The sequence below is a fragment of the Pogonomyrmex barbatus genome, unplaced genomic scaffold (genome assembly GCF_055798465.1).
Source record: "Pogonomyrmex barbatus isolate J1 unplaced genomic scaffold, ASM5579846v1 scaffold7, whole genome shotgun sequence".
In the NCBI taxonomy this organism is placed as follows: domain Eukaryota; kingdom Metazoa; phylum Arthropoda; class Insecta; order Hymenoptera; family Formicidae; genus Pogonomyrmex; species Pogonomyrmex barbatus.
Window position 1 is genome coordinate 7,812,110 of NW_028297171.1, and position 209,347 is coordinate 8,021,456.

General features: G+C 37.2%; 28 protein-coding genes and 2 long non-coding RNA genes across 69 annotated transcripts; 15 read left to right on the forward strand and 15 right to left on the reverse strand.

The window, feature by feature from the left end:
* Positions 1 to 20,464: 20,464 nt before the first annotated feature.
* Positions 20,465 to 44,709, reverse strand: LOC105433370 (protein groucho-like). The gene is made up of 12 exons (XM_089083533.1): positions 44,218 to 44,709; positions 36,109 to 36,206; positions 35,397 to 35,460; positions 33,463 to 33,507; positions 31,912 to 32,049; positions 29,790 to 30,069; positions 28,095 to 28,120; positions 24,890 to 25,045; positions 23,818 to 24,416; positions 22,992 to 23,267; positions 22,257 to 22,860; positions 20,465 to 21,400 (listed from the first exon to the last, which is right to left on the reverse strand). The coding sequence occupies exons 1-12, from the start codon at positions 44,284 to 44,286 to the stop codon at positions 21,290 to 21,292; spliced, it is 2,466 nt and encodes an 821-aa protein (XP_088939659.1). The 5' UTR covers positions 44,287 to 44,709; the 3' UTR covers positions 20,465 to 21,289.
* Positions 44,710 to 50,383: 5,674 nt separating this feature from the next.
* On the reverse strand, positions 50,384 to 57,261 carry LOC105433372 (uncharacterized). 2 transcript variants are annotated; one of them, XM_011648665.3, is made up of 21 exons: positions 57,114 to 57,261; positions 56,774 to 57,026; positions 56,403 to 56,523; positions 56,099 to 56,302; positions 55,788 to 56,016; positions 55,578 to 55,687; positions 55,232 to 55,451; positions 55,029 to 55,152; positions 54,737 to 54,937; positions 54,453 to 54,657; positions 54,249 to 54,371; positions 53,957 to 54,170; positions 53,559 to 53,833; positions 53,315 to 53,479; positions 53,162 to 53,240; positions 52,955 to 53,078; positions 52,570 to 52,876; positions 52,348 to 52,481; positions 52,050 to 52,259; positions 51,852 to 51,971; positions 50,384 to 51,692 (listed from the first exon to the last, which is right to left on the reverse strand). In XM_011648665.3, exons 2-21 carry the CDS (start codon positions 56,834 to 56,836, stop codon positions 51,261 to 51,263), a joined length of 3,660 nt encoding a protein of 1,219 aa, XP_011646967.1. In that variant the 5' UTR covers positions 56,837 to 57,026; positions 57,114 to 57,261; the 3' UTR covers positions 50,384 to 51,260. The 2 variants fall into 2 exon arrangements, with proteins under 2 accessions (XP_011646967.1, XP_011646966.1); XM_011648664.3 differs by having other exon boundaries at positions 56,774 to 57,244.
* Positions 57,262 to 63,795: 6,534 nt separating this feature from the next.
* ltl (leucine-rich repeat-containing larval translucida) lies at positions 63,796 to 73,915 on the forward strand. Its single transcript, XM_011648666.3, has 8 exons — positions 63,796 to 64,981; positions 66,939 to 67,107; positions 67,514 to 67,647; positions 68,094 to 68,355; positions 68,904 to 69,161; positions 69,275 to 69,520; positions 69,608 to 69,809; positions 71,556 to 73,915. Exons 1-8 carry the CDS (start codon positions 64,551 to 64,553, stop codon positions 71,774 to 71,776), a joined length of 1,923 nt encoding a protein of 640 aa, XP_011646968.1. The 5' UTR covers positions 63,796 to 64,550; the 3' UTR covers positions 71,777 to 73,915.
* On the forward strand, positions 64,988 to 66,798 carry LOC112553047 (uncharacterized). The gene is made up of 2 exons (XR_016140967.1): positions 64,988 to 65,257; positions 65,384 to 66,798. It is a non-coding gene; the product is annotated as an uncharacterized LOC112553047 (long non-coding RNA).
* A 310-nt stretch (positions 73,916 to 74,225) lies between the features above and the next one.
* LOC105433374 (uncharacterized) lies at positions 74,226 to 75,643 on the reverse strand. Its single transcript, XM_011648667.3, has 4 exons — positions 75,377 to 75,643; positions 74,863 to 75,084; positions 74,562 to 74,768; positions 74,226 to 74,471 (listed from the first exon to the last, which is right to left on the reverse strand). Exons 1-4 carry the CDS (start codon positions 75,525 to 75,527, stop codon positions 74,323 to 74,325), a joined length of 729 nt encoding a protein of 242 aa, XP_011646969.2. The 5' UTR covers positions 75,528 to 75,643; the 3' UTR covers positions 74,226 to 74,322.
* A 634-nt stretch (positions 75,644 to 76,277) lies between these two features.
* LOC105433375 (uncharacterized) lies at positions 76,278 to 80,285 on the reverse strand. Of its 2 annotated transcripts, XM_089083453.1 has the most exons (5): positions 80,126 to 80,285; positions 78,733 to 79,029; positions 78,200 to 78,654; positions 77,955 to 78,113; positions 76,278 to 76,777 (listed from the first exon to the last, which is right to left on the reverse strand). In XM_089083453.1, the coding sequence occupies exons 2-5, from the start codon at positions 78,897 to 78,899 to the stop codon at positions 76,527 to 76,529; spliced, it is 1,032 nt and encodes a 343-aa protein (XP_088939579.1). In that variant the 5' UTR covers positions 78,900 to 79,029; positions 80,126 to 80,285; the 3' UTR covers positions 76,278 to 76,526. The 2 variants fall into 2 exon arrangements, with proteins under 2 accessions (XP_088939579.1, XP_088939580.1); XM_089083454.1 differs by lacking the exon at positions 77,955 to 78,113 and having other exon boundaries at positions 78,733 to 80,285.
* Positions 80,286 to 80,474: 189 nt separating this feature from the next.
* Gat-1B (GABA neurotransmitter transporter-1B) lies at positions 80,475 to 85,693 on the forward strand. 2 transcript variants are annotated; one of them, XM_011648671.3, is made up of 14 exons: positions 80,475 to 80,773; positions 81,301 to 81,972; positions 82,044 to 82,263; positions 82,334 to 82,435; positions 83,065 to 83,242; positions 83,326 to 83,458; positions 83,547 to 83,681; positions 83,797 to 83,900; positions 84,030 to 84,154; positions 84,229 to 84,341; positions 84,433 to 84,564; positions 84,741 to 84,944; positions 85,043 to 85,210; positions 85,285 to 85,693. In XM_011648671.3, exons 2-14 carry the CDS (start codon positions 81,625 to 81,627, stop codon positions 85,384 to 85,386), a joined length of 2,064 nt encoding a protein of 687 aa, XP_011646973.2. In that variant the 5' UTR covers positions 80,475 to 80,773; positions 81,301 to 81,624; the 3' UTR covers positions 85,387 to 85,693. The 2 variants fall into 2 exon arrangements, with proteins under 2 accessions (XP_011646973.2, XP_011646972.2); XM_011648670.3 differs by having other exon boundaries at positions 80,476 to 80,773; positions 81,504 to 81,972.
* Positions 83,068 to 87,318, reverse strand: LOC105433377 (uncharacterized). Of its 4 annotated transcripts, none has more exons than XM_011648675.2 (4): positions 87,182 to 87,318; positions 86,483 to 86,693; positions 86,313 to 86,384; positions 83,068 to 86,248 (listed from the first exon to the last, which is right to left on the reverse strand). In XM_011648675.2, the coding sequence occupies exons 2-4, from the start codon at positions 86,660 to 86,662 to the stop codon at positions 86,033 to 86,035; spliced, it is 468 nt and encodes a 155-aa protein (XP_011646977.2). In that variant the 5' UTR covers positions 86,663 to 86,693; positions 87,182 to 87,318; the 3' UTR covers positions 83,068 to 86,032. The 4 variants fall into 4 exon arrangements, with proteins under 4 accessions (XP_011646977.2, XP_011646978.2, XP_011646976.2 ...); XM_011648676.2 differs by having other exon boundaries at positions 87,081 to 87,206; XM_011648674.2 differs by having other exon boundaries at positions 87,060 to 87,202.
* Positions 87,319 to 87,336: 18 nt separating this feature from the next.
* On the forward strand, positions 87,337 to 91,504 carry LOC105433381 (pancreatic lipase-related protein 2). Its single transcript, XM_011648681.3, has 8 exons — positions 87,337 to 87,478; positions 88,194 to 88,503; positions 88,636 to 88,738; positions 89,567 to 89,715; positions 90,059 to 90,304; positions 90,632 to 90,838; positions 90,956 to 91,112; positions 91,203 to 91,504. The coding sequence occupies exons 2-8, from the start codon at positions 88,425 to 88,427 to the stop codon at positions 91,258 to 91,260; spliced, it is 999 nt and encodes a 332-aa protein (XP_011646983.1). The 5' UTR covers positions 87,337 to 87,478; positions 88,194 to 88,424; the 3' UTR covers positions 91,261 to 91,504.
* Positions 91,505 to 92,006: 502 nt separating this feature from the next.
* Positions 92,007 to 95,169, forward strand: LOC105433422 (ionotropic receptor 75a-like). Of its 2 annotated transcripts, XM_089083450.1 has the most exons (9): positions 92,007 to 92,311; positions 92,542 to 92,850; positions 92,942 to 93,069; positions 93,135 to 93,296; positions 93,362 to 93,576; positions 93,676 to 93,890; positions 94,026 to 94,294; positions 94,461 to 94,667; positions 94,770 to 95,169. In XM_089083450.1, the coding sequence occupies exons 1-9, from the start codon at positions 92,144 to 92,146 to the stop codon at positions 94,873 to 94,875; spliced, it is 1,779 nt and encodes a 592-aa protein (XP_088939576.1). In that variant the 5' UTR covers positions 92,007 to 92,143; the 3' UTR covers positions 94,876 to 95,169. The 2 variants fall into 2 exon arrangements, with proteins under 2 accessions (XP_088939576.1, XP_088939577.1); XM_089083451.1 differs by lacking the exons at positions 94,026 to 94,294; positions 94,770 to 95,169 and having other exon boundaries at positions 94,461 to 94,617.
* A 246-nt stretch (positions 95,170 to 95,415) lies between these two features.
* LOC105433380 (ionotropic receptor 75a-like) lies at positions 95,416 to 98,106 on the forward strand. Its single transcript, XM_089083452.1, has 9 exons — positions 95,416 to 95,700; positions 95,815 to 96,123; positions 96,230 to 96,357; positions 96,439 to 96,600; positions 96,672 to 96,883; positions 96,945 to 97,159; positions 97,234 to 97,502; positions 97,579 to 97,785; positions 97,844 to 98,106. Exons 1-9 carry the CDS (start codon positions 95,545 to 95,547, stop codon positions 97,923 to 97,925), a joined length of 1,740 nt encoding a protein of 579 aa, XP_088939578.1. The 5' UTR covers positions 95,416 to 95,544; the 3' UTR covers positions 97,926 to 98,106.
* LOC105433379 (ionotropic receptor 75a-like) lies at positions 97,789 to 101,851 on the forward strand. 3 transcript variants are annotated; one of them, XM_089083438.1, is made up of 9 exons: positions 97,789 to 98,821; positions 98,892 to 99,085; positions 99,174 to 99,497; positions 99,559 to 99,686; positions 99,756 to 99,917; positions 100,026 to 100,234; positions 100,299 to 100,513; positions 100,591 to 100,859; positions 101,287 to 101,851. In XM_089083438.1, the coding sequence occupies exons 1-9, from the start codon at positions 98,683 to 98,685 to the stop codon at positions 101,744 to 101,746; spliced, it is 2,100 nt and encodes a 699-aa protein (XP_088939564.1). In that variant the 5' UTR covers positions 97,789 to 98,682; the 3' UTR covers positions 101,747 to 101,851. The 3 variants fall into 3 exon arrangements, with proteins under 3 accessions (XP_088939564.1, XP_088939566.1, XP_088939565.1); XM_089083440.1 differs by having other exon boundaries at positions 100,389 to 100,513; XM_089083439.1 differs by having other exon boundaries at positions 98,919 to 99,085.
* Positions 101,131 to 106,787, reverse strand: MetRS (methionyl-tRNA synthetase 1). 2 transcript variants are annotated; one of them, XM_089083436.1, is made up of 17 exons: positions 106,528 to 106,787; positions 106,062 to 106,213; positions 105,781 to 105,897; positions 105,559 to 105,696; positions 105,335 to 105,457; positions 105,135 to 105,250; positions 104,931 to 105,047; positions 104,808 to 104,846; positions 104,571 to 104,735; positions 104,215 to 104,491; positions 103,747 to 104,131; positions 103,367 to 103,580; positions 103,033 to 103,272; positions 102,615 to 102,954; positions 102,277 to 102,510; positions 102,058 to 102,203; positions 101,131 to 101,478 (listed from the first exon to the last, which is right to left on the reverse strand). In XM_089083436.1, the coding sequence occupies exons 1-17, from the start codon at positions 106,631 to 106,633 to the stop codon at positions 101,448 to 101,450; spliced, it is 2,940 nt and encodes a 979-aa protein (XP_088939562.1). In that variant the 5' UTR covers positions 106,634 to 106,787; the 3' UTR covers positions 101,131 to 101,447. The 2 variants fall into 2 exon arrangements, with proteins under 2 accessions (XP_088939562.1, XP_088939563.1); XM_089083437.1 differs by having other exon boundaries at positions 101,131 to 102,203.
* Positions 106,788 to 106,791: 4 nt separating this feature from the next.
* On the forward strand, positions 106,792 to 118,553 carry LOC105433383 (5-taurinomethyluridine-[tRNA] synthase subunit MTO1, mitochondrial). 9 transcript variants are annotated; one of them, XM_089083443.1, is made up of 17 exons: positions 109,986 to 110,131; positions 111,556 to 111,808; positions 112,083 to 112,382; positions 112,497 to 112,673; positions 112,812 to 113,219; positions 113,317 to 113,489; positions 113,832 to 114,281; positions 114,440 to 114,543; positions 114,672 to 114,732; positions 114,953 to 115,068; positions 115,158 to 115,219; positions 115,760 to 116,107; positions 116,674 to 116,809; positions 117,205 to 117,371; positions 117,581 to 117,719; positions 117,998 to 118,136; positions 118,408 to 118,553. In XM_089083443.1, the coding sequence occupies exons 2-10, from the start codon at positions 111,592 to 111,594 to the stop codon at positions 115,064 to 115,066; spliced, it is 2,004 nt and encodes a 667-aa protein (XP_088939569.1). In that variant the 5' UTR covers positions 109,986 to 110,131; positions 111,556 to 111,591; the 3' UTR covers positions 115,067 to 115,068; positions 115,158 to 115,219; positions 115,760 to 116,107; positions 116,674 to 116,809; positions 117,205 to 117,371; positions 117,581 to 117,719; positions 117,998 to 118,136; positions 118,408 to 118,553. The 9 variants fall into 9 exon arrangements, with proteins under 9 accessions (XP_088939573.1, XP_088939572.1, XP_088939569.1 ...); XM_089083444.1 differs by having other exon boundaries at positions 115,841 to 116,107; XM_089083447.1 differs by lacking the exon at positions 109,986 to 110,131 and adding an exon at positions 106,792 to 106,925 and having other exon boundaries at positions 114,953 to 115,219.
* LOC105433382 (uncharacterized) lies at positions 107,218 to 109,322 on the reverse strand. The gene is made up of 4 exons (XM_011648682.3): positions 108,821 to 109,322; positions 108,188 to 108,662; positions 108,046 to 108,117; positions 107,218 to 107,955 (listed from the first exon to the last, which is right to left on the reverse strand). The coding sequence occupies exons 1-4, from the start codon at positions 108,897 to 108,899 to the stop codon at positions 107,664 to 107,666; spliced, it is 918 nt and encodes a 305-aa protein (XP_011646984.1). The 5' UTR covers positions 108,900 to 109,322; the 3' UTR covers positions 107,218 to 107,663.
* Positions 109,984 to 111,236, forward strand: LOC105433384 (MKRN2 opposite strand protein). Of its 6 annotated transcripts, none has more exons than XM_089083459.1 (2): positions 109,984 to 110,131; positions 110,459 to 111,236. In XM_089083459.1, exon 2 carries the CDS (start codon positions 110,545 to 110,547, stop codon positions 111,160 to 111,162), a length of 618 nt encoding a protein of 205 aa, XP_088939585.1. In that variant the 5' UTR covers positions 109,984 to 110,131; positions 110,459 to 110,544; the 3' UTR covers positions 111,163 to 111,236. The 6 variants fall into 6 exon arrangements, with proteins under 6 accessions (XP_088939585.1, XP_088939581.1, XP_088939586.1 ...); XM_089083455.1 differs by having other exon boundaries at positions 110,010 to 110,131; positions 110,321 to 111,236; XM_089083460.1 differs by having other exon boundaries at positions 110,035 to 110,117.
* A 198-nt stretch (positions 118,554 to 118,751) lies between the features above and the next one.
* Positions 118,752 to 120,822, reverse strand: LOC105433385 (uncharacterized). Of its 3 annotated transcripts, none has more exons than XR_016140957.1 (2): positions 120,677 to 120,822; positions 118,752 to 119,590 (listed from the first exon to the last, which is right to left on the reverse strand). It is a non-coding gene; the product is annotated as an uncharacterized LOC105433385 (long non-coding RNA). The 3 variants fall into 3 exon arrangements; XR_016140958.1 differs by having other exon boundaries at positions 120,561 to 120,683; XR_016140959.1 differs by lacking the exon at positions 120,677 to 120,822 and adding an exon at positions 120,401 to 120,550.
* A 301-nt stretch (positions 120,823 to 121,123) lies between these two features.
* wds (WD repeat-containing protein wds) lies at positions 121,124 to 123,775 on the forward strand. Its single transcript, XM_011648688.3, has 8 exons — positions 121,124 to 121,309; positions 121,861 to 121,957; positions 122,031 to 122,194; positions 122,291 to 122,380; positions 122,674 to 122,813; positions 122,935 to 123,166; positions 123,345 to 123,432; positions 123,550 to 123,775. The coding sequence occupies exons 1-8, from the start codon at positions 121,220 to 121,222 to the stop codon at positions 123,648 to 123,650; spliced, it is 1,002 nt and encodes a 333-aa protein (XP_011646990.1). The 5' UTR covers positions 121,124 to 121,219; the 3' UTR covers positions 123,651 to 123,775.
* Positions 123,776 to 123,985: 210 nt separating this feature from the next.
* On the reverse strand, positions 123,986 to 139,230 carry LOC105433388 (DNA-dependent protein kinase catalytic subunit). 3 transcript variants are annotated; one of them, XM_089083434.1, is made up of 16 exons: positions 138,958 to 139,230; positions 138,400 to 138,587; positions 138,037 to 138,199; positions 137,858 to 137,973; positions 137,368 to 137,763; positions 136,976 to 137,154; positions 136,597 to 136,850; positions 136,189 to 136,437; positions 134,946 to 136,104; positions 134,048 to 134,864; positions 129,622 to 133,748; positions 128,962 to 129,532; positions 126,255 to 128,621; positions 125,474 to 126,182; positions 124,937 to 125,145; positions 123,986 to 124,860 (listed from the first exon to the last, which is right to left on the reverse strand). In XM_089083434.1, exons 1-16 carry the CDS (start codon positions 139,082 to 139,084, stop codon positions 124,783 to 124,785), a joined length of 11,709 nt encoding a protein of 3,902 aa, XP_088939560.1. In that variant the 5' UTR covers positions 139,085 to 139,230; the 3' UTR covers positions 123,986 to 124,782. The 3 variants fall into 3 exon arrangements, with proteins under 3 accessions (XP_088939560.1, XP_011646992.3, XP_088939561.1); XM_011648690.3 differs by having other exon boundaries at positions 134,946 to 136,437; XM_089083435.1 differs by lacking the exons at positions 137,858 to 137,973; positions 138,037 to 138,199; positions 138,400 to 138,587; positions 138,958 to 139,230 and having other exon boundaries at positions 134,946 to 136,437; positions 136,597 to 136,804; positions 137,368 to 137,509.
* A 1,367-nt stretch (positions 139,231 to 140,597) lies between these two features.
* On the reverse strand, positions 140,598 to 144,716 carry LOC148934963 (uncharacterized). 2 transcript variants are annotated; one of them, XM_089083608.1, is made up of 5 exons: positions 144,386 to 144,716; positions 143,009 to 143,171; positions 142,696 to 142,852; positions 141,933 to 142,197; positions 140,598 to 141,664 (listed from the first exon to the last, which is right to left on the reverse strand). In XM_089083608.1, exons 2-5 carry the CDS (start codon positions 143,061 to 143,063, stop codon positions 141,566 to 141,568), a joined length of 576 nt encoding a protein of 191 aa, XP_088939734.1. In that variant the 5' UTR covers positions 143,064 to 143,171; positions 144,386 to 144,716; the 3' UTR covers positions 140,598 to 141,565. The 2 variants fall into 2 exon arrangements, with proteins under 2 accessions (XP_088939734.1, XP_088939733.1); XM_089083607.1 differs by lacking the exon at positions 144,386 to 144,716 and adding an exon at positions 143,545 to 143,802.
* Positions 144,717 to 144,767: 51 nt separating this feature from the next.
* Positions 144,768 to 149,084, forward strand: LOC105433389 (juvenile hormone epoxide hydrolase 2-like). Of its 3 annotated transcripts, none has more exons than XM_011648691.3 (8): positions 144,768 to 144,993; positions 145,724 to 146,234; positions 146,468 to 146,660; positions 147,218 to 147,566; positions 147,643 to 147,821; positions 147,953 to 148,193; positions 148,266 to 148,509; positions 148,673 to 149,084. In XM_011648691.3, the coding sequence occupies exons 2-7, from the start codon at positions 146,049 to 146,051 to the stop codon at positions 148,495 to 148,497; spliced, it is 1,380 nt and encodes a 459-aa protein (XP_011646993.2). In that variant the 5' UTR covers positions 144,768 to 144,993; positions 145,724 to 146,048; the 3' UTR covers positions 148,498 to 148,509; positions 148,673 to 149,084. The 3 variants fall into 3 exon arrangements, with proteins under 3 accessions (XP_011646993.2, XP_011646994.2, XP_011646995.2); XM_011648692.3 differs by having other exon boundaries at positions 145,761 to 146,234; XM_011648693.3 differs by having other exon boundaries at positions 145,848 to 146,234.
* Positions 149,085 to 149,370: 286 nt separating this feature from the next.
* On the forward strand, positions 149,371 to 156,878 carry LOC105433390 (protein HID1). Its single transcript, XM_011648694.3, has 12 exons — positions 149,371 to 149,564; positions 150,108 to 150,467; positions 150,721 to 150,774; positions 150,844 to 151,067; positions 151,227 to 151,468; positions 151,803 to 152,033; positions 152,394 to 152,519; positions 152,894 to 153,150; positions 153,517 to 153,760; positions 154,153 to 154,301; positions 154,417 to 154,589; positions 154,737 to 156,878. Exons 1-12 carry the CDS (start codon positions 149,499 to 149,501, stop codon positions 154,957 to 154,959), a joined length of 2,349 nt encoding a protein of 782 aa, XP_011646996.2. The 5' UTR covers positions 149,371 to 149,498; the 3' UTR covers positions 154,960 to 156,878.
* LOC105433391 (uncharacterized) lies at positions 156,795 to 161,728 on the reverse strand. Its single transcript, XM_011648695.3, has 6 exons — positions 161,286 to 161,728; positions 160,044 to 160,287; positions 159,548 to 159,670; positions 158,873 to 159,119; positions 158,440 to 158,650; positions 156,795 to 158,170 (listed from the first exon to the last, which is right to left on the reverse strand). The coding sequence occupies exons 3-6, from the start codon at positions 159,633 to 159,635 to the stop codon at positions 157,775 to 157,777; spliced, it is 942 nt and encodes a 313-aa protein (XP_011646997.2). The 5' UTR covers positions 159,636 to 159,670; positions 160,044 to 160,287; positions 161,286 to 161,728; the 3' UTR covers positions 156,795 to 157,774.
* A 130-nt stretch (positions 161,729 to 161,858) lies between these two features.
* Positions 161,859 to 163,693, forward strand: LOC105433392 (GTPase Era, mitochondrial). The gene is made up of 3 exons (XM_011648696.2): positions 161,859 to 162,502; positions 162,692 to 163,129; positions 163,280 to 163,693. Exons 1-3 carry the CDS (start codon positions 162,272 to 162,274, stop codon positions 163,637 to 163,639), a joined length of 1,029 nt encoding a protein of 342 aa, XP_011646998.1. The 5' UTR covers positions 161,859 to 162,271; the 3' UTR covers positions 163,640 to 163,693.
* A 565-nt stretch (positions 163,694 to 164,258) lies between these two features.
* DNAlig1 (DNA ligase 1) lies at positions 164,259 to 169,942 on the forward strand. 3 transcript variants are annotated; one of them, XM_089083601.1, is made up of 16 exons: positions 164,259 to 164,398; positions 164,556 to 164,615; positions 164,802 to 164,885; positions 164,988 to 165,082; positions 165,148 to 165,464; positions 165,570 to 165,774; positions 165,921 to 166,047; positions 166,137 to 166,309; positions 166,399 to 166,622; positions 167,155 to 167,283; positions 167,341 to 167,480; positions 167,633 to 167,834; positions 168,005 to 168,211; positions 168,430 to 168,882; positions 169,204 to 169,401; positions 169,685 to 169,942. In XM_089083601.1, the coding sequence occupies exons 1-16, from the start codon at positions 164,379 to 164,381 to the stop codon at positions 169,853 to 169,855; spliced, it is 2,805 nt and encodes a 934-aa protein (XP_088939727.1). In that variant the 5' UTR covers positions 164,259 to 164,378; the 3' UTR covers positions 169,856 to 169,942. The 3 variants fall into 3 exon arrangements, with proteins under 3 accessions (XP_088939727.1, XP_088939725.1, XP_011646999.2); XM_089083599.1 differs by lacking the exon at positions 164,556 to 164,615 and having other exon boundaries at positions 164,270 to 164,398; positions 164,665 to 164,885; XM_011648697.3 differs by lacking the exons at positions 164,259 to 164,398; positions 164,556 to 164,615 and having other exon boundaries at positions 164,622 to 164,885.
* Positions 169,943 to 170,093: 151 nt separating this feature from the next.
* Positions 170,094 to 173,271, forward strand: Tsp2A (tetraspanin 2A). Its single transcript, XM_011648698.2, has 5 exons — positions 170,094 to 170,812; positions 171,404 to 171,601; positions 171,856 to 172,032; positions 172,134 to 172,319; positions 172,540 to 173,271. Exons 1-5 carry the CDS (start codon positions 170,726 to 170,728, stop codon positions 172,615 to 172,617), a joined length of 726 nt encoding a protein of 241 aa, XP_011647000.2. The 5' UTR covers positions 170,094 to 170,725; the 3' UTR covers positions 172,618 to 173,271.
* A 208-nt stretch (positions 173,272 to 173,479) lies between these two features.
* LOC105433395 (uncharacterized) lies at positions 173,480 to 193,588 on the reverse strand. Its single transcript, XM_011648699.2, has 10 exons — positions 192,986 to 193,588; positions 181,775 to 181,865; positions 181,248 to 181,421; positions 179,823 to 180,058; positions 179,290 to 179,442; positions 177,297 to 177,678; positions 176,831 to 176,987; positions 176,025 to 176,616; positions 174,904 to 175,709; positions 173,480 to 174,596 (listed from the first exon to the last, which is right to left on the reverse strand). The coding sequence occupies exons 2-10, from the start codon at positions 181,815 to 181,817 to the stop codon at positions 174,236 to 174,238; spliced, it is 2,904 nt and encodes a 967-aa protein (XP_011647001.2). The 5' UTR covers positions 181,818 to 181,865; positions 192,986 to 193,588; the 3' UTR covers positions 173,480 to 174,235.
* Positions 193,589 to 193,735: 147 nt separating this feature from the next.
* Tsen2 (tRNA splicing endonuclease subunit 2) lies at positions 193,736 to 196,349 on the reverse strand. Of its 2 annotated transcripts, none has more exons than XM_011648701.3 (6): positions 196,219 to 196,349; positions 195,549 to 195,720; positions 195,331 to 195,481; positions 194,521 to 195,186; positions 194,181 to 194,290; positions 193,736 to 194,065 (listed from the first exon to the last, which is right to left on the reverse strand). In XM_011648701.3, exons 2-6 carry the CDS (start codon positions 195,711 to 195,713, stop codon positions 193,892 to 193,894), a joined length of 1,266 nt encoding a protein of 421 aa, XP_011647003.2. In that variant the 5' UTR covers positions 195,714 to 195,720; positions 196,219 to 196,349; the 3' UTR covers positions 193,736 to 193,891. The 2 variants fall into 2 exon arrangements, with proteins under 2 accessions (XP_011647003.2, XP_011647002.2); XM_011648700.3 differs by having other exon boundaries at positions 194,181 to 194,341.
* Positions 196,350 to 196,356: 7 nt separating this feature from the next.
* On the reverse strand, positions 196,357 to 198,560 carry dare (NADPH:adrenodoxin oxidoreductase, mitochondrial). Its single transcript, XM_089083605.1, has 4 exons — positions 198,419 to 198,560; positions 198,010 to 198,228; positions 197,579 to 197,794; positions 196,357 to 197,425 (listed from the first exon to the last, which is right to left on the reverse strand). Exons 1-4 carry the CDS (start codon positions 198,536 to 198,538, stop codon positions 196,598 to 196,600), a joined length of 1,383 nt encoding a protein of 460 aa, XP_088939731.1. The 5' UTR covers positions 198,539 to 198,560; the 3' UTR covers positions 196,357 to 196,597.
* Positions 198,550 to 204,241, reverse strand: aft (cap methyltransferase 2). 7 transcript variants are annotated; one of them, XM_089083603.1, is made up of 7 exons: positions 203,581 to 204,241; positions 200,935 to 202,528; positions 199,872 to 200,418; positions 199,439 to 199,490; positions 199,135 to 199,216; positions 198,732 to 198,762; positions 198,550 to 198,655 (listed from the first exon to the last, which is right to left on the reverse strand). In XM_089083603.1, exons 2-5 carry the CDS (start codon positions 202,381 to 202,383, stop codon positions 199,207 to 199,209), a joined length of 2,058 nt encoding a protein of 685 aa, XP_088939729.1. In that variant the 5' UTR covers positions 202,384 to 202,528; positions 203,581 to 204,241; the 3' UTR covers positions 198,550 to 198,655; positions 198,732 to 198,762; positions 199,135 to 199,206. The 7 variants fall into 7 exon arrangements, with proteins under 7 accessions (XP_088939729.1, XP_011647008.2, XP_011647009.2 ...); XM_011648706.3 differs by having other exon boundaries at positions 199,135 to 199,490; positions 203,581 to 204,239; XM_011648707.2 differs by having other exon boundaries at positions 198,621 to 198,762.
* Positions 204,242 to 209,347: the final 5,106 nt, after the last annotated feature.

A 209,347-nucleotide genomic window follows, 5' to 3' on the forward strand; every position in this document is an offset into this window, starting at 1 on the left:
CGTCCGTCCGCCTTCCGCTTCCGACAGATATGTACAAGCGTACAAGCGTGTTACCTACCACTATCATGGACTGCCGCATACGCGAAAGGGGGATGCAACCACCCCTACCCCTCTTTCAGCCTACGTTGACGAGCTAGCGCGCGTATAGCTCGAAGCCAACGGATTGCGACGTGGGTCCGAGGTACTAAACGTAATTAAACGGATAGTTTCCGCATTAGCCACGATTGGATAATCATTCATCGATTATCTCGGCTACACAGAGGGTGACACACAATACGCCGCCACCGCTGCCGCTACCACTCGTGTTTCACCGACACATCTCTCCGCGAGGCGCGTTTGCGTCCCGAAACCAAAACACGGATCTCGGAAGATAGACAGATTTACGTTGGAGAGATTACCGTCAAATATTTGCGTTTCGAGTCCCGCTCTTTTTCTCCTCTCTCTCTCTCTCTCTCTCTCTCTCTCTCTCTCTCTCTCTCTCTTTCCGCAACGCGTATCGATCCGTCGAGAATACGATCCCCGAGATAAAATAGGAGGAGGGCGGGAGGGGAGAGAGGAACGCCAGGCGAGTATCGCGTGTGTCGAGGCAACTCGTGCGTGCGAAAAACAATCTTCCGCTCGGTTGCCGACCGGACACCTCCGAGAAAAGATCGACGCACGCATTATGTAAAAAGCCAGTCAGCCGACCGGCCCGGTCGGTCGTGTCATGAATTATGTAACGCTGTCTAATTAATTCGAGATTTCGACTTCTCGCGGCTTCTACGAAGTCGGGAGCCGTAGTAGCCAGGCTCGCGATAACAGCACTTTGCTTCTCGTTGTACTCGAATCTGACGCACGCGATATCGAAGCGAGCACCGCGCCTCGGGATCTCTGGAATTTGAGAAAAGTTGGACACCTAGCGCGAAAGTTTCAATCTTACAAAAATATCTCGATGCATCTTCAAGACGTATTTTAAGTGTCGCTACTGAACCTCGGAGAGAATTCCGTACTATTTTTATATGTTTTCACATCGGCAAGAACAAATTTATACTTTTACCGGTGAATGATTAAGAGAGATATGTCTGTCCCTTTAAATCCTTAGTTTCGATCGCGATGAAAGAATTACACGTTATCGAAAATAAACGGTGTTCCATCGCTCCTCGTCGTTTATTTATTGGTAAGTTAACAAAAATTACTGTACTCTGAGGGAGATTGTCGAGGAATTACGGGAAAGGGACCGGTATTTGACGGTAAATTACTGTGAGTCCAATCACTAAGTAGGAGAGCGCCGCGTCATCCTCCGCTATTTACACGCTTCCCTTTCTAGAAATACGACGGTAGAAATGTTTTCGCGTGAGAAAATGCTCGGGGCCACAGGAAGGAACGACGAGGGGGGGGGGGGGGGGAGAGCGGCGGCGCAGAATGAAGTCGATTGGAAATGCCGGGGCCGAAAGATTACTTTCCTCCTCCTTTCAGCTCTCGTCTCTTCCCGTTTCCTTCTTTTTTTCTCTCTCCTCTTCGACTTAGAGCTCCGGCACGGGCGTTCTTCCTTCGGGCCGATTTCACTTAATTCGAGAGGAGTGCACGAGGTTTGTGAAATGGCCGAGGAGAAGCCCGAGGTAAGAAAAGGAAGGAAGCGAGCGATGAGAGCGAAGACCAAAGGAGAAACGTATAAGCGAAAAAGAGGCGCGCCCTCGAATTCGCCCTCCAAGATCTATCGTGTCTTCTCCCCTCGGCGGCGTTTTATTCCCGGGCATTCATTTTCGAAACGCGAGCTCGTTATTATTAATTTCGTCGTTTCGCGAGGCACACGATTTTACGCGAGTGATATTGCATCGTTCAAGATCGTCGCGCGGCAAGTCCTTATCGAGATAAACGAGCGAGAGGTCGAAAGATAAACAGGCGAGAGAACAATGTTTCGAGAGTGGATGAATCTGTACAAGTTTCGGTGTGTATCATAACGAATTCTCTTTGAATACCATTACCGCAGCACGCGCCAATTACTCTGAACGAAATGTGGCGAAATGATTTATGCGTCCCACGGTATATATACATATATATATATATATATATATATATATATATACTCTTGACTCCTTATAGAATCAACGTCGATTTACTTTACGCCCCCTGCGCTTCGTACGCTCGTTGAAAATACAACCGAATGGAGCAGCGGTCGATTCCGATCACAGAGAATTTTCTACGGTCGAAAGTAACGTTACGGAAAGTAGAGAGCGTCGCGCGGATATATACGTATAATTAACAGCGTGATTTTGCCACATTATCACCCGATTAGAAGCGCGTTATTAATTCGTAATTAATATTGTTTCGTGATGACGAGTGATGTGGGAGCGGGAATGTTGCAAAAGTATCCAAGACTACGTGAATACTCGATCGCACGTTAAAATAGCATTAAACGTGAATTAAAAACAATTTCGCTCGAAAGGGAACATCAGTCCGAGAGGCATTGCGGATAATTACTGTCGGCGTAGTATGAAAATCGCCTTCGGAACTAAATTGATATTTATTAAACGGCATCACGGGACGCAGGAGCACGGGAGGAAGGGAGACGGGGAGAGAAAGAGAAAATGAGAGAGCAGGAGAGCGGTGGTCGCACTCGATCGATTACAGTCGTAATGAACGTACACAGCGGCGCATAAATGTTTCGAAAGATCCGACGAGCCGAGCGCACGTATACGGCTGTATATGGCGTATTTGTGGACGGGCTCGTCCGGAAACCGTTGTTATCCCAGTTCTAATTCGACTCCCAGTTAAATTATTACCGAGCGACCGGCATTTCGTGGCCTGCCAGCCGTGCTCGGCTTTTATACGGCCCGCCCGACGATCACAACGCGACGAGAGACCGCCCCGCTGCTTGCTACCTTTGTTATCATTCTACAATAAACGGGTGTCGTAGAAATATACTTAATCGCGACGTTAACAGCGCGGTGAAATTTATACGCGGTCGTGAGCGAAATTCGTCGAGCGTGGTTGGTATTAAAAAAACGTACGTAAAGTATACGTAACGAGAAATCGCTAGCCAGAAATCGGATTGAATTTTTCAAGCGCGACATATCTTATCGAGACACAAATGCGTATATCGTGCTCCTCGGAGAAATGTAGACGCGGCGAAAGGTCAACGAACGATTATTATCACCGTCAGACGCGAGATGGAGGGTTCTTGTTTTCCCTCCACTCTCGTCGTTTCCATTTCGGTTAATTATTCTCACCCTCGTCCTCGTTTAATGCGCGCCTGTATCGGTAATTGAGAATTTCGCACGTCATTGGATTTAATTCGCGCGACTAGCCTACGAGAACGACGAGGACGACGGGGAGGAAGTCAAACGATAAAAAGAGGACGTAAAGACGGGTGGTTAGAGCCGCGATAAACGGCGCGCGATCATTAATAATACCGCGGCCTCGCATCTCCATTTTACGGCCCTGACAGTGGACAAGTGTGCAACAATAATGTTGACCGCCACCCCCGTTCGCGCGCTCGCCAGGGTGAGGACGAGGGCATGCACACGGGCCATCTACCCGTTCGCCGCGGTCAAGTAATGAAATTTGACTGGAAATTAACCACCGTGGTGTACACACGCGCACGCGCTTCCCACCGGACCCGAGAGCACGCACACGTGCGAACAAGATATTACGAGAGAGAGAGAGAGAGAGAGAGAGAGAGAGAGAGAGAGAGAGAGAGAGAGAATGTGTCGTGGGGCATCATCGGACAAAATAATGGCCAACCGTTTCGTGATAACGATGAGTTAGCGTTGGACTTCACATACGTATATACATATATTACAATATGTCCTCTCCTTCCATCTCCCCTCTCTCTCTCTCTCTCTCTCTCTCTCTCTCTCTCTCTCTCTCTCTCTCTTTCTCTCAACTGAACAAAGATCTATGAAATCTGGGAGGATTTTGAAATCAATTATCAGAGAGATGATTGCCTGAAGACTATTCAGCGAGATAGTTGTGAATATATGAATTATAAGATATGAATATTGAATATATAAAAAAATCTATAATTATCTAATTAATAGATTTCCTAAATTGTTTATTCATATTTACTCCTTCTCTCTCCGTCTCAGGTTTCTTTTTCTTTCGATATTTTATCTGCCTGTGTTAACGTGGTTCTGTACAACAATTTTTTACGTGATTCAGCATTTCGGGGATCTCAGAAAATAATATTAATTACGTTTTTGTCAAACGCTCCCCCTTGATTTTACATGTATTTCACCGTGCAACATATTTTGTTGCATTAGCCCGAGCCGTTTAGTACGCGGCCGGTGTGATTTTGTCTCCCGATTCCTCTTAAGCTCAAATTAACGCTATAATACCGTGCGCCGTAATACTCTCGTAGCTGGAACGTGTATCCCATGTCGGCCGCTCGCACTGTCGTTTCTGCATTATCCAGACATTGCGCGACACGATTATGCGGCTCTCGCGCGCAATTCCGAACGAATTAAGCGGAATAAAAACGCACGGCCGTCGCTACGTAATTTGCGTAGTCTGTCGCGTGTACCTTTAGATTTATACGGTGGCGCGTACAAGCGACTCTCTGTCCTTTTTTTTACCCGCTCGCTCTTTCGGACAGCCGAATGAAATCGCTATATTAGGCGCGTAGCCCGGGAAACACGAGCAACCGGTACGCGAAAAATCATACGGCGGTGCTTTTTTTAAAACGGAATATTTATGGCCGTTAAAAAGCCCGCTGAACGCGAGGACGGTGGCAGATAACGTTAATCTCGCCGGATATTATAACGCCAAAACGATCCGTTCTCGTCGTCGTCGTCGCCGCCGTCGTCCCTGTCGTAACAGTTTTACCAGCGGTTTGTCCCTTTCGTACGCCGCCGCGGCACAGTCGGAAAACGCGTAGGAAGCTGACGCCATTTTCCCCGGCCGTTACTACCCCCCCCTTTCCCCGCCCTCGAAATCGACGTTTCTCCCCCTTTTTTACGATCTGACCAGCGGCAGGCGCACAGGTGCACCATCGTACCAATACTTTTCCTTCTCGCAGGTCAAAGGGAGAGCACGCATAAGAGAAAACAGGGGGAAAGAGAGAGAAAGAGGGAAAGAGGGAGACGAAATGGAAGAGAGGCAGACGGGGAAGAAGTAGATGGAAGAGGAGAGAAAGAGAGAGAACGAAGGTCGATAGCTATGGTTGCGTCGCCGGGATGGGGCGAGCGGAGGAGAGTCGGGAGTAGGAGAAAGTACAGGTTGTTTTATTATGCAAAAGCTTTCTCGGCAGTTGGGTCGTTCCGGCTCCGCGCCGTTGCACTACCCATCGAGTCGCGGAGGCGGCAGCGGCAGCGGCGGCGGCAGCGGCGGCGGCGGCGACGGCGGTGGTGGCAGCGGCGGTGGCGGCAGCGGCGGTATATAGTAGGTGGAGGAAGCTCGGAAAAAGCCTCCGCCCCCGAATCACGTAAATACGGGCAGCCATTTTGCGATAAACTTTTTTCGGCCCGACTCCGCTCCGCGGAGGTCGAGGCGACCCGACCGCGAGAACGAGACGGCGAAGAACTTTGGACACGCGCCTCGCGCAAGAGGAGAACGGGGTTGCGGTACGGTAACCCATGATATTCCACCGTGCGAAACCGTAGGAACGAGAGGGGGGGGAGAGAGAGAGAGAAAGAAAGAGAGAATGTACGATATACTGGTCGGAGCTAGAGAGAAGATGTGCGATAAGAAAAACGAGCTATTAATCTGCCGCGAGAGAGTAATTCGGACGTGCAAATGTAATTGACTCAATCATTCCGCGAGAGCAGCGAGGGTCTACAACTTTTCAGAGATCGGGATAATTAACGGGAACGTATTTTAAAAGCGTGAGCCGATAATATGCGCGTGAAACTGCCCAATGCGAGCGGTTTGAACTTGAAGAAATTTTTACAATTCGATTATTGTTGGAAGAATCAATATTTAAAAAAGTTGTCTATAAAATAAAAGAAAAACAGATTGCGTGACAAGGTATGTCAAGGTGATACGAGTCGTTTGTTGTTAATATATGATGGAATTTAATTTATTCAGTTTAACAAGTATTCAGTTTAACAAGTATAATTTAAATCAGTTAACAAATAAACGTTATTATGTGCGTTTTCGAAGCGTTAAATAAAAAAAATGTTCAGGCTCGGTTGTCGTCAATTCGGAATGCTACTGTTGGCGTATGATTGCGAATTCCGCAACACAGAGTACAATAGCGATCGTGAATATGAATAATCTGATAGTAAACATCTTATCGAGGACATTCTCTACAGAGATGTTATAAATAGGATCTCTTATTTCTCTATAATTGACTATCTCTCATGTTGAATGTAATTATTTTCACGACGTCGATCAAGAAACGTTTAACAGTCGTAATGAGGCAATCGCAATGCCGTGCGGTCCTTTCCGGCGTTTATTTATTACAAGTATCGCATTAACCCAATTACGCTTCGGCTCCGTTTGATGGACGGTTATTCGATCGGATGATTTTACGGACAAGCACGGGACGTTCCTCGCGCGAGTACGGATGTTCTTGCGAAGAACGGGAGGCGTCAGCACCGCGCCTCGGAGCTAAAGATCGGATCAAGACGTATGTCGGTGAAAGCGCACGTTGCGTATCTTACGACGAGTACGACGAGAGAAAGACGAGAGAGAAGCCAGCCGGCATAAACGAGGCGAAACGTACCGCGCGTAATGCCGTGCTCATTCATTACTGCGCGTGCATTGCGGCGCGCCACGGCGATCACGGGTCGGCGAGCAGGTGCGAGGCAGCGAATTCGAAGTATCGAATTTCGCCGACGCATCATCTTTCTTATCGCGTTCCCCGAGACAAAGGATAAAAAGCGCAAAAGAGAAGGCGGTAAGAAGGAAACAAAAGGCGGTACCACCTACCCGTGTCGCGGGTAATCCTTTTCTTCGAAGTCTCTCTCTCTCTCTCTCTCTCTCTCTCTCTCTCTCTCTCTCTCTCTCTCTCTCTCTCTCTCTCTCTGTTCCTCTTTCGCCACCAAGGCGAGACGGACGAGCAACTCGGCCCGCAAATAGGCGGAGACAGATCTTGTTCCGATAGCGTTCGTTTTGCGTTCGGGTCGACCGACGGTGAGCTAAAGGAACCCATTTCGAATCATCGATCGCAGATGCGCTCGCTTTACGCTTCGAGTAATTGACGGCGCGGCTGCGCGAGCGGACGAGCGAACCGTTCGTAATAAACAGTCGTGCGATCGCGAGGAGAGATAAGATTCCGGTTCGAAAGTTGGAAACTCGACTGAATTCGCGGTACAGATTACACACCTCCCGCAGCCTCGACGCATTTAACAAACATCGAAGAAAGTCACGCCGGACGCGGAGACGGGGACCGGAATGGTAGGACGGGAACAGGAAGGAGGGAGGGAGGGCGAGAGAGGCGTCCGGCGAGCCCCTAATTTCCATCGTGCCCGATTCATTACCGGGTGCGCGCGAGGAGGAGAAAAGAGGATAGGGGATAAGGACGGTGGCGCGGCGACGCATTATTACGAGGCCGAATTACCTAATTTCGCTGGTCGTTACGTTGTTTCGACGAGCTCGGAGCCCCACGAGTCCGGAAGGGAAAGAAGGGTAGCGGGAGAACGGAAGAGGGGTAGGAGGACGGGCGCAGGACAAGCGGGGTTGAGGCGTAGAGACCCTTACGGTAGCGGGTCCTTCTGGCACCGAGCTTCGCGTTAAACCACCCCATTTGAGCGTTTTCCACCCCGACGACCTTACCGTCGGGGTGGTCCGAGCGTGACCCCCACCCTTCTCGGCGCTCACGGTTCTTCACGGAAAGTCCGCGCGGATCATGCGACCAATCGCGCACCCTGTTCCCCAGACTTGCCCAATCGACCGTCCCGGTTCTTAAGCAACGTGCCCCTCTTTCCGTGCGGCGCGCCGCCGCTTTTAAAAACAGCCAATGGCGCTGCGACTTCGACCAATCGACACTCTACGTAGAACCGCTTCGGCTGCTGCTGCATCGCGCGACGGCATCTGACGGCCGCTTATTCGATCCGCGCGGACTCGAGCCGAGGGAGCAAAACTATTGGCCACCCACGCCAGAATCTGATTCTCTCTCTTTCTCTCTCTCTTTCTCCTTCCTCGTCTCTTTTAGCCTAGCCTGTGTGTGTCCGGTATCTCTCCGGGGACCGGAAAAACAAAACTCAAGAGGAGAGAAAAGAGAGTACGTAGGGGTATGTCTACTCGTCGGTGCTCTCTTCGGCTGAGCTTTTTTCGCTCGCTCGCGACGAGGGCGAATGGACCAGACGGAGGAGAGTCTTTCCAGACTTCTGTCCTCCCTGCGGGCTGCACTATTATGGCCTAACAAAGTCCGGGTTGCTATCCTGTTCTCGCGTTCGCTCTCTTTCCACACATCTTTCTTTTTCCCTTTCTCTATCTATCTCTGCCTAACTTGGCCGGAACAATATCGGCCTCGCTGGGACCGCCTGGTATCCTGTTCCATCACTTCCAAGATGCTTTTTAACAACGCCGGTACGCTTATAAAACGCAGCCACCAACGAATTTGGATTCTGTCGTCTTCCTTATATTTTCCCCGTCGTCTGCCCTCTAATCGGTCGATAGAACCGATAATTGTCGAAAGCACTGTCACGAGTACAGAAACTCGACTTTGTACTCGACTGACTTAACGCAGCCATTAATCATACATGTCGTCGGTAGTGACGACGACGACGAGGACTCTGCTCGACCACCGCAATTATTTCCCATTTTTCCTCGCACCGTGTCGATCCCGCCATTAGTCGCGCGTTAGTCCGACATTCTGAAAACTCGTCGTCGTCGTTACGAAACAATCGGCGGTGGTGGTAGCGATAAACCGAGCGGTAACGCACTGGAAATCTCCATCTCGCGCTATGGCCCATCGACAGTGCCGCAGTTAAACCTTGCTATATTCCAAGGACCTCGCGATTTCGATTTTAACAACAGGAAAACGCCAGGGAAACGACCGGGACGCGAATCGACGCGTCGGTTATCGTTATCGACTCAAACAATAGATATACCGCAGGTCGTTCGCGTTCACGCTGGCTCGTCGTAAAAATGTGTTTTCTCCCCTTCCTCTTTCTCCTCGTTCTCTTTTTTTTCATAATACAGCGCGATATTTTACTTGTTATCGCGTGCCGTTACGCTACCGCGCGCGGCGGCTGTCCGCCCCGGACATCTTCGTTTCGCAATTTTCCCGCGCGTCATCGCGCGATCACGGACGCGCTCGATTTGACCGATTATTTATCTGAAATGCGGCTATAATTAACATCGCGGACTACTGGAAAGCGAAGTCGAGACAAAGCGGAGCGATTTCCGATCGTAATCGCTCGTGTCTCCTCTCCGACGCCATCGCTCACGCTCCGTTGCGCTTGTACGCGCGCGGAGAGGTACATATGATATTAAAGGGATCTCGACGAGGTCGAACGATTCCCGCGCATCGAAGAACCGCGAACAACTTGTTTCTCTCTTTGTCTTTCTCTTTTCGTCTTCGTTTCTCCCTTCTCGTATCTTCCGATGCACCTAGCTCTTCTCCTCGCTCTCGATTTCCTTTCCTGCTTTTCCACGCGTTGATGAGCGAGACGGCATGAGCAAACAGGACGATGGAGTGCGAGAGAGAGAGAGAGAGAGAGAGAGAGAGAGAGAGAGAGAGAGAGAGAGAGAGAGGGAGAGTGAGAGAGTGAAGAGGAAGAGAACGACTCGAGGCCACTGAAACCAGCTGCATACCCGGCCATTAGAACTCCGCACGGTAGTGAAAATTTACTGTCGTAACCCAGTCCTAATGCACTGCGCGCACCAGCTCTCGGCACGGCGAGGTGCGGCGCGGTGCGACGCCACCACCGCTCCGTTGCAGTTATGGACGTTCTGTTAGTGGTGTCGAGGTTCCTATGTCCGTGTGCGCCTGCACATACACGTGAGAGAGCGCGCCAAGTCGCTTTGGCTGTGTGGCCCGTGGGTAGGTAGGTAGGTAGGTAGGTAGGTAGGTAGGTAGGGTATCTACCGCTCTCTCCGGTACTCGAGTAGTTGTACCAAGAGCGGCGGTGTCATGCAGCAATGTTATCTGCCACCCCGCCTGACGAGAGTCGGTGAGAGAAACAGGAAGTGAGAGAGTGCGGCACCGCCGGAGAGGAGAAAGACGAGAGTGTCCGCAGTGCATCGCGGTAATGGCTTATATCCAGGATCGTAGCGACTTGCGAACGTCTCCGTAAAGATGCATCTTTATACTTTTTCTTTTCGGGGTTCCAAGACGATTTTAACTTGAATTGACCGTTGACTTGAATTATATAAAATATTTTACACTCAACAGATATTTCAGGTTTAAATTCTTGGAAGAATTTAGGATTGATTTTTCAGGCGAAATCGTTTGAGAGATATTCTCTAGATTTCAATACGTATGCAGCTGAACTTTTAAATAATGATGGAGAATTTTATGAGCACTTATTATGCGTAATTATTATGCATGTAATATGACATGTCAATTTCAAGTTCGAAGATAGCTCTGGCCACGTGCGATAACTTTTTTACACGCGACTCTGATTCCCATTTTTCCATTTGCTCGGAGGAAATTGCGAGGGATGTAGGAAAGAGAGGCGATATAGATCCTATTGTTCCACGTGTGCGCGAACGTGTGTCTCCCTACGAGCAAACAGCAAGCGACGTAGGAAACTTCAGAGAAAAATGGAATCGTAACACCGAGCAGAAATAGCTCGCAGGAATTACTTGTATCATCGATAATAAAATGCATCGTCGTTTTCCCGCTTTCTTCCATATATAATTTACATATTTTATTTCGATAAGAAACGTATACGATATTTCTCTCCGCGAGATGCGTATTCATATTTCAGGAGCGGCGAATTTTCGGAGATGAGATTCGCGCGTCGCAACGGTCCATCGAATTTTCGCGAAAATTCGATGGACCGCGTATGGCTCCGCCGTATATTTTCCGTTACTTTTTCCATCCCCCGACCCGAAATTCCATTTTGCAGCAAATGATCTTTTACACCTCCCGCGCGTCGCGCCCGTCGTTATCGACGGCCCTGGGCCTGTGTACGCGCCGCACACCGGGAACCTCGCATGGTGGACGCAGCCGCAGCAGCGGCCGCAGCCGCAGCCGCAGCCGCGAAGCTGGCGGTTATTAGCGTCCGCCAGCAAAGTTGGCTGACCGGTTGACCGTCGAATCGTCCCAGTAGTAGTGGCTGCTGCTGCTGCTGCTGTCGCCGCCGCCCGCTGCAGCCCCCATCCCCCTCCTCGGCAACGCCACCAGTTACACGAGTACTACCCATTGCCGTTGCTACCGCCGCCGCTATTGCCGTCTCTCACCACCGCCGGCAACAGTCTCGCTAAACTCGAAATTGCCAACTGCCTCGTCCCTACGGCCGACATTCGACGCGATCCCGCACATTCTATGCAACCTCTCCGCCTTCGCGTCTCTTACGTCCCGCTACACTGAACCGCTACCTCGGGGTTTAAAACTGATACGAGAAGGAAATGTCATAGTTGCGTACCGGAGAATCGCTTGCATCGCGTCGGGCGTTTTGAAATTAAAGCGAACGTTTTTTAACCGGACTTCGGGGCTACTCTTGATAATCTCGATGTATCTCATGTTAATATATTTGTCGCTCTATACGTGGAAAGAATGTTTTTACTGAGATGTCAAAAAATTTGAGACAGATACAGATTGGAAAATAATTTTATTATGTCCATCAAAATATTTATATAGGACATTCAAATTGGTTGTCAAAATATAAAAAAATTTTGCAGTACGATCATCAGCAAGTTCGAGGCGTAAAAAATTAGATAATAATTGGAAAAAATTGATTATTTGAAAACAAAGTAAGTATTGGGCAAAGTAATTATCTTAAGCGAATTATTTAATCAAGTTTTGCTTTTTTTCTTTTAAAGATTAAAAGCGCGATCAAAAAGTAGATATATGACTTAATCCCAGTGTGTCGTCTTTGCTGATGATCATCGAATACCCGGTTGCGCTAAAAACCGCCTTGAAAGACACTAATTACTCGCCTCGAGCTCCCGATTATATCTTACACGTCGCGATAACGCGTTCTGTTTTTTTCAAACGGAAACCAACGCACACCACGGCGTTGCATTAAATCAGCACGTAATATTTGTGAATTGTCGCAAATGTCATCCGTCCATTCGCGACGAATTCGATAGCGACGCAAATAGACAGCCAATGCCGCCGATAATCACGATAGCCGATGTCCACGTTTAACGGTGACTTAACGCCGATCCGGGCTCGTTGCGACACCGCGAACGTATGCACGTACCTTACATCGCGATAATACGATCGGTTTGTGGTGGAGAGAATGGATATGAGCAGTACAGGGGAGCGAACGAGCGAGGGAGCGGTTTATTGGCGTCCTGGGACACAGAGCCTCTCCAAGCACAAAACCCAATAGGTACACATTCTCGACATCATGAGAGAAAAACAATAATGAAAAGAATGTAAGGTGCAATGGAGCACGTGTATCGTACAATAAAAAACAAAAACGAAACGACTGATCGAATTTTTTTGGTATGAGCTTGATATATAATTGATATCTTTATCTTTTAAAGAATATTTCTATATACAGATAGAAAGAATGATTTCGTTAAAGCATCTAAAAATATAGCCAGATGATATAGGAACTGAAAATAATTTTGGACCATCAAAATAATTATGTGGACGCTTAAACGTGATGATCGTACTGCAAAATTTTTTTATATTTTGACAACCAATTTGAATGTGTCCTATATAAATATTTTGATGGACATAATAAAATTATTTTCCAATCTGTATCTGACTCCAATTTTTTGACATCTCAGTAAAAACATTCTTATTCCATTCTTATTTCCGGTATTTAAGTCCTAATCGCACGTGGAACGTTGCACGTGCACGTGCACGCGGCCTACGATACACTCGGGGCACTCCCTCGGCACTCCCTCGAGAACGAGACGAGGCGAGGGAACGAAACAATCCGTGAACAAGCCACTACACGAGGCTCGTGGATGTATCACTCGGCGATTAGATTCAAGAAACGGTAGTGAGACCGTACACGACAGCGCATCTCGCGGTATCTCTCGGCGGTGGCGAAGTCAAGAAAGCATATACCAAAAAGGTCTTAATTAGCTTCGCTCTTTATACGGGATCATACGCGTCTATACGGACGACAACGATGACCGAAAGCGTTGCTAAAGGTTTTAAAATCTTTTTGCTCTCGGAAACATCGTGTACAGGAGTGAAAGGGAAGCGTGTACGTACGTAAGAGCAAAAGCGGGTTGTTAGATTCGCGGCGCGAGGGGCGATAAATTGCGGCGGATAAACGTGATATACCATCTCGAGACGTTTCCGCACGAGAGATGCGGAAAAAAGGAAGGCGCGGAACGGATAAGGAAAAATAGAGAGCGAGAAGACGAACAAGCTGGGCAGGAGGGAAAGACGGAAGGGTCTCAGCCCCGTCGTTGCCGGGGTGATGCTCTTCCTTTTGTCCTCCGGGCGCGAGATATCTCTCTTTATCCGGATTAAGAGGCGAAAAAGGTCAAGACTTTGGGATTAATAATTTGTCCGAAAGCAACGATCGTCCCGCCGGTATCTCCGACGGACGGCGCCTGTCCTCCCGTCTCTAACTCTAACTGCCACGTCCCCCCGCTCCACCCGATTCCCGATTCCAACTCGAAAGAGACCTTTCTCACTCTCTCTTGTCACTGACGTCGAAAATCACTAACCGGCCGATAGCTGAAAGAGCAACGAAGAGAGGAGAACTCACGAGAAATATACGGCGGGTCGTAGCAGATAAACGATGTATCGATAAAGCGAGCAGACGTGCCGCTTTTAGCAGGATGGTCCCGCTTTTAGACAACGTGTCCCATTTGTTGCTCATTCCAGCTGCTCGAAGTGTCCCTCTTATTTAAGCGATAACCGAATATCGGTATTTACAATCGAACATCAACGAGAACCTTGCCGAACTAATTTAATTAAACAAGAAAAAAAAACTCGGCTATATTTTTTTTTTCAGTCTTCGTAATACGCGTCTTATCGACACGCGAAAAAGAAAGTCATTTCTTGATCGGAGATTTCAACTTCCCTGCTCTTCATTTCTTCTCCTTGCGCCTCAACTTAGATACCTTATAACTGATCCGATTGGGAATACAGAGAAAATGGAATACAGGTTTTCTCTCTCCAATCTCTGCTCTGTCTCGATCGTCGTTCGCACGAACGGTGTAGAAGAGGTAAATCGCGGATTCGACCGACTTCGCAATTGAGAATCGTAAAGTTCGAAGGCTTTCTCCGAGCTCGCGCGTTTCGACTCGGTAGCGGTTCGTCGACGAGACTCCTTAACTACGCTAATTCGCCGTATATACACGCCGTAGAAAACGGCTCCCTCCGCCACGAAGGCAGATTTTAGAAACGCTCGTTAAGCGGCAAATCCGTCTCGCGTCGGCCGATTGGTGCCCGCGCGATTTTATAAGAACGGGCCGTCGCGTGAGAATCGAAAGCCGGCTGCGAATAAATAAACGGCCACCGTTGGCAGGCGCTCGCCGCGAGAACGGGGAACAATATCGCCGTCGCCGAGTTTACGTGAATCGTAATCACATTATCGTATATCGTAATCGCATTAGTTCTCCGACACGGAGCACGATCGAGCACAACGGGAAATAACGATATACATGTACATACACGGGCGGGCCGCGATATGTGGGTCGAAAATATTTCGACTCTCTCAAATTTCAATTTACAGGATACAATAATATTAACCTTTTATTATAATATTATACTCGTCGTTTTTTATCGTTACGTAACCCTTTGTATTTCTGAAATCATTACCGATGTTTTACATCCATGTTGCCATGTGGATGTATTCATGAAAAAAAAAAAAAAAAATGATAATTTTTACGCGTACGAAACCGTAATCACGGGCGGGGTTCGCTAGGGCCGTGCCGTTAAAATATATTGCAAAATATTCTCCGACGCCACCTCCCACCCTCGAGTTCCCGGCTCGCCCGAAATGTTTTTCTCTCCCGCCACCGATTCGATGGAGGGAGTCGAACGGAATTTTTCGAGTCGCGTCGTGCATTCCGGACCTGTCGTGCTCGTCGAGCCTCGAAAACTGAAAACCGCAGGCTAACGACGGTAACATCCGAGAATTTTATAGTAACGGCGACGCAGCAGTGGCGACGGCGACTTCTTCTTTCTCTTTCTCCTTCCCATCGGTGCTTTCTCACCTGCCTACAAGCGAGAGTACACGGCGGTACCCCTTAGACCGGGGGCAGCATTGTGTATGTACGCAACGTGTTCACGGCTCGCTCGCTTGCTCGCTCGCTCGCGGCAGGACAAAAGAGATCCATACATCCCTGAGTGGCTCTCGGCATCGACTGGCCCAAGTCGGGCGCGGAGCGAAGGTGCGTCGGCGTTCGCGGCTCGGCGCGGCTGGTAGTGGTGCGCTCGGACGCGTATTCGTCGCGGGTGGCACGGGATTGGTCCGTGCCGCGCGCAGATTGGCCGACTCACCTCGACGACGACGTGGAGTGGAGCCGAGTCCACGCGGATACGGAGTATATATACACACAGCGGATGGCTGTCGGCTCTCTTCCGTCTCTCTCCACCTATCTCTTTTCATTTCCTGTCCCTCTCCCTCTGACTGGTCCTTGTACTCTCCTCGTCCCCTGCACCGCGGCCGGGGATTTATCCTTTGCCTCTCGATTCCCCAATCCCACTTACTCCGTCTCTCGCTCGCTCGAAAGCAGTCTCTCAGCGGCGTAGCGCAGCGAGAGAGATCCCTCGGACGAGATATGAATTCACGTTCCTCCTTTTATATTCCACGCTCGGCCTGCCCTCCATTTTGCTTGCTCGAGCCCCTTGTCTACCTCGCCGATCTGCGACTACCGTATGTGTCGGCCGCACAGCTATCTCACAGGTCCCACTCTCTTATCCTTCTCTCTCCCTCTCTCTCTCTCTCTCTCGCTTTTTTTCGCCTGTATATGCGCATGATCATGCTGTTCCGATGTCGTCGTCCTCTCTTCTTTTCACTCTTTTTCTTCTCTTCCTCCTCTTCTTAGTCGCCGTCATCATCGTCGTCGTCGACGAGAGTTTGCACGACGCGGTTAGTCGCTCGCGAAAAGTACGATACGGAAGAGGAGAGCGATCTCACAGAAGAGGGGAACGTGTGTCGCGCGTTCGCGTTGCAACGAGAGAAACGCGAAGAAGTCGATCCTCAAATATTCAACGACGCTCGCGTTTCTCTCGCGTGTGTACACATACGTACGCGACGAGACGCGGCGAGACGCGACGAGACGAGACGAGACGAGACGCGACGCAACGACGACGACTGGTAGCTATCGTTGCGGTTTGTTAGGCACGATCCCGTGCTGTCGTTCTAGAGGTTACGCGATATGTATGCACGCGTATATGCATACGTACGTTCCGCATCGGCGTGTACACGTGTAAACACATACGCGCTGTCGGCCATCCAGTGTATGTACACACATGGTATTTGATGTATTTTACATTCCGCATTTAGAACACACGACCGATAAAGACGTCGGGGCGTCCAAGTATAAAGGACGTATCGCGCGCTTGAATTAGAAAGCACATCGGGATTATATGCATATATATATATATATATATATATATATATATATACACGACCGCAACCTCAATTCTAATTACAATATTCTTCGGGAAGTATAAGTATAGCGCGTGTCTTGGACCCTTGATCGATTTTACACCGACAATGTAATTAATGTATCGTAATGATGACTGACAGCCCGCGATGTAATTAAATATCGTAATGCTAATAACGACGATTGGCGTCGGACGTCTGGTAATATACCGAAGTCGTTCTATACACGGAACACTCTCTGTCTCTTTCTCTCTCTCTCTCTCTCTCTCTCTCTCTCTCTCTCTCTCTCCCCTTCTTTGTCTCTCCCATTCCGCGCAATTAGGAAATCGGAATCGCTCAACTCTCGTGCGACGCGAGGCGACGCGACGCGCAGCTCTTCAATCATCTGCCGCGTACTACCGCGTGTCAGCGCGTAAACGCGAACCCATGTCACTCTAGGCCTGTAAATACGAGATCAGCTCGTGCGCCAAATGTTAACGCTGGTATTTCCTATGTGTCTCGACGCAACCGTCACTTTGTGACAATCACACTTCGAATGAGACTATATTCGTTAGCAGGCTCCCACAGCTCGCTTTTCTCTCACCGTAATCGTCCGGTGATACGGACGATTTTTATTGCATGAAGGGCTTGCCTCAAAAGGATAGTTAGAGGCTTTTACCCTGTTATCCGTTATTATTATTATTCCGGCGTGCATCCGCATGACCGACGATTAGACCGGTTAACGATCGAGCGTTTCGGAAAAGCCAATCTCCGGAGAAAAATGGACCACGCCGGTGGAGATAGTCGAAAAATCCAAAGGATTTCGTTTATGCTGGTCTAACTGGTCACGCCACGTGATCGTTCCCTCTCGTTGGTCAGAAGGCGATTGCTCTTTCTCTTTTTCTCTCTCTCTCTCTCCCTCTTGAAACTAGTGAGTCGTTAAAGGCTCTATTGGCCACTCGTAATATTTCGCCAGTCTACAAACAGTCGTTATTTTTGTTGCGGGGATAATCCTTTCGGGGAAGTTTGCGCAGCTCGCGTTCGTGGACCTACAGGCCACAATCGAGATAATCCGGCTTTGCGGATTCCTGGCAAGATACATATAAGGGGCGTTCTGGATTTGCCTAGTTGCCCCTGGAGTTGCCTTCCGTTCAAGACTTTTCGGCCAATTTATATTTCCCTTGGCAGAGGAAACATTCACGACGTCGGTGATTCTTGAGTCATAAACGATATTGAGGTTCGCCAGGACTCTTATGAGAGTTGAGTGACAGACATGCCAACAGGTAGCAGAATTTTATTCTCCATTTACAAAGTAGGCTTTTTCTTCGAATAAGTAACAAGTATACACATAATACGGATGATTAACGGCCCACTTAAAATGACATTCTCTCGACATTTTTACTAAAAGGTCGGCTCTTGATCGGTCCAAGAATTCGGAGAGATGAAAGAAAATTAACGCGCCAGGAACATCCCATATCCTATGTCGGGACAACACGAACGGACAACAGGCAGAGTTGGGGCGATCGTTCGCGAAAGCGTGGCCGGTGCAACGACACGCATCGGCTTGCGAGCGAGGGCGACGTTATCGCCAGTTGCACACACCATGTGGTGCTGCGGTACGGTGGTTAGGGGCGGTTAGGGCAGTGCGCCGCAAGGGTGGTCAAGCCGCAAACGAGACCGCCGTCCTAGCTATCTGCTATCTGGATAACCGCCATCGCCGCCGTCGCCCTCTCTCTCTCTCTCTCTTTCCCTCTCTGCCGCTCTCATCCTTTCTACGTCCGAACGATGTGCATGTATGACGACAGGCAGTCCGCAGTGTCGCCGCTGCTCGCTTATCGCACTAATTTTGAAATCGAGCGATAATCGAGCGAGCGAGACGACGGTCTATGACGAGGCGCCACGACCGCATCCTCTGTCGCATCGATGCGACGGATCCAACGTACGAAATCGGATCGCTCTTGCTACCAACACGAAGCAGGTAGGCTCATCTTCTCCATTTATATATCGTGACACGTCTCGATTCAACGCGACTACTTTCGCGTTTGTGGAGGCGGCACAGCGCGACGTCGCGACGCTTCGTGTCACGTTGGAGGGAAGAAGCGTCAACGAAGAGGAGAATGGACGCACTCGGAACGACAGAAGTGAGGAAGCGGGGGAAAGAGAGATAGAGGAATAGAGAGGGATGGACGTGCGTTTATTAGTGTCCAATTGTGCCGAGGAGAAGGGTGGGGGGGAGGAGAGAGGGGGTCAGCGCGAAAGCGAGCGCGTGAACTTGCTCATTTGCGTGCCTGTTAATTTGTCGCGTTGCGTGCGCGCCGCGCAGAGAGTTGCCGGCGAGGACGTGACGGGCAGAGGGAAAATTAGCTCTTTGTGTATGAGTGCCACCAACTGTTGGATCGCATACTGCGCTAGGTCGGGCGCCGGCGACGATAATGGTGACGATGACGGTGCAAGATGTGGAATAATCGTCGCGCAATAATCTTCAGATCGCGCGACGAAGATTTTAGCGTTCGTTTCCCCGTTAAGACTTTCGCAGGAATAGATAGAGCGAAAGGGAATATATTGCTAAAAGGCGATGCAAAATTGTAACGGAACGATTATACAGTCGATTGTTGTTGTGCGTTATTGTCGCGGGCATTATTTTATAGGCTGTCGCGCGTAATGCGATGCGATAAGTTTACGCACGCGAATAATCCGGCGCGAATAAACTGCGGTAATACGCTTCGCGCGTAATCTGCCGTTGCTCGTCGTCGAATTAACCGTAATAACCGACGCATTTAGCCGCGATATACAAATCTCGCGGCTCCAACAGTCGCCACCACCACCGCCACCACCTCCTCCTCTTTCTCCTCTTCGTCGTCCTCCTCCTCTTCCTCCCATCGTCGCATTCACCAATCCTCTTTTCGCGTCATTCCTGCACCGCATTCGCGCGCGCGCAACATATGATTATCATGCAAATACGACCGGCAAAACCCGCGTAAAACCACACACGTTTTCTCTCTCTCTCTCTCTCTCCCTTTTATCCCCTCCGTCATCGCAGCCTCACCCTTCCTGACTTTATTCCTCCCCCGTTACGGCCAACCCCTGGTGCCCCCTGCCCCACCTACTTCTCCCGAAGCGACCGTCACCCGTGGTCACATATGCAAAACGTGCCACTATTATAATAACATTACGCCGATGAACCTTCCATTGAATGTGTGCATACATGGCCTCGCTAATTATACGTTGGGTGGCGCGACTCGCGTAAATTCGCGATGCGATACGAAGGCGTAAATACAATCGTTTTGAATTCGGCAATGCTCGGCGCGTACATTTTTCTCTTCTTTCTCTCTCTTTTTGGACTTTTTGTTTTTCCATACCCGTATACACCGGAGTGCGCGCGCGTAGGAGATCGAGCTCGCCCCGATTTGTTTTCATGACAATCACGAAACCGTCAGCACGCTGCCCGTGCGAGCGGCGGTGACTGCTCTTCTTTTTTTTTTTTGTTTTTTATCGGCGAAATAGTGTCGTAATTTTCATGACGATCCGCCGCTGCCCGCGTTGTGCCCCGGCACATACAACTAAATATTGTTGATGTCTCTTTTTTGCGCTAACAACATTCGCGTGGATGGAGTAACGAGTGGTCCTTGTTTTTTATTTCCACCGACACCTGCCCGCTGTGTGCGCAGCCCCGATTTTTATCGGCGTGCCGGCCACTAATCATTTTGTTTTTAACAGAGCGACAGGTCATCTCGCTGTTTCGCCACCCTCTTTCTCCCTATTACTAAATTTTCACGTTTTCCTGGATGCAGAATTACATTGATGCGTTAAGAGAAAAAAATAGTAGTGGCAAAAAATACTTTTTTTTTTTAAGAAGTATAGGGATGTAGCAGTATTTTAGGAAGGATATATTAAACAAGGATGATAGCCAGTCGTGATTATCGTATTGTACCATTTATTTGATCGATCCTCACATCTGACTTTTCATGAATTTCTTAATCTTGAAATATTTACAATCGTCACATCTGTCATCTCGCTCTTACGGTGTAGTAGAAAAATATCACGGTATACTTAAAACTTGTTATTTACAAAATGTACAGATAAGAGAGATACGAATAATCACAATCAAAGAGCGATCGTGCGTGCCAAGCGAAACGGATCGTAATCTAATAGGATGTACATGCTAAACAGTTAGAAATTGAACCTGTGAACGCAACTTCCTTGTTCCGGAAATTTTGAAAAAAATTTGCAAAATTTTATTAACACCTTTTATTAGCAACCTTATTTTATAACATTTGTCAATCTTCGTGGCGATTCTTATATTCATGAAAGACAACATGTTTTTATTCAATTGCAATCTGACAAACTCGCGCTATAAATATATATAAATTTATTATCGATTTTTTAAAAAAATTTGAAAAAGTTTTTTTCTGCAAAACCTTCCAGTTTTGTAAAATAATCTCGTTAAATAATATGACATGACGTCTTTATACTTATTTACGTTTGAAATGTCAAAAATAAATATTTATTTTCTTTTTTTTTAAATCAATCATTAAAATCCGAATCAATCGTGTCCGTTTCGTGGCCCGGCCTTGCGTTGACGATCTCCCTTTTTCAACGAGCGAGTAACAACAGCGATAACAAAAAGAACCAACAACGGTATCACATCATCCGTCGTAACACTTTCGAAAGAGCTCTTGACGAGCGCTCTGTTTCCAGGGAATGGCCAGTTGATAGCCTCTCGTACAGCGTTATACGTTTCACGTGTATACAATCTCATAGACGGTGGCCTTCTTGTCGCCAGAACCAGTGACGATGTACTTGTCGTCCGTCGATATATCGCAACTGAGTACCGATGAGGTTTCCTTCGCCTGTAAATATAATCGACAAACATATCGTCGAGTGAGCGCCGCGATAACAGTTACACTAGAACTGCCTGCTTGCACGGAGAAACAGAGAAGGAAAGAAGAAGAAGAGAAAAAGAGCGAAAGAAAGTGAGAAATAAAGAGAAGGAAAAAAAAGAAAGCTAAGATAGGCTGTTTTAAAAACTTGGAGAGCATCGCTCGCTCGCTCGCTCGCTCGTTCGTTTTATGAAACGTCAAAAAAAATATAAATATATTTACGAGCCGCCTCGCAGATATCTATTATTATTATTATTGTGCCACTTCGAATTCTGCTCGATAACGAAATCGCGCGCGCTCAGTGATTATTCATAAGCTTTATAAATCAGCTTTTTTTTCATTTATCAAGTCATGACTCGATGGCTCGTTTATATCGTGTAATTATATAGTGTTCCTTAATGAGCTGTTTCGCGTTCGTCCCCGACACCTCGTCTCGCCGTCTTGTCTCAGGCGCGTAACATCGTACTTATTTCTCGCGTGAAAGGTGCGAACGTAATTTGTGTAATTTGCACCCGCCGGACTTGTAATAAGCGCAGATGGCTACGGAATTTAAATGTCACCGACTGCATTCTTGCATTCGTATCCTTTTAATGTATTATCAAAACAACTTCGATTCGTTCGATAAATTAAATCGATTCGAAACAAATTAAAGACACTCGAGTCCTCGTTCTCGCGCGATTCTCCCGTGCCAAGAAAAATGATTAGGATATTTAAGTGGTATCGCGGTCACGTTATTACGCGCGAGGGTTCTCCTTCGTTCGCGCTTATCGACGAAGGAGAAGCGAGAAGCGATGAAGGGAGATTGTAGCTGAGTTAGCACACCAACCTGGAATATCGATGCTCCGTAAGGTGTACGCCAAGCGTTCAGTAGATTATCCTTCCCCGTGGAAACGAACCATTTGCCACTCGAGGCAAACCTCAACGATAGCACGCAGGACTCGTGCAGGTGAAGCTGATACTTGTCCGTCTTTGTTGCGTGTAATACCTCGACGTGTGAATTCTCCATTCCGACTGCCAGCCATTCGCCAGTGGGACAAAATCCAAGTGAGAATATTTGCGAATTAAAGTCATGTTGTTGCAATTGCCTGCCCTCGCGAAGGTCCCAGGAGCGAACGGTGTTGTCGAGGCCTCCCGTCCAAAGCTTCGATCCATCGGCAGAAATATCGATGCACGACGCTCCGTCGGTATGTCCTTGGAACTGCCTGACCAAGGTCTGATTCTGCAAGTCCCATACCGCGATGTTGCCGTCGCTGCAGCAGCTGAAGCAAACCTTCGAGTCGGGCGAGATCGCCAGAGCATAGCACGCGGGCGCCGATGAAGTCAACTCCGCCTTGATTCTGGGTGTGGGACTCGCCAAGTCCCAAATACTCAGTTGACTGGCTTCGCCACCTACTATCAACGTCCTACCGTCTGGAAGTAACTTCACCGATCTGCGTCAGAGAGGCAGTCGGAGCGAAACCGCTTTTAGCACAGCCGTTTGCGCAAAACGGGAAATGCACGTTTATCGTTTAACGTGTTTTTTTGCATTTTTACCTCCTCACGATCGACGATCCTTACTCACCTAATGTAGTTGTCACGTTGAAGACAGTCAAGTTGTGAGACAGGCTTTACGTCGTTTGCATTCGTCTGGCCGATGTCCCAAACTTTGACGCAGCCTTTGCCACCGGTATAAACGTGCTTGGTTGGATTCGAGATTGTTACCGCACAGACTACTTCGCCATGTTCGAGGGTATTAATCTGACGCGCGAAGCGCGGAATCCCTACGCCACCGAGGGCGTCCTGCGGAAACGGCACCGGCTGGACCTGTCCGTCGCTCATCACGTGGTAGCTGTATGCACTGCGAAATCCCGTCCCGTAACGATCACGATAAGTCTCTCAATATCCGATGTCAATTATTATTTATTATTAACTTAAGTTTTATTTCAGACCAGATTTACGCTTGACCGATTCATTCCAGTCTCGTGACTCAGAGTCTTATTTGTTACAAGAAACTCATATCTAATCTTTAATCAATTTTATCCTACTTTTTTTTTGATTATCTTGAGTTATTACTAATTACTAAAAAAATAGTTCAAGTACCTAAAATTTGACACAGATCTGAAAATTCTCTTTGTCTCAGGCCATTAATTATGTAGGACGTTTAAATTGATTATCATATAAAAAATTTTTGCAGTATTATATTATCATGTTTAAATAATTCTAAATCTAGATGATCAAATCAAATCAATTTTTAGATCTGTATCTGGCCAAATTTTTACTTTTAGTAAAAATTTCTTTTCTTGTGGTCTATGGAAAAATAAAAAATTTCTAAACAGCCGAAATCTTCGTCAATGAATATTCAGAAGCGTTAGAAAGTTCGATCGGTTGAGGTGGCTTTGGGTACTCACGGTTTCCCTCCTTGCGGAGCGATCGAAGTCCTCAGGGATACATGGGGATCGTACAATTGTTGCAAAGCGGCGGGAGGTCTTGGTGTCGCATAGCCGTTGTAGGTCATCACGTCGACATGCGGATGCTGGCCATGCGCTACCGGCGCCAGATTGTGCGGCGGTGGCAGGCCAGGTGGCGGATAATGCAACGAACTCGGATAAGCGGCCGCAGGTGGTGGTATCGAGCTCGATGGCATCGACGGGCCTTGCAAGTGCTTCCCCGAGCCTGATGACTTTATGCCGCCGATCGCCGCCGCCGTTGCTACAGATGTCGGCGTGAACGACTTCGAGATTGGCGTCGCCGGCTTCTCGCGTTCCTCCATCTTCTTGGCTGACGGCGTACTCGCGTTGCTGCTCGTGCCGCTTCTGGGCGAGTGCGGCGTCGTTATCAACTCCTTCTTCCCTATGGTCTGCACGCCGGCAGCCCCCATCGACGGCACCGAGGAAATTTTGTCGAGGCCGTTTTCGCGCGGCGACGTCACGCCATTCATCACTGGGCTAGGCGGACCGTCGCTCGCGTCATCCACAACTAAATCCTGATCGCTCTTCTCGCCGTCACTCTGTGCGAAAAGAACACCGATGATCGCGCGTGATTAAGTCTCTCATCCCTCGAGTAATTTTTTAACGGCGTCACAATCGATTACAGCGTGATGTCAATCTACCGAATCATCCCACATTGCTGTTTCGTTACCGCTCACGGAGAAATGATCGAAAATATTGATTTTAATCAGAAATTTTTCGAAAGAGCGTGTCAGCGAACAAAGTAAGATAAAGTCAAAAGAAAAAAACAAATGTTCCTCGTGTAAAGATTGTTGAAACTGAAGAGAAGTAAACAGAGCGATTTCATAGATCGATGTTACTTACGTCTCAAAGATTAACGATCACTGGATGATCATTATCATCATTTTACCACAATAAAGAAGTGCTACTCGAGCAGTAGCGATTAATTAACTATGACGACTTGTTGCACAATTTGCCGCACGGTTGGAAAACGCACCGCGGCGAGATAATCTTTTTACCATTAGACACTTACATGTACCGCGTCCTTCTCGTGTTCCTTCTTCAACTTCTTCGCCGCGTGCATCGAGTGATCGTGATGATTCTGCGAGTGGTGAGAATGGTGAGTGTGGGTTGTCTCCGGCGGCGTGCGCGGCCGGTTGTACTTGTCGGCCGGCGATATCGAGCCCCGCTGTAAAACGCACGGTGGTGTAACGACGCCACTTTATTACGCACAAAGGGCGACGATAAATGATCGCGCCGCGTGTATCGCAATTTACATGCGCGATCGCCGCGAGGAAACGTCGGGCGAGTTCGAAATCGCGCGTGGCGGATCGTCGATATTTCAACTCCGACACACTCCGATGCAGACGGGGAAACCCCTCTTTTCCTTCAAGATAGAAAGCTCGCGTTCGCGATACGCCGATGTATAACCGAACACGCGATACGGGATGAAGATACGCGTCGTTCGAACGGATATATATGGGCTCCCCTTCCCCCCCCCCCTCTCCCGCCCGCGATCCCCTCGGTTAATCTCCCGCGGATATCGTTAATCTCGTTTAACAACAGACACCGCGCGGCAAGTACAGGCTGGAACAACGGATTAGCCACATATTCCCCGCGGCGCCGGCGAACGTGACAAAACCGTAATTACCGGCGTCGACGCGGGTTATTATCAATCGTCATGCGAGCGCGCGCGATAATCGATTTCGACTTACCCTACACTATCGCCCGCCCCCGATATCCGACTCGTCGCGAACATATTAAAACGTAACTTCCACCGGCGCAACTCGCGCCGGCGCGTCCGCGCGCCGATTTTTCATCTGTGACCGCCTTTCAATGAAATATCAATTTAACGCACCCGCCCGAAGAGCGTCGGTACGCGCGACGCGCACGTACGATGAAATTGCCGATGGTGTTGCACGAAATTTATTTATTTATTTATTTATTTATTTATTTATTTATTTATCTATCTATTAAACATTATTTATCAGACGCTCCGGAAAAAAAAAACCTCTCAAACGCAGCAGCAGTATACATTCGAAGATAAATATAGATAGGTAGAGATAGGATGAATTGCATGATGTAAATAGCAAACGAATGCAGAAAAAAAAAGTGTTCGCAGAACGAGCCTCGAGCAAGGATCGATGATCCGCAACAAAATGTCTGCTAATTAGCATAATTGCGGAGATGAGCGTGGACGTATGAGTGCCATAGAGCGCAAACACAGGGAAAGACGAGTTTTGCTGGCAAATCTAAAAGTTTGACCAGATACAAATCTGAAAATAATTTTGTCGGGTCTTCAAAATTATTATGTACGTGGTACAAAAATTGGTAGACGACCAAAAATTTTTGCAGTATTATTATCATATTTAAGCGTCCTACATGATAATTTTTTATGATCCAACAAAATTATTTTCAGATTTGTATTTGGTCAAATTTTTTTAGACTCGCCACTAAAAATTGTGTTCTCTCTGTGCACATACACAAACGCGTCGGAGAATTTACACGAGATCTAATATCAGAAGTCTCGGTAATAAATTCCCGCATGAATTTTTCCGCGCGAGAGGGGGGGGGTCAAGGGGGGAAATTGGCGGAAAAGTTGGCGCGCGAGTCCGCTTCGTCGGTCAATCTGTAATGGGGCATAACGGGATTCGAGAGAGAAATATGCGTGGGTAAACGAGTATCGGCGAAAGAGGAAGGAGGAGAGAAACGGATGAAGGAATGAAAACGAAAAGGAAGAAGTGCGGTGTGTGCATCGTGCGATCCAGCTGTGAAAACCGATAATGATTATAGAATGGGCGCGCATCGACGTGACGCAACGCGAAGCGCCGTAGAATGGAAGGGCGGAGGGACAAAAGGGGAGAAAAAGAGGCACGATCACGCGGCGCGAGAGGACGGTCGGGCCCCGGGAAAAGTGGTGCCCCGACCGTCGGGGGGGAAGAGGCAGACGGGCGGGAAGAGAAGAAAATAGAATGACGAGAGGGCGGAATGAGAGGGCGTCGATGGGCGTTTCGCGGTCTCGCGATGATTACAGGCTCGGCAAACCCATAATACAAGATACACCCCTCCCTCTTGCCCGACGTTATTCTTTCTCGCCTTCGTTTTTACGCCGAGCATGGCTGGCGCGCCGGGATTCGTTCTCGGCTACGAGACACAGAAAGGAAGAACGGCGCACATCCGCCGTTTTTGAGATGTAATCCCCCGAATTAAGCGACGGTTTACCTCCGCGCGCGACGAAGCTCCGTCGCACATTCTGCTGTGTTCGCGCGGGAGAAAAATCACGAGTGCGAGTGGAACTCGGCTTCTCCAGAAGTCCTCGCGATTGAGGGAAGAAAGAAATCGGGGGAGGGGGTTGACTCGAAATTATGCAAATAGCTCGTTGGTGAAGTGACGCTGTCGTCCTCTTCTTCTCCCTTTCTCGCCACTTCACGTCTCGTGCCCCCCGCGCGCCCCCCCGTAGAGCCGGTCGAAAGTATAAATTGCAATATGCAGCACGCACTCGTACGCGAAGTACGTTGAAGCGGCGCTCGTTGCACTCTTGACGCGCGCGCGAGTCAAGTTACACGTGCGTAATGTGCGTGTAATACACGAGGCCACGATGAGTGCCATTCGGTCGAGTGCACGTTGTACAAGCCGTACGCGTTTTCACGTTATATATACCGTCGCTTTTGCAAAACACGACGAATAGACCTCCACGAACGTTTCGTTAACTTTCGGAAGGTTTCTCCTTCGTCTTGTCCGAAATTGAAATTTTTCCAGCAGCGCGATACGCAACGTTCACGATAAATAATTTTAATTAACTTGATGGAAATTCGATTCGACTTACATGTACATATCTATTAAATTTTTGTGTTTTGAGTTAGTCGTTGAAATAACGACGTGCCAATATTAAGGAATGTTATACGGGAAGAATGGTTTTGCAAAAGTATTTAAAAATTTAGCTAGATCTAAATTATTTGGGTTGGTCATTAAAATAATTATATTAAGTACGACAATAATATGGTAAAAATTTTTTATTTCGTAACAATCAATATGTTCCACTTAGTTATTTTGATTGACCTAACAAAAATTATTTTCAGATTTTAGTTACTTCAGCAAAGTTATTCTTTCCTATATACGACCTTCTTATCAAAATAAGAAACAGTCGCATTCCCGATGAGGACAAGATTTTTGAGATTCACGATGCATGCATGGCGACTTAAATAACTCGTAATAAAATGGAAAGGGGTGTTACTTACGTGTCTGTCATCCGCTGAACTTAGACCTGAAAGCAAACGGATGAGCATATGAGTGATACATGCTACAAAGCGGTGTGTGCCTGAAACACAGGTTACCGCGTGAATATATTAGAGATCGCTATAAACGTGTATAAACGTGTGTGCCTGGGCGATAAGATACGGAGGAATCGCGCAAGTATATCGAGAACGATCGAACGTCGAGTATCGATAAAATGTTAATAACACGCTGCGTCGTGAAACGACGGTCAGTAGCCATAGAGGAGGGGGAAACTTGGGGGTGGAGGATGAGACGGAAGGGCCCGGGTGGTACCCATATAAATGATCTTCATGCATATTTATGCGCGCTTTTCGCTGAAAACCGCCGCTGGCGCGTCCGCTAACAGGGTGACGCAAACACGCTCGCTCCGTCGAAAGCGGATACCCGTAATAAAGCGCTTTGAACATTTCCCGATGAGAGAAAAAGGGTGGGTCTCGTCAAAAGTCTCGCCTACATACATATTATATAAATATATATATATATATATATATATATATATATATATGCTTTAAATATGTATAAATAATAAATATATTAAAAAAACATGTATATGTGTTTATCGACATTCCCGCTGATCTTCGTTAATGTGTCGTGATGATGGGCAGATGGTTGATTCTCCCGCGGGAATATACGCCAAAATCAAAGCTTAAACATCGAAATAATCGTGCGCACTTGGGCGCATTTTTATTCGGATAAAACTGCGATGTTAAAAATTTTCAGTTATATAATTATGTTATCCTTTCCCTCTCCCTTTTTCTCTTAGACGCACGCAATACCAATACACAAGCATATCGAAATTTTCATAATACTGGTATATGCATGACTTTCCGGTATAATAAGGGATTATGTATATACATTGAATATATTATTGAATGTTAATGTTATCAAATAAATCGGATTTGGAGTCTACTCATGATGTATATTTTACAAAGGAAATTAAGCGAACGAAATAAGGCATATGAAATGGGAACTTTATAATTAATCTTAATCACGTTACTATTTCTTCCTAAATTTACAAGAGAAATTTTAGGTTTGTTTATTTCGAGTTTTGCACTGCCAAAAAGGAAAGCAGAAATTTTAATTTTATATGTTAATGCTTCAATTATTGCTTCAATAATATAATATGATAATGATATTGTTATAATATTGCTATGATACCGGTATAATATCAAAAGTTATATGTATATCGATTTTATCTGTGTTTATATCAATCAATTTTTTTTATTTCGGTTATTACATAAAATTGAAAAATATTATCATGCAAACAATATTGTTTATATAAGTTTCAATCGTTAAATCGAGCATGCACAAAGAATGTTGTTCTTTGTCAATTTTTCCATTTTTTTATTCACGAGATGAGATAATAATCGTGTCGATTGGAAAAAAACAGAAATGCAAGCTAGAAAGATCAACGCAACGCGTTGATTTTATGCAAATCGTATAAAATTAAACGGTGAAAAATACTTATTGCAACGAATAATAATAATATAACAATTTCGACGGGATAAAAAGTGATGGAAAATAATTCTGAATTTAGAAATTTAGAAATTCATGGAATCACGAGGATGGGAGCGAGAAACAACGTCATCGGGTCATCCGGCATAGCGACGCGATTGTGTGGCCGCATATCAAAGATATCGGGAGTACAATCGACTTACCGCCATTGCTCTTGAGATCGTCCGGTTGACCACGGTGGATGTCCGGCTTGACGAGCATCGACAGGGAATGCGCAGCGGCGGTCGTGCTGGGGGCCGCGGCTGCCGCCCCAGGCGTCAATCCGAGGCCGAGCAAAGCCGCGGACGCGGAAGTCGGTACCGGAAGCCCGGCAGCTGGCCCCAATCCGGGAAGTCCAGGTAGACCCGGATGAGCCATCGCCGTTCCAGGTGGTATTTGCTGGGCGTGCACTTGTTGAAGGAATCGCATGTCTGGCCTCTGTTGCTGTAACCATGCATGCGAAATAACGTTCGCATAAATCGTATCTGCGGATATGTGCGTGTGATTTTGTCGATTATGTGTGCGAAAATTTTCAAGAATTAGGGATGATGATGGGCTACGAAATTGAGCTCGAAAAATTCGCTACGTCGCAAAGATGCGTTATTATATAAAATAAAATAGCGAGCGGTCTTGGGGAGAGGAAGACGGGTAAAGGGGGGCAGACGATAATTCAACGTGATTTTGGTTTAGAATAAAATCTCTGGCTGCAGTATCGCGACTGGAGGATGATGTTAAAAAAATATACCGCCTCAAAATGCCCGCATCAGAACGAAACTCGCGCGTTATCTCCGATCGCTAGATTGAAAAATCGCGCGACCCTCACGGCGGACGCGCCGGTGCACGTCGAAAATCGCGGCGTTCGTTTCCGGCGCGTGAAACGAAACGTAATAGTCCCAAACGAGGTTTAACGCGCCGTGAATAATACGCGCAACGCGTGTGGCACGGAAAGGGAAGAGAAGGAAAGAGAAAGAGATAGAGAAGGATCGGAGAACTCCGCGACCGCATCATCGCGTTTCGCCCGAGGGAGTGAGAGGGAGAAAGATGGAAGAGGGTTAGAGGAGAGGGGAGGGGGAAACAGGGGATGGAGGACTATACGTTCCTCGTGCAGTGTTATTAAACGAAATATTGATTCAACCTCTGTTTACCGAATAATACATATTCATGAGGGTTAGCGCTTCTGTCTATTTGCCTTCATCGTCCCTTCGGTCTGCGCCGCACCCTTTCCCTCCGCGCCGCGCGCGCGGCGTTTTGTGTGCCACCAATCCGCTTCTCCCCATCGTACTTTCCCCATCGTGCGAGTCCCTTCGCCACGAACCCCTCTCGCGACAGCCCGTAACATACTAGCACGCTAATTATATTTTGCGTATATATAAAGCGACGCGCGTCGCGTAATGACAGATTGGTGAGATTGCGGTGTATACCGTGATGACCTTATCCAAACGATCCATTTTTTTTTTAAATCGTTCTCGCCAAAGATGTTTCGACGATTGGACGCATCTCGGTAAAATATTGCGAACGAATTACACTTACAATTTAATATGATTTATCGACTTCGCGAAATAAAAAAAATTATACAGGGAAAGAACGATTTTGCTATAAGATCTAAAAATTTGGCCACGAATATAAATCTGAAAAATAATTTTGTTGAACTATTAAAATTATTATAGGATGATTAATTATAATGATGATATTGATAAAAAAATTTTTTTTATATTCTAGCAATTTAAATGTCCTACATAATTATTTTGATAGCTCGATCAAATTATTTTTCAGATTCATATATCCAGCAAAACCGTTGGTCTTTCCATGTACAAGAGAAATTATTTTCGTCATGAGACAAACGTCGGTCGATAATTTCAAAGATAGTGATTTGAGGTTTAAACAAGAACGTTACGTTGATTCGTTCGCGTGAAAATTTGAGAGATAACCATCGACTTCTTTCGATGTACACGACCATTCTTGTTCCAACAATGGTATCTTGGGGAGCTGAGAAATTATTCGAGTCATGCGCGCGAGAATCAACTCGGAACCTAATTATACGCGACGCGTCTGCCGAATGTCAATCCCGCGTTTCGACCGTGTGCGCAATTACTCTTAACATCGCAGTCATGAAATAAAGAAAAACAGCCGACATGCCGTGAAAAACATAACGATCGTGGAACAATAACCGAAATAAAAGAATCATTTATTCCTGCCATATTTTTGTTGGAAAGTTTGGAAAATACCGAATAATTCGCCCGCACAATGTGTGTGTTTCTCTTTGTATTATAATATTTATGAACTTACCCCCATTATGCTGTTTAATTCAGTCATCGTAATCTGTTTTGCTCTTTCAACAGCAGTGGCAACTTGTTGTTGATGCTCTTGAGACAGAAATGGCAAAATTTGGCCGATAATGTTGCTCAGTCTCTTACATATTTCCGTCTGCAATGATACAAACATACGGTAAAAGATAAATAATAATTACGATAATAAATTGGAAAAATTATAAATATAATTTACTATATTTGATATGTTAATACAGAGAAAGGAACGGTCTTCCTGAATTAAAAAAACTTGGTCAGATTTAGATAAAATAATTTTTTGAGGCCATCAAAATTATTATGTAGAATACTTAATACTTAAATATGGTAATAATATTGCAAACATTTTTGATGTTCTAGCAACCACTCTGAATAAAAAAAATTACTTCTGTATCTAATCAAATTTCAAGACACTTCAGTAAAGTGTTCTTTCCATGTGCAATAACAATTTGATGATTTAATTTTTATTCTAAAAATACATAACAAAGAATGAGATTAATAAAAAGGCAAAAAAAAATTCCAAAAATGATTTATAAGATATTTCAAGTATTTTCGAGTATATATGTTTTGTAAGACGACAGCCTCGACGAACGAATTGAGAATTCTCAGAAACGAAATAGAATATGGAACGCATCGCGCACGCAGGAGTAATAGTAATAGTTTAAGTCCCAGTTGCGGTCTCGGTATTTACTCCCATCTCCCCCAGGGAAAGATGCGGGGAGGGGCACTTTGGCGGACGGAGGGACGCGTCGAGTGAGTAATGAAAGCGCGAGTTAGGCGATGACCGCCTAACGCTTCGTCGTTTTAAACGCGAGTAACGAGCGAGGCTGGCTACACACATTTCCGACCGGGAGGCGATCCGCTGTCAACGGGGCGTTTCTCTATTTTCGTCGCGTCCGCGCGACGACGACGACGACGACGACGACGACGACGACGACGACGACGACGACGACGACGACGACGACGACGACGACGACGACGACGACGACGACGACGCGGAGCGGTTACACGGCGCGCGTATTCCGAGAATAAGGCACTCGCGAGGCGTAGAGGCGCACGAAATAATGAGACGTATTTACGGAACCGAGCCCTCCTACCGGCGATTCGCCGTGAGAATCCCGAGATGCTTTCGCCGTTCTTTGAACCTGGCCCAACGACCGGTAGCGTCCATTCGCTGGACATTGAGTTATGAATAAGTAGACGGTCATAAATAGCGTGATAAACATAGATACGGACAGAAAAATCTATTTTATTTTGGATTCACGAAAGGACAGAAATTGATATCAATATCGGAAGATAAATAAAATATAGATAAAAAGTCGAAACTGACGAGATTATGATGTACAAATATAATAAAGATGTATAAAGGTACCTAGAAATAGAATGCAAATTTCTGTAATGTTGTATTCGAAAGATAAATCTGTTTTAATGTGTAAAAATTACGAATTGTAAAATGATAAAACGGCGCGGAAAAAACGAAATTAAGTTTTCTCTCGATGACAGGCGGAGATAAAAAATGGAATTTCAGACTTACTTGCTTGTGCATCTCCACGTTCAAGCCGTATGACATTTCATAGTACTGCAACAGAAGAATTATCCATGATACATTTCAGTAATTAACTGAGAAACTGATGTAATTAACAAATCTCCAGTGGTGTACGTTAATAATGAACTAAAAAAATATCAACGTAATCGACAAATATTTCTTAGAGGATGTTTCTTAAAGATTGCATTGCAAACCAGAGGATTCCCGCGAATTGCCCATCGAGCGATTCGAATGGAACTGTTTCAACTACAGTAACGTATTATTAATTACCATTAATCGCGATAACGTACTCCAATTCGCTGACTGCGAAGTGGATCGCGGTTGAAGTCGCAAAACGAGAACGCGAAACAGAAAGGAAGAGGGAGGATGGAGGGAGAGAGAGAGAGAGAGAGAGAGAGAGAGAGAGAGAGAGAGAGAGAGAAAGATAAAGTGAGCAACGCGCGCGCAGGTGAGAAATACGAGACGAGGAGGTGAACGCGCGTGTAAACGCGCGCAGCGACCAGGTTACAGGTTCTTAATTTTACGGGCCATTAGCCCGGTAATTACTCGGGCGAATTAATTGCGCTTGTAAGTAAGTTATTTCACTCGGGAGATAGACGGGAGGAGAGAGAGAGAGAGAGAGAGAGAGAGAGAGAGAGAGAGAGAGATATGGAGGTGGTGGCAGAGAGAAAAGGATAGAATGCCTGAATACCGAGAGGAATGGAGGCTGTCGAGATCGGTCGACTGCAGCGGCAACAGCATCGACCATTGGCACAACTCTTTCCCCCGGGGGCAACGGCGTTACGGCGTTACGGCGAGAGGAGCAACATCCTTAACGCGTGTTAACGAGGCTAGCGTCGCGCATCGGCGCGACGGCGACGGCAGCGGCAGCGACGAGGGGTGGAGGGCGGGAGGACAGAGAAAGGGAGCATTCGTATCAAATGGACTAAAGCAGAGATTAATTGCGTTTAAACTAGTGGCCCGCGTTCGCCGCCTCCGCGCCAATTAGGTCGACGAGAGTACGCGGCGAATTAAAACGGTAACGATAAATCGACCGGGTTGTACCGAGCCGTAAAACTCCTCGCAGCGATGCCGTGTTTTCGATTTAATTACCGCGACGCCCTCGATAAACAGGTAAATAACGGAACTGGACAACACGTTGCGGATGCCGCGTGATCTCGAGATTCGTTGGCAATTTGTAAAATTGCGGTTAGAAAATCACGAGTTTATCTTCAATCTAATTTAACGTTATCTCTCCGATCGTTCCTCCGATCCTTCGGTCGGGAGAAGAAATTTCAGATCGGCGCGCGGGGATACTTTTCTCCCTCTCGTGGCTTCTCGAAAGTTCATAAATAACTTCTCCGTCGCGTCCGTTCCTTTTTCTTTTTCTCTTCGGTTGTCACGTCGTGGGAGAGCGCGGATGGTGGGCCGATCGCGAATGTGAAGAGCATAGGGTATGAGGCGCTCGAATATTAACGAGCCGTAGACCGCCGTCGTCGTAGTCGCCGCCGTGACCTAACAGCATATTACTTCGTTCATTAAACGTGCGAGACAGCTGCGCCCGTGCGACCGTTGTAGACTAATTCGATGAGAGCCACTGGCTCTTAGAGTCATTAGCTATGCACGAGCGCATACATACATATACATGTATCTGTAGTATATCTGACTATGCGCGGCGTAACGAGCCAATGTAAAGCCCGACCCCGGCTCCGACTTGGAGGATGCAATTAATGCTAAGAAGCCGAGGTGGTTTAGCGGTCGAGCGAGCATGATTATTCTGGATACGAAAGATGGGGGAGGAAGAGAGAGAGAGAGAGAGAGAGAGAGAGAGAGAGAGGGAGAGAAGGAGGGAAAGGAACACGGAGGCAAGAGGCAGTCGAGGGAAACATTACGACGTCTAACCGGCACGTCTAACTTTACGACGCAGCAATGATTGCACTTACCATCACGTAGTGTCGCTGAACCTCGATCTTCTCGTTAGCCAGTTTGTCCATCTCTAGCTTCAACCTGCGGAAAGAAAGAGAGAAGCTAACGCGTGAAATGCATGCGAAAACACAGTCGAGTCGTCTCTGGGTTGACTCGGGTCGAGAAGGGGAGAGAGAGAGAGAGAGAGAGAGAGAGGGGGGGGGCGGGAAGACAAGAGACCGCGAAAACCGCATTCGCTCTCCTTTCTCTCTCTTTTCGCGAATAGAATATGTGCCGTACGTGGTGAGCGAAAAGAAGGGGAAAAAAAAAAAAAAAAAAAAAAAGAGGAAAAGGAAGAGCCGTCCGTCGGACAACGAGAAAAGTTTCGATCCGCGCGCGCTACTGAAAAATGCAAGACTTGTCTTCCCTGGTGTTCGTGAAACTCGAGAAGCTCGAGTTCGTGTATTCGCGAGCTGCCATTACGTATCTGTCGTGCAACTACGTTTGCAGGATATAGCATGCACTCCGAGCGCGCAGCTGCGCCCGTTCCCAGACCTTTTTTTCTTTTCCACAAGCGCGCAATACGCGCGACTCGCTGCGATCCTTAGGCGCGCGTTTCCGCGTCGGACGGAAAAAAAGAAAAGAGAGGAGAGAAGAACCGAACGTCGCGAATAGGAAAGTGCCTCCTTCTTCCCCTCCCGCGCTCCAGGATGCGACGTCAAGAAGCGCGTGACCGTCGATTATACTCACGAGTGGTACTGCGCTTGTAGGAAGTTGAACTCCTCTTTGATCCTGTCGCAGGACTCGGCGACCGTAAACTTGAACGATGAACTGGCTTGCGGTGGGCCCTGCGGACAAAAGAAAAACGTGAGAAACTATACGTTAGTCGCGTCTAGCCAGTGTGATATGTATCAATCGATCCGTGTCCCAGAAACGTCGTCAGATCGATCGATCACCAGCCCCTGAGATCATCCTCTACCTCTCGTCTCGAATAATTAACTCCGTACAGCTGTTCGACCGCGAAAGGGCAGGGGTGGGCGCCGCGCGAGCGAAAGTGATACGAGGTCCGCGGTAGATTGGAGCACATGAGGGGAGCAGGATGGCGAGGAAAGACGAGAGTAGATGTAGGCGCACACGTATATAGAACGCGTGTACGCGTGATTACACGAGACTGAGTAGGATCTGTGTACGATCGGCAATAGTCGGTTATCATCTCCCAGTCCGAGAGAGTTGTACAACAGCACAGCTTTCTCTCTCTCTCTCTCTCTCTCTCTCTCTTATGCGCGCGCGCGCGGAGAGAGAGAGAGCAAGTGTTAATTACATGTTTGCGGTGTCCGCGAGGATTACACGCTACAACCGAAACTATGAACCGCCTAGGTTCTGTCGCGTATGAATACGCGCGGACATGTGCGCACGTGTGTGTCCATGCATATATTCGCATAAATATATATATATATATATATATATATATATTGTTAACAATCTTCCATACGCGCGACATCGTATCCTTTGGCGGAGGATCTGTAGATTACAATAGCGACGGTTGATTTGTTGACGGCACCATGCGGGATTAACGGTTTGTTCGACCTCTCTGTGCAAGCCAATGACATACGTTGAACTTAATAATGAATGAATGAATGAATGAATGAATGAATACTTGACTCGAAATAATAAGCGCAATGTTTCAAGGCGTCGTCGTTCTTGGGGGGAAAGATTAAAGGTTGCCCGACCTCTTGTCAATGAGAACGATGCATAACGCGCGTGTCTCGCCAGTGTGGTCGAAGATTGTGAATCAAAATTAAATTCTCGAAACTGGATGAAGAGGACACACGACAATGGCAGAGGCGAGCGTGAGAAGAAAGGAATTCGGTAGGAAGGAAGGAAGGAAGATAGGTGATAGGTAGGTAGGTAGATAGGTAGGTAGGTAGATAGGTAGGTAGGTAGGTAGGTAGGTAGGTAGGTAGGTAGGTAGGTAGGTAGGTAGGAAGGTAGGTAGATAGGTAGGTAGGTAGGTAGGTAGGTAGGTAGATAGGTAGGTAGGTAGGTAGGTAGATAGGTAGGTAGGTAGGTAGGTAGGTAGGTAGATAGGTAGTTAGGTAGGTAGGCAGGCAGAGAGGAAACGGATAGTCGGATGGAGGTTGCGGTGAGAGGAAGAGAGGAATTGCGGATAGAAGAGGAGGAAGGGAACGGGTGGCCAAAGGTGACCACGACGAGGGAAGTTGTGGTTTTCGTGGTCGCCGTGGTTGCGGCTTAGGCAAATTGAGATAGTTCGCAAACCACCGACCAGCTGACCTGGCCGTCACGCCAGGATGCGCCAGGATGGCACATGCCATGCGCTACACGCCACGTCATCTCTCTCTCTCTCTCTCTCTCTCTCTCTCTCTCTCTCTCTCTCTCTCTGTCTCTGTCTGTCTCTCTTTCTCTTTTCCTCTTGCGAGGCTCTAGCCGAGATCCTGATGTTCTCGTAACAGCGTCTGCCGTATCGCTTCCCATCATTCATAAGCCTTTTCTATCCGTGAGATGAATTAAATCATTGGCATTGTAGTGCCGATGCCGATATCGATGCTGATTCCGGTGATATCGCAAGCGCGATCGAGCACCACTGGCAGCCGAGCAAACAGCACTGTATCGTATTTGTGTGCTTAGCCCGGCAAATGTTAGCCAGCATATCACTTATGGTGCTTGTTGAGCGAGGGTGATGGTCGATAGTTTCCGTAGCGATGGGCGGCGAGAAGGGTGAAGAGAGCTTCGCTCGCTCTCTCGTAGCGGTAGAGGTACTCCGACGTTCGCATCAGTTTAGCGCCGATTCGACGACGTGGACACGAACGAACGAACGAACGAACGAACGAACGAACATACATACGTACGTACGAACAAACGAGCGAGCGAACGAACACGAACGCATATGTCATGTTTGTCCATCCGTCCATATAGAGCCGTGTTTGTCCTTGCCTCTCGCTGTTTGAAGAACGTCGGGATCCCGGTCTGTGCAAACTCCTCATTATTGTGAACAGTGTACACGGGGCATAAACGCGCGTGCGCGCTCGCTCGGCCCGCCTGAAGTTACACGTGTCAAGTCGCGCGTCACGTGCGCGCACACGATCGCAATATCTTTCTTTTCTCCTCCTTTTTTTTTTTTCCTTCACTTGACGGGAGCAAAACGCGGCGCGTTGGCCCGCGCGACAAAAACGATCGTCCGGCACCGAGAGCAAAAAGAGTCACGGAATGTCGAGAAAAAATTTTCAAGATTCCGCCCGCGGCGTTTCTCGCGTGCTTAATCCCCTTTCGTCAAGATTTCTTTTACGACCGATTACAGCTCACGTTAACACGCGGTCTTTTAAAATGATGTATGCTACGCCTAAATACGTTTGCGAGAGATAACGCGGCAATTTAGAAATATGTTATGGTTAAACTAACGACCATAATTAAGTCAGTCTGATTACATCATCTATAACGCATATGGCAAAACGTTTCTTATTTACCATGGCGTCATCGATCGTTTAATTACATTTATGAAATCATTCACTATTAATATTATATCTCAAAGTTGACATTAAACATTTAAAAAAAATTGTCATGAGAGCGACAAAAGTTTGAACGATTAGGCGAGCATTTAATATTTCTTATCTGACAATTCTGGGTCTTAAATTGGAAGATGTCGACAATCAAATCACTCGAGTCGAGTTACGGGCTCGGGCACGGAAACGTTTTTCCAGATTGATTAGCGACGATTAATTAAATAGTTAAATAGACACCTCCACGAAGATTCGTCATTAACATTTCGATGGTAGAAATCTTCACGCTCGACAAATCCCTCCGTTATTAATTAATTATAGACTCGATAATGAAAGATATAATTTTTACACCTTGACACGATAGTCAGACGCAGCAAAAATCAAAGACATACGACGTCAAAAGAAAAAAAAAACCCTCGTAAAAAAAGCATGATGAAGAAAAAGATTAGCCATGAATAAATAAAGATGTAGATAGAAGCAATATTAAAACTGCTTCTTTTTTGCATAGAGAGACTTTGTTAACTGTGCACAATTTTCAATTATAGCTTTCAGATTTAAAAATTCTCAATACGGCATTTTTTTCTTTTTTTTTATATCCAAAATGCAATCTACAGCGCAATTAGATATGTAAGCACTTGCGTCACATTTTTGGAAAATAAGTACAATTGAAAAAATTATGGCTTATCATGTATCTATCACAATTTTTATTAATAAAATTTTTAATATAATTTATAATAAAATTTATTAATATAGTTTTTTATAGTATCAATTAATTTTTATAGTATCAACTTGAAATATAATTCAGCAACTTGATATCTATTTTACTATTCGCAAATCTGAAAAATAGTGATCTGATCTCTCTATTCCAAATACTTTCCTTTGATCGAAAAAAGTATTTCGGAAATGTACCGTCTTTTCGTCGTGAAAATGTATGTACGAACAAATGATAATCGGCTTAACTAAGATTACTATAAGCTTCATATCTTTAAATACGAGGCTTCAAAGGTCCTCGATTCGATTTAGGCAATAGATCTAATTTCTATGGGATAGTCGTTTCAAGGGACGCGAGATTGTGGATTTAAAGGACACGATGATATATACCACAAAAGTTCGATGTGTACGTGTGTGTGTACGTGTGTGTGTACGCGTGTGTGTGTGTGTGTGTGTGTGTGTGTGTGTGTGTGTGTGTGTGTGTGTGTGTGTGTGTATGTGTACAAGAGGAAGGTGGGACAAGGAGTATCCGTTGAAACTTTCCGCCTGGGGTTTCGTAATGATCGACGGACCGGTTTGCCCGGAAATAATATTTGTACAGCTTGTACGTAAACAGCCCTGGCGGCCCTGCAGAGTGCCAATAACCACCGCCTATGTCAACTCGGTCAAGCACTGGAGCATCGACGACGACGACGACGACGACGACGACGACGACGACGACGACGACGACGACGACGACGACGACGACGACGACGACGACGACGACGACGACGACGACGACGACGACGACGACGACGATGACGACGACAGTCATGATACCAATCCCGCGCGAAGATCGAAAGCCTTGGTAGAACGATGACAACGACGATGACGATGACCCGCGAGAGCATCGAGTCAGTCTTCCGATCGCGATCAGATAAGCAACGAGGAATCTTTACGTTATTCTCGTCTCTCTTTGCGACTTACATCACGCGACGCGAATTAATCAAGAGCGCGTCGGACGGGCGTTCCCCGATAATCAATAAATTCGTTACCAACATGTAAATACGTGACACAATCCACGCGCGGATTACGTGTGATACTCTTCGAAAATCGAAGACGTTCCGTCGACATTTAATTGACTTCGCTTGCGTTGTGCGTGCACGCGATAATAAATTAAAATCGGTGAGTCGTTAAAAGTGTAATGCGCGTATTCCGCGTCATCTCGTTTGTCACAATTCTCATTGTCTGAGATTTTCAATATATGGATGAGTGAGTGTGAGAGAGAGTGAGAGAGAGAAAGAGAGAGAGAGAGAGAGAGAGAGAGAGAGAGAGAAGAGAGATAGAAGACGATGTGGCCAACTGTTTGCACGTGACGAGATTTATAATGCTCGCGCCAATTGCACGTAACACGCTTCGCTCATTCCGCGGTGTAATTCATCGCGGTGTAATTACCAATGCATATTGCGGTTCTGCGGAAGCGCGCGCGCGCGCGCGCGCGAGCGAGCCTGCGGTCCGCAAATTTCGTGGTACGCGCACGATATATCAGCGGTATCTCTCCTCTTCTCTTTCTTTCTCTCTCTCTCTCTCTCTCTCTCTCTCTCTCTGTTCTCTCTCTCATCTCAATTTCAATTTTGTCCCCGTCTCCTCTCGTCGCGCCGACAAATAATTACAATCGGAGATCGGTCTATGTCGTCGCTGAACGGCGGGACGGTAATGAGATCGTCGCTCGCGAAATATATAAGCATAGAAAAAAAAAAAAAAAAAAGAAAGAAAAAAAGACAAAAGGTATACAAGCTAAAGTACGTTCCGCCTTTTACATTTATAATGCGAAGAAATGTAAGTATACCTTTTTACCTTTTGGTTAAATTAACCGATGTACACATAATCGTCCGACTAATCCTACTTTCTCCGGATTTATCCGAAAAGCAGGTCGTCTAATGCGGTACTCATTTAACGTACTCGTGCACGTGCGGAGATAACGACGGGATACAAGGTTAATAGTTTGAGAAAAATGTGCTCGATGATGAAAGATCAACCGCGAAGTCTCGATATATCTGGCGCGCATTTATTTTCGCATTAGCCTCGGAGAGAACGCGTTCTCTCGGGAGGACGATTCGATGTCGGCGACGGAATCGAGTGGCGAACTCCCGTTCTAGCATCGACGCGCGTTTTTTTTTCTTCTTCGCCACATGTCCATTTTTTCCATTTGACTTTTTTTTTTTTTTTTTTCATTTGTCGCCCCGCTTTTCTGGACGGGCGCGGGTAATCGTCGGAGCCGCCGTGTGCGTGATGGCAGCTACAGATATGACGCAATTGCGGATACCGGGCGCGGGCGGTTCCGCCGCGGCCCTCCCCTGCCTCCCCCGCGCCATATATAGATATATAGATTTATTTTCGTCGTTCGCGTACGAGCTTTTCCGCTTCGGTTCGCCGGGTGTTTACAGTCGAATGAAAATTTGCTCGGCAGCCAAATATTTTTCCGTCGTCGCTCGACTCTGTCCGCGCGCGGTCCGCGCTTCACTCTCGTCCTCCTCCTCCTCATTCTATAGTCTCCTCTCTTCATATAACATAGGTCAATCTCATCTGGCGTGTATTTATACACGGGTGCGCCTAGACATTTAGCGCGGAACCTGTGCGTGCGTGCGTGCGTGCGTGCGTGCGTGCGTGCGTGCGTGCGTGCGTGCGTGCGTGCGTGCGTGCGTGCGTGCGTGCGTGCGTGCGTGCGTGCGTGCGTGCGTGCGTGCGTGCGTGCGTGCGTGCGTGCGTGCGTGCGTGCGTGCGTGCGTGCGTGCGTGCGTGACAATGAGGGCGCGGAGCTATCAGGCATCGCTCGAGGGAGGGTGACGGAAATCGGTAGAAAAATAAATAATTGCCGGAAAGAATTTATTGGTCTGAGCTCGGCGCGCCAGACTGTGTGTGGAAAACGTTGGCTCGCCGCCGCTACTTTTTAATTATCTCGTTAGTTCGCGGGAGTGACGTTGACAGTGGAGGAGAAATAATGCGATTCGTAGGTATGAGCGATGTGTATCTGTAATAACCGCTTGGAGGATAGATATCGGTCGATTAACTCGAAATAATCGCGGTTCATAGACATGTCAGATGCGATAAAGGAAATAAAAGGAAAAGGAAGAAAAAAAAAAAACATAATTTTCTTCGCGACTGATCGTAGTGGATAGATACAAATAGATTAATCTATCTCTATAATTGAGCTTCCCGCAAGTCCAGGAAGGATGAGGAAAAGTACGTCTATAGAATAAATACACTAAAAGCGTAAAAAAGACACGAAAGAGCGAATGCAAGAGTGCGACACACACGCAGTTCTTCATGCGGATATATACGCTCATTCGCGGATCTTTAGAAATTAATATCTCATTAATTACCGCGAGACAGAGACGGAGAGATAGGGAGAAAATCGCAAAATGATAGAAGACTTTTCTATTCGATATAACCTGCTCTACTGGCTCACGGAAGATATTTCATTAATTATGGGACACCTTGTATATATACATTATCATTCATAAATTCCCGGACACTCCTTAAAATGAAACGTACATTCCTAATTTTCTTTATTTTGACAACTATAACAGTAATTTGGTTTTACCTAACTGTAAAACAAGACAAAAATATCTGTCGTTGATTGATGTGCCGCTTGGAAAGCTTACAATTTTCTTTTTAGTTTCAAAGTGTTCGGGATTTCATGTATGACAGTGTATATGTTACGCATGAAGTGAGAAGCAAAATGGTAAAAGCAACAATAATAATCAACGGCGACCTTCGTGTCGCAATGTAATCGTATTACTCGATCTTGAAAAGATTCAAAGAATTCACGCTACGAGCATAATGGAATAGATGAGACGTCCAGAGAGGATTACGAAGGGGGACCCCGTGATTCCCCAAAGAAACGCTCGAACATTCATGGCGTAGCCTAACGGGACTACGAGCAGGTAGAAAAAAGGAAAAACGATCGACGAGAAAAAAAACGAGACGAAATGAGATGGAATTTTTGGGAACATTTTGACTACTGGGGTGGTTTGATCCGTTTCGCTTCTTCCGTCGTTTCTTGCGCGCATAATCTTTATAGCGTTCGCGTATGGACTTTACTCTCCGTTTAGCACATAGATAACGTAAATTACGCGAGACACAAGACTTTTATCTTATCGTCTGTCCTTCGATAATCGCGCTTCCTTCAAAGTCAATTTCGAGTTGATTTTCTATCAAGTTCGTCATCGCTCATCGCAGCTTTCGATGATTTTCGAGTATCTCTTGTAAACAAATCTCAGATTAAAATCCTATCTAAATAAAGGGAGAAATATTGGAGAGCGTCCATCATCTTTTTCGAAGGGCACTTAACGAAAATTCCTTACGGTTCTGAAAAATCATTTCAGGACGCGCTCATACGAAACATCCAATTGACACGAAAATATCCAAGGAACGTACAAAGAACGTCGATAATCTCCAAAGAGTGACTCGCTCCTAATTTCGCAAGTGACGAATTAAGAGCGTCGGACGCGTACGAGAAGTCGAGCGCGCCAAGACTCGTCTCGGGGAGGCCTCGCTTTCGGGGGAGAGGCCGTCCCGGTGTTTTCCCGCGTCGCGCCCGAGACGTCTCGTCCCGGAGGAGACAAAAATGGTGAAAATTTTTCGTACGTACCGGGTGTCGGGCCGCGGCCGCCACGGCCACCGCCGCCGCCGCCGCGTTCATCCCGGCGCTGGGGTACATGGTTAAGTAATCCTCGGAACTTCTCTTTCTCTCTTTTTCTCTTTACGTTGCGCGCGCGCGCGCATAAACACACAACATACACACAAACATATACACACGCGTCACTACCGCGCCTCGTGAAAAGCGGTACTCTCGCCGTCGCACATCACAGCCGTGAAGACGGGCGGACGGACGCGCGAGCGGAGCGGTCAATTCACCCTGGCGCACTCACGTCCCGCGTTAGCGGCGCGGGGCATCCGTACGAAACTGCAGATAGTTATGCACGTGGGGCGTCCGCGAGTCGCGCATGAGTACGACGTGTACGACGCGGGAATGCACAGTGAGCCGACGGACGAGGTGTGACAACGAGGTGAGACGCAGATGCGCATTCGGCGGCGCGCGTGTGTTAACTGAACGGACCGCCGACGCCACCGTTGACGTCGCCCGCCGCCAAGAAACGTTCGACCCGCCACCTTTCGGGCGCTAGGTGTCGCCCGATACGCTCTCCACGTGCTCCATTCCTCCTTTCGAAAGAAAATATTTCCGTTTCGGAGAAATGTCGAATTTTCCTCGGTCGAACTCGAAACGGAATGTCTCGTAAGTGAAACATCCCCCCCGGGGGGGGGGGGAGAAAGTCGAAAGTGGAAAAGATTCCTTAGGATAGTGGTATCTACCACCAAATTTCTATTGATTACTAACGAAATGGGTCCAAAAAGGAAACATGCTTTGGGAATGAAGATATAAAAATCCAAATGATAATTTATCGACGCTTAAATAAGACGCTAGGGATTTCTAATTGAATAGCTCGAGGAGGAATCTTTTGAATAATCTAGGAAATAATGGAAAAGAGAAAAGTCGAATAATAATAAAGCTGTGTTTTGAAAGGAACAGTGCTTTGTAGACCTGTTCTTTATCGCTGTATTGGACTGGACTAAAATCTTCTTCCTCACTTTTTATAAGAGTTCAAGCATATATTTTATTTTAATAACCAATATATTGAAAAGAAGAACATTATAATAGCATGTGTTATGCTTTAGCCACCTGCTGAGTGAAAATGTTGGAACCCTGATGGTCGGAAGAAAAAAATAATACCCGTTTAACAAGAGACATAGTAATGGTCACTTTCAAATAAAAAATGAGAATAGTCGAAACTCTAAATTGTCCTCTAAATGAAATAGATATTTCTAAGATTCAGGAAAGCTGAATTGGAAAGAAGTCACTTGCCTTAAAATTGTAATGTAATGTTTCTGAGTTGAATGAATAAAGATGAATCACCTCAAGTGGATCTTCTGAGGGAGCTTTCTGTAGTCTGCAACGAGAAAAAGCGTGACTGAAGGAGCGATGTTATGTGTATATTATGTCCCACAATAATATACATAATATACACTCAGAGAAAAATTGTATTTAAATTGAAAAAATCGTTTTTTTAATTAGATTTTTTTAAGTTAAAATAAAAGTACTTTTAAGAAAAATAAAAATTTATTTCTTCTTCTTCTTCAGAAGCATATATTTCTTTCTTAATTCGAACAAATTTTTTTTTAATTAAAGAAACTTTTCTCTGGGTGTACAAAAAGAAAAAAAAATAAATAGCATGCATTGGCGAATTACGTCGAAGCTAATCGTCCTTCAAAAGCATTTCAATAAATGGTCTCTCTCTCTCTCTCTCTCTCTCTCTCCTCCTTGTTATCATTGTATATATATTTGTATATATTTGGGATACCATTATCACTCGAGACAAGTGTATATATTTGGAACTATTATCAGGTTGCGTTGTCAAAACGATGCACTCGACAGAAAACGCTGCTGTCTCATTATCTCGCCTTATCGACATCCCGCTGGAACGGACGGACGGACGGACGGACGAGCGGAGTAAGAATGTTACGACTTGAGAGATAACAAGGTCCGCATTCGTGCAACTAACAAGTAGCGCGATAATGTTCGCTTACTCTTGGAAATAACGCATCCAGATCGTTCGTGTGAAGAGAAAAAAAAGGAGAGTCGAGCTTTATCGTTAATTATCTCGCGTTTATATAAAACATAATATTTTTTATAACCGGATCTCGATCCAATGACAGCGTTCTTGATACGTGCTCCAAACGCGTTCGATCTTTACTTAGTGGGATTATTTCTGTGAGGATAAGAGAGCGTTCCGTTTATTGAACTTATCGATCCTTCTTTTTTTTTTTATCGATCACTCTTCACTTTCGGGCTTTCGTACACCAATTACCGATATTGCATCGAGGCTGTTGGACGAGAGGATGGGTATCAGCTCCCGGCGCTTTCGCAAAAATCATCCCGAGTTCCCAAGCCCCGTCGGTCGCCGTTTCGTACGATAACAAAAAAGAAAGGGTTCCTTCGACGTTGAATTACGAGAAGAATTTAATCTTTCTCTCAGACCATTTGTCCAACAGCAGATCTAAATAAAGTCACGCGTATTTTATTGTGCGACAGTAATAAAAATATTGAAACGCTCGTATGTCGATTCTCTCTCTCTCTTTCTCTATCTTTCTCTTCTTCCGATTCGTTCTGAAAAATATTTCGGGCCGAAAGACTCGGGCCGGCGAACCGGATACGCGGCCGTTCATTCGCATTCGAACGCGACGAACGGTTGACTCGTCGAAAAACGTGTTAATTGGCATTATTCCTGCCGAGTGGCTGCAACGGCTGCCAATTGGGACCTGGCCGTAAATCGGCGCGCGGCCGATACAGGACGATGTACATGCGTGCGTGCATGCGTGCGAACGACCGGGGGATTTCTGGCGATGACGATGACAACGACGACGAATTCCGATTAGGAGGTTGCTCTTTGTAAATACCTCCGGTTCCCAGAATTTTTCATTCCTTCCTTCAGGATCGCACGAATAGCTTTCGCCAATCGATCGCGCGGGGAAACAGAAGGGAGGAGGGGAAGAGAAGGGCCTCATTTTCTCGTCACGCTCGAAATCCGAATCTGTTATTTCTAAACGCACGCGCGATTACCTCCCGCTGTAAGCGCACGCCCCTCGAATTCCCGTTTTTCAGGTAGTTCTGAGTTGATTTTTTTCCACGGCGAGAGGGAAAACGGGAAGAGCCGCGATCCGGAATATGAAAGCGATATGAAAACGATGGAAGCTCGTGCCTACGCACATGTGAAAAATGTAGGAAGAAAGGCGAAGAGAGAAAGGGAAAGAAGAGAGAGAGAGAAAGAGAGAGAGAGAGAGAGAGAGAGAGAGAGAGAGAGAAAGAAATCGCGTTACGTGCCGCATAGGCGCGATACGGAAAAAACTCTCGAGCTTTCTCCCTCCCCTTCATCTCCCTTGCTTCGTCGACTCGACGATGACAGGCACGACTCCACAACTGCAAAAAAAGCCCTCGGAAAACTCCGGCTTCGTCTCTCTGCGCGTGATTACGCGCGCGGTACAGCATCGACATTCTCACGCGGGCGAGAAAAAGGTTCCGCAAGCATTTTCTCGCGTTTCGCGCGGGGTGAGGGGAGGAGGAGAGGGCGAAGGAAGGATCGAAAGGAAGAGGAACGTAGACAGAGAGGGACGACTCGTTATTAGCGCCGGGACGCGGTTACACGCGAAAAAAAAGGTACGTGACTTATTTCGCGCCTTTTCCACCCCTTCATCCCTTCCTTCCTGTTAATATTCGCCTCGGTGGAGAAGTATCGCTATGCGCAAGAGAGACACGGCCTGTTACTTTTCATCCGTCAAATCCATTGGAACGACGGGCTGCGGAAAGAGCCCCCGATGTAGTGAGATCGAACCGGAGCTGGGGAACGAGAGCGAAACGATAAGGTGGTGGTGGTAGTGGTGGTGATGGTGGTCGTCGTTGTCGTCGTCGTCGTGGAATGGAGGGTCCCTGAGAGGAAGAGAAGAAAGAGGAGAAGGAGGAGTAGTACGCGGCGCGAAATGCTCTTCGCTGATTTCCTTTTCTAAATATGGCCGCCTTCGTGTTCGCTCTCTGTCTCTCTCTTTCTCGCGTTCTCTTTCCCGCCGTGTACCGACGCGACGCCGCGCGCGCCGTAACCGGCCTTGCTTGCCCGAGGTTCTACTTGATTGCCAAGGCGTCTTAACCTCGGTCTCGTAGCGGCGGCAGCACCGGCAACAGCAGCATGCAGCAGCGGCAAGCGGCGGCAGCGGCAGCAGCAGCAGCAGCAGCAGCGACGGCAGCAACAGCAACAGCAGAATACCAGCAGAACCGACAGAGTCCGCGCGGACTGCTCGACTAAGCCTCGAGACGAATGAGACGCGACCTATAAGAATCGCGCTTGGTGCGACGCGGCCAACCTGCGCGCATAAAAATGCGTGGCGACGCCCCGAGCCGAATAAAGAGGCGTCGTCGTGCGATGAAAAAGGCCAATCCGACCGAAAGAACGGCGGCCCGTCGGCCAATCGCGCGCGGCCCACGGCGAGCCGGCGGCCGAGACAGCCGGTCGTCGAGTCCACGCGGACATCGTATACTCTCTATACCTGCCTTTATTATGCCTTTCTACGGGCTCTTCCCCTCGCAAGCCGCGCGACGTGTATGCGCGTGTACGTACGTGTGGACGTGGTATACGCCGTGGTGGTACGTGGTGTAAGCGCGGTATACGCGGTCGAGGATATACCCCGGCGGCGAATGACGAGGGGTTAGGAGGTGAGGGGAGGGAGAGAGGAGCTATATAGCCCCGTTGGTCTCTTCTACTCTCTGAGAGCGCGGAAAGGGAGCCGTGGCGGGAACGTCGTCGTCATCCGAAGAAAACGTTCGAACATCGTCTTGTCTTGTTCCTCGTCGGCAATCAATTAATACTGACGTCTCTCCCGAGGCCTATCCGGAAAATCGGATCGTTTCTCAAAATTCTAGTTCGACGATCATTCCGTACTCGGTTAGCCGCTGGCGACGAGTCGGACGAGAGAAATTTAGTCGAGCCTGTAACGATCGCCTCTTTTCTCATGAGAAGAGAGAGATATTACATGACGCATTACATTGTAATTCGTAATTTGCGGCAGGAGTATTGCGCGATCTTCCCGACGGCAAAGAACGCGGTCGCGCTTCGGCTTCGCCGATGGTATCGCTCGATCGCCGGTGTAATATCGCCGATGATTAAAGAATCGCGTTACCTTAAACACATGTGTGCACGACCGATTGGACTGTCTTGGAAGGATTTAATCTCGTCGAGATCTAAGACTGTCGAGTGACATAACGCGCGATAACGAGCTGTTTCTTGCGGAAATTAAATTACATTGTTTTCATCGTCGCTTAGTAAACAATCCCGATTATCAGTCGGGAATTTTCGTAATCCAGATTTTTTTCAGACTGCGCGTGTGCGCATTTGCGCAAATAGGATTATCGCGTATCGGCTGAAATTTGTCCTCGGTAGTCGGAGGCACTCCAAATCGGATCCCTGGATAGTTCGTTCGTGCTTGCGAATCGAAATTCGGCTAATGCTGCTCCGAAGTGACAATGACAATGACGAGGACGGGGGCATGGGTAACGAAGGAGCTCGAAAAATTTCGAGTTGCTCCCTTTCTGATTCGTCACGGGCCATGATTACGATCTCGATAATAGCATTCACGCTTCGTACGATTATGAAAATTTAATCAACGATATCGAATTCGCGGAGGTGGACCAAACGCGAAATGATCCGATTTCTCGGCGGGCGCGATAATCAGTCGCGCGTATAATTGACGGCGCTCTTATATATTACAGATGTTACGATGTGCCATGATGGTACCACATGGTACACGACGATACGCTCTATCGCCATAATTGATTTCGATCATTCGATAAATTGACGAGAAAATAGAGAAAAAAAATAAATAAAATTAATAGTAATGAAATAACGTAGCTCATTCATTAGTAATTCATTTTGTAATTTACATTAATATTCTAGTATTACGGTCTAATTATTCTGTGATTATTTGTCACTTATTTCATGCTGTTTAGCTACCAAAAAATCATTCCACGTTAATCTCGGATGTTAAATCATGCTCACCTTTGTCTATCGTTATGAGAATTTTACAATTCCCGCTGCTCTTATAAATTAATTACTTGAGCGAGGTAAGCGAGATAAGCTGCCAGTGATTTGATTTCTAAGAATTAGAGAAGAAAGAAAGAGAGAGAGAGAGAGAAAGCGATATGGAAAGACAAAAAGGAAAAGGGATACACAACTTTATTATTTTTCTTTTCTTCTCCGTACAATTGTTTGGTTATTAGAACGCGCGATTAAACATATATAGTTATTTTATCATAATCACGTATTGTACGTGTCAATTTGCTTGTTATTCTTACGTGATCTGTGTGGAAAATATGCGTCGTAAAAAGATACCGCCCTCCAGAAATATTTTAGAGCGATCCCGATCTCGAAAAAATTATCTGCAAGAATGAAATGAATCCCTAACAAAGTTTTTGTCGGAATTTATAACGTCGTTTTTAACAAAATGTAAAACGACATCGAAAATCATTCTAAAGTCAGGGTGATATCGGAATTTGGAACGATTAACTTAAGATAATGGGAATTCAAGAAAAAAAAAATGTTGTACACAAGCGAAGAAAATTCGGAACTAGCGGGCGCACAAGTGTAAAAATCATAAATAGACGGGTGCACAATTAACAATTTTTACATTTATATATATATACAGAGTGGCCATATCCCTCTAGAGGAAACTAATGCCAATTTCTTTAAAAATTGACACACTCGATGGACAGTCCGATTTAAGGGAGATCGCAAGTGTCACTTAATTATGAATTTAACCCGAAGAGTACTAACAATGATTCTATCGAAGCAGATATTGATATGGGCGTATGGATAATATGTAGGTATCCACACCGATGCTGATCAGTTAGAAATATATTTTCTTTTTTCTTTTTATGGAATTCTTCATGTAAAATTGTATCATCTTTGCGTCTCGATTTTCTCGGGACGACGAGCCATTTTCCATCGCTCATCGGTTTAATCTAATGATTTTTTTTTTTTTTTTTTTTTTATCCAACAACACAAGTCAAAGTTCGACGTTGTATCCTGCCGCTGACTATTGCTTCGGCGGGCGTTCCTGATCCGCGAAATATTTAGTGGCATTCGGGAAGCGCAACGGATCCGGGAAGTCCGGCGTGCCATATCGGCAAGGATTTAAGCTGTCCCGAATCGCTTGACCAAACGCACGTCGCACAGCGGGATCTGCCGCGACGGCTACCGCAGCACCCTCGACTTCCTCGACGCCGGCACGACCAACCCCCTCTCTGACTAACCGTTCCATGGATGCCGCTATCGTCGAATGATGATTCGGCGTAGGACTAACTAGTAATCGCGGTTTTTGCTGTTCAATCAGCTTACGACGCTTGCTCGGCAGACCGCCTAGATAAGCGTCACTGAATGTCGTCACACCATTGTTCGGTGCTACACCTTGCATCTGTAACTGTCTACGTTGTCTCACACCGTCGCGAGCGATAATTGGCACCCAATCCTAGAAAAGTATTCAATCTATTGAAGTACATTGCTAAACGATAATGTGACATTGAATTATCTTTAAGTGTTTTTTACAGAACACATTTTTTAATTTAATAATTTAGATTACTATGAATTAAATATAATAAAAATTCTTTTTGTATTTGCATTGACATACCGAAGGTAAGGTTTCATGGCCAGGGAATGTTTCTGGGACTTCTTCTCGATCCTCTGATATCGAGCTTTCGCGTGCTGGTTGTTGCTGCTGTTGCTGTTCCAGAGTTTCAGTTTCCATCGGCTAAACACGCGTTTTTAGAATAATGTTATATTGATGCAATTATTATAATAGTAAAATAAAGAGATATAAATTAATTACTTCGTCTTCCGATTGTGCTTGTACGGATTGACGAACTGAGGTTGTAGATACCGATGATGGCTGAGACGATGCATCCCTGTACACCAAAAGTGGTATAATTTCCGAATCCGGAGGTTGCGGTACGCACAAGAAGTAAGTACGAAGATGAGTGATGAATCCATTCAATACCCACTGAAGAAGAGCAGGATTGCCACCATCCATCAAGTCACGCTAAGGAGTAACCAAATCATATTAGTACGATGTACATGAATTCTCCCTTTTCATGTTTTACATAAAATTTGAAAAAGTTGAGACTAACCATGAAACGCGTTGCAATCGCCTCTAATCCAGCTTGACCGCCACGTAGCGAATACCGAAGTACCGTACAAATTTGGCTGCACATATTAATTAGAATACTCAATATATCCTGTCCAAATCTCGGATCGTCGACTTCTGTAAATCCGACATATGTATCTAGTTTGTTGATTTTAAAATATACATAATATACATTTAAAACATACATATAAAATTAAATACTAACCGTTATCGAATAAGATTCTAAGTATATCTCTTGCGTGACGAGCAATCAAAGATTCAATAGTCGCGCAGACATCAACGCGGGATCCACTTCTGCCGTTAGTATCTTCCTCGGATGCCAAAAGATTTCGAATATGAGGTCGTAATTGAGAAAGTAGACGCTCAGTGGCTTGTTCCTGAAGATCACTTGGCGACGAAGCGTTCGAGAATGTATATTGCAGAAATTCCTGCAACGGTCTTCGAAGACGAGCAATAGGTCCCCACTGACCGAGACGTACTCTGATCAATCCGTCCAGACTCATACTTTGTGCCTGCATAGTATGAATTTCTTTTAGTATCATTGACGATGGATTTTTATGTTAGTCATATAATAGATATAACGACATTACTAATAATACGAAGAGATCGACGAGGAAATTCTCTTCTCTACCGGATTCATGTGACGTAAAAAGATCCCTAGATAAACCTCCACTCTCAAACAGATTTGCTAGTGTAGGGGCACTTCCGATCGAGCTGATCATCAATAACGAGATTAATATTACATATTCACAATTGACGATTATTTTTTAAATCCTTTAATTATAATTTTAACATACCTGTCGCTCATGAATCCTACTTGAATATTATTACCAAGCACTTGCATTATAGTACCAAGACTTTCCATCAAGTTTGGCGCTGTAACAAACATAACCGGTGTTAATACCGAGTCAATAAATATTTTAATTTGCTACTATTTCAGATTCAATTACTGTTTCTATTCATGATGATGTTAGGCTGCGATTGACCACTCGCTAACTGACTTAATATTTGTTGCACTAAATTCATGAAGGGATTATTAGTAGTCGTTTCTGCATTTGTTCCCGATGTTGTGTTCGTAGATGTTTCACTACTACTAGTCGTACTTGAAGTCGTTGCTAAAAAATATTTTTTTTAATTTATAAAGACGTATATCTTTTTATAGAAAAAAATCTACCTTTATTTCTGCGTATTTACCAGTTTGACTCGTTTGATTCTGAGCGTCCGCAGTAGGCATCGATGCTGTGCGTGTTGTTTGTGAAGAAGTTGTCACGCCGGTCGCAGTATTGGATGCAGTATTTGTTGGAGAGCGATATACGTGATGCGAATTGCAAGGAAGATAAGGATCGAAATCGAGGCCTAATCCGATACTCATACCGAGACCCATAGGATGAGTGTGATGATGGAACACGTGTGGCCGCGATGTACTTCGAGTTTGCGTGGCAGTGGTAGGATGAGTACCAGTGTTGCTTCTATGAATTTCAAAATCATTTAATAACAATATTACATAAGAGTTAATCTAGAGCAAATAAAAATATTATAAGATAATTTTATAAATTTTATACAAATATCAAATATTATTAATCGGATTATACCGTGCTTGAGTGCTTTGACCGGCATTCGTGCTTCCACTATCCATCGACACAGAAATACCCTGTTGCGCTCCTGCGGCAGTAACGGGAGGATTTCTCGTACTTATAGTCGTGGTGGTGATGCCGCCGTGCACCATGTGTCCGGCAACGGCTTGCATAAAGTTTCGCATGAAGTACGGCGGTGGTGGCGTGCCAAACGGAAATACATTTGTCCTGCCTGAAAAATAGAAAGTGCCGAATAAAGATAAACGTCTTTCATCACATCATCGCGTAAAACATAATGATGTTAACTTACGGGCATTATTATTGGTTTCGTTACCCGACACATTTTGTTCATTGCCCGATCCAGCATCTAGATTGCTCTCAGAACTAACTTCCATTAGCACCTCGACGTTGTTCGGCAAATTGAATACTGTATCTAGAAAAATGATGTGCGTTCTAATATACTGTCTAACAATTAACATTTTGTCAAATTATATCGCGATATGATGAAACGCACCGAAAGGCGATTGTCCCTGATCATGCGATCGTTCTCCCTGCGATTGCGTTCCGTTGTCGGACTCTCGTTCCTGATGTTCCTCAGTATTAATGTGTGACGAACTTGCCGATTCCGCATTATCCGATTGCGCCTGATTACCAGACTCGGTCGTCTCATCGTTACTGTTGTTATTGTTAGGAGTACGACCATTCAAACTAATATGAGCCTATAAAAAAAATATCAGTTACATGAGCAGGCACGCGGTGTCGAGTTATTTATGTCTTATGTATTTTTAATCGACATACCTCTACTTGGATCGGTATACCAGGCTGTAGGATAGCTGAATGTTGCACTATTATTGGCCGACAGCGTAAATTTCTCGGCGGCGGCTGACTCATATCAATAATGATATCGCTCAATGCATGACAACTGTGCGACATAAGATGCAGAATTTCGCTGACTCCGTCCACTATTCTCTGATTTTGCTCTACGGCATTCTGTCCAGGCTAAACAATAATCGGTTATTTTCATTAAAGCAGAAGTTTGTTTCTTACGCGTATTTGAGGATCAAAACCAAGAGTGAATTTATCAACTTACTCCAGTTGGTAACGAAGGATCGAGAAGTGTGAGCATACAATAACGTTCCAAGTATGGCCTCAGACGTTCCTGAGTAGTGCACAGTCTCTGCAGTATTTCTGCCATTTGCGGAGGTCGCGGGAGACTAAGAGAAAAATTATTAACAATCATATATGTTTAAATGTGCTAATTAACTCATAAAGTATTTAAATCGAGATACGTACTCCTGTTGTTGAGTCCGTCTGTTTTGACCAGCGTTGCTTGATGTAGCTCCTGTATCTGTAGTCGCTTGCGTTTGTTGTTGCTGTTGCGGTTGTGCCTGCGGCTGCGGTTGTGATTGCGATTGGGACTGTGATTGCGATTGGGACTGTGTCGACTGTGCGTCACTTTGAGTTTCATTCACATCGTTGGTAGTTCTTGTATTTCCACCGTTATAATTGCTTCCTGAATATTGTCAAATATTCGAAAAAGAGAGATATCACATTTTGCGATATACGAAAAAATATATGAATATTAAATATATATATATATATATCAAAAGTAACTAATCAGGTTTGCGAATGTACAAACCTCGGAACAATGTAACCGCGCGCGCTCCAGCGGCTGACAACGCAGCTGTAATAGCGACTGCAGCTGCCTCGGCAAGCCTGGCACCATCATCTCGTGCAGCATCATTATTTCTGAAGAATTATGAAACTGTTATTGTGCTGCAATTTACAACTGTTATTGTGCTGCAATCTACAACTTAAGACCTGCAACTTAAATGCTCATTTAACTCACTCATTTTGTTCGACTTCTGATTCTTGTGTTTGCTGTTGTTGCTGTTGTTGTTGCTGCTGCTGCTGTTGCTGCTGCTGTTGTGCAGTCGATTGATTGGATTCTGGAGCAGGATGCAGGGGAGGAGAACTGGGATCATCTAGTCGATCAATCAACTCATTTATACGATCGAGCATACGACCAGCATGATTAAGTCGACTACCAGATAAACTGTTGCTCAGCTGTGGTATACCTGGAAATATAATCAAAAGGCGATGTTATTGAAAGGAGAATGACAGAAAATATTTAATAGAAAAACATTCAGAGTACATTACCATGGCCTTCAACAATTTCTGCTGGCACAGACATAGCACCTAGATACATTGCATTTCCATGCATCTGGGTACGTGTGACCCGATAATGTGGCCTGCTCTGCGATCCCTGCCTATTCTGCCCCTGTGTCTGTCCGCCATCATTTCCATGTTGGCCAGATTGAGGTGGCGCGCGTTGCACCAGATGTATAACTTTCCCATTGACATCTAAAAAATCATATCATGTTAAGGTATCCAAGTATCTTGTTGCAGCGTGATATACGCAGCAAGTTATTTATATATTAGTAAGTATAGCGTATATATGTACCATAATCATTTAATTTCTTTTCATCTTGGAGCACTCGTCCGCAATAAATCAACCTCTGCGAATCGGCTGGTACCGCGACAGATTCTGCTATGTACTCTTTAAAGCCGCGTACCGTGATTTGCTTCAAGGGAGAGAGAATATGCAGAGATACATTATATAATTAAATAAATGAGAGATCCATGGGGAGGAGGGAGGTGGTACACGTATATACTCGGTGCATGGAAAAACAAAAGGCACCGCGTACATCTTTCGAGTACATCTCCAGATGTTGCCAAGGTATACATCTGCAGACGCGTGTCGATCGTAGAGGAGTCCACCGCGATCGACATGTGATTCACAGAAGACCCGGGAAAAGAGGGGAAGCGACTTACATCGTCTTCCAGAGAGAAGACGTGATTCTGCGAGTCCAAGGTCTTGACTGTTAGGTCGATCATCCTCGTAGGCGCGTGACACGCTTTCCTCCGTTCCGGTGGAAGCTTCGAGATGCCCGAGTGGCGGTGATGTAGATGTGGCAGTACCAGGGACACCCGGGATACTCACGAATCCGCGTTTCCCCGTCACGAAAACGTCGCTCGAGAGTCACGATCGCCTTCTTGCGCACGGCCGGGTCGGACCGAGAACGGTCTGAAGAGAGAATGAGGAAGGGAAGCGTTGGACGCGAACGAGATATCGAGAGCACGTTCAACGTTTACGCGACTCCGCTCCGCTTACTGCGCGCTCGCTCGCTCGTTTCACTCGCTCGCCCGTCTCGTTCTCGCGTGTCTCATAACGTCGCACAATGCGCGATCGACGGATGAGGCGGCGCAGGGCAGGGACGTAGGGAGGAGGACGCGACACACGTTATTTTACCCAGAATGCGCTTTACCGTCGACGCGATGACGCGTTGACAACACGCGGCGACGATAATCCCTAAGTTTCAGGAAGCGGAGGCTCCGTGCCAGGGATGCATCATCGTTCGTTGCTCACGTTGCACGAGTATCGCTCGAAGCTTGGTCAGAGGCCGCGAGATGACGCGACGATGGACACAAACTAGAAATCAGAACTTTTCGAACGATCGGATCGTCGCCATTTATACGTCCACCGAGGTCTTCGAATCCATCGGAGATCGATGGATGATTCGAAATTTAATTGTTATTCTTCATTATTTCTCAATTGGTAGATACGAATTAGCTTTTTGAAGATTCTAGGTGTATCTTATGACGATGAAGAATGCCAGAAACATACTAATATACTTGAAAGTTATCAATGGTGAGAATATTTGCCTTTTTAAAAAGTTTATTTTTAAAAGAAGAAAGGAATATATATTTTGATTAATGAAGATCAAGCTTGTTTTTGCAAAACCATGGAAAAGTCAAGGGTCAGAGAAGAGCAAATCAGAAATAAATAAAAAGAATATATATTTTTGTTATATGCTCGTTACTTAATTCTTGATTTTCCGATATTTCAGTATTTCAACTCCTCTATGTACTCGAATGCAACAATTACATTTTGTAATTGAAAGTAGAGCATTCTTGGAAGCGAGGAGGATGCACACCACATGGTGTCCTTTTTTCTATCGATATAATAATATAACCTACTCAAACAACGCTGTCTAAAATCAAATCGTCAAGCATCTTTAAAGAGATTTTTAAAATGTATTATGACCCGATTTTAGATATTGTGTTGTCTGAGTAATAACAGATTGTAAGAAGAAGAAAAAGAATTTATATATCTATAGAAAAAGAATTTTTTTTCTAATATTTGAATGGAATTATATAATTTATATAGATATAAGTATTTTATTATTTTATACTAAAAATGCAGCTGGGAAATAAACGAAAAATAACGTCGGATTGCTAATCTGAAAATCTGGTCTTCAAATTTGCATATCACATCAGGATTTCCAAAATAAATAAGTTAAAATTCGCGAGATAAGAAGTATACAAAAAGAACAGAATAATTGCATATAAAAGAGGGCATACGATGCAGATTTTATTTTAAAGAGATGATTGTAAAGGCTTTGATCGAATAAAAGACTATAGAATAAAGATTCGAATAAAGATTATGGAATGAAGCTAATGATATGTAGAAAAAACATAAGTAGTAAAATTGAAGCAATAAGCAAATTTGACGAGTCATATCTAAGAATTATTTTAAAATGATAATTTTCCATTTTCAATAGGTTTCGATTTGATTGAAAATTATTAAAAAATTGAATTCTATCACTTCTTCCGGACTGCTTGCTTACAATTCTCATTTCTTATTCCGACACAATTTTGTATTTTATGTATAATTAAATAAATCTTTTTGTATTTATAGTCTTTTTTGTATATATCTTCGCAAATTGTACAATTCACTATTTTTGAATCCTAATGTAATTATATAAATTTGGAAGTCAGATTTGATTTTAACATCTAACAATCTAATAAAATATTTTGAAAACTGGGAGAAAAATTTTTTTTGAAAGCTATTATAATTAATGTATAACAACATAATAATTTTATCACAACAGGTAGCTAGATATCCAAATTTATCGAAAACAGATTTTGCAGAAAGTCTACTACAAATTTTATCAGCTGAATGTTGTAATGTTTATGCATAATGTATAAATCAACAAGAATGTATAATCTGCTAATATGATGCTAATATGAATATGTAATAATATGATGAATGCAGCTGATGGCACGGTAATACGGTAATACTCCGTTGAGTCTATTGGTAAACTGGTATTATATCACATTGCTAGCATTTTGCTTATTCGTTGGAAGAATGTTAATAGTGTTTTGGTATCGCATACAGGAAGTGACGAGTGCACGTCCTACATCTCGCAACGTGGAGTTTCCTCGGGATCCGATGGGTGCCTGATGAGTTGACCCGAGACGTCCTGTCCGGTTTCTCTCTCTCTCTCTCTCTCTCTCTCTCTCTCTCTCTCTCTCTCTCTCTTTTTCTCTCCAGTCTCTGCTGCAACACGAACGGTCCCGCAGGGCCCAGTGTATCCATACAGAAAACAAGATCCAGCAAGAGCGATGGAAGTGAAAAATTCGGTCGGGATTATTCGGCCGTGGCCGCGACGAAAAGGCAAGAGATGGGCGCCGGCTTTAAATCCCCATCGTAAACACACACGTGTCAGAGGCTCTCAACATTGCCCGGGATATCCTGACGAGTCCCGTGCGAAGAGCATATTTCCGAATGATATTTCCTTTAACTGCGTACACGTGCACTCGGTCGAAACTTTTACTTTGTGATATCAAAAAAAAACATTCATATCTAAATATAGAAAGTAAAGAATAGTGCCAAGTCGAGGGCTTAAACAAAGTGTTTCTTCCTGTTTTTTTTGCTTTATCGCTTTCTATGATTAATAAATATCAGCCGGAAAAAATAGATAGAAATATCTCCGAAGATAACAAACTAATTGTCAGAGGATGAAAGTTCAAACAAAACAAGTGTTTCCGTTGTAATCTAACTTGGAAGCGGAGAAAAGTTAGCCAAACTCGTGGCATTACGACGCCCTTCTAGATTTAGATCGTCAGTATATGTTTAACTTAATCTTCTCTCATATAGTTTCTTTTACTCCTTTCGCGGTCAACCACGCGGCGTGGCGTCATGTAAAAACGAGCAAGAGGGAAAAAGAGAGAAAGAGAAAGAGAGGCCAGATGCCAGAAGCGTGAAAAAGCAAAGACAAACATTTCTTTTACGGGATATAATATGAACTTGGCTGAAACTTTAAAGAAATTGATATAATATATTCTTAAAATTTTACATATATTCATATATTACATATATTCATATATTATATATATTCAAATATTGGAAAAAGTAAAAAATAAGTTATTAATCTATTATTTATTTTGAGTAGCTGCGTAAAAACTGAATACATTTCTTTGAACGGCTTGAAAATTGTCTAATTTTTAAATTTGATTTTTACAGAGACAAATCGCATGTTACAATTTTTTGCTGCTATTATATAATCGATGAAAGAAAGAAAAATTGACAGGTTTATGATTTGAATATTTCTTAAATGCCCCTTTCTCAAAAGCTGTATACTTGTTTATTTAAAAGTGCAGTGTAAAAAAAAATATAATATAAAAATATCATATGTAAACATATTGCAAGAATTGTGTAGAGGTGTGACGAAGGAAACAAAAAATGCAATGCAAGGATCATGCTCATACTTAAGATAAAATAGCCACTTGAGGTTTTTTCTTCTATAAAAAAATGAAAAGAAGAGGAAAGAATATCCGAAGAAAAGAGTAAAAAAGGAGAATGCGGTCGAAAAGAGTGGATCGATTTGTCACCTTGAGAACAATGGATCTATCGATCGATCTAGTGTTAGAAATACGAAATTCGGTAGCTGTAAGCTACAAATAGGGTCGATTTTCAAGCTGAATGTCCTCGACGCCCACGTCAGGCGGTTATTGCCCAATATCTCAATGCAGCGTGTAAAATGTCTATCGTGTATACTCGTGCGCGATGCCCGCACCTATCTTCCTCGCTCTGCTTCCACTCTCTGCTCTCCTGCTGCTTCTTTCCTCCAACGTTTCTTTTTCTCGATAAGAAAAGGAGGAGTTTGTCCGCATACCTCCAAGCTATGCGGTATACAGATGCAGGCCGAGCGCCTGAGAGAAACGGTGTACCTATACGCCAATAGCCGATAAGAAAAAGGAGAAAGGGTAAAGTGCATTAAGATTTATCTTATCATGTAATAATAACTCCTTAAGTATGTGATGTCATTCGTAAGCTATTTTAAAAATATATGGTATTAAAATTGGCAAGTTTAATGGATTCGCTAAACAATTTGCAAAAATATCATATGCGTTTATGTTACATATAGATGTAACGTATTATAGATGTAACGTATTGTAGATGTAAGATTCTATCAGAAGAGTAACATGGAAATATTTTCTAGGATCGTGGAGAGAAATTAAATAGTCATCTCGAGACACGGAGAGAATGCTTGGAGGCTTTTATTTTTTGGGAATTATGTCGATATATTTATTTTCCGCAAGATTGTCATATTCCAAGTACGAAGCGGAACACACGAATTGTAAGATCGGTTACAGTTTAATATATTTTGAATTCCGATAAGGTTAAACAGAATCGTTAAACAGAGAGAGAAAGAGAACCGGCGAGAGCGCGTGACGCAGCGGCCGAGGGCGGCTGGCGCGGCGCGGCGGCGCGGCCGTGTGTGCGTTGGCGCCAGGCCGCATTCTCGCATTCGTTAAACCGAGGCACGGAGTTCGGTCCCTCCGCCTCGTATCTCGTACCTTATGCCTCGTGCCCTGCCTCGCTTTGCCTTGTCTTGCCTTGTTTTGCTTTCTCTCGCTTTACCTCGCCTACTGGCCTCTCTCGCTTGTGGCTTCCTCCCTTGCTCCCGTATTACTCTCTGCTCGCAGAGAATAATAGGAGCGACAGCATCGGCAGGACAAAGAGAAAATCTCTTTCTTTTTCTCTCGCGCTCTCATCTTTGACAGTAGAGATAAATAAAATCGTGTCTCTTGGTATGAAAATTGTCGGAATTTGTTTCCCTTTCTTTTTCTCTTAGCTAGAGATGTATGCGAAAAATTAAAGCTATGTTTTTCACCGCATTGTCTACAGTTTGATGACCTTTACGTCGAGAGAGATTAGGCGAATTATAGGCGCCAGCATAGATAGATACCATGGGAGTAGCTCAATGTGGAATAGCTTAAAGAGGATATAAGGCGAGTCGCGGTGGCGCCGTACTCGAGAATTTGCACGACATACCTCTGGCGAGTTACAGCACATAAATGGGTACGTAAATCATGCGCGTAAACAGCCACGTTATATAGATAGAGACGTTTACTCGGATGACAAGCGACCCGTGAAGCGCCGCCGCCGCATCGGCGAGCTCATTAAGTAATCGATATTATTTTACGATGAACAGAGAAACCCTTGATAGAAACACTTACGATCTTGACACGGACACGCGTACTCCAGAGATCGCTCCTCGTACGACGATTAACGAACATGAAGTTGGGATTTATCTCTCCAATTTGTAACGGGCGAGAGTGCTACGTTTCTTGCGACCCTTTCACGTTTTGATAAAAGATCCCGTTATAATTTCGGTTCGTCCGAATTTCGATGCAGCATTTCAAAATAATGTCGATACTTAAAACGAAGATAAATTAGATAAACGAAGATAAATGAAAGATAAATTTTTTCGTATCTGAAATATATATCTGTTTCAGTATTAAGAGAATGAAAAAAAGAGAACGGAAAAAGAAGATATCGTTGCACGAGTTATTGGGCTACCTGAAATCCTAGCATTACAAATCATTCGCATTGAAACGCGGATGAAATTAGATATTCGATCTTCATTCGGTCTTAATAATTGCTGACGATGTATCAGTTAAACCTAAGTCTAACGAGTTTAATGATAATAACTGTTATCTCTTGGCCAGTATCGTAAAAGTGACATTCCAGAAAAATCTATGCGTCTCCTACGAATTTAATCATTCCGCAGGATGCAAGTAATATGGACATAGAATTTTTTGTTTATTTTCATACTTTGATTTATTTTTTAGACTCTTGTATTGAAGGGAGAATTATATATAAAAATTTGTTTAAGAAATATATTGCATATTAATTATCGCGTTCTGTTTGAAAATTAATTAATTCAAATTTCCCTTTGAAATCAAGCATTTTATTTTGCAGAATTTCGATAATTAGTAGCTTTACATAAGTTAATTTAATGAAACTTATCATAATCGATTTTGCTCATATTTTGTAATTTTTATTTATATCAATATGATAAACAAATTTGCAATTTCTAACTAGGTGAAAGGACAAGACAAAGGGATGAGGAAGGGGAGAGCGGTCTATCGCCACAAAACGATTTGTGACAAAATGAGCAAGAAAACGTAATGGAGGGTGAGTGAGAAAGAGAGCGCGAAGGAATTATCTGGTATATATTTTCTTTCATGTCACCGTGCGAAGCAGTTAAGCAAAGGTCAAAAGTTGAGCAATCCGTCGGTTTATCGGTGTAAACAACGCTCGCGGCGTGTACGCGACGCGTTGGACGACATGAAAAGGTTGATGAATCTTCCGCTGGAGGAGGTTGACCTGACGAAACTTCTTCGTCCTTCCCGAGTTAAGATTCACATTGAGCAGAGACGAGATTCTCCTTCCTTCGGGCCGAGCAAAACTTCCGGAAATAATTGGATAAACGTAAAAAGAGATAAAAGCGTCGTCTTACCGGGGAGACAGACCAGATTTGAGTAAGCGCGGTAGCCACGGCAAGGGAGTAAGGAACGTGCCATGGGGCACAGCAGGAGGAAACACGAGGTGAACAACAACGAGGCAAGGAAGGAAAAGAACGAGAATATGCATAGTATTGGGGTGTGGTGGTAGCGCGCAGGGGGAGAGCAGCTGTCGGAGCCGAGCCGAGGAACCGGGCCGGGCTGGACCGTTCGTGAGTGAGCGCGCGGCCGGTAGAAAAAGAAGATGAGCCCGTCGGCGGTGTACGCGCGTAACGTACGACGGAGGGGGTCATAAGAAGAGTGAAGAAGAGTCCGGAGGGAGTCCCTCGCCGAGGAGGCGTGCGGCGCCACGGTGGATACCGACGCGACGACTCGGTTGCGACTATAAGTAAGTCTCGCGCGGCGCGCCGCGGCTTAATGCCGTCGCCGCGTCCGTGGCGCCAAGAGGAAGGTCCCATTGGTGACGACGATAAGCCTCCTGCGACTGCGAACAAGTGGAAGGACCAAGAGAAATAGAGAGGGAGACGCGGTGAATTTATATTCCATAGAATAGTGGATCATCACGACAGTGCGGATAACACGTGGCTGTCAGTCGGTCTTGCTATCGTGTCCGCTTCGCTCGCCAATGTTGATCAGTGATCGGTAGCGTGACAGTGTTTGAAAACAGCGACCTTCGAATTTGTTTTTCGCATTATACAAAATACCGTGCCTCTATATTTTACATTTTACCTTCACGAGGTTGTTTCAAACGCGATTATTGTGGTAAGATAACGTCCGTATAACGTTGTGCGTACACAGTGTGCTGTGAGGCGAAGGAGGACATTGGTCGTGCGTGGTCCCACTGTTTCGCGACTTGCCCTTCGCGCGACGTCGTCATTCTCGCGTTTATTCGCATCACGCGATCATCTGCAATCATACCTGCAATTAGGCTTCCATTCTCACAAGTGACAGCATGTCCGGCATTCTCTATACGTTGCTGGGCCTTGCGGCCAGCACGAGCCTCCATTGCGCCGTACGCCGCGAGATCAGCCCATGCACCTGCCGACAGGAAGAGTTTTCCAGTCCCGTTATCAACCAAGCGCAGGTGCCGGTGACGGTGGCTGCATCCAACAGCGAGGTCGCCAATGCGAACGGGGTCGCCAATGCCGGCGACGGTGGAGGAAACGGTGGTGGCGGTCACCACATAGGGGAACGCATAGAGGTATTATGCGAGAAGATGAGATCATTCGACCAGCTGGTCGAGGCTCTGAGCGGCAAGTTCACCCCCGAGCAGCAGATCACTTTGCGGGTGGCGCACTCGAATCTACGCGACATATCACGCCATGATTTCAAGGAGCTGCGTATGTCTATCACCCGACTCGAGCTAAATCACGATCATCTCGGGTAAGTGCGAGAGATAAGCGTGACTAAGCAAGTGACGAAACGATCATCTCCCGCTTGCCATCGGGAGGATCAATGATAACGCGCGCGAATGCCGACAGATTTCGAATCGGTAAGATCGCGGTCCAAGTGCCGAAGTCTTTGGTAAGGATGAAAAGAATTCGCGAGCCGCGATAACGACACGGTTTATCAGTCATGGTTACTACATGCAACAATCCGCTGTGTACAAAGTCGCGTGGAGATAACAACGTTTCGGAAATCATCTATTCCTCAAACGTGGTAAACATTAACTAAGCAACTTTGCTCTCTTCAACATCATTCTTTCGTTATACGTCACATTGCCTCCATTTTTTTCAAATCGATAGAGATTAGGATGTTTGATTAATCCAGTATTGATTTGACCAGGAATTCAGAAAAAGACTCGGCGTGAAAAGCGATTGCCATAATTCGGTTATCACCGAAGATTTCGCAGAACGAAAAATCAGGGAAATCGGAGAACGAGGAATTAAACGGCTGGTACCGTCGTCCACGTCCCTCATCCGTACTCGCGTACTCCGTCATGTAGTCTTCGTCCAAAGTATGCCACACACGTCGATACGGTCAGCCAGTATCTTTGCAAAAGGTCATCGTCTGCTATTGCGGACATTGAATGGAGGCATTTGTATATGTATAACAAAGAAGCGATCTTAATTCCCACAACGAGTATTTGCGAGGGCGTTCGCGGCGCCGTTACGCACCGCGCGTTTGAACCGACGGTTGAACTCTCGTCGGGATGTCACGTTTCATCACTGAAATCTCACAGTTGGTTGACAAGCTTCGATCATTGACGCTTCGCGATACAACGATCTGTTCAGCATCACCTGCGGGCTTGTATCTTGACCGATGGTGTCTGTCATATAAGTACTTCTTTACTTCCTTTACTTTTTCGTTTTAGACAAAGCGATAATAATGATCCAAGTAAACGACAATCCAGCAGAAGTAGGATATCATATAAGCGTTTTATTACAGAGATTCGTGATCCTCGGTCTACGGAATAGATAATAGCAAGCGTTAAAGCCTTATGCTCAGTAATATGTAGTAAGAAATGTTTTCTGCGCTGCTTTAAACCCTAAACTTTACATTTGAGATCTGACCGATCCTTAAAGCTTAGGGATTACGGCTTAAGGTAGCTTAAGAAATGCTTTTTGCTGGAAATTACTTAGCTTAGAACATAAATATATCTTAAGGTTTATTACATCTTTTGTAGATCCTGAGTAAAGGATAAGACAATAAATCCTCTCAAAATGTCTCGATTTTACGGTGGATTCGCTTCGGCGAGTTTTGCAATCCGTACACTCGACTTTGACTTTATGTCACTTGTGATTCCCCGGCATAATAAACACGCCCGGCCATCATCTTTTACGAGCGATGCAGAGGACGAACTACTGGTCTTCCTTGATTGTCTTGTCGCGCGAATCTCACACGGGGCTGAAAAACGAACGATGGTCCTTGAGGATCGTACCTCTCTTTAGGAACATCAAGTATCTACGCGAGACACACAGCGGGAGAAGGGACGGGGTGTAAGAATGAAATCTTAATCGTGCCTGACCTCTTCGCGCGAGTTATCGTCGAGTGGCTGTGTGTGTTTACCGTCGTCGGAATAATTAAATAACGAGTCGCAGTGAGCCAACACTAAGTGTATAATCGAACGATAACGTCTGGCGCGTCGCCACTTTTTCAGGGCCCTCATTGGCCCGTTGCTCCGGTTACGTATTACTACGCGAATGATAAACGGCGTTGTAATAGAGGAAAATATACGAAATACTACTGGCTTTCTCGATGCCGATAGAAGGAAAGAAAAAAAAAAGAGATCTTTAGAAAAATAAGAATCACGAGCGCGGAAACGCCGCTCGCGTGATTATCATATGTCGTTTTCTCGAAGTCAAGGACCCGTGAACGAGCATGATGTTATGATTTGCAGAACTATGGACGGTGATATTTTCGCTGGGCTAGGTCGAACGCAATATTTGAGTCTTGCAGATAACGAGATACCGTCGATACCGAGGCACATCTTGTCACATCTGTCGCTATTAAGGACTTTGGATCTCAATAGGAATCAGATAAGCCGCATCGATTTGGATGACTTTAAGGTAAAGCGACTCGGGATTAGATTATTTTATTCGAGTTCGAGTGCATTGCGAAAGAAATCATTAAAATCGAAAAATAAAGAGACTTGTTCAGATGATACATCATGATATAGGTGACTAGTCAACCACGAATTTTTTTTGTATACTGCACACAGTAACATAAATTGCCAGAAAATCTTATTTTTTGTATACTGCAAAAATGCATGACTCGAGAATTGCTCTGAGAAAAGATACAGAATCAAGTTTCAATATTTTAAGAACTAGACTTTTACACTGATGAAAAAAGGCATTAGTAGATAAAAGAAAAAGAATTATGATGACATTAACAGTTCTAAAGAGGGAGGAAAGAAAATCACACAAATTTATTATGAAACGTTGCAATTTTAAATTCTTTTTTTTTTTATTTCAGTACAATCCAACGCTTCAGCACTTGGCTATGGCCGGAAACATGATATCCGAGATGATCCCAGGCTCACTACCGCCTCTAGTGAAGCATTTGCACGTCGGTAGGAATCGTCTGAAAAGCCTGAATCACACTTTAAGGTATCACCAAGTTCTTTCTTCGTAGATCAGTTTGAACTTGGAGTGCGCAGTTTCGATTTTAAGAATTGTGGAATAGACGGTTCAAATATTAAGAATTATTATGAAAAATTAGAAACTGCATCGTCATTAATATCAAGGATACGACTCCCATCAATGATCTTTGCATCTCTCGTTTGTGTTAGAAAGCTACCGCAGCATCTTGCCTATCCTGTTTACTTATCATTTAGACATTTCGTCTCTTATCTAATTCGTTCTGTTTATGATTGTGCCACCAAGCGGATTGACGCGTGCGATTCGCATCGATTCAAAGAAATTCCCTGGTCCGCTGATTGGCATCGACCTTTAAAATCACGCTCGAGAATTTTTGATGACACTCCGCGATGAAGCGTACAATAAAATTTACCCGTCGCGATTTTAGCCACGTGCCCCACTTGTTTGCTTTGCAGAGATCTGAATCAACTTGAGTGGTTGTTCATTAATTCTAACGAGCTCACGTCACTCGACGGCGAGCTACCGTCGTCCGGTCACAATCTGAAGATGCTTTACGCCGCGGATAACAAGCTGACACATCTGCCAGCTGAGTTCCGATACCTCCACCGTCTGGAGACTCTCTTCCTCCAAGAAAACAAGATCCGAAATCTCGATGGTACTCTGCAGAAAGCCAGACGTCTGAAGTTCTTGGAGCTCTCTTACAACGAACTGCAAGAGGTATTTAACTCGCTACATTTCACGTATAAGTCTTCCTAAACTTCATTCTCACTTGTAATATTTTTAATTTCTTACATGATATATTCGATTCGTTTGTAGGACGCGAGAACGAAATTTCATTTTTCAATTTGCAAAAAAATTTGCATTTTTGTTAACGAATGGGTAGTTTGATAAAGAGTGAGAGAGCAGATCCGTGACTATAATTCGCGAGGCATCGTCAGGCGAGCGCATCCGGAGCGCACGTGCTCTCGAGTATTACGCTTTAACGCGCGCGACACGGCGGGGGAGTCGGAGGAGGCGAAAACGCACCATACATTGAGCCAATTACCGCGACGTAACGTAATTATTGCCGCCTTCCGCCTGGCGGAAGGATCTCAAATCGGCACTCGAAAGAAACAGATGGACGGGAAGCGCGTCCCGCGTTGCGACTTTCTCACTCGAATTGCGTCACACGTCGACTCGAATCAGCGTTAATCGGGCGCGATTGATTGCGCGCATATTACAATATGGATAGAGGTTCAACAGACGTTTGAATTATGCCTCTTTAGCTGAACGCGGACGATTTCTTAGAGACCGAGATGTTGGAGGACCTCGAGCTCGGTTACAACTCTCTCAAGTCTCTCGGCGGCGATGGAAATGGAAGTAGCGCTCTTTATCCTCTCAGATCGCTCAAATGCCTGAATTTGACGCACAACGAGCTCCGGGAGTTCTCACTGGCTTCTCTACGCGATCTGCGCGAGCTGAGGCTGCTCGATCTGTCGAACAATCGAATCGCCAGACTGCACAAAGGAAGGCCGTCCTTCGAGGTAGGTATCTACGTCATCCGATATTTTACGTGTCGACGAACGTCCTCGTCGAAGTTGCTTACATCTGCTTGCCTGATCTAACAATGGTTGGAATCTATTCATGCTCTCTGCAGAACTTAGTGGAGGAGGAAGGCGAAGAGATCGTGGGTGGTAATATCCAGGATCTGCGTCTTCAGCATAACGAGCTGTGTAGCCTGGATGGCTCTCTATTCCTGGGCATGAAGGAGTTGCAGAAGCTCAATCTCAGTCATAACGCGCTGGGTCCCACGTTCGAGTTGCATGATCTGCGCGGTCTCAACGGGCTTCGCACGCTCGACATCTCGCACAATCAACTCACCACTCTCGAGAGCACGCCGGAGGTAAATAAAAGCATTCGTTCGAGATATCCCATTGCTTTTTTTCCTTTATTCGCCATGTAAACCTATATCGATTGTATGATCATTTAGACATGGCTGCCGTCCCTGGAAGAACTGAACATGTCACACAATCGTCTGGTGACACTGTCCGGCCGAGATTTCCGCAGTTTCCCAGTGCTTTGCTGGGCCGACGTCAGTATGAATCAAATACATACTCTCATGCCGGAGTTGGTGGCTAATACGCGATGCACAATTCACGGAGTCCCCGACGTGCTACGTATATACCTTCAAGGTGAGTTTATATTAGATCCACACACATACACACACACACACACACACACACACACACACACTACGCGCGCGCGCGCTTACACTCTCTTCTTTTCTGAAGGTATCGCTCTTTGCCGGCATATCACATTTAACGCCTTTGCCACACACATGCATGTATCTTTATTCATGCACATAACAGATTGTTTATAATAACGTTATATAACAAAGACAAATGTTAAAATTTACATCACGCTATTTACAAGATTCTTATGGTTGTGTATTTCTTATATCGATTCAGGAACAAACAATGTGAAAAGAAGCAATTCTTTTTTTCTAAAAATATTTCAAAAATGTATCTGTAATATTATTTAATGAAATAACTTTTAATTAAAGTCAACAGAGAATGGCGTGATATGTAATTTTGATATAACGTCTAATAATAAAATCGCATAAATGAAAAAGGGAAGGTCCAATATGTGCAATGTTGTTTATTATCCAGCCAGAGAGATTCGTCACAGACGAATGGTAATCGAGTTAACAGTCGTAAACGTGGCTCTGATTCTCATAGAAGAGTCTGCGCTTGGCGAGATGACTCTTCTTATTGTAGCGGATTCCGACATCTCGCAAGTTTGCTCTCTCATTTAAATTCATTTAATAGAACACAACTTTTCACTATTCTGCAGTAAATATCAAAAGAAATGTATCACAATTCTACCAAATTTCAATAGAATTTAATGTTGCTCTTCCGCTTTTCCTCGTTAATGTCCTGCACACTTCTCTTTCGACAGACTGAAATGCTGAACATCATTCGATATAATAATGGGCAAATGATTAAATGGAAATTAGATCGTTAAATATTAATCCAAGAGGGCAGGACGATACGTGGCGCCAGCGGCATTGGATAATTAATAAACATCACTTGTAAGGTCCAGCGTGAACAAACAAACAAAGGGAAGACGAGCGAGGAAAGAGTGAGAGAAGGGACAGAAGAGAGCGGCCGGGTGCGAGGGGGACAGAAAATAAATTACTCGCTGATAATGACTTGGCTCCGTTCGGCTCCCGAGGCGTATATTATTTGTTATAACGGTTACAATTCTCGCGATAACCCCCGCTGTGGCGCCATCTCGAATTATTTATTATATGGCGTCTGCCCGTTGAGCTTTGTTATTGTTAATATATCATTTCTCTCTCTCTCTCTCTCTCTCTCTCTCTCTCTCGCTCTCTCGCTCTCTCGCTCTCTCGCTTTCTCTTTTTGCAGTCTATCATGTCCAATTCCGTTATCTCTGGTTAGTCTCAGCTTCCATTTGACACTCTTTTTTATCTCTATTCGCAACTTTATGTCGGAAAACCAGTGGAACTCGCAAACGCAAGGAACGTAAGGATGAAAAATTTGGGAAAATCTTCAGAAAATCCACGCCGCTAATGCAGTACGGTTAACGACTAATATTACAGCTAGGCGAATCTTTGTTATCACAGCTGGCGCCACATCGTCATTAATCACGCGTTTTTTTTTTTACGATAATTTCTTTTTTTATGATAATTTACGATCAGAAAATACGGCTCTCGAATTTAGGGCTGAGATACAGTAAAATATATATAAGAGCGTGAGATACCGGGGACAAAAAATCAAACTGTTACAGGCAATCTCCGTATACGTGTGTTTCTCCATATCTTATTATTGCTCCACTTCATCACGCGCCGCGAGCCCTTACGCTCACTCTCGCAGATGTACACGCACATGTACACGCGCACGCTTTGTTGTTCACAGATAATCCCGTGCTGTGCGACGCCGGCCTGGCCGACTTGACCGTCGCGCTCGAGGTAAATCACGCCAAGATTTACGGGGTCGGCAGCGATTGCCCAACCACGACAATGTCCGCGCGGCCGTCGACGGTCGAATCGACATCGGCACAGCCGCCGGCACCGATACCGCCGACGCTTCTTCTGGCCGCCGGGGGCAACGTATCCTTCGCCGCCACCCTCGAGTAAGGGCTCCGGCATCGCCGCGATGCGTGCTGGCCCTACTAGAATAATTGCGCGAGCACCACATCAAGCAGGATAAAGATCCTGGAAGGAAAGGAGGGATAAAGACAGGAAGGAAAGAAGAGGAAAAAGTCCCGACGTAGAGAAATTCGCGCGAGAATTCGTTTTCTGGGTTGGGCGAGATGGCAAGAAGAGCGTGAGGTAGACCACTAAAATACGAACGGATCATGTCAGAAACGACATGTCGTCTCTGTGGATATCTATTGGTAGTGCGTAATGTAATGTAACGGTGTTTCCGACTACTATCGGAAAATTTCGTTCCCGACCGAAATGTCGAGCGAACGAAAAGAATGTTTGTCCACACAGATAGAGAGAGCGGTTTCGTAAGACGTCGAGAGAAGCACCTTCTTTAGTCATATTAAGTCCCGAGACTGGATCTGCACAGTCTCGATAGGAAGATCCTTCGCGTCCAAAGATATCCGTTAGACCGGGCTGATACGAACATCGCGTTCGTTCGAGATCGAAGCGCAGCCTTGGAAGAGCGAAAAAGTTGAGGATCTAACGGAATCAATAAGGAACGAATGAATGCGGACTTGTACCGCGCGCGAATGAATTATACTCACCTTTCCGTTCAGATGAGGTCCTTACATGTTCTCGCATTGTAAATAGTCTGTACCAGGAAAGACTCCCGTTTATTACATAGAAATAAGCCGTCTTTAATTATTCTTTCTGTTGAATTCAGGTTGAATGCGAGATGGGAAATGATCGACAATGTATTCACGAAACTCGATATTGCATCGATCGAGCGATGCGATATTCATTCTTATTCATGTCGTCGGTGCGTTTTTTTTTTCATCACTTAAAACGTATTTCATTTTCGGCATTTTCGACAGATTCAATCGCGAGTTCAATATGACAGAGTAACAGAAATTGTACATAGAATATCATTGTATTTTAGAAATACGCGCGGAGTATCCGAGCGTTTCTCGAGTACGCAGCGGAAAGCATTAATCATTGCTTTCCGATAAGTTTCCGACGTATCGCTCAGCGGAATGACGATCCGAATGAGGGAAAACATGACGTCGCGACGTTTTACAACATGACAAATCGTAGTAGACTTCGGTCTTTAATCAAATTTCTCAATGGCCATGTATATGCAAATGAATTCCCGACGGGTCAATGAAGCAAATAAAATCTGTTAACTTATTCCGTTGGTATGGGCAGATTGGCAGTGGGCGATCAATTGACTCCTTCGTTAACTTGTGCTAATAGGGACGAATTGTTATCAACGTGCTTCTACGCATACATAATGGGATCAGCCCGTTTATCAACCCGCGTATGATGTTTTGGCTATTTCATGCGCGCGTAAATAATATATTATAGTAAATATAGCATATAAACGTGTTCGTTCGTCAAAAATTCGCGGAGGAGCTTTATACGAGAAGCGCTCTCTCCCAAATTAACATTCGTAATATTAAATACATTAATTGTAAATCGACAGTTTCGGAGTTCGACTTTCTTATGCGCGTAATCAATATTAAACGTAGTATAAATATGAAAATTTGCATAACTCATAAGAATCGACATTTTAACGTTAAATCAATTTGACGTTAAATTAGACGGGTGATTAGTATTTCTTCTCATTTTTTGACAAAGTATATGAATATATATGTATGTACGTACATATACACGTATGTCAACACATACATATATGTACACACATATACAGATACACATATACATTGCAGAAAGCAGCCAATAGCACGACTGCTAGCTTAATTTTAGCTAGAACTCAGAATCAAAATAATTTATCTCATTAAGTATTTTAATAAAGATTAACTTTGCGTTGTAGAGAGGCATCGTGAAAATCGTGAAATAAATGATCAAGTATTACAATGAGGAAATGTAATGCTTATCTAATAAGCATGCATATATGCAAATACCGCCGAAAAACCACCGAAGATTAATACAAATACATTAGTATAAGATTCAAATGTCGTACTGATTTTACTTATAAGTAAATTTCTCGCGATGCTGCGAGGACGACGCAATGTTAAATGTATGTATAGGTATCATTTATATACATATGTATTAAGTATATGTATATACTTATAAAAAGATAAAGATAGAGATCTGTTTATATAATTTTAGCAGCTAAGTTATTTTTTGTATTGTAAATCACAATTTCTCCTTCTCCTCTCCCATGTTTTATTTTTTTATTAAGTCTTAAATTTTGCAGATAAATTTTCGTGACAAAATCAAGTAAAGGAAAAAAGAAAGAAATATCATTTTATTCTAAATCACAGAATAAAATTGTGTCGAAATTTAGATACACCGTAATATGTAATAATTCATTTTGTAATATTTCATTTATACACACACACATACATATATATATATATATATATATATATGTAAATTTTTGTTAATTTTTATTAAAACTTACAATGTGGAATAAAATAAGAATGCTATTTTATTAAAATATATAATTATAAAAATATATAAAATATATTGTATTTTTAATAATTAATAATGCACTAACTAGTTTACAATTATTTTTCAGTTTTCATATAATGCTTGAGAAATATACTACGTACTTGACATAGAAATAAAGTGATGTTCGATACTCTGGAACATTCAGAATCTATAACGGTTATCTTTTCGAGATGCTCTTTCCTCAATTTTGGTTCGATTTGTTCAACTGAAACAATAATTAATACAGGTAACTGTTCGATTATTGCCAATTAATTATATTTTTTCATTCCAGATTTACATTTGGAATGTCACATACCCTTCCAGTGATTATGATTGCAGGTTAATTGAACAAAATATTTATCTTTCATTGCTTCATTGTGTATAAAAAAAGAGATTTTTATATACTGACAATCCTTTTCCTCATTAAGACTTATATGTATATCTAAGTTCTTTTTATAACAATGACACGCACGCTTAATAGCGTCCCATTGTAAGACTTTCTTTTTCTGTCTTTCTTCTATCTCTGAAAATATAAGAAAAAATAAAAAGAATAAATGCAAGAGAAGAAATGCAATACTGAATTTATGAGTTTCTTAGTAAGTAAACAAGTATATTACCAGACTCTAAATTCATCATTTCTAGCAACAAAGTTTCCCTTTGCACCTTTGCCTCTATCAGCTCGCAATTCAGATTCTCCTTTAATATCATTATGTTGGATATCATCTTATTAATTACATTCTGCTGCAATACAGTAGCATTTATGTCAGATTTTATTGTGTTGATGTCCTGTTCCAGTTTTTTTATTCTTTCAGCATTGATAGATTTCTTTTCAGTGAAATCTATAAAAGATGAACAAATATACTTATAACAATATGAACAAGTATACTTAGCAAAGGAATCCTCACAGGCCAATATTTATAATCGATTTTTATATTTAAGATTGTTTAAACATATATTTGAGATCTTATAATCAACCACAGAGTATCTGTATTTGTGTTAGTATTTTAAAACATTACTTAAAATAAGAATGGATTATGAATATTGGCCACAAGTAAGCCTCTCGTCATGTAAACTTGACTTCTTATCAATTTTTGACAGTCTATCTATGTAAAATCACACAAGGTACCGTACCCTTCTCGCAGAGGAGTCTCTGTTCGATCTTGGTGTCAACATTCTGCCGAAACTCCCGGCACCACGATGTATATTTTTGCACAATACTGAAGTCGTTATTCTGAAAGACGTCAAATAGGTTGCACTTGAGCTTTGGTACCTCGTGAGCCATCGCATTCGCGAACAAATCTGAGTAAATAACCAATTAAATCGAGACTTCATGCGAAAACCAGTTGCACAGTTGCTCCACTCGTAACTATTGTCGCAGGACGCGTTCAAACGCTTCAAATGGCAGTGATGCCAATATTGTGCTGGAAATGTCACCAGATGCGACTTTCATGTCGGTAAAAATGGAATCAACTTATCTTCATGAATCAAGGATATCCGTAAAAATTGTCGCATTTCAACGAGAAATAACACTGGGGCCCTATTCTTGAAACATATCGCATACGAAAATCCTATGTCACATAAACTATAGGATTTTCGTATACGAAGTTTCAAAAATAAAGCCCCTGATGTCAATCTCTATTTCTTAATTTTATTTACAAGTAATTTTATTTTTTAGATCTTGTGTGCAATTTTTTTTCGACATTATGTATTTCTCAATAAGTTACACAAATATATAATTTTAAACATTATATGTTTATTTACCCATTAAACAAAAAAATTTTAAATATAGTCGATTTAAAAAATGTTAAATTTTTATATCTATATTAAAAACTTTTAATTAAAAATCTAATACCTCTAAATTTAAAATTACCTTTTTTCAAAATATTTTTATTTTTTTTTTATATAAAAGATGATTCGTAAAGAATAACAGAGTCGATGTATTTTCTGAATATTAAAACGCATATGTGTGTTATACAGCACGCATTTTCCAAACTAATTTAAACAACATGATAAATGTTAAATAGAATAATAATTCCTTAACTCAAATAAATTTTATTATAAATCTTTGATTTATAAACAATTAATCATCAGATAAATATACGTATGTTTATATTTTAATGTTGTCGATGTGTCTCTAATATTCATCGAAAGAAATCATTGAAATCATGATAAAACTTCAGTCAGTACAATTGATATCATTATGAGTACAAAGAAAAAAAATATAACATTCACATTCATATTATATTATGACACACAATATAACATCATTTCATATATAACGTTATAATTTTTGAAACATTATCGGATCGACATTCAACGTTTCCTTCTCATCCTTTTTTATCACTATGTCCACCATTTCAAAATTTCCATCGTTCTTCAAAGTTAACATCTGTTTTCTATCTTCACTTCTATTTTCCTTCACTTTCATTTTCTGCATAGAATTTGAATCTGCTTCTGTTATCTTATTTGGGCTGACAATTGTGTTTACTGGCTGCGGCATATACATTAGTTGCTGGGAAGATATGGCATCACCTTTTTGTAATATGATTTTTTTTAAAAGACGCTTTACATATTAACAAGAGTGATTGTTAGTGTTATAACAATGGGAAACAATAAGACAAAGAATCAGCGCTGTAAACGATGCGCAATTAACACTTTTTATTACAAAAGTTAACGTTTCGACTCACGTTTGAGTAATCTTGGTGGTACAAGAAAGTATAACAGTTACCATCTTGAGCTCAAAGCATGTGGATGTGCTATACAATGTATTACTTGACACGATCTATCCCGTACTCTTGCGTGTGTTTTTTTCTATAAACTGTGTTTATCTGATGATTGACAATTATTTAATGACGGTTTCATCTAGTTGATCGACGTGGTTATATCATTAATTCCTGTGATTAAGCTCATTAAATGGATAGTGTTACTTTCTTGTACCACTGAAGATGATTTAAACATGAGTCAAAACGTTAGCGTTTGTCATAAAAAGTGTTAATTGCACCGTTTACAGCGCTGATTCTTATTTGCCTTATTGTTTCTCAACGCTATTTACGATTCATTTTTCAAGATATCTTAGGTAATGCCTTAAAATATATAATTGAGAATTATATAGAGTCAATTCCTGTATTTAAGATCATAATAAATATGATCTCAAAATGCTATGCAGTCTATTTTATTGACTAAGCAAGATTTTAAGACTATCCAATTCATTTTAAAACAATTTTAAATATAAGAACTGACTCTAATTGCCCTAAGAAACATCATAAATAAAAAAAAAAAATAAGAAAGTAAATATAAAGAATTAAGAATAGAAAATTAATTTTAATTAATACAAGAACACATTGATATTCTTTAATCTTGTATTGAAGTATAGATTCCTATATGTTGAAATTAATTTTTTCTTTGAATTTAATTCTTTATTTTTAATTTCTTATATCTCTTATTCCTTTCATTATGAGTATACTCTTTTGGACGCTCACACACTGAAAATTTTGTTTTATCTTCCTTTGGTAAAATATAAAATGAAAATAGAATGATGCCTATGGCGCATGGGCGTCCAAAATGGGCGTTACAATGCAGTCTATATCTCGGTCCTAATATAATTTTATGTGTGACTGATTTATGATATTTTAAATTTATACTTAAGATAAGAAATCTTAAATAAGAATTAATTGTCTAATACATTAGTTTATCGATAATAAATGCTTACTTGCTGATGATATATTAGAGAAATATAAATAATTAGAATTTGCAAGAAATGGTGGTGCAGGAGTCATTACTGGTATCTGGGTAATCGGCAAGTTTGGTTGAGCTTGATTTAAAGATATTGTCTCTATTGTGTTATTTTTGATAACAACATTAAAATTGTCTGCAATATATTAATAGCAACCCAATGATTATAGAAAATTGGAAGCGACAATATCACAATGATATTTCTCTTAATTTGGAAGTAACCTGTCTCGTTTTCCTGATTTCTCACATTGTTCGCCTTGTCACAAACGTGTTTTTTATTCTGCTGACTTTCCGAATTGTAGATGAGCCCACAGTTGTCACAGAATGTCCTTTGTGCGTCTCTCAAATGGCGCATCGTGAAAGAATCAAGACGCGTGGTATATTTACATTTGTTACATCGCATCCATAAGTGAGATTTCTCCAATATCTTCTTGTTGCCCGAGTTCGAGCCATTTTCGTTCGATTTCACACTGGACTTCGTAATCTGTGGTGGTTGACACAACTTTGGCTTATCCTTACAACGAAGCTCACCATCCTTCAAAGAGTACTTCTGCTCTAGAAAATGCAGAATGCGATCTCGTGTTTCGTACATTTCGCTCTCCAGTCTATCGAGTTTGCTGAAGAGGCTACCACAATTGCGGCAGATCACGTCGTCCTCGGATATCACGACCATGTATCTATGATAGAAAAACAATTGGTCTTACTTAACGTCCGATCGGACACGTGCGGACGGCTAAATAATGCAGATTTATTACCCTTCGCCGACCAATTCTCCGAGTTTCTTGATTACTCTGCTCCGTGAATTTTGCATTCTGCATGTAGCCAAGACATAGGAACAATCTTGGACCTCAATGTCGCAGATGAAACATCGTAACCGCTCCGTCGCGTCATTGTTATCTTTGTTACTTCCGTCCATGATCATGAAAATGCACGCGGGATGCACCGTTGCTATCGAGGATCATCGGGAACATAATTTTCTCGCGCATGTCGTGCTCAATAAAGTATTGATTTAATGAGAATGCGGGTATGCTTAAGCCCCCTCGTTGAATATTCTTAAAAATTCAAAAATGTTTTTAAAATTATTTTAAAAAATCTAACAATATGTATAAATATATATATGTAAATATAATACGCAAGGAAATTTCTTTTCATTTTTATGCAGTACTCAGTAATTTAAGAGTAATAATAACAATTCGATAAATATATTCTTATCTAAACAAATGTTCACAATATCTTTTTTAATGACTGTTTTTTTGTATTAGAAATTACATACACTTTTGAATAAATATATTTATATTCAGTATATTGTATATTCATATATTATATTCAGTATTTACAAAACTATATTTTTATGTTTAAAGATCGCAACGATATAATAATATAAAAAATATAAAATGTAGAAGATACATGACGCAATCAAAATAATTTTCACATTATCTTGGAACTTTATAGTTTGCATTATATTAATGTTTTATTTTATTCTTGTTTCATTATCATATCAGTGGCCCCTTAAAAAAATGGCACAATATTAAATTTTTTCTTTATTTTTTTTTCTTTACATTGTGTTTTTTCGAGGTTTTTATGCTTCATTTTAAAAGTGAAATTGAAGTAAAGTGAAGAATACTTAGTATTGTTTAACTTGTGAATATAAGGAAGACTAACTTTAATAAGATAAAATATTCCAATAAAAGTATCTTCAAAAGAATATAAAAATAAAAATTTATTCAACTGTATATTTATTATTATTTATAAATTGTGTCTTTCGACTCTAGATGACTTCCTGTCTTATATTTTATATTTATGTTTTCAAATTCATATTTGTTCTGTTATTAGTTATTTTATATTTTTACATATGTATTTTTATATATTTTATTTCTGCACGTCTATCTATCATATCTCTTCAACATATCATATCATATTTTCATTCAGCTGTATATAATGCTGTGTCAGCATTTTAAAATAGTCAAATTTTTTTACCAATATTTATAATATTTACAAGTGAAAACACGTTTTTAGAAAGCGTAAAGATTTCAGAACTGAGAAATTTGATACTTTAAACAATATCATGGCACTTAAATTTTAAATAAATACATGATTCGATAAAATGATTTTATCTACAAAAGTAGAAAAAATAAAAAATATATTTACTTTTTGTTTTTGGAATCGCTTTGTCATGCATAAATTTTAAAAATCTCAGAAGTTTTTTTAAAAAGATATCTTGTTAATTTCAAGTCTTCTATTATAGCATCTGCATATTTGATGTTTTCCCAAAGCATATTAGTTTTCGACATGATGATAAATCATTATAGGAAGATTCATGTAAAAGAGAAAATATGGAAAACATTGTATTGCGTTCAGTCAGCATGATTCGCGCGCGAACGGCCGATCTCTCTTCGTATCGTACGAGCAGCCTAAATATAGAGTGACACTGTGGCATTAATTTGTTGAATGGAAAGATAGGTGCGTTCATGCTCGAGGGGAACCGAGCATCATTGTGGGGTAGATCGCGACGGGGTACGGCAGAAATCTCTGCATCCGTGCGAGCCCTTCCTCAAAGTCGCGCTCGGGTAAGCGTTCGGCTGACATTCCAAAAGGGGTGACATCACCCCCGCAGAAGTTCCGCAGTTCTGAAGTATTCTTCCGAGTATTGAAGATCTCGAAAGTGATCTCACACATATAGTGAAAGAAAACGGAATATTTGGCAGAATGTCAAGGATGCGGAAATAAGGATCATCGGGAGGATATCAAGATATTGGCAACGCCAAGGAAAATCGCACACTCTGGATTCTTAATTGTGTACGTATCGTTTACGATTTTCGTGAAAAACAAACGCATCGATTCCTTGATAATGGACCTTTTCTTTTTTTTGAAGATTTTTCCTTATATGAGATCATCTGAAACCAAATGTAGAATTGTTTGTCACGCCAAAACGTATTCGTTAATTGGTCTAAAGTTTCTTTTGAACTTTAGCTTTCAGTTTAGTACAGCGATCGATCTATACGATTTTAAGATTCTGATTGTGTACGATGGAATTTTTTCGTCATTCGTCGTCATCGCAGCGGACGTACAACGCGCGATACCGCGGTACACAGGACACCATGAGTTAAATAATAAAATAGGACAAGGTTGTGACGATGAGAACGCATTCGGCGAACGCTATGATTCCCGGAAGTGGCTCGTTATTCATCGTCCGTCATCATCAAGACCCTTGTCTACTATATGTCATACCTTGTACGCGCACCTCGCGTTCGTGCGCGCGACGACGACGATGACCGCGAATATTATCATGAGAGAACACAAATTTCATCTATTATTTATATTAGGGACTTGTCATCCCCACACTCTCCTCGGGCCTCTCGTGACACGTCCGGTCGCTCTTAAAGGGCTTCCTGTTTGTTAAGTTCACGCAACTGGATAGGACAAAGTTGCGTTACAAACTTCCTATTATAGACAATTATCAATCAGCCCTTCGCTTCTCTCTTTCCACTTCACTGTCGATTCAACAGTCATCCCGTGCACGTTCCAGTGTTAAATCAAAAAGAAGAACGCAAGTTGCACGATCGCCGATCTCTATTCGCGAGCCTATTAGGATGAGGTGAGTTCTCCAATTTCGATCTCGTCCCGCGATTTCGTCCCCGCAACAAATAATGCCTTCAAGGGGATCGACCGGCCGTCCCAAGGTAGATAGATCCACTAGTCCTCTGCCGAGGAAACCGACGGCAAGACCCGTGAATCCGGCGGTGAGTTCTGTACATCCGGCGGTGAGTCCTGTACATCCGGCAGTAAGTCCTGTACATCCGGCGGTGAGTCCTGTACATCCAGTGCAGGAGTTGAAGGCTCTCTTGGTTGAACCCGCCAATAATAAAGCTCCTTCCAATGGCGAGAAAGAATCGGATTTCCGTTTCGAGGCGATACAATGTTTGCGACAATCTTCAATCATTAAGAGACCCATTAAGGAACGAGGATTACCGGAACGAGGAAACTGGAGCAGCAAGGTGAGACATCAAGGGATGCGCGACGTCTGGATTAATGACTGTTAAATGCAATTTATACATTTTTCTTAAAGATCGAATTCATTTTATCCGTCGTGGGATTGGCCATAGGCTTGGGGAATCTATGGCGATTTCCTTACCTCTGCTACAAAAATGGCGGTGGTGCTTTTATGGTGCCCTACTTCATCGCCCTTGCATTGGCCGGTATACCCATGTTCCTGATGGAATTGTCCTTAGGGCAGATGCTGACAATAGGTGGTCTGGGTGTTTTTAAGATAGCACCATTGTTTAAAGGTGATTTTAAGCATTCAGAGCTTTAGTCTTGTTCAAACACTTTCGGAAGAGTCACGGTATTTTCACACAGGTATCGGATACGCGACCTGTGTGCTTTCCTGCTGGACTAACATATATTACATAATCATTCTTGCTTGGGCACTCTTCTACTTCTTGATCTCCTTACGTCCTGGTGAGCGATTTTATTACATGTTATCAAAGCGCGTCATTGCTCGAAAAGGAATCTTATTTTTTTTTATCTGTCAAGAGAATAAGAAATTTTTGAAAAATCTAAAAAATTTGATCAGATATAGAAATCTAAAAATAATTTTATTGCATCATTAGAATAATTATATAGGACGTTCAAATTGATGGTTAGAAATGAAAAATTATTGCAGTATTATCATTATGTTTAACACATTCTGTACCGTATCAATTTTATGATTTGTCATCCATAGTATGGGTCATCGATGGTATATCCATTATATATGTTAAGTAAATCGTGTTTCGTAATAAAAAAAACAATTAGAAAAATTATTATAAAGAAAAAATATAAAAAAAGATATCAATATTGCAACATAATTATAATAAATTTTCATAATTATAATAAAAATGATATAGGAAATATTTCATGATTCTATTTCTTTTTATAATTAAAATATCAAATAATTTGAACGAACAGTCTAGCGTGGAATGTGTTAGATATCCTATACAATTATTTTAATGATTCAAAAAAATTATTTTCACATTTGTATTTGGCCGAATGTTTAGATTCTTTAGCAAAATCGTTCTTTTCGTATATCTAATATAAATTTCACGTAGACGTACCTTGGAGAACTTGCGACAATTCATGGAATACGCGCTACTGCATTACGCCCGACGAACGACTGAACGTTACGTGCTGGCAGGACGACTACTGGCCGAATAACTTCATATGCGCCACATCCCTCGGGAATTTGAGTCACAGACTACTGAAGGATCCGGTCAAAGAATTTTGGGAGTAAGTAATGGCCCCATCGATGTCTTAGTTAATTAATTATGATGAAATCAAAAAGTACCATCCGCATCTTTCGTTACAAAAAGGAGGCGCACCCTGCAGATCTCCTCGGGTATCGAAGCCGTAGGTAGTATAAGATGGGAACTGGCCGGAACCCTCGCGGTTGTGTGGATCATGTGTTACTTTTGCATCTGGAAAGGTGTCAAATGGACCGGCAAGGTAAAACGTGAAATCGCTTACGATAAAGTCCCATTTACTCACATTTCGACGCAGCGTTGTACAATGTAAGTTGTACAATGTAATACAGGTTGTCTATTTCACGGCGCTCTTTCCGTACGCTTTACTGGCGGTGTTGCTTGTGCGAGGCTTAACGCTTCCCGGCGCTTCGGAAGGTTTAAAGTACTACGCTACGCCAAATCTCTCGAAACTCGGCGATCCTGAGGTAAAACTATTGACACGACGTCAATATCTCATGCAATTACATCAGAATGTGCAATTACCATTTACTTTTATATTATTGACTATTATAATTATTGACTTGATCCTTGCATGCATAGGTATGGATAGATGCGGTGACACAAATATTCTTCACCTACGCTCTCGGTCTAGGCGCATTGGTAGCCTTAGGCAGCTATAATAAATTCAACAATAATGTTTACAAGTGAGCATCTTCTATATTCTATCATTATATCACTCTATCTTCATTCATCATCCTTTCCTCCTTGTCTTTCTCTGAAAAATTTTATTTTTCTTATAAAACCGATTGTATAGTTTTATCGATATATTGCAGAGACGCTCTCATCGTATGCGGAGTGAATACTTGTACCAGTTTGCTTAGCGGAGTAGTCATATTTTCCGTAGTCGGTTTTATGGCCCATGAACAACAGAAACCAGTTGCCGATGTAGCTGCTTCTGGTAGTTACCCATATTTTTTCTCTTTTTAATTATGATAACGCAATGATAATTTAATAATTTTTCGTTTCAATCAGGGCCTGGTTTAGCTTTCTTAGTTTATCCCTCAGCGGTGTTACAATTACCCGGGGCATCGATTTGGTCAAGTCTTTTCTTCTTTATGCTTCTCCTGATAGGATTGGACAGTCAGGTAACGTACGTTCATTGAATCCGAGGCTCGATATGCGTTACTCCAGAGCCATCAGAATTAATATTAATATTAAAAACAAGTTACATTCCAGTTTTGTACCATGGAGGGTTTCATCACTGCTGCCGTGGATGAGTGGCCACGACTACTCAGAAAACGGAAGGAAATGTTCATCGCGATCGTATGCCTGATCTCCTATTTAATAGGGCTTCTGTGCGTCACAGAAGTGAGTACATTATATAAACTTTTCAATATAGATTGTAATATTTAAAAAGTATTTGATGAGACTTTAAAAATATCATTATCTTGTTTATTTAATTTAATATTCTTTGATAAAGAAAATAAGATTTCTACTTTAATTTTCGTTTAGATTTCACTAAAAGGAATTAATTTTATGTTCAGGGCGGAATGTACGTCTTTCAACTCTTGGATACGTATGCTGTGAGTGGATTCTGTTTGCTCTTCCTAATGTTTTTCGAGTGTATTTCCGTGTCATGGGCATTCGGAGTAGATCGATTTTATGATGGTATACGAGACATGATAGGCTATTATCCCTGTTTCTGGTGGAAGATATGCTGGACGTTTACTACACCTGCCATTTGTGTGGTAAGATTTTTTCCAATTTGCTCAGACTGCAAGATAACTTAGAATAATTAATATACTACTTTGTTACGTATATTTTTATATCCTGTGTATACATACAGGGCGTTTTCATCTTTAATATTATCAAATTCGTCCCTGTGAAATACCTCACATACGAATTTCCGTGGTGGAGCCATTTGTTGGGATGGTTTGCAGGCCTTTCCTCGATGTTATGTATTCCAGGTTACATGATTTATATCTGGAGTGTTACATCCGGAACTACCTCAGAGGTATATAAAATATATCCTATCTAGAAGGGGATTGTATGCGCAATAATAATGCGCAATAATTCATTTCTTTTTAGAAATATCGGAAATTGATAAAAATAGAAGACGACGTCGCCGCTTTACGGAAGAAACTCAATCCAATCAAAGCCGCTGCCATCGACGCAGAGTTCGAATTATAAACTCGCATTGTGCCTCAATCATATAGATTAAGCAATATACCAATAAAGTATAGAATGGGAAAGATCTGAGTGTAATGGCATGTTCGCACAATTAAGAAATGCATCAAATTTCATTAGATGACATTAAGATGAGATATCATGTGCATTTTACTCACTTTAAGAACAATTACATAAAATAGCGATGTTTATTAGCTAATCTATGATATATATCTTATAATCTGCTTCCAACATATAATATAAAAAGAAAACGAAAATAATAATAATAATGTACTTTACAATTCGTTGGAATAATACTTTTTGATTTACATTCTTCTCATACCATCATTACATATCCTACGCACATCCTAACAAGATGTTAAATTTCTATTCAAGTTTTCCTAAGACAATTTAATTAAAATCATTGTTTCCTTTTTTACATTTATATGCTAAAAAATATACATATATATAAGATTCAACGATCTCCAGTGGATATATATATATATATATATATATATATATATATATACATATATATATATATATGTCTCTCCATGTTTTATATTGTAATAAATTATACTTTAATAATTCCAGATGTACTCGCCATATACAGTTGATAGTAAAAATTGTAACTTTGCTGCAATCAGCGACTAATATTGTAATTCCAGCTCTACGAATCTTTATTTTGCATCTGTTTAATGCGCATGAGAAGCTGCTCTTTCCACTGCTCTTCCGAGATCGTATTTGCCCATTGTGGAATTGAAGTTTCAGGAATCGTAATGGATGCCATCAAGGATTTGACTTCTTTAATCTTAGTTGCATCTAAATCAATGTCAGAACGATTGTTTGGACACGACCAGACTTCCAATATCTCTGAAGAACAACTCTGAAATACCACACACATTAATTTTTTTCTAGTATCTTCATAAAAATTCTCTAAAAAAACTTACTTGTTGGGTCTCAGTTGTTAGGACAGATGATGCCTGACTAGACTCACTAAATCCAGATAGCCATTCATCATTCTGAAATAAAAAGAAAACGTTTAATTCTTTGGGAATTCATGGAAATATGGTATGTTTTAATTGCTAGGAAATATAGTATGTTTTATTTGCTATAATACCTCTTCCTCATCTAATATAGGATCTGCGTCGGTAGATACTTGAGATAATGGCACATATCCTGCCATACCCATGTCCTCATCATCACTATCTTCCTCATCATTAGTTGCTCTTGCATCCAACGCTACACTGGAAATTGTCAAATTCTCTTGAATAGGTTCTTGTGTAGGTTCAGGTGACATGATGCATCGACAGTTTCAATTAACTCTGGAACTGAAACAAATAAGAATGTTGAACAAAATATCTTAATGTATTTATTATCAGTACAACATATATATAGCTTGACTCTTGTGAGATCGATGTGTCAGCTTTATAACAGGAAAAACATTATATATTACAAAGCAAATATATTTTATTTTCTTGTTATAATTGAAAAAAGAATTCTAACAGATTAATCAGTTAATCAGTGAGTCTGACTGCATTATTCGAGAAAATTTTAAAACAATACAAGGCAACTGAAAAATAGAGAAGATCAAAATTAGCGAACATGATGAATATTTTTCATAAAAGCAGAAACGCAGTTAAAAACAATCAACAAATCGAACAGAAATATTTCGATGTTGAATTCTTTTTATTTACCATTTTCTTTTCAGAACTTACATACGCGAGCAAACTTGAAATTGTAGTGCTTTTCAATAGATTACTGTAAATCGTTCATGATATTCATATAAATGTAAATAACAAATCGAACGTGAACCTACGTGCGTGTGTGTGCGTGCGCCATTTTGAAGAAATCGCGTGAAGTACCCTCTGCTGAGATATGTCCCAAGATTGAACAAAGTTACTTGAATCGTTGGTTGGTATCATAGGATACTCTATAAGTATCGGGAACAGTGGGCTAACGTACAGATTTGCTGTGTGAGAGAGACTAATTCATAATTATTTGGATTCTAAGTTCAGATCCAATAATTAAAAAATCCCGTTACACAAATTTACAAAATTACAGGAAAATAGCTCGAAGGAGAGAGTGTTATACTATCCATTCAATTTTGTAAAAGGTTAATTTAGAAAAATTCTTTCGCATTAAATTCCATTAGATAAAATTTAATAACGAGATATTTATTAATTTTAATTCACTGCAAGATATTTCTTGAAGAGGAAAAGATGAGATAAAGAGTTATTTTTTTAATTTTAATGAATTTAGGTTATTAGAGCTGCAAAAAATTATTAAAGGATTAACATATCAAATTAAATCTCAGAATAATATATCAGTCTATACTCATCATACCAGTCAATAGGCTTGTGATATGCTATTCTTCACCTCTGATTGTGCTTGCACTGATCGAATTCATCGTGTTTGGTGCTGTGTAATGATTTTTCAAAAAATCATATTTTAATTTTTAATTTAAATGATACCAAAAATATATTATCAATACACTATATTATTATATTAATATTATTAGTATTATATTGTATAATCTTAGAACATGACAATTAGAAAAAGCTATGCTGATTATATAGCCACCAGAACTCTGCTTAAAAATGATTATAAAATACATAACTTCTCGAGAACTAACAAGAACTATTGCTAGAACTGTGATAAATAATTAGCATTTTTTTCAAGAGTATCTTGCTGGCTTCTAATATTAAAAAATTATTTAAAAATATATAGGCGTCGAAAGGCATTTTAGCCTTGCATATTCACTACTTGCATTTTAATTTTGTTGCAATTTTACTTAATTTCTTAATTACATAATTAATTAACTCTTTCAGAAACACATACGGAAATGGATTGAAAACAGTCTCGAGATGTAGGCAGATTTTTAAAATGCCGGAATGGCGAACGCAATGCCAACGAATTAAGGCGGCGGCATTAGGCGCCTCTTATCGTGTTCTCGCGAGCTGGTGGAGGAGCAAAAAGAAAGAGCGCGGGATGAATGACGGGCCTGACGTTAAGCCGACCAAGTTAAGTAGTAATCCGGTGCATCTCGAGACGACTGGTGTATGTCGCGCAGCATCCCATCCAGAAACATGACACACGTCGAACTTCTGGTTCTTTCGACCATCCTCCTCGCCTGGTCAGGTAATCACCGATTTGAGATTTCACTTGATTGATACTCAAATCTCTCTCACTCATTTTTTCATTTCTTTACACGAATTTCGCTCGAACGATAAACTGATTGATCCTGATTAATTCTATAGTCGTTAATTCCAGCCTGTGCATATCCGGAAGGTACGTTGCTAAACGACAACACGCGGGCGTCGATCATCGAGACGGTGGTGGAACGCGAACCGGCGACTTTCAAGCTGTACACCAGGTGCGTATAATCCCTTTTATTGTTAATTTTGCGATAAGATACGAACGTAATATTGCTCTTAACATTTTTTACATTTCTCTCGATATATTATGTGAGATAGCGATTGCATATAAAAGCGAAAGGACCAAAGTCGGAAGAGGAGATGAAGAAGGATCGTTTTGTATCCGAGGATCGTAAAGAGAAGGCTGATTGATTTGAGACTCTATTGCATCATATTATGGATTACGCATTTCTTTCTTCGCCGATGCGAACATGCCACCTTTGGTCATATTTTCTAAATAATTATTTTAAATTACAATGTGCAATTGAGTGCCGGGAGAATATCTTGGCGCCCGATCGGGAATCAATCACACGCCGACGCGGCTAATTTCCATGCATCATGGTACCGTTATCGTTGACTTGCCCCGTGGAGGATGCATCAATTTTTTAATGATACGTGCAATCAGCGAGCATTCTATTCTCAGCGCTGACGTTCGATCGACTATCGGATGTCGAGGCGCCGCATCGTGTCGTGTCGCGTCGCACTGACGCCTTAATATCGCGTCTTTGGATTGACTCCCGCCCTCCCTTCTTTTTCTTTCTTTTTTTTCCCCCTTCTCTTTCCAGCAAACAAACTGATCGAGGAAGCGCGAGAGAAAGGCGCACTTAACATTGTTCTAATCTTTCCCTTTATCGCGGAGATAATTAGCAGAACCAATGACCAATCTGGAAGCTCGCATCCGCGATGGAAAATGATGGAAACGATTTTAACGTTTTATCATGTTCGAAAACGCATGCATCTATTTTACTAAAATGCGAACGTCCTTATCACGTTAATGTTTCCCGTAGAGAGAACCCGTTTGGCGAAGAGCAATTGTTCCTAAATAATACCGAAGTGTTGTACGCATCGCACTTCAACGAAAGCAGACCGACCAAGTTCATCGTTCACGGATTCAGCGATACCGGGAACGAGGGCTGGATACGTGATCTAATAGATGGTGGGTGGAATTAGGTATTGCGTCATTTGTATTTGCATTCCTTACTACTACTACCGCCGCTATTACTTTCGCAAACAATCAGGGTCAGCTTATTTTGGTAAACACGGAATCGACGTCGTCGGTTCAAAGGTCAGCGCGATAACGGCTTAATTAATCGTTCTGCAAGTTTTTACTTGGTCTCTCGCCAGAAACTTCGCGGAAGAGTTCCAAGCTCTTTTTTATATCACCCGCGCTATCCGACGATTTTTCGTCTTTTCTCATTCTCTAGAGGCACTGCTTTCAAATAAAAAAAAAAAGAGAAATTTTTTTTAGATAGAGATATAACATTTAATTGCATTTTTAGCGTATCTGCTTTATCAGGATGTGAACGTGATAGTCGTCGGTTGGGGGATTTTGGCGTCCGACGCCTATCCGGTAGCAGCTAAGAATACGCGTCTCGTCGGTGAGTATTTAGGTCAATTCCTGGAGTTCTTGAATCGAGATTCGAATCTGGAGTATAAGGATGTGCACATCAGTGGTCACAGTCTGGGTTCTTATGTGGCGGGTTTCGCCGGAGCTTATCATGAAGGACGTATTGGGAGAATAACAGGTAGATAGACGCACCGTCCTCATACGAGAATCACTACGCGTTTGAATCCGAGGACAATAAAAAGTATCGTAACTGCACAACTTTTCAGCAAAATTAATTATATATATTCTTTCCAAAAAATTATTTTTGTTACAATAAAAAAAAAGATATTAACCATATGGACATTACAAATACTAAACGAATGGACGAAAATTACAATATTTGAACGCAAGTATTGACAAAACGCTTCGAAAAATGAATGATGTAATTGTGATACTCATTATTGATGCCGGGAGCGAAAATAATGGATACATCTCGAGTATAATCTCGTAATTTTCCCGCGAAAAGGATTGGATCCTGCGAGTCCTCTGTTCGAGACCATCTCTGGCATCGTTGATCCGGAGTATCGATTGGATCCAACCGATGCTCAATTTGTTGATGTGATTCATACTAGCGGTCCGGTGTTTGGATTCTTAGCGCCATTAGGACATGCTGATTTTTATCCTAACAATGGCAAGATCCCACAACCTGGATGCTCTTTCGTACCAACGATAAGTAAGCACTACAAGACACACGTTTGCAAACGCAACATTCATTATGGCGTCCTTACTATAAAGGATACATTAAAATGATGATTTTCGAGCATTATCTTAATGTCTCTTTATATTACAGCTTATTGCAGTCATTCGAGGGCGCATCAACTTATGACTGAAAGTATCGGCAGCACGGTGGGCTTCAAAGCAAGAATGTGCGAGAGCTGGGAAAAATACAAGGAGCGACTTTGCGATTACAATCCAGTCGTTTTGATGGGCGAATACGCCTCTACCTCGTAAGATATACTCTTGTTTATATTATATTTTTAATACTTGACAAGACCGAATACAATTCAATTATTCATTTCTCTTTTCTTTTTCTTCAGATTGCGTGGCAAATTTTATCTGTCGACCAACGACGCACCTCCCTTCGCATTACAGTGAACTTTCTGAATATCGATCTTGTTGGATTTCGATTTAAGAATTTGCGAAATCACGATTACGCCTTGAGCGGCGATCACGCAATAATCTGTACTAGTCATTGATAAGTTACTTTATTTATAAAACTCTTCGAGATTCTGAGCGCGAATGTACCGAATATACATACATCGAGTCAGAATGTATCTTTAATATACCTCAATGCCACATATTCATTTAAAAAGAGTACAAATTACATTAATTGAGATTACGATTTTGAATCAATATTCCTTTTACAATAATCGTTGTATTTCTCTTCCAGATTTCCTGATCTCTTCAATGAAAAATAAAATTCCCAAATCTTTTCCTTATTCTTGATTTCTTGAAAATATGAAGATTTTGAAACAATATTGCCGAATAAAGAAATACGGAGAAATAGAGAAATACGGAGAAATAAATACACTCAAAGTAATAACTAGCAGTCCTCGTCTAAAATAGACAGTATAAATACATAAATTGCTTGAAGGAATTAATATTTTAAATCGTGAAAATACTTAAAGTGAAACATTCATAAGAGAAACTTGCGCTTTGAATATTTGATGATGCGATGGACATAGCTTTAGAAACGACTATGTTCTCTTTCAAACTTCTAGTATTATCTCTATGCGATCCGTGCGATAATTAAAGAAATGTCTCATAGAAGTTGGAAGTTACTACTTCTATCACGTCTGTTACTCGTTTCTTGCACGAACGACAACGTCATGATCCGAGACTATTTTACATATAAAGGCGTGTCTAATGTAGTAGGGTTTTCCTGTGGCAGTCTTGAAAGTGCGTAATAACGTTTTAACAATTTAAATATAATAACAAATTTTTCTTGTATAAAACAGATGATGTAAAATTTGCGAGGATGTTCAATGATGTCTTTGTACTCACATCAGTATGGAATCTCGGATCCGCGGTCGGATCATCGACACGTACTCTTCTTCGAAAACTTCTACAGAACAACTATCGCAATTTAGGCGTTTACGTGGACGCGCGATGCGACGCACACAATTACACCGTGATATATTCCGAGGTGATTTCTTTTAAATGCTTTTAATGCTTCTTAATTATAATGTTTTATATTAATTATGTAAAATATCTGGAATGTGCAATGTCATATAAAAATAAAAGAATAATATATATGAAAATGCAACGACAGGAAAAGAGGTGGGAGGAATAGACAAGGGTCAAGAAAGATAACAAAACCGTAGATGTTGAGGCAGCAATGGCAAAGTTCTTGGTGTTAATTTCTTTTTATTTAAGGCCACGAAATATTTCCTGTATGACGAGACACATAAATGGCTGATTTTGGGACAGAAGTTGAAGGGCACCGTGAGATTATTGAATGACGATGCCTTTGGTTTAGTGACCGACGTTACAGTCGCTATACAGTCCCCTACGGGTTATGATTTTTACGACGTGTATAATCCTTGTAAGGCCCGCGGTGGTTCCTTGAACGTAACTGCTCTGGGTTACTGGACCGAGAAATCTGGAATGGCAATCAGACTAAAACAATCCAAGTATGAAAGAAGATCCAATTTGCATGGAATGAAGCTCAAAGTGGGAGTCTTGGTAAGTAACCGATCGGTTCAATGAGTACGATAATTGGCCATGTAATTTATCTATCCGGCCATGTAATTTATTATCTATCCGAATCTTATAGCTGCCACAAAAGTTTTACAATTTGTCCACGGAGGATATCGTGCTGGATCAGGATATGAAGGCGAAGTATGGCCGATCTCAATTCCTATACATGATCTTGTTGCACATGGCTGATCTCTTTAACTTCACGTAAGAACCTTTCGGAGCAAGTGAAATTTTTTTGCACACTTCTTTAATGTTTCCTTTTTTTCAAGTATCGAAATTGTGGAAGTGGATCCGAGAAAGCGACAAGACAATTCCGCGCCGATGTTCGTCGCTTTTCAGAAAAAGATGGTAGATATCTCAGCCAGTCCAATTGTGATGAAAGCGGATAGATTACGGTCCGGTGATATCATCGGTCCAGTATGGCCAATGCGGTGCGTAATTATGTAATGCACGATAATGAAAAGTTTCGATTTACTGATGCGGTTTTTTTTTGCAGTTCGTGCTTTTTGTTCCGGACGATATCTTCGGCGACTATGAAAACAAAGCAATTTTTACGACCGTTACATATTAAAGTATGGTACATGATAATCTGCACGATGATAGTTGCCATGTCCATTCTGGCGATATTGATTAGACAAGAAGAAGTTTATAGCTTAGCGGAAAGCTACAACATTGCTATTCTTTTTACTATAGGTGCTGTTTCTCAACAAGGTATTTGTTGAAATTTCTTCAACATCTTTGTTAATTTTTTCTCGAGTCAAATAAGACATAAAAAATGAAGAACTCATTGATAAACTAACGCTTTCACAGGTTCTGTGTATGTTCCTGTGCGTTACGCGGGTCGCATAGCGTTTATACACATCATGCTCTTCAGCGTATTAATCTTGAACTATTATTCGGCGAGCATTGTGTCCGATCGATTAAAGAATGTGGGTGTGAAGATGAACGACTCGTTGATTAGTTTGGCGGATAGTAATCTAAAAGTAGCGGCTGAATTCACGCCATATATTCGTTCCTTTCTGCAGGTACAGACGCTTTTATGTTATGACGAAATTGATATTTTATGAGATAGAAGTCGCAATGATTGCAAAAATCATGTATCATTTTATTCAAAACGTATGTTTTTTTTATATTGTCTCATACTTTTGCATTATTGAAAGTCGCCGGAGATAGAAGTTCGGTATTTTATTGCGAAACGATGGGACAGAGTACCGGAATCCAAGCGTTATCTGCCCTTGACGGAGGGTCTGAATCGTGTAGCTAAGGGTGGTTTGGCCTATCACACATCGATTGAATCCGCATATCCGTATATCGATCGGCACTTCCATTCGCGGATGATATGCGAGCTGACAGAGGTTCACCTCTTTCGCGCGGTTCTCGCCCTTTGGGGTAGGCACAGGAGCCCGTTCACTCCACTGCTTAGAATTGGGTAGGAAAATATAAATGACGTTTACAATTATCATTATGCAACGAGAGATTTCCAAAGTATTTAAGCGTTCGTTATTATTACTGTAATTACACTATGATCAAGCAACTAAATAGACGCATGTTTCATTTACATTTGTAATCTTTAAATATTCTCTAATGTTTCGTAGCTTAACCAAGATGTATGACATGGGTATACGTAAACGACAACTAAAATTCTGGTCCGCAAGGAAACCCTTCTGTCCGAAAAATATGCTAGTCGCGGAACCACTATCGATCCATGAAGCTACGCCCATTTTCATCTTCATTGGAATTGCCATCGCGTTGTCTCTCGTGATCTGCGTGATGGAGAACGTTATCTATTGGATATGGCCCCGGTAAAACGATCGGTGTAAAATGAAGATTTAAAAAAAGAAATAGGAAATTTCAAATTTTTTTACTCAATTATTTAATCTTTTTTTATCTCTCTTTTTTTATAGAATATCAATATCTACAACGCGCAAACTAGGGAGGAATCTGCGTTTTCCGATATTTACAAAGGACATACCTAATAATTCGCCGGACGAAATATTTTCGCGTGAATGAACAAATAATCCGCCATTTTTACATCATCCCATCTTGATGCTTGCTTAATTAGATTTCGTCATGGATAACTTGTGTGTTTATTCATTACGTACGCGCAAATAATTAATCATTTACTGTAGCCTGACAGTGACATGTTTCTTAATTCTCATTTTCTGACAGAATGTCATAGCGGTGAAATGTAAATAAGCGATAAGACATATGATTTCCAGATATGTTTAATATTATATCGAGGCTGAAAAATGCAAGAATGTATCGTGGATTCATACAAAATTAATCAATCTACATTCCCATTTCCATTATCTCTCATTTATTCGTATTCGTGCGAACAGATCCGACGTTACATAGTCTCGCATGGGCTACTTTTTCCATGGCGATATGCATAATCTGAAATTGAAGCACGGTGGAACGTATGTGACATTCCTTATTGTTTTATCACTTAGTTGTAATTATGTTAATGCGGGAGATAGCGATTTTATTCACGATTATTTCGTGAATAAGACAGTGCGAAATGTTGTGGGATTCTCTTGCGGAAATTTCACAAGTACGTGGAATTTTCATATATCAGCGAGTCATATAGTAATACTATAAAATTCATAAATATTTTCTAATAAAGATTTCTTTGCCTCTCTCTCTTTCTATTTTGTTTTTATTGTAGATGATTTTTATTTCATGAAATCATTAAGCAGAGCGGGTATATTCACGATCATTCGAAAGCACGATACAAGTATCAATTTACGACGGTTTTTGAACACCGAGGCCTGGAGTCTGGGAGTCGTCGTGGATTTGCGTTGTCATAATGAGAGCGCCGTGGCCATCTTTGCCGAGGTAAAGGAATTTATGGAGTCGATAAACCGTTTTCATTCGCTTGACTTTACTTCCAATTTTTTATATGGAAAAAGAAAAAGGAGAGAAGAATACTGATATTTTACCATTTGTCAGACTTCAAAGTATCGTATGTACGATTACTCGTATCACTGGTTGGTCTTGGGATCGAAGTTGAATAGCAGCGTGTCGCTTCTGAACGACAGCGCTTACAGTATAACGACCGATTTCGTGCTCGCAATAACAAATGGTACCGGTTATGATCTTTACGACGTTTTCAATCATTGCAAATATCGAGGAGGTACATTGAATGTGACAAGACTGGGCTCATGGCGACGAGAGGAAGGTCTCATTATCACCCTGACCCAACCATTGATCGAGAGACGAGCTAATATGCACGGCATGACGTTGAAGATATCGGGCGTGGTTCGTGTCATTAAATATATGGTTTTATAAAAAAAGAGAAATGTTTTATTGTATTGTATTTCTTACTATTTTTGTTTATATTTGTTTTATCGTTGGCTTATCATAGATACAATATAGACCGAAGAATATGCGGTTGGAAGATTACATGCATGACATTAACACCAGATCTCTAGATAGCATGCATAAGTTCTTGTACGCGATGATATCTCATACTGGCGATCTCTTCAATTTCAGGTATTTTTTTTTTTCGTGATTAAAATGGAGTTTTGTCTTTTATTTTCAATTTTCGCTAATTATAAAAATATCTTTTCCAAGTGTACACGCTTCAGAGATAATTTATTGGGACCGTCACAGCGTGCATGGTTTGATATTCGAGATATTACGAGCAAATTACATCGATTTTGGCAGTAATCCCAGAATTATGGTGTCCGAGAGATTAGATTATGCTAGTCTTATTGGTGCGGCATGGCCGATTCGGTATCGAGATTTCGCTTACAATGTTAAAAAAAAATTAATTTGTTATTAATAAATTAATCTCTTTCTTGCAGACCTTGCTTTATGTTGCTGTCCACCTCATCGAATAAAATCAAGCTCGAGATCTTTTTCAAGCCATTTGCACTTCATATTTGGTACCTGTATGCCGTGTTTGCGGTGTTTTTCATGTTCGTAATGAGAGTAATAATGAAACGCGAAGAGACGAGCAGGCCAGAGAAATATTCTGGTGCTATAGTCCTTACTATTGGCATTATAGCTCAACAAGGTATAAAATAACACACAGATTGCAAACGTATTATTTAACTTAATAATAATCTCTTTCATAGGTGCAAATTTTTTCCCTGAACGTATCCCTGGTCGTATCGCTCTCCTGCAGATCATCCTCTTCAACTGGATCATGTATAACTATTACTCGGGCAGTATAGTATCGGCTCGTTTGAGCGAACCGCTCGACATGATGGAAGATGACGTGATCGTCCTCGCGGATAGCAATCTGAAAATTGCCGCGGAAGCTGTGCCGTATTTGAATTACTTTCTATATGTACGCGTATTTCCAGACACAGCGAGAATGTACGTTCAGTCTAATGCAGCGTCTAACTCACTTCGTGCTTTCAGAAACTCAGTTCGGAATCAAATTACTTCAGGAAAAAGCGCTGGGATCCTCTGCCGGAATCGAAGCGATATTTGCCGATAGAAGAGGGTATGAAGCAGGTCAGCGAAGGAATCCTGGCTTATCACACGGATCCGAACACGGCATATCCCTACGTAGAGAAATTTGATCCGAGTAAGATCTGCGCTCTGACGGAAATCCATCTATTCAAACAATCCGTCATGGGTATGTACGCCAGTCACAACGGTCAATTCACCGAGATAGCGAAAATCGGGTAAGCTCTTGTTTGCTCTTTCTTCTTGCGACCAAAAGAAGCTCTCGTAGGAAATAGTCAAGGAATTCTTTTCCAGGCTGTCCAAGATGTTCAACACCGGGTTACGCGACCGGCAGATAAAGTATTGGTCGAGCAGGAAGCCTCAATGCCAGCTCGATACGTTGTCCACGAGAAGTATATCCATATACGAGACCGCTCCGGCTTTGATTTTATTATCTTTCGGTGTGCTTATTGGATGCTTCATATGCATCATCGAGAATATCGTCTATTATCGATTCACGAGGTAAGCTAAAGTACATGTTTAGCTCTCTGCGAGGAGTTATCGACAATTTTATTTGCAGAGAAGAAATGCTGAGACGACTGAGTAGCGGCGATGCGGAGGAGAGGATGGCCGGCACGAGCAAACACAATTTACCCGAATGAAACTGTCTCGCCTTGGAAAGTAAAATATTCATGAGTTCATTTGTGCGTTATAATTGGTACATTCGTTAGTGTCTCGTTATCGTATATTTATTTCATGCGGTGGAGATAGCACACGTTATAATTTTTCCCAGTCGCTCTAATAAAGCGACTAATGCTTCAATAAAGCTGTGAATTCACTTTGCATCACAGAATAGTCCACCGAGAAACTTTCCTATGAATACTTTCGTAGAAAACAACCGGATAATAGATAGATAAGACAGGTAAATCGATCGTAACGGATTTGACTCGAATTCAGGGTAATAGAAAACAGGGACATAAAGTAAGAATTCTGAAACTGAAGAGGAAGTCGCACTGTATACTGTGTCTCGGGATTTCTTTGTAACTTTTTAATACATTGATTGCTGCATAAATAGTCTAGACGTGGCATTCGTTTGCTGCGTGAATCCAAAAACTCTCAATTAAATTATTCCCTCGCCGAAAAAGTTTCTATCCCAAGTTAGTAGGAAAATCTAACTGTGAGACGGACGACGGAAGCAACGAGGCACCCTGTATATGGTTTGTATCGCAGTAGTCGCCGTGATTATGCTGTCATGTCAATCAACGTTATGGATATTATGGATGACTCCGAACTCTGTAAATCGTTTTCTACAACTCCTGCTGCTGTCGAAAATTATGCTGATATTCCATACAGAATGAAGACGAAATGGAATAGTTTTAACATCGTCACAGCCTTGTAGTTCATGTATGCCGAGAAAGGATGCACTTGTTTGGAGGCATTTTTCTTTTACAAACATTCGTCATCGTCACATATACGCAGACCAGCCAAATTATTCGAGATTATTTTGTTTACAAAAAGGTATCCAGAGTAGTGGGATTTTCTTGCGGGAATGTGGAAGGTAAATTGAATGTCGAGTTTCACGTGTAGAATTCTTAATAATTCGCAATCATAAAATAAATCGTTTAGAGATTCAGAGTTTAACTTTCTTTGCCCAGAGGATTTCCTTACGATGAGATTGCTGAACGTCGCTGGGATAGCCACCGGGATTAAACCGACTGGATCACAAGTCAATATACCGAGGTATCTTGACACTGATCGGACTCTAGGAGTATTTGTGGACGTACAATGTCCGCATCAGAATGTTAGCGGCATTTTTGACGAAGTAAGAATATTCTAATACTTTTCCATACTCTAATTTTTTTAAAAAACAGAACTTTTCGCTTTAGAAATTTGATAAAATTTGTACGTAGGCTTCAGCCCATCGCATGTTTGATTACTCGTATAACTGGCTGATCATCGGAAACAACTTGAGCCACAGTTTGCAGAACTTGAACGAGAGTGGTTTCAGCATCGTCACGGATTTCGGAATTTTATTGCCGAGTGAAACTGATCTGAACGGAACTGATTACATCTTATATGATATATACAATCATTGCAAAATGCGTGGCGGAGTACTCAACGTTACGTGGCTTGGTAGTTGGCAAAAGGATAAAGGACTCACGATCAATCTGACTGACTCGAAGATTGCCAGACGACGAAATTATCATGGTTTGCGAGCCAAAGCAGCCGGAATCGTAAGCCCTATCTTAGAGTAGAAAAAACATAGTTTATTTATTACGAGTTGTGTATTCACAGGTACTACATAGACCGGAACACGTGAGCTTGATAGATTATCTGGAAGGCGACAGCTTCGAAGTCATGGATAATTGGCCGAAATTCGGACACACTCTTCTCTCGCATGTCTCCAACATGTTTAACTTTACGTAATTGATCACAATAAACATAAGTTTCTGCGAGTATGTATTAATTGCTCAATGAATATTTTCATGTAGGTTGGATCTTATCGAGATCAATCACTGGGAAAAGAATGACAGCAACGGTCCTCTGATGAGTACTTTGAAAAGAGACGATGCCGATTTGGGCTATTATCCTTCTATCTTAACTATTGAAAGGTACGGATATGCGCGTGTTATTCTTCAGCAATGGCCTTCACGGTAAGCCCAATGAAAGAGATTTACATATATATAAATAAAATATAGTAAACATAATAAATGTAATAAAATCTGTTCTTATGTTCAACATGTGAATAATTTTTCATTCAGTACTTGTTTCATGTTTCGTACCATACCGGCTATGAAAATGAAACCCTGGATAATATTGAAGCCGTTTGCAGCGGACACATGGTATATGATCATCGTGATCGTGGTGATTACAATTCTCATTCTATCTTGTATATTGAAGTTAGAACGTGCTAACGATTATGGCTGCAGCATTTCGGCATTGATCACTGTTGCGGCATTATGCCAGCAAGGTACTTACGATGATGACGATATGACAATGATATATTGTTTTCCTGTTATCATAATGTCAATTAGGTTTCCCTTTTCTCACTGACCAATCGGCCAGTCGAATTGCCCTCATTCAGATAACGATCTTTGGTCTACTGGTATATAATTATTATTCAGCGGCGATAGTATCGGCCAGATTGAATGAGCCTCTCCAAAAGATGAATGACTCACTGTATTCATTGGCGCATAGCAAGATGAAGATGGCGGCTGAGAAGAATGTCTTCTTCAACTTCCTGTTACGGGTAAAATCCCAAAATAATACCTCCGATATTACTTTTTTTAAACTTAATCATTCTGACATGCTAAGTATATTTTTTAGAATCAAAGGCCGGACGTACAATATTTCAAACATTATTGGAATTCTATACTAGAATCAAAAAGATTTATTTCGATCGAGGATGGCGTGAAGGAAATAATGAAGGGAGGTTTCGCTTATCACGCGGATCCGGATGATATTTATCCATTCATCGAACTCGCTTTCGATAAACAGATGATTTGTCAATTAACGGAAGTTCACTTATTGCAGCCCTCTGAATTGGGTTTGTGGTCCAACCTTAAGAGTCACTTTCACGAAATCTCCAAAATAGCGTGAGTACAATGTATAAAACTTCAAGATCAGATCAAGATTATTCAATATAGACAGATTTGAAAAAGTTTTTAAAAAGATTTGTTATCATATTTATTATCTATCGAAATTCATTACTATTATCGTTACTTAAAAAGTAGTGAATCTTTCTCTTTACAATTTCTATTATTCTTTTCATCAAATTTTGAAGATTTTTTTTCAGGATTCGCTTATGTGCACATGTAATAATTGTATGTGTAATAATTGTATGCAAAATAATAATAACGATGAATGTAATGATTATATTCGCTATTATTCAAAAAATGTTAAAGTACATTACCGTTACTATATAAAGAAATATAAAGAAATGTTACAATTTGTTATTGAAAAAAAGTAACTGTAACGGTAATAGCGTTACAAGTAACGCATTAATCCTAATCCTGAACATAGGTTACTGAGGATAGCTACTTCAGGACTTCGACGACGCGAAATACGTCGGCGGTCGGCCAGGAGGCCTTATTGCCCAAGCGATGAGATCTTTGTTTCCAGTGTGACTATTTACGAAGCGGCACCAATTCTGATTCTTCTGCTTTTTGGCATGATAATTTCGCTCATTGTATTTGGTATAGAGTACTTTGTCTTCTATACAATGAATTCGAAGCGAGAGTTAGCTGCTAAACCGGGCGTTAAACCAAATATTAAGCAAGATATTAAACAAGATATGAAAGAAGATATTAAACAAGGCATTAAGCAAGGTATTAAATCAAACATTAAACCGGGCATTAAAAACAATAAAAAAAATAAGATATTGTTAAATAATAAAGCACCGCCTAAAAATAATGTTGTTCTGATGCTCCCAGAAGCAAGTAGTCTTTTTGAAAAAGTGCTAATGTCAAAACGATATCAGTAAAAGATATCAGTTTCAATTTTTATGTAAATTATTTATCATCCATCATTGTATAAATATACTTAGTATGAATGAACGCATTTAAATAAAGTACAAATGTCTTTTTCACGGTCCCTTTTCTTTTCTTGCTAGTACATAACGCGCGCGTATGTTAATTAAAATATACTTATTAGATAAAGTGCATGTGTATCTTATATCATTAATCAAATACTATTATGTTACCACGCTTTACACGTGTCGAAAAAATAACTTACATAAATAACGTAATAGATAAGAAAAATCTTATCGTTTTATTACAAAGGAAGTGTAGTTACTTTTTCTTTTTAGATTTTTTATCAACAGAGACTGGCGTAGTTCCGGTGAGATCCGCCAAACGATGTTTCAATTTCAACAATATGTCCACTTGCGGTTTCCACACACTTGCATCTTCTTTCGCTTTTAATTCTCGTACAAGATTGCCCTAAAATTGCAACATAACACAATGTATTGAGTGTTATATTATAAAAAAAATATCGAATTGTAATGTTTAATACCTGTTTTGAAATAGCCAATTCTAATGCTGTTACGTCTGTTAAAGCATCCCCATTTTGTTCCGGCACGTGCATCGGTTCGGTCTTCTTATTTTTCACGGGTGATTTTTTTTCACACATCGACTTCTCTTTGTTGAGAATTTCGACTAATTCCTTTTGTAGATCTAACAGAATGTTATATTGCGGTACCCAAACACTCTCATCATTTTTAGTTTTCAATTCGTGTACTAGATCATTCTAAAAAATACAGAAAATAAATAAGATAATTCTGAGTGAGAGAGAGAGAGAGAGAGAGAGAGAGAGAGAGAGAGAGAGAGAAGAAAGAAAAAAAGTCCACTAACCTGCTTTTTAATAGCGGCATTTAATGACATGATTTTGTCGATATACTTATTCGTCGATAATTGTACTGTCCCATTGGTCTCCTGTTGTCCAGCGTATTTCTCGCGTAACATTTCTATGTTTTGATCTTCAATCTTAGTAAACAATGGAGTGGGTTTGCCAATTTTGTGCCAAGTAGGTAACATACTTGTTATCGTTTCAGGGATATAGCCATAACTTTTATTACTCAAACCTAGTTGAGATCTCAATTGTTTGGCTGTAGCAGGCATGAACGGAGCCAAAAGAGCGGACAGAAGGCAAGCTAAATTACAGCAAATTGCAACAATAGTTCCGGCTCTTTTCCTATTAATTTTAAATAAAAATATTAATCAAAAAGATAAGCCGATGAGAAAAGAATTAAAATGAATAAGCTGATTATACTTGTCATCTTCATTTCCTTTGATTTTCACCCATGGCTGCTGGGATTGCATATATTGATTGCCATGTTTTGAAATCGCCAATATGTGTTTCAAGCCATCTCTTAGCTTAGCTTGTTCCATAGCATTTAAGTAAGACGTCAGTTCGCGTTGTGCCAATGCCAATACAGTCCAGTCAGCCTCTTCCGGCTGTTCTATCGGTGGTATGTTAGAGTTGAAAAATTTCTCAGAGAATACTAAAGCTCTATCCGTAATAAATTTTAGGAACTGTTAATAACAGGTTATCGCAAAATGTTAATTATTGACAATTTAGAACAAAAGACGTAATGATTACAAACCTGTTGACAAAATTGCCAAGATTATTTAACAATTCGCTATTGTTTTTCGTGGCTAAATCTACCCAATTAAAATTGGAATCTTGAGTTTCAGGCCTAATGTAGGCTAAATAAAATCGCCATACGTCTGCTGGAATCCCCGTGTCTCTAGCATCCGTTCCAAATACTCCAATACCTCTAGATTTGGAAAATTTCTTATCCTCATAATTTAAATATTCTAAAACGAAATAATCTTAGTCGAAAAAATTATCAAAAAATTCTAATAGAGAAAATAAGAAGAGCGATATCTTAGATTCAAAGAAAAAGAAAACAGATATTAAAAATACCGAAATATAATTACAAAGTAAACTTGTCTGACACATTTTTATTTTTTGATATCGTACCAGTTGCCATTAAATGCTTCATTAACGTGTAATTTTCATTAACAGCTAGCAAGCAAGCGGGAAACATTATCACGTGAAACGGAACGTTATCCTTTGCCATAAACTGCCATAAATCGATTTTTGTATCCTGAGAAGGTTGCCACCATTTTTTATATTCTTTGGTATACCTCTTTGTAATACTGATATATCCGAAAGGGGCATCAAACCAGACGTAAAACACCTTATTTTCAAAACCCTCTACTGGGACCGGTATGCCCCATTTCAAATCTCTGGTTATGCAACGAGGTTTAAGACCGTCGCGCAGCCATGCTTTTGAAACCACTCTAGCAACGTTAGACCACCCTTTTTCTACGACAGCGGAATATTCTTTCACCTTTTCTTCCAGCTGCAACACGGAAGAACTACGCGTGTAATATGTGTAATATCCTATATATTAGCAATAACAGAACATCGCAATATAAATCTTACCTTGGGTAAATCCAAGAAAAATTGTGTCGAGTTTTTTACGATAGGTTTAGTATTACATATCTTACATCGAGGATTTATTAATTCAACCGCGTTCACGAGATGACCGCAACCATCACATTGATCGCCGCGCGCATCCTCGTACTTGCATCCAGGACATGTGCCTTCTACGAATCTATCGGCAAGAAATCGATCACAAGATTCGCAATGGAGTTGTTCTACAGTTTCGGTCAGCACGTAACCTTGCGATTTAATTTTTAGGAAAAACGATTGGACGATTCTGAAAAAAATAATAATGAAGATAAACGTGATTGTGAAGAAGAAAAAGATAGAAAGCAAGACAAGTTCTGCAATCTTACTCGGTTTGTTCGGGTGTAGTAGTACGACCGAAGTAATCAAATCCGATGCCGAACCAGCGGTAGACATCATTATGTATATCGAAAAATTTATCGCAAATTGCCTGAGGAGTCGTTTTCTCCTGCAGGGCTTTTGCTTCGGTGGCAGTACCATACTCATCAGTTCCGCTAAAAATAAAATTATTTATATTAAAATAATGCTTTTTTTTATATATGTTGCAAAATAAGAAAGATAATTACCAAATATAAAGAGTATTATAATTTCGTTGTCTACAATACCTGCACAAATAAAAATATTGATATTAAGTTAAGTTGCAAATTATATATGCTATATTAATACTATACATACACATCCCTACAAACCTTGCAAAAATATCGGCTGAAAGAACACAACCGATAATATTTCCCAAATGCGGAACATTATTAACGTAAGGAAGAGCCGATGTTATCAAAACATTTCGTTCATCTTTTTTAGGTAATCTAAGAGAAAGAACATATAATTAATTTAATTACTCTCTATATTACTCTCTATAAATTTTCTAAACTTATTAGATTCACTTAACTTACATAGGATATGAACTTTCCTTGACTTCTGGGTATTGTCCACCGAACCAATTCTTTGTTACATTATGAAGTTCTTCTTGACTAATAATCTCTGTTTCTTTTTCCTTAATTGAACTAATCTGAAATAAATAATTTAGGCCTATATATAAAAGAAATTTGTTATTTGTGGAATGTTCATTAAGAAACATTTGTAAATTATTTACGTCATTAGGTATCGATTCGCGAGTTTGGGAATTTGAGATTGTATTAACAGGAAACCAAGAAGCAGCTTCAATACTTGCGATAGTTATTTTACTCTTGTCGCAAAAAGAACTGGAAATATGTTCCTGCACATTTAAAATATTGATATTGATTACATATATATTAGATTCATGTTTATAAAATAATAATTATGATTGTAATAAGTATGATTGTAACATAGTCTTACCGAAAGAGGTGAAAAAAAAGATTGATGAATATCTGTTAACCAGGTTTTGACATTTGAGAACTCATTGATGATATCTTCATCTATACTCCAAAGACTTACCCAAATAGAAATATCTGCTGGTGATAAATTACTACATTTCTAAAAAAAAAAGAGCAAAAATAGAATAAATTAATGAGTAATAAAAAGAATGTTTGAATAACAGAAGATATCTTGATTATTTACCTCAATTAAGTACTTCTTGTTATTCAGTTCATTATTGAGATCTTTTATTAAAAACCATAAGTCAGATTTTTGTGGAGTCTTGGAAGATTTTGCACTTACGTAGCGTAATATAGCTGGCTAAAGAAATAATACATTAAAATTTCTTCAAAATATTTTAAAAGATCCTTTATCATATCTTCAAACTCAATACTTTTATTGACTGCAGTGACACATAAATATAAAATAAAATTGATAAAGACTAATTGTGATTATAAGTTTGATGTTATCAATCAAGGTGATACCTGTAATTGAGAAATTTCCCATTCCAGCCATCTATCATTGAAAACTTCCAATTCTTTAGGTACAGGCAACAGAAAACGCAGTGCAGCAGAAACGCTGAATAGATACAATCCTGATGGTGTAGTCAACGCTGGCAAACGATTCAGAACAACATCTATGTATAATATATATTATTATTATATGTAAAAGAATTATGATCATATATCTTTAACTAAGCTTCTCAAAACTCAAACAGATCAACTCCGTGAAATAAAGCTGATGAAATTATAGAAATAATAAAAAATCTAAGAAATTTACAAGTAGTGGAATTGATTGATTGATTTGGATTCGGAAAAGCCCGATCAAAGATAACGTTCATAAGGTGAGATTGTGTATAATTTCAGTCTCATGAAAATTTTCTTTGCGTTAGGAAAAGCTTATGTGAGTCAATTCGCAAGATAGAGGCAGATAGAAGGTTAATGAACGCACCGCCAGGCTTCACGATCTTGATAGTGAAATCTTTCTGAGCCAAATGAAGTGCAAAAATCAGCTTCAGCGCGTTCGGGTTGCCCTCGTTCGTGGTAACGATCATCATTATCGAATAAATTAATAAATACGACAATAAATAGAAAAATATGCTAACGCACAACCGCAAGAGACATGTGAGCGATAGAAAATAACGGGCAGCGAGACGGGCGAGACCTCGTGTCTCGTTCTGAAGCTCGATTTCCACGCACGAGGATTGCGTCAGATTCCGGCTATCTCTTATTGGACATTTATTTGGGTAGAAGTCGTGCTAGAAAAATGTCGCGATCACCGAATAGATTCATTGAAGCCAAGGAAGAGAAGTTAAACACGAGGAAAGAATATCGGTAGTATTCGATAAGGTAATATCTTCGATCGATATTTAATAATTTTTTATTTTTGAATTTATATATAATTTCAGATATTTAATAATTTATAATAATTATATATAATAATTTCAGATAATTTTGCTTATATCATCAATTACTTGCAGTACAATGTTAACTTTGATAAAGAATATATTTTTTTATTATTAAATAATTTTATTAGTTTACATAGATTATTAATGAATTAGGAATGTTTATCTCGTACATATTTAATTTAATATAGATTGATTATATCTAAAAATATAGGGACCAAGATGAATTAGAACACTTAAACAGTATTACAAATTAATGTATTCTTTTAATATTAATGTACAGATCTGGATGGTAATAGGTAACTTGGATTTATACAAATTTAATCTTAATTTTACTTAATTTTTACGATTAGATTTATTTTTATCTAATATTAGATTTTAAAATAAAGTAACTTATGAATTAACAATTCAGACTCCATTTTTGTAATTCAATTGACATGCAAAAATCCATTTTTCTATAATTACATATATTCAACATTTAAAATTAAATAGTAAACAGATCTTAATACTTTTGTATTATATATCTGTCTCTAATCTTGCAACTGCCTTGTTAAATCAATATTGAAAGATAATAAAGATACAAGGAAATTGTTGCCTTCTTTGTGTTTAATAAAATAAATAAGTTGTTATTTTGCAACTATTGAGAATGTAAAGATTTTGGCCTTGTCTGGTATAAATCGCATTATGTATTTCTAGACTTGAGAATAGTCATCATCTCCTCTAGCAAATGATTTTTCGTCTCTCTTTGTTCCTCCGCTCGTGCTAGCGCTTCTTTTTGTATATCTCGCATTTCAATACATACTTGCAAAACTTCATTTTGCACACAACTAGAATTTTTACTACTGCTTTCCATCTTGTTAATTAAATTCCTTAACAAACGCTGACAGCTTTGCAGATTCTCGATTATTTTTACATTTTGAGCCTCCAGTCTTGCATTTTGTTGAGTAGTTTTGCAATTTTGTGCTGCCTCCATGCTGCATATAAGATTGTGAATGATTATCTTTAACATATAGGTCTTCAAGAAATTGATGAATAATTTAAAATATTTACAAATTACTACTTACGCTGCCTTTGTCTCTCCTTCTCCATTTGTTTCCGTCTCAAATAGATCATTGGAAAAAATTTCATCCAGATCTCTATAAGTGTTTTTTTATGGAATTAATAATTAAGATGATTTATGATAGCAGACTCTGAAAGTAGACTTACTGTTCATAAGTACAGATATATTTCCCTCTTCCATTTCTCCTGTTATATATCATCATGTTCTTATAAGCACGCTTGAGTGTTTTATATCTGTTTTCCACTTGTAAAGGGGATACATGAAAACCATTGTCTATCAATTTGTTGGCTATTTCTTGATATGCTTTCTTCATATTTTTCAGTTGGCGATTCTTCACCAATTCTTTCTTTGCTTTATACTCTTTTAAAAAGATTTTTGTTGAGGCGTCACACCATGGGAAAACTGAGTTCCCGCCTTTACTCGTCGTTGGTGTATTAAACTTCTCTTCATTTAATTTATTCTCATTCAACTTATCTACTTTTTTATCGCTTTCCGAATCATTTTCAGCAAACTCCCATGGGATGACATCAATAAATATATCTTTGCCATTGACATTAAAGCACATCTGTTCCTGTTTATCATCGATCTCCGATATATGAAGTTGGAATGCTATGTTCTCCTCTGTATATGCAATACATATTTAGATTAATGTTTGTCAATACACTTTTATACTGACCTTACTTATTTCTAGCAGATATTATATAGCAAGAGGAATAATAAATACTGTGTAGTATTGAGTGATATCATATGAGTATCATAAAACTTGTTAAATACATTACCTTCGCATGTGATCGTAACAAACCCATTGCTGTCTATGATCACCTTGCCGTCATCGTCGCGATTAAACCAGGCTTTCATCTTTGTTGTGGGAAAAGCTTCGAGGTGTCCGATTGCGTATAACCGTAAGTTTGGCCAACCCAACGTACTCGATGGCCGATTGGTTTTCTCACTTCAATTTTAACAAAATTGCGATGCTTTTTCGCGCTATGAGCCGCAATATCTTATTTTCGCGCTTTATTTCGTTGCACCTTTTGCACCTCTGATATTTCGGCTGCAGAAAGTGTAAGAAGGTGCAGCGGTGCAAGTATATGTACGGTACAATTGCAAGAACTTACGCTGCGTCGACGAGAACGTACGTACGTACGTGTACCTCACCAGCAAGGAAACGGATGCGGAAATGGTAAGGATCCAGCGGAGTGAGGAGAGAGAAATACTTTCGATCCCTTTTATCTCATTTCACTGACGCCGAAGGAATGACGGCGCTGTCGAACGATATTGCCAACTTACGAGTTTCAGCCGATAAAGTAGGTCTTTTATATCCTCGATTCCCTTTCTACTTTGAACTTTACAAAAACCAATATTCATAGTCAATTCTTACGCGAGGTCTGCAATATGAGTTTATAGTCGCAAGGACAATCATAACGTTCTTCGGTCATATTCGTAGTCGTTTAAATTGGTCAATTTCTATTCTAACGACTACGATTACAATACGTCGCTGCGACGGACCAATGAGAAGAGAGCATCGTGTACACGCAAGAACACTTTGTTTTTTTTGATTGATATGTTACAACTTAGCGACTCACGACAAACCGTTGTAGGATGCGATTCTCTTGGTGCTACAAATGCTTTAAAACATTTTTTGATTAGTCAATTCATAAAATTTTTTATTCTGATTGGTTAATCAAATACTTCGAAATATTTGTAGCAGTATGCTGATCACAATCATGATATAATGTTATCATGATATAATGTTTGTCTACGGTTGTGATCAGCATGCGAAATATTTGATTAACTAATCGACTGCGACTTAATTAAGCGACATTACAATTGCATAGACTCTGATTATATTAAGATCATTATCTATTAATACTTTACATTACTTTGTCTCTTTAATTAATACATCCTCTTTGCCCTCATAATCAGTCATAGTACAGTCTATATATTTTTAAGTTCATGATGACAATCTATTTGTAACAAAACTTGACACTACTGTAATTCGTTTACACATATAATACGCATGTGCCTGACGTCGATTTCGGATTCATTACAAAAACTGACAATTTACATAATACAATTGTACGTGCACTTATGTAAGTAACTATATTTTCATCATACATAAATGTAATATCACGGGATAACGGGATTGATTCTTTGCGTCATTCATGGAGTATCATTTTTAGGTTAGGTTAGGACATGTATACTTTCTTATATATTGTTTTATGTCCGTCACATGTATATTTTTTTATACATTCCGCTTGTTTTTGCTTTCTCGTTTCCAGTGCGAATGTTGTATAAAATAAATAAAACGGCATGATGAGTGAAATGTTGACGAAGTCGAACTTGACATGATAAACATTTCTTCTACGCATATCTCATACGAGCCGGCATTCTCTTTTTTAATAAGAAAACTTTTCTAGAAAAACGAGAATAGAATTAAATCGAAACTTTCGTTGGTTGTGAATACTGGAGAGTGTCAAAGTGCTCTTGAGTGCTCTTTGAAAACATGAACAACGACCCGGGCATCATCTGTTTCCGTCATTGTCCAACGAAGAGTGTATTCTGCAAGCGTATTCCAGCGATTTGCCCAGTGTGCATATCACAAATACAAAATTTCGTCGTGGATCCATTTCGTGTTCCATATCCGTTTGTGAATGCTGTACATACTTCCAGTAGTGTCATTATTCGGCCCTCACAGGGCAATTTCCTTGATGATTATAATGTAACACGTGATGACCTGCATGTCGGGATAGTCAACTCTAGTGGTGACATTGTGGAGTTTGACAAGAAAGGATTGATAGTGAATGATGTTGCCAGTTGGACCAACTGTGTCGCCTTAGAGGTTGTGCCAGCTGCCTGGACCAATCGATGGGACGAAACATTGTCGCTTATATTAAAAGATATCAAGTGGAGATCTAGTAATTATAACACCATTAGCCTGAACTGTTTCGACTTTGTTTTAGAATTTTTCAACAATCTAGGTTATACAGATTTAAGATTTGCAAATAAGGAAGACTTATGCGAACGATTGATACTCTCAAAATTACAAAATGTAATTCGATATATTTCGGTATACAGAGCCTTGAAGGCTCAGGAATGTCTGCTGTCGAATTATCATACTTGATACATCTTATTATTTCTATATTTTTTATTTGTATTATTTGAAATTAATGCAATAAAAGTGTTCATATTTATATATCTGTTTTCTTATTATTTCCTACTTTCTTATTAATTATTTTTTATTTTGTTGAAAAAGAATAACATTTTACAAGATAAAAAAGAATCACAAAGTTTTAGTTTATTGACGAATAAAAATCAAATTTAACAGAAAAATTAAATGATACACCATATGTAATAGAAATATTAATATAGATATAGATTTAACATAGAATAAATGATAATAAATGTTTCATGAAATTATAAGAAATTTGTGCTTACCAGCATTTGACACTATTATCTTATTTGATTCACAAATAATTTATTTTTTTGAAATTTAAGAGCTTTAAATATTTTTTAGAAAATAAAATTCGAACGACTGCAATAGTGAGACAAAATGATTTTTACAAGAATGAGGTCATCTTTGTTACATCGACAAATGTATGATGGGTGTTTCAAACAGAAACGATTATTGAGAGACCTAATAAATAAAGATACAAACAAATTTGATGTGATTGTTGTTGGTGGTGGTCATGCTGGGACCGAAGCGTCTACTGCTGCTGTTAGAATGGGTGCGAAGACACTGTTGGTTACCCAGAAAAAAAGTACTATAGGTACGTATATACTTAAAGCTACTCTGTAATATTATGTTGAAATCTATTAGATCACTGCAAAATGTTATATTCTGAATACTTTAATTTTACAGAATGCTCTTGTTAAAATTAATTATTATTTAATAATCAAATATGCATTGCATTAGAATAAGGTAATATTAAAAAAAAATGTTTTTATAAAATATTTATAATTTTTAACTATTTTTACATTTAAAATAAATTTTTGGAAGTAAGATATATGGCATAATATATTTGAATATGATTACATTTGTAGGGGAAATGTCATGTAATCCGTCCTTTGGTGGAATCGGAAAAGGCCATCTGATGAGAGAAGTGGATGCTTTAGATGGAGTATGTTGTCGGATATGCGATATTTCAGGAGTACATTATAAGGTTTTGAACAAGAGGAAAGGGCCGGCGGTATGGGGTCTCAGAGCTCAAATTGACAGAGCATTATATAAGAAACATCTTCAGGCAGAGCTTTTCAATATGCCTGGATTACATATTTATGAATCCTCTGTAGAAGATTTGATTTTGGAAAACGATTCTCTATCTTGCCATGGAGTAATTCTCAGTATGTTTTGAATTTTATAAAAATATGAAAATAAAATAATGAAAATAATTAAATAGTAAAGTTATTAATTTTAATTTTATATAAGATATTACATATATATATTTTATTTTATAGGAGATGGAACAGAGATATTTGGTGATGCTGTAGTTATAACTACAGGAACTTTTTTGAAAGGCCAAATAAACATCGGATTAGAGAAAAGGCCTGCAGGTAGATTGAACGATGAACCTAGTATTGGTTTAGCAAATACACTTGACAAACTTGGGTTTCGAATAGGAAGATTGAAAACTGGTATAAATAATGTTTCATACAATATATATTTTAAATTTGCATGTTTGATTTAACTATTTAATGGATATATTTTTTATTTAGCATTTTAATTTATATCTGCATTAAAATTGCTTTAATGTTAAGAATTTTAATTTTTAGGAACGCCGCCGAGATTGGAGAAAGAAAGCATCGATTTTACCAAATGTATGAAATCTTTGCCGGACAAATCTCCTATGCCATTCTCGTTTATGAACGATAACGTATGGCTACCACCTGAGGAGCAATTATTGACGTATCTAACATACACAAATGAAGATGTAGCAAAGATCATAAAAGATAATATGCACTGTAATTTACATGTCACAGAAGAGATATCGGGTCCGCGATATTGCCCGAGTATAGAAAGTAAAATTTTGCGATTTAAAACGTCACAACATCAGATTTGGCTAGAACCGGAAGGCCTTGACTCACCATTGATTTATCCTAGTGGATTATCGTGCACTCTACCAGAAGAGAAACAAATAGAGCTTGTTAAATGTATTCCAGGATTGGAAAACGCTCGTTTAGGTAAGTTTATCATAATATAATAGAGATTTTTTTCTATTATAATTTTATGTTACAGAATCTTTTTAATTTTTTTATATTTATATTTATATTTGCACAGTGAAACCTGGTTACGGTGTCGAATACGACTATATAGATCCCAGAGAATTGACTAGTCAATTGGAGACCAAAAAGATTCCTGGACTATTCCTCGCCGGACAAATAAACGGTACCACTGGTTACGAAGAGGCAGCTGCACAAGGTATTGTTGCGGGAGTTAACGCGGCTGCTAAGGTAATTGAGATCTAGAAAGTTCTAGATTATATTAATGGAGAGAAAACAAATTTAAGATTCACATTGCAATGCAATGAATGGAGAAAAAAAAATTTAAGATTCATATTACATTGCAATGAATCAAAAAGTATAAAATTTCTTTTGGATAATTTTATTTATTTATCCAATCTTTTCACTAATTGAAAATCTTATTTATTTTTAAAGAATTTATGATTTTCTCATATGTAAATTTCCGTATTTTATTATTTCACAATATTGTCTATTGAGAGGCCTTATATATACATATACGTTTCTAAATGCTGCGCGCGTTTCATATTTTAAATAAATCTATGTATAATCCAGGTGTTTGAGAAACCACCGCTTTTGATAAGTCGAACTGAAGGTTACATTGGTGTCCTCATTGATGATTTAACTACAGAAGGTACCACGGAACCATACAGAATGTTCACCAGTAGATCAGAGTTTCGGCTGAGATTGCGTCCCGATAACGCTGATCAGAGATTGACGGAGAAAGGTTATGCGGTAGGCTGTGTTTCTCGCGAGAGGCTCGACAAAACGAGAAAAATGTTTAATAAAATGCAGGAAGCTATACAAATACTCAAAAATGACATACGGTCGAATTCGAAATGGCGGAAATTATTAAAACTAAAGAGCTCGAAAGCCACTGGGCCCAAATCAGCATTTGATATGCTGTCTATAACAACCGAGGAAATCACGTTTGCGCAGTTAGCGAAATTGTTGCCGAATTTAGCACATTTGGATGGAGATCTCAATCTAGCAAGAAGAATAGAGGTTTGCGAATTAATTATTAGATGTCATATTTTGAAAGAAAAATTTGTACAATTAAAAAAAGTATTTAAAAACGAAAAAATTTTTAGAAAATTTAATCAGACGCATTTGAGTAAGAAATTTATCCATCAATATTCATAAAATGTCTTAAATGATTTCAGATAGAGACAAAATATGTTCATTTTGTTGCGGAACAACAGGATCAAGTGGACGATCTCAGGAGAAACGAGCGCATGATTATACCCGATGATATCGACTATGATAGGTGAAAATTATTTTGTAGTTCGATTATTTAATTGTTACATAGTGGAATTGATAAAAATATGTAATATTTTAAATCTTAAATTCTAACGAAGATGTGAGCGATTATTAACTATTTATTTTTTGTTACAGTCCTGATTTAAATTTATCGAATGAAGATCGAGAGAAACTTGCAAAATATCTTCCACGCACGGTAAATCTTCCTGTTGTTAACTTTTCTACAAAAATTTTGATTTCTAATTTGTATTGCCAAGCGAATTTCTTTTTCTTTTCATTTTAATCACAAATAATATTCGTTGCTATTGAAGTATAATTATTCTACATGATTGATATTTATTATTTTTTTAATCAAATGATCTTTTTTTGAATTAATTTTTATCTTGAAATCTATATTAATAAGATTTATCTTGCAGATTGCAGCGGCAAATAAAATTTCTGGTGTGACACCTACGGCTATATTGCGGCTACTTTATTATATTAGACATTACTCCAAGGAGAATGTGCAAGAACATAGAAATATATTATAAAAGTAAAAGATAATAAATAATTTAATTCCTTTCATAAGATGCATCATTAACATTTCAATTAATATTTCATTAACATTTCATTAACAAACAGGATTTATATAGGGAATTGATCATAAATAAAGATCTCTCCATGGATGAAATATTTTAAATGATGTAAGTATTTGACATGGAATTTTTAATATATATTTAATATGATTGAAATTCTTTACAAAGAAGAATGATTTAAAGAGAGTTAATATATTTGTTATGTTTTATTAATCAGTAATATAAAAAATTTTCATGTCTTAAAAATTTTTTAATATTGTACTTAAGATTGATTCCGATTAATTCCATTCAAATTAATCAACGATTAATCATGAAAATTGTAATAAAATTTCTAATTATATAATTTATCGTCTTCAGTTTAATCTTTCTTCTTATGTATCAAATGACAAAATTAATTCTATTCATATTAATAAAATAATATTGAATATATTAATTATTAATTAAATTAATTGAAATTTGATTCAAGAAATTATAATATTTTTTTATCAATGTAAATCAATTTATTCTTGATCTATTCTTTGTTCTTTATCTTTTATTTTTTTCTTTATGCTAAAAATCGATCTGAAATCTCGGTCAAAGAAAAATTGACTTGCAATAGCTATTCGATCAATTGATCAATATGATTAATCATTTTTTCCTCCATTCGAGATTTTGAATCAATCTTTAGTGTCATGGACACAAAGTTTGAAGTTATAATTGGACATACCACTCACATCGACCGATGCCTAGGAATTTTCTAGTGAGCTACCTATCAAAAGATCTATTATTTAACCAATCAGCAATGTATCCGATTGGACCTCATCTAAAACTAAACGAAAAGTAAACGAATCGACCAATCACAGTTGGAAATTAATGGAGAAGAGTGGGGATTTCTCACGCAACAAGAACAATACGATTTCCGTTTCGTTTTCATTCATTTCCCTTTCTTCTACGATGTGGTTGAGATGTATCGTGCCGATCCATGTCTCGCACGACAAATTGCGGGAACACGAGATGGTGAGAAATCTCAATTTTTCTTAAGTTTATTCAATTTCGTTATTAATTTTCTTCATTGATTTTATCATTTCCATTCATGATTATTCGCCACGAGGATTAATTCGCGAACTATCTTTTCGACCACGTGTCTTGAATACATCGCATCGGTTTTCGCATGAATATTTTATATATATTATAATATATATATTTTATAAATTTTATATATATATATATATATAAATTTTATATATATATATATATATATATATATATATATATAAAATTAGTTTCTTAATAGCGTCCGAAAATTATGTAGAATCATTTTACTTTGCGTAAAAGAAAGGAATACAAAGGTGAAATAAACGAGAAGTATTTTAAGATACTTGATGTTTTATTTTGAAGCAAATATACTTTGAATTATTGTAATGAGCTCGAATATATTTTTTAAATGAGAGTTACTGATTTATCGATGATATATATCCTCACCCCTCAAGTTTTGATAAATATTTTATACCATTTTATACTATAATCATACGCTATGTAATGTATTATAAACAACTTATTAAGATATAATTTTTATTTTTCAGATTATTACATCTACTACAATTTTTAAGGAAAATTTGCATGATTTGATTTGGAATAAAATTTATTCTTTAAGATGACTAACATATATCACTCCATATTCTCAAAAATGAAAGATATTAACAAAAATCTAAGAATTAGGTAATTTAATATATAAACAATTATATAATTTTATATAACATTTAAGTAGCTTCTAATTTTTGATATATCTTTGTTAATTTGTTAATTTTGATGACATCACTATCCATATTTCTGAATAACAGTGACTATCACAATTATTTTACTGATTTGTTATAAATTTTAATCTTTCATGATTTTCCATAAGATACATTTCTGAAAAGAAATAATGAAAAGTAAATATGAAATATGTTTTATTTTTTAATAGTCTCCTAAGCATTTTTAAATGATGAAAATTATTAGTTACTGATTTATCAGTGATATATATCCCCCCCAATTTTGATAAATATTTTATATTTGTATGTTATATAATGTATTATAAGCGATGAGGTTATTAAAATACAATTTTTGTTTTTCAGATTAGATCTATGCAAGCATTTTTGAAGGAAATTTGCATAGAATATAAAAGAATCTAGAATTTAAGTTGGAAAGGAATAAAATATATTATTTCTTAAAATATCCAACATATATCACTCCAAAAGTTTTCAAAAATGAAAGATATTGACAAAGATCTAAGAATTTTTAGGTAATTTGATATAAACAATTATATAATTTTATATAACATTTTAGTAGTTTTTGTTTTAATGTATCTTTATTAATTTTGATGATGATACTATGGTCCGTGTTTCTGAATAACAATGATTATCACCACCATTTTACTGATTGTTGTAAATTTTAATTTTTCGTGATTTTCTATAAGATATATTGTTTATTAAAAAGAAATAATGATTGTAGGAAAAATAGATAATACATAGAAAGGAACAATTGACTGTTGATTGTTAATATATTTTGCATTGTACCAAAATTTGCAGTGGAGCAGTTTTGGTTACAAAGATATTAATCAACATGAAAATATCTCTTCTACTGAGAAAAGGTAAATAATTAATATTGGTTTCTTATTTTTATTACTTTTATCTTAATGTTGTTTTTAAAGAATTTTTAGGTAATTTGATATAAACAATTATATAATTTTATATAACATTTTAGTAGTTTTTGTTTTGATGTACCTTTATTAATTTTGATGATGATACTATGGTCCGTGTTTCTGAATAACAATGATTATCACCACCATTTTACTGATTGTTGTAAATTTTAATTTTTCGTGATTTTCTATAAGATATATTGTTTATTAAAAAGAAATAATGATTGTAGGAAAAGTAGATAATACATAGAAAGGAACAATTGACTGTTGATTGTTTATATACTTTGCATTATATCAAAATTTGCACTGGAGCAGTTTTAGTTACAAAGATATTAATGAACATGAAAATATCTCTTCTACTGAAAAAAGGTAAATAATTAATATTGCTTTCTTATTTTTATTACTTTTATCTTAATGTTGTTTTTAAAGAATTTTTAGGTAATTTGATATAAACAATTACATAATTTTATATAACATTTTAGTAGTTTTTGTTTTGATGTACTTTTATTAATTTTGATGATGATACTATGGTGTTTCTGAATAACAATGATTATCACCATTTTACTGATTGTTGTAAATTTTAATTTTTCGTGATTTTCTATAAGATATATTGTTCATTAAAAAGAAATAATGATTGTAGGAAAAATAGATAATACATAGCAAGAAACAATTGATTTTGTTAATTGTTAATATACTTTGTATTATATTTAAATTCGCAAAATATAAAACTGGAGCAATCTTGATTACAAAGAAATTAATATGAGAAGTATCTCCTGCTGAAAAGTGGTATGTTATTATTTCAATTTATTTGAAATTTAACTTTTTTATGATGTTTTCGATCGATGTTTCTGAATGATAATGATTATATTTATTTTACTGATTTGTAAATTTTTACTTTATATGATTAATTACAAAATATAGTTAAATATAATAATTTATTGAAAATGAAATATAATTCTAGAAAGAAAAAGTGAGATCATGAAATCAAATTGATTGATCGTTTATTGGATATGTTCAATGAGTAAAAATAGTTGAAGCACGATGATTACATTAATTCAGCTATGAAGATCTGCTAAATTTATCTACATGAACGGTGCTATCTTCATGAGCAAACTTATTCCGACTAATACCATCTTCAATAGTAATGCAGTAATTGTTCGAGGACGATTATGTACTTTGTTGCTAGAGGGTTGCTCGAAAGAGATGTGCTTTTTTTGAAAGTTCTCTCTGGATGGAGAGTGCCAGGTGTATTCCTAGCTATATGTCTTCAATATCGCCCTCAGGTTATATGACACAGGTCCTTTGTCTCCTCTTCCTTTTGCTTTTCCCTATATAATTTTATTGATATTTTTGAAAAATTGATAAATACTAATAATCCAGTCCTGCCTCTTCAACATTAATAACCATATTCTTCACTCACTCCCAGTTGTCTCAAACAGTTATTTATTTTTTTTCCTCTTCATCATACTTATTACACTGCCTTATCACATGATTCATGCTCTCATATTTATATCCAGAGATGTGCTTTGTTGCCAGAGGGTTGCTAGAGTTATCCTTTTCCAACTGGTTATGATCATACAATTAAATGTTTAATATTTCAAAAAGATATTGAAAATATGCAAAAATTATTTTATAGCAAAATGTTTTACATCCTTTTTTTCCTTTATTTTCTTTAAATTTAAGTTCATGATAATCGAAAGCGCTGTGGATACGGAGCAATTGGTCAGTAAGTTCTGTTGACTTTCCTATTTTGGAAGCTTTATATTGTTGACATCCAGGGTATTTTGTTGAATGAGGAAATAATCATAATCAATAATAAGCATCTGAAAAAAAAAGGAAACAAAAATAAAATAGTGCTAAAATAAATTATTAAGATTAAACTGTAAGATTTTATTCTTTTATTCGCTGTAGCCATATTGGTTTATGGTGGCAAAAATTGATATGTAATAAATAAATTGTATACAAATTTATTAATTTTTCTTTAAAAATATTTAAAAATATTTAATCCTGTGATCCTGAAACTGTAAAATGTGCGGGAAACTAAACATCTATGTGATTTGTCATAGTGAAAAATGATTTTTGAAATAGAATGCGTAGATTCATTCGCGCAAGTCATGTTATTAGAAATCTCAAATGAAATTAAACATGCGCGCATGAATTTGCGCGAGTCTGTATTCCATTGTTGAATTCCCATACTAGTGTAGTCATATTTTGTGGGGGCAAATTCTATTGGATGTTCAATTTTTAATGTATACATGTATTATTGAGAGATATAGATATCAAAATACATCATATAAGTATCGAGAAAAATATTTAGGAAATTTGCGTCATATCTATGACATGTTGTATATATAAATTCGAAACAACTAGTAAAAAGAACAATATTCAATATTTTAGATAAATAATCTTTTATATTATTTTAAAATTTTTAATAAAAAACACTATGCATTTTTTGTATAATGGTTTCAGTTTTCAGTTTTCCGTTTAAAGATGAACAATTGGCAGCATGGATGCAATAAATAAACCACAGTGGACACCCTCAAAAAATAGTAGAATTTGTAGTCTACATTTTACTAAAAATGGTTATTTGAATCCAGGAGAATATGTAAAACATTTAAAACCTAATACTATACCATCCGTATTTCATTATGTTACTATATTATTTGCAACAACAAGAATTAAAGGAAAAAAAGATATAAATAAAGTAAATGTGAACTCAATTATGGATATTGATAATCAAACTGTGCCGGACAATGTACAGATGGACATAAGCAATACAGATTGTTTATATACAGAATTATATTCAGAAAAAAGTGTAACATCTCCAGGATTATCACACATGATATTTTTAACTCAGAAATGACTTTTATAATTTTTATCTTGTTTCAAAATAATTGGCTCTTTGAAACCTTGATAATATGTGCTATTGTTGCTTGTTACTATGTATGTTCCTGTTTAATTTCATTAGGAGCGCCTAACAACATGACTTAACATGTACGCTCATATGTACGAGGGAATTTGCAATTCTCATATTCCATTGTTATGTTTTATTACTGGTTATGGGAGTGTTTCATTGGCTGCGTTCAACAGAGAAAGCAGATCAGTGAGCGTTCAGTGATTTCCTTATTATGATTGGTTTTTACATTTAGATTCAACGAAGATTTAAAAGAAAGAACCAATCATATTGAAAAATCACCGAACGCTCACTGATCTGCTTTTTCTGCTGAACGCAGCCATTACTGGATGGGTAGCATTTTGTGCTACAAATGCTTCGAAGCATTTCTTGATTGGTCAATTCATAAAATTCCTTGTTCTGATTGGTTAATCAATATACTTTGAAGTATTTGTAGCAGCAAATGGATCGCACCCCATACTGTGATTCGAGGCATTCAGAATTGAATGCGTCGTTCGTCGGAGTATTTTCAGGTTTTATCGTTAAATAATTAGGAAGTATGGTCCCTCTCGGCCCATCGCCGGGCCATCAAACGTCGGTGAATAATTCATCGAGTGCGACTGCCAGCGGAACGAAAAACGCGATATTGGTAATATATAAATATATATTTGAATTTACGTATGGTAAAGATCACGTGGAGGTTAGTCTCTCATCGCAAATACGCCGGTTCTCGATTAAGCGAGGTACAGACATAGGAAAACGACGGAAATTATTCTGTTGGCGCGATTGAAAGTTTCGGAATGACTGGATTTATTTTTAAATTAGGGGTGTACGTGCCGTGAAGGAGAAACTTCTGTTTCTGCATACTAAATGCATCTTACGGAAACCGCAAAACATGTCCATTAATGTCTATTTTTAACTTATTTTTATTTAACTTATTTTTTTTTATCAACAAATATTGAAGATGATACACGGCTTAATATCAAGAGTAAATGGCTATTTAATAATTGATAATTAAACAGATTCAAATCAGCTTGATCAGAGTTATGTTTTTTGAGATGTATTGGCTTTCAGTTATATATGTTCACAATCGTTAAAATGGATTTATAATCAAACTTTGACCGTATTGTCTGAGCAGTGTGATCCTCTAGTGCAGTAATATAAGCATACTATATGTACATTCTTGGTTTCTTTTTATAGAAATCTAACTATGCATTGAAGTATACTTTAGCGGGTCACACAAAGGCAGTCTCATCTGTTAAATTCAGTCCTAATGGAGAATGGTTAGCCAGCTCAGGTAATTGAAGTAATTCTTAGAAATTAAGTTGTTAAATTAAAGATATTGAAATAATGATTTTCTTATTTTTTAGCCGCTGATAAACTTATCAAAATCTGGGGTTCCTATGATGGAAAGTTTGAGAAAACTATAGCTGGTCACAAACTTGGTATTTCTGATGTGGCATGGTCTAGCGACAGTAGGTTGCTTGTATCAGCTTCTGATGATAAGACCTTAAAAATATGGGAATTAAGTTCCGTAAGTAATCCATTATTAGGATATTTTCAGCAGTTGGTAGAAAATAGAAGTTGGTGAAGATTTTGAGATTATTAATTTTGGAATCTTACTTTGCAGGGAAAATGTCTAAAAACATTAAAAGGTCATGGTAATTATGTTTTCTGTTGTAATTTCAATCCACAATCCAATCTTATAGTTTCTGGTTCCGTAAGTATAACATTAATCATATAATTTCCTTTATTATTTATCATAAATAAAATGATTCTCTTAAATCAATTTCCAAAATTTTATGTTTTCAAAAAATTGTATAACATTTTTATAGCAATTTTGTAAAATTTCTAAAATTCAATAATTTATTTTTAAATAAACTAATATTTTCAATTGAGTTTAAGATCTAATATTAAATTAAAGTGTAAATTATGTAACATTATACGTGTAATTATATAAAAAGAATGACAAATTCAAAATGTAAAATTTAAAATGTTCGTTTTTTTTTTTAGTTTGATGAAAGTGTACGTATTTGGGATGTAAGAAGTGGAAAGTGCCTTAAAACTTTGCCGGCACATTCAGATCCCGTAAGTGCGGTACATTTCAATAGGGATGGCTCTCTAATTGTTTCGAGTAGTTATGATGGATTATGGTAAGTATTACAACATTTTAGATTGAAGCAATTTGTGGAATAGTAGTGCATATCTTTTATCTAGATATTAACTTATTTTATTTAAATATAATATCCAAATTATATATTATGGGATCTGCAGTCGAATTTGGGACACCGCTTCAGGACAGTGTTTGAAAACTCTGATAGATGATGACAATCCTCCAGTATCATTCGTTAAATTTTCACCGAATGGCAAATACATTTTGGCAGCAACATTGGATAATACATTAAAGCTATGGGATTATAGTAAAGGAAAATGCTTGAAAACATATAGCGGTCACAAAAACGAGAAATATTGCATCTTTGCAAACTTTTCTGTTACCGGTGGAAAGGTGCGGATTAATTGATCTTGAATATATCACAACTAGTAGAAAAACAATAGAAAAAACTCTATGCATTTCTCCATCTAAAAATTTTATTTATTTAGAATAGAACATTTATATTACTTTAATTACAAAAGCCAAGAAGAGAAAAAGTTTTATTTATTTTATCATTTTTTTTTGTCTATAGTGGATTGTATCTGGTTCTGAAGATCATATGGTGTACATTTGGAATCTACAAACGAAAGAGATTGTGCAAAAACTGCAGGGACATACAGGTAAAGCAAGGATAGATATTGTAAATAAGACTAAACTTTCGAAAATGTTTTCATAATTCTAACATTTTTGACGATCAGATTAATAATTCAATAATTGCATATATATATTATTTTTAGATGTGGTACTTTGCACAACGTGTCATCCGACGGATAACATTATAGCTTCAGCCGCTCTTGAAAACGACAAAACTATCAAGTTATGGAAAAGCGATACATAAGAATTATTTGCAAATTCGTCGCTGTTTAACTAATTGCTGTACAAATCTTTGTATTTTTATGTTACAAAACAATATTGTAAAATATAGACATTAGACATAAAGTAAGATGCTATTTTATATCAAAACGATATTTTATTATTGATGACATTATATGAGCTTTCAACTAGGATATATTAATTTCGAAATAGCGCATGCGTATATTATTATTACAGATAGGAATAGTCGACTTTGACTGAACAGTATTAATAACTCAAATCTCTCATTATTTGTAAAAAATCATATATTTAACGATAGAAAGTTGAGGATATTATCTCATATATATATATATATATATATATATATATATATATATATATATATATATATATATATATATATAACATATTGTTTAAACTGGTGATTTTTCAAAACTCAGAAATTTAAAATAAGTATAAGATATAAAAAATTTAACTTAATATTAAATTTTTCTGTTTTATTCTGTTTTCTGTTTTATATAATATATGTAGTTTAATCAATCTACCAAGTATATTGAACATTATAAAATCTAATAAACTTTGTCTTCTATATTAGAAATAAAGATTAAGAGGATAGAAAATATTTCAATATTTCAATATTGTATACACAATGAGGTTGCAAAATTAGAAAGATATATACATGTCTTTTAATACATCAGAGATATATTTAATATGATATATAATATGATATATAAAATATATTTTCATGTAAAGTATATATATGCATCTGATATTCTAATATCTTCATGATAATTTTTCTGAATTCTAATTTATCCAAACATATCCTGTATAGTTACAAATAATAGTTATTTGCTAAGTATAATACATACTAAGTATATTAATACATTTGACGTACATAAGTTACATTTATAATACAGAAAATATTTTATTTATGTTAATAAAGAGAATTATAAATAGAAATCTTTTATATATAAAATTATCCATGATTTTAACTTATCCAATTAATAGTAAAACAGTTTTTTTTTATATTATTTGATATAAATATATAAAATTTTTATATAAATTTTTTGAAATATACAGTTTATATTCTATTTCTAAAACATTGATAGTTTGCATGTAATATTGTAATATTTATATTTTATAAATATTGGACAATATTACAACCAAGGTTGCCAATTTGCATACATACGGCCTAAGACATTCAAGTCTTTTGCTTGATCTAATAAACAATCAACCTGAAAGATAATCGATCATTAACGCTGGACTACAAAAAAAAAATTAAAAAATTCCTGTTTTCAGAATCAAGATTACCTGTTCTGCAGGTGTCAAGGAATCGTTTCTCATATCTGCCCGTGCTTGTTTGTCCAATCCATCATTGCCGCTGACAATGGCCTGATATCTCGTAAAATATTCATCGTTATGTGTTTCTTTCAATTGTTCCAAAGTGATAACTGATGGGTGAATGCCATTTAGTTTCTTTGCAACTGTCTCGATATTTTTCTTGGATGACCATGTTAAATCTGCAAATTGGAAAATTATTTCTCATATGCATATAGATGGATTTGATGATGCAACATAAAAATGATGCTAAATGATAGGTTTATTTTATGGTTACTTAAAAGTGATCTCATTATTAATGAAATATTGTTAAATTTTATATGTGATGTTTCAAATATTTGATCAGCAGTGTATATTTCTCTTTAAATACATATTTTCTATATATAATTCTAGTACAATTCTTATAACATATTTATAACAAGTATATCTCATTATAACAAGCTAAACTTACTCATCAAATATTTCATAACCGTCTTAAAATTCATAAAATACCCTTATATTAATATATACCTGCATCAATCCCTTCGTTGTCTCTCATTGTCTTATCATCATCATCGATGTTTAATAATCGATAGGCAGGTTTATGAACAAAGATGTCCATGCAAGCGAGGATTGGGCCTTGATCATCGCGCATGGCTCGCATCGCGTGGGTCATGGTCGTCGCTAGGAGATCCCGTTCCGTAAAGGGTTGCAGTAATTCGAGTATCTGCGGCGTCAGGCGGAACGGCACGAGTTCCGGTACAGGTGCGCGTATGCCGCTGCCGAAAGCGTGTCCAAAATCAATGCCCAGGCAACGTCCGGTAACAACGTGCACCAGGATATTCTGTAAATGACGATCGCCGACCCCCGCGAGCCAATGTGCTGCGCACATAGTCGCGTAACTCACAACGAAGTTACGTCGTAGCGTGATGAAGCATTCCGGGGACGAGCTGATCACATCAAATGCGTCGCGTAGAGCTGTTCGCCTAGTCTGACCGATCAGACGCTTCATGTTCTGCGTGACCGTCTGTTGGTCGTACTTGGACACGGCCGCTTTGTACTGGTCGGCGATCCCTTGCCTTACAGTCGCTGCGTTTTCTATCCATTTCACGTACTTATCCCATATTTTATTGCAGTCAGCAATCTCGTTATTCGACAAGGTGAATCCTATCAAATCATCCAGGGATTTCGTATTCTCAATCCATTGTATAAGACCGAACGTATTTGATAGCGGAATCACCTGTAGGAGGAAAATTCACGCGTTATTAGATATTTAGATCTGGATAAACGTATTGTATCATGCATATATTACCTCGTACGTGTCGATGGCCAAGCGCCTTTGTCTGCAGCCGGGATTGTTGTGTAAAGTTCTGTTTATGGTGGAATACAGCTGCTGCAGACCTCGATCGATCGTCAGATCTTCGCCGAATTTTACAAGGAATTTATACTCCCTGCCGTTGTCGCCTATCATAGTGATGCAAACTGGCTTGCGCAACGATTGCATGACTTCTACTTGTGGATTGAATCTTGCGATTTTCACGTGATAACGCGGAGCAGGTTCTTTGTCGCCGGTGTATTGTCCAGGTATCTCGATACCATCGTTGCCGCCGATATATTCGTGCAAGAACGGACTGTAATCCTTCAGTTTTTTCACGTTGTTCGGTTGTTTCACGTTTCGCCTCCTGCCACTCAGGAGGGATACCTTAATTTTTTGTATCCTCTCTCGCATGGCATTGCAATTTTGAGAGAGCAAGAGATCTTTTATTTCATCTTCGTAGTTAATCAAAATCTCTTTAAAGATCTTACCCGGTCGCGGGCTCTTATTTGCCGTATGCATATCACTTTCCATTTTTTGTAACAATGATTCGATAGCCTTCGGTTTTTCACAGGATAAATCCCTCATTGTCTCGTCGAGATAATGCTTTAACAACAATTTCGGTTGCACCACGTATTGTATTGCCTGTATAAAACGATTGTACTCTTCCGCCTTGTTGTGTAAAAGTGAACGTATTCGTTGGAATTTCACATCATGAAGAATCTCAGGGTTTTTCTCAATGGTAAGATGATATGTGTAGATGATCGCATCGGGATAAGTTTCGGCGAGTCTCTCGATGATCGGCATGACTGCGATTGCGATCGACGGTGTTCCCAGGTGAGAAAAGAGTAGATCCTGCCAGCGTAGGAACAGCCACGGTTGCAACCTGGCGCACATGTTGACAAACGTCTCTCGCGTCTCATCGTTCTGCAACCATTCAGACTTCAGCAAGCAAGGGAAATAATGCGCAGCCTCGAAATAATTGTACCACATGGATTTTAGAGTAGACCGCAAAAATTTAAGAAATATCTCCGTGTCCTCGGCATCGATGCTCATCAATCTATTGTAACAATATTTGGCCAGGACACAATGGTGCTCGCCGGCGTTAGCGATGGCAGTCCTCTCCGCGAGCTCGCAGCATTCGTGTAAATTGTCCAAGCTATAGCGTAATAATTTTTCCTGAACGTTATACAAGTCGATGTTCGTCGATTCTGTGATTCCTACGTTTTGCAGAATCGTTGTTGTGCCTGTTAATACGTTTGCAAACGCGACGTTTTCTTTGCTCAAGAAAGCGATTTTCGAAGCTAACATCCCGATGTGTTCTTTGATGGCGATGTTTCGTTCGGTGTCGAGTTTAACTCTCTCGTTCAGTAATCGATGCGAGCATTCCCAGGAAGCAGTGTAGTTGGATATCTTCTTAGAAATGTCTGTCTCAACATCGGCGCACAGAAATTCGAGTCTAGCTTCGAGCCATGCTAATGATGACTCCAGATAAGGAATATATTTGGAAGAATATGGTTTGAGTTTATTCAAATAATTCAAATGTTTTTTAGCGATGTATTGGTGTTTCTGATTCAACGCAGCGTTGATAATATTCAGTCGGAGCTGACAATTGTTTTGACGCATTCGATACTCGATTTCTCTTGTACAACTATCATCATCCTCTTCAGTTCTCCAACGCGTAATATAGTCCTCGAGCGACATCAAGAAAATCGTTCGATAAAAGACTAATTTGTTCCACTGTATGATATTATCTTGGATCGTGGGCGCTTTTGTCGACCAAAAGTCTAACAATGCAACAAATTGATCTAGATATTCTGTTTTCTTTGATTGAATAACTTTGAGCAAAGTGTAGAGATTATTCATAGCTTGTAATTTGAACAATTCTCGTATTCCCAGCTCGATGCAGAGAGGACTCAAACTGATCCATTGCTTTCCCGTCATATCCAGAAGATCATTTAACAGATCAGTCGCCTCTTTCACTTCGTTTCCTTGCAGCAGAAATAACACTAGATTTTCGCCCGTCGCGAGTTTAAGACGTTGCAATTTATCGTGATCTTTCATCCAGGACTTGATGACTGTTAAATCGTTTTTGCTCGATTGCTTGAACTGTGTATATACATAACTATCGCAGAAATATGGGATCATCCATATATCGTTCCAGATATTGTTTAAATCTCCATTGCTTACATGTTTCTTCACGAGTTGATTGATCATCGACCAATCGCATAGATTATTTACAGCTTCAAATAACCCTTGCAAACAGAGTTCTTTAATCGATGGATTCTCTGTTTGTTCGTAAGCATTTTTGAATGCGTCCTTTGTCCGAATCCAATCGCCGTTCACTTCCGCGAGAGCCGCTTCCTAAGTAGAGAATGAGATGAAAATAGAATAATGAATAGTCATCATCTTTACATTTTAAGCAATGTGATTTGTATTATCGGTAAATTATGTTTTATAGCACAAATTAATTTGAATTTTTGAAAAGGAGGGACAGAAAAGTTTTCCTCCAAATAAGAAAAAAAGACAACAAAAACTGATTAAAAAAAAAGAATAAACTATTCTGATAAATAAAAGATTAAGAAACTTGAATTAATTCACGGTTTTGTTTCCAAATTAATTCGATAGATATGGAGGGAAAGAGAGAGAGAGAGAGAGAGAGAGAGAGAGAGAGAGAATTTGCGCCGATTAAATTAAAAATTACCTGCATATCTCGGCCGAAGAGCTGTCGCCCTTGAAAGATGCTTAAAACGACGTCAATGTCGTCCAGCGATTTATAGAGAGATGCCAATTGTGTCCACTTATTGGTTTCCTCGTTACGAATATCTTCATCACATCTTCGCATCTTTTTGCTCGATGTGGGTATTGAATCATCGTTTTCATACAATAAACTGCGTTCTAGGAGAAGAGCACCCAGAGCATTCAAACGATTCGCCTTAGATGCCTTTACTATGTCTTGTGGATCGCAGTCGATGACTACAGCATCTCTACTCAACTGTAATAACGTCTCTAAAATAACAGCATTGAAGGAATTGTCTTTTTCACTCAAATCATGCAAGATTCGTTTCAGACTCCTCACGATGGTCTCACGAAAATTATTATCTTCTTTCCTTTTCTTTCTTTCATGTTCAGTCGTATTTGTGATCAACGAATAGAGCAGAGACACGGTCATATCTTTGCAGATCAATCGGTCCAATTTTATCAACTGTTGGAGAGGTACGATCAAACTTTTGTGAGATATTTCGATATCGGGAAAATCTCCGATCCTGTACTTCCTAAACAAAGATAAAGACAAATATATTAGTATAACAGAATTGTTTGGAATTGATCTAAATAGAACAGCTTTGTGCAAAGCTGGTCTTACCTATATAGTTGCACGCTACTTCTTTGCCTAATACTCTCTTGTCTTATCATTTCTGCTCGTTGTACATTTTTTTGTATTTGACTTCGGCGAAAGACATTCGCGACGTCCGATGTATTCTCCAAAATTCTGGAGAATCCCTTTCCATACGATGAAGTCCGCAATGATTCTCTTGACGAAGATGCTGGTTGAACGAATTCAACGTCATGTGAAATGTTAAATGTTTTAGTCGCGTCCGCAGCATTATCGTCGTCACTGGGCAAAGTCGGTTCGAACTGCAGATCTTGTGTAGCGCGAAGTCTCATAGGGATATCACGTGAAAGTCGTTGATAGGAGTATGTTCCACGAAAGTCATCATCGACATTTTGAGAAAAGGTGCCGTAGCTCATCTGGGAGGCAAGTGAATTAATGAACATTGGCGTCACGTAGCTTAGGTTTTGTGTTCGCCAGGAAACTGTAATCCTGTAATCTTCGAAGTTACAATTTTCCAGAGGCTCGTCAAACATCTTCATAGTGTAGTCTATCGATTTGGTGGTCAGCTGTAACATCATCAGCGCCACGAAGGACGTGAATGCAACCTCTTCCAATGTTACTCGTGGCATATCCAGAATCGCGATCAACCGATCTTTCGATCTTTCCGTGCTTAGGCTTGTTTCTTCTGTCCAGAATCTCAATATTCTGTCCTGCAGATTTTGAGATGGATCCAGCAGACCGGCCAGCAAATTTTGCTTACCGATAGACATCAGAGTATTCGCCGCTGCCTGTATGGTCACGTCATCATCAATTGCGATGTCCGTTGAATATCTCTTGTGTATCCTTATGAGTATGTCATAGACTAATTCTCGATGCTCTGTGATATTGTCTTTGACGTACGTAATTGCTAGATTTACGTAAAATTGCAAGTCTATCGGCGAGACGGTCGCTATCATGTCGCGAATGATTCGCAATGCCGTCTTCTCGCAGGATGGTATCCGATTAGTCAGTATCGTCTGCAGATCTATGTGGCGTCGTAGATGATCTACAATGTCTTGCGCGTTGAGTTTCGGCATCGACAACGCGAATATTTCTAGGCAATAAGACCTTGCCAAGTGTTGGGCCATAGCGTGGATCACGACATTGATGTAATCCACGGCTATCTCGGGGTAAGTTCGGCAAAGAACAGCGATGCGTTTTACTTGCTTGATAATCATTTTGGGAGATAGCAAATTAGATCCGAGAATTCTGAAGATTTCTCCCTTCACTTCGTTTTTTTTGTTTTCTTTATCATTTTCCATCATACGTTTATCATTATCCAAGGAACGCAGAAACAAGCCGAGACATTCGCAACACTGCAGAGGTGTCTCGTCTGCCTCGGGTGCATCCCAATCCTTCAATTGAATCAGCAGAAACTTGACAATGTCATTCCTAGCAACAATCTCTTCTGTCATGCCGTTATCAAGAAGCACCAGGATGAGATACACCGCGGCTGGCGGCGCGGATGTCATTTTCTGATTTAAGGATTTGCTTGGCACTTGCAAGCAGCTATGCCATTTCTGCACCATGGTCCTTATCAGACCAAGATTATACTTGTAAACGCGGTGATTATCTCTCGAGGATCTTTTTATCAATATTTTGTCGATAAGTACCTTAAAAAGTCTTTGTGCCTCCGTTTTATCATTCTGGCTACTTGGGATGATCACGTCGTGCCAATCCATCAATATCTCCAAAACATCTGTGATAATATAATTTAAATCATATCGTTCTAGATAATTAGCAATAGCTTTGATGATCGACTCTAGTGCGAACCTGGCATATGGTTTGAATACTTCATTTGCAACGTTCGAGATAATCTTCAGCATAAACAGTTTGACATTTTGATTATCTTGGTACAACAAAGCATAGTCGAAACATTTTAGCCAATCAGGTTTTTCATTGCTCAATCCAAAAAGTTTTATCATGCGCCGCAATAAGACGCAGATGTACGGCATGCACTCATGTTCATTAAAATCGTCGCTTGTCAAGGCGATATTAGTCGTACCATGAGATTGTTGTAGGTCGGAATCGCTCTTTGAATCAGAATGATGAAAATCAGCCGGCAATACGACGCATCTGTTAAGATCGTAAGCGTTAATATCTTCGTTTAGCGTGGAAGTCGACAGATCATAGCTATGAACGTAAGTGTATCTATGCGCCCATCGTTCATCCCTATCAATTCCGGATTTGATGTTGACAGTGGTCTCGCGAGTCTCCGGATATTCTTTAAAAGTCTGACCGAGCTTGTAAGATCTAGAGCAGTCAATGACATTTTTCCAGACGAAAGGTCCGTCCGGGTCGGCGAATATCACTTTGTAATAACGAGCAAACGTAGCCTCGTCCCGCAGGCTTACGATTGTTAGTAAGCAATTGTACGCGGAACAATGTAGCAAACGCGTGAGTTCGTCACATCCTGATCGTGTTATTTGCAAAGACCGCATTGTTCTGGCGTTGCCATATAGTTTTCGATAAAGCTCCTCGTCAGTCATGATTTGATTCGAAATGTTTATTCCGTTCAATTTATCTCTGCCCATTTTGCCATACATGGTGGCTATCAGATGAAAGCATCCAATCATCGACACTATATTCCGTTTGACGGTTGTATCATCATCGCTAGCGGCAACATATAAATTCGTATTCGTATATAATTCTCGGATGTTTTGTTTAAAGAAGCGCTCGATTGCATCCGCATTACAAAACTTGAACATCGGTAAGAGAAATTTGTGTAGAATGTCGAGTCTCTCCGTCTCTGTTCTATCCACTTCTTTAAACATACCATAAGTTAACTCTAGCGATTGTAGGACGTGTTCGATGGATGTTCCGTCATAATATCCGCGTAAATGTGTCTCTAATTTCTCATCGAAGAGACGATCGCCGGTACCAGCAGCGAAATCTATCACGCATTCAAGTGTCAAAATTGACTTCGTTGTCGACAACAATATTAGCAACGTTTCAAAGCAGCTGATCACCTTCATGGCATTCACACTCGTTTCAGACAGATCCGAACATAGAGTTCGACCGTCATTCTTTAGACTCAGCAGAATCGCCTTTAATGCGGGCTGTTCGTCAACATGATCCGTCAGACAGATAAGGAAATTTTTCAATATCTGTATCTTGTATTCAAGACCGTTTTTACTAGTCAACTGAGATAAAATCCATGGATAAATTTCACAACCCTGTGAGATCTCTGCAGGTTTCTCCTTAAGATGCACCGCGGTGCCGTAGATATTTATCAGTCTCTCTTTGCGACTATCCATGTTACAGACGGCATTCTTCAGACATGTGAATTGTTGCAGAATTGCATCCACCGTGGTATCTACGTGAGACTGCAGTTCGTGCTTGTGTTCTTTCAGAAACAGCAAAAGATCTTCTATCCACTTCATCAAGAAAGATGGATTATCACGTGATTTTTCGTCAAAAACGAGAGTAATTGCGCTTACATGTGTCAACATGAATCTGAAGATTTTGCTCTTGAATGTATTCAAAAAATGTTCACCATACGTGATTACCATACAATCCACGCCAGTTACTTCGGCACTATCAGATATTAACTTTACTAATACCTCAGTCATTGATCGAGTATCATCAGGTATGATTCTCACTGGTGTTTCGATCGTCGATGATACTAGCGAGAGCTGAAATTCCATTAGAGTTCGTAAATATTCAATTATCTGCGGATTCAAGTCTTTACAAACTAATTCCCCAATACGTTCATTCACTAGAAATTTGAAGATTCGTTCGATCGTACGTTCGCCATTCACAAAAGCATTCGTTTCTAAAAAATTTGTTCGATCGAACATCTCACATCGCTTCAACAGAATTAGACCGTTAACATACTGGATCAGATCGTCGCAATCATTTTGTGTGATATTGTTGAAATTGAGAAGATTTGTGATGTGTTTCCGAACAGAATTTAAAAGATGTTTCTTGAAAGTTTCTGGTAGAGCATTACTATATTTTGATTTCATGGAATTTAATAGCGTTTCCAAAATATGTGGCAATTTATCTGTTATCTCGATATTCTTCATATCAAAACCAATTGTTCGCGGACACATTATACATTTAATTGTTACTGCAGAAAATGACTCGTCCCATAATGATTCCGGTAGAACATTAATCTGAAAAATAATAATTAAGAAATTTATTGCAGAATTATATTTTCTAACAGATATGTCAATAAGTATTTAAACTTCAATAACTACAATATAATTATTGAAGTTTAAATACTTGTTGATGAAAATATGATCAATTATTTCTCAATTAATAATTAATCATATTTTCGTGACTAATAATGATATTTTAATTATTTTGATTATTCACTAATTTGAGAGACAATTCAATAAATCTTGATTCAATTATATTCAATAATATAAGCTAAACCTTGTAATCGATTTTAATTTAAAATAAAACAACTCACATCGAAATTCAGCAACGTTCGTACGAACTTCAACGTAGTCATCAGAGTTTTACATTGTAGCGCCTGTAGTTGTTCGAGTTCCTTCGATTTTATTACTGTCACTATTCTCGAACGTTTCTCCATTATTTGTAAGAATTGACAAACAAAACTGCGAATACAGAAGAAGATCGTTTGCTTATCCGTATCGTCAACAGGAAAAAGCATTTCTATTGGTAGCAGTCCCTTGTCTATCAACCATACATAGTAGTCCAAAGCCTTCAACAGCGGCGTCATATTTTCAGCCACGGAAATATCTTTCATGCCAGATTCTAAACCTTTCAAGATATTTGTCTTTAGTTGATTTATTCCATAAGTTTCAATAAAAGCCAACGTCATCTTTTGTGCGTTACTGCCAATGTATTCTGATACATTAATATATAGTTCCATGCATTTTGTACGACAATGCTCGTCCAGAGATCCGCATTGCGACAGCAACCAGTATAAAGCGTAGGTCAAGGTCGCATCATCGAACTCGAGCGGCTTTCGACGGTTGAAGGAATTGCGCTCATTTAAAAGCTTTGCGATTCTTTCGGTTTTTATCACTTTCTCGATATGAGCCAGTGCATTCATAATTGATGGATCGTCGCATCCATTCAAACTGCAAATGAAACAATAGAATATCTCCAGCCAGTAAATCGAGACCACATCATCGTATTCGCGCAGAATCCTGTATAGATGATTAAAGGCTACAGCCGCGGCTCTGCGTTTAGATGTCAACGGATGCAACGCGAGATTGTTGATCCTCTCGATGACTCGATATACGTGCTTCATCGACTGCCTAATGGACAAACTGAATTATCATGCGCTCCGAGATTGTTTGTTCTTTAAAAATAAAATAAAAAAAACTATATTAAGCTACCTGATTGACCAATCTGTGAATACTGACAAACACATGCCGGAGAATTCACGCAAGGCAGAATTCGAGTCGTCAGTCAACCCGTCGAACAGGGAATCGATCACGGGCGACATCGACATGGATCTGGAACTCAGCCAACGCATCAGTTGCAGGGCTAGTGGATGGAATAAACCGCATACGACCTCATCGGGATCGCAACCGAGAATAAGCACGGCTTGACAAATAGTGCCGTAGAGGGCGACGAAGCGATTCTGTGGATCAAACAACGAAGAACCGATGGTAAGCGCAATCAATGAGTGCAGAACTTCGCAAGCTGCAATCTTAGTGCGTCGGTCGCTGGAATTGCGCGCCAGCGTGATTATCCGCGGTAACATTCTGTCGAAGTAGATGTCTAATCGTGTGTCCAGCAGCGGTAGTTTGTACTTGATCAGATTCTTGTGATCCCAAGACGCTCCAGTGCTGCGAGAAGCGCGCTCGTGCACGAAGCTCGTCAACAGATCGTGATCGAGTGAGCCAAGAAATAGCAAAACTCGTCGTTGGAAGTTTCGCAATGTATACTCGGTGTCGATTACGTTGACGTGTTTCACGCGTTTCCTTGCTGTCACTGCAGTCAAGTTTTGAGAGATCTCGATAGAACTTTCTGTACTGCTCAGATACGGTTCCAAATACGCGACGATCTCGCGCAGCAATTTGTGTACTTGCTCATCGCGTTCCCGTTTCCGTGTTGTCATGGTCGTCCATGTCTCCAAAGCAGTAAGCGCGGTATATGCAAGTTCTAAGTTGCTCAAACCGACGGTAAATGCAATTTTAAACGCCGATAGTGTACGCGGTAGCACGTCTTCGACATATGCAAAGGGCGCATCCAATATTAGATAAAGGCATGCAATAAGCAACTCGTTGGAAAATGTGGGTATTAAGTCAAGGATATGCCATAAGTAATTAGATAAAAGCTCCTTCATTTGCCATATTTCTGCATTTCTGTACTCTTCTTCCTCCTCTTCTGATATACGAGTAAAGATTTTCATTCCAACTCGAATCAATTTGTAGAAACCGGATATCAGCGGATATTTGTACGACAATCGGACGACTTCATAGAGAAATTTATGTACGATGTCGGCAAACAGTGATGGTTCCGATGTGTCGATCACATCGACATAGAGATCTACAAGATTCGTAAATATGCGAAAATCCGCCTGATTCACGGCGCTCTGGGTAAGAGCTACGTCGGATAGCACCGTGTCCTCACTCGTTTGTTTCACGCGTATGTTTAATCGGCCGACCAATGTAATGCATACATTCATCATGGTGTTTGCTACTTTTTGTACTAACTGCTCATCCTCGCCAACGCGATATCTTTTGGTATTTAGCAGCTCCGTCCACAGTGGAAGATAGTTCTTATAGCATATCGGCGTTTCCTCCAGATTATTCAGATCTCGTTGCAACTCCGCGTCGAGCGCCAATGTATGTGAACAGCTCCATGCAACACCTTCATAAACTGATTGCAAAGATGAGATTCAATACATTGGTCATTCTCAAAAAAAAAAAAAATTCTTATCAAAACTTCATTGTTTTGAATAATTTTGAAAGATCGATTAAAATTATTTCTACAAATTATTAAATTATCCATCGATGAAAGATCAATTAATTTACTTACTTATATTGTCGAGATATCGTTGCAGTAGATTTTTATTAATAATTCCAATATTGCTAATGGTTTTAATCAATGACGAGACAGCGAGACTACTGTTGGATATTATCAAATCAGGAAATCTCTTGATTGTGTAAATACCGAGTTTTACGAGAACATTAATATTTTCGATTGTAACGTCTGTCATGTAACGCAACATTTCCGAAAGTGATTCCTGATAACAACAAATGTTCTCTATGTGCATTGAATGGTTTTGTTCGCTTGAGGAAGAATATAAAAAAATTATCATCGTTTTATTAATATGAAAAATTCCAACGTAATTCTAAATTATTTAACATTTTATTTATATTATAGGATGATACATATGTTAAATTTTTATTGTTACCTGGAGCAAAGAGGAAGCGCATAACTGGTTATAATAGAATACATACTTCTTATTTTTAATTGGTTCATATACACTTTGCATGGTGCAGCCATTTGACTGAAGCCATAAACAATTAATCGCAAAGTGGTTAAATCTATGTTAGTACTTTCAAATTCTTTCATGAAAATGTCCAGAAAATACTGAAATCAAAAATATATTATAAATTATAAAACAAAAATCAAATAATTCAATTTTTATTTAATTTTTGAAATTTAATTCAGGAGAAATTTTTTCCCTTTACTTAATAATTCACAAAAATCATTAACCATTTTTGCTAAGAAAAAATTTATTCTAAGAATAAAAAAATAAGAAAAGATAATATCTTGTTCATTTTATATCAAATCTTCTTTTACCAAAAATATGTCTTCACTATTTTGATTTGCGAGCATCTGTCCAATAATTCGGTAAAATCTTTTCAAGGCACGTCGTCCACAATCACCATAAATAGTTGTTTCGAGCGATAAGCATCGAAGAAGATCATGCCAGTATTTATAATCCGGATACAGCCAATCTTGAAACAGATTCATATGACGACATAGAAGATCAATCGCAGATTTCATTACAGTTCTGGTCCTTTGCTGTTTATCTTTTGGTTGTCTATTTGATCGGCTGAGATCTTTAATCCATATGTACGAATCGTGGAGAAGTTTCTCTCTTAGAGCACCTGGTGGCTCTACATTGTCCAACATATCCGCAAGAATATCGAAATACATATGGAAATCATTTGGCACGTTGATAGTAGGACTATACTGCATATAAAATTATTAAACGTCATGTAAATTGTCAGTTCCTGGAAATAAATCATCTGACAATTAAATTCAAAGATTACATTAGCAACTTTACCTCTTGGGATGTATCAGAATATAATCGTCTGAAAATAATATCTAAATATTTCAACAAGCGGACATTTTCATTGTGTTTGATTATTTTGCTGATTATACATAATATTAATCTTCTTTCTGCAATAGAAAAATGACATTAGATGTGTATTCTACACACAATATCCATGTCAATCGTCTTACCTTTTATATTATAATAATTAAATTTTTCAATAAATTCTTTAACTGTATTTTCAAGCTTTAAGTCATGATCCTTGAACAATTCTATCAATTTTACAAAAGCATTACAAGCAGCTTTTTGTGTATAATTACTACATTTTACAGTCAGTGCTAACTGACATACATCCTATAACATATCATAATACAAAAATATTATAATTGAATTATATAATTTATATATAAAAATGTATACTATATATAAAAAACATTTTCCATTTTTTTTCTTATGTGTCATTACAAGATATTGTTTATTAATATATCTTTATAATAAAGATAAATCTCTTTATCAATTATTAATTTTTAACTTGAATATCAATATTATAATACCTTAATTTGGTGAATGTATTGTATAAAACATGAAGTAGTATGAAAGTGTTCGATAAAAAATTGAAGAAAATGAAACGCTTCTGTGAATGTATTATCAGCATGTCTGTTCGCCATCCGTCTTCCAAGCTCATAGTTGAGGAAACATAGTAAGCCATTATTTTGATCAAATATGCTGCATACTATTGATTCTAAAAAACATATATAGATATTTAAATGTTACTTTACATATGATAAATAACTAATTAAAATAAACAAATAAATATATATATTATGTCCCCAACTTTTTAATTGAGATTTAGAAGAAAATAAGTTTTTATTTAGAAAGAAACCAGGTTTTAATAAAATCATGATTTAAAATCGAGAATTACAGGAATTTATAAGTTTAAAAATTTGAAATAATTCATAATTATATTCTATCGATAATTTCAAAATACAAACTTGTAAAAATATTTTTTCATTAAAATATTACACAAGAGGGATATTTTATCAATAAAGAAAATTGTTAAGATCTTGTTACTTATATTGTCATCATTTTTATATGTAATTAAATGTACTTACCACGGTGTTCAAGCGAAACGATTGCGAGGAATTCTTGACCATTCTTGAAAATCTCCGGCAAAGCACTGAAATTTCTAGAGGATGCATTTTGCTTGAATGTTTCCACAAAATTACGATACAAATCCATTATGCATTTCTTCTTTTTCTTCCTTGCTTATTATTTTGATACGTTTTAATACTAAATTGCATATCCTATCTCGTTTGAAGTATCACTCACCTGAAATGCGCAACAAAGTACAACTACTGCTATCAACATGATGGAATATCACTGAGTTGACAGATAGAGTTTCTAGATGTAAAACTGAATCCTTATGCAGACACCAGCGCTTTGACACAGATGCTGATTGGTGAAAAATGAATAGTGGGGATAAAACGGCGAATGAATCTTTACTATTCATCCCTATTATCCGTTTTTCACCAATCAGCGCTCGGTGTCAGCGCCGATGCTGCATGAGGATCTAGGTTTAAAAACTGAACAATTATATTCTCGATTTTTCATTGATTCTAAAATGGCAGAACCAATTGATGTCACATCTCTACTTTAGAGATCATTACAGCGCGGTAACATTTAAAAAATAGATAAAACGAAAAATAAACATATAAAATAGATATATTATTATTATTTTGGTAAATGTTTAGTTTAAATATATTAATGAACATCTGAATATCATGAATATTATTTTTTATGGTTGAGCTCATCGATTGGACATAGAGACATATCTTTATTTTATTGTATCACTAAAGATGACTTAAATTTGAATCAAAACGTTTGGAACTTTTTATTAATAAACTGAGTTAAAATTGAAAATGTATCGGTGTATCAAAATGAAAATTCTATCATAATAACTACGATATATTTTTTACATTTGCTTGTAATTCCATTTTTCTTTTATTGAATTTTTAAAATATAAAATGTTTATTTTTTTAAAAATTCCAGAACAGACATTTAAAATTATTCTGTGCATAAGCCCTGTCTCATAAGTATATATGTATATGTTGCATTTTTATTTAAAGTAATTATTATTTAAATTATTTTCATGCTAATTTTAAATAAATGAATGGTTATATGACAATATTAAAATAAATTAATGAGTTATTGAATCTATAAAATTTTTATTTACACTTATGTCAGTTACATTTACAGTTTACATTTTCTCTATTATACTTATAGATGTTTTAGAAAAAAAAATTGACAATGAGATACAAATAACAATAAAAATTTTGTAAGTAATCAATTTAATAAAATGACAAAGTATGCTTGTAAATGTTTAGAAAATTAATCATTTATTTCAGATGTTTATTAATATATTTAATCTCAGTCTTATTTATTCCTTAGAAAAAGATAATTATTAGAGATTAAACTTTATATTGAGATTAAAATTATTGATAGAAATGAAATAAAATACAGAAATTTCGGTTAATATTCATAGTATTGATATAATTAAAATTTAAATTCTTTATTTATCTACATATATTTTTTATCATCAGTTCTTAGATTTCTCAAACATCATTAAATAATTAAAATAGATATATTAGATATTGTTTAATTTAATGAAAAACTGTTAAATTAATCATTTGATTTAAAACTATTATAATAAAAAAAAAATTATTGAAATTCTGTGAAATAAATAGAATTTAAATTAAATTTGTTCTGCTTAACTTTATCTCTATTTATTTATATTGTATGTAGTTCATAAAAATAGCTATAAGAATACATAAGAAATTATTATTTGAAAAAACAACATTTACAAAGACAAAAAATATTTCTATTTCTAGATATTGTTATATAATTATAATAAAACAATCCATTTCTAGTGTTGTCTTGTTCTGCACTAAAAATTAACACAAATTGTTGAGACTCTTACAAAGATTATATACTAAACAGAGCTTTGTACGACGGTTAATGTAATGAAGTTCAGTATAATGTAAAGTTTATTTATCTCATCAAATTGCAGTATCCATCTATCCGTAGAAAATCCTCTCATTAATATCTTTGTGTTTCCCGTAAATACGATTCGAAACGTAAAGGATACATGCCAGGCGTTAACTAATTCAATTGAAGCATGTTCTTATTGGCTATTGACACCAAACATATAAATATTTTTCATCTTTCGAGATCGCTGTTCCATTTATGCTATTTTATTTGCGATAGAATTTTGTAACTATAAAATCGTATTATTTGGAAATCGCAATCGTATTTATTCGTAGATTTTTGAATTTTAAAAAAATATTTAAAAATGTAATATTCAATAAAGAATATTTTTAGTATTGATAAATTATTCATTTTTAGTATTAGTAATAAATATTTATAATGATAATTATAATTATATTTAATTTTTAAATTTATTATAATACTTTGTATCATTAGATCAATATTAGATCATTAATAGATTTATATCATCAAATTGATAATTAATAATCTTTATAATATTGATTATAATCTTTATAATCGTTATAATCTTTATAATATAGATATTATAAAAAGTATATATTATTTTTTGTGTACATACAATATTAATGTGAGGTTAATATAATTGCAATAAATGTAAATAAAAAGATTGTATTAAAATAAAATTAATATACTACTTGCACATAATAATTATTACCATTATACAGTAGATATACGATGATTTCTTTGAACATTTGATTTGTTGTGAATTTCTGGTATAGGTTGTACTTCTATAGCTTCAGAAGCTACTGAATCAATCTAGTAAGACATTATTTAATTTAATAAAAAGTTAACAATGTAGCGATAAAGCTATAACGATTGAAATTTGATGAATTAAGAAAATTCATCGAAATTTCGTGAGATAAAGAAAAGTTATATTAAATTTGCTTGCTATTTGCTTCATTTATTTATATAAATGAGGCTTATTACACAGATTATTAGATGTTTTATATTTTTACTACATATAATTGTTTTTTAAATGACTAAACTGAATGATAAATTGAAATCTAACTGCATATTTACTCACACCAAGTTGATTCCGCATTCTGTTTGTCACTTCTATATTTGAGTTAGATTGAACTTGAAGTTCTGGATCAACGTCAATTGCATTAAACCTACATCTACATCTACACACTGCATATTCACTCACACCAAGTTGATTCCGCGTTCTGCTTGTCATTTCTATGTTCGAATTAGATTGAACTCGAGATTCTGGATCAATTGCGTTAGACCTACACCTACACCTACACAGGATGCGAGCACAAAGTCGACAACAGCAACAGATTGTCAACCTAAAAGATAGAATTACAAAATATAATTACAAAAAAACGATTTTCTGCATATACGATTTAATAATAAGATATTACCAATAGATTAATATAGAATATAGTAGAGCTAAGTGTGTAATAAAGTGTATAATTAGAAAACACTTTTAATATAGTCAAAAATTTTATAATTTTACGTTTTCTAATTTTATCTTTTTGATAGAAAAAGTTATATGTAAATTAAATGAAAGAAACAATTTTTGTAACATATAATCAACAAGGTTTATAAATGATTATGATTTAAGATTGTTTGCCTATTCCCTCCCTTTTCTCCATCTCTTTTTAAGGTGTAATTAACTTCCTCTGTTTAAAAATAAAAAATAAATACAAAAATCGACAAAGTATTTCTACGAATTCATTTTTAATTGTGTGCAAATTGGCCAATATTATGCACAAAATTGTTCAGAAATAAATAAAAATTCTGTTTATTTCTCATATAAACATACATTTTAAAAATTGTCTTACCTCACAAAAGAAGTCTTGCAAATGATATAAAATATAGCATATCCTATAAGCAGTATTATCACTTCTACCGTATTATCTGATAAATATTTCAAAATATCCCAAATAATTTTAAATAATAGTTCTGAATCCTCTTCTGAATCCTGTTCTGAACTCTCATCTATTAATATATCAATTATCATATAATATACTTCTCGTGTACACATAAATCACATTATACTTTCATTTATCAATAAAGACATAGACATGAAATAATTAAGAGATTAATCAATATAAATCAAGTAATTATTTAAAATTGTATAATATATTATCTTACCAGAGTTTAAAATTACAGATGTAGTGTTTGTTAATATTTCCGTCGTATTGTACATTATAAAGTTCTAATTTTAATTTCTCCGTTAAAATATGTAATCAGACAAGATTACTGTCTTGTTTTAATCCAATTGATCGTCATTAAAGTTGCAATGCCATATTAATCGCTTAAAATTAATGAGATATTAATTTTAAATGTTGGAATTATAAATTATGACGATGCCTAATAAGTTCTGACTTTATGCGAAAACGGATAAGATAGATCGCATAAGTTTAAATTGAAAAATTTGTTTATTATAAAATACGAAATACTAAAATACATAATACTTCAAGTATTTTAAGAATATTTTCATAAATATCGACATAATTAAATAAATAATAGTTAAATATTAAATTATTTACGCTGTATGTTTCTCATACTCTACCTGATTTATTAAAAATGTTAGAAATAACTCGCATTAAATTTTGATGATGATTTTAAAATGATTTATTAAAAAATTAAAACACTGATTTTTAATACTTTAAAATACAGCTGCTTACCGATCCCTGGTGTTCAAAATGTTGTTATAAACAATATATTATTTTAGTTTTACAAAAATAAACTAGAAAATTTATATTTGATGGATAAGATGAAAGCAATAATTTTGAGTATCGCGTAACATTAGCAAGCAATATTTCATTAGAATTTCTCACGAGTAAATCATCAACAAATTACGCAGTCTACTGAATAATATTATTAAACATAAATAATTTGATTATTAAAGTGTTGAATAGATGGCAGCGGGTAGCGAGATTTAGATTAGGTGAAGCGAGGGAGAGAAGACAAGAGAAAAAAAGATAAGAGAGTATATAAAATATGGAATAGAGAGAGATAAAAACATGGAAATGTGTGGGAAGAATGTGGAAAATGGGAAACGGAAGAGCTGACGAGATATGTAATCTCGATTTATTTAATTAATTTTAATATTGTGTAAATATTCAGTAATGATAAAATAATTATATAAAGAATAATTATATTAATTATTGAATTGTCAAACAATTGTCAAACAATGTATGTTTATTTATCTCATTAAATTGTGACATCCATCTATCAGTAGTTTCCGTCAAGACAGAAATTCTGTCAATATGTTTCGATCCTTGCATTTTTTCCCAAAAATATGTAAAAACATCGATTCAGCATTGGTTCTACTTGTGCATGTCTTTATTAGCAATTGATAAAAACATATAAATATTTGTTTATTTATCAAGATATATGTTTAATTGCTGTTTTATTTATTTAGTGTTACTCGCGATAGAATTTTGAAATTATGCAAGCGTATAATTTTATTCACTTATTGTTGCTTATGGATCCTTGAATTTTATCGATAAGTAATTTTCTTACATATTCAACAAGTCGTTGTTACTGATGGAGCCTTGAATTTTATCGATAAGTAATTTTCCGTTGTCTGTAATCGAGCAAATTCTTCAAGACGGATACTGGGTCATTTCTCGTTTGTCTTCTTTGTCGCAAAATTCCGATCAAATTGCAGTTTTAAATAATTTATTTCTGTTCAAACATGTTGCATGCTTGTCGCATAATATTTTTTTTCTTTTTATATAAAAAAGAAGTACATCTCGTTTTAATATCGTTCTTTAGCATTACCATCGTACATACGAAGTACCGCTACATATTCAACAAGTCGTATTTACAGTTACGCGAATGCAAGTCGCGGTTAAACGCGCATGCGCAATGCACACGATGATAAGTGACAGTCGAGCATTTAGTACGGAGGCGAGAAGGTCTTCTGAAGGCCCTTAACAATTTTTCAGTTGTTTTCATCTTTTGACGATGTTCTTTAAATGGAATAAATGAACTAAATGAGCAAAAAATAATTCGTTCTATGAATAATTTGACAAAGTGATTTTTTAGACTTCAGTTGAAAAGTTTTTGTCTGTAATAAAAAGAGTTTTCGAACTGAAGATTCTTCGAAATATATTGAAGGAAAAAAGGTGATCATTATTGCCTATATATTCTTAATTTAATTTTAAATTGAATTTTAATTTAATTAGGATTAATTATCCAAATAAATATTATGTTATTGAAGAAAGCTTTTGAAGAACTCATAAAGTATATTTTATATTTTATAGATATTTTATAAAATGATAACTTTTATAACATTTTTTAAAAGATTTTAATAAGATTTTTAAAGAGTATGTACAAAAAAAATATCTTATTGGGTATGTGATAATCTTTTAATAATAGAAATTTTTATTTTTAGGAACAAAAAATCTTTCAAAAAATCTTTCAAAAAAATCTTTCAAAATCTTTCAAAATCTTTCAAAAAATCTTTTTAAAGAATTGTTTTCAACAAAGCTCACTTTAAATTCATAGCAAATATTTTACATAAAAGATAACATAAAAACATCAATTAGATAATCTGTTTATTTGCTATCTATTCATTAGTTAATACTCATTATTTAATAAGTAAAATGTTAATAATATATCAATAGAATTTATCGACATAGTTTGATGGCAGATCGATATATCAAAAATGAAGCAAACTATTATGATCATTTAAATGGAATATATTGACAAAATGGCAGATTCAATTCAATTTTTGCAATCAATTCGTTACTCAATAGTTTTCATTAGCTAGTATTTTTCCAATACTTAATAGCAGATACTTAAGAGCAAATAGGAAAATTTATTGCTCATTTTATGCTTGTTCTTTTTTTATAGATTTTGTTTTGTCATAGACTTTTTATATGTTGCCTAGATATACTTCAAGCAGAACAAAAAAGATTATGACATTGTTTTATTTTGCTTAGTCATCTTAAACATTTTGAATCTTGAACTGCTGTAGGGAGTTTGAGATATTCTCATCCAAGACATCGAAGTCTGCACGTCATTGGTATTTCTTATTGCTGTATCATGCAATATAGCACATGATAGCAATAGTATCACGTCGTATTACGTCGTATTTAGTACATGCTTAACGAGATATTGAAGCAAACGTGTTATCTGAGAAACTTAACTGAAAAACAATTGACTAAAAGTGGATGAAATGGATTTTCTCTCATTGATCATAATTTTTATTGGTTCTACTACGATGCTCTTTGTTCTAACGAGAAGGTACTTTTCATCCCGAGGGATGAAGTTGCCGAGGATACCAGAAACTTGGTGGATCCCCGGCACTGAGAATTCTGTCAATAATGACATCAGACCGTATAATATCACCTTTTCAGAAGAGGTACGACGATTCATCATCGATTAATACAATCTGAAAGTCAAATAAAAGCATTAATCAATTAAATCAATCATTAATTAATCAAATCAATTAAATCGATTTAAAAGTTTATGAATCAGTAATCAACAATCTATTATAAAGTCATTATGAATTAATATGATTTAAAAGCTTAATTAAGTATCAATGAAATGATTGTTTCAATAAATTAAGCATTAAAACTCGAATTATGTTTGCAGGTCGTAAAAGATTTAAAGTATCGATTAAAGCATACTAGACCTTTGACGCCACCATTAAAAGACGTTGCCTGGAATTATGGAACTAATACTGATGCTCTGCAGAAGCTTTTAGATTATTGGGCAAATGATTATAATTTTAAGGAACGTGAAAAGTTTATAAATCAATATTCGCATTTTAAAACGAATATTCAAGGTAAAGAAAATGTGATCGCAAATAAAAGATTTCAAAAGTTATTAAACTTTTTATAATTTTTAATATTAAAAAATCAATAATTGCAAGTTAATAAATTCTTTATATCAGTCAATAGATTCTTTCTATTGCACTTTTTTGAAAATTATAATGATTATATTTATATTAAAATATTCTTAACACTGAATTAGTGAGAAATGATATGATTAACAGAAAATTTTAATTTATCTTTTAAGTCCATTTTATATAATCTATAACTTATATCAGTTTTTAGGAGAAATACAATTTTATTTATTATTTTATATAATAATAAATAAAATAGAATCAAATAAAATATAATATCATATTTAGACAAATAAATATTTGAATTATTTTCAAGAATTGATTAAGTTAGAGATAATAGAATTTATTACACTTCAAGCATTACATAAATTGAAATAGAGATAAAATAGAGATAAAATATCAGAACCAAAGTTTATCGCACATATTCTTATTGCTTTATGTTGAGAAGATTAGATTAAAGTTAAATTAACATAATATAAATTTTATATTTATTGCAGGATTAGATATTCACTTTATTCGTGCAAAACCAAGCAATACAGAGGGAAAATGCGTATTACCGCTGCTGATTGTACACGGATGGCCCGGTTCCATAATGGAATTTTACAAGATCATTCCATTACTAACATCATCGAGACCCGAGCACGATTTTGTGTTTGAAGTAATAGCACCTTCCTTACCTGGATTCGGTTTCTCCAGCGCAGCTACGATTCCAGGTCTTTCGAGCATTCACATGAGCGTGATCTTTAAAAATCTTATGTCGAGACTTGGTTACGACAAGTATTATGTTCAGGGTGGTGACTGGGGTTCCTCCGTTATACATACTATGTCATGTCTATATCCGCAACAGTAAGTTCATTATTTAAATTTAGATTATCATTTAGATTTAACGATGGCATAATAATCGCATATGTCATGCTCGTAGCGTCTTAGGTATGCATTCCAATTTGTGTTTGGTACTAAGTAAATGGGTTCTATTGAAGAAAATATTATTTAATAACTTTTCATCTCTTCTACCTTGGAGAAAAACTAAGAAAGAGAAATTCCTTACGTTGACAGAAACCGGATATTTTCATATTCAAGCTACGAAGCCCGACACAGTCGGTATGACGCATTTATATTACTTAATATAAAAAAAAATTAACATATATCTATGCATTATAAAATCTATGAATATAAAATTTTATGCGCACTAAACGAGCGGAAATTCGATATTTTTAAAATGTGCGTTTCAGGAGTTGGTTTAAATGATTCACCCGCCGGTTTAGCGGCGTATATCATTGAAAAATTTTCGACTGGCACAAATTCGTCTTACAAGAATAGAATGGATGGAGGATTTTTGGAGAAATATACGTACGATGAATTGATCGACAATCTGATGGTCTATTGGATATCGAATAGCATTACTACAAGTATGAGAATATACGCTGAACAATATACCAAGTTAAACAGAACGTTGACGTCAATCTTGGAATCGTATGTATCATTGCAAGTTACAATCATTATTCTAACAATCTGTTGCAAATAAAAAAAATTATTTTTTTGCAGAACACCGATAAAGGTGCCTAGCACTTGTGCGCAATTTCCTCACGAAATCATGGAACAATCTCCAAGTGAACTGAAGAAACGGTTCGTGAATCTTTTACGCGTTACCAAAATGCCTCGAGGTGGTCATTTCGCAGCTTTTGAGGAACCTGAATTACTTGCGAATGATATATGGATTTCTGTCGACGAAATGGAAAAGTGGAACAAAAAACATAGGAATAACATTAATTTTTAAATGATGAAAAGAGTATGAACATTCTTCGAATCTTTCGATAAAATTTCAAGTTAAAAGTTTGCTAAAATAAAAAAAATACAATGAGAAAAAATGAAATTAGAAAATCAAAGTCTGTAAATTAAATTTAAATTTTGTCTGGTTTGTGATATACTTATGTACATTATTCTTTTTCTAGGAGGATATGCAATTATTTTAACAATTAAATGTCTAAATAACAAGTAAATGAAGTGAATTACAAAAGTCTGGAATAGGATATTGGCAGATAAAATGATTGACTAACAGTTTGCCAAGCCATATGTTTGAGATCGAATAAAGTAAAATAATTACTGATAAATGGTCTATTTATAAAAATCTTATATTTTTATCTTATATTTTAGTATAAGAAAGCGAGAGAATTTTGACTTCTTTATTGCTGTTAAAAGGATGATCTCAACATTGTTATTTATTACTTTATTTATTTGTTACTTCGAACACAAAACAATTATTGTAACAGCTATTTTATGAATTTATTAACACATAAATGTTAAAAATGTATACATGTTATAAAATATATAATATATAAAATAAATGTTTTTATCTCAGTAGAATTTATTCTCAATGTATTCTAGATTCTATTCATCACATCGAGCAAAATGTGATAGAATATAATTAAAATTTATGACTCTCTCTCCTCTCTTCTACTCGAATTTCTAGCATAGCCGACAAAGGCTGCATTCCGATATTCATTGCCAGTACTGAAAATTTATAATATACGTGATCTGAACTATATACTTTCAGTACTGGCAGTGAATATCGGAACGCAGCCCATATCGGTGCGGTGCTCCATTTGTCTTTTCCGCGCGAAAACTAACGCGGTTGGCAGCTCCATTTAGCTGTCAGCCTGTCGCTGTCACGATGCAAACATGGCGACGATGGTGTCTGTTTAAAGAGCAGCGACGCGTTTTCATTCCCTCTCGGCTACGACAAATCGTAATTATCGTCGGCAATAATAAAGAATCATCATGGGTAATGCCGACACAAAATTGAACTTCCGGAAGGCCGTGGTGCAATTAACGTCGAAAACTCAGGTAGACTCAGCCGCTTGTTTACCTGTCAGATAACATATGATCGGTTGGCAGATCGACAGAAAAGTGATTTCTCGAACGAAACTGTCAAATAATTATACTAAATATTGAATGCAGCTAGAATAGTTGCCTTTATTATCATTACATGTATACAAAATATGTATGTGTTAAGAAAAAAATCATCAAGCACGTTGGGGTGAAAATATTGCTGGAGAGATTACTAAGATAACGAGCTATTTTAAGATTAGTCGAATTGTAACAACTGCCATAATAAAAAATTGCGAAAATCGTGATATTTAATGATAAACATTGTTTTTTTTAATAGATATTTGTATATGTTATATTTTAAAAAGCTGTATTTTCAATTATCAATATATTTTATTATCAATTTTTTTGTCTATTGTAATTGGTTGTATAAGAAATGAGATTGTTAAATTAGAGTTGTCTCTTAACGTGCATATTACATATTAAATACTGAAGATTGTTGTAACTTCTAAAATTATTATTATGTTTTGTATGAGTTATTTATGTAATATGTATTGACAGGTGATTGATTCATCAGATGATATATTTTGGGATCAGTTTTGGTCTGAGAACGTGACCAATGTTCAGGATATCTTCACTCTGATCCCAGCTCCAGAGATTCGTGTGTTGAGGGAAGAAGCGCCTTCTAATTTAGCTACGTTATGCTATAAGTCGGTCGAGAAATTAGTTAAAGCAGTAGATAATAGCTGCAGAACTCAACGGGAGCATCAAACTGTTCTGAATTGCTGCCGTTTATTGACTCGCTTGTTACCGTACATATTCGAAGATCCTGATTGGAAAGGATTTTTCTGGTCTAGTTTACCTGGCAAAGATGACGAAGAGAGTTTACCACTGGCACATTCTCTGCTGAATGCACTTTGTGTAAGAGATATTTAAAGTAGATAATTATAATATATTGAATATTTAAAAAAAATATATGAATATTACATAAATCTTAATGTATTTAGAGAATAAAATTGTTTTACTAATTATTTATTCTATTAATATTAATAATTTAATTTCTTAATTAATTAATAATTTAAGAAATATTTTTACGCAGCGTAAGAATACATCTTAAATAGTGTCTATCTATCTACAAGATGATTACGAAGTTTTAAGTATTTTTCTCTTTTAGGATTTGTTGTTTTGTCCTGACTTTACTGTAGCCGCAAACAGAAAGTCCGGGCCGGTAAGTCTTTATTTAACGGAATTTTGATAAGAAGCGCAGAACGCGTTATGCCTTGTCATATCTTTTCAGGATAAAGCCGACGAGTTGCAATCGATAGACAGTTGCGAATATATTTGGGAAGCAGGAGTAGGCTTTGCGTATTCGCCACCCAGGTATCCGATTCTAGACTCGAATCGCACAGAATTGCTGAAGCTCTTATTAACATGCTTCAGCGAAACCATGTACAATCCACCAATGGATCTATCAATCACACCAAACAGATGGATTCAGCATTTAACTAGCAGTGAAAATAGGTAATCATCCTATATAATATAATAAATATAGAGAAAAAGAGAGTAAAAGAGAATTAAATATATAAAATATAAATTTAAATTTAAAAAACAATTTAATAATATACGTAGGATATTACCACTAGATTGTTATTATTAATTAATAATTATAACTGTTTACAGACACGCGTTACCTATGTTTACATCGCTTTTGAACACAGTATGCGCATATGACCCCGTTGGATATGGAGTACCATACAATCATTTGCTCTTTACTGATTCCTTGGAACCGTTGGTCGATGTCGCATTACAAATTTTGATTGTAACTTTGGATCACGATACCACTGGCGGAGTGCCTTTAGAAGAGGGGGCAGTCGGAGACAATTTATTTATTAATTATTTGAGTCGAATCCATCGCGATGAAGGTAATATTTTTAATATTAAATTATATATATATTAAAATATATAACATATAATGTAAATTGTATGCATAAATATATTTTTACAATTATAAATTTTAAATTAAAGTTTCATAAAAATAATATATGTTTGAAATATTAAATAATAAGAAAAATTTAACCATAAGTGCTGAAATGTAATACAATAATAAATTTTAATTAAATATATGAACTTTTAAATGAGAAATGAATATAAAGCATATAAATATGAAAAGATAAAATATGAATATAAAGAATATAAAGAATATAAAGAATATAAAGAAAATTGTATAGAAAAAGATTAAAATTTATTGTTCCATAGATTTCCAATTTGTCTTGAAAGGCATTACCAGATTATTGAACAATCCGCTGATGCAAACGTATTTGCCAAACTCAACTAAAAAAGTGCATTTTCATCAAGAGCTGTTAGTCTTCTTCTGGAAAATGTGTGATTACAACAAGAAATTTTTATATTATGTGCTAAAAAGCTCAGATGTTCTTGAAGTTCTCGTACCGATTCTTTATCATTTAAATGACTCACGTGCTGATCAATGTAAGTTTTCATTCTCAGGTTTTGTATTAATCTTTTATATCAAATTGTTTAATATAATATTAAGATATTCAAGATTGATTTATCGGAGAAGTAGAATATAAGCAGAGTAAAGGAATAATATTAATTTTGGTTGCTTTTTTGCCACATTTTAAATAACTATAGAAATAAAATATATATATTAATATATATATTTTTATATAATTGATTTCTTAGAGAAAAAATTTTTTGAGATATTTTTCAAGATATTTATATACATAATCTCAGAATTAGAACAGCGATATATTATAAATTAATGTTTTTGATTAACTGAAGTTTGATTAACTAGCTAATTATTTATTTGTTTACTTCTTAATTTTTCAGCACGAGTTGGTTTGATGCACATCGGGGTATTTATTTTACTTCTCTTAAGCGGAGAACGTAATTTCGGAGTAAGGTTGAATAAGCCATACACAGCTACAGTGCCTATGGATATTCCTGTTTTTACAGGTATGACATTAATTTTGATCGTTTTAATTTGAAAAAAGTAATAGTATTTTGGAATTACAATAATGTCAATATAGTCATTTATTATAATGATATTATAATGATGACTTGATTTTATCTTGAAATACAAAATCAATTAAAATATATATAATAATTTTTAATTTTCAATTGAATTTAGTTTCTTTATTCTTAAATTAAATTTTTCTTAATATTCTCTGTAGTCAGAACGTAGAATAAGAATATCATTAAGAATATATTTTTAAATGTTTTGTAAAATTTTATATTTTAAATGTTTTGTAAAATTTTTATGCAATTCCTAATTATATTTTAGTGCATTTTAATTAATTATTTGCTAAATGCAAATTATTTTGTTTCAGGAACACATGCCGATCTTTTAGTCACTGTATTCCATAAAATCATCACGACTGGTCATCAAAGACTACAACCATTATTCGATTGTCTATTAACAATTCTAGTCAATGTTTCGCCATATCTTAAAACACTATCCATGGTGGCTAGCACAAAACTGCTACATTTGTTGGAGGCATTTAGTACGCCGTGGTTCCTTTTCTCGGCGCCCACCAATCACCATTTAGTGTTCTTTTTGCTCGAAATCTTTAACAATATTATTCAAGTAATGCACAAAATATACATTTAAATAATCTATTTTCCCATTTGTATATATACTAGTTTCAAAATTTATATTGCATTATTGTTTGTAAAATTTAAAAAACAAATTTTTCTTTTATTAATATTGCTTATTTATTATTATTTATTATTGCTTAGTTATTTTTATCAATATGTTTGTTTAATTTTAAAATTCTGTCAGAAATAAAAATATTTTTGGAAGCCTCAAATATTCATTGAACAAAAATTATATTTTGAATATTTTAGTTACTTATTTTTATTATATAAAATAATTGAAGAATGTATGTACTAAGTTTTTTCATAATATAAAAATTATATCTGTCATTTATATCATGTTGTTTTCGGATTTCAGTATCAATTCGATGGAAACAGTAATTTAGTCTACACCATAATACGCAAACGACAAGTGTTTCACGCGCTCGCAAATCTGCCTAGTGATTGCAATACAATTGCAAAATCCCTTAGTAAGAGGCAGCGTCGTCACATGCCTGCGAGTACGTCTCAGGAGAATGTCAGCGAGACAGCAATGGAAGGATCGCATCCTGCGCAACCTGCCGAACCTGGTACTTTAAAGGCGTCTTTGTTGGAGACTCCTGGTGAGTCTCTTTTATATGAGCTGGCAAAGCTAAATTTATAAACTCTATTTAAACTAGAGTGCAATATTAGATAGATATCCAAATTTAAAAATAATATAATTATAATATCTTTATATATGTATTTTAATATTTTATTTAGAATGTGAAATGCATATTATTTTTCATATTGTTATAATGTAAAACTTGTAAATCCTATAAATTACGCGAAAGTAAAAATTTAATACGAAAAAATTTTTAACAAAATCAGATCATATAAAAAGTTAAGCAAATAGAAAATTTTAATTGAATTTAAGCATAAAATTCTCTATTAATTTTTTGTGTAAAATCTTGTATCTATTATGCCTCCTATTTTTATTTTCTTATAATATTTATATAAGTTTGTCGCATTGAAGGTATCGAGAAAATGACGGAAAAAGAATCGGCGCATCCGCTGAGTCCATCAGCTAGTGTTGATATTGGTAAATCAATCAGTAATCGATCAGAGAGCAAGACGGATATAACAGAGGAATCACTGAACGCGACCAAGAATTCCGTGGTTCCGGTAAGAGAAAAAATTATTCATTTCCGAAAGAAATCCAGAATCCATTGGTATTGATACGAAAATCTGATTAATAAATCTGATTGATGATGACATTCGAAATTCATTTCATACACAGAAGGGCGGTATTCGCGTGGCCGAGCAAGCGAGCACCAATAATGTCAATAACGTTAATCAATGGGTACCGTCCAGTGAATGGGTATACCAATGGAAGAGCAAGCTCCCATTACAGACCATTATGCGATTGCTTCAAGTTCTAGTTCCACAAGTCGAGAAGATCTGCATCGACAAGTGAGCGCGCGTTTAAATTTATAAATAAAAAGCATAGCTTGCCTGTTTAAAATTTGAGTGCTTTCTGTTTAAAATTCTCATTAGAATATAAATATCAACACTTGTTATCGTTTTCACATTTATATGTTGTTTTATTGATTTTAACAGGGGTTTGACAGACGAGAGTGAGATTTTGAAGTTTCTGCAACATGGCACTCTTGTCGGATTGCTACCAGTGCCGCATCCTATTCTCATCAGGCGGTATCAGGCTAATGCTGGCACAACCGCATGGTTTCGCACGTATATGTGGGGTGTCATATATCTGAGAAATGTCGAACCGCCCATATGGTACGATACAGACGTCAAGCTGTTCGAGATCCAAAGGGTTTAGATAATAATCACTAAAAGGTTTGTTATCGCTCGCACTTGAAATACTGTTTTATTGGCAGTGCGCAAGGAGATGAGTTTCGTCGAACTCGTTATTGTGTACCATACAAGCGTTGTTCCTATGAGTATTAATTAAAATTGAAGGATTCAGCACGATTTACTTTTATAAGAGTTCGAGAAGATAAACTTAGTTTCTTCAATTTTAAAATAAATTTGAAAATAACTATATTCAAGTAAACGTGTATAATTATAAAGGACTCTAAAATAATTCTCGAATTTCTCCGAGATCTTATACAGATTTGTTTTAAATAATTAATAGAATTCTTTAGTTACCTGAAATTTAATTGATTCCTCTTCTCTTTTAGCTTAATTAGAAAAATTCATCAAGATTGATTCTTTTAAATTTGAATAGTTTCACTGAGAAAATAAATTTTTAATAAAGAGAGAGAAGCAAGAATCAATTAAATGATTAATTTTGACTAATGTTTATGGGAATATAACGAGACGAAAGAGCGACGAACGCATCGAGCCTATGCGTCTCATTTCCGATGATTACTTTTTACACGAAGAGATTCCAAAGTACTTTCATCTTAGTGTAACATACAAGTACTGTGTACACAAGATCATGAACATTTGCAATCGATATCAATGTATCATTATTATTATATCTTTGCTGAAGACTGTAATCTTGTTTGTATCATAGTAATATATGTACTGTCATGTCATGTAAATGAGAAAAACATATATATCGTCGATCTTAAGGAAAAATCCATTAAACCAAATCAATTTAATAGATGATAAGAATCTTCTATAAATAAAAAAAACTATATTTTAAAGTTTATTTATATACTTCTTTGTATTTTTATATTTATGTACAATTTTACTGTCAGAGATCATATATTTTAACAACATAGTTCTATGATTTGTATATATTATTGATTCTTTTTAAATAGAAAAACAATTAGACATATTATTCTTGAGAAAAAAATATTCTATAAGTTTGTTTTATTAAGATCGACGATATCGTAGAACGATTATTGTTATCAGAGATAGAGAATTCACTTTTCGCGGTATGTAGCTCCTTTTCAGAAGAATAATTTTATCCGCTTTTGCATCTAACTGTTATATATTTCGCGTATGTCGTAAACTGAAATAACACTTAAATACACTTGTTTATACTTGGAAACCGCACTTTCGCGAAAGGTACTGAATCTGTACCATAAGAATTTTTGAGTCCGCTTTTATTACATTCATCGCAACACCACGTGGCCTTTTCTCATTTCGTTTTGCAAATGCAAATTCATTTTTAAGAACATAAAGAAAAACGGACCGATAGATGCTTTTTAGGAATAAAACATCGCGCGCGATGAATCGACTGCAACTTTCTTAAACTATGACGTAATGTAGAAAAAATAGACCTTAGGTCTTTCTGTTCTTCTTAGCTGCACTCTCCCTTAGACTTTCTATGAAATAAAATAAATGTATACTCAGGCCTTAAGGAAAAAAAAACCTAGCGAAGTAAAAGCAAAATTCAAATTCTCTAATTCCATTTCATTATTTTCTGTTTCTTCTTTCGCGATATTTTTCAAATAAATCGATAAATTATTGTCAGATAGAAGAGGAAGAAATAGACAAAAAGAAATGTAGATAATTTCAGATAGACTTCTTTATCGTAAATTTTGGAAAAAGAGAAATTGAATTTTGCTTTATCTTTTAAATAAAAACGAGATTAAAGTTCAATGTAAAAAACGAGATTGTTTGTAAGTGCAGTTAGAAAGGACGATAAGTTTTGTACATCGCAGTACATTTGCGACTTACAGTTACGAAGAACATTCAAAATGGGATCTCGCATCAGTATGTATTATATGTAACTGTCCTTAAATACAGAATTATGATATAAACGATCATACATGTATGCACACACATTTTCTTTCTATTATTCTCCCATGCGTACATTCACGCAAAAAAAAATAAAAAATCGTGTATTTTGCACAATTCATAGTTTGCTAACATCTCCGTATTATATATAACTATCATGAAACGCTGTATGTGCGTGTTCGTATGTCGTAAAGCACGTAATTTATATCGTACATACATATGATATTGGATAACGAGCGCGTTTGGTGAACATTATACCTATTTGATAATTGAATCTGTACGCCAAACGCGCCTATTTTTACCAGCTTATTGTAAGTGGCGAACGAGCCAAATGCACATTTTGCAAATTTGATATCCAGGCTCAAATTACGTTTGAATTCGTGCGTTTATTTTCTTGCATATTGCGAATGCTTTCGTGTGTATATGTAATAAGACAGTCATTTTCATATATCATTCAATAAGATTATAACAACCGAGTAATCGAACATAATGATTCCTGCGAATTTTTGGAATTATATTTATCGAGCGCATTTGATTATAGCGGTTATCTAATTGGAAGAATAAACGAATGGATCGATCAAGTTTATAGTAGCGCACTGCGCTATAGTTAACCTAAGTTAAATATATCACACAGTTTTTTAGTAAAGTATAAAAAGATTAGAATACAGTTTACCCGCACTAAACGGAAATACATTGGCGGAGCGCGGATCTCCTCCGTAATGCCCACTAAAAAATATCGCCGCGTGAATTTTTTTCTTTCCCCAAACTGAATCCCCGATGTATTATCGATGTGTCATCATCATTGCGCTCTTATCACAGACGTGAACGTTGCTTAAAACTAGAGAATTGATTTGTGCCGCAATATGTAGGGGACACAAAAATATCGAAGGAAGAATTAATAAGTCTCAAGTTCGATTCTTATGCCACGTCGACATAAGATTTCATCGCATGACTTTGTCATAAGAGGGTGGTGGTGCTTCGTCTGAGGATGCAAGTGATGGTGGTGATGGTGGTGGTATCAAGATAGCGATGTGATAAGGCGGTGGAGGCGGATTTTGCCTCATTGTCGACGCCGCTAACATCGTTCTCGTCGGCAACACTGTCGTTGCCGGCATCATCGTCGACGCCGGCAACATTGTCGTTCTACTAACGTTCTCGCCAATACTCGATGCGTTTGTTAGGGCGACAATATGATCTTCCTGCATACGAGCGTTATGCTCTGATCGACCGCCGTGATAATGACTTTCGCGATGATATCGGCAGAAGATCGAATACAAACAAGCGGAGAGCAGTAGTATTAGTAATCCGCAAAACACAAGAATCTCCAGGCCGGGCCCCTGTTAATATAAAAAATTGATCAATAGGCAACAAAACTCAAGATGAAAAAATAAAAGTACAAAACCATATGAAAATTTAGAATTTGTAAGATAATATATAATTTCTTTATGTAAAAATTATTTCCGATTTTATTATTATTTATTGTAACCTTTTTATTAAACAAAGTGTATTATAAATTTAGCTATCGTTTCGAATCTTATTTTTCAAATCGACTCTATTCGATTTTCTACATTAAAATGTAATTAATCTTGGAATTTTCTTAGCTTACTCTATAACCGAAATAGAATTTGGCGGCCGCCACGAAGATTGTTGCTAAAGCAAAGGTGGACCAGACACCACAGCGTAGTCGGAAACCAGCCAGTTCGGCCTCTCGTAATTCGAAGACGCTCTCTGTTAATAGGCTTCTGTTCCGTTCTGTATTATTCGCTCCGGTCGTATTAGACAGAATCAGTTGATTGTTGCTAGCGTCGGTGACATTGCTGTAAACAATATGTTAAACCAGAGACGATTTAATACCACCATAGCGCTATGTTTCTTCTTACTAAACTCACAAAACTGCAAACTGAGGGCGAATCATTTATAAGTAATCTTTCTGCTGGTAGATATGTCTAAGTGAGTCACCCTGTATATAGGAAGAGCATGTTCCTCTCAGAATGTCTCCTTTCTCTTAGTGTAGACCTTTTTGTGTTTTCATTAATTACTTGGGGATGTTGTTTAGCTGGGCGAGTTGGGCGGCGCTGAGTGACGACGAACCGTGATGACGGTTCTCGTTGTTATGGATTCGCGCGGACGTCGTCGTCGATCGAGTGACGATGCTTCGACAGGAATTATTGACATTACTAGGTCCTGCTGACGATGCGTTTCCAGCTGCGAGGTTACCTGTGAGGCCCTGAAATCGATGCACGGGAGTCACCATTTGCCTAAATTCGCCGACAGTCCGACATTGGTCTGCAAAGTAATAAAATAAGACAAATAAGCAAATGAGATAAAGGAAATAAGAATAACATAATAAATAAAATGCACCGGATGTATTTAAAATATTATTGTCCTCGTCTATATCATTTAGCAGATAATAAAATTATCTCTTAATTTATTTAGTTCTTTCAGTCATCTTATTCTACTTATTTTCATCTACTTATTTTTCAGTTAGTTTTACAGAATTATAAAGAAATAAATCTTTAACTTTTTTCCTGTATGATAATAATAAAGATTCTCTATAATTTGAAATATAATTAAATACTTCAAATATTTCAAGATGTAAGCAAGATACAAATAGAATTGTAATACATAATAATTATATTTTTATTTTGTATATCCTATCTTTTCTTGATGCATTAATAATTAGATTTATACTCGCTGTATTTTAGCACACTTACTGCGTAATTTGGGCGCAGGTGTGGCAGGGTATCGACGGCCACTGAAGCCGTAGTACCTGCCTGCCGGTTTGTTGATCCAGAAGTGCATCAGGGAGTCACTGAAGCGGACTCAGAGATCCATCGCTAATGATGCAAAATAATGTTTATTTTCAATTGCATCTCTCAGCGAATGTGCTATACGATTTTCTTTCATGTCTTTACAAAAATTCAAGAAATAAATTGAATAAAGATGCAGTAGAAAGGTAACTCAAAATATATATCTGCTTCAAAAATATGGCCTATTCTTTCTTGTAATTATTAAATTTTTAAGTAACATTCAATTGACTATAAAAAAATCTGTCAACCTAGAAAAGTTTTTATTGATAAAAATAGTTTCTATGCTTAATAATTGGCAAATTTTTAATTTAAAATATTTTCTACCATAATCAGAAAATCTTCTACATTTGCAGTAGTAAACATTTAATTATATTTTAGAAATGTATAAATCGCTATTTACTTTATGATGATTTCTTGCCGACATGCAAATCATATGTAATATTCCTCGAGCATTCCTTTTAACATGTAACTCCTCTGCTTGTTGGGGTCGTTTCCAAGCCCCACTGATCATATATCTCGAATGGACGTGTCTTATCAGCCTCCAATGCGTACTGTTCATCATCCATCATAAACATTATCATCATTGGTGACGCTGGTCGAGTTCATCTTCTATCTCAAAGTTGTACATCATCATACTCGATGTTCTGAAAACAAAATCACATATTTACAAAGTAAATTAACAAGACAACTGATATCTTGTGCTAAATGTTGGAAGCAAAATATAGATACAGAATAAAATGATAAAAAATGTATGCTTTGATGCTCATATCTTATATATCAAAAGATTTATCAAATATGTTACAAATATTACAGATGTTTATATAAAAATTATTATGATGTAAAAAATAAAATTTTATTTATTATTTTTTAAATAATACAATATAGATCTAAAAGTACAGTAAAAAAATGATTAATACAAGTATATTAACATTTCCTTGTTTAATGATATTTTATATTATTAATGACACATTATTAGAGTAAAAGCGGATATAGAAGGGTGATCACAAAAAAAATTTGTACAATTTGTATTTTTAGAAATTTGTAGAATTTGTATTTGTATTTTTTATTCTTGTGACTTCTTATGATTAAAAAATGTATTTTCCTTAGTCTTTTCTCAATCATTGCACTTTAGCTATACAATTATATATCATTTTAAAAAATAATAAAACAACATAACTGATAACAAACTTTTGCTTTCTATATAATAATTTCTACATAAATATCTACAATATATATTTGATATATCTCTCGCTTGTATTTTTTTTTCTTGTTTACGCAATCACATGATAAATGCATAGCACAGAAGGAGTATATCAATTGACAGAGAGACAGCTGTTCCAATATGGAAAGAGATCCAGAATACAAAGATCCCTCAATTACACATCAACAGGATATTGAAGAAAGAATAAGGGGAGGGAGGGAGGAGAAAGATACAGAAAATAAATCCAGAAAATAAATCGAGACTTGGAGTCGTTATTCAATCCATTTCTCTCATCTGATCTCCTTACGTTCACGGCAAGCCTCGTCCGCAAAAAAAAAAAAGAAAAATATATGAATACAAAGTAACATAAGGAGAGTCAATGGGAGAGGAGAACCGTGCCTGGTTTGCGCAAGGCGCCAACTGTGGGAAAGCGACACTCACCTGTTCTCCATGCTTCAGCCTCATTCCGCGTCCGTTCGTCGACGTGTCGCGGATGAAGTCGATCTATTCGTGGATAGGACCACGTTCATCCGCTCGACGCGATGCGGAGATGTGGGAAGCACCGAGCTCCCGATTATTCTTACACTTTCACTGATTTTCACGCTCTCGCGTCGCCGAAGTTGCGCATTAGCCTGGCGTCATCTGAATTTTCTTGGTTCCGTTTCTCTCTTCGCTCTCTCCTCTTCACGAATACTCGAGCTCTCTGTACGCAACACACGCGATTTTTCTCGCGTCGTCTCAAGTGGAAGTAGTAGGGAAAGTTGATAAAATTTACGGATTACGATGGACGTGCGTCGATAACAGACTATCTTCATACGAACAGTCGTCGTCCGCCATTGCTCTGCTGGCAATGACATTTGGCGCATGAGATGCGACGTGAAGTTGTGCGCGAGATCGTCGAGTTTGACAATAGGCTTATTCTTTTTAGCTTTTTGAACGATTCTTTTATTTAATATATATATATATATATATATATATATATATAGAGAGAGAGAGAGAGAGAGAGAGAAAATGAACCGATAATAAAATAAAGGAACTTTAGGGAATTTGAAAATTTCACTATTTTGTAGCCAATCAAACACAAAAAATTTAGTTATAAATATCTTCTAACTTTCCTTCTAGTTATTTTCTTATTCTATGACGTTCTATAAATTGTTTGATGATGAAACGGTGTCAACACGTGAGAATTTCCAGAAAGTTATGAATTAATTATAATTCACGTTGGATCTATCAGTTTTTAGATAAATCGATAAGCGATATTGTGATCCTGTAGATCGAAAGTGCACAATTAAGAAAAAGCATGTAAACATAACCTGCGAATTGCGGTTATTCTAAAAACAATGTAAAAAGAAAAATTAAAAAAAAATTTTAGAGATTTGTTCAATGTATATGAATTTATTAAATTATTTTAATTTTAAAAATACGAAATGTTATTTACATTCGAGAGATATGTAATTCGTGCCGGTACACGATATTTACGGCGATGTTTTTCAAATGATGTCGAAGTTTCGGCAAATAATCTGCAAGAATTTACTCCGCAATCCAATAAGAATTTCACGTTAGTACGTCGAGAAGATCAGAAATCCTTAAAGATCGCCTTTTTAGGCGCACCCAATGTAGGAAAAAGTACAATTGTCAATCAACTTATTAAGAGATCGGTAATCGTCATTTTTTATATATTTTATTTATATATTTATATTTGTAGAAAGAAAATTTTGTCTAATTATAAATTATTTTCTTCATATTTCTTGTCTGCATATAAAAAAATGAATATTTTGTAAAAGCGTGCTACTTATAAAAATATAAAATATAAAAATTTATATTTTTTTATATTTTTTGTTCTTTAGATATGTCCTGTGTCTTCCAAAGTTCATACTACACAAACCAAGGCAAATGGAATTTATTGCGAAGCTAATACTCAGCTGATATTTATGGATACACCTGGTATGATTTCCCCAACGGAATTCAAGCGATATAAATTAGCCAGCAGCTTCCGAACAGATCCCAAAACTTCTTTGAAAGCAGCAGACATTATAGGAATAGTACAGGATGCAGAGAACATATATACTAGACACAAGATTCATCCAATTATACTAGAATTGTTAACTAAAAATATAAGAAATACAATTCCTATAATTCTAGTTATTAACAAAGTGGACAGAGTGAAAAAGAAGGAAATATTATTGGATCTCGTGAATACCTTAACTAAAAGCAAGCTATCTCCAGATTTCTATGATATATTTATGATATCTGCTTTGACTGGAGATGGTGTGGATGATTTGAGGGTAGATTTGCAACTTATAAATAATTAAACACAAATAACATATTGATATAATAAAATAATTATAATTCTTAAAAATTGCACAATTAATTCTTATATTTGAAATATTTATATGATATGTACGTTACATTTTATTTTTACTTTTGTGTTATAGACTTATTTGTTAGACTCGGCTAAGCCGCGAGCTTGGGAGTATGAAGAACATATTTACAGCGATAAAACATGCGAGGACATAATACAGCAAACAGTACGAGCAAAGCTAATGGACAGTCTACCAAATGAGATTCCTTATCAATTACAAGTGAAATTGGAACATTTTGATCCAGGACCCGATGATAATATTAAAGCATTGTTGTCCATTACATGTCCCACTCCACGTATCGCACGCTTGTTAATGCGTGGCAAAACTAAAACTAAAAAAATCAGTCAAATTGCCCGGATGGCAGAGGAAGAATTACGGCATGCTTTTCGAACATCAGTGATATTGAGACTACACATACAGTCTAAGACATAATTTGATTTATATATTTGTTATGTGTAAAATAAAGTTGACAAATAATCGAAATAATTTTTAACAGAATTTCTCTTTGCTTCCTGAAAATATTTTTAATTAAATTTTTTTATATTTTTATTTTTTAAATATATGAATATAAATTCCTATGAATATCAAGTTTTCAAGCAAAATTCTAAAAATTCTTGACCTTTTAAGTTAAGCCTTGCTATTTCTTAATTGTTTTTTCCGACATTGATTTCTATGAAAACTCATATTTATACCTAATATTTTATTATATATTTTTTAAATAAATTTTTACTGCTCAAATTTTTAAATTTAAAGTTCTAAAAATTTTTGATAAGTGCTATTTTTTATTTAATTATATTCCTTTGATACTTTGTCAATATATTTTTGATAATTAATATTGAAATTAAAAAAGTCGTATTTTTTTATAATGATGGAAAACTATTGATCATTAATAATTATTTATTTATTATTTGTTAAAAATTTTATGTTCGAATAAAAAAATTAAATTTGAAAATGAATAACTTTTTTAATTCATGTCACATAAGTTTTGTTCAAAGCTACCAATTTATTTTCTTCTTTAAACTTGGTTAGTCTACAAAAAAAGATTCCTTTTTTCAAAGAGAGTTATTCATCTATATCATACTTAATTTAAGAAAGTGGGGTTATATTAGCGATATGATCGCCATGAAATAAACGCGGGAAACCTGTCAATTTGCGCAGAAGTGGTTTAATAATGACGCAGCGTCGTATAGAGTGAGTGTATTTAATAATTATTTGACAATTTAACTTAATTCAAACTACTTTATGTGACTTATCGTTTAATTAATTATAATTTAGCAATCCTTTCATATCATCTTATCATCTTTTCATATTTGATTTTTGACATCCCGAATTTGTTTTATCCATGCAGTTCCTTCTTCACTAAGCTATCGTCCAAAAAGGAGAATTTAAGCCAGGATAATTCGAAGAGGTATGTTTCGTTAATAAACATTAATAGTCTCTTTTTCGATTTTCTCTAGCATTTGATTATGCTAAAACTCCTTACTACATACTCGCGCTTGAACTCGCTGGTTCTGCCAGCTCGACAATTAGAGTTTGCAATCGCAGCTCGTAGTCGATTCCTTGTCATTTTTAATCGGATATATACAACTAACAGCCATGACTCGTCGGACAAGCAAAGCAATCAGGATGCATCGGAGAATGGTAAACGGAAAAGAGATAACAGCGATAGCTGTAACAGGTGATTAAGTCTAACAAATTTGTGATTTATTAATATTTTCAGTTAAGTCATCAAAAGTTATATTGTTTTTAATATTGTTCTTGTAAATTGTTGCTGCCACAGTTCTCCTCCTTCGAAGAAAAAAGATACTAAACTTACGAAGCCAAAAACAGTTTCCAAAACTCCTTCGCCGGCTGCAAAGCCTCGTGCAAAACTAGGTAACTATACTGTTGAGTTATTGGATGTTTAAATGTGTGATATATTTCTGTCATTATTTTTTAAGGAGTTACTCCAAAAAGTAAATCGAATAAACTTTCACCTGGAGCATCAAAAAAGACAGAAAAGAAAAAATTAAAAGATACATCTGGTGAGAAGAAAAAAAATGAAGCTATAGATAATACTATAGAAGAAAAAGTAAAAAGTATTCAAGTGGAGAATGACGCAGTTAAAACTAAAAATAAGGAGAAAAAGATGAAATCTGCTTTTTCAGAGACGAAGTCTGAGTCTAATAAGATAGAAAAGGTGAAGAAAACTGTGAAAAAGAAACGGGCCAGGATCATCGAACCTGTTGATTCTAGTGATGGTGAAGATCATTTACCTGTAAGTTTAAACTTTTAATGCTTTTAATTTAATATGAAAAAACTTGCATATTATTATAAATTTATAAGTATTCATAAATTTTTCTTTTATGCATAATATTTATAGTTACCTGAAAGTCCAAAAAAATTGGAAGTTGAGGAGGAGGAGAAAAAAATTGAAAGCGCTGAGTCAAATGAAATAAATAAAAATGCTGTAGAAAATAATGGAGATAAAAGTGCTTCAGACAATGAAGAGAAAAACAAAAACTCAAAGGAACCTACACCTGAGAAAAAATTAAAAACTACTCCTAAGAAAATGCACAGCTTTTTTAGTAAGTCTTCAATATTTATTAAGTCTTCAATAATTTAAAAATTTCAAACACATATTGAATTTTGAAACAAATTTGGATGAAAAATATTGTATAATAAAAATTAAAAGTTTTATTTACATAGTTTTATATACATATTTGTATTGCAGCGTCCAAACTAAAAGACGATGCAAAGGATGACAAAACTAGCAATGTAAAAAGCAGCAACCAATCTTACAATCCTAGTACATCTGGCTATCATCCGATAAATGACGCGTGCTGGAAACGAGGAGATAAGTGAGTTAGAATGAAATTTCATGAGAATACTTTAGAAAACCGTAGAAAATGTTTAAAACAAATCTTTTTTTTTTTAAATTTGTTTATAGAACTCCTTATAGCGCATTCACACGTACTTTGGAGATCATTGAGGAGACGAGTGCAAGATTAAAAATAATAGAAATATTGTCGAATTATTTCCGATCTGTCATAGTCTTAAGTCCTGAGGATCTCCTGCCAAGCGTTTATCTGTGCCTTAATCAATTAGCGCCAGCATACGAAGGTTAATATTAAAATTAATTATTCAGAAAATTAAAAGAAAATATTTGTTTAAAACTACTTAGATTGTTGTTGATGTTTATTATGTTTTAGGAATTGAGCTTGGAGTCGCTGATACGAATCTGATGAAAGCAATTGCGCAGTGTACTGGTAGAACTCTGGCACAAATTAAAGCTGATGTTCAAGAGGTTGGTGATTTGGGAATTGTGGCAGAAGGTAGCAGATCTAATCAAAGAACTATGTTTCAACCGGCGCCGTTAACGGTTCCTAATGTATATTCTAAGCTAAAGGAGATCGCCGAGATGACAGGACACGCGGTAATCTATACAACTGTTATAATTAAAATTCTTTAATATTAATATATAGTTTTGAATTCAGAGAAAGAAAGAATTTATTAAATAATTAGAAAAATTGAAATCGAGAAATAAAGATTATTTAAAAAATATTAACTTATAAATTTAAAATGTCAAAAATTTTAAATTAATTTGTATTTAAAAATTGAACTAAATTTATTTTGATTTTAAATAAATAAATGAAAAATAAATTGTGTGATATACTTAATTTAAAATAAAAATTGAATAATAACGAAAAACTAAGGCTCTAAGCACAGTAGAAGAAATATTAGGAATATTAACTTTTAAATGCACACTAGATAAATAAGAGCTAGATCATAAACTTATTTATTTATGTTGAATTTTTATCTAATTTTATCTATTTTTTTCTAATTTTTTAAAATTTAATATTTATTCCTATTTCTAATATATTCTTTATTGTACGCAGGGCCTTAAATACATGCTTGAAGATAAAAAAATAATAAATTTCACATAGAATGAAAATTATTCTTTACAGTCTCTGGCAAAAAAGTTAGATAAGATTCAGACGCTATTTGTAGCGTGCCGTAATACAGAAGCAAGGTACCTCATCAGATCATTGGCCGGAAAACTTCGTATAGGTTTGGCGGAACAATCCGTTTTGCAAGTAAGTTTCTCGCAATATCATGTTGTTTTGGTTGATTAAAAATCTGAATTTTCTTAGGCATTGGCTTTAGCTTGCGCGATGACACCACCAGAACAAAGCTATCCACCAGAAGTTTTAAATGCAAGTAAAAAAATGACGAGTGATCGTTTCAAAGAGAAGTACGATGAAATAGCACTCATATTGAAAACAACATATTGGTAAGATTATTTAAAAAATATTATTAATAGATATTTAAACAATCAAATCAATTAAATGAAATAATATTTTATTAAATATATAATATTATTTCTCAATTTAAAAATAAAATATCGAATATTTTTTAAATTTTTTCTAATATATCTTTTCGCAGTGAATGTCCAAATTATAATCTTATAATTCCTGTTCTACTGGAAAATGGTATTAATGCTTTGCCGAATAAATGTAAACTTACTCCTGGAATACCTTTAAAACCTATGTTGGCGCATCCTACTAAAGGTGTTCAAGAAGTCCTAACGAGATTCGAGGGTTTGAAATATACTTGCGAATGGAAATACGATGGGGAAAGAGCACAAGTTCGCATTTATTTATTTTGCATTATTTAATTTTGCAAAGTCTTATAATATAATATAAATAATCTTTTAATACAGAAATAAAGAGAATAAAATATTTGAGAATTGGAAATCATAGTAATTTATATAAAATTTTTAAAGGATTATAAATTAAATATTACAAAATCCAACAGATTCACGTTGCGCACAATGGTCAAGTCAACATATATAGTAGAAATCAGGAGAACAATACCAGCAAGTATCCAGATATTATTAAGCGATTCAAGAATACTTATGGTGATCTGGTAAAAAATTGCATACTCGATTGTGAAGCGGTTGCTTGGGATAACGAGAAAAAACAAATTTTACCATTCCAAATACTCAGCACAAGAAAGCGAAAAGTAATAATTACATTATATTACTATAATTGTCATAATTTGTTATAACCGAAATTATTACTAAGAATATAATTGATTTGATAAATATAGTGATGATTATAAATATATTAACAATTATAATTGTTAATATATTTGTAACAAATTAAAATTCAAATTATAAAGATTTATAATTATAATATATTTATTATAATATATTATTGGTTTCCAATTTATTTTATCAGGATGCTGTTGAGGAAGATATCAAAGTGCAAGTATGCGTATTTATGTTTGATTTGTTATATCTAAATGATGAACCATTGGTAAAGGAACCATTCTCAAAACGTCGTGAGTTGCTGAGGCAGCATTTCAAGGAAGTGGAAGGTGAATGGAAATTCGCTAATAGTATGGATACTACAACGATAGAAGAAGTGCAGGTCTTCTTGGATGAATCTGTGAAGGGAAATTGCGAAGGTCTGATGGTAAAGACACTAGAAGAAGAAGCGACTTATGAAATTGCAAAACGATCGAGAAATTGGTTAAAGCTAAAAAAGGATTATTTGGATGGCGTTGGTGATACACTTGATGTGGTTGTAATTGGTGGTTATATCGGCAAAGGAAAGAGGACTGGCACTTATGGTGGTTTTCTCTTGGCTTGTTACGATCAGGAAAATGAAGAATATCAAAGCATTTGTAAAGTATGTTTCTGAAATATTTTCTTAAAGTGAAATCGAATATCATATCGTTCATTTGTTACAACAACGACATATCTCAAACAAGTTCCAGAAAATGAATTCAAATATTTTGAATCATTAAGATTTTGTTATTATTTTTGAATATGCGATTTTAGTGACTAATTGTAATTGCAATAAAAGAATCATTAGTAATAATTAATAAGTAGTAATTAATAAAAATATTAATTCTTCTGATTTAAGAGATTAGATTTTTTTCTATTTTGACTATTATTTTTACTTTTTCGTTTTATTGATCTTTATCAATGTATAGTGTTTTTTTTATAGATCGGCACAGGCTTCAAAGAGGAAGATCTTGAGAATCATACTAAATTTTTTAAAGATCATATAATAGCGCAAGTCAAATCATACTACCGCTTCGATAGCAGCCATGAACCGGATCACTGGTTTGAACCGATACAAGTCTGGGAGATCAAATGTGCTGATCTCTCGCTCTCACCTGTTCATAGGGCAGCTATCGGAATAGTAAGTTTTATGGGTTTGAATTTATTAGTTCTGAAATATTTGTAAAAATATAATTCATAAATAACTTAAAAAAAATAGATATTGTATGACATAATAATTCATTTTACTTTCAAAAATCTTGTATCTATATGGAAGAGCTTTTATTATTGGGATATTTTTGAATGCCTTGTATTTTTTTTAGCAACTGAGCTAAAATGAGGATATAATGTTTAATTTCTTTCATAAATTGTCTTTAATTTAAAAGAAAATGATATTATTTATGTTTTATCGCTATTCTGTTTAGGTCGATCCGGAGAAAGGAATATCTTTAAGATTTCCCCGATTCGTTAGGATTCGCATGGATAAGACCTGCGAGCAGGCTACTTCCGCTCAGCAGGTGGCGGACATGTACAATAATCAAGAACAGATTAAAAATAAAACTTCCACGAAAACCACAGAGGAAGATTTTTATTAATTTTTTTTTATTTCACGATACGTTGCATATATTATATACGTTTTGTAATCGTTGCTATTGTAAATAAAACATATTTGATATGGCAAATGTTATGTGATTTATATTTGTCTAATGATAATTAATTAATGAAAATTTTTAAAAATAAATTTGAAATATTTTTTGTAAAAACGACATCAAGAACTTAGCATTGTTTTTTTTTTGTTTTTTTTTTAAATTATTTTGTTTGATTATTGGCATGACAAAAATTGGTGTTTCGCTTATGATTCTGAAACGAAAATATTTAGTGGATTAATGAAAATCCAGTATGATTGAAAGATCGTGATTCGATGGTATTCTAAAACAAAAGACATTTATGACAAAAGAAGAATTCAACTGCGATGTAAAAATTAAAAACAAAAGTAGAACAATGTATTAATTGTATAAGATCCTATTTGAATAAAACATATTTCTTTAACATATTTTTTATTCTAGATGATTTTTATTTCAGAACTTATGAATCACATGGTACGTATCATTTACAGCATATAATTTTACGCCTGGTAAATGTCTGGAAGAAACCAAAGACTAATCAATAGACATCATGATATTACTTTGTTAATTAATCATGGCTTTTAATAATTTATACACCTATCATATATATTGAGAATGAAGTGATTCACCCCAGCGATACGTGGTACTCTTTATCTAGAACACGCTTATCCATTTATCTTATATTTGCCAATGATAAAGCATCGGAACGTTGGGCCATGATACTTGTCGACGTTCTCGATTGACTAACGTTCTTCTTGCATCGTGTCGTTCCAGAAATAATACGCAGATTGGTGAAACGTGACTTTGTGACGGAGGATATCTTCCGCAGGATACAAGAAGATGGCCACTAAGGATTCTGGACCGCCGCTCGAAAAGCAAATCGGTTGCATCAAATTTACGATTTTCTGCTTGAACGCAATAATATGGGTGAGTGTGTGTGTGGATTTATCTAAATGATCGCATCGTTCTGTGAAGTTATACCGTGATAGTGAAATGATGCTGTACGATCTATTTTAAATTTTAAGTAAATTGAAAAAAAAACATTTGAAATGAACATTTAAATAAAAAAGGGAGAACAATTTGTATTACGTGACAATCATCAACGTGAAATTGGAAAGAAAAAAATTGAAAAATGTTTGTAGATGTAACTATTTTCAAAATTGAGAATTTATTTGAAAAAATTTCTTTCTACTCTTTTTGTTTAAAGAAAAGATTGAAATTAATTTTTGTTTAATCGAATAAGTGTAATAATTTTTATCTAAATAATTTTTTGTAAATATTTTTTTAGATATATAAAACATTGATTGATGTAATTTCTTTTCAATAATTTGATCCTAACTCTTGCATTAATTTTACTTCTTATTGTTAGTACATATAGAAAACATCTTTGAATTAAATTATATTTAATTATAATGCAGAAAAAATTCAGACAAATAAATTATAATATTAATGTAATACTACCGTTATTTTGTGTTACTAAGTAATATGCAAAATTTTTATGCATTTTGACGAATTTAGATTCTCGGCTGCGCAATGTTCGGTTTATCCATTTGGATGCGATTCGAACCAATATTTGAAGAATGGGTGGAGTTTTTGAACATATACGAATTCTACATCGGGATTTATGTGCTGATTGCCACCTCGGTGCTCGTCATGGCTATCTCTTTCATTGGTTGCGCCGCCGCGCTTATGGAGCACGTCTTGACTTTATATACCGTAAGAATGTTTATCAATCAGTTTGGTAATTTTTTCAAAAGAAACTAATTTGCAAAACGTTTAGAAATTCGATATTTGCAAATAAATCATTACCTTGAGAAAATAAGTCTCTTAAAATTTTTTATTATCTAATTCGAATAATGAATAAATAGTCAATAAGTTATAAGTTTAGTATTAAAGTTCAAAAGTTAATAATTTTTAACTTAAAATTAAATTCGTATAAATAAGATGTCAAAATGCTTTCGTGATTTTAGCACGTGGGACTCCAAGCGTTCAGCTTCATCTGCGGTTTATCCGGAGCGGCGGTCATTCTCGATTATTCAACATACGATAGTAAAATTCAGCCCATCATCGAACGATCCATGTATAATCTTATTAGCAACTCCCAACACGAGACAGCGAGCTTCATTCTGCGTGTGATCCAAGAAACTGTAAGGATCTTCTCTTAGAGAAGAAGAACAGCACATGTTTATTTTTTGAAATTATGTATCTTTTGATGAATATACTTTGATGAATGTATGATAATATATAGGTTGGATGTTGCGGAGCCAACGGACCTAGAGATTATACACAAATGCGTAAACCATTGCCTACCGAATGTCGTGACACCGTCACCGGAAATGCTTTTCATCACGGCTGCGTCGAGGAATTATCCTGGTTTTTGGAAGCCAGATCAGGATGGCTTGCTGGTTTGGCGATGGCGTTGTGCATGCTGCACGTAAGAATTTCTTCTTTCTGAAAAAGATTTTTGTTCTCTTTTTCATTTATTTATTTTTTTTTAAGAAAAAATATTTATAATTTAGATATTTATATATTTAATTCAACTAATTTTTTTCGTAGCTGTAATTTTTCTTTTTTTATCCAATAAAATGATAGTCTCATCGCCATTTTTCCCGCTTTTTGTACTAATTGTGTTTTTTTTATTCCGATTATTGCAGGTAATTATAGCAGTGCTGTCATTGATACTTGTACGAGCGATTAAGAAGGAAGAGGAATCGATAACGTTCAAACGTTAGGCATTAATTACATCTAATGCAACAGTGACATGTGTAATTATAGTTCTTATGAGAACACAAAGAAAGGAAATTTAATATTAAATCATAATTTGACGAACATCTATTCCGAGAGTAACGCTATTCAGGAATATAGAATAGTAATTCGTGCTTTTTAATTTCTAAATTTTCAATTTAAAAAAATTTTTAATTATTTGAGGAAAATATAACCTTTCAAATTCGAATTTACATTTAATTCAAGTTTGAAATGAAATGATTTATATTTTTATTATTACCTTAAGAAATTAATTGCATTTTAATTATCATTTTTTAATTGATTTGCGACAATCATATGCATTTCACTTTAATCGAATGTTTTCAATCATTTATTTTGTTCTCCCATTAACATTTTTGTAGTTTTGTATATCTTTTTTTATTATCCTTTACATAAATCATATTTATAATTTAATCGCTTTTATAGAAGAAGTCATGTTTAACAAGAATTTAAATAGAAAACAGAGAATACATAAATAGAGAATAAATAAATTAAGTTGCTATTTTTAATAATTATAGAAGTATCAATATTTATTAAAAATAAGATATTATCTCTGATATTTAGTATAAAAATTATTACACAATGTATTAATAAGTTAAAAATAAAAGAATTATTCATTGTCATTATTATCATCTTATTACGCACTTTATGTTTTATTAATAGATTATTTAATATTTTTTCTATCTTTTTTCATTTAGGATTTAGATTTGTTATGATACACAATAGGAAAACTCACATTTTTCTTTCATTTATTTACAAAATACGCGGTACATAATATATGATATATATATATATATATATATATATATATATATATATATATATATATATATACGGTACATAATATACAATATATATTATAGTCAATAATTTATTTACAATAATGCCGTTTGATCGCGATCATCGCCGATGTTTTGCTTTATCAAATAATTCATTGTTACAAGTTTATAATTCTCTTCGCCTGACATGCAATCGTGGCCGTGATCCTTTCATGTTCTAGTTGCAGTAATGTGCATTGGCCCAAATTGGACATCATTACAGAATTACAATTACAGTGAAATTGCAGAACTGTTACTCTCATACTCTTAGAAATTATCGCGTATTTGTAACATTGTCATCGATCCTCTTTCAATATTATACGGATAAATTAAAAAAATTATTAGAAGCAATATTTTCTTATTAAAAATTTTACAAATAAAATATAAAAATATAATATTAAATTAAATATATATATATATATATATATACCTCATAAAAATAGATTATCTCAAATTCAATTTATTCGGTATTTAATTTTCGCAATGGCGATCAATAAAAATAGATATACTAAATATCCATCGGAAGCTTCCAGAGAAATAAAAAGCCATAAAAAAAAATATTGTTTGTGTTTAGAATTGTTCATACAGTTTTTGTTATAAAAAGATATATATTTCTTATTTTATATAATTAATCATTTGTTAATTATATAAAATTTATATAATTAATAAATTTACTGTTTAGCTCAAAAGAGTACAAATCTATCTGGCGATGAATCGCAATCAAAATGGATAGCGAAGGGCTCTAAGAAGTCAAAGATTAGATCAAGATCTAACCAACGAAGGGATAAGGTGGGTAGGGCACTGCCGCCGGAAAATAACCGGGATATGGTACCGTTGGCTGTACCGGTACCGTGTTAGTGACATAGGTGGTAAGTTCGGTAGGGACGACCCTTGTGGAAAAGAGGGTGGTGTAGGCAGTTTTGGCGCCGAAGGTGAGTTTCAGCACCCTCGAGTCGGATATGGTGGCGAGAGTCTGGGTGACTATGGGTGTGGTTGTCACCGTAAATTGTGGATGTTGTGGAAACAATGGCAGCTGCGGCACCTGCGGCACCTGCGGTACCTGCGGCACCTGCGGCATTTGAGGCTGCAGCACAGGACTAATAGTGGACGTACCGTACTCGTAGGATGTCCTGAAATAAAGCCGCAATTAAAGTATATTATTGTAAAAAGCATATAAATATAAGATAATTAAATAAAATATAAGATTTAATAAATATACAAATATGATAGACAAATATAACGTGATATAAAATTGCAGCATAAAACGTTGCAGTTTTTATATCACATTAGATTTTACATTTATATTAACATATTATATTTAAATATTGTTAGTTAATTTACAATTTGCTTTTTTTTTTAATATCTAATTTTATGTGTTTATCAAATTGAGAAGGAAATTCCGGATTATTGAGAAAATATATAAATAAGAATGCCAACCTGGGCACAGTGCCGACTGGTCGAGACAACGTCGAGTAGATAGTATTTCCCAAATTCACCACGGGAATCACATGCGATTCGTACAATGTCTCCAAGACAACTACCGGCCTGGAGGTGGTGATGATCTGGCCTTGCGGTTGCCCGAAGTATTTCAACAAAGCCAACTGTTGAGCCTGTTCCGGAGTCAATTGAGACTCGGTGTTGCTGCTGAGTGTAACGTCGCTCTTGATTTTGGACGATGACGTCGATTTGAAGATGTCCAAATCGGAATCGGAATCGTTATTCGGCACCGCCACTCTCTTGGGCACATCCTCATCATCGCGATCGTCATCGCCAAAGTCGAGTTCGAGATGTAACTCGCTGCCGGCCTCATCGAGCTTCGAATTAAATTCGTTCAGCGTTTTACTCGGAATAAACTGATAGATCTCCATCGGGGGTAGCGTCTTCGTCGCCGTCACTATCCGGGCGATGTTGTACGTTTGCACCAGAGTCAATCGCGTGGTGCTGTTGCCGGCGTAGATCACCGGTAGCATGTGCGTCTTCAGCAACGTTTGCGTCGTCGAGAATGTTTCTGTCAACGTTTCCAACGGCGGTGTCGCTTGGGTGGCATCTAAGGAAATCGCCGGCAGAGTTGCGATGGACGAATCGAGTGGCAAGGTCGACTCATAGGCAGCTCCGGTGTTCACCAGGATGTTCTCCGTGAGCGGTTCGCTGGGCGAGATCGAGCTGCTCGGCTCCGCAGTCGCGAAAGTCTTTTTGATGGTCGATGTCACCGTGATGTAGCGGGTGTTTCGGAGTGTTCCTACCTGGAGAGAGAATATTTTGCTATTGTTATTGGATCGGTGAGTTAACAATTATGTACAGTTTTGTTAAAGTATTTAAAAATTTGACTAAATTTGAGAATAATTCCGTTGGGCCATCAAAATTATTATGTAGATCACTTAAGTATGATGATAGTATTGCAAAAATGTTTCATATTTTCATATTCAGCAATTAATATAGAACTATAAAACTTTTAATACATATTCTAGCAGCCAATTTGAACGTTCTGTATAATTGTAATATTAATTCAACTGGGAAGTAAATAAATAGATATTAACGATAGAATCGAAAGAGTCCACCTGAAAGGCGTAGGGCGACTTGATAGTAGCGATCTCGAAGTATACATTATCGAGATCCGCCGCGGTAGAGATCTCCACGTTGAGTGTCTCCACTGGCAAGATCTGTTCTCCAGGATGCTGCTGATCCTGTTGCATACTGACACTGGCAACATCCTCGCTCTCACTGGGATCCAACTCGTCCTCCGTCAAGGACAGTTCTTTCCTCTGGGCAACATTTGAGACACCACTGGATGAACTCGGGGCAGCGTTGACTGCTGCTGCTGTCGTTACTGTCTTGCTTTGTTCTTCCGAGATCGCCCCGGGGAATGATTCCGTTGTACTCGGCTCGGTCGTTGACGTTCGTAGATCCTCCTCGTCTACCTGCTTGCGAATCATGATCCTCGGCTTCGGTGTGGTTTTATACGACCAACGACCTTGTGTCCTCGGTAGTTTTACCTTGGGCAGAAGACTGGCCGTCGTCGACGGTTGCTGCTCGTTGCTCTTCGATTTTGTCGACTGCTTCGAAGGTGAATTAGTAGACTGATTCGGCCGGAAACCGCTGCGACGACGAGTGATAGGTGTTTCAGTAGTGGTGGTGCTTATGGGTCGATTTCTGAGCACAGGTTTTCAGATTATCATCAAGTTTGCATCATTTTATCATGTTTCCTAACTTACAAAAGAAAATAGCGTAAAATTGACGACTGTTTGACAAAACAAAGAAAGAAGATTACTATTTATAATTACTTATAAAAGAATTATAATTATTAATTTATTCTGCTAATTATACTAATTATATTACTAATTATACTGTTTTATTAACGACTTACTTATAATTTGGTCGCGCCGTGCTAGAGCGATTCTTTCCTGTTCTCGTTTGTTGTGCTTCGTTGTTATCGTATTCATCAGCAATCTTGTTTCGGAATTTAGGCCTGGATGGATTATTATTAGGGGTTGAATGCCTTCGCGTCGTTCGCACGGGAGTACCTAATTCGAAAATTAATCAATGAATCTATTCCTCAAGAATGCAAAAACATTTATTGGTGTTTTATTTTTCACAAAATGTAAAATACTTTGTGAAAAATAAAACATAAATAAAAAGACTTCTATTTTTACAGGTTGAAAAATTCCTGTGCATATAAAATTTTTATTACATGTACGATTTTATAACTTACATATGTAAGGTACAAATACTTTTCGTAAAAAGTTTACTATATTACAAATAGATTTAGATTACGTGGAAGAAAGATTTTATACGTAATATAGATTCTTCAGAATTTGTTAGAGAATACTCACCAGAGGATCCACTGAAGAGAGCTTCCAAGGGCAGGGAAGACTCTTCTTGTTGTTGGATCGGCGTGGGCTCCAGCTGAGGTTTGAGCTTGCCATGTTGTGGACCGATGGTCTTTAGAATCCGATTGGTGTTGGATGGTCGAATCTTACCCTCAGCTACTGGCGCGACTGGCGCTGTTAAAATCCTTGACGAACTTTGCAGCACTTGAGCGTACTTGCCATTGATGTAAGTCCCAATCACACTAGTCTCGTGGACGGTGGTGAGTCCGTCCTTCACGATGGTACCACCAAGTTTGGTCACCAAACCTGTCGGATTCTCCTTGTCCCTTCGTGGGGTGGCGCGCGGCTTGTGATGAGCCTTCGATGAAGGTCGCAGGTTGATCAACTGTCAAAGATTAGGATTATAGTTAAAAGATCACATCGAGATTATGATAATTGTAATTCTATGTGATAAATAATTATATAATAAAATAATAATGAACTATTGTTAATTTGTTAAATTTTTAGGAGGTAGATTTAAAATTGTATTCTAATAGAAAACGAAGGAAGAGAAAAAGAAAGTACGTGGTAAAAATTATACTATACTATATATATATATATATACTATTATACTATAACAAAAGTATTATGAAAAATATTTAAATAATGTTTATGTACGTATATATAGAGAAAATTATCATTATATAATAACAACTTAATTTACAAACGTAAGCATACATTTGAAACGCATTAATGCCGGAAAATATGGTTGGAAAAGCTCATTCGTCGCGTTTCGCGAGTGAAACCGATTTATCGGTGGGATCGGATCGGACTTTCACGCCGATCGCCGCAGGACGGGCAGGGACGGACGAGGGACGAAGGGAGACTAGAAAGGATCGGCTAGGAAATCGATTACGGCACGCGGAAAATTACGCCGACGTGGTCATTCCGGATAATTCTGTGGCGGTTTCGCGCGCGAGTTATCGTGAAAGTCGCTCGTGGATGCCCGTTGCGCAATTTTACGGCAGAACCGAGCACGGTTTTCGCGCGACCTTCTCCTCGCTCGCTCGATGACCTATTTTTCTGCCGAAAGTTTTCGGCTAGAGGCTATCAAACCGCGTAGACTAACAGAAATTCGCTTTCGACGACGCATTTTCCACCGGCCGATTTGGCGACACGATCCGGTTTGGCGGCAATTAGTGGAGTCGAACCAGATTCTCGATTTTCATTTCTCGCGGCTCTCGCTCACGCGCGAAGATCAATGTCGCTTTTATAAACTGGATATCTATCTGGATATCTAGCTTTTCTATCTCCGCGATCGATCTAGCGTGAAGAGTTAATCACGGATCTCAGGAGTTTGAGATCTTTTCTATGGCTAGATTCCAAAAAAGTCAATGTCACATTTCTGACAAATTGGATCATACTTTAAATAATCTTTTTTAACACGTAGGATTGGATAAGTTATAAAATATGATTTTTAAGAAGTTATTTGTTACCGCGATGTCTTTCAAAAGTAAACCATTTGATCAAAAAAGCAGCGAGAACAAATTTTGAGAAATAACTTTAATGAAGCTATAAAAAGATGACGCAGCTCTTGAAAACGTCCCTCTGTCATTAAAATGTTAAAATATCAAAAAAAATTGATAATTTATAAAAATAAAGAATAAAATATATAAAAATATGACATTTAAAAGTATATTATATAAAATATTATATGTTTAGATACGTATATATCATTTTCTGCATTTAACTCATCAGCAGAGAAAGCAGATCAAAGACAGTTAGTTGGACTAGTTTGGAAATATTAAAAGGAGGTCAGGAGGCCATTAAAAAGATATAAAAAGATATAAAATTACTTATCAGATATAAAACATAACATAAAATTAAATAAAAACGTCTAAAATTACATATTATGAAGTTTCAAAAACAGAGAATTAATTATTTATGCCATTTACCGATATTTGCTCATTTTTATGGTTTTCAATCATTTCTCTGAGCTACATTGTATGTCTCATACCTTGAATGTCTCATCGATCACTTCCGTTGGCTGCTTCGAGAGAAAATCATATTCCGGTTCAGCAAGATTGTTTTTCACACCTGGAGCTTCATCTTTGGCACGTATCTGGACAACCGATGACAATACTGGCGTTTTTGTCTGTTTACTTGATTCCTGAAGAAATTTTTTAAATTTAATCTAACTTTCAATATAAGTTAAATTAATTTAATTTATCTTTTCAATAATTACTTATACAATATTTTAATTTGCATAACTTACATAGTATGATAATTTAATATTATAAAATAATATTCTATAATAATTGAAACAATTAAAAACTTTGTTATATGTAATTTAAATACATAATTGAGGTCAATTTTTTTAAATGTAATTATTGTAAATTGTATGTATATTAAAATTATATTTGGAAAATGTCTCTCAGATATTAAACAACTAAGGATGTTTATAAAAAAAAAAACTTCGAATTAGTCAAAGAATTAGATATTGATGCAATATATAATGGCAGGACATTCTGCACGTCATTTTGATCTCACCTGATTCTTCGTTGGTTTCGGTGCGGCATTTTCGGACGGATTTACCACATTCTGCACGGAATTGACGACGATCTTTGTACCCTTTATCTGCTTTTTCGTCTCGCCACCCTGATTCTCGGCCTTGTGAGTCTTGCTGGGCTGGATATCGGGGATATTCTTTTTTAACTGCTGTTCTGTTGTTGGTTTTGTATGAATTGGCGGTGTGGAGGACGTGGTCTTCTTCCCGGAGTCCCCTTCTGAAAACGAACGACGCATTTGCATACCTGAGAAGAATAAAAATCGCGGTCCTACGAGGTCGAAGGATCGGGGAAAACGAGACTAAAAAAGCTCGTTCTGAGCCAACACTCGCACCGAAGGCTTCGCCAAATTCTTTATCCTTCAAAGAGAAAGGATTCAAAATATATGGAAATTTCTTTTCTCGACGTAATTTTTCTTATGCATGTTAAATATCATGTTATTTCTATTTTAGTTGCAATTTAAATTGCATTTAATTATTTTAAAGCAAGTATATATAAGAACATATGACACATAACATCTTATTTTAATAATTGTATTAGCTAATTATTTTATTCCATTTTAATTTTAGTGGTAATGATCAAACTGATTATTTTTGATATTGCTATGTGCGTCCTGTTATAATGATTATCATTAATATCTCTTTGGGATCTATAATTTTCATTCGGAGAAATAAATGAGAAGCAAACAAGAACAATTTTATTTCGTGTGGGTGGTGATTCGAAAAGTTAAGGAGAAGAAATGACAAGAGAATATCATGACGAACAATGAGCATGATCTGTACGCGGACCCGGACAGTGATATGCTAAAAGAGAGATCCCCGATGCCCCTCGCCAAGGCTCACCTTGAGTACAGACTCTTCAGCGGGGCTTTCAAGGTCTCATCCTTACTCGTAACGTAACTCGAAGGATCGGAGTCCGTGAACGAGCGCGGCATAACAAAAAGGTGTCGATTGCGCTTAGAAAGTGATTTCTGACATTATCTACAACTCAAAATCGCATGACATCTCACGGCTACGGGCGATTGCAAATCTTCCGTTTCGTCGATTGCGATAGCCCTTGATATTTACGTTTCTTCGTGAATTCTCTCCTCAGTAAAGTTTCTTATCGCATAATCAACAGTCAAGCACAGAAAGGCACTTCACATTGAATAATTATCTTAATAAATAAAATGGAGTAATTTTTCTCTAAGTATTTAACCAAATCGCATTTTTGAAAAAAAAGCGAGACTTAATTATTACATTGACAATTTTTTCGGGAAAATTTAATTAATTTTATTTTAAATCAAAATCACAATATTATATAATTTTTATGACTCTATTCGCTATTGTTGTAACGATATTAATGCACTTCGAAATATTTTACGAATTTGAAATAATTATTTGAGTGTAATTAATAAGTAAAATGTTACCTGGAGGAGCACTCTGAGGGCTGAAGACCATCACCGTGTTGCCGATCGTCGTGGTGAAGTCCAGGAAGCCATAGACGGTTTGTGTGATGAAGTCATTATTTGTAGCTGCTGGTTCGATTGCCGCAGCTGCGTTCTCCGGGTGGCTTTTGTAAACTTGCGCGGTGGACACTGCAACTGTAAGTCGCAAGCTCACAAAAACTTGCTTTACTTTTACTTTAATTGTTTATCGCGTTTGCAATTTTAGCATACATAAAATATAAAATAATTTGACAACATAGAGAGAAGGTATAACGTAAGATTGATTGATTCTTTTTTACAATCGAGCATATTAACGTAATTTTACCCTATTCATAATATTTGCGGTGACTGAAGGAAATTAATAAAATTATAAATTTTGATTTTAAGACAAATTATACTTTTTGGCTAATATTTATTTGCAACGCAGTTTCTGGCCACGGCAGACCTTGAAATGAGAAGTATTTTATTCAAAATTCTGCATTTATCAACGATGACGTCAATTCACTCACCGTACGCTAAAGCTGCGACAAACACGAAGTATCTCGATGTCATTGCGTTCAATCTGATCTCATCCTACACGGATACACGAAATCTCGGAATCTGAAAGCGTAAATAAGAAAAAAGGTATGAAAAAATTTCCTCGTTTCTATCTAATCATTCTGTGTATATAATGACCGTTGTAACAGTCTCATTTTTTTACGTTGTGTATGCTATAAAAATATAATATTATCCCCACCGTTCGCCATAATCCAGAAGTAAACGAAAAGCTGATGTAGAAGAAAAAGATGGCGTGAAATCGATATAGTTATGATTATTATTAAGTTGCTGAATTTTAATGATTACATGAGTAAAATAAAATATATACAAAATGTACAAAATTACATAACTTTTAAGATCTAGCCACTGCGTTATCTCTCTCCCTGCAGCCCCTATTTCTCCCTTACTTTTCGATGAATAGAAACATAGAAAAATATTACAAATTATTAGAAAGATATATACAATTATAATTACTTTATGACTACATATAAAACGAAATAAGTTGATGAGCAAGGATAAATATAAAGATATCGCGAAGAGAGATAATTTGGTGTATCGTTAATTTGTGCATGATAATTTAAATTGTATTTGTCATGTAGTACAGAATCATATTTTCTACGATTATGAGAGAATTGAGCGGCGACTCTCAGATAATTACGCAATTATTGCAATTGCACGTGCAATCGGTCACTTACAACCATCTCCTGGGATAGGATAAAAATTACGTGTTGCATCAGCACAAATATGACACGTTATTTGCAAAGCACCGTTACTTTTCCTCTCCTTTAACAATTAACGATTATGTAAAAATACCGGCGGATTTTGCTTTATTAGAAATAACGTCTCGTTGATTATCTTCGCACTTCTCTTCTTACGAGAATTGTTAATTATTCATCTCCTACGTAAAAGATCGTCCTCGGACTTACACAGTTACCTGTGTAACTGTTTACGTAGTTACTATCTCCATCTATCTAAGAAAGAAATATTTCAATAAACATGTAATCAATTTCTCTCTTCAACAAATCTCCTCTCTATCCAATTAAGATTTGAATCAACTTTAATCTTTTATAATTTCATCCATTTCAATTTCAATATCCGATATTTTTATTCCTTCGAAAATTTCTTTGTTTAAGAAATTTTTTTAAGAGATTTTATTCACGTAAAACATTGACATTGTCGATCGAATTTTAATTCATTCCGGCGATCGGCGCCGGCGAGTGAAAAGGGTAAAAAGTAGCGGGGCGATTTCGCGGTTGCGTGAGGCAATCGAGTGTCGCAAGTAAAAATTTCCTTCTCGCCCGATCGCTATCTGCTCGAGCATGAGCATTGTGAGGCATGAGCTCGTTCGGAAAACATCCTGTGTGAAGCAAACGCAACGGCGGCGTGTTAACACAATCGCGGCGCGGAAAGTGTGCGCGCGCTCGCGACGAAATCGTTACGTAACGCTTAACCGCCGCCTCGCTGGTAATCATTTTACCCCGAAACAATGGTAAGAGACGCCCGCGAAGAGGAGGCACGACTGGAATCTATGATTTCGAATCGCGGACCGAATCGACGGTGGCGATCCGAAAAGCGCAACGCGTCGCGCGCATTTTTTTTTCTATTCCCGCGAGCGCGTCGTGTGCCGTTAGATCGTGTGCCGTTACATCACTATAGGTGTATCGGAATTACCGGACGTTCCTTTAATCACAAGAGCCTTGAACAATGTGAGGCAATTCTTGGCGAAGCCGGGTCGAGAGAGGATATTGTTCGTCGCACCTTTCCAATTGCGCGTTTTCGTAATTAAAATCTTCGAATCGAGATTGCGATTTTTTTTCTTTTAAAGTCCGTACGGAATAAGTTGATCTTCTCATCAACTTCCCCCGCGCCGAAATCGCCGGAAGTCGCTTATCTTTAGCTTTTAATTTACCCGCTCGCAGTTTACATGCTTTTTTTGTCTTTTCAATTCTAAACTCGTGCATTTTTGGATATTTTTCAGCGGCGAGGGCCGCTCGACTTTCGCTGCTTTCCTTTTCGTACACATCGCGAAGCGCAAAGTATTTACTTCCGTCGAAAATTCGGCATCGCAGCGGTGATGTCTTAATCCAACAGTTTTCCCTAGGAGACCTAGAATTGCAATCGGGGAATCGGAGTAGCTGCATCGCAGAATCCGAGAGCGCTCCTTTCACCCGTGTTCTCTCACGACCGCGCCGCGGCTGATCTCGGCGTAGTAATAGCTGTGTGTGAACACCAACTGAAAAGCGCGAGTTGCAATGCTCCTCTATCGCAAGAGGCGCTTCTGATGACAGGATTCACGGCGATTATCATCGTGAGATGGACACGAGTGAGAGTCCGCGAATCGTCGTGCCTCGTCGAAAGGCGGACCGATTTCTCGCGGGATTGATATTAATTTACCACCTAGTCGCAGAATTCTCTATATAACTGAAAGCACGAAAATGATTTTTTTTCTGTTTAATGTCCATTTCTATCAATATAGATTACTTTTAATTTCAGTGTAACTTTATTTTTTTTTTTTTTTTAGTTTTAAGTATTGGAGAAAGATGAAGAGTAAATTAAAGCAGAATTGAAGTCTAATCTTCCATTAATAGAAGTGGACATTAGAGAGAGATTATCGTAAATATAATGCAGAGCTATGAAATCTGTTTGATATTAAAGATTAATTAAAGATAATGTTACGTAATAATTTTGATAATGGCACTTTTATTAGAAAATAAATTAGTCTGATAACATCAAATTTTTTATTTTTATCCGTTCGTTAATATATCGATGCAGACAAGACTTTTAGAGTTTCGTTGATTAGTGTTATGAAAGAAAATAACGCAAGTCCAGGCAAAGCAGCCAAAAATAATTACCGCGAGAATTCAAGGTGTGCGGGGGCAACAATGACGAGCCATTTTGCGCGAAGGTAAAGAGGAGTGGCCCTACTCTCTCGCTCTATTCTATTCTATCGCATTACACACAGTATTTCTTTTTTTACAGGTCATTACACATACCGCGCATACATGTGCGCGGTATGTGTAATGACCTGTAAAAAAAGAAATACCGTGCTGCAACGCGCATAAATCTCGGTCGGGCACCGGAGTGAACCCTTTCCCGTGCGCGCGCGATTCTTTCTTACGATCAAGATGTATTTTCTTGCGGAAAGAACGGCGGAATGCGCAATGCAGCGCGGAAAAAGAAAAAGGACTTTAATGATTCACGTTTAAAAATAATTTATAGCTCACTGCTTAGGAATTAAACTCTCTCCGTTACTACGTATTCTTCAACGCGTGTTTACATAACGCTTCGTTATGTTTTTATTCAATTTGTTAAGTTAATTAAGAGATTATATAAATTATACGTGAATGGTGAACCATTTTAAACTAGATTTCAAATAAGATAAAAAAGAAGATAAGATGGAAAAAATGCGCCTTACGTCGTCGAATTGCGGATCGACGTCGTGTCGTAAATACGCTCGTGAAATCCTGTCCTGATGAAAATTAGTGGTCGATCCAGTCGAGAATAACGCGTTGGTGACCGACTAATTTATTATGTCCGTGAACGTAAATTTCGTGGTCAAGAGTAAAGATCGGGGCGAAAGTCTGTCTCGGTCCCAAATATGTTAAAACCGGTCATCAACGGCGGGAACGGTGTTCATCCGCTCGATCACTCAAGATCATGGTCAGTCCGAGACCCCCGAGACCATCTCCGAGTCAATTGCCTACGTATTTCTACAGTTATATTTTTGGCATTTTTTTTTTCTCACATAAATGCAAACTCGAGTGATGCACTCAATTTATCTCTCTAATCCTCATTTCAATTAAGTAGATTTCGGGGTTCAACTTATTTTCTTTATAGAATTATATAACATAGAAAATGAATTTAATCAAGATGAAAATTAATCTACATTGATGGAAATGGGGGTAAATTCAAATTTGCATTTTCATGATCTGCGATCATGATTTTAATCGAAAATGAAAGATGGCTTTTTTGCTCAAACAATTTTTTTAGTTCAGTGAACAATACATATTTCTGAAGTTAAAATATGTTTTTTGAATAAGATGTGATCTTCTTTTTTTGATGAATGTTTAATAATAGAAAATTTGATGCGAAGATATAAATGTAGCGCATTTAAAGAGTATTCTTTAGCGAATAAATTCTAGAATAAATAATAAATTGAGTAATGTATTCATTAAAATAATGTATTCATTAAAACTTAAGTAATGTATTCATTAAAATAAATTCTATTATTTTATTATTGTAATTATGTTAAATTTGCTGTCGGGAATTTGAAAGACTGTGGAATGAAAATTTTTCACTATTGACATATTATTTTTGTGTCATAATATGCCAGTAGTTAGCTTCGCTTTTAAGAGACATTTCGCTTCTCACTCGTCCGATGTATATTAATCGGTTTTCGTTTAGTCATTTCTCCTCTTTTGGAAACATTATTGCTGTCACTGAGCGATAATACGAAAGCAGCATGGGAGGACACGTTCCGAAAACGCCATAAATCAGACGAGCCTACTTAACATAAATAAACAGGGAGAAACTCTAAGTTAACATATTCGCGTTTTCAAATACAAAATAGATTCTTAAATATGATGCGAAATTACATCCGCATATTTGTTCATTTGAACTGACATAGTAGCCATGAACCTTCTAGATGCGAGACAAATTTAAAGACATCTTTTTCACTCTTTCTTTTCATCTCAGAGAAGAAAAATAAAGCAAAGCAAAATAAAATATCACTTGAGAAAGGCTGAAATATCCGTTCACATTTGCACAAGTATGAGATTAATTAAAAATAGAAAACGATAAAATTCGTGACCGAAGTGTTCTCGAGAGGGAGGGACTCTTTTCTTCTCCCACGTGGCGATTAAGTTCAGGTAAACGGCAATTTCTTATGTGAATTTACGTCTGATGTAACTCATTTGTGCTCGCGTCTGCTGGGCAAGCCGATCCTAGACGAGCCTAATCACAATCTAGCGGTAAGACGAACTCTGAGAATTCTTGGGAAAACACTTTCCCATGCGTGTGGCTTCTTCTTCTTCTTCTTCTTCTTCATTGTCTGCTTCCAGGTGGAAAAGGTTAACTCTCGAGAGAGAAGGATCCTCGCGTTGTCTTAACGGACAGCTGGGCGAGATACCGTCGCTTTTTTTTTTCCCAAGAACAAAGTCGGGATTAATCCAGCCGTTATTCCCTCGATATTTCGAGGGAGAATAACGAGCTTCTTTGTCACGTAACGTTTCCGCGCCATCCGGCTTCATCCGCTTCCGAGGAGCGGATTTTCCGTCACTTCGAGAACAGATAATAACCATCGTCACGCGACAATTCGCCGGCGGGACGAGATTGAAATTCAACAAGGGGAACGGGACATTTCATTGTCTACACTCATCTTCGTATCGCGACAATGGCGGACATTGACTCCAGCTTCCTCACCTTCCCAGGAAGATCACGGTCATTCACTAGATTCTGTTGCTTTTATTAGCGGCGATTTTCTTTTTTACTTTTGTCCCGAGGACGGCTATTTTTAATTGGACATCCTGCATCGTGCGACTTTCCGACTGGTACCAGCTGGGTGACAAAGAAAAATCTTCTTTCTCAAAGATTGGTCTCTCTCCGCAGTTGCTAATTCATCACCTTTAATTTATTCCTCAGTTCGTCTCCTGCTAGATTTCTAATATTTTCTTGGAATCATTTTACAGTTCAACGAACATTCTCAGCAAAACAGCAGAAGCAAAACTTAGCAGAAACTCGTTAGAAATTATTGAGTAAACTAATTATAATGGAACGGAAATGGAATTAATATATTAATATAATATAATAAGTTAAGTGTAGTAGTTTTCGATCCTCGAAAAATTTATCGTTCAAAATAATTGTCTTCAAGATTATAGATTGTCAGTTAGTAGGAACCGCCAACGAGTTACGATACGTGTGTTATTATAGTAAATAATCGTAATTAAAATTGACATCGTTACACGAAACGAGAAGATATTAAAATCTGCGGCGGGATAACAGAGCGGTGTTGCAAATTGCAATGTCTTCTTGTCTAGAAATCGTTCGATATCCGCTTTGGAAATTGTCGAGCTCGCCGTAAAACCGCGTCGGATTGGATCTCGCCATTAGACTGTCGCGCTTGCGAAATCCGCGAGAATCGCTCGCAATGCTCGTTCGCTCGTGCAAACGCGAAAAGAGAACGCGCGTCTGGCGTTTCGCTTTTAACTCGACTTCCTCGCGTGCGTGAGACTCGCAGAATGGAGACGGGTTTATTTTCGCGGATGACAAAGTGCCCAAATGCATTGCGCCGAGAGTTCGCGTGTCACCTCGTGTCTCTCTCTGCCTTCGCGATTATTTGTTCGCGATTACTTGTTTGCGATTTGGCAACGGAAAAGACACGATTGATCACCTTCGCGACGACGCGATTGTTCGTCGAGGCGTCGGATTTTGCAATGATATTTTTCAATCGAAGTTCGAGAGGGAGAAATGTTTGTGTGGATTTGTGTGGTAATAACATAACGTTACTTCGAAGATAACGAAGATAAAATTAATTTTACGACTAATCGAAGAATACGTTTTATATCTGTTTACATTTATAAAGCTCGCTTCATTAGCGAGATATCCCGCGATATAAGCGTTAGGAAAGAAAGAAAGATCGCTGAGGTATCGCGCGATTGAGCAGATGCGATTTAGCAACATGTGTAAATTTCCCTGCCGCTTATGGCAGTCGATGTTGTTGGTAATTCCTTAATTGCTTCCTGATCACGCGGCGTACGACCGATCGACCTAGATTCCGTTTTTCTCCCGTGGATCTAAAAATGGATCACGCGGCGCGGCAAGATCGAGAAGTCGGAAGCGGAAGCGCGCGATTTCACTCGGAAGCCGTCGGCATTCGTGTGTGTATCGGCGTTCGTTTCGTGAATCTTATTTTACTTTCCATCGGCGCGAGTGCATACGTAATGCAATCGCTAATGCTCGTAAAAATGCACCGACTCGCTCCCGTTCCCGCCGACTCATAATCGCGCCTGCCGTAACAATCGGCCGGCCGATTCTCGTTCTAAACAAAAGAGCATTGTAACGTCGAAAATTATAAACAAATAAAGTTGCAGAGATTTTCTTTTTAATTAGATTAGAACTGAAGAAATCCTTAAAATTGAACTGAAGATTATATTATTAAAATTGAAATAAAGAGAACAGCACAACGCTTTAACAAAGTCATCGATTCCAAGCAGGACAAATCTCAATTGAGTTCAATGCTTGACTTCATCCGTTCTAATTAGAAGAGGAGAGGAGAAAAAAAAAGAAGTCAAAGAATCCGTGCTACGTTCAGGGTCAATGGGATTGCGACAATCGCATCGTTCCGTAATTACGCCCCTTCGCGGTAATCATACGGTGCATTATATCGTGAGGCAGTGCGTTAGATCGAGGCAAAAGTGTATCGAGAGCGCGTGTAAAAACGGGAGCAGTGAACGTGCTCTCGCACGTCACGCGTGGACCGCGTAAGATCACGAGCGGGCGACAAGCCGCACGTGTCGGAACAGAAATATCCGCGCAAACCGGGACCAGGCCGCACGTGACCGGGGACCTCGCTTAGAAAGCAACCAAGCTTAGGTCTCTCAGGAATGCCCATTTAGCAATCGCTCTCCATCGCCGGCCCCGAATGGAAACGATCGAGTAAGCGCGGCGGCGAGCCGAAAGAACGACATCGAGAACGACTGCCGAGAACTTTTTCGTAACACGTCGAGCCCTGGAATTATCGAGACCCAAGCGGCAACAGATAAATTATAAAAAACTTGAAACTGTAATCAACGTATTAAAATAATCCAGATCACATTCGCGAGCACGAAAATTGAAAGATTCATAAATTTTTCGTAACAGTTGTTGAGTTATAATTAAGAGATAATAAATTTTCGTTTAATTAGAGAAGATAAAACATTTTTAGAATTATTTGCTATATTTAGAAATAATTGTCAATAATTAACAATCTGACTCGGAAAGAATGGTTTTGCGGAAATATCTAAAAATCTTTGATCAAATATAGATAAATTAAAATTTTGTTATTATTTAATAATTATATAAGACCCTTAAGCATGATGATAATACTATGATACAAAAAAAATATTTCATATTTTACATTTCAAACGTTCTAGATAATTATTTTGATAATTCGAAAAAATTATTTTCAAATCTGTATCTGGCCAAATTTTTAAATACCAAAAATTGTTCTTTTCATTTTTTCACAGAAATGTGATTTAAGGATAAGCGACGGAGATTAAATAACATCCGAGAATTGTAAAATTGCGAAAGATTGTTACAATTCTGAAAGCTGAAGATGCGACTTCATTCGCTTATCAGATCTGAGTGAAAGTTGTTTTGTTCTGAAATATGCTAATCGAGGTAGACTCTCGCTTTTTCAGGCACATCTCGCACATCAGGTGTATACCGTGCACGTAATGTAACGCAACATAATAGAACCGATTCCCAATTACAACCAGGAGTCGGCGCAAGGATGCCGTAGGAAACGTATAGACGGTGCAAACAGTTATACACTTTCACTTAAATCTCGCTCAGCTTTATGGCTAAGATATACACGATGTCCACCGTCTTCCTCATCGAGGTCACATCTCGATTGTGCATCAAAGGGACAGGCGATGCATCAAGACCGATGGTACCAGTTTTAACAACTAACAAGATTATAATCTTAACTATTATATATGTTTAATAACTAACTAAGAACACAGGAAATGATGCAATCAATAATAGAACAATCACCAGAGGATAAATATACTTCTAAGAACTTCATCTAAGATATTTTATTCTCTAAAATTTTTTCAATGTCTTATATTTTTTATCAATTAACGCGGATTAACTTTAATCTTGATCTAATTTACTCATTATCCTTTCCTGATTCTGAGAGTTAAAAAAAGATAAGAAGTAATCCGAGATTAAATTAATCTACATTACTAGAAATGGACATTGAAGAATTTGCGGATATCGTAAACGCGGTTAAATAGATATGATATAAAAGAGATTGTATAGTTAGTTTATAAGTTTAGAGCAATTTATATGACATAAATTTTCAGTTTCAATTAATAATCTTTTAACCGATTAATCGATGTGTTTAATCTCGAGTTTTTCTGAATGAAATGTGGATGGCAATTAAAGGTTAAACTCGCTCAAAATTTCGCTTCGGTGACTTCAATGCTTGTTCATCGCTGCGCACATTGCCGCTTCGGATCGCGGCTGAATTCTCAGGCGTATCGTGAGACGAGGATGACATTCACTCGTTCATTTACGGTGTGCGATCGTTCATAAGTAATATTTCTATGCGCGCCTCATACAATACCTAATCATTCGTTTTCCGGCTGAAATTTAAATCACATTTAAGAAAGCAGAAAGATACTTCTGAAAAAATTTTTTACTACACTGGTTTTTTTTCTATAAATTTCAAATAAAACGAGTTACGATTGTAACTCTATAGAAAATTCAACAACAGCTATCACGATTATAAAATTATTATAATATAAAAATGCTTAACTACATATATAAATATATTAATGAAAATTTTATGACAAGTCAATGAATTAGATATTTGTTATTAAGAAAGGAGACAAATTAGTATTCTCTCATTAATTATCTTCTTCGTGAATTAAATTAATTTTATAATGTTATTAAGAGAATTAAATTCAAATGAGTTTTCTTAAGAAAAAAGAAGAAAATTAATTCGTTGCCACATTAAAGTTTCATTCTTTTTTTAATGTCAAAAGTTTGTGACAGCAAGTAATTCGGTATTTTTGCTTCTCTAGTTGGAAAATTTCGTCGCATCATCTCTCCTCCTACAAATTAAGCGCAGATACGGATGAATACTCTCTCGTACTTTCTCTCATATTCAGCTTACATGAAAGTGACACGATTCTTTATTCATTCGCTGTTCTGATCATCGCGTGTTTGTCCTCGAACATTTTTCACGAGCTGAAGAATGTATGTACAATGCTGGAGCGCGTGTAGTCTGAATAATTGCTTTAATTCATTCTGAATGATTTCAATTAAACCCCAATTAATTTAACTGACTGAACTGCTTAAAGTAAAATTTATATTTACATAATTCGTTATTTTTTATTTTTTTTTTAAATTGTTTTCCACGTATCCAAAAATTAATAATTCTATTATTACTTATTATTAGTAAAGTTAATTATTAGTAAAGTTAATATTATTTGACAAAGATAATGGGTATCATTTTTAATAAACTAATCATCGATTTACATATTATTTTCTAACATGAAAACTGGAATCTAAATAAAAAAAAAGACTTACGTTCACATGATGTATATTCCTCTTTTATGTTTTAGATTTATTTTTTTGAAGCACCAACAATTGAGAATTAACTTATATGTGTATATTACTACATCACTTTATTTTAAGTACGCTTTAGAATATCTATATTTATATAATTGAATTTCTCTCATCAAGAAAAACAATTAAAAGATAAGAGCTGAAATGTGTCTGTTTCGATTCTTCCAAAAAATTGTCAGATATATTTCAGTAAAAAAAAATGTGAATCGAGATCTAATATCATTGAGATTTGTAATTTAAATCCGCCTGGAATTGATTATTTTCAGATTACAATTTTCTAGGCGCGAAATTTGAATCAAATTCAGTTCACATTAACATTTAAAGGCATATTTAAAATTAGCGTTATTTTTTACTTTTATTTTACATATAAACAATATAAATTTTTTGAAGTGCCTCTTAATATTTCCACTAGATATTCATAAATAATTAAACTTAAATTTAAAAAAGAAAATAAAATATCATCTAAGTGCCAGTTAAATTTTTAATTGATATATTAATAGAAATAATTACAAAACATTTTTAAATAAAAAAAAAATAATAAACTTAAATACGGCACTTAAACAGAGAATATAAATAAAATCAATTGTTAAGCAAAATAAAATATAAAAAAGATATATATATATATATATATATATATATATATATATATATATATATAAAGAGAATAAGATATTAGAGTAAATATACTTTTATTACAAAAGTTTATTAATATTATTATTAATGAAAATTCAAATATTACTTCACATGCTAAACGTATAATATAGTTTTCAACATTGACACAGAGATTTTTGACAATTATCTTGTCACACAATATAGTGTTTGACAATAATGTCCGTCTATTCTTTACGTACCGGATCGCGTGGAACGCAATTATCCTAGGCTTGATTAGGAGATGCTTAACTCGTTGATAACTCGCGATGCACGGCACTCGGCATGCCAGCTCTCAGCTCACTTTAGACTGACTGTACGGGCCCTGAGACCATGTAGTGGGCCCTCGCGATCGTTGCTTGCTTTCACTTGGCGAGTACCGCAAGCGATACCACCGCTTGCGAATCGCCGATCGTTGATAAAGAGACGGATTCGATTTAACGTCGCACCGAGTACTCAGATACTTTGTACAGATTTAAGGATATTCCATTACATTATGATATAGATATCATGTATGCATGCATAACGTTCAAATTTCTCATAAATTTCATATTTTTTTTAATAAAATTTAATTTTTTACTTTTGACATCAATTTTTCTGGACATGTTAAATACAATTCAATATTCCATTATATATATAAAAAAAAATAGTTAAATATTAATATTTTTTAATATCAAGATGTCAAAATAATTTGTGTAATTATTTTAATTATTATAGAATTTTAAACTATATATATGTGTGTGTGTGTGTGTGTGTGTGTGTGTGTGTGTGTGTGTGTGTGTGTGTGTGTGTGTGTGTACATTTACAAGATTGAATAATATATGTATGATTATTATTATAATTATATATTATGGCAGTTGATAATTATTAGAGAATATAAAAATCTTCTACGATTATACGAAATTTGCAGTGTTATTTTTATAAAAAAATAAATATTGCTTTACCATAGGACATTATATAGCAATTTACATTACACTTTAATGCAAAATATATATACAGCTTATTAAATAAAGAATAATACATATATGTATATACGCGCATGTACGCGCGGATGTGTGCGGTATCATGATAAAAATTTGATATATAAAACTTGCATAATGATTAGGAAATCAGGAAGAGTCTTCATCCTCATCTTCGATAAGAACATCTTCCCGATGTCGTTTCGGATTCCATCGACGCCAGAGTAATTCTCTTACTGTGAATTCTGAAAGTATTTCCGGACTAGTAGCACTGATATCCCGAGGTACCGATGATGGCCATAAAACTTGCGCGAAGAGTATTTCCTATTATTCACACACATAAAGATAAGAAAATTACATACTCCGTGCTAAATGCAAAAGATATAAGTATCTCTCTAAACTTATCATACATATTGTATTTAATAGAATGTATATTTACCTTAGCAGCGTTTTCGGAGAGCCTCTCATATCCATATAAATTGGTCCACGTCATAGTTCGCGAGGACATCGTTGAATCGATAATTAAAGAATCTGCATCTACTACTTCAACTATAACATTGTAAGAAGCATGATAAAAGGGTGGTCCCTCTTTATAAAGCACTGAAACATTTACGAAACATTTTGAGTAAAAAAATAATATAAAGAAAACAAAAATATTTTCAAAATTATTAAAAAAAATTAAAAATTAATATTCATATAAAAAAATATCTGTATAACAAAAGCAAAATATTTAATTGTATGTATATTTTTAAAGAACAAATTATAAAACAAATACTCACAAAAATCACCACCATATTTTACACCGGGCTTGATTATCCAACCTTTACTCCTATAATAATGATAAACTATATATTTCTGTAAAAAATCTGGTTTTTCTTTGCAAAAGTATAACCATGCACTATTAATATTCAACAAACTGCCATCAAAGTGAACCACTTGCAGACAACCTAATCCAAAAAGAAGAAAAAAAGTCTCTTCAAAGGTGAGATGTAGAGCTTCTCGAATAGGAAAACCTTCGTTTTCAATTCTCGGCTTAATATTTTTCAAATAATTTTCGGTGTCCGAATCGCTATCTGGCAGTACTAACAACTTTCCATGTTGATTTTCATTCTCATTTTCACAATCGCTTTTAAAATCGTAATTATTCAATTCCTGATATTGTTCTTCCTCTTCTTCTGAATTGTTCATATCATCGTAAGCATTTGATGAACTTTCAGTGTTATCACATTGTTGTTTCGTGTCCCTATTGATAATAATGCATATATCATCTTCCTCTGCAGAATCTAAAGTAACTTCATCAATTTTTATATTCTTTGTGTCGGTCTCGTTTCTCTGCTTATTTCCATTTTCAATGGAATTTGATGGAATTTCAACGACATCGCCAATGTTTTCTTCATCGTTATTCGTAACGTTTTCTTCTTCGGATTGTGCAATTGCTTTAACGTCTGGGATTAACAATATAAATTTTCAGTATATTTAATATCATCTTATGTTTTCTATCTTATTTAAAATTTTGGGACACAATCTTTATATATTAATATTTACAAAAAGATATAAATTATATAATTCAATGTATTTTTATTGCACACCTTTGTAGTTACTAGAGTTCAATTCTTTGACTTCCTCAAGCCATTTCTGTCTGCGAACCCATTGTCTGTTCCGAATAACAGGTGGTGCTTCATATCTTCTTTTGCCAAACGATGGATAACTACGTGATAGTGATCCTTTGCCAAAAAATCCCTGCATATAGAAATGTTTATTCTGTTGCTCATGGAAAATACTATATTCTAATAAAATTGATTCTTACCATAGAATGCACCGCAGCCATCTCATCAGGCTCAATTATGCAGGTTCCTACATCTGTGAGGTGTGCTGTATATATTGGCCAGTTCTGTGGTTCATTCAGTGGAATGGGGAATGGTAACTGTAATTTCAACTTTGTTCTTTTCTTCTTTGGCTCTCGTAAATTCATGTTTGAACTATGTACAAAGATAGAACAATATGAAATTTCAGAGATTAATATTTATTACATTTAAATAGATATTTAGATAAATTGTAAATTCTTTAATTATTAACAGTTATTAACAACAACAGTTAAAAAACAAAAATAAATAAAGCTGTCTGAAAAATCCATTTAAGCAAAATGTTAGAAATAATTGGAAATAATTTTTAATATCTAAACTGAAAGAATAATTCAGATTTTAAAATTTAATAAATTTCAATACTAAAATAATTTTTTCTTTATATAAATAATAATTGTGCAGGGAAAAATTATAGAAATTACATTTCAATTTGTTGAAATTTTATTAAATTTTAACTATAAAATCTAACCTATAAAGATAGAAACTACTAACTTGGCTGATACAGTTACTTTATGTAAAATTTTGAACATATATTTTTAAATCTAATATAAAACAAGAAAAATTAATTATTATGTTCATATTATTCATTATTATACGTTATTAAAAACTATTTACCTCTTTAAATGTGATAATTGATAATCGGATCGAATCAGGAATGGGTTTAGAGGTTAAGTTATAATAAACAGAAATCGCATATAATCTTTATGTATGTGTGTATGTGTGTGTGTGTGTGTGTGTGTGTGTATATGTATATAAAGTGTAATGAAACTTTTATTCAATTTAGCCCTTTCATGTAATACAGAGATAAACAACCAGTATAAAAATCAGTATGCAAAACTTGTTAAAAACGAATTTAAAACGCGAAAAATAAATCTGAATTAATCTTTCAAATTTTTGAATCTCAAAAAATAAACTGAATTCATTGATTCTTTCATTCATGTACGTCTCAGTTTTTCGAAATATCGTTTAAGAATTTTTCGTCTTAAAAAAGGATTCATTTTGCAGCGATCTCCAGCATTTCCGATACATCGACTATCTTCTCCCGTAACTTTTTTCGCTGTTTGCCGCGCTCTAATTCGACGCGATCGATCTTCTGCCAGTCTTCATAAGATACAACTTGGATCCCTTTAAAATCTAAAATCTCGCGCAGGCCATCCGAGCCCGCTCTATTTTCGTCTGATGACGCTAATTCATTGCATATCAATCTACCGACTTGGAATGCGTTCGTCATGGTCGAAAGGATGACACCGATTGGACCAGTCTCTGCCCATCCGGCGCAATAGAGATTTCCGTCAACCTTACCGTTTGTATTTTCTACGCATGCTTTCTTTACATTAAACGGAATCGAGCTGTCTATTTGAAGAGACTTAAAACCGATACTGCGCACAGCAAGACCGCACGGGATCTCCTCGAATTCGCCGGTCGCTTCGGCTACTGTATTTTGAATTGTTTCTCCTCGTAAACGATTTATGGAAAATTTGATACTCTTCAAATTATTGTTGCCATGAAACTCGACGGGACTGCGTAAAAAGATTGGGTGCAGCTCTTTAGTATACACCGAATTGCTTGTCGATTCTGTTAAAGATTTCAACATTAGTTCTGTCAATCGTCTTCGTGGTCTAGCCAAAGTCGGTACTATTTCCCGCACATTTGCGAAATCTTCTTCTCGCCAGAAAGTTTTGCAATTCTCTAACTTGATAATTTCGCGCAATTCTGCAGTTGTGAACGCGGCTTGCAAAGGTCCTCTTCGCCCAACCATGGATACTCTTTTTACTTTACTGTTACATAGATTTTCCAGGGCATACGATGTGATATCGGTTTCCTGAAACAATCGTATCAATTTCGCAAACAATAAAATTGGAAAATCTTTTTAGATATATAAGTCAATTTTTAAAGCTTTCTTCATAATTTGTCGATATATAAAAAATTTCTAATTTAAAAAAAATCGATCCTTATGTAAGAAATAAAGTGTTACCTTCAGTTTATCGATCGGTGACAAGAGAATCCTCGAAATATCTATAGCAACATTGCCTTGACCTAGGACAACTATTTCTTCTACATCTAAATTAATGTTCAAGTCCTTATCATCCGGAACTCCATTATACCAACCAACGAAACGCCGGCCTGATATTACATTATTCAAGTTTTCACCGGGTATATTAAGCAATCGGTCTTCTTGAGCACCATAAGTCTGGAATAAATAACCATTAATTAAACAAAATTTATCATTAATCAATAATTAGATACACAATAAGTTTATATGTTTAATAATATTTAAAGGTAATATAATATAAAGCAATTTATATCAAGTTAATTTAAAGTTAAGAATTTAAAAAATAAAAATGTTAATCATGTCTTAAAAGTATTAAATCATAATATAACTGATTCTGAATATTAAATACATACTAATAACACTGCATCATAAAACTCTCGCAGCTGATCAACAGCAATGTCCGTGCCAACATTAACATTGCCTAGAAACTTAACACGTGGGTTAATTGCGGTTTTGTGAAATGTATTAATGACGTTTTTCACTTCCGGATGATCCGGAGCAACTCCATAACGCACCAAACCAAAGGGAACTGGCAGTTTCTCCAAAATATCAATTCTCACATTGCTTAAATCCTATCAATTAATTTCATATGTTATCTAAATTTTCTTATATTCCTCATAAGAAATTTATATTAATTCATATTAATTATTTAATAACCGATTATTATGCATGCAAATTACTTATAATACAATAGCACATACATTTTTTTCAAAGAAATTAATAAAATATTATTATTAATTATAATTAATTTATCGTTATTACCTTCAATATTTGTTGTGCCGCGTAAAAGCCTGCCGGACCTGCGCCGACAATACATACTTTCGGTATATGTTGTCCACTGGATAGAAAGCGAATGCTATTCTTGAAAAGATGGTGTTTCATATCTACAATGTTGGTTTAAAACGTAACACAGAGTTTTTACACTGTTATGATACTGTTCCGATGTTGAGTCGATCGAAGTCGTTGAATCCTTATGTGACGCTGTTCTTTGTAAATGTCCTTGCTTAGAGTAACAGAATCTCAGTTTTCACTTTATGCATTAAACATGATTCCAAAATATTGGTCCACTACTTACAAAATAAGCATATCCCACAAATGTCTTGGGCCTGAAAATATTTATTAGATTGTGTTATTTATTTGCTGTTTGATCAAATTATCATTATGTAAAATTGAAAAATAAAAATTAAAAACAGAAATAATATTATTGCAATAGATAAAAGCAAAAAAATTTTTGTCGTTCCTATATAGATTTATGCTAATTATCTAAAGGTATATTATATATTTTTACATATTCGTAAAATATAAAATAGTAATATTTTTTCAGTTTGATTTACAAACAAAAAAAAAAAAAAACAGAAAAACGAGATAATTTAAAATTATCTAAAAATACAAGTAAAATTTATATAGTTTTGTTTTTAAACAAAAATATTTATTTAGCTCTTTAGTTTCCAATAATTACAGCACAAATATATAATTACCATTTTCGTTTTATGTGTTATCTTCTCATGCATGCAGTGAATTTCCCATTTGATTTTAATATATTGCGTATCTTACAAAGCTCTGTATACATAGATTAATTCATAAATCACGTATTTATAGGATAATATTTACAGATTCACATTTATCACAAGCCAGGATTGTAATTTACAAAATTGTAAATAGAAATAATTATAATTATAATTATTTCTATTTATAATTTTATATAAAATCGTTGTCAAATATCCAATTCCACATTGTTACAGCTTTTTGTCAATTATTGTATGTATAACGTGACGAGCATACATTTTGATCATCAATTGATTAAGTTGCATCATCACAGGAAACTGGTCACATTCTAGAAAGAAAATCTGTTGTCAAAAATCTATATAAGGCAATAGGTGCATTTTTTGACAATTAAGATATCTGTAATCTGACGAATGAATTTTTGTCAGATTAGAAATACCTAATATTTTAATGGAGAACTATGATTAAATATTAAATCCAAATTTATTATATATACATGTATATCAATTTTTTAAATAAAATTGTTATAGATTAAGCAGAGAAAAAAAAATCATTTATTATATTAATTTGCAACGAGAAATATTGTTTTGTTCGTCACAAAATGTGTCTGCAATTAACAAATATTTTGTATAAAATTTAACGAGGATATATTAATATAAAATGCTGTCATAATTAATATCTTCACTTATGCATTCGTGAAATCTGATCTTACCGTATAAAACCGTTATTGGTATTATTGACCAAATTGCCATATTTTCATTGCGTGCATTATGCGATGCAATCAGAATTTCACGCAAATAATTCAACAATTTCTCGTTGCGCTGATAAGTCTCCAATTTAATGCGATAGCCTTCGTTATCGTGAACTTCTACGATGATCTTATTAAAAAAATTTCCCAAGAGAAACAAAAGACCAACATTCAATTGCGTCAATAAAGAGTAACCGATAAGAATAAGTGTTTGCTCAGAGTGGAGCTTTTTTAATCGATCATAGATTTTGGTGATTGTTTGATGACTGTCGTAATCCTGAACGAATTGGAAACTTAATATCTCGTGAGACGGATCGATTTGCTGTGTGAACTCTCTTGTAATTTCTGTTAATGGAAAGCGGATGATCTTGTAGGGCATATCTTGTAGTATGTTATCAATATTGTTTAATATTTGCTGAATTCTCGAGTCGCAAAAGCGCGAACTGCATACTTTGTTAAACGATTTTCCCGTTTGTATTTCTAAAGATTCTGGTAACTCCCGCAGGTACCACTATAAAAGTAAAATGATCATATTGTAAACATATCCATTATTTTTTTCTTAAGCAATAAAAAAAATAAATTTATCTCTCAAACTGCAAACTGCAATAATATAAGTTTTTATAAAATAAATTATTTTACAATAAATATTACTATAAAATAAAAATATCTTTCCCATCATTATACTTTTATTATTTTATTAATCTAACTTTTGGGAGTAAGCATGGCACAGTAGACAGCGGTCTAGTATTGGTCGAGTATGCTAAAGATCCCAAATTCGAGTTCTGGTAGGATCAAAATATTTTCATAAGCTCTTGTGTTTCCTCTCGACGGTCTGGCAAACCACGAGAATATTTTTGCCCACAGAATCTCCTCAAAAGTTAGAAGTAGTATACTATATGCCTGTACATCACAGGCATATTGAGAGTCAGGTAGAACTCGAAATTCTTTAAGTTATGGTAAAAATTATGGTTTTTTTCTAAATGTATAAAAATCGCGATTTAGAAACACATTTGAAAAATTTGCTTACAACAAAAGATTTTTCTGACGGGGATTCGAACTCTTTCGCTTCATTCCATATCTGCAACAAACGCTTTTGCGGTTCTTGTCTCTTGGAACGGTCATTGTAAGAATTGGTATGCAGTTTTCTATTCATAAAATGACTATTGTTCCTTTCGATTATCTCGCGGCCAACTATCTCGTTCGCGGGATCCATTTTTTCCAATTTGCAGTCTTTGAGATATTTCATACTGATCATTTGTTTAATGTACAAGAGCTCAGAAAGAATATCTCTGTACTCTTTCGTATTCTTTCGAAATGTATTTATATTATCCTGTATGACCTGACACTGGTGGAGCTTGAAGAATTCGCTACACTTCTCGATTCTCTTCAAAAAAGCGTTCGGGATATCTCGCAAGCTGAACATCGCTTTCGCAGGCGGCGCATTGCCGTAGTAACGTCTAAAGATATGCAAATACGGCGCTACAAAATTTTTACCCTTGAAATTTATACAAACGACGTACATCTCCGAGTTTCCTGCTTTGCTAGACGCCGGCTTCGTTATTTTGATTTCGTGAAAGACGCAAGACAGCAGATACATCAGACACACAGATTGGTGCTCGAACAGAGTGAAAAGCTTCAGTAGAAAATTACCGCCTTTCTGCAAGAGATGCAGACAAGCCACCGTCTCGCAAAAGTGTAATTGTGCTACGACGCTCTCCTGCTCTGCCGGCACGTTTGTGCAGTCTATACTGCCGTCCGCAGTGACTAGAAGAATCCGACCGCCGTCGAGAGACTCGGACCTTTCCACCAGAGCGTCTAGGTTTCTCAGGTCCATGATATCGCCTGTATTGTCGGCGCCAAAACACCAGTGCTTTAGAGTGTGCCTGATAAATCTGTCATCCGCGACCATACTGTCATACGAATTTCCTTCGCAATGCGGATTCAAGGTGGTCGCCAGCCAATTCCATTGGACATCGGGCGCGTTCGTCTTCAGCCAATGGTTCAAGGCGGTCACGAAGGCACCCGGCGCTTCACAGAGGTGTACGGATCTGAAATTCTTACCGTCTATCTCACGACAGATCTCATTTAATGGTACCAGAGGAAAATTGCTAGCAATCTCGTAGAATTTGCACCAGGCTTGAGTTACAAGTTCCGCCTGGATCTTTTCTTTCACTGCCTTCACGATGTAGCCCGCTTTGTTCATCTGATTCGTGTGCTGCTGCCACTTGTTGAGATTGAAGTTGTTCAGGAGACTCTTCACCTCGTTCAAGTCGCTTTTCAATGTTTGCAATTTCTCCAATTGCCATGGCGGCTCTTCAAACATGGATTGCGGATCAGGTAGCACATACGTCTCTGCGTTTCGTTGCACGTCTGAGATTGCAAAATGCTTCTCGAACAATGTTGCCATGTTATATGTGAATTTAGTGTGACTATTCTTACTGAACGTATTATCTTGCAATTGCTTTTGTTTCTTCATGAAGAAACTGTTCTCTTCATTTTCTATTATAAAATATAAAATTAATTCAAAATAGCAGAAATTACTTTTGTCTTTGCATTAGTTCTTATAATTCAATTTGGTATTCTTTTCGTTATTATCCCTTGCTCTTTATCTCGTATCGTGCCTGAAAGTTGTAGTTGTCCCTTGTCAAGATATAAAATATATTTTGTTACATGTCATACACGTTACTACAAAAAACAATTTTTTGTGATATCAAATATTAAGCTTGTTAATATAAAATAATACTTTATAATCGCAGGAACTGATTTACATAGGAATAGCTCTCATGATCAGACTTGTATAAAATATATAACAGAAATGTACAACAATAAAACACAAAATCCACAAAGCTGTGAAAGTATATGATACAATATAATTCACTCTTTGCAGTCCTTCATAAAAATTATCCTTCATAAAAAAGCAAAGATCTCTTTTACATAACACAAGTGAATTTAACATCAATGAAAAAAATTTTATCATTTAGATAAATTGTTGGAGATCCAAATTTACTGATTATAATCACACACCGATTAAAATTCTTGAAAAAACGATAAATTATTGGGAAGCATGTTCAAGTTTAGTCTGATATAGGACTGCAAAGGATTAATGATAAGATATTAGTAATTAAAATAAATTAATGTATATTTAATAGTGTATTATTTTCTCAGATATACCCTTCACAATCTTACTGCTTAAAATTAAAGATATCCCCAACAATATCTCCTTACAAAGGAATTTGTCATTGGAATTGGAATTTAATTTTTTTTTTAAAAGATCTCATTAGGAACTGAATAATGTTAGGTTAAATAAATGTTAGTAAATGATTTCTAATGCAGATTAAATGTAATGATTCCAAGAATTATCTGATTAAACATAATATCAATTAAACTTTGTTAGTGACTATTACAAAATCGTCTCTCACAGTCAAGTCTCTTTACAGCTGAAGCATCAAGTTCGCCATTTTTTTTATTGGCAAATATTTTTTTTAAAAAAGAAACATTTTCATGACTCGATCTAATAGATCTAATAGATGTTTTCAACCTATTTGTTAGATTATATAGCAAGAAAATCTTTTATCCTGGAGCTCGCTTTCGATTTGAAGGTTAGTTTGCAAAGTGCGCACTGGCACTATTGTGATCGAGCAAAAAAAAGGAAGGAAAAAAAAAAGAATCGCACCTTGTTCTCTCAGGAAAAAGCTCGCGTTGTCATTAAAATCAGCTATATTTTTTCAGCTGCATTTCGACGATATTATCACAAGTCTGCTTTTATCTGATATTTTTTTCACAACATATACCACTGTATACTACATTCGCGTATTTCTATGAGCAATATATCAACGAAGAAACTAAATGTGGAATCATTCCCCTCTCTTTCTCTCTTACATGCCACGTAGATAGCACACTTGCGATTTTATTGTTTTTTTTTTTTTTTTTTAATTGAACTTCTTATCATTCGTCTTTCCTTCTTTTCTCTCCACCGTGGAGAGAAGGAGACGAAAAACTAAACACGTGTGAAAGGTTCAGTTAAAAAGAGCAGGCTTTTAACCGAAAATTATACTGGCAGCGCCATCTCACGATTCCATTCGTCTCATCTCACGTCAATCTGATCTTCGGTATATATTAGGGAATTGTTCGGTACATACAGATTCCGATCGAAATTATTTCATTTTTCTAGAAAACATAATGAAAATCTAGAAAATAATTGAACAATAATAATAATGACAATGATTGTTTTTTGATATTTTCATAAAATGTTTTACGAAATTTTAAGATCTTTCAGTATAGTTTAATACACGTATTTATAAGTAATAATTTGTACTTTATTTTTAACATGTAAAAATTTTTTTTAAACATTACAAAGCGCGCGCCATTTATTGTTTAACATTATATATTTTTATATAAAATGTTTATATCACATACTGTATAATTTCACAACTAAAACTTCACACAAGTATTAATATTAACATTTGAACAGTTATGTCATACGAAGTGAGCAAAGTGAAAGAATAATTAACATCGTAGAAAAGTGTCAACAATTTTACACGACTTTTTTATAAATGGAATTTAATATAAAATTAACTCTTAATATATTCACAACATATTAATTAAATTTTGTATAGAATATAAAAATTTGCAAATAAATTGAATATATGTATATGTATTGTCGAAAGTATTTAGTATAATTCATTCTATTATAATCGTAACGATGTACCTATAACAATAGGTTCACGATAATTACAAACAATTATTTTTATAATAATGATCTAAACCAAATATCTTTAACATTGAACACTCTCAAATTCTTATGAATTCAATTATAATTTACACACTATTTTATAATATATACAAATAGCGAATAGCAATAACTACTTTATTATAACAATTATTTACTATATATGTATATAACACACATAAAATATATAAGATATCTATCTTTATAATAAGTTTTTAACTAGTTTATTGTATAAAGCAGCAAATGCACGATAATAGATTATTCGGAAGGCATTTAAAACGTAATGATTACAGCATTTAATATTGAGTCATCAAAAGACGCTGTAGAGCTTCGTATTAGTTAAATATTATTTGTAATATTGTTGAATATTTCGTTTCACACACATTGTAGATATTGTGGCCTTCAAAACTGTTTACGATTTTTGATCGTGGTATGTATGACGCGCGGCGCGCGCCATGTTTACGGGCGCTTCACGTGTTATCATTCTTTATCGTTCGTACGAACAGGTAGCGGCGCGTATCGCTCCGCGTTTCTTCATATTCCTTCATTATCAAATGATATCAAACATTGCCGTATCGTATGAATATAATAATAAATGCTTATTAATGATTGATTAACTATTCATAAATATATTGAAACGTACGCGTATATTATTAATATATTATTAATAATATTAATATCATCCAACAATAATATATTAATGTTATTAATAATATTAATAACACACGCAATAGTCATCGATTTTTAATTAACATTCTACCGCTGATTTAAATGAGTGAATAAACTGTTAGATTAATAATTCACAAGCATATCGAAACGATACTCTCTAATGAAATATATACACACGTTATTTAATGTATTCGATGTATTGTTAAAAGCTAAAGTGTAAGTTAGATATTATTTGTAATATTGTTGAATATTTCGTTTCACACACATTGTAGATATCGTGGCCTTCAAAACTGTTTACGATCTTTGATTGTGGTATGTACGGCGCGCACGCGCGCCATGTTTACGGGCGCTTCACGTGTTATCATTCTTTATCTGTTATCAGTCTTTATCGTTCGTACGAACAGGTAGCGGCGCGTATCGCTTCGCGTTTCTTCATATTCCTTCATTATCAAATGATATCAAACGTTGCCGTATCGTATAAATATAATAGTAAATGCTTATTAATGATTGATTAACTATTCATAAACGTATTGAAACAATATCTTTTTAATAAAGTATATGCATATGTCGCGCGACTTATTTCTTGGAAATTTATGGCTTTTTGTAAATGATAACCCCTCCGATGGGTACGGCATTGACGTGGCGGAGGGACTGAGTATTCCGAGGGGTTTCGTACCCCAAAGACGAAGAAGCCAATAGTATCCATTGCACCATTATTAATAATTCAATATTACAAATAATATCTAACTTACACGAAATACTATAGCTTTTAATAATCGAACATTAAATAATGTATAGAGACATTTCATTAGAAAGTATCGTTTCGATATGCTTGTGAATCATTAATCTGGCAGTTCATTCACTCATTTAAATCGGCGATGGAATGTTGATTAAAAATCGATGACTATTGCGTGTGTTATTAATATTATTAATAACATTAATATATTATTGTTGGATGATATTATTAATAATATATTATTATAATAATATTATATTATATATTATATTATATTATATTAATAATATACGCAATAGTCATCGATTTTTAATCAATATTTCACCGTTGATTTAAATGAGTGAATAAATTGTCAGATTAATAATTCACAAGCATATCGAAACGATACTCTCTAATGAAATATATACACATGTTATTTAATGTTCGATGTATTATTAAAAGCTAAAATATAAGTTAGATATTATTTGTAATATTGTTGAATATTTCGTCATAGTCAGATCATTGATGGAGCAGTCTCGCTCTGTTGTGTACGTACGGCGGAGTCGTGTTTATAAGTGTTAGTTGACGTGCTATCATTCATTCACCGGCATTCATACGGACAAGTCGCGATGCGCATCGCTTCTTTGTATTTCTTCGCACATTTCTTTCTAACTAAACGTTATCATATCTTACGAAATAATATCTTGTGTAATAATAAATGCTTATTAACTGATATGATTCGTAAGCGAAATGAAAACTCTACAACAAGATTATATATATATATATATATATATATATATATATATATATATATATATATATTTCGCGACTTATTTCTTTGAAATTCACAACTTTGTATAAATAACTTTTGTAAATTCACAACTTTTGTAACTTTTATACCCCTCTAATGGGTACGGCCTTGACGTGGCAGAGGGGCTCAGTATTCTGAGGGGTTATCCAAGCGGTACTATTAGTCAGCAGAATAATTTGCCGATTAATTGTGCTACTTGAGTACGTAACCTCAAAGACGAAGAAGCTAACTAGTACCCGTTGCACTGTTATTAGTAACATTAATATTAACGTTAAGTAATATTATTGTTATTAATAATATACTAACACAGCATAGCCACGAGTTGTGAACTGCAGCCAGTTCGTCGCGTCGCGCGTTTGCTTCGGGAGTGCCGTACAAATGATCGGACTAACAGACTTTTCCTCACCCTGCGAAGGCTCGTTTGAAAAATATCACAGTTCGAGCCGGTCGAGTCGCACTGTCAAGGGGTGCAGGGAGCGTGGGATCTCATTGAGGCGTAGTCGGCTACGTCTTCACGCCACGTGCGCCGCGGCACTGGTGATGCCGGCTGTGAATGTTACACGCACTCGCTATCGCTTGATGTGTTGTGTTTCGCACAGTTGCAAACTGCATTAAACGGCTGATTGAGAACACGCTCTGTCTTCGACAAGTGGTTCGGTCCTAATCGGTAAGATTTCAATCGGCTGACTTGTTTTCGTCGCTTCTCTTGATTTCTTATTTTCGACACAGCATTGCCACGAGTCGTGAAAGGGCTCCTATGTGGCGCGTGCGATTATTTAATCGCCAACAATCTTTATTTTCCCTTCCTTAATACCTTACCCTTCCCCTTCCTAAACAAATCGCGTTTAATCTGACTCGATCAGAGCTTAGTTCGGGCGGTTATTGCGTGTGCCGAGAGGCTGGATCCCAGTTGTCCGATTGTCTAAATTGTTAGGCATCGGCGGTGAGTACCTTTTCTCTCGTCACGTCTATCAGCCTTCTCGATAGCCCGGGTGACTTTTGATATTACGTGTATGGTATCCGCCTTGGTGATTCGACCTGAACCGTTGGCTATGCGATAGTTGAGTCAATTTTAGACGTTATTTCTAAGAAACAAGAGACGTCGAATCAAGTCAGTCGATTCATCTTCTTCCGCTTCGGTCCTAGCCTTTGCTCGAAGAGTTACCGTGTGTCCCGAAAAGCTCACCGACTCGGGTGCTGACTGGACCGACGGAACTTGATATTTTCACGGGCAGTTAAACGCGGAGTGCCGTCAAGTATCGACGACGAAAGACGGCGAAAGACTTTTATCGAAAGTTAGTCCGCGCGCGATTAAAATAATTCGCGAATGTTTTTCGCGAGTGTCCTGTGCTACGAGGACATCCGACGACTCGACACCTTGAGAGGAGGAGGAGGTCTAAGAGAGGCATCGGGCACCGGCGGAGCAACCTTGCGGTAAATATATATTTCTTGTCAATATTAATTATTTTTTTATTTGGATCATTAAATTTAAATAATTTAAAATTTAAAATAATTTAAAATAATTCCGAAAAGAAAAGCAAAAAGTTTAAAGTTTTATACAAATTTATTTCTATAAAGTTTTTTTTTTTAATTATATATTTATTTTAATAAATATCTAATAGAAAAGTAAATAGATTTGAGATTACGCATAAGAATTACTTTTTAAAATATCTATTGTTTCGAGCGCTGCTATAATTTGCATCTGTTTGTCTGTTACAGAATCATCGTAGCTACGTTGCAGATTAACTCCGCTGTTGCGCATCGGGTCGGTGAGTGACAAATTTTTTATATTGGAGTGACAAATCTGTGAAATTTATATTAGACTATTTTTATATATTTATTATTAAAGTATTGCAGTTGGATATGTTTTCACAGATTTGTTGCCCTAAAATGGATAGATTTAAATAGTTTAGAGTTGTATATTTAATCCTGGTATTACACTATTTATTGATTTTGTAATGCACTTACATACAAATGCAAAGAGCTCAAGAAATAGAGTTCTTTGTATCAATGTTTGATTATTTTATATTGTTTTTTGTATTTTATCTGCAAGATGTATAAATTGCTCAAAAATTTTCAAATAATAATATAAAAATAATAATATAATTTGGTTTAAGAAATTAAATACATATGTAACATATAAAGTAATATAGATAATTTAAAAATAATAGTTTAATTAATTTATTAAGTATTTTTTTTTTACAATATATTAATATATGGAATTTATTAAATTTATTAAACTTTTGGAATAAATATTTAACAATAGTGGATACAACATAAAAGAAATTCAGTTAAATTAGTATTCTTTAAAAGCATTAAATTTTTATTTCAAATATTTTTATGATACATATTTTTCAATATAAATGCAGAAATATAAATGGTGTTATATATAAATTATGACTCTCTAAGTTGAATTACTATGACTTAAAAATCATAGTAAATCTCGAGACCCGATCGCCACTGTCCGAATCGATTGGGCATTGTGTCTATGACTATCTTAGACTGAGCACATTAGA

Bases quoted from the DNA above. Each gene is read 5' to 3' on its own strand.
- LOC105433370 (XM_089083533.1), bottom strand. From the start codon at position 44,286: ATGTACCCCAGCGCCGGGATGAACGCGGCGGCGGCGGCGGTGGCCGTG. The intron at 33,508-35,396 runs GTAAGTGCAATC...CTTCTGTTGCAG, and splicing joins TTCAGCGACACTACGTGATG to TACTATGAAATGTCATACGG. The intron at 22,861-22,991 runs GTGAGTAAGGAT...TCTCTGACGCAG, and splicing joins CAACGTGACAACTACATTAG to ATCGGTGAAGTTACTTCCAG.
- LOC105433372 (XM_011648665.3), bottom strand. From the start codon at position 56,836: ATGATCGACCTAACAGTCAAGACCTTGGACTCGCAGAATCACGTCTTC. The intron at 56,017-56,098 runs GTAATGTACTCT...TTATATTTCCAG, and splicing joins AGAAATTGTTGAAGGCCATG to GTATACCACAGCTGAGCAAC. The intron at 54,372-54,452 runs GTGCGTTTCATC...TCATTTTTCTAG, and splicing joins TCAGGGACAATCGCCTTTCG to ATACAGTATTCAATTTGCCG.
- ltl (XM_011648666.3), top strand. From the start codon at position 64,551: ATGTCCGGCATTCTCTATACGTTGCTGGGCCTTGCGGCCAGCACGAGC. The intron at 64,982-66,938 runs GTAAGTGCGAGA...TATGATTTGCAG, and splicing joins CTAAATCACGATCATCTCGG to AACTATGGACGGTGATATTT. The intron at 69,810-71,555 runs GTGAGTTTATAT...TGTTGTTCACAG, and splicing joins GCTACGTATATACCTTCAAG to ATAATCCCGTGCTGTGCGAC.
- LOC105433374 (XM_011648667.3), bottom strand. From the start codon at position 75,527: ATGGCTCACGAGGTACCAAAGCTCAAGTGCAACCTATTTGACGTCTTT. The intron at 75,085-75,376 runs GTACGGTACCTT...CATCTTTTATAG, and splicing joins GAGACTCCTCTGCGAGAAGG to ATTTCACTGAAAAGAAATCT. The intron at 74,472-74,561 runs GTATGTGACATT...TTATTGTTTCAG, and splicing joins CAATCATAATCACTGGAAGG to TTGAACAAATCGAACCAAAA.
- LOC105433375 (XM_089083453.1), bottom strand. From the start codon at position 78,899: ATGATCATGGACGGAAGTAACAAAGATAACAATGACGCGACGGAGCGG. The intron at 78,114-78,199 runs GTTACTTCCAAA...AATATATTGCAG, and splicing joins AAATCAGGAAAACGAGACAG to ACAATTTTAATGTTGTTATC. The intron at 76,778-77,954 runs GTAAGCATTTAT...TATTACAAAAAG, and splicing joins CTCTAATATATCATCAGCAA to GTGATGCCATATCTTCCCAG.
- Gat-1B (XM_011648671.3), top strand. From the start codon at position 81,625: ATGCCTTCAAGGGGATCGACCGGCCGTCCCAAGGTAGATAGATCCACT. The intron at 82,264-82,333 runs GTGATTTTAAGC...ATTTTCACACAG, and splicing joins GATAGCACCATTGTTTAAAG to GTATCGGATACGCGACCTGT. The intron at 83,901-84,029 runs GTGAGCATCTTC...GATATATTGCAG, and splicing joins TTCAACAATAATGTTTACAA to AGACGCTCTCATCGTATGCG.
- LOC105433377 (XM_011648675.2), bottom strand. From the start codon at position 86,662: ATGTCACCTGAACCTACACAAGAACCTATTCAAGAGAATTTGACAATT. The intron at 86,385-86,482 runs GTATTATAGCAA...TTTTTATTTCAG, and splicing joins CTATATTAGATGAGGAAGAG to AATGATGAATGGCTATCTGG. The intron at 86,249-86,312 runs GTAAGTTTTTTT...GTGGTATTTCAG, and splicing joins TAACAACTGAGACCCAACAA to AGTTGTTCTTCAGAGATATT.
- LOC105433381 (XM_011648681.3), top strand. From the start codon at position 88,425: ATGTCGCGCAGCATCCCATCCAGAAACATGACACACGTCGAACTTCTG. The intron at 89,716-90,058 runs GTGGGTGGAATT...TTGCATTTTTAG, and splicing joins GATACGTGATCTAATAGATG to CGTATCTGCTTTATCAGGAT. The intron at 90,839-90,955 runs GTAAGCACTACA...TTTATATTACAG, and splicing joins CTCTTTCGTACCAACGATAA to CTTATTGCAGTCATTCGAGG.
- LOC105433422 (XM_089083450.1), top strand. From the start codon at position 92,144: ATGTTCAATGATGTCTTTGTACTCACATCAGTATGGAATCTCGGATCC. The intron at 93,891-94,025 runs GTACAGACGCTT...CATTATTGAAAG, and splicing joins ATATTCGTTCCTTTCTGCAG to TCGCCGGAGATAGAAGTTCG. The intron at 94,295-94,460 runs GTAGGAAAATAT...AATGTTTCGTAG, and splicing joins ACTCCACTGCTTAGAATTGG to CTTAACCAAGATGTATGACA.
- LOC105433380 (XM_089083452.1), top strand. From the start codon at position 95,545: ATGAAATCATTAAGCAGAGCGGGTATATTCACGATCATTCGAAAGCAC. The intron at 95,701-95,814 runs GTAAAGGAATTT...ACCATTTGTCAG, and splicing joins CCGTGGCCATCTTTGCCGAG to ACTTCAAAGTATCGTATGTA. The intron at 97,786-97,843 runs GTAAGCTAAAGT...TTTTATTTGCAG, and splicing joins GTCTATTATCGATTCACGAG to AGAAGAAATGCTGAGACGAC.
- LOC105433379 (XM_089083438.1), top strand. From the start codon at position 98,683: ATGCACTTGTTTGGAGGCATTTTTCTTTTACAAACATTCGTCATCGTC. The intron at 98,822-98,891 runs GTAAATTGAATG...AATCGTTTAGAG, and splicing joins TTCTTGCGGGAATGTGGAAG to ATTCAGAGTTTAACTTTCTT. The intron at 99,687-99,755 runs GTAATTGATCAC...ATTTTCATGTAG, and splicing joins TCCAACATGTTTAACTTTAC to GTTGGATCTTATCGAGATCA.
- MetRS (XM_089083436.1), bottom strand. From the start codon at position 106,633: ATGATGATCGTTACCACGAACGAGGGCAACCCGAACGCGCTGAAGCTG. The intron at 105,898-106,061 runs GTATCACCTTGA...TTATTTCTTTAG, and splicing joins GGGAAATTTCTCAATTACAG to CCAGCTATATTACGCTACGT. The intron at 101,479-102,057 runs GTAACTACACTT...TTCATTGTATAG, and splicing joins AAAAAATCTAAAAAGAAAAA to AAGACAAAGTACTCTATACC.
- LOC105433382 (XM_011648682.3), bottom strand. From the start codon at position 108,899: ATGAAAGCCTGGTTTAATCGCGACGATGACGGCAAGGTGATCATAGAC. The intron at 108,663-108,820 runs GTAATGTATTTA...TTGCATATACAG, and splicing joins TGTTACGATCACATGCGAAG to AGGAGAACATAGCATTCCAA. The intron at 108,118-108,187 runs GTAAGTCTACTT...AAACACTTATAG, and splicing joins TATATCTGTACTTATGAACA to AGATCTGGATGAAATTTTTT.
- LOC105433384 (XM_089083459.1), top strand. From the start codon at position 110,545: ATGAACAACGACCCGGGCATCATCTGTTTCCGTCATTGTCCAACGAAG.
- LOC105433383 (XM_089083447.1), top strand. From the start codon at position 111,592: ATGATTTTTACAAGAATGAGGTCATCTTTGTTACATCGACAAATGTAT. The intron at 112,383-112,496 runs GTATGTTTTGAA...TTTATTTTATAG, and splicing joins TTGCCATGGAGTAATTCTCA to GAGATGGAACAGAGATATTT. The intron at 113,220-113,316 runs GTAAGTTTATCA...ATATTTGCACAG, and splicing joins ATTGGAAAACGCTCGTTTAG to TGAAACCTGGTTACGGTGTC.
- wds (XM_011648688.3), top strand. From the start codon at position 121,220: ATGGTCCCTCTCGGCCCATCGCCGGGCCATCAAACGTCGGTGAATAAT. The intron at 122,814-122,934 runs GTAAGTATTACA...TGGGATCTGCAG, and splicing joins AGTAGTTATGATGGATTATG to TCGAATTTGGGACACCGCTT. The intron at 123,167-123,344 runs GTGCGGATTAAT...TTTTGTCTATAG, and splicing joins TTTCTGTTACCGGTGGAAAG to TGGATTGTATCTGGTTCTGA.
- LOC105433388 (XM_011648690.3), bottom strand. From the start codon at position 139,084: ATGGATTTGTATCGTAATTTTGTGGAAACATTCAAGCAAAATGCATCC. The intron at 138,200-138,399 runs GTATTATAATAT...GATATGTTATAG, and splicing joins AATACATTCACCAAATTAAG to GATGTATGTCAGTTAGCACT. The intron at 124,861-124,936 runs GTAATCTTGATT...ATTATCTTTCAG, and splicing joins CCTTGACACCTGCAGAACAG to GTTGATTGTTTATTAGATCA.
- LOC148934963 (XM_089083608.1), bottom strand. From the start codon at position 143,063: ATGTACAATACGACGGAAATATTAACAAACACTACATCTGTAATTTTA. The intron at 142,853-143,008 runs GTAAGATAATAT...ATATATTAATAG, and splicing joins ATCTGTAATTTTAAACTCTG to ATGAGAGTTCAGAACAGGAT. The intron at 141,665-141,932 runs GTGAGTAAATAT...ATGTCTTACTAG, and splicing joins GAATGCGGAATCAACTTGGT to ATTGATTCAGTAGCTTCTGA.
- LOC105433389 (XM_011648691.3), top strand. From the start codon at position 146,049: ATGGATTTTCTCTCATTGATCATAATTTTTATTGGTTCTACTACGATG. The intron at 147,567-147,642 runs GTAAGTTCATTA...TCATGCTCGTAG, and splicing joins TCATGTCTATATCCGCAACA to CGTCTTAGGTATGCATTCCA. The intron at 147,822-147,952 runs GTATGACGCATT...TGTGCGTTTCAG, and splicing joins TACGAAGCCCGACACAGTCG to GAGTTGGTTTAAATGATTCA.
- LOC105433390 (XM_011648694.3), top strand. From the start codon at position 149,499: ATGGGTAATGCCGACACAAAATTGAACTTCCGGAAGGCCGTGGTGCAA. The intron at 149,565-150,107 runs GTAGACTCAGCC...ATGTATTGACAG, and splicing joins AATTAACGTCGAAAACTCAG to GTGATTGATTCATCAGATGA. The intron at 154,590-154,736 runs GTGAGCGCGCGT...TGATTTTAACAG, and splicing joins GAGAAGATCTGCATCGACAA to GGGTTTGACAGACGAGAGTG.
- LOC105433391 (XM_011648695.3), bottom strand. From the start codon at position 159,635: ATGCACTTCTGGATCAACAAACCGGCAGGCAGGTACTACGGCTTCAGT. The intron at 159,120-159,547 runs GTAAGTGTGCTA...ATTACTTTGCAG, and splicing joins ACCTGCGCCCAAATTACGCA to ACCAATGTCGGACTGTCGGC. The intron at 158,171-158,439 runs GTAAGCTAAGAA...TTATATTAACAG, and splicing joins AATTCTATTTCGGTTATAGA to GGGCCCGGCCTGGAGATTCT.
- LOC105433392 (XM_011648696.2), top strand. From the start codon at position 162,272: ATGTTATTTACATTCGAGAGATATGTAATTCGTGCCGGTACACGATAT. The intron at 162,503-162,691 runs GTAATCGTCATT...TTTGTTCTTTAG, and splicing joins ATCAACTTATTAAGAGATCG to ATATGTCCTGTGTCTTCCAA. The intron at 163,130-163,279 runs GTAGATTTGCAA...TTTGTGTTATAG, and splicing joins ATGGTGTGGATGATTTGAGG to ACTTATTTGTTAGACTCGGC.
- DNAlig1 (XM_089083599.1), top strand. From the start codon at position 164,674: ATGCTAAAACTCCTTACTACATACTCGCGCTTGAACTCGCTGGTTCTG. The intron at 165,083-165,147 runs GTAACTATACTG...TTATTTTTTAAG, and splicing joins AAAGCCTCGTGCAAAACTAG to GAGTTACTCCAAAAAGTAAA. The intron at 169,402-169,684 runs GTAAGTTTTATG...TATTCTGTTTAG, and splicing joins ATAGGGCAGCTATCGGAATA to GTCGATCCGGAGAAAGGAAT.
- Tsp2A (XM_011648698.2), top strand. From the start codon at position 170,726: ATGGCCACTAAGGATTCTGGACCGCCGCTCGAAAAGCAAATCGGTTGC. The intron at 170,813-171,403 runs GTGAGTGTGTGT...TGACGAATTTAG, and splicing joins GCTTGAACGCAATAATATGG to ATTCTCGGCTGCGCAATGTT. The intron at 172,033-172,133 runs GTAAGGATCTTC...GATAATATATAG, and splicing joins TGCGTGTGATCCAAGAAACT to GTTGGATGTTGCGGAGCCAA.
- LOC105433395 (XM_011648699.2), bottom strand. From the start codon at position 181,817: ATGACATCGAGATACTTCGTGTTTGTCGCAGCTTTAGCGTACG. The intron at 180,059-181,247 runs GTAACATTTTAC...GTTCGTTTTCAG, and splicing joins CCCTCAGAGTGCTCCTCCAG to AAGGGGACTCCGGGAAGAAG. The intron at 175,710-176,024 runs GTGGACTCTTTC...TTCTCTCTCCAG, and splicing joins AGTCGCCCTACGCCTTTCAG to GTAGGAACACTCCGAAACAC.
- Tsen2 (XM_011648700.3), bottom strand. From the start codon at position 195,713: ATGAATTTACGAGAGCCAAAGAAGAAAAGAACAAAGTTGAAATTACAG. The intron at 195,482-195,548 runs GTAAGAATCAAT...TTCTATATGCAG, and splicing joins TGGCTGCGGTGCATTCTATG to GGATTTTTTGGCAAAGGATC. The intron at 194,066-194,180 runs GTAAATATACAT...TGTGAATAATAG, and splicing joins TCTCCGAAAACGCTGCTAAG to GAAATACTCTTCGCGCAAGT.
- dare (XM_089083605.1), bottom strand. From the start codon at position 198,538: ATGAAACACCATCTTTTCAAGAATAGCATTCGCTTTCTATCCAGTGGA. The intron at 198,229-198,418 runs GTAATAACGATA...ATTAATTGATAG, and splicing joins CGGCACAACAAATATTGAAG to GATTTAAGCAATGTGAGAAT. The intron at 197,795-198,009 runs GTATGTATTTAA...TATTTATTCCAG, and splicing joins TTTATGATGCAGTGTTATTA to ACTTATGGTGCTCAAGAAGA.
- aft (XM_011648706.3), bottom strand. From the start codon at position 202,383: ATGAAGAAACAAAAGCAATTGCAAGATAATACGTTCAGTAAGAATAGT. The intron at 200,419-200,934 runs GTAAGCAAATTT...TTACTTTTATAG, and splicing joins CGTCAGAAAAATCTTTTGTT to TGGTACCTGCGGGAGTTACC. The intron at 199,491-199,871 runs GTAAGATCAGAT...TTTTCTTTCTAG, and splicing joins ACCAATAACGGTTTTATACG to AATGTGACCAGTTTCCTGTG.